Source organism: Myotis yumanensis, unplaced genomic scaffold (assembly GCF_028538775.1).
Source record: "Myotis yumanensis isolate MYYU_CA2020_CCGP unplaced genomic scaffold, mMyoYum1.0.hap1 SCAF_5, whole genome shotgun sequence".
Classification (NCBI taxonomy): Eukaryota; Metazoa; Chordata; class Mammalia; order Chiroptera; family Vespertilionidae; genus Myotis; species Myotis yumanensis.
Genome location: NW_027223756.1, coordinates 67,818,036 through 68,064,094, shown reverse-complemented (window position 1 = coordinate 68,064,094; position 246,059 = coordinate 67,818,036). Strand labels below are relative to the sequence as shown.

The window sequence follows — 246,059 nt, the reverse complement described above, 5'->3', positions numbered from 1 at the left end:
TTAAGGGCGATCAGGCAGGCGAGTGGTTAGGAGCCAGCAGTCCCAGATTGTGAGAGGCAGTAGGACATCCCCTCAGGGGTCCCGGATTGGAGAGGGTGCAGGCTGGGCTGACAGACACCCCTCCCCCCCCCCCCCCCGCTACGATTTTGTGCACCGGGCCTCTAGTATATAGATAATATAACATAGAAGTCAGTATACTATTCATTTAGATTTTAGTTTTCCATTGCAAATTACTTCATTGTACTTCCAGTACAAATCTGTGTTTTACCAGATTCAGATCCTCATTAAACCTGACAAAATGTCCTTCACTTGAAAAACAAAGCAAATCATGAAGTGTAAAATAGCAAACATTGTGGATTAGGCTAAAGAGCCCATACGCTCTTTCCCTTTCATATGCACTACAGGAAAGCCCTGAGTTCATCTAGTTTAGTTCCCATATTTTGTAGTCCCCAAAATTACCTACTTTGTGAGCTGTGTCCTTAAACAGATGTTATGAGATACTTAATGTTTTTGATAAAACGTATGAGTGGACTATTTAAAAGGAAACACTTCCAGTCAGGAATTTCAATGCCTCATCTCCAGTTACGCCATAAGTATACAGCCCCCTCAGTAAGAAAGAATATACATGCTGGAGAAAAAACAGAACCATTAACCTCAAGTTGGTCATGCTGCTGCCCTTCATTCCTACTTTCACATTTTTCCCAAACATGCAACAGATCCTCCATCCTCAGTTTATTTCACAGAAAACAGAAGCAATCAAAATAACTTCCATGAAATCTCACATTACTACCATTCCTTATTCCTATGAATGTTGCTTAGTGTCCTGCTGTGTACCCCAGATTACATCCCTTTTAGCTACTCAAGGACCCCTCAGTTGACTAATTTCCCTCTTACACATTCCCATAAAAATGGAAGCTATAATGTCCTGCATCTTAAAATATCCTTTATAACACATCCCTTCTCTGAAAATCTCAGGCGCTCTAATAGCTGCCCTTAATTCCTTCCAATCTCTGGCAAACCTGTTCCAATCAGATTTTTGCCTGATCCCAGTGAAACTGCTTTGGTCAAACTTGTTATCTCCACGCTGGCCTATTTTCAGCCCTCATTTACTTGACCTACCAGTTAAAACTATTACTCATTTACCTTAGGGGACTATCCTTCCCTTAATGGCACACTCCCCACCCTACCTCACTGGCTCATTGTGGGGAGCAGCTATAGGGTTAAGCCTCAGACTGACTGACCTCTTGGCAAAGTCACAGTCCCAGCTTAGAGGGCACAGTCCTCTTAGCATAATTAGGCTTGACCTTATGCTCCCTAGATCTTATCTGGGAAGCTAATGGGCTGAGGGAGGTGCAGGAAGTGGCCAAAACCAGTGAAACTCACAAGAACAGTGTAACTATGGTAACCACTACTGTTTACCTCTGACTATAAAATAAAGGCTCAGCTTGCCTCTGGTTCTCTCTCTGTGGCCTCAGCCAGGCACAGTAAGATCCATGGAGACTAAGAGAGCTATGCTGATCATCTGAACGCTGTCTCCGTGTAAATCATTCTTCGCCAACTCCATCCACACCTTTGGGAACCCCTGGACCACTGGGGCTGGACCCTGGCAGCTCATCTCAAATCCAAACATACAAATGCATCAGTTCTCAGTCCTTTCTGTCCACTTCCTCCCATGGTGACCCCTTCCTGTCCCAGGATGCTTCCCATTGTCTAAGTATCTCAGGCTACACTTGGGAGTTTCTCCTCAACTTGTCTCATATGTACCACTGCCTGCTGGACATCCCCACTTAGACGTCTAAAACGTAATGCCTAAAACCAAAATTCCTCTCTGTACACATCCCCCAGTCTATTCTTTGTGATGTCTTTCCCACTTCAATCAGTAGCCATTCTATTGTTCTGTGCTCAGACCAAAAACCATGGTGACAACCTTTACTCCCATCACTCCACACTGTCTGTTAGCAAATCCTGTCTTCCACCTGCAGAATGTCTAGAATCCAACCCCTTGAACAGCTTCCACCAGTTCCAGTCAGATTCAAACCTCTTATCAGAACTTACCTTGTTATTCCAAGAGCCTTCGAGCTGGTCTTCCCACTTCCACCCCTGCCCCTTCCAGTCTGTTCCCACTGAAGCAGCCAGAGATCAATCACGTCACTCTTTGCCTCACCAGAGTCCCGCTTTATTCAGGACAAAAGTCAAATTCTTACACACCCAACCTCTTTTCTCATCTCATACCTTTCCCCCTCCAGCCACAGTGACCTGCTTAGTGTTCCCAGTACCTGTCAGGCATGTCCTACACTTCAGGATGTTTGCATATATTTCCTCTTCTCACAGATAACTCTCATTCCCTCACTTTCTTTAGGTTTCTGCTGAGATGTCACCTTATCCCTGAGGCCTTCCTTGGTTACCCTAACAATAGCATCCTCTTCATTACTTCGCTCCCTTAGAACTCTGTCTGATTCATGTATGCCTACAACAATGTGTAGCATGTAGGAATCATTTTTCCACTGAATTTGTGATATTTACCACCATCTGGCATACCATATTATGTGTCTCTTTCCCAAATGGAATGTCAGCTTCAAAGACAGAGAATAATGCCTAGAACACAGTAAGTGTTCAGTAAGTACTTAGTGAATGACCAAATGAAATGAATAAAAGTTCTATCCTTGAATTTTTAGTAAGTGCTTGCCTCTTTACTAAAAGTTTAATATTAGTAGACTCCTGAAATCTTTTAACAATCAAATGTCACCACTTCTTTTTAGGCAGTTCTATTAGCAAGTTTCCAAGGTAAAATTTGAAAATGTAAATCACATACTTTCTCTTCATACAAATAGCATAATATTTCTTTATTTCTTTTTAAATATCATGGTTTTTGCCCTAGCTGGTTTGGCTCAGTGGATAGTGTCGGCCTGCAGACTGAAGGGTCCAGTGTTCAATTCTGGTCAAAGGCACATGCCCGGGTTGCTGGCTCAGTCCCCAGTAGGGGGCGTGCAGGAGGCAGCCGATCGATGATTCTTTCATCACTGATGTTTCTATCTCTCTCTCCCTCTTCCTTCCCCTCTGAAATCAATAAAAACATTTAAAAATAATAATAAACACCATGGTTTTGTGAATGTAAACGGAAATGAAATCTTTCTGTAAACCTGCAACTTGCACAGACAGGGAGGCTCTGTACTATTGCTGGTATGTATATACCCTGCTGTTCAATCCAGCAGCTGCTGTTTGGTTGCTCCTTGCTTGCAACGTGCATGAATGGTCCTGTAATCTGAGAGAAGCTTTACATATATATCACCCCTTTAAGGCTGCTTGTGCCAAACATACTGGCCTGCACTGCAAAAAGAGTAAAAGTGGAAGGGTTTCTAAGTATAATTGAAGGGCAAACCACACATTGTCATATAGATTTTAATAGATATTCTGAGTAACTCATCACAGTAATCATTTTTACTGTAATGATATGCAGCTTTACTATACTAGTATAAATAAAAACAGATAAATACAGCTCTAGGCAACATCACAGGTTAACAAACTAAGCATTCTTCATGAACCAAAACTGAAAACAATTATTAGGAAGAGATGCTGACACCCTTGCCCATTCTCATCAAACCTTCTCCAAAAAGCGACGCAAATAAGGTGCTCCACATATTATTTGCCAATCAACCAGGCACATATATTTCATAATCTCCACTATTTCACAGTTTGGTGAAAAAGCAGACATACCTCAACATATCAAGAAGAAAAATGGAACAGATCGTAATCCCAAAGAAAACCACTGAATGCATAGAAATATGGCACTTTTCCTGTATTTCAGCTGTAAGACACATCAGAGATAGAAATACACCAAGAAGAAAATATCCACCTTGAGTGTTCACCCTGAAATGTCAGTCTCTGAAGCAGGATGGGCAATGAAAGGAGGACCTAACATGAAAAACGAAATCCATGTACAGTTTACTATGATGAAGCTACCTGCAAAGAAACTCGCTTCTCCTTCGAAGGCTTGTAACTGAGGACAAGCAATTAAGTTGTTCGGTAGCCAGTGCTGAGGAACTCACACTCCAGCAGCGCCTTGCACACTTCAGACAAGCTGGAGATAAGATACACACAACCATCGTTCAGAAATGATCGTACTCTGGATGGTCAAAGAAACTTTGAAGGGGCCAGAAAACTTGAAGTCTGCCAAAGTGGGGAAGTGTCTTGGACAAAGTACCAATTTTAGGCAGATAGCAAAACTAAAATGTTTCACAGAGTTTCTAAAATTTTGTTCAACTTAACAATTGTCATTCTAATATGGCTTCATGATCTTATAAATCTTCAAGATTTTACCCATCTTATGTGATCTTACAGATCTATTAAAAACTAGGAAGTGAAGACTCACTTCCAAAAAAGCAGCTCATTGCCAGTTTATTTCAGAAAATGTCTGCAAAAAATCACTTTCCAACCAAAAATGCATAATCACAGAATATTCAGGCCAGTCCTTCAAGAAAACTACCTTTGCCGATAGTGAATTAAGACCATGATTAAGACAGACATTTCCAAAAACAATCCCAAACATACCCCAATACATTTTCAATTCATCCTGCAAAATATGCACTGTGAATAGTCAAAACATCATTGGATACCTCTGGATGTGACATACCCGAAGATTCAAAGGTTATGTTCTGATTACAATTTTAACTGCTATTTTTGCAATTTCATTTGATTTTTTTAAAGGTAAACACTATTTAATGTTTGATTTTAATCTTCAAAGTGATTTGTAGTGTTTCAATTTTCCATTAATGAGTCAGAATGGACAGGTCAGATGCTAGAATCCAGGGGATGGCAGTGAAGGATCAGAAGAAAGTTTATGTACACATTAGATCATAAATAACCACATCCTCTCTCAAACCCTTGTTCCCATTGTAAACTCTGTTCATATCTCCGTATTTGTAAGTCAGAATTAGTCTATAAAAATCACATTAAAAAGGTAAAATTACTTAAGTGAGATATTAACTGATCTGTATTTTATAAATTTTAATCCATAAAAATATAAATAAGAATGGTAAATTTTTAAGAAAAAGAAATATACATTAGTGCAAGTTATGAATTACATTTCTTCAGTGTCAGCAGTAAAATATCTTGAGGAAAGAAAAAAATTACTGATCTAATTTCAAGAAGAAAAAAAAACTCCAGTGTTTAAACATGCAGTTAATTCCAGATATAGCTAAACAGAATAGTTACTTCTCTTTACTGTCAGAGCAGTAGCACGGTGCTTCCTTATGCTGAACAGTACTTGTATTTCATAGCAGTTTTAGAAATAGAAAATATGCATAAGACCAGGTCACATTATCCATAAAATCTGAGAGGGGGAAAAACAAAAAGATTCTGAACCACACAGCACACAAGCTGAGAGATCTCATTCATGCTTCATTCAAGATTGTACCTGTTTGATCGGCCTTTGTTATGGTGCATGTGTCGGCTCCAAGCATTCAGTGATGGTAAAAAAAACTACATGGTTAGTGTAGTGGCACAAGAAACACTCCCTTCTTGTGATGAAACCTCAGTAAAATCACAGTACATCTCAATATGAGAAAGGATTGCTTCAAAAGGGCACACCAATTTAAAGAGGCTTTGTTACAGAGAGAGAAAGAAAGAGAGAGAAGCTCTTCTGGAATGTAAAAAGGTAATGCTTAACTATACAATTCATGAATTAAACAGAACAGTTTTGATTAAAAAAGGGCAAGACCTGCAGTCTTATAGATGGCTCAATTCAAAGTAACCCCTCCAGAAACGGGGACTGATAACACGTCTTTGCGATGTTGGAGTAACAGGCCGGGTGCTCCAGGGCTCCAGGGCCCTCTCCTTTGGGGCTCAAGTCTGCACTTTCATGGCACATCCTCAGCTGAACGCATCCAGTGCAGAAGGACAGGAGGTGGTTGGCTGCTCTCCTTAGACGGGGAAATACCTCACTCATTTCCTTCTCTCTCCTTTCCCTCCCCAAACAATTCCTCCGTTTCACCAGCATTATTTGCAAACCATGTTGCAAAAGCCTGGCTTTTATATTTTCTTTTTTCTTTTTCTTTCTTTTTTTGTTTAAAGGAGAACTATAGGTAGACGACTCCCTCAGGTTACAGAGTTGTGCTATTCAACAAATGAACTTCCTCTTCTGCCTCCTCTCTGTCCTCATCTACAGGGTTCAGTTGAACATTACCGAAGCGGGGTCTTGGTTTGCCGTCTGGGCCATATGACGGAGGATATCTTTTTTTGTTATAATGCCAAGGAGGCGCCTGAAAAAAATAAAGAGAAGACTGCCATTAAAATAAAAGGGAAAAAGAAAATGAGAAGCTACATTTATAGCTAAATCCTTTTTGTTGACAGGAATAGAGCAAAGCAAGTGCCTGATATTGTACTTTCAAAAATATTTTATTGGTAAAGATAATCAAATTACCCAGCTACCATCCTTTGATATAAAAAGTATTATGGTCACTAATAGTACAATGTTCTTTCCACTGAGACTCTCATTGAAGTCGAGCTATTTTGACTAATGAATGCCAACAAAAAAGTAACAAAAAAAATGGGAGGATGTATGGAAAAGAAATTATACTAATCCCATTTGAGAAGGAATATACATTCCTATCACACCAAAAAAGCAGTAAAATATCTGATGACCAAATCCTTCAATATTCCATTTTTTAAAACTAAAATTAACTTTTAAAAAACAGATTGCCCAGTTGTATGCATAATCTTCATGAAAGCACATACAATTGAGATTAAATGGTCAACACAGAACCTCAATAGCAAACTTCAGAAGCCAGAACAAATCTGTAAGACAACCCAACACTCATCAATGTTTTCCTTTTTTGATTTTGGCCAAAAAAGTTAAGATAGAGTGCTTTTATGAAAGACTTAGTTGTTAATGCTTACATTAAAAGATAGATGAAAAAATCAAGAAGCAGTCCTAAAATATTATAAGTGAAGCACAAAGCAGGATGAATGAGTAGCTACTTATTATTCTGATTAGTAGTTTTTTTAAAAGGATGCATGAAACACTTGTGAAATATTAGCATACAACAGGAATACACAATCAGTTGTGTATTAAACAAACTGGGACAAGTTTATATAGGTATGGCAATTGCACGGCAAAATAATTTCAGGCATTTATTGCTAAAGCCAGACAATTTTTAGGTTATGAGGTAAGATAATAATTCAAAATTTATCTTTAGTCATTAAACCACTAGGAAGGACATAGAGTCTGTTAGAACAAATGCATCTGACCCTAAAAACTGCTTACAGCACTCTAGAAGCATCATACAAAAGGGGCACACACATATTCTAGGTCCAGTTCACTAATGAAATGGCAAGAGACACATTATTGACTTTGAAAGTATTGAGGGTATGGAGGGTATAGCAGAAAAAGAACTAATGCTATGCTCACACACATATATATACACATACATATTACGCTCTAGTTAGTGTGCCCATAAAAAAATCCATTTAATTGTCGGCAAATTTAACATTGCTAAGCTCGGTTAAAATGATTTGTGAGCTTAGATTTACCACAAGACTACCACAAGATCAAGAAACATTTTTTTTTAAAGGAGGGGGAGGGTTTGGGGTGATGGGGTAGACATTTTTCACCAATCTGGCATCCTCTGAGACTGGTGTAAGCACTAAAGTAGACAGATATGTTGTGTTACTTTAAAAATGTCCAGTAATATTTACTCAGTCAACTGCCAAACTCTTTACAGTTCTTAAATTGCAACTAATGATTCTGATGAGATGTTAACTTTTGCTTACTTCCCATGAGTGAAATTTTACATACATTTAAATTTATCTTACAGGCATATTATGAGATAGAAGTGAAATTGGCAGCATGTAGGCCTTTGCTGGGCAGGTGTCTGGGAAAGAGAGGACTGAACAGTTCACAAGTGTCATGCCTCCTGACGTCTAAGGTGTCTAATGAGGAGATCTCATATATCTAATCACCAAGGGTTCGACGTGCTGCTTTAGTTGCTCGAGATGCTCTAATATGTTCTTCTTTGTGATGATCCCCAAGACAATCCTGAAACAGATCATGTTATGCTAATAACTGTGAGAAATTAAATTAAAAGAGGTTCCAATCATAATGATAATGAGAGAAAGAATAAAAACATGGACCATACGAATGCTTTTAATGAACTCTAGAAAAATAAAAACAAAAATGGTTTGAAATCCCAGGTCCCAATTGCATAAATTCTACTGACTTTCAAAAGTGACATGGTGCTATTTTCAAATACTGGTGGGTTATTTTCCTTGTTAAGTTAAAAATCAAAATGATAAAAGTTTACAATGAAGATGACTACAAAGAAAAGTACAAATAATATTAATACACAACTATAAAATTCTGAAGTTTATTTTCATTTTCACTGTTCCTTCCTTTGAAGAAAATGTTTTTCTAATATCTAAAATGTCACAGTGCAGCAGGTATTTTCTGGATCTACCTCAGCAATGTAAAGACAGGAGAAATCTCAACCTTTATTGCCTATGAGACTTGAGAAAGCCCTTTATTTTACTATTACTTGGAATTAAAATTAAAGGCAGTGTGTACCAAATAAATAGTGCTGATCAATACAAACACCCCATAATTTTCAGGACCTACTGAATGCTACTTCTTAAGGTAAGCAAATAAGACTTGTTTAAGATTAGGGGATCAAAATCACTTTCACTTTATGAATTTTTTTCTAAATGATTCTCAGTTAATATATTATTATTATAACATCAAGTAAAACAATGGACATAAATTCTCAGGATACTTGAAAATAATTAAATTTTTGCCCTAACCGGTTTGGCTCAGTGGAAAATAATTAAACTTTTAATTATTAAAACAAAATTCTGGTTACCAGTTTTATAACGAAAGTCAATGAATTCAACTATAGTATATGACAATATAGACAGTGAGTGTCAAAAACCTTAAAAAGTGCCCTGGCTGGTGTGACTCCATTGGTTGGGTGTTGTCCTGTGCACCAAATGGCCATGGGTTCGATTCCTGGTCAAGAGCACATTGCTTGGGTTGTGGGCTCAATCCCCGATAGGGTGTGTGCAGGAGGCAGCTGATCAATGTTTCTCTCTCTCCCTCCCTCTTCCTCTCTCTCTAAAATCAATAAAAAGATATATATTTTTAAAAACACCTTAAAAAGCTTTTAATCTTTAAATTTGGGAAGCCCACCCAGAATTCCCTTCAGGGTAATTGAACATATTTATATTTCCTTGGTGATCAGGGTAAGTGAAGTTTAATTTTTTTTTAAATGTATTTTATTGATTTTTTTACAGAGAGGAAGGGAGAGGGATAGAGAGTTAGAAACATCGATGAGAGAGAAACATCGATCAGCTGCCTCATGCACACCCCCCACTGGGGATGTGCCTGCAACCAAGATACATGCCCTTGACCAGAATCGAACCCAGGACCCTTCAGTCCGCAGGCCGACTCTCTATCCACTGAGCCAAACTGGTCAGGGCAGGTTAAGTCAACTTTACTATTAAACTGCCTTTGAACATTCTGACTTCTTGAAGGGTGTCACCAGGGGACTTCACATAGTCAAAGTAGCTTGGTCCTACGAGAAGTCAGTTATAAAAGAGTTCCTTAGGGTGGTGCCTGGATGTGAAGGTTGGGAAGCAGGGAAGGTAGGGAATAGGAAAGACATGAATAGGTTCTATGCCAATGTTTTTCATTATTTTTTTTCATAATGTGCTGATCACTGAGAACAAGATAAACTGAAAAGTTTGCAGAGCACAGGAGCAAGATCCCCACACTGTACTACATAAAATAAGCACTCACTCAGTAGATGTTCTTCTCTGATGTTTAAGGTCAAATAGACAACAAAAAAACATCAATTCACTTGAATTTATACTTGTAGTCAGGAAATGTGAAAATCTTGACAATTAAAATTATTCTAATTTAATTCTTATTTCATTATTTCTATCCAATTATAGAGTGATTAATTTCAATTAATATATTAGTAAGCTCTGCCAAAACACAAGGTACACAATGAAAAAAAAATTACAAGTTTTTAAGGACCAAATGGCAAATTTAGAGATTTACAAAGCAGTGATTATATTTACAAAGTAATAGCCCTAAAAAGAAGAAAATACATATATCCACTTCTCTTTAGTTAATGGAGAAAAGCGATTTGAGCATAATAAGGCCAGTTCAGTGCTGCTTTGTTAATTTCAGAAAATGTAAGAAAAATCAATACAAAATGTGACTCATGTAAAGACTGATTTGCTGTTTCTTGTGGGCTAACAAACAATGATGTAAGAGTTAACAGAGCATGACCCAACATTTTTCAAAGTCTGTTCCAAGAAAAACCAAACATCAGAGTTCTAACCCTGTCCCTCCTTCAAAAAAAGGTTTAATATTCAAATAAGTTTGGAAAATTTGTTTTCTATTATCCCATTTGAGAATCAAATAATACCAACATTTTATAAGTTCTGAGAAGTTCCAAATAAATAAACCTCAATTATATTTAATCCAATATTTTCCGAACTTATATGATCACAAAACTCTTTTGGGACAATGACTACTGACATCCTGCTAGTTCTACCAAGACTTAAAGATTCTGAGAAGTTCTGCTAATTAAAATTAAAAGTTAGACATCTATAACTGGCATCTTTACAGACATACTTCCCCTTGTCTCTCTGGTCTCATTTTCTCCTGGCATCCAAGGTTCCAGATTTGTTATATCCCTTCCCCCAAATAGTTATTCTCCACCTCTAAGGACCTAGTAGAAACTATAAAAGGTGAGCAATTGTCCGGAACTTCAGAGTCTATACTAAAAACCAGAAGATATAATTTTTTTTCTGAGTTTAAATCTTAAATTATTTAAACTGAGAATAAAACACTACTTTCTTACACATTTCACAGAAAAAAAACCCAAGAGCCACCACCCCAAAGGATCTCTTCTTTTTTTATATTTATCAATCTGTTTTCCTTACAGGACAGAAATAAAGAAAATATAATCAGGGCAATTAAATGTGTTCCTTTAGAAAAAAAAGCCACACACACACACACACACACACACACACAAAACACAAGCTTTCTTATAAACAGACAGTATCAGGTAAGATTTTAATTAACTATCCTCCATTTCCCCCACTTCATTCTTTTTTTACACTTTCTTCTAAATACACTTTCTAATGTCTGTGCTACTGAAACCTGAGAATTAACCAGCAAAGGGAAATACGGTAATTAACTCGTATAGCTTTGTGGACATAGTTAATCATGACTAGAGAATGACAATATATTTGGTCCTACATAAAAGAACACACCGTGGCAAGCACAGAGAACAACTCAAAACAAGTAAAAGTTCATAACAACTCATCTTAGCTTCCCACTAAATCATTTATAACTAAAAGGGCCCAAGAAGCAGTAAACCTTTATGAAGTTACTCCATTTAACATGTACTCATTTTTAAACAGTGAAGTTTGGTACCATTATTTTTCACATTAAACAACACTAAAGAAAAAGGTTCTTTTACTACATACATCTCTTCCCATCAATATCTGTAATATTTAACAATTCTGACCTCCCTGCCCCTAATCAAGAACTTTCTCTCTTTAATGATTTACTTCATATCATCTCCAGTTATTTTAACTGGCTAGCACAGTGAAATCACTTAACATGGATATCTTTCTAGCTTTATATTTCTATTCCTAACACAATACAGTATCATATATGTCCAAGAAAATAGTAGGTTAAGATTCTATCAGTCAATTACATTATAAAACAATAGCAAGACATTGGGTTTTAAAACTGGAAAGATATTTTCTTCCCTGATCTCTGACTTGCTAACCACGTGACTGGGCAAGTTACCAAACCTCTTCAAGCTCCATTCCTACATCTGTAAAGTCGGGATACTGCCACCGACTCTGCAGAGAGGCTGCAAAAGTTAAATGAGCAAGGTATTCAATAAACAAATTTCCTTTATTTTTGTCCTTTCTCCCTCTTTTCTCTAGATAGGGGGTCACATATTTTGTACAAAATGATATTTTAGAATACCTGCTGTGATTCTCTAAGTGTTTGGTATTTCAATAGCTTCAGGCTATGCATGCAGTTTATGCACAATCTTCTGTTCCTCATTTCTAGCTTTCCATTTCAACCCTCAGGTAAAACAACGTTCTTAAGTATCTCAACTAGGAACAGTAACATAAAGGGGGAAAAGGGGCTAGAGAGAGAGTGGGAGGGAAGCAGGTCCCAGGTCAGGAACAGAGGGAGCAGAACATGAGGGAGCAGTATGTGATGAGGGAATAATACTCTGTGCTACTCTCCACAATCCCTGTGACATTTGCCAAACGCAACCTTCCTATTTCCCCACCCTCAGAAATACTGGCAGTTTGTGTGTAAAGGGCAAAAATAAACAATTTGTGCATTTTAAATACATGAGTATTTGTATGTAAAAGGTCTGTGAGTAGAGAAGGTAGAAAAGAGGAAACAAAGCATTTGCTAAAGGAAGTTTTCAGCTAATTTACAAATTTCATTTAATTATGCATTATTTAATTATATTTCATTTAATTATATATATTCCTTTGTTACATGATAAATTAAATAATGTCTGTCACAGTAAACAGCAGAACATCTAGAAAGTTATTCTGCACTAGAAATGCATATTTTAAAACTGAAAGACAAGAGGAAGCAGGTGTTGGCAGTCCTCCACACAGGTCAGGGCCACCTCTCGTCCACGGGAGGAAATGCTCGAAGCACCACGTAGGTGCCGAAGAGGTTTCAGCACCTCTCTGCCTGACCAGTGTCACTACACTTTGGCAAAGATCTGGGAGTTGACATTTTTCTTATTCTCTGGTGTCAATCTGATTGATCTTGTATTTATACCCACACTAAGAGCCAGACTTTCCCACTTGGGAGCTGATTACACTCTCTCCTATTAAGTGCATATGAATTCCACTAAAATGGATAAAAACCTCTGACAAGTGAACTGATTTTTTGATGAGACTTACCCATTGTGAGTTACAAGGCACTGCCTCAGGCCCAGCTTTCGGAAAATATCCACCACGATCTCCATGGGGGTGTGGTCCGTCACTGTGAAAGGGCTCATGTCAAGAATGCTGCGAAGCTTCAAGGGCCGTGGACTTTCTGCTGGCAGAGACGGGGTGTGCTGTGCAAAGCACACCCGAGAGCTGCCCACGATACCTTCTTGTTTCTTTCTGGCACTTTCTGAAGAGACAGAGAAGACCAAAAATTAAATTTGACAGGTTTTATTTTACTTTAAGGTCAGAGATTAAACAAATAAAGCAATGTAGCCCCATGACTTTTGGTCCCTTCATTTTTTCCTGTCTTCTTAAACAAGAAAGGAATAAACTAAAAAGTCAGCAATTTCTTATATTTGACAGAATCAGAATCCATCACCAACACACCATCTTCATGTAAATAAAATATGTTTTGGTGAACCATGGTTCAATTGTCTTTAGTGGCACTGACCCTGTTTATTAACTCTGGGGGCGGGATAAGGAAGCATGTTTGGAATATGAGATTTTTAAACCTGCACAAATTATAGGAATCCATCATCGAATAACACCTGCCTGTGCCAACAGTCACTTTTCCTGCCTGGGAGGTGGGACTAGAAAGAGCTTCATCCTTGCTTTGACAATGGCGTGCACTTCACCACTGTGAATTAGCTCCTTCTCTCTCTGCTAATGTTAATTTTCTAGATGAGTCACAAGTATGAACAGGTGGGTGAAACTACAATTACGCACATAATGGGCACAAACTGACTTCCTAGGTTTTATCTGAAAGGCTGTGATAATTGCCCCCTCCAGTGTGCTCGGCTTCACATGCTTCAGTCCTGCTGCCGACCTCCACTCCCCCCTCTGAGTGCTAGATAGGAAGTGGCAACGAGGCAGAAAACTGCAGAGGAAAGGGCGAGATCATGGGAACAAGAAGGAAATCCATGAAATGGAGAGAATACAAAAATAAAATAGCCAGCTTTATGCATCTATTTTGAGTTTAGTGTGTATTCAAAACTGTCCTTTACTAAGGTATTTTATATATTATACTTATATGTGTAAAACCTAACATACAGGTCCACTTTTCCCATTCAAAAACTTAAACTTTACAAAAATATATGTGGATAAATACTTAGGTGTGTTCAAAAAGTCATGTGACTAACATTTCTGAGGATGTGACTTGATCTCACCTATCTAAAGTACCTCTATTCCTGCCCTAACCGGTTTGGCTCAGTGGATAGAGCGTCGGCCTGTGGACTGAAGGGTCCTGGGTTCAATTCCAGTCAAGGGCATGTACCTTGGTTGCGGGCACATCCCCAATAGGGGGTGTGCAGGAGGCAGCGGATCGATGTTTCTCTCTCATCAATGTTTCTAACTCTCTTTCCCTCTCCCTTCCTCTCTGTAAAAAATCAATGAAATATATTTTTAAAAAAGAAAGTACCTCTATTCCCTTGTAAACACTATCTGCCAAGCCAACATTCTATTTCTCAAGACAATAACAAAAACTGAAAAATACATCCACTGACTCAGTGAGAATATAATTCTTAACTTTACCACCTTCTTTTAAAAACCTGGCCTTCTTTCTTTAAATTTCTATGTAAATTCCAAAATTCTGATCTTTTCCATTTCTTTGCCTGGCTACCATTAAAACCTAAAGACTGGGAATCTAAACAATGAAATTAAACTCTCTGATTGTAGGTTTGCTAGGGCAATGACTTAGAAGCTGAAACACTTGAACAGAGACAAGTCTGACCACATACTTTGCCCACTCTGGCAACTACTATTGTTTTACTTGGAGCAAAACTTGGAATGATGGGATTGCCGGTCTTTGAAAAAGTCTTCTAAAGGTGTAAACCTTTTCCTAAACTGAGTAGGATATTCTCTGAAAGCTATTTCCTTCTCTCTTTTTTTCTGCTTTAATAGCTCTTGCAAATTGAGTTTCCTTCCAGTTTGATTTGAGAAATACTCTCATCTACACTGTCTAGTCTTTCCTCTTGCAATGGCACAAGAATGGAAACATTTTATAATCCTTCTGCAATTGCCACAGGGATAAGTTGAAAGGGGGATGACGAGCTCACATGAATGACCTTTGGAGACAGGACAAATGCTTGACACTTCCAGCTCAGGGGCCTCTACTAAAAACTGCAGAGTGTCAATGCAATGACTTAATGAAAATATTCTCTATCACCTTTGGAGGTGAGGGGGGAGAGTCAGCTGTGTAGAAAAGGACTAGAAGCCTATGGGTCTCCTTATTAAGACTATAGTACTATTGGGTAAGAGGAAAAATTAATTTTGGAGGAACACAATTGCTTCCTCCTCGGGGAAAAAGTTTAATTTATTTCCAAGAAATAAAATAGTGTGCTTAATGCCTTTAAATTTTTTCAGGAATGTTAGCTCAAAATACAGCAGCACTTACATACTTTTTCAACCTGATGTTTAACCAAAAATAAAATCTCAATGACTTTTTTCACTTTAAAGTAGATATTACAAGTTAATATTATAAACCTAAACCCCAAAACTAAAAAAACAAGACCTTGTGAATCTGGTATGAAACAGACCAATGAAGATGGAATTTTCAATAACTTGCATTCAAATAAGCCAACTTTATTAAATAGAAGAATGTATTTTGCTGGATGCCCTGGCACTTGCTAAAGTCTTATATGTTCATTAAGAATAATTATATATTAATTAAGAAAAATCAACTTAACAAGGCTTATCTGAGGGGTGGGGGTGGGGAAGTATGTGATTCCAAACTAATACCAATGCCAAGTCAAAGATAAAACTCTATTTAGCAGGAAAACAATCCATGGAAGCATAAATTCCTTTTCTAAAGAATATAAGACCTGCCTTCACAAACCCAACCAATTAAATTTTATTGCTTTCCTATCTTCCAGAAATCTACTATATATCTATATCTATATACCTAGATATCTAGATACTGATACTTATAAATGTGTATTTTTTTTTTTTTTAGAAGGTACCTATTGCAATTGTCAGGTCTCTTCTGAGGGCAAATCCTACTAATCTCTGAGATTCTTTTGACATTATGACAGGAAAGCCATTGTAGCTGGTTTCATTAATCATGTTTTCTATGTCATCCACTGTCATGTTGTCTTGTGTCAGGACAGCTAAGGGAGGATCATTCCTTCGAGGTCTCATGACATCAGCAGCCAGGGTGGTATGAGTGAATTCTTCTTTTGCATCCAAGAAAGGGTATCCATTTAACCGAATGTGCGCTTCATAAATGCCTTCCCTACCAAAGGCGTCTCCAACCCATTTACTGGTCATTACTGCAGCCATAAGGGGGACAATATATTCCAGGCCTCCAGTAAGCTCAAAAACAATAACCACCAGGGAGACGGTCATCCTTGTCACTCCACCTGAAAAAAATAAGCACCACTGGTCAGGAAGGACAGGAGCCTCATCAATACTTGCTAGTAGAATTTTTACACTAGGCAAGTGAATACAAACTTAGTGAAAAGGATTATCATCGAAAACTACTATTAGGACAATTATTACTATTTTAATAAGATCTAAAAGAACACCAATCATCTTTGTTTATAACACAGAAGACTTGAAATAACATTTCAAAACCTGCTTGCTTCATATAAAAAACCACAGCTGTCCAACCAAAACAACTTTGCCATTTTGGTTTCACTGCGATAGCAAAGACATAATTTCACCCTTATAAAAGATTATTCATTCTCAAGGAATTTGGTGAAGCACATCATAGCTATCTTGTTTACTACCAACTTACAAATGAAATTTATATGTGGGTAGAATATTAATTTACTATATTTCTCTCCTCTAAACCTTTTCAAACTAAGCAAAATGTTGATGCCTTGTGGTTTATGGTAGCAGTATAATATTCCCTCCCTCAGAAAACTCATCTATTCATCTATCCCAATCACCATTCTGAACTACCTTCTCTATGCCAATGCCTCCCCCACATGTCTCCCTCTACGGCTGCATTTGCCCCATGTCTCCAGCTGTGCACGCCTTATCTTATTGTGCTTGTCTTGACTTCCTCTAAAAAGACAGTGCACAAGCACTGTCACAGAAAACATCACACACTTAAAACTAAACTACTCTTCTTCCCAAAGAGCTCCCCATTCCAACTTCCCTGACTCCAAGAGCCAGCATCACATTCTTCCTGACAACCTAGGTAATCATTCTTGGTTCATCCTTTTACTTTATCCCAACACCTAGACTCTCACCTAGTCCTATCTGATTTGCTCTGCAAAATATCTATGGGTACCTTTTTTTAAATTCTCACTATTCCCAACCTAGTCCAGACCCTCAAGACTTTGTTCCTTAATTTTAATACTATTTTGTGTTTCCTCCTTAACTCCAGGCCTATTACCTTCAATCCACTTTCTAAGCCATGTTCCCAGGTTAACCTTTCCTAAGTAACACTTTCACCATGTTGCTTCTTCTCTCAGAAACCTACCAGGGCTCACCAGTTCATTCTATATTAAGCTTAAACTCTTCCTTCTTGTTTTTTAACCTAAAAATAAAAGGGAGAAAGGACCTACTATTATCTATCTATACTATGCCAGGCATGTCCTAGTCAGTTTACAAAAGTGTTTTTAAAAATTATTTTTTCATGAAGAACTTATTTTAACAGGCACTATGCTAAGAGCTTTATATACATTTTATCTCATACTAGTGGCCCGGTGCACGAAATTCATGCACTGGGGAGGGTCAGAGGGTGGGGGTGAGTCCTCAGCCCAGCCTGCGCCCTCTCGCAGTCTGGGACCCCTCAGCAGACATCCCTCTTGCAATCCAGGATCCCTCGCTCTTTACTGCCCACCTGCTCGCTCACCGCTCAGCTCACTGCTCCTTAGCGGCAGGCTCCTTACCGCCTGGCTTCTGGCTGAACAGCGCTCCCTGTGGGAGCACACTGACCAGGGGGTAGCTCGTGCATTGAGCGTCTGCCCCCAGGTGGTCAGTGTGCATCATAGCGACTGGTCGTTCAGGTCATTCTGCCATAACAGTTGCTTAGGCTATTATATACAGTAGGTCCTCGGGTTACATCGGAGATCTGTTCCTACAGCTCGATATAACACAATTTTCGCCGTAATTTGGAACCCACCTACATAAGCACCTACGTCACTCACATGGAGCACATACACAGCAGTAATGAAGTGAAACAGTAAAACAAATTTAAAAGAAATATAACAATTCCTGACCTTTACTTGTGGTAAATAATAAAAAACATAAAGCACATATGTACGTATGTCGAAATGACAGACTTTTTCTTTTTATAAATACTGTAAATGGGAGATGGCGACATAACCACGAAACAACATACGTCAAGTTCGACATAACCCGAGAACTGCCTGTATATAGATAATCCTCAAAACAACTGTAAGAGATAGGTAGTTATTATTTCCATTAAAAAATTTTTTTAAAGGAAGTAAAGGAACTTTCCCAAAGTCATCAAGCTACATGTGGCAAAGGCACAACTGCCATAGATCTGACCGATTCCTAATACAAATTCATCCTAACTTAAACCATGGCAATCTCACAGTCTGGCTCCTTCTCACCATCCAACTTTTTGTTTCCCAAAAGTACCCAAAATGCATTCTGTACTTCAATACTGTCAGTTTCTTCAGAGGCCCATGAATACTATTCTAATTTGTCTTCACATTATTATATTCTTCAACAAAGTCCTCTAAATTCTATTAATCTTTAAAAATAAAGTTCATGTTTTACCCTACCTAAATTACTTCAGCTCTTTTTTTCCTCTAGATTGCTACAATTTTCATAGACTCTTGCAGTATAATATATAATCATTATGTATTGCTCACTATTGTTTTGTCAGTGTGGGTCTTGTCTACCCAACCTGATTATAGTTGAGGTTGGGTTCATGGTTTATACTTCTTTTTCTATGACTCACTGCGCCTAGCAGAGTGCTAAACAGAAAGTGGGTACTCAATAAATACTTGCTACTTTAGAGAAAATGATTCTGTCCTTCACTTTCACTTGATATTATACTGTTGAAGATTAAAAATTACTTTACACAATTTTGATGTATTGAACAAAAATAAGTCAAAATACCAACGATTATTAAATATTATAACCAAAGCTTAGCTGACATTTTAAATATAAAACAAATACTTTTCATTCCCAAGAGGACAATAAATAAACTTGCAAATATCTTGCTTTTCTTTTCTTTAAAAGAGTAGTGACTTTTCTCATTTTTCTATAAATACGCCTTACATGGGGGAGGGCTGGTAAAGAAACCTTTTACTGAGGCTAAAAATAAATCACTGCAGAGCCCAAGTAAAGGTACTCTGTAGCTTTGCTGGCATGCTAACCTAGGAACCAGGCTATAGCTAGTGGAGGGAAGTTAAGACTCTTGACAATGAAAAAAAACAAAAATCTTCTTGGACAGGATTCAAATTAAGCCTAAGATGTTTTCTGTCATAAAGCATTAAGTGATATTAAAAAGATTAAATTAAATTTTTATTAAATTTTTGCATTAACAAATTTTCAGAGGCAGGTAAAATAAAACCTAGTACTGTTTATCCTATATAAAAGGCTAATATGCAAATCGACCGAACAGCGAAACGACTGGTTGCTATGATACGCACTGAGTACCAGGGAGCAGATGCTCAATGGAGAGCTGCCCCCTGGAGATCAGTGTGCTCCCACAGGGGGAGCACCCCTCAGCTGGCTCATAGCTGGCGAGCACAGCGGCAGTGGCAGGAGCCTCTCTCACCTCCACTGCAGGCGGGTGGTAAGGAGCCAGGGGTCCCGGACTGTGAGAGGGATGTCTGACTGCCAGCTTAGGCGGACATCTCCTGAGGGGTCCTGGGCTCTGAGAGGGCCCAGGCTGGGCTGAGGGACCCCCCCCCTCCAGTGCACAAATGTTGTGCACCAGGCCTCTAGTATCATATAATAGTAGTACTGCTTCATTTCTGTGAAAACACTCTCTTCCTCTGTCTTGTGCCTCACCTTTTCCCTAACCCCACCCCACCAATTAAGCACAAGCAAGCTCTTACTCATTTCCTCTCTCAGACTCACAGGCATCCAGACACAGACAGACACAGTGGTTGTTACCTAAGCACGCGGCAGCACCAACCATGGCATAGAGGCCAGGAGTAATGCAGTCAGCCCCAACCTCACACCACTCCTTAAAGATAAACCAGTCATGGTGATAATATGCAAGCTGCTCCACTGCAATGCCCACAATCCTCCCTGCAATCGCTCCGATGGCCATGCTGGGGATGAACAAGCCTGACGGAACCTACAACAAAACAGAATACATGATAAGGCAGAGGTCCTCAACTGCATGCTTGAAACCTATGTTCTGTGGATTTCTTTCTAACACTTTTGCTTCTTTTCACATTGACATAGCAAAATCCTAAAACTTTTAGCAAAATCTTATATACAGTATCCTAACAATTCCATGAATTCAGTTACAAAATAACACATCACATTCTCTACTCCAGTGGTTCTCAACATGTGGGTCGCGACCCCTTTGGGGGTCGAATGACCCTTTCACAGGGGTCACCTAAGACCATCAGAAGACACATATATAATTACATATTATTTTTGTGATTAATCACTATGCTTTAATTATGTTCAATTTGTAACAATGAAAATACATCCTGCATATCAGATATTTACATTACAATTCATAACAGTAGCAAAATTACAGTTATGAAGTAGCAATGAAAATAATTTTATGGTTGGGGGTCACCACAACATGAGGAACTGTATTAAAGGGTCGCAGCATTAGGAAGGTTGAGAACCACTGCTCTACTCCAAAGAGAAAATAACCCAAGGGTTATTTCTCTAGGTAGGGGTTCCTTAATGCCAACCCCTAACAAAATTTTCATTAGTACATGGTAAAATGTGGAAAGAGAAAGAACAGTACAAAGCACTTTTCATAATTCTAAATCAATTCAGTATGAAGTACTGCCTTTACTCCAAGATTATGTCCTTCCTATATATTACTTGTTATAAAATGATAGAAACATAAGATGCTATCACTCTTAAGTGGTACAATATAAAGCGGGCAATGTTTTCAGGTGTCCCAATAATTGTGTAGTGATTTTACATTATCCTATATAATAAAAGCCTAATATGCTAAGTGTCCAGTCGACTAGTCAGCTGTTCAACCAAAGTATAATATGCTAATGATATGCTAAGGCTGCTCAACCGGTTGCTATGACATGCACTGACCACCAGGGGGCAGATGCTTCAACTGGTAGGTTAGCTTGCTGCTGGGGTCTGGCTGATCAGGACTGAGTGAGATGGGCCGGACACGCCCTGGAGCCCTCCCGTGGCCCCTCCCTGGCTGGCCAACCTCTCATGTCTCTCCCCGGCCTGGATCGTGCATCGGTGGGGTCCCCTGGCCTGGCCTGCATCCTCTCGCAATCTGGGACCCCTCAGGGGATGTAAGAGAGCCAGTTTTGGCCCAATCCCGCAGGCCAGGCCGAGGGACCCCACTGGTGCATGAATTCGTGCACAGGCTTCTAGTATATTTATATGTATTCATGCATGCATACATTATATATATATTTAGTCAATAAATATTTTTCTCCTTTTAATTAATTCGTACATATGAATCTAATGAGGATAATAGAAACAGTAAACACATTAAGCAAGATCATTTAAAGACTATTAAAAGACTAATAGCTCTAAACTGTTGTGGATATGAAATAAGCTGAGCACAAAGTGTTGGCAAGTTGAAGATATATCAGGATCATTAACTGAATATCCAAATAGAAGGGATCAAAATATGTTTTTCACTCTCCTGCCAGTTAGATCCTTTGGCTAAAGCAGAGGGTAAGAGGCCTCTGGTATCCTGTAGCTCAACTAAGGGTGTGTTGTTTGCTGTTGTTTTTAGACAGAAAATCAACTTACTGTAGAAATAGGAGCTTTAACAACTCCTTTAATTTGATTCACTAAGAAGAAAAAGGAAAATTTCAAGGTTTTTCTAATATTTAAGTCTTATATTTAATTAATTATATTTAATTACTATAATGTGGACTAAACATAGAGGATAATACAAAAGAGACCATATTTCTGGTCAGGGGACATACAAGAGTCACCAATGAATACATAAATAAGTGAAACAACAAATCTCTCTCTCTCCCGTCCTCTCTCTCTTTCTTTAAAAATAACTAAATAAAAATTTAAAAAAACAAAAGACCATATTTCAACACCACTCCAATTTTGTTAAAATCAAGCTGTTACTCTCCACAATGTACAGCTGTGAAAGCACACTAACACTAGAGAATATTATTATATGAACTAGAGGCCCAGTTCACAAAAATTTGTGCACTTGGGGGAGTCCCTCAGCCCGGCCTGTGCCCTCTCACAGTCTGGGACCCCTCGGGGGATGACCACCTGCTGGCTTAGGCCCACTCCCTGGGGGATTGGGCCTAAGCTGGCAGTCAGACATCCCTCTGGCAGCCCGGGAGCCCTCAGGGGATGTAAACTTGCCAGCGGGGAGCAGGCCTAAGCTGCAGTCGGACATCCTTAGCGCTTCTGAGGAGGCAGGAGAGGCTCCCACCACCACCACCACCGCTGTACTGGCAGTCATCAGCCTGGCTAGTGGCTGAGCAGAGCTCCCCCTGTGGGAGCACACTAACCACCAGGGGGCAGCTCCCGCATTGAGCATCTGCCTCCTGGTGGTCAGTGTGTTTCATAGTGACCAGTCATTCCTAGTTGTTCTGCTGTTAGGGTCAATTTTAATATTACCCTTTTATTATATAGGAGTGCCTGGCCAGCCTGAGTGAGGGGCTGATGGCTGTTTGCAGGCTGGCCACAGCCCCTTCAGTGTGGGGGTCCACCATGGGGTGCCTGGCCAGCCTGGGTGAGGGCCTGAGGGCCGGGCCATTTGCAGGCTGGCCAGAGCCCCTTCAGGGTGGGGGGTCCTGCTGGGGTGCCTGGCCAGTCTGGGTAAGGGGCTGAGGGCCATTTTCAGGCTAGCTAAGACCCCCAGCAGGGACCCTCACCCCATGAGGGTGTGGCCAGCCTGGGTGAGGGGCTGATGGCTGTTTGTAGGCTGTCCACGGCCCCCAGCCACCCAAGCTCCAATGGAGGCTGGCTGGAAGCAGGTATCTGGGATTTATATGTCTTCTATAATTGAAACTTTGTTGCCATGAGCGGAGCCCACAGCCAGCTCAGGGCCGGCGGGAAGCTTGGCTTCCTCCATCACCCAGGCAACCAAGACTCCTGCTTGCTCCAGCTCCGTGGCTGCCGGCCGCCATCTTGGTTGGGTTAATTGGCATATAGTCGCTCTGATTGGCTGATGGGTGTGGCTTGGGGCGTAGCGAAGGTACGGTCAATTAGCATCTTTGTCTTTTATTAGTGTAGATTACAGGTAGAGTAATTTAAAGAATAAGGATTAGCTGACATCTGATATACATCACTGACAGTCACATAATAGAATTATATTTACTGGCAAATCACTATCAAATGTTATTCTCACTTTCATAACTTAGAAAAAAACAATGTCCCAGGACATAAGGACCAAGTCCTTGATGGAAAAAGGCTTTGGGCGCCCTAACCGATTTGGCTCAGTGGACAGAGTGCTGGCCTGCGGACTGAAGGGTCCCAGGTTCGATTCCTGTCAAGGTCACATCCCCAATAGGGGGTGTGCAGAAGGCAGCTGATCAATGTTTCTCTCCCACTGATGTTTCTAATTCTCTATCCCTCTCCCTTCCTCTCTGTAAAAAATCAATAAAATATATATATTTTTTAAAAAGGCTTTGGGCTTAGTAATTTAACTCTTGCTTCAGCAGTGTCCTTTCAAGGTAACCCCTACAGGGATATGGTAAGGTAGAAAAGTGGCTTCCTAAAGATGGATATCCTGATTCTTGTGAATTCATTATGTTATGTAGCAAGGAGAAATTAAGGTTGTTAATCAGCTGACCTTCAAACTGGAGATTATCCTGGATTATCTGGCTGGGCTCAAAGTAATAATAAGGGTGTTTTAAATGTGGAAGAAGGATTTAGAAGAGTGAGTTTCAGAATGATGAGGTAAAGAAAGACTTGACCATCTATTGCTGGCTATGAAGATGGAAGAAGGGGGCCATGAGCCAAAGCATGTGGGCAACCTCTAGAAGGCTGGGGCGGGGGGGGGGGGGGGGAATCCCTGTCAATACCTTAATGTTAGCCCAGTAAGGCCTATTTTTGATTTCTAATCTGCAGAAATGTAATAAATTTGGGTGATTTTAAGCCACTAAATTTATGCTTATTACTACAGCAATAGTAAACTAATAAATGGTTTAGAAATATCATGAATTTTCTAACACTCCTCCCACTAAATGGTAGTACATATATCCCTCCCCCTGAGCCTCGGTGGGCCTTTGTGGCTGTCTAGACAAACAGTACACAATAGAAGGCATGATGTATGACTTCTTTGGCTAGATTAGAAATGGTCCTCTTGGGACACTTGCTTTTGGAAACCTGAGCTACCATGTAGGAAATCTAACCACCCTGAGGCCACCATGCCAGAAAAACCAGAGGGAGAGATATTAGAAAAGGCCAGAGGTTCCAGCTCTAGCTGTCTGAATCTTCTCAGACCAGGTGCCAGACAAATGAATGTCTATGAGATGAGCAGCCTTAGCCATGTCTCATGACAACTGTATGAGAGACCAAAACATGTCAGCTGAGTCCTTAACCAAATCAGACCATTATCAAAAGCAAAATAAGTTATCATACGTTGCTAGATTTAGGGGTAATTTGTTACAAATTAACAGATACCATGGCTCAACAATATATCCTAAGGATTTCTTTTTTTTTTTTTTTCATTTCTTAAAATTGAACCCCCAAAATAAGAACTTTTTCAGGCCATGGTTATGAAACAACCACCTTTACATAAAAATTTCATCTCTCATTCCACATACAAGTTTTGATCATGCCAAGATTAGTTAAACATCACCCCACATTGGCACTTACCTTGATACCAAAAGTGAATACTGTCATTATGATTTTAAATATGAGTGCTAAGCATAACTGCCATATAGCTGAATATACTCCGACGCCTGCTGGACGATCAGGAATATCATCAACAATTTTGCTGGCATTCATGTCATTTCTGTAGTCACAAAGAGAAGAGGATTCCAGGGGCCCACAGTCTGTAAAAAGCTCTCTAATCAGTTCACTGGTGTTGAGCCTAGTATATGGATTAGGGAAAGCTATCACAGCAGTGATGGCTGCAACAATAATGACTTCAAGGACAGGATACTTTCCAAATTTGGTGGATTTGCGTCGACGACACCAAGCTATATTTGCCCTAATGAAAAAGGCTCCCCAAAGCCCTCCAAATACCCCGAGGAGAATAAAAGGAAACAGTTCAAAAAGGTACCATGGTGTATGATACTCCACATAAAAAAGGACCAGACGGCTATTACCAAATGGATTAATGGATCTCAAAACAAATGCAGCAACTAAAGCAGCAAAAAATGATCTCCATAAAGTTTTAAGAGGAAAATAATAGCTAACCTAAAAAAAAAAAAAGAAAAAGAAAAATTAATGATATAATTTTATAAAATGTTTCTGATATAACTTGAACAGTAAATATCATAGCTCTAAATTTTGCTGCCACTGGAATTTACATAGAATGGATTTCACTATGATAAGAAAAATATTGATGTTTTATTAACTTTAACTATCACTCATTATACATTCACAATATCAACTAGTCATAAATGTCTAATAATTATTTAAAATACCTAGGATTTCTTATTTTCAAAATGAATTTAACTTCCAATCATAGTAGTTAACAATAAATGTACTGCCACCAGCTCCCGTTAGCTCATACAGAAGTATTTGATTTACCTCTTCTATATTAAATTTTAAAAAGAGGAAAAAATAGAAATAACTAGAAAAGTACATTTTATTTTATTTATTTATTTTTTTAATATTTTATTGATTTTTTACAGAAAGGAAGGGAGAGAGATAGAGAGTTAGAAACATCGATGAGAGAGAAACATCGACCAGCTGTCTCCTGCACATCTCCTACTGGGGATGTGCCCGCAACCCAGGTACATGCCCTTGACCGGAATCGAACCCGGGACCTTTCAGTCCGCAGGCCGACGCTCTATCCACTGAGCCAAACCGGTCTCGGCGTAGAAAAGTACATTTTAAAATATCCCTAGTCATATTTCTGTGTAAATGTGTAAAAAGTCTTAAGCACCAAAGAGAAAACAAAAATAAAATATTCTACTAAAGCAACTAAAATGATCTCCTCAAACATCAATAACTGCAATACAAATAATCACAGAAGAAAAACTTACAAAGATGATTTAGGAATTAATTAAAAAATTTAAATAAAAAGGCTGTATTTAAGCTAATAGAGATAGATCGTTTTAAATATTTCTTTATTAAATCAAATTCATATCTGCTTACTTTAATATGTCAGCAAAGTTAAATTTTAAACAATAACTAATCATTTTAAAGAATATATTTTAAAAAATTTTCTCAAGGTAAAGAACATATATAGTATATTACCTTTTATGTATGAGTGAAAAATAAGTTTATGAAAATAAATTTGAAAACTTAAAAACAAAGTCTATACCTACTACACTAGATATAAAACTGAAAAGTATGCTAAAATATATTTTAATGGTAATTATATATAACTTTAATATATGTTCTTTTTTTTAACCTACCTCTTCCAGGCTAAAAAGAACTCCTCCGATCGGTGCACCAAAGGCCACAGAAACACCTGCAGCTGAGGCAGCTGAGAGCACCTAAAAAAAAAAAGGATGTGGTTTATTTCGTGTTTTTATAGTTCAAACATATGCCAAATAAAAATTCTTCACATTACTCGAATTTTCGAGATGACTTCTGAATTTAACTCATATGTCTCCCTCCTCCCCAAGCAAATGCAAATATGTATTTCCTCTAAAAAGATTTTTTTTATCTTCTGCTTTAATTGAAAGGTCAATCATATATTCAATATTCAGTAAAGAAAAAAAAAAAAACCTTATGTGAGATATGCTAATATAAATGGGATATAAAAAAGAGGCAATAAATACAGCCAACTTTCAAGATGTCTGTTTGCGAAGACCAGTGGAGAGAGTAGTAACTGGTTTGAGGGGAGAGTTTACGTATTTTTATTTATTTTTTAATCCTCACCCAAGGATATTTTTCCATTAATTTTTAGAGAAAGTGGAAGAGAGAGGAAAAGACAGAGAAATATTGATGTGAGAGAAACACATTGATTGGTTGCCTCCTGCACATGCCCCAACAGACCAGGGCCCAGGCTGGGGAGGAGCCTGCAACTGAGGTACCTACTACACTATATATAAAACTGAAAAGTATGCTAAAATATACTTTAATGGTAATTATATATAACTTTAATATATGTTCTTTTTTTTTAACCGGAATCAAAGTCGGGACCCTTCAATTCACAGGCCGACGCTCTATCCACTGAACCAAACTGGCTAGGGCTGTTTACTTATTTTTAAATAGGATATAATTTATTCATATTTTAGAGCTAACTGCGTCATCTACATATATAAAAGGCTACGTGTCCAACTGTACATCCGTCCGACCGTCCAACCAAACAACCGGCAGGTACATATGAGGCGCACTAGCAATTTAAAAATAAACATTGACTCGTGCATGTGCGATACATATAAAGCTCTCGCTGGCGCCAATTGCAGCGTTTTAATTTTGTAATACTATATTATATATGCTATTTTGACATGTAATTTTTTGCAGTAATATAATTACTGCACACATCTTTCTTCTAATTAATTTCCTTTCAATATACACTAATCCGTGCACCAGGCTACTAGTCATTAATAATTGCCTTAGTCCAAATCCTAGTAAAATATCCAGGGAACTTAAAAACTACTGAGTTTCCCTATGTTTTCACTACCCTAAGTCCTCTGAAAATACTGCCACTACCAGTATGGAGAGCCTTCAGCACAAACAATGGCTGCCCCTTAGGATACAGCCTCACCAGCCAGAATCACATAATAACTTCTCTGGTGGATCTTCTCTGCAACTTCCTGGTCTGTCACTTGGACACTGCCCAAGTCCCACCAGTGTGAAGCCAACTACACACTGGGCATCTATTTCTAATTGCTTTTCTAAGAGTCTTTATTCTTTTCACTACTTCAGTAAATATTTGAGGCTACCAAAGCATTTCCTCAAATGGTCAAGTTTTACATTTCTGAAAAAGAAATTAGAAATCATCAAAATTAAATTGTAAATGATTAAGAGTACAAACTACATAGTCAGGTTACTGTTTGGTAAATTAAAAATAAACAAGTATGTGTTTTAATTAAATCGTATCTGGCTTTAAGAATATAGACTTTGCTTATTTAGGGAAGAAGTGTGAGAAAATTTAACTTACTTTCTGTTTTGTTTTTCCCATTAATGGAACTGCAGACAACATATTTAACTGAATTTTCTAATTCTACATTTAATAAAATAGAATTTTATAATCAAACTAATACCCATATACCTATAACACACATTTTAATATCTTTAGTATTTTAGAATCATTTAATTAAAAAATGTCAAAGAAGTGGGTATAGGAAGAAAGACAAAATATGAGGCTTTAATGCTTTCACTAACAAGTACCCTAACAAGTAAACTCTACACATTTATATACTGAGGTGACAGAATAAAATTGTCATAAACATTACTAAGCATCACAGTGTGTATATTAAAATTCAGATGAATTAAATTTCTATAACAATTTCTAATAAATTACATTTTTCACTTATAATGAATAAATAAAAATACAAATCTTACCCCCAAATTGTCATGGTACAATAGCAAGTAAAGGAATTGAACTGGGGAGACAAATGCTATAGTTCCATTTAACCATTAACTTGCCCTGCTATAGTATAGTTTAGGTTTTGCTTTGAGAAGACATAAACACATGTCCACACAGTCATAGTAGTAGTAGTAGTATTAGGATAGTCAAGAGTATAGACTTTAGAATGGAAGAAAAATAAATTTTAATCTACACTCTGACACGTAATCTTGGGCAAATTAGCCAAGATTTAGTTTAGTTACCTATCTATAAATGAGAATAATAATGCCATGTTAATAGGATTATCATGGGATTAAATTTTAAGATGCAAGTAAAGAATATGACATAGAACCAGATACATAGTAAGTAATCAATAATAATGTTAGTTATCCTAATTACATAACAGCGATTTTCAACCAGTGTGCCATGAGAATTTTTAAAACATGCAACACCTAACTATTTAGTCAGGGATACTGGCCTCTTTTCCCTTTTGTCAAATGAAAAAAAATGACAACAGCCAATACAATAGCCTTCCGGTGTGAATGAATCAAAATTATACCTATTTTTTGTCAGACTGGCAAAAAAATGTATTTTTTTGGTGTGCTGCAGAATTTTAATAATTAGTTTATGTGTGCCATGAGATGAAAAAGGCAGAAAATTGCTGTTATATACAGGATAGTACTGAAATCACAATTATCATCCAGAGATAGAGCAATGATGCTCTGAAATGTTCCACTTTTAGACTACTGCCAATGCAAGGACGTTTCAGTGCTAACATTAAAATGAACGGGAATTATATCAATTGAGGAATTAAATAGTTTGATAAAAATATTCTACTTTTTTCATTGTAGTATAAAAAACAACAGGCTGAAAGCTCTTCCTATGCTAGGGCCAGAAACCCCTGAATTCTCAATATTTAATGAGATATAAAATACTGTACCTTAAAAACCCAAAGGGCTCTGCACCATCTAGGACTGCAGATGAGACTGGGAAAACTGGATGGGATTGGGCCTCCCAAGTTTAGAGCTAACACAGATTATCCCAGGAGCCTACTTTCCTTCTAGAAGACATCCGGAGCAATTTAGAAACATCAGGGAAACTGTAAGATGTAAAGTTTAAAGACCTCCGGTCGATCTCAGGCTGGCCTTTTAAAATATGGTAAAAGAAACTTCCCCGAACAGCTGAATAAAGAGGAGTTCCTACATCTCCTTTAATGTAAATCTCTGATTTAAACCTCAGGCAGTCTAGAGGCCCTCAGAACTGCCCCTGGGGCCAGACAGCTCTCCGCAGATGACACACACACCCACTGGCATCAGAGACTCCTCCCAGAGGGAAACACAGCTGTTAAGATTTCCAACCCTGGAGAAATACTGATGGTGAGAGAGAAGAGTAAAATAATACTACATTTGAGAAACACTTCAGAGGAGAGGAGGTATAAGGCAAAGCAATTAGCGATTATTCACAAAGAGAGAAGGAAGCAAACAATTTTCCCATTGTAATTTTAATCTGAACACAAAATGTATCCAAAAAGTAAAGAGTAAATGTGATTTTTACACTAGAAAATTCTTCAACTGAATTAAGTGTATATGACAGGTATTTATACATCAAATAAACTAGAAAAGACACTTACCTCCCTTTTTTTAGCTTCATTTGTGCTATACTTTGGAAAGAGGTAAGAAAAAATATTTCCACAACAACAGGCAACATGTACCAGGGGACCTTCTTTTCCTAAACTCAATCCTGATGCCACAGCCAGTACTAATGTGATGGTTTTAATCATTAAAGTCCATTTTCCCAAGTAACCTCTGATGATGAATCCACTCAAAATAGTTTTAATCTACAAAGGAAAGATTAAGACAGATTGATATCCAAAAAAAAAACCAAACCATGAGAACTTAACTAACTTAAGTTACTCTCTTGTTTTACTCAGAATACCACCTCATAAATTTTGGTGGACTATGAACAATTTACAATTTTTCAAAAGCTTTAACTAATACACTACATATAATAAATTTATATCATATTCTAACACTGCCCCAAGCAAGGATAGAAGGCAAACCTATCTCACGAACAAAACTGAAATATCAGGCCACGTTCAAGGGAATACAGACCTTAATACAAGATATATAATTACAAACCAGAAAAAGACAAATTTAAATATTTGTTGTAGAAATATAATAGTTAGATATATTTCAGACATTTTGTGTCAGAAATAAAGATATTATGCCTTCTCAGTATGTAAATTATATGTAATATTTATCTACACGTTAAGTGACAACTGTTAAAAACTGCATGATACTGCTCCTTACTTAAGATATTAATAGACTTTGAAAATCACTACAATTTAGCTTTTAAAAGAAATGCACTAGAAAAAGTGGTAAATTATTTAACACAGAAAAATACAAAGTGGGGGAAAGAAATGAGTTGATATGATGTTCAATCCTAACTATAGCCTCCTTTACTGTTGATAAACAATAAAACACAAAAGTTTGTGCTATTGACTCACTATGACCCAATGTTTATTTTAAAGTATAAAATGGTTATATTATCTGCCAAATTCAAGAATTAACTTATTTAATTAAAATATATTTATATAGAAAAAGAGAGAGAAAGAATGTATTTAAATCAAAACATCAATTTATCAAATAACTTCAGGCTACAAGGTAATTCTTCAGGTTCTTGGGGTCTAAGTAAGTCTTATGCTATTTGTTTAGCCATGTGATAAATTAGTGTTAAGAAAAAAAAAAAATCAACCTCCAAGGTAAATGGTGAAATGACTATAGGGCAGAATTTCTTTCAATGTCTACAATAAGCTTACATTTTTTAAACTTTTCTTTTTTGTTTTTTAAATATATTTTTATTGATTTCAGAGAGGAAGGGAGAGGGAGAGAGAGATAGAAACATCAATGATGAGAGATAATCACTGATCGGCTGCCTCCTGCAGACCCCATTGGAGATGGAGCCAGCAACCTGGGCATGTGCCCTTGACTGGAATCAAACCTGGGACCCTTCAGTTTGCAGGCTGACGCTCTACCCACTGAGCTAAACCAGCTAAACTTTTCTTTTTTTATATTACAAACAAACCATCCCGCCCCCCCCCCCCCAAAAAACAAAACAACTACTTTCCCTAGAAGCAAAAAAGATAAGCATCATAACAATTACTAAATGTTTAATGATACTAAATACTGTATGGCTTACCTCTGGAATTCCAGAGCCACAGGCATATGGAGCAAATACCTTTACCAAAGAAACAGCAAGAAAGGCAAAACTCAAGGCCCAGAAGATGTACATTATGTAGTTCATGATGTAAGAACCAGGACCCTATAAAGCAAACAGTTCAGTAGTATGAATTTAATTTATAGTGCACCACTAATGCAAGTGCTTGCCTCATAAGAAATGGGTAAAACTTGTAAAGGCTCCTGGTTTTACTTCCACAATAATAAAAGCTTTACATGAACAAACATTTAAGTAGAATCCAAAAACATATTTGTATCCATCCCAAGGAGACTTAGTCTTATTGTGCAGAGCCTCAACTATACTTTAATCTCTAAAATTCAGCTATAACCAATTTTTAAAAACATATCCATATATGATCCTATAACAATATATATTATACTAGAGGCCCAGCGCATGAAATCGTGCAGGTAGGGTCCCTAGGCCTAGCCTCCATCTTTTGCCCATTCGGCAGTCCCCAGGCCGAATGCTGCCTCTGTTGTAGGGCTGTCAGGCTGTTGGGATCACCAGTTCATCCCCGGCTGCTCGGGGACTCAGGCTTGTGGGAAAGTAGGTGCAGGCAACTTTACCTCCATGCGCGCAGCGCCACCACCGCCACCGCTGCTAGGGCTTGAGGCACTGATGGAAGCTGCAGGGCACGCCCACGACCTTGCTGCCCCAGCGTGAGCGGCCCCAAGCAGGTAGCACGTTCCATCAGCGGCCAGCCGGACGCACATGTATGGAGGTGAAGTCACCAGCGCCTGCTTTCCCGCAGGCGTGAGCCCCTGAGCAGCCAGGGATGACCTGTTGATCCCAATGCTCTGACAGCCAGACCGGTCCTCCCACCACCCACCCCAATCCCACCCCCCCATTCACCAACACTGATCCATCGGGACCTGGAGCTGGGGGCAGGGACCAAGAGGTCAGCCGTTCAGCCTACTCACCAGTCCCCAGTCCCACCCAGCTCTGCTCGCAGGCCAGGGTGGAGGGACCGAGAGGTGCTCAACGCACCACATGGTGACCAGTTGTTTGGTCATCCTGGTCATCATGGACACTGGCTTTTTATATATATAGATAATATTCTAACTCCTAAAATGTTCATTATAGAACATCAAGAACAGGATAATAATCACTTCAATACTGTAATGCCATGAAGAAAAATCTATGGATTTCTCCAAGATATCTCCAGTTAGGCCTTATTTTACTAAAGTTTTTGATAATTCATACTTCCCAAATAATTGTGAAGTAATATGTTAAGCAGCTTTAGTAACGTGTCTTCATGACAACTGTTTGTGGTTGTCACACAGATCCCCTACTGCACTTCTTTTCTACAGTAAGAAATACATTTCACATCATAGCCCAGTAGACTCGTATGTTACTGTATAATTAATACAAGAGTTTCTTGAAACAATACTTATATTTTACTTGCTGCAAAGTAGTCTCATATTTTTCATTCTATCCTATTACATTTCTTTCTTTTTTCCCCTTTAATGCAGGTTGCAATCATCTGTGGTTAACTCTATAATTAAATGATTTTGGAGATTCATTTCTCTACAGCAATTTTTAATTCATCTTGAGACAAAGAAGACTTACCTCTGCTTGACCTATAATTAACTCTGCCCATGTTTTCCACTGTGGACATTTATCCCTCTCCTCAAATGTTGTTTCACTAGATCCCCAACAACACTGTTCATGGTTGTACCACAAAGCATTAAAGCAAATGCCTTCCTTGAGGTCAGTCATCCAATCAGCAGCAATGTCTATTAATCCAGCCAATGCCCCTATAAAAACAAGTCAGAGGTGGTAAAAAATTAAGTTTATTTTTGGGAGTTAAGAACTATCAAGTTAAAAAAGCCAAGGAAAACAGGGACTCCCTACAAATAAAGGGTCACATAGGTAATATAAAGTGAATTTAAGATTTTCAAATTTTCATTATCATAAGTTTATACTACTTTTTAAAAACTGTAAATTCCTATTCTTTAAAACTGTCATTTTTTGTTTGAAATTAAAACTAGTTACATCATTCAAATTAATTGTGATTTTTTAAAAAGGTGTTTAAAAGATACTAAAACATCTTCAAAAGACAGCTACCTGGCAGAGGTTCACAAACCTGGTTACTGAAGTCAGAGTTTTTACTAGTATGTTTCAATCCAAAACTTAACAGAATTAATTTAATGTCCATTAGAAATAATTAGTGAAACTCCTAGCATTAATTAATTACTGTGATAGATTTTCATTTTTTTCTTAAATATCAAAAGATCAAATATATCAAGATCATTTATTGAGAGGATATAAAAAAATACACAAATGTATGGCCAAAATCTAGGTCCTTTCACCATATAAAAAGATCCATGAGTCACATAATTCTTGTGCATGTCATTTAGAGTTATCAGTAGTTTCCTCTATTCTCCACACAAATTTTAATTTTTTCTCATGCTCTTCTGGACATAATCTTCCACAGTGGAAGCTGAAAGTCATTAAAACAGTCCTTACTGTTTGTTTTCAGATCTTCAATGCTATTCTTAAAAATCTCATACACACGGGCTTTTTGGTTACTCTAGCATGGTGGTTAAAAGTGTAGGCTCTTGAACTAAACTGCCTAAATTTAAATCTTTGGCCATTTATTAACGTCTGTCTGTGCTTCAGTCCCCTCGTCTGTAAAATGGTGATAATAATAACATATATACCAGAGATTTTCAACCGGTGAGCTGCAAGAATTTTTAAAACATGCAATACCTGACTATTTAGTCAGGGGCACTGACTTCTTTTCCCTTACACTATCAAATAAAAAAATGACAACTGCCAGCACAATAGCTGTATGGTGTGAATGAATCTAAAGAATACCTATTTTTGCCCTGGCTGGCAGCTCAGTGGTTAGAGCATCGGCCTGTGCACCAGAGTGCACCAGGTTTGATTTCCAGTCAGAGGCATGTACCTGGGTTGTGGGTTCACTCCCCACCCCAGTTGATGTGTCTCTCCCACATCGGTGTTTTTCTCTCTCTCTCTCTACCTCCCCCTCCACTCTCTCCCCTTCCTTCCTCCCTCTCTCCCTACCTCCCTCCACCCCTCTGAAAAAGCAATGTAAAATATCCTCGGTTGAGGATAAACAACAACAATAAAATGATACCTATTTTTGTCAGATCAGCAAAAAATACATTTTTGGTGTGCCACAGAATTTTAGTAATTAGTTTATGTGTGCCATGATATGAAAAAGGTTGAAAATCACTGACATATACCATAGAATTGTATGAGGCTTACATATATATATAAAGCTTTTAGAGCAGTGTATGACACATAGAAAGCACTCAATAAATATTACTTACTTATTATGAAGTTAACTTTAAAAGATATTTTATTGATCATCTGGTCCAAACCATGTACTTTACAGACACAGAAACTGAGCCCAGAAAGATTTAAAAAATTGGATAGAGCCAAAATGAGATGCAGAAGCCTCCTGCCTTCTAGTCTTGTGTTTAAGAAGAGTTTTGGAGGAAAGAAACAAAATAAAAATGATTTTAAAAACCCAACAATACCTGAAAAAAAATTGTGGAAAGGAGAGAGCCCTACTTATTGTTCTGTTAACGAGAAAAGGACGGCATTAAAAATTTCCTTACCGGATGCCAATCCTGTCAGTGTTACCACTAGCCATCCTGACCACGCATCATACAAGCTTTTCGTCATTTCCCATGCTGATTCTTTCTTTTTGCTGTTGATCTGAAATTAGAAATGCTTATGCTTCATTTTCAAACTATGACTAGAAGCCACAATTCTAGAATATAACAATTTTCTCAGTTATTACACACAGGACAGTACTTTCTACACTAAATAATGGGGAAGGTGAGTTTGGGGCGGAACCACTATCAGTGCTATACCTATAAACCAATGACAAACATTTACTCAGAGATATATATTTTAGTAAGAACTTCAGAATTTGAGCCAAGGGATCCATCCACAAACCATATAAAGTCTGACCCAGACCGGTCTAAACCGTATCAAATTTAGCTGGTATGCATCTTTTATATTCACAGAAATAAGGCATTAAAGCTTGAAATGTGGATCATTCCCTAGTCATTCTCTGCTCCTAGAAGCTAAGTGGATTATTACATTCTTTAAAAGGTAAGGTCAGTGAATAACAGTTCCATGCCCATTAATGTAGTACAAAACAATCATGTAAATAAAGGGACTATCAAAATAAATGTACAAATAAATGTATAGGTCTGTAAATATGCAGGAATGAAGAGCTCCCATCCCACTGGCAGGTCCAGAGGCCCTCCTTTATCACTGTGTAAGGCAGATGTACCCTCCACTGAACATTGTGGAGGAGGTGAGGTTAGCATAGTGTTAACAGGTTTGGTTTCCAGATCTCACTCTACTAAGACACAGGAAGCCAAGTCCTCCTCTCTTAATAAGAATGCACTTCTAAATCTAAACCTGTTTAACTAGGATTGCTGCTTTAAAAAGCCATGTTCTAGAAAGACATGTACCATCCGATTCCTCTCATATGTGGAATCTAATGAACAAAATGAACTAACAAGCAAAAAGGAGACAGATTCATAGATAGAGAGCAGGCTGACAGCTGGGGGGTGAGGGGCTGAGGAGGGGGTAGAGGGATTGAACAAAAAAGAAAGAAAAAAACTCATGGACACAACAGTGTGTTGATTACTGGGGGAGGGGTTGAGTGGGGGAGGCTGGAGGAGGGTATGAGGGGATAAATGGTGGTGGACAGAGACTTGACTTGGGGTGGTGAACACACAATATAGTACAGATGATGTGTTGTGGAATTGTGCACCTGAAACCTGTATAATTTTGATAGCCAGTGTCACCCCAATAAATTCAATAAAAAGGGGGAAAAGCCATATTCTAGAAACTTCATTACTACCAGCACAGAGATAAAATTGGCTAAAAGAAGGGGGCAGGAGGAGCAATATCCTCTGAGTAGGACTTCAGTGCTCAACTGTCCCCTAGGAGAGCACCAGCAAGAGCTTTATATGTATTGTGCATGTGCGAGTCAACTTAGCCTTTTATATAATAAACTTGCTTAATTAGACCTGCTTTCTGATGTAGCTAAACTTTTTCTGGTCCAGTGAAGCACCCCAACTTCTCTCTCAGGTAACTGTCAGCAACACAGCAGTAAATATCAACAAGAAGCAGATTATTATTGTAGATCACACAGGGAGAACAAAGGGTGAAATATTTAACTGCAGCAGTGTTTAACTATATTCTGCACAGTGAGAAAACCTGAAGTCATTTTCAAGTTCCACCATTTCTTACTTCTTTTCATTCGGGTCAAGTTTCTAAACTTTCTAAATCTCTGTTTTCCAGCTAATGAAAAGAAAACAGGATTCTACTGAGTCTCCTATCTACTTTCTCCAGGAATTCTGTGAGGATCAAATGAGATGAGGCATGTGAAAATGCTTCCCAGACATTTGGTTAAACTGTAAAATGTTTGCACCTGGCTATAAAGCAAGTTGGGTTCCTGGGCTGAAGAAACTCCAAGGAAGCTGGACATTGCTACATGACGTCATTACCTGGCACCCACAGCCACTGTTTCCGGGCTAGGCTGTGGGCCGCATTTTGCGCCATGGGGTCTTGGCAGTGTTGGCTGCAATTTGGTGGGGTGTCGCTCCGGGGTGGTGGTGGGGTGTGTCCCATTTGGGGGAAGCAAGTGTTTGTGGGCACCAGGTCCACGCTGCCGTTTCTTTGTAAATGGCCAGTGCGCATCATGACAGCGTCTGCCCTCTGGTGGTCAGTGTGCATCATAGCTACCAGTCGGATGGTTGGACGGACACTTAGACTTTGATATATATATAGATTGCAGACCATAAAGTTACAAAGGGCTTTTTGGAATTTAAAATTTTGCTGTCAAAGAGATTTCTTTCTTTCTATCTCTTTTTTAAAAAAATGTATTTTTGGATTACATTATACCAGTAAGTCACAACCCATAACAAGAAAGATCCATAAGTTGTACTCTTTAATAAAAGCCGTTTTTTTGAATAGCGATTCATTACAACACTCAATATCAATTTGAGAAACATTTCAGAATTTAAAAACTGAGAAAAGAGATAAAAGAGCAATACCGCATAAAACTATGTCCCCAGAAAGTAATTACTTTTGAATAATGAGAATTGTGTAACGTTTCCTGTTTTGCCATAGCTGCTGTGCTGATCAAAGCCCAAAATCATGCTGACTTCCAAATCTTGAACTTGGCTTAATCTTCCCCCCTCGTGGACCCTGTTTTCCTTTTCCTTTCTATTTTGTCTTACTACACACTTTTTTTTTTTTAAGCTACCTCAAATCCTTTCTGGAAAGATATGGGGTATAAATAAACTAAAAAAAAAAAAAAAATGCTTAAAATTACTTTAATGTATAACATATATTTTGACAGTCTGAGGTCATTGGCAGAAATATATTACTAAAGGATCTAATTATGACTATATTTTTGTAAATAACTGAAAATGCTTACCCGTCTATGCCTTTCTCTGTCTTTACATTTCTCCCGGACCCAATCAATAGTATGGAAATCATCATATGTACCAACGCCTGGAATTGGTTCATCCAAAAGATCCAGTAAATGTGTAGAACTGTTAATGCTGCCTCCATTTGTCATTGTGTAATGAGTTCCTATAAGCAAAAGAGGAATGATGATTATGTTTTATGAGAAACAATGGTGAACTATGTAACCTACTTACAAGTTCATTAGTAATAGTATCACTAGAAATCATCACAATAAAATAGAGAAATTAAGAAAATGACCCAAGTTAAGAAAAAATTATGTAAAATTTGGAAATAAGGCAAAGTGATTATGGTATGCCCTTTTTTAAAAAATATATTTTTATTGATTTCAGAGAGGGAGAGATAGAAACATCAATGATGAGAGAGAATCATTGATCAGCTGCCTCCTGCACGTCCCCAGCTAGGGATCGAGCTCGCAACCTGGGCATGTGCCCTTGACTGGAATCGAACCTGGGACCCTTCAGTCCACAGGCCGATGCTCTAGCCTCTGAGCCAAACCAGCCAGGGCATCTTTCAAACTCATACTAGAGTATCAAAAATAAGCCTGCCTCATAGACTCTAGTCCGAGACAGCTAAGTAAATTTGGACAAGTCATCTTTAAATGTTGAATATCCTATATGTTAAAAGAGTAATATGGAAATTGACACTACAGGCCAAACAACCGGGAACTACCGGTCACTATGGTGCACACTGACTACCAGGGAGCAGATAAGCAAAAGAGGGGAGCGCCACTCAACCAGAAGCCAGCTCATGGCTGGCCAGAGCAGCGATGGTGGCGGGACCCTCTCCTGCCTCCACGGCAGCGCTAAGGTTGTCTGACTAATGGCCTAAGCCAGTGGTCGGCAAACTCATTAGTCAACAGAGCCAAATATCAAGAGTACAATGATTGAAATTTCTTTTGAGAGCCAAATTTTTTAAACTTAAACTATATAGGTAGGTACATTGTTATTAACTTAATTAGGGTACTCCTAAGGCAGTGATGGCGAACCTATGACACGTGTGTCAGAGGTGACACTCAAACTCATTTTTTTGGTTGATTTTTCTTTGTTAAATGGCATTTAAATATATAAAATAAATATCAAAAATATAAGTCTTTGTTTTACTATGGTTGCAAATATAAAAAAATTTCTGTATGTGACACGGCACCAGAGTTAATTAGGGTTTTTCAAAATGCTGACACGCCAAGCTCAAAAGGTTCGCCATCACTGTCCTAAGGCTTAGGAAGAGCCATACTCAAGGGGCCAAAAAGCCACATGTGGCTTGCGAGCCGCAGTTTGCCAACCACGGGCCTAAGCCATTAGTCGGACATCCCCCAAGGGCTCCCAGGCTGCCAGAGGGATGTCTGACTGCCAGCTTAGGCCTGATCTCCAGGGAGCGAGCCTAAGCCAGCAGGTACACATCCCCTGAGGGCTCCCGGGCTGCCAGAGGAATATCTGACTGCCAGCTTAGGCCCAATCCCCTGGGGAGCCCTAACTGCCCCCCCCACCAGCCTGGTCGCCCCTTACTGCCCCCCCCCCGCCAGCCTGGTCACCTCCAACTGCCCCCCCCACTGGCCTGGTTGCCCCTAACTGCCCCCCCGCCGACCTGGTCACCCCTTACTGCTCCCCCCCCCCACCTGGTTGCCCCACGCAGCCTGCTGTTCAGTCGTTTGGTCGTCCCTCGCTAACCCCTTTGCCAGCCTTGGTTGCCCCACGAAGCCTGCTATTCAGTCGTTTGGTCGTCCCTCACCAACCCCCCTGCCGGCCTTGTTGCCTCACGCAACCTGCCGTTCGGTCGTCTGTCCGATTGTTTCAGTTGTCTGTCCGATTGTTTCAGTCGTGAAGGCCCCTGGCTTTTTATATATTAGGATGCCACACCTTATAATAAAGACATATAAGTAAAGAAACATTTGAAATTTTTCTAAATCCCTAAAAACTTAGAAAAGCTGGTGCATAATTTCAAATAGGTGATTTCAGCATAAATAATTACAAATTACATCTTTAAATTATGTAGCAGTAATATAGATTTTATACCAAAAGTAAAAATCTAGAATTGTGTCATTTTAATAGAAATATAACTAATTGATAGAGAATATAGAGTGGCACTATACTAATATTTAAAAAAACACTGTAAAAATATAACACAAAAAAACCTGCTTATTTTATTGTATGACTTTAAGACTTGCAGTCTGGTGATTAAAATGACTCATTCCCTTTTATTTGCAGATAAACTATCATAAATGTTAAGCCACTTCACAAAACTATCATCTGGCAAAGCTAGATTCTGAACTTTCCCCAATCACAATAAACACTGCCTAGATTACTAGTAGAGCAACAGATTATCATAAATCTACTGGAGGGTGAAGGAAACGGAGGATTGGACAAAGTCACGTCAGTACTAAAAACTACTTTTATTGCTGATAGGAGCCAAATAAACTATACTGCAGGTTGCAAGTTCTGTTTCTTGATCATTCAAAGAGGCAGTATGAACTAGCATTAGTATAGAAAGGGTTAATATTTTAAACAGTATAATAAATACTGAATATTGTTCTAATAAACTTAAATGTCTTTTACTTCTATCAGATAAAACAGGGTTTTCTCTTACCTCCCTACGCAATACATTTGAATGTTTGCCTTGGAAAGGTGTAAAACTTCTAAAAGGAGAATAGTATATTGATTTCAGTGTTTTGGCAGAAGTACTCCAAGAATAAATAATTTATTGTTCTTGACCAAGGGTTTAAAAGCCCAATCCTTGCAATGGCCCATGCTCATTCACATAAAATATATACTCTAAACCTTACACTTAAAGCTCAATACACCAGCTCTTTTTTTCTGCCTCTATCCTGATTTTATTCAGCAATTTCCACTTAGTAAAAGCTAACTAAAAGATGCTGGAAGCTAATTCCAGCAGGTCATAAATGCAAGAAGTTCATTAAAAGGTTGGTGGACCTTGAGCCTTCAGCAAGGGATGGAAAATACATATTATTGCCTGTTGGAAATGGCTAAGGGCATTTCCCTAAACCTGAAAAGGATGCATAAATGATTGCTTGCTGCCAGGCGGCTGAGGGCATTTCAATCTACATGTTATTGCCTCCTGCTGGCCAAACACCTGAACAGTCGAACGCAGTTCCTCCAATCTGACAATGGATTCTGTATACTAAACTCTGCCTTTGATATGTATATCTACCTTGCTTTAGGACAATTTGTGTTAATAAAAAGCAAGGGGTCCAGAGAGACAGGAAGGACTTTGTTTCTTTATTTTTTTTTAATTAAATCTTTATTGTTCAGATTATTACATTTGTTCCTCTTTTTTCCCCCCATAACTCCCCTCCTCCCAGTTCCCACCCCACCCTCCGCCCTCACTCCCCACCCACTGTCCTCATCCATAGGTGCACAATTTTTGTCCAAGGACTTTGTTTCTTTAGCTAAGTCTCCTCTGGCTCCCCAAAATGCCTTCCAAATTTGTTTAGTCTCTGGACTCCTGATTAATTTACCGCAGTCCCTTCTCCAGATTCCTTAACCCTTCTAGATGCCAAGAAACATACACTGGCAAAAAGGCCACACATTTTCTTAAGAGAAAGCAACTGGAGAATGAATATAACAGAGTATAATATCTTGACAAATGTAAGACTCTGACTCTGCTTTCCACGTAACATTAAAACTGGCAGGGGAGAGGGAGGTAAGAGAGTAACTAAAGGAATTGTATGCATGCATATAAACATAACTCATGGACACAGAACAGTAGGAGGGTGAGGGCATGTGCTGGGGGCTGGGAACAGCCGGGGAGAGGTCAATGGGAGAAAAAGGAGACTCATGTAATACTTTAAACAATAAAGAATTTTAAAAAATTATTAAATAAGTAAAAACAAAAACAAAAAACTGGTAATTTTTAAAAAATGTTTTTGGAGGGAAGTGCCATAGGCCTCTATGGATTTCTGGTATGATAACATCACTTCTGTGGTACTCTGACCCAAAATGCATAAACTGAATCTTATGAGGAAAAACAAGACAAACCCAAACTGAGGGAAATTCTACAAAATAAATGGCTTGTGTTATTAAAAAATGTCGAAGTCATGAATATCAAAGTTTGACAGAGGAACTGTTTCAGATTAAAGGAGACTTCTGGATTATTAGATCCTGGACTGGAAAAAAATAAGTTTTTTCTTTTATATAAAAGAATACAGTGGGACAACTGGCCAACGTGAAAATAACCTGTAGCTCAGATAACAGCACTGATCAATGCCAATTTTCTGATCTTGAAAATTGTACTGTGGCTATGTGTAAGGGAATGTCTTCTCATAAGGAAATACACACCAAAGTATTTAGAAGTAGAAGTGCATTATGTCTACATCTTATTCTTACATGGTTCAGGAAAAATATGTGGTGCCTATGTGTGTGTATATATACTAGTATATATATATATATATGTTAATATATATTATATATTAGATATATAGCAAGAGAAAGAACAAGAAACAGAATAAACTAATGTGGTAAAATGTAACATTTCAGGAATCTGGGTAAAGGGTACACTATTTTTCAACATCTATAAGTCTGAAATTAAAAGAAAATATTTTAAGTGTACTTTGAAAAAATATTTTTTAAATGTATACTATGACATATTTTACAAATTTCGAACCCCCTCCCAACCATGTGCCCTTATCTGGGTAGAATTTAAGAGACACGGACTACTGATCTTAATTATTACTCTTCTATGCAAAAAACACAAAAGCAAAATTTCTATACACTTAATGTGTATCCAACACAATGTCATCAGCCCCAATGATAAGAATTTCCAAGCTGTTTGCACCAATGTAGGTGAATAGCAAAAAAGGCATATATTCCTCTGACAGACTTATGAACTAGGAAGTAAAAATGTACAGACTATCATTCTTTTTTATGAAGTAGCAAAAAGTATTTATTTTAGCCATGTGTCTTGACTTCAGTGATGTTCAAATAATTACTCTGTAGAAACTCTGACATCTAAACTATGTACAGTCGAGGGTCCTGATATAATGTATGATTTTGACTTAATTTGGGTGGTACTACGTTAGCCCTAGCACTCAATTCAGTTTCCTCACAACATGCTCCATAGCCTTGGCCCTTTCCCTTACATTTTATTAACTTCCTGAGGCAGCAAGAAACAACAGCCAAGCCCTACTGACTTGTGGTCACAAGGTACGGCTTTCCTTAAGCTGAAGATAACATCATGCCCTAAATTGTGTTTCAGCTCCTAAACCCTAAAGTGAAACGATTCCCATGAAACCAAACTGAGGGACCACAAAGCTCACCTCAAGACCTGACATCATGATTTACCTTACTTAATTCACTGTTGACCAATCAGTTTCACCAATAATCCCAAACCCCTTATTCGTGATGGCATGATTTTGCTTCTTGTCTGTAAACCATTGGGGAGTTGGGTATTTTGGAACGCAAGCTCATCCATTCTCCATATTGGCATCAATCCAATAAATTAATTCTTTCATCCACTAAAAACTCCTGCTTGTACATTTCTTTCAGTCTGTGAACCTGCAGATGAACTCTCATTCAGTTCAGTAACATTTACATGCAGTAATTCTAAGTATGTGAACACCAGAAATAAAGGACTCATACTTTTTAAACCGAAGGACTTTGTGGATCAATGTATTATGTTTTAGATCTTGCACACTGTGTCCCTTAGATTAGAATATCTAGGGCTGCCACTGCACATGTTGAGGTGGAAATTAGCCAGAGCAGCTTGTGTCCCCAACAGACTGCTTCAAGGTCATTCTGTCGCCTCATGCCTACTTGCTTCTATTTGACAGAGCAAAGGTGATGAAAACAGTAGAGAGGGAAATACTGCTTGATCTTGGTTTTGGGGGAGCCCACAGAAACAGATTTCCCCTTTAAATTATTTCTAAAAGAGAGTGGGTCCTTCTTATGACTTGCTGTCATATTAGCTTGGACAGTGAACAAGATAGATTTGGGTATGAAAATAAAATCTTTCTGCTGAGATAGAGCTGATTAGAATATTTCTTGGACTCTAATAAGTATAATTAAATGGAATCTCCAGGAAGAGGAAGGTACCTTTCTCCTTGTATCCTGTTTCTTACTTACTGTACTGGATTATTACTGACAACTGAAAGGTACCATACTGTTGAGATTAATAATATTTTTAATTTAAAGTATGTTATTGCAAAAAACTGTTAAATATAATTTAAGAATTGGCTGGCCACTAAAAAATATTCAGACTTTTACTTTAATATATGTGTGACACTTCATATATTTTCTTTTGTAGCTTGTTCTGCCAAACATGGAAATCTGAGTAGCACAAAGAAGGAAAATAGGAAAGATTTTCTATCATACTCTAAATTGGGTAGGGAACATTCACATTTCTAATGGGATCACAAGAATACCTACAAATCCCACATTAGGAGTAATTTTAAAGGTATTATGTTTCCTAACAATAACAATAGTTTTTAGATATTCCCAACCTATCATTTCTTTGTGAATAGTTCACTGCAATCAGATTTGTATAAAGTCTAAGTTACATATATTAAAATAAGATGAATATAAATAAATTATATATGTGTTAATAAAATTTTTATAAGCAACAGTATAAATTTAACTTCATCTTTCAACTTCATCTTATGCATAAATGAAGCATAGAACTTGCACAAAATTAAAGTTCTTCATATATAAAGTACATCTCTCTTTCTTTCCTAAAATAATATTGCAAGGTTTGGTTAATTTGGAAATTATAATATGGTTTTCCTACAGCAGATATCAGGAAGGGAGCCTGGAAGACCAAGGTGGTGAGGCTGCACTTCCCTGATTATATACTCAGTAAAAGCTCTTCTTACAGTTGTATTTTATTAACATAAAATGACATGAATTGCCCTGGGCTTCCCATTTCTCAAAGTATATGCAGCTCATTATTTATCTGTGAAGACTGTAGTAGAGATACACTGGAATGCCTTTTGGAACTGCTAATCAAGGCTCCTCACCCAACATGACTTCCTTGTCCTCTCCACCTACATTCCCCAAACCAGTTCAGTGAGACATTTACAGCCACAGAAGCAGAAATACAGCAGATGTCAGAGAACAAGGTTCAGTATCGTGGCTTATGAGTTTCATATTTAGGTTTTTGAAACTCATATAACAAGCAAAATCTTAAAAGCCAATACCTTTGAGTTGTGAGTGATAGGTTTCTGGCTTTTAAAAGACTAAGTAAAAAAAGGTTTATTAACGTTAATAAGCAATGGCTTGAAAAAAGAACACATGAAAAACCAATTCTACATAGCTACATAGGGTTTGCTGAGGAATCAAGGGGAGGGAATGAGCAAACAAGAGAGTTACAATAGTTAGATTGGCAATTGGCTTCAGCCATTAAAACTTCCTATAGGAGAACCAAGATGGCGGCATAGGGAGTAGACCAGTGCGTGCTGCCCTCTCACAACATCACTGAAACTACCAACTATGAGGCAAACAACCACCACTCAGAACCATGGGGAAGTTGGCCTAGTGGGAGATCTACAACTGGAAGAAAAGAAAGAAGCACAGTGAGACTGAGTGGGAGCTACGGAGGCACCAAAAACAGAGGTACGCAGTCACACACCAGGCAGGCTGCAACTGGATGCGTGGTTTTTTTTCCAATCGGAGGAAAAAAATTCGAACCCTCGAATCCTCTGGGCTTGCTCGGGGCGGGTCTCTGAGGCCCCAGGTCCCACGGGGAGAGGCTGCACGGCCTTGCAGCAGTTGGAATGCGAGGGAAGCTCTGACGCGCGGCTGCTCGCCAGCACTGGGGCCGCGAAGCCTTGGTGTCCCAGAGAGGCGAGGGGCCGCGGAGACACAGTCAGTGCTATTTGCTCCACCATGGCGACTCCCTGAGACCCAGCCCTAATCAATTTACATCCCCATCCAAGCTGTGCCAGCTGCACAAAAAGACCCACCTGTGTTTTTGCAGCCTAACCCAACAAATTGCAGGCTTCACCTGCTCGCACCCATGGGAGACACACTCAAGAAGCAGACCCAGGAGAACCAAGATGGCGGCGTAAGGAAGAGACCTGTGCATGCTGCCTCCCACAACATCGAAACTACCAACTATAGGACAAACAGCTATCATACGGAACCATGGGAAAGCTGGCCCAGTGGAAGCTCTACAACTGGAAGGAAAGAAAAAAGAGCATTGAGACTGAGTAGGATGTGCAGAGGCACCAAGTACAGAGCCCAACCCAACAGGCTGCAGATTTCAGCTCCTAGCATCCGGGAGGGACGCATTTGGGGGGCGGAGTCGGGTTCGGGGCAGGCCGGGGCTGGGCCGGCAATGTGGAACTGCTGTACCAGCAGGCACACAAGCACGCCGACCGGTTCCAGTCTCGCGTGGGATGCTGGGGGACGGCAGACGGGCAGCCTGTGCACTTAGTGGAGGGCGTAGTCCGAGCAGGCATCCTGGATGTTCAGCCAAAAGGAACGCCTGGAGATTTTGTCTGGTGGGGAGCCACCCGGCAGGGGACAGAAGGCCAAACTTTGTGTCCCCCGGTGAGGCTGGGACAGCCCCGATGAGGTCGGGACGGCCCCGGTGAGGACGATACAGCCCCAGTGAGGTCGGGACGGCCCCGGTGAGGTCGAAACGGCCCCGGTGAGGCCGGGACGGCCCCGGTGAGGTCGGGACGGCCCCGGTGAGGTTGAAACGGCCCCGGTGAGGTCAGGACAGCCCCGGTTAGGTTGAAACGGCCCCGGTGAGGTCGGGACGGCCCCAGTGAGGTTGAAACGGCCCTGGTGAGGTCAGGATGGCCCCGGTAAGGTTGAAACGGCCCCGGTGAGGTTGAAACGGCCCAGGTGAGTTAGGGATGGCCCCAGTGAGGTTGAAATAGCCCCGGTGAGGCCGAGACGGCCCCGGTGAGGTTGGGACTGCTCCAGTGAGGTTGGGACAGATAATGGGGACCAGTATAGACTGATGAACAGGGGTAGATGCAGAGGCAGAGCAACACTGAACAGACTGTCAAACTACAGTGGGAAGCCTGGGGAGGGTTTGGGGGGGATTAAGAGATCAACCGAAGGACTTATATGCATGCATATAAGAATAACCAATGGACACAAGACACTGGGGGGTAGGGGCCGGGGGAATGTCAAGGGGGGAAAAAAGGAGACATATGTAATACTCTTTGTAATACTTCAAGAAATAAAAATTATAAAAAAAAAAACAAAAAACAACTTCCTATAAACCAAAAATATAAATATTCCACTAGCCACACTGATTTATAAGCTTTTCAGTATTTAGCATACTTTTATTACTAGGCAGACATTCTAAAAATATCTCAAATCAAAATCCTATTTTCCAATCAGTTTATTTTTTTTTCTATTGAATTAAATGTATGTTTGATTTATTGTAAACTAGAGGTCCAGTGCACAAAAATTTGTGCATTGGAGGGGGGGTGTCCCTTCAGCTGGGCCTGCGCCCATTCACAGTACAGGACCCCTTGGGGGATGTCCACCTGTCAACTTAGGCCCATTCCCCAGGGGATCAGGCCTAAGCTTACAGTCAGACATCATTCTGGCAGCCAGGGAGCCCTCAGGGGATGTCCGACTAAAGGCTTAGGCCCCCAAGGGATCAGGTCTAAACCGTTAGTTGGACATTCTTAGTGCTGCCACAGAGGTGGGAGAGGCTCCTGTCACCACCACTGTGCTGGCCAGCCATGAGCCAGCTTCTGGCTGAGTGGCACTCCCCATATGGAAGTGCACTGACCACCAGGGGGCAGCTCCTGCATTGAGTGTCTGCCCCCTGGTGACCAGTGTGCATCATAGCAACCAGTCATTCTGCCGTTCAGTCAATGTACATATTAGCCTTTTATTATTATTATATAGGATGTCCCTATTTCCCCCCTTTTGCCCCCTCTACCCAGCTCTTGCCCCCCACTTCTCTCTGGCCATCACCATCCTGTTGTCTGTGTCCATGGGTTGTGCATATATTTTCTTTGGCTAATCCCTTCTTTAAATTCACTTCTTTAAATTTTTATTTTCAGATAAGTGCTTATAACTGCACTATTATATATTTTCTATTATATCATTTAGAATTAAGATATTTTTTAATTGAACCCTTGTAAATTTTAGCACAATTTAATAAATTATGCTAGAAGCAATTAGGAGATTTTTCATGTAATGCAGATACATTTCAATTAATATTTTATTAATTTTTAATTTTTTAATATTTTAATTTGAAATAATCTCATACATGTAAAATAAAAACTATAAAATACTACAGCATATTATATGTACCTTCACCCAATTTCTTAGGTGTTAATAATTTAAACATAACCATTATACAACTAACAAAATTTGGAATATATTTTTCTTATTATCTCTTTAATGTTACTTAATCCATTTACTTTGTTTTTGTTAATCTTCACCCAAGGATATTTTTCCATTGAATTTTAGAGAGAGTGAAGGGAAAGGGAGAGACACATTGATTGGTTGCCTCCTGCACATGCTTTGATAGGGACTGGGGATCAAGCCAGCAACTGAGGTACATGCCCTTGACTAGAATTGAATCTGGGAACCTTCAGTCCACGGGCTAATGCTCTATCCACTGAGCAAAACAGGCTGCAGCTTAATTCATTTACTTTTAATCTATATGTGTCTTTATATTTAAAGTGGGTTTTATTTTTGATTTACCCTCATAATCTGTCTTTTAATTGGTGCATTTATGCCACTGACTTTCAGAGTGCTTACTGATAGAGTTACTACCATATCAGGCGGCTTCTGGAGCCAGCCTGCCTTGCCGCACAGGACCGGATCGGATCCCGGGCGGCAAGGCAGGCTGGCTTTTGGGTCTTCTGGGGTTGGCCTGCCTTGCCACCCGGGACCAGATCGGGTCCCCGGCGGCAAGGCAGGCTGGCTTCTGGGGCTTCTAGGGCCTGCCTTCCCTGGATGGCGGCACGCTGGAGGCTCGCGCTGTCCCGCCCTGCCTTCAGTATGCAAATTAGCCACCATCTTTGTTGGCGGTTAATTTGCATATCTCGCTGATTAGCCCATGGGAGATATAGCGAAGGTATGGTCAATTACCACATTTGTCTATTATTAGATAGGATGAATGATAAAGAGAACCACTAATTTTCTATTCCAAAATCAGAATAGAAAATCAGTGATTACATGACCAACTGCCGAGCCCTCTAATAAGCCTTATAAAGAGAAAGAAACATACAATAGGGCTTCTATTCTTAAAACATTTTTGTGTTTCTGTGTACCACCAGGTACCTCAGAATTTTCTTTAATCTGGTAACTATTCTGCATTTATTTAATTTACATCTTTGTATATTTGTGTTAAAATAAGTGATGCTCTTAATTTGAGATCAAATAATGTTTTTGATAATATCTACACAAAAGACATAGTAAAAAGAATTAATTTTTCTGTCCAATTAATCAATTGTACTAGCATTTAAAGACTGCCTTCAGTTTACTATTCTCCAGCCACAGAGAAAGAGGGTAAGGCAGAAATGTGGAAGCAAAGATATCTATAAAGACTCTGGGACTATCATGGGGTTAATATAGTTTTTGAATCTCCCTGAATCTGCTTATGAAGAAAAACAACATAACTGGATATCAAAACAAAAGAGCAAACAAAAAATGAGCAATATTTGTAAAAATCACAGGCAAGAACACAAGTGGATGAGGAAAACCTTCAACAATCTATAACTTTCAAAGTCTTACCATCTCTCTGGGAGAACACAAGAGAAAGCAATTGGTGTCTGGTGGACATGAGAAGAGGAAATTAAAAAATATATATATCTTTGTTAAAGTGAGCATAGCATCTGTCATTTGGGTGGGTGTTTCTCAAAACATTTGCAAGAGAGTAAATGATTAGCTATAAAACCAGATTTGAATAGGTTCCAATTAATTTTTAGATTTTTTTCACTTTTTTTCTTGTTCTTAACTTTTTTCCCAAGCCAATACCCAGATATTCAATTTTAATAACCAGATACATCTCCAAATTTCAAATAAACACATTGTCCCGTAACTATCCTCAGATTAGGGTTATCATTTGTATAATGGACACTTGTTTCTGCTTACCTGGTAACCTTTTCCCTTCTTTCTTTATTTTTTAAAATATATTTTATTGATTTTAGAGAGGAAAGGAGAGGGGGAGAGAGAAACATCAACGATGAGAGAGAACCATTGATTGGCTGCCTCCTGCACGCCCCCCCACTGGGAATTGAGCCCGCAACACAGGCATGTGCCCTTGGCTGGAATCGAACCCGGGACCTCTCAGTCCGCAGGCTGACGCTCTATCCATTGAGCCAAACCAGCTCCCTTCTTTCTTTAACAGAACCCAAGTATTTTTAGGAAACTTCTATTCCTCATTGTGTGCCATCTTGGTGGAGGCCTCAATCCCAGCAAAGAAAAAGGCACATGATTCAAGTTAAACTAATCAAACTCTATCTCCTGGAAATGTAAACCTTGAGCAGAGATACACAAAGATAGTAGGAGTCTATTAATGTTAACAACTAAATTTCAAAAAGATAAAGGATAGCTCCTGCTACCTAGACCCTAGATCATAGGCTGGAAGAAGGTGTGATCTGAAAGTAGTACCTCCCAAATTGAAAACAAGAAAAAATTTAAAACAACTTTTCTGGAGGTCTGACTACCAGATGCCAATGACTATCCTCTACTACCTAATGGCTGAAAAACAGCAACAGAAAACACTGGAGAAAGATCACTTTCTTTTCAGTGCCTAGTAGAGAAATCCCATGACCTTAATGCACTTTCAGATCAGAAAGACCTAGACTCAAATTCCAGCTCTGCTGCCTATTAACTACGTCTTGGAGGTACCTGGTTTTCTCACCCACTTTTAGAATATGATATATGGACTGGAGATAAATCATATACATATCTGACAAACAGTAGGAAATCAATAAACACAAGGTATTGTTTCTGCTCAATATTCTGGCATTTAAACATCATTAGGACCTTGGCCAGGGAGTGCAACTGGTTAGAGCAGTCGTCGGCAAACCGCGGCTCTCGAGCCACATGAGGCTCTTTGGCCCCTTGAGTGTGACTGTTCCACAAAATACCACGTGCGGGCGCGCACGTACAGTGCGATTGAAACTTCATGGCCCATGCGCATAAGTCGGTTTTCAGCCTGGGCGAGTCTATTTTGAGAAAGGTATGTTGAGATGGTTTGGACATATAGAGAGGATGAATGAAAGGAGATAGACAAAACAAGTATACAAGATGAGTGTGTATGGGAGAGTTGGAAGGGGTCGACCTTAGCGAATGTACCTCAATCAGACTGAGGATGTTTTTAGCAAAGGCCAGCTTAGGAGTACCCTAACTAAGTTAATAACAATGTACCTACCTATATAGTTTAAGTGTAAAAAATTTGTCTCTCAAAAGAAATTTCAATCGTTGTACTGTTGATATTTGGCTCTGTTGACTAATGAGTTTGCCGACCACTGAGTTAGAGCATCATCCCAATACTCTTAAGGTTGCAGGTTTGCTCCCTGGCCAGGTCATATACAAGAATCAAGCAATGAATGTATAAATAAGTGAAGCAACAAGTAGATGTTTTTCTTTCTCCCTTCCTTCCTCTGTCCAAAATCAATAAATTAAATTTAAAAAGTAACAACACTTACCACTATGCATACTGACTTATTATATTACTATGTGTTATATTACTCATAAGATATTAATCTTAACTAAAAGACTCAAAACATTACAAAGCCGGGGGTGGAATCTTACAAATTTGACTAATGAGCTCTGCTACAACTGTATATTGTGCAAAAATCTTATAGATTTTTAACATACAATGTAATTCATTATACCTGACATGGACAAAAAACACACAAATATCCAAAAGCTATGGTCAATAGCCAACCTTTCCATAACTGAACATTTTACAAATCAAATATCACCAACAATATTTCATAGTTCAAGTATTACCAACACTAAAATATCTCAGCAAGCGGGAGAAATTATCCAATCATTGAGCTATAACTGGCATGCAGTTTTCTTGAAAAAATAACTTTATTAGTAATATTTTATTACTTTTTTATTTTTCTCCAGAAATAGAACTTTATAAAATTCATGCATATCTATTTAAACACAAATTCATTATATACTAATATCTGTAATCTCAACAAAAAGTTTTTATATTATCTGTAGAAATTAATATTCATTATTATTTAAAGTAATATTTTCACCAATGGGAAAAGAATAGTGTTTTCAACAAATGCTGGGACAACTGACTGTCCTCATGCAAAAGAAATGAAGCTGGACCCATACCTCATATCATACATGAAAATTAACTAAAAACGGATCACAGACCAAAATGTAAGGGCTAAAACTATAAAACTCTTATTAGAAAACATGAGTAAATCCTTGTGACCTTGGATTAGGCAATGGTTTTGCAGATAAAACACCATACAACTGACAAGTGAAAAAAACAGACAAACTAGATTACATCAGAATTAAAATAATCTTTCCCACCTAGAGGCCACAAACCATTATCTATCTGGTGACAAATAATAAGAATAATGAAACAACCATCTGTATTGAGTACTTTACTGTGTGCTAGACATTGTTCTTAGCACTTTACATGTGTTATTAGCTCATTTAATCTTCACAACCCCAAGAGATAGGTATCACTGTCTCCATTTTATAAATTAGAACAAGGCACAGAGTTAAGAAATACGCCCGAGAGTACAAAGCTAGTAAGTAGTGGAAGAGGGATTCAAACTCAAGTAGTTTGACTTAAAGGTATTTCTTATCACTAAAAAATACTGCCTAAAAAATAATCTCATGGTTTATTTGCTTGTATATTTTACGATATCTGGACACTCTCCTTTCCAAATTAGGTGGTGCCTTCTCCCAAAACACTTGTGCCCATGCATTTAGCTTTCAGACAATTAATACAATCCTATCCATCACTATCATCATCCCACTTTGCCTTTGGTTCCAACCACTTGTCCTATATTATTTAAAATATTGCAATGAAAAATGTTGCAATAGTAATCATGGGCACGGCTTTGCTACCAGCACTCACATCCCTATGCTTTAGCAGAGGTCTGGGACAGTAACACACCCCATTCTCATCTTTAGGCTGTTCCAGACTCAGCTTAGGCCACAGAAATACTGCCTAAAAAGAAAGTGTTAACTGCCTTCCTAATTGTATACTTAAGAAACTGGTTTTCAAACTTGTTTGACTGGCCCACGGCAAAAGCATTTCTCACTGACATAGTATACAGATACATACCTAAGTAAAACCAAAGTTTAGTATACTTACTATTTGGCAAATACTCTGATACTTTTACTTTTTTTTTTTTTAATTCTAGTCACAAACCCAAGTGATTTTATAACCAACATGTTAAAACCTGAAATTTGACAAATACTTAACTAGAGAATACATTAATGAAATTATCTGCTTTCTCATCAATAAAAATCTTTATATTCCCACCTACTGGCCCTTCAATATATATTTGGTAAACTGAACTAAAAAAAAAAACTTCATGGTTCCACCCTAGGCTGAGCTTTTTATAAATTTCAAAGCCACACATAATCAGCAGCCTAAGTCTTTTTTCAAAGGGGAATATCCAAATAATAGTTTTACATGAAAAAGTATATATTTACTCCTAAAACTATTATTACCTCTAGGATTGATCTCAAAACATGTGACAGCAGTGATTCTTGTCATTTAAGCTCATAATGAAGATTACTGTCCTATCACACATATAAAACATTCATTTTTTTTTTAATTATGGAAGAAGACAGGCAGAAATCCAAAATCCTACATATTGCCCAACTATCCAGTTTCTTCTGTATATTAAGGGCAGGAAGTCAAGTCTCCAATGTGCTTTTTTCCCTCCCTCTGAGACCTTACTGATAAGAAATGGTCATCCTGGTGAGGAAGGGAAAGTAAGTGTTGTAAGTTGATAGTGGAAGTTCCAGAATGTTAGCAGACTCCCAAATGAAAGATTAAAAGGGTAATAGCAAGCACCATGCCTAGTATTTAGTAGGTGGTCAATTAAATGTCTGCTGGATAAATGAATAGGATAAATGAAGTATGTACTCTTTAAATGTGTTCTGCCATCCAGTCATATTTAACTGCCATCTATTTAAACTGCAAAGACTTGGAAATTAAAGCCAAATCCCAAAGAAATTGACCAAAGACATAAAACCAGTCAGCAGCAATGCTGAGCCTACTATCCAATTCACTGTTTTCTTCTCTATTCTATTGCCACCCCCAAAATAAAGATACTTCTTAGGTAGAGATAATGAAGTGGATATTAAAACATCTGTATAATTGGAAAGAAATTCCATATTCATTTATTATCTCTGCATATAAGATGATTTATATATTACATGAGTTTTTTAAATTATGAAATTTGTTCTCTGAAATGGAATGAGAAGTAAATTGACAGAAACTAAAGTAAATCCCTTTTTTATCTAATTATGGTTGAAAAGGACTACAAAAGATTACAAATTAAACATGTTTATTAAAAAACAAAAACAAACTTTAAAATACAATGTAAGCCACCAGTCTCCTGTGCTTTTGTGTAGGGAAAAATAGCCAAAGTTACAAACCTAATCTATGTGGCAGATCTGCTCACATTATGAAATCTTGATACACAAAGCATTTATGACTTACGACAAGCCATTAGATGGTATAAAATTAATCATAGCAAAGTGTATGTTATTTTTAGAAAATAGAGCTAAAGATAGTAATCTGAACCAAATTTTACTGAAGATTTTAAACTCAGATACTGTGGGCAAATAAATTTAAAGACAGGCTTTGTATTGTTTTAGAATACAAAGAGTTACTAACATCAAATAAAGAATCTTTATTTTGTTCTTTTAATTTACAGACACTTAGATGAATTAATTTGTAAGAACAGATTTAATTTTCTATTTGGCTAAAAGATTAGAGGTAACAGAAGCACAACAATGACTGGATACTTAAAATCATTTTACAAAGAGTCTACAAAATGTCCTTATGGCAGTAAGAATATCATCTAGCACCTGGATTTCCAAATAATGTGCAAAAAAATGTTAACTACTGATACTTTTAGGAGGGAATAAAAATGAACTAATTCATCTATTATAATAAGAACAAAAAAAACCTACTTAAATATGTCTCTGAGCTAATGAATGTCAAGAAATGATTTCAAGTACAAACTTAAAAAAAAACAAACCTCAAACTTTTATTTCAATAGGAAGGTCACAATTTTTGTGGTTTAAAACTGTTATTTGTCTGGCATTCAAGTTTCTTCTAGAATCGGTACTCTTCTACCTTCCACCTTTCTATATTACCCCTTGTATGACACATTTATACAACAAAACTAATCAGGGAACAACATAAGAGGCATTTATTCCCACCAGAGCACGTACTCATTCTATTCTCTCCCCCACGAACATCATATCAAATTCCCTTGTGTACTTGAAGACGTGGCCTACTTTGAAAACACTTGTCAAAAAGAGACTGATCTCTTCCTCCTGTAAAGTCCCAGAGAACATACAGTCTATACCATTCCCTAGAAATGTATTAACTTCCTTGGGGTTTGTTTCTTTGTTTTTAACTTAGGAAGCCTTCTGATGCCCCTTCCAGACTCAAAATGCCAAGTTATTACAGGGATTTATAGTAAGAAGCATTATTAGAGTATGAGCCAAATCTTCTAGATCAAATCCTGACTTTTAACATTTGCTTACCTCCGTTTTGTCAACAGAAAAATGGGGGTTAAAACAATACATACTTCACAAGTTTGCAATGAGGAATAAAATGATGATACACATAAGTGATTTGATATACCTAAAGCACTTAAAACAGTATCTGGCAAACGGTAAATTCTATACTAAGTATTAGCTATTATTAATATTACTATTAGTACCACCATCTTTCTCCATAGCACCAAGTAGTGCTGTATACATACACAAGAGCTCAACTAAATTCTTGGAATAAAACAATTAATACGGAAATAAGTTTTAAAGATCCCTCAGGGAATAAATGGAGGCAGGCTCAAGACCCAAAAGATCAAATCCAAGATAGGGCCTGGGAGAAGAAGGGATTCATCCCAGGTCGACCCCCACCCCCACAACCAATTAAACTTCATGAACAAATAAAGAAGAAAGTCAAAGTATAAAACTGACAATCCAAATAAAGCAAGTTTGTTTTTTTCCCTGACAAAAATGACAAGAGACTGGTGGGTGGGGAGCAGGAGCGGGCTAGAATGGGTCAATGGCGGGGGGGAAAGAGGGACTTATATAATACTTTGAGCAATAAAGATTTTTTTTAAATGAAAGAGACATTTCATGAAAGAACTTGATAGCTTCTGGGTAGGAAATTTACCCCAAAAGATGGCAATTTCTAAAATGTCATAATTTCTAATCTACCAACAATATATTAACTAATTCTATTTTTAATCTACTGACATTTCCAGTTTCTATATTATTCACTTAAGTAGGGAACTACATCATTTACCATCTCACCTAGAAAAGTAGTATTAAATGTAATTTACTCCACAAAGGTAATCCCTAACTCTAATACTCCGAGTTTCATGTTTACTTTACAGTTTCATACTTCCATTGTCTGCCTCTTTACCTTTTATCAGCCTGAAGATATATTTCGAGTCATTGTTTTGTCCTGATTCAGTTTTCTTGATTTATGTTAGCTGCTTATCTCCACATCTCCAGTTCCTTTGTGTTGACCCATGGCTATAATAGCTTATAAATTATGGAAAACAACCTTTTACCCTCAGATACTAGGATACTACAGTAAAGTAAGCCTAATAACTGACTCATCGGTACTACAAAGACACAATTTTACATTCAAATAACATTAGCTCATGTTAATTGAATAAGTCTCATCAAGGGACAAGGAATCTATTTGGGCTGCCAAGAGAAAGACTGATTTAGACTTAAGCAAGATTCCTAAAGGATTATTTATGAAAATACAATAGACACAAAAAGACTATATTTTAGTAATAACCGTATCAGTAACCATGCCTATTCTCACATATACTTTGGCTTATTTCTTATTATTTGCATGTGTTATACAGAGATGAACTCTATAAGTAAGTTATGTCAAAGATGGTTAAGCTAAACACTGACCATTTAAATTTCTCAAGCCTAGGTCTTTTGGTTTATTATCATCAACAAACAGATGTTGTAATAGCTCAAAAAAAACATAGTTTGTCTTGTTTTACAGTTTAATTACTTATAAATACTGTGACATCTGAACAGTCACCATTCATCCAAGTTGCTTCCTGTTAAAAGAAATCCTTAACAAAAAAAAGATGATGGTAACAGAAAAAAGGAGAGTTAATGTACACACTAAGAATTGGGAGGAGAGGGGACCAACAGCTCTGGGTGGTAAGATTATGAAAAACTTTTATTTCCTTCTTCATTTGATTATTTCCCCAAATGTTCTAAAATTATATATATATTATTTTACATATATTTGTGATTATATATGTTTCATAAAGAGGGGAACTCTGTACGAGAAGCACAATACTGTATATGTAACATGATCTTGGTGCAGTTTTTCTCAAAATCTGAAAAACAAGTTTTTACTAACAACACAATACTATAGGATATATAATGTTATAGCTGTTCAAAGCCTAAAATAGTATCTAGCAGACATTGTAACTAATAAATATTTGCTGACTATCTTAACTTTTCAATTCTAATGGAACTTAACACTAAAGAAAAAAAAGTGTTGTCAGAATAGAAACTATATTTTAAATAAAATAGGCTAAATATACTCAGGAAAATCATGACTTCTTTATTTCATAAATATAAGTTTGGTTAAACCATAAAATGAGTTTATAATAGTAGGCAGTAATTCAAACTAACATGGCTCATAAAGTCACCCAAGATAGTTTTCTTTAGGGTCAATTTTCTTTTTCTAGAACAATTGCCAACAGCCTAGTTTTAGTATAACCAGTTTAAGAAAAATGAATAAAAAGCAGTTTAAATTAACATGTAATCAGTTTTAAGGAGACCTTGACAGTACCTGCCAAAAGATTTATGTGAATGTTGGGTGCTTTTCTAGTTTTTACAAACTATTAACTTTTATTTTTTCTGATGTATAAAAATTACCCTAAATTTTTTATCATATCAATTTTTAAAAGCTACCTGTGTAAGACAATGTAGTTAATCAGTTGAAATGCATATTAAATGGAAAATATTAATATAAAAATGTGTTCATCTTTACTGTCATTTCAGTGTTCTAAAATGCTAGTCAGCTTTTACTATAAATTTACTTTGTGGCGTGAAAGCTACATGGTAATTGGCAGCAGCTGAAATATAATGGTACACAGACACACACTTGATTTTTCTGTATAAAATAAAGGAAACAAGTTTTCCGAAGGAAGAAAAACATTATTTTTAGGTGGCAATCAACACTACATTCGTTAGCTGTAAAAGCGGATTAATTCATTTTCCCAGTTAAACAGAAAGAGGATTTCACACAGAAGATGGAGTCGGAGTCCGATGTGATCTGAAGCAGTACTAATCTGCACAGAGAAAACAATCCGAGAGGACTACAGAACACTCAGAAGGTTGCATTTGCCCCCAGCTAACAACTCAGGCCAACTAAACAACATACTGCAGTATTTAAAGGACAACCAAGAACCTGTTTCAATTAGAGAACCGCCCAGCCGCATGCAAAACATACCCACAGTGGATTCAGAGCAAGGGGATGATATTACCTCTTTTATGTAATTCCCTCAGGGGAATATAGTCTCCTCCCCCGTCATAAGGCAAATAAGGATCAGAAGAAGCATCCATGATTAGAATTTTAAAAAAGAAGAAGAAAAAGAAAAGCTTGCAAGCTTAAAAAGACAGTGGCATTTCCTCCACCCCTGCTGCAGCAGGCAAGGGAGATGCCATATTTGATGAGGGTTAGAACTGTATGTAGTTCGACTCGCTAAAGCAACTGTGTTCTTCCACAGTGGATGATGTCATCAAAGGGAAATTATTGCAGCCTGGTTGCTAGTGGCTACAATCTAGCAAGGCTTGGAGGCGGAACAGCCTTCTTAACCAGGTCCTGGTACGTATGATGATGACTAAGCTCCAAGTATAACAGACAAAACTGGTTTGAGAATTTTAAAGCATTCACAATAGAGCTTCTATAGCGTCAGTGGCAACTACAGTAAGACAACAGAGCATTATTTCTTTTTGATTTTAAGATAAATATACAGGGGAACAAAGCATTTAATATAGAGATGTGAAAAGGAAATTCTGATGTAGACAATGCCCCTTTTCATTTATAATGTAGAAAAAAGGAAGCAACGCTCTAAGGTTGTGTGATTTTATAATATAAGGGTACTAATTTTTATATAGTAATGTCAGGTGAGTCATAAAGAGCTAGAACATATCAAAGGCTTCAAGAGACTTGGTTTTAAAAGTCAATTTTTAATTATGTAAAATGTACTTCAGACTTCTACTGAGCAGTTGAGTAGTATTTTATCTCACTAATTCCATTCAGCAGCCTCTTATTTCCTTCTTTCAAGAACTAACCAGTAAGACATTCCACCTTTTCAGAATAAAAAAAAAAACATTAACATAATAAATAATTTGGCTATTGCTTGTGAAACAATACAAACACAGATTCAGTAGGTAGGAGATTTTCCTATCTTCCTACTTGTCCTATCTCACAAATATTTGTGCTTTAAAAAAAGGCTTTTAGTAAAATGTGTCTCAAAAGGTAATCTTTACTGGAAAATTTTATGAAATTCATAAATAAAGCAACACTTTGTTTCAAAATGTCATTTAAAAAAAAAGCTGATGCTCATAATTTGTACAGCTACTTTTAAGGTGATTCCTCTAGACTAGGACATTCTCCTTCTGAAATAGCAATATTGTTGCAGTGCCACCAAATAAAAATGTACTATTCCTTAGGAGCAATTGGGGTTCCATAAAATTTATTTTCCTAAGTACTGAATGAGCCAACCTCTGAGGTCCACTCCAATTCAAGGCATTTATATGAGAACTGGGGTAATAAAAAATGAGAGGAGTCATATTTTAGTTATTTGAGGTATTTTTTAATTAGGTTAAATGAAGTATTTATATTTCAAAAAGTGTGAACATCAGAAAGACAGACCTTCTCATAAAATCCCACCTAGGATTTGAGGAAAAGGGTTTAGGAAAGGAACATAGACTAGAATTCATACCATAAAATCTAATTCTGATTCTGGCTATTAATATGATTTGACCGTGTGAGTTTTTTTGTTTTGTATTTTTTAAATTTTCTTAGAAATAATTTTTTTTAAATAAGGAAAGCTTTACCATAGAACTAATTTTACTACATTAAATTTGGTCCTTTGATAAAGTTCTACTATTATAAAACTTTTAAAAACTATATGCTATATGACATTCATAAATAATTTAATTTTTATGATACTATTTCCATTCTTTCATGCCTTTATATAAAATGAAAATCTAACTACAAGTTTTCCTGGTATTTGTAGACACTCTCTTGTTTTTCCTGACTTACAACTTGGTCACAAAGGAAAAATGAAAATGATAGCTAGCACTAGCTAGAGGGGGAAGAATACCTTCCCTATAAAATATATTATATTTAATATAAGTAAAAGTTTTTATCATAAGTAATTTTTAATTATTTTTAGTTAACAAAAATTGTATATGTGTACATGTATATACAACATATGAATTGTATGTATTTTTATAGAGTTCAGTTTAGAATGCAACACACCAAACTCAACAACTGTTATCACTGAGGAAGGAATGAGGTCAAGTGGAGAGGATGATGGCATATTTAGTTTTTACTTTATATAGTTCCACACTGTTTTAAATTTTTAAGCAAATATATATTTACTTTTTTGCATAAATATATTACTTTTATAATAAGAAATCTGAAATTTTTTTACATTTCAAAAGTAAACAAATCTCATGTTTATGGGACCCATGGCTGCCACTTATAAGAATTATTACAGGCTACAGTGCTTTATAATTAGACTTTAGAAAAGGATAAAGGCTGGAAGGTGTGGCAAAAGAGGACTTTGACACAGATTAGGTATTACCAGATTAACAAACTAAATTACACTTAGAGTGGGGCTCAAGTAGAAAGAGAAGAAAAGACAAATTCAAATTCCTAGGTACAGTGGTCCTCCAATCTGGGACCACTGGCTCCTAACTGCTGACCTGCCTGACTGCCTGATCGCCCCTAACCACTCTGCTTGCCAGCCTGCTCAGCCCCAACTGCCCCCCCTTGCCAACCTGATTGCCCCCAATTGCCCCCCGCCAGCCTGATCGCCCCTAACTGCCCACCCCCGCCACCCTGATTGCCCCCAACTCCTCCCCTGCCAGCTTGATCGCCCCCAAATGCCCCCCGTTGCTGGCGTGCTTGCCCCATCAAGTAGAAAGAGAAGACAAATTCAAATTCCTAGGTACAGTGGGTGGGGGTGGGAGGGATGTTCAGGAAGGAACTTCTGAAGAACAAAAACACTAAAGTGGAAGCAATAAAAATTTAGAAGGGAAAGAGATTTCTACTTCCAAATGCACCCTAGATTCTAATTTCAACTTGATATGGGATACTGGCTAAATCACAACCTCTATGAGGTATATAAATCAGGGAGGCAGAACAGATGACTACAGATGACTAGGATATCATAACTATATGTACCAATTTACAAGAAAACACAGAAAACTGTTAAATGACAGCTCAAAAACACAATCAGGAAAACCCAAATTAGGAAACAGATGATGTGATTTCTTCAACAAACAAGTAGCAAGGAAAAAAAGGAAGGGAAAGGGTTATACAATTAAAAACAAAACAAATAGCTCTGGCCAGTACGCGCAATCGTTGGAGTATCAGCCCATAGACATACTGGTCAAGAGTTCGAATCCCAGTCAAGGGCATGTATCTGGGTTGTAGGTTCAACCCCAGCCCCGGTAAGTGGTGACACATGCAGATGGCAGCCAATTGACGTGTCTCTCTCACATCAATGTTTCTCCCTCTCCCTTCTCCATCTTCCTCTCTTTGAAAATCTATCCTCGGGTGAGGATTAACCAAAATAAATAAATAAATAAATAAATAAATACAAAGAAAAAGACTTAAAAGATATATCAAGCAATTTCAATGTACAAGTTTTTTATGAAACAATTTGGGAAATGTGAAATACACAATATGTTTTATTTTAAGGAATCATTCATATTTTAGATGTGATAATAACCTTAAAGGAATTCTTATATTTTAAAGATGCAAAATTATATATATATATATATACATATATATATATATATATATATTTTTTTTTTTTTCAAAGAAAAGCCAGAGCTGGACTATAGTTAATCAAAAAAGTAACAATAGATTTTATTCAACAGTATTGCAACGGGGTAAGAGACCTCAATATACTAGTAGAACTCGGATCAATTCCCAATACAACATGGAAGTGGGAATTTATAGCCAAGAGGGAATTAGAAGGTTTGTCAATAAAAAATTACTAAGGATTTGGACATAGGATGCTAGGATTATAAAATTAGCTTGGGAGTCTTCCTCCTCTTGAATCTTTTGGAATAGTTTGAGAAAGATAGGTGTTAGTTCTTTGAATGTTTGGATAAATTCACCTGTGAAGCCATCTATTCTAGACTTATATTTGTTGAGTGATTTTTTTTTTATTACTGCTTCAATTTTATTAGTTGTGATTGGTCTTTTCTGATTCTTCCTGATTTAAATTTAGAAGATTTGGAAGATTTCTAGGCATTTATCCATTTTAACCAGATAAAGACACAACAAAGAAAGAAAATTATAGACCAATACCCTGATGAACATAGATGCTAAAATCCTCAATAAAATATTAGCAAACTGGATCTAGCAATACATTAAAAAGATCATACACCATGATCAACTATGATTTATTCTGGGGCTGCAAGGAAGGATCAATATTTACAAATCAATAAACATAATACAGCAAATAAACAAAATGAAGGATAAAAACCACATGATATCAATAGATGCATAAAAAGCATTTGATAAAATCCAGCACCCATTTATGATTTTATTTTTATTTATTTATTTAATATATTTTATTGATTTTTTACAGAGAGGAAGAGAGAGTTAGAAACATCGATAAAAGAGAAACATCGATCAGCTGCCTCCTACACATCCCCTACAGGGTATGTGCCCACAACCAAGGTACATGCCCTTGACAGGAATCAAACCTGGGACCCTTCAGTCCGCAGGCCGATGCTCTATCCACTGAGCCAAACCGGTTAGGGCCCATTTATGATTTTTTAAAAAAACTTCTGCACAGCAAAAGAAACCATCAACAAAACAACAAGAAAGCCCACTGCATGGGAGAACGTATTTGCCAATGTTATCACCGATAAGGGTTTAATCTCCAACATTTATAGGGAACTCATACAACTTAACAAAAGGAAAATAAACAATGCAAACAAAAAATGGCAAAGGACCTAAATAGACCCCTTACAAAAGAGGACATACAGAAGGCCAAGAGACATATGAATACATGCTCAAAGTCACTAATTATCCAAGAGATGCAAATCAAAACAATGAGGTATCACCTCACACCTGTCAGAATGGCTATCATCAACAATTCAAAAAACGACAAGTGTTGGAGAGGATGCGGAGAAAAAGGAACCCTCTTGCAAGGCTTGTGGGAATGCAGACTGGTGCAGCCACTCTGGAAAACAGTATGGAGTTTCCTCAAAAAATTAAAAATGGATCTCCCATTTGATCCAGTAATCCCACTTCTAGGAATATATCCCAAGAAACTAGAAACACCAATCAGAAAGAATATATGCACCCCTATGTTCATAGCACACAATTTACAATAGCTAAGATTTGGAAACAGTCTAAGTGCCGATGAGTGGATTAGAAAACTATGGTACAGCTACACAATGGAGTACTACACTGCAGTAAAAAAAAAGGAACTCTTACCATTTGCAACAACATGGATGGAACTGAGAGCATTATGCTAAGCGAAATAAGCCAGTCAGAGAAAGCTAAATATTACAGGATAAATACCACATTATATGTGGAATATAATGAACAACATAAACTGATGAACTAAAATAGATCGAGGGACAGAGAAGCATCAAACATACCATCCAGCTTCAGGGGGAAGGTGGGAGAAGGGGGGTGTTGAGATCAACAAAAGGACTTGTATGCATGCATATAAGCATAACCCATGGACACAGTCAGTGGGCGGGGGGGCGGGGGGGTGAGGACATGTGCTGGGGGATGGGAACAAGCGGGGAGATGTCAATGGGGGAAAAAGGATTCATATGTAATACTTTAATCAACAAAGAAAAAAAAACCTCTCAGAAGACTGGGAATAGAGGGAACATACCTCAATGCGATAAAGGCAATCTTACCTAATAATAGACAAACATGTAAATTGACTGTGCCTCCACTACGCTCACCAGCCAATCAGGAGTATGCAAATTAACCCAACAAAGATGGCGGTTAATTTGCATATGTAGGCACGAAGCAGCGGAGCGAAGACTGAAGGCTCCGGCCAAAGCAGCAAAGACTGAAGGCTCTGCCCGGAGTGAAAGCCTAGGTCCCAGGTGCCGGAGAAAAACCAGTGCCGGCAGCCAGGGGAAGGGAAGGCCTATTGCACAAATCTCTTCGTGCAACAGGCCTCTAGTAAATAAATAAATAAATAAATGCATAAATAAATAAATGCCATATATGACAAACCCAGAGCCAACATTATACCCAATGAGCAAAAACTACAAGTGTTTCCCTTAATATCAGGAAGAAGACTGGGATGTCCACTTTCACCACTCTTATTCAACATATATTGGAAGGCCTATCCATAACAATCAGACAAGAAAAAGAAATAAAAAACATTCAAATTGGAAAGGAAAAAGTAAAACTGTCATTATTGTACATGGCATGGAGAACCCTAAAGATTCCACGAAAAACCTACTAGAACAGAAAAAAGGAATTCAGTAAAGTAGCAAGAGACAAAATAAATGTCCAGAAATCAGTTGTATTTTTATACACCAACTAGTGGCTCAGTGCACAAAATTCATTAACGGGGGGGGGGGATGTCCCTCAGCCCGGCCTGCACCACCTTCACCCTCTCCAATCTGGGACCCCTCAGGGGATGTCTGACTGCTGGTTTAGGCCCGATCCCACAGGGCCTAAACCAGCAGTCGGAAATCCCTCTCGCAATCTGGGACCACTGGCTCCTAACTGCTGACCTGCCTGACTGCCTGATTGCCCCTAACCACTCTGCTTGCCAGCCTGCTCAGCCCCAACTGCCCCCCCTTGCCAACCTGATTGCCCCCAATTGCCCCCCCGCCAGGCTGATCGCCCCTAACTGCCCACCCCCGCCAGCCTGCTCACCCCCAACTTCCCCCCTGCCAGCTTGATCACCCCCAACTGCCCCCCCCTGCTGGCGTGCTTGCCCCCAACTGTCCCCCACTGCCGGCCTGCTCACCCCCAACTACCCCCCCCCACCAGCCAGATCGCCCCCAACTGCCCCCCACTGCCGGCCTGCTCGCCCCCAACTGCCCTCCCCTCCTGGCCTGATCGCCCCTATCTGCCTCTGCCCCGCCACCATGGCTTTTGTCCGGAAGGTCTCCCAGGCTAATTAACATATTACCCTTTTATTAGTATACATAATGAATTATCAAAAGGAGAAACTAAGAAAAGAATCCCATTTACAAGTGAATCAAAAAAACAAAATACCTAGGAATACATTTAACAATGATGTAAAAGACCTGAACTTGGCAAATTAAAAGACACTCAAGAAAAAACTGAAGAAGATACAAACAAGCGGAAGTATATACTGTGCTCTTGGGTAGAAAGAATTAACATCATTAAAATGTTTATACTACCCAAAGGAATTTACATATTCAACTCAATTCCTATGAAGATACCAATGGCATATTTCACACAACAGGAACAAATATTCCAAAAATTTATATGGAACCAAAAAAAAACCCCAAATAGCCACAGCAATCTTGAGAAAGAAGATCAAAGTTGAAAGAATCATGCTACATGATATCAATCTACACTACAAAGCCATAATAATCAAAACAGCATGGTACTTGCATAAAAAACAGACATATAGCTCAATGGAACAGAATATAGAGCCCAGAAATAAACCCACACCTTTAAGATCAATTAATATTTGGCAAAGGAGGCAAGAACATACAACGGGTAAAGACAGCCTATTCAATAAATGGTGTGGGGAAACTGGACAGACACATGGGGAAAAAATGAAATTAAACCACCTTAATATACCATACAAAAGAGTAAACTCAAAATGGATTAAAGACTTAAATGTAAGACTTGAAACCATAAAAATCCTACAAGAAAACATAAGCAGTAAAACATTTCTTGTAGCAATATATACTTTCTTTTTTTTAAAATTAAATTTATTGGGGTGACATTCTATCTAAAAAAGAAGGAATATGCAAATTGACTGTCACACCATCACAAAGATGGCGGCGCCAACAGCGGAGGCTGAGTTCCAGTTTCGAGCCTTAACGAGCAATTAGTAGGGACCCGAGGCTGCGTGGCGCTGGGCTGGGGCAGGGGACCTCAGGCCGTGCCCACCACCCAGCGATGCTTGACGGGGGACCACAGGCCGCGCCACCCAGCCTGGTGCCAGGCCGAGGGACCTGAGGGTGCGCTGGGGAAACTGAGGCTGCGCCCCCCACCCAGCAGGGTGTGACGGGGGGCTGAGGCTGCGCCCCCCGCCCAGCGCCGGGCCAGAGGACCTGAGGCTGCGCCCCCTGCCTGGCAGGGCTTGACAAGGGTGGGGCTGACCGGTCTGGATCTTGCGCGATTTTGAGGCACTGTGGGTGGGTGAGGACTTGACTCTGGGTCCCGCGGCACCTCCCAGACTCTGACAGGAGGAAGATTTTCATATACATTTTACTAATTTTCTTTCATCTCTGACACTTCTATTATAGAGAAAGGGCAAATAGCAATATTAAAATATTTCCTCTAATTAATCCCCTTTTAATGTGCACGAATTTCATGCACCGGGCCACTAGTTGGTTAAGAAGATACATAGATTTTAAATGTACATTTCCATGATACATGATCTTTATGTTGCACTGTGTGCCCACCACCCAAAGGATATTTTTTCTGATATATCTCCTCAGGCAAGAGAAACAAAAGAAAAAAATAAACAAATGGCACTAAATCAAACTAAAAAGTTTTTGCACAGCAAAGAAAACCATCAACAAAGTGTAAAGACAATCCACTGAATGGGAAAACATATTCACCAATGATACATCTGAAGCATGGAACAGACTGATGAATCTCATCCAAAATGTATAAAGAGCTTATAAAACTCAACACCAAAAAAGCAAACAATCCCATTAAAATATGAGCAAAGGACCTGAATAGACAGACACTTCTTCATTGAGGACAAAATGATAGCCAATAGATATATAAAAAAACACTCAGAAACACTAATCGTCAGAGAAATGCAATTAGATATCATTTCACACCTGTCAGAATGGCTATCATCAATAAATTAACAAACAAGTATTGGTGAGGATAAAAAAAATGAAACTCTGTGCACTGTTGGTGGGATTGGTGCAGCCAATGTGGAAAACAGTACGGAGTTTCCTCAAAAAATTAAAAATGGAACTGCTGAATGACCCAGCAATTCTACTTCTGGTAATATATCCAAAGAAACCCAAAACACTAATTTGAAAGAACAGATGCACCCTTATGTTCATGGCAGGGTTATTTACAATAGTCAAGATTTGGAAGCAGTGCAAGTGTCCATTAGTAGATGAGGGGATAAAAAAACTGTAATACCTTTACACAATGAACTACTACTCAGCCAAAAAAAAGAAGGAAATCTTACCCTTTGTGACAGCATGGATTGACCTGGAGAGCATTATGCTAAGTGAAATAAGCCAGCCAGAGAAAGACAAATACCATGATTTCATTCATGTACAGAATCAAATGAACAAGCAAGCAAAATAGTGACAGACTCATAGAGAGCAGGCTAATGGATGTCAGAGGATGGGAGGGGTAGAGAGTGTTGGGGTTGAGCAAAAAAAATTTTTAAGCTCTAGAGCATCAGCCTATGGACCGAAGAGACCCAAGTTTGATTCCAGTAGAGGGCATATACCTTGGTTGTAGGTTCCTCAGCCCTGGTCAGGGTACATGCAGGAGGCAACCAATCAATGTGTTTCTCTCACATCAATGTTTCTCTTGGTCTTTTCCTCTCTTCCACTACTCTCTCTAAAAATAAATGGGAAAATATCCTTGAATGAGAATTAAAAAATAAAAATTTTTAAAGAAAGAAAATGCTCATGGACACAGACAACAGTGTGGTGACTACTGTGGTGGAGAGAGGAAGGTAGAGGAGGGCATAGGGGAGATAAATGGTGATGTACGGAGTATCACATGATCTCACTCATATGTTGAATCTAATGAACAAAATAAACTGATGAACAAAATAGATCCAGAGACACAAAAGCATGGGACAGACTGATGAATCTCAGAGGGAAGGTGGGAGGGGGAGAGAGATTACCCAGGGAACTTATATGCATACTAGAGGCACGAAATTTGTCAAGAGTAGGCCTTCCTTCTCCGGGCCCCCGGCACCCGTGCTGGGGTCCAATCCCAGCGGGTCCAGGGGTCCCCAAAGGTGTGGACGGAGTCGGCGAAGAAGGAATGACACGAAGACAGCCTTCAGTTGATCAGCAGCCTAGTCAGGACCTCTAGCCAGGATCTCCAGCCAAAGTTCTCGTCGGAGTTCTGGTTAGGAACTGATCAGGATCTGATGTTTATTGTCTAGTTACATCCGTATTTATACCAGCCGATTTTAATCCTGTCAATTTCTATTACAAAGGTTAGGGCGTTTCTTATCTCCATTCCAGGGAGTAAAGATTATGTAGCTTAACTACCCGCCTGGCACTTAATTAAGGGGTTGTATCCCCTCCCTAACCTCAGGGAAAGATCCCCACCTGGGGAAACAACCTTTCTCGGAGAGGTGACCTTGGTTAAGACACATGGCGCTAAAGGGAGCAAACATATCAAGAACAGTATGCTATATATGCCAGGTCCATTGAAACATATGCTGTGCAGATGTTTCTTTCCTGCAGTGACTGTGTCAAGCAGCAAGGATGGACCGGCTCCCGGCACACCCGGAACCCAGGCTTCCCTCGCAGAGGGAGGCCCTGTCCACCCACCACTGCCCATCAGTGGGTGGCCAGGGCCTCCCTCCTTGGGGCGATCATGGGGCCCCCCGATTGATCACACCACCGGCAGGTGGCCTGGGCCTCCCTCTGTGGGGCAATCATGGGGCGATGGCCAGGCCCCCAACCAATCACATCGCATCCGCCTTGGCTGGCCTGGCGCCAGTGGATGTCATAGCATGGTCCCTGGTGGTCATCCGGATGGTCGTTCCACTGTTCGGCTGATCAGTCGATTTGCATATTATGCTTTTTTATATAGGATATGCATAGCCCATGTACATAGACAATAGTGTGGGGAAGGCCTGGGAGGGGCGGGTATGGGTGGAAGGGGGTCAATGGGAAAAAAAAGGGGGGACATCTGTAATACTTTCAACAATAAAGATAAAAAAGGGACACCCAGCAGTTGTGACTCAAGTGGGTAGCGACAACCTATGAACCAAGAGATCACAATTTGATTCCTGGTCAGGGCACAGTGTCTAGGTTGTGGGCTTGGCCCCTGATAGAGGGCCTGCAGGAGGCAGCCAATCAATGATTCTCTCTCATCACTGACGTTTATATCTCTCTCTCCCTCTGTTCCTCTCTGAAATCAATAAAAATATTTTTTTAAGGGAGGATAAATGATGACGGAAAGAGAGTTGACTGGGTGAACAAACAATACAACATATAGATGATGTATTATAGACCTGTACACTTAAAACCTATATAATGTTATTAACCAAATGTCATGCCAAGAAATTCAATAAATAAAAATTTTTTAAAATTACTAAGAGGACCTGGCCAGGTAGCTCAGTTTGTTGGAATGTCATCCCATACACCAAAAGGTTGCAGGTTCGAGTTTGATTACCCAACAGGACACATAACTAGGTTGCAGGTTTGATCCCTTGATGGGACGTGTACAAGAGGCAACCAATAGATGTTTCTCACATTGATGTTTCTCTCTCTCTCACCCTTTCTCTCTAAATACCAATAAAAAAACATCCTCCCATGAAGATTGAAAAAAAATTACTAAGAGGAAATATCTGGGGTAAGGGGAGGGGGGTAGGTTCTGGCTAAACAGCCCTGATAGGATTCTTGCTATAAGGCAGACAAGGGTGATATTACCTTGAGGATGGTGGAGGATGAGGATCCAGGAGGGTGAGGAGGGTGGGGGATTCAGGCTAAACCAACTTTACCGAATTCTTACCAAAACTGAGCAATCTATACTAATAAAAGCCTAGGTGGTCCTCGTGCCCTCACGCGCGACATCATCACAAGATGGCTGCCACAAGATGGCCACACGCACAGCGGAGGCGGGGTCTCAAAGGCAGTTGGGGGTGATTGGGCTGGCAGGGGAGGGCAGTTGGGGGCAATCAGGCTGGCAGGCAGAAGCAGTTAGGGGCAATCAGGCAGGCAGGCAGGCGAGCAGTTAGGAGCCAGCGGTCCCAGATTGTGAGAAGGATGTCCAACTGTGGGATCGGGCCTAAACCGGCAATCAGACATCCTCTGAGGGGTCCCATATTGGAGACGGTGCAGGCCGGGCTGAGGAACACACACCCATGCACGAATTTCATGCACCAGTACTAAATAAAACAAGTCCAAAGTGAGAAACCTAATTGGGAAGAGAATTCAGAGGTGCCTGACTAAAGTTTGATCAAGGAGACACTCTTTATCAGTTTATCTATCTAAAATGATACAATGTTTCAGATTTATTTCAAAATAATTGGGAGAAGGAAGTAGAGATGAAACAAAATTGACCATGAGTTGGTAATTATTTAACCTAAATGATAAGAACAAGAACTTACATAATATTCCCTATACATGTGTTTAACATTTTCTATAATAAGAACATTCTTTTAAAAAAATGCCAATAAATATAATCACTTGTATGAGATAAATATTAACAAAAATTATATCCTTTACTCCTCAAAGTAAATATATTACTCTTAAAAGTGTCAGATTAACTGTAGCTTACCCATTAAGTATAGGTGCTTTACAATTATATTTGAACACTCTGTATGACATTAAACTTTAGAGTTGTCTGTCCTCTTCCCTAAGCAAAAGCATGGGGGGGTCGGGGAAGAAGAGAAATAGCAAAACTTTCAATGAGAACAACAATCAAATCATACTACACAGTTACTGCAGCATAAAAAAAAAAAGAGGACTTAGGAATTCTCAAAAATGACAAGCCAGAAAATAAATATAAAAAACAGAATGGTTTTACAATATTCATCCCTCACAAACATATGCCATTTTAGCTCTCAACATGATTACAAGAGTCTCAACTAAAACACATGGATACAGAAAGTATGAAAGTAAAAGGATTGAAAAAATGGTGCATGCAATCCCTAAACCCAAAGAAAATTTGGGAGCTATACTGATATCCAAGGAGGCTTGAAAGAAAGTATACTTGGAAAATAGAGTCACTTCACAATAAAAGTAATGTGGTTCAGTTCCACATTAATAACACGAGATCAAAGTATATACAGCAAAAATTTACAGAATGACAAGAAGCGGTAATACATAAGTCTACAGATAAATATTAATGCATCATTATCATATACTTGATAGAAACAAACAAGGAGAAACATAGTTAAGTGAAAAAAAAAAAGAGTTCATCAGAATATTAACAGATTTTACCTAATGGGTATATAGAGAATACCATTAACCAAAAATTTCATATTATATACTCTTCTATAGCATACGTAGAACATTTATAAAAATAGACTTTTTCCTAGGCCACAATGCAAGTCTCAAAAATTTTGAAAATGTTGATACTACACAATGTATATTCTTTGACAGCAATGTAATAATGTTGTAAACCCATTAAAAATATAACCAGAAATTCTTCATAGGTTTGGAAATTATGAACTACATTTCTAAATAACCTATAAGTATAAACAGATATCATTATGGAAGTTAGATGGACTTTTAATTGGTGACAACAGTAATAAGTATCTGGAGAGAATTAGCTTTAAATATATTTACCAGAAAAAAGGCTAAAAATTAAAGAACTACTTCAAAAAGATTTTAAAAAGTTACAGGAAAATAAATCCAAAGAAAGTAGAAGGAACTAAGAACAGAAATTAATAAAACAGAAAACAAATCCATAATAGAACAACAAAGGCAAGAGTAGTTCACTGGAAAGATTAATGATTGATAAATCTAAATGGACACTGATTATTAAGGGGAGGAGAAAAGAAGGAAGAGAGGGAGAGAAAAGAAGAAGGGCACAACCCTTCTTTAAGGAAGAAATAATAATGCCAATGTTACATAAACCCCTCTAGAGACTAGAAAAAGACATCAGTACAACTGACTTTGAGGGGAGTGTAACTTTGGTAACAAAACCTAATAAGGACAAAGAAAAACTATCAGCCAATCTCAGTTATGAAAATATATGCAAAAATCCTAAATAAAACATAACCAAATCAAATCCAGCAATTTTAAAAAAAATTATACATTAATATATCTGAAAATCAACTAAAGTTAGAAAAAAAAGACATATAAATCAGATAATCATCTCAAAAAATGGAAGGAAGCCGAAACCGGTTTGGCTCAGTGGATAGAGCATCGGCCTGCGGACTGAAAGGTCCCAGGTTTGATTCCGGTCAAGGGCATGTACCTGGGTTGCGGGCACATCCCCAGTGGGAGATGTGCAGGAGGCAGCTGGTCGATGTTTCTCTCTCATCGATGTTTCTAACTCTCTATCTCTCTCTCCCTTCCTCTCTGTAAAAAATCAATAAAATATATTTTTTAAAAAAAACTATCTAAAAAAAAAAAATGGAAGGAAAATAATAAATTCAACATCCATTTATTATTGTAAATAGTATATTCTTAATTAAGAATAGGTGTTGAGCCTATTTAATCTGATAAAAGGTCACACCAAAGTCCAGATTAAACATCATACTTAAAACTTTGAGGTAATACTTAATGGTGAAACTTTAGGGTCAGAACAAGACAAAAGATGCCTGTAATCATTATTTCCATTCAACACTTTACGAGAGCCAGCTGAGCAAAGCAAGGGGGACTGGGGAGGAGAAAGCTATAAAGATTAGGAAGGAAAACTGTCACTATTTGCCAATGATATGACAATATTCTTAAAATCCATCATAAATAAATCATTAGAATTAATAAGCTATAACTTCTTAAAAATCAATATTCAAAAATATTCTTTCAGCCCTAGCTGGTTTGGCTCAATGGACAGAGTATCAGCCTGTGGACTGAAGGGTCCCAGGTTCGATTCTGGCCAAAAGCATATGCCTGGGTTGAGAGCTTGATCCCCAGTGGGGGGCGTGCAGGAGGCAGCCAATCAATGATTCTCTCTCCCTCTCCCTTCCTCTCTAAAATCAATAAAATATATTAAAATATATCTTATATAATAAAGAGGTAATATGCAAATTAACCCTCATGCTCTCACAAGATGGCTGCCTACAACCAGGCCCGCAGGGGGGTTAGTGAGGGACGACCAAACGACTGAACAGCAGGCTGCGTGGGCGACCAGGCTGGAGGGGTGGGGAAGTTAGGGGCAATCAGGCCACACGCAGAGGCAGTGAGGGGTGATCAGGCCCGTGGGGGGGGGGGGGGGGCAGTTAGGGGCAACCAGGCAGGCAGGCAGGTGAGCGATTAGGAGCCAGCAGTCCAGGACTGTGAGAGGGATGTTCGGCAGTCAGATATCCCTCAAGGGTCCCAGATTGGAGATGGTACAGGCTGGGCTGAGGAGAACCCCCCTCCCCTGTGCACAAATTTTGTGCACTGGGCCTCTAATATATATATATATATTCTTCCAAGAAATTTCCTCTAAATTAAACAGATCCATAGACTCCCTTTAATTTTATGTATTTACTTCAGCTTATAATTTTATAGGCTTAGCTCATACTGAGGCTTTTTCAACTGAAATTCTTAATTAGAACCACAACACAAAACATAATTTACCCAACTATTTTCTCAGTTCTCCCAGAAAAGTTCACAGATAAAAGCCCTTAAGACGGAGGACCCTTCTCTCTCTCTCTCCCCTTCTCTCTCTCTTCCTCCCTCCTTCTCTCTCCTCCCTCCCTCTCTCAAATCAATTTTTAAAAAAATCTTTTTAAATTTATCATAGCTGAAATTATCATGACTTTGCCACACGGAATAAAAGTTTTAGATCTTCTGTTAATCATTTATATCTTCTAGCAGATACAAAATTATTTTCAAAAAAGTCTCTAGTGTTGGGTTAACTAGTTATCCATATAGGAAAAAAATGAATCTGAACCCAACTCATATCACATATAAAAGTTAATTTCAGACAGATTATAAATTTAAGTGTGAAAGATACAAAAAAAATAAAACTTCTAAAAGAAAATGGGAAAGGATCTTTATGACCTTGAGGTGTGGGAAGATATCTTAAAACAAAAACACAAAAGAGGAAAAGATTCACTGGGTTTCATTAAAAGCGATAACATACTTATCTGAAGATGCCAGTAAGAGAATGAAAGGGGATACCACAGAAAGAGAAGAAATTGCAACGCATATATGTGACAAAGAACTCATAAAGTGCATAAAGAACTCAAAAACTAGTCCAAAATACCAAAGCACTTCTAAAGAGGCAATCTAAAAAGCCAATGAACAAACAAAAGGCACTTCAACTGATAAGCTATCAGGCAAACGTAAATTAAAATCAAAACTCAAGACTACTGTACCTACACTAAAATAGCCAAAATTTTAAAAACTGATTATATCAAGTATTAGTGAAGATGTGGAACAACTGGAACTCTCACACAGGACTGGTAGAATGTACTTGCTACAACCACATTGGAACTATCTCTGACAGCATCTGATAGCACTGAGATCCACATACCCTGTCATCTAAGAATTCCATTCCAAGACATAAATTCCAAAGAACTGTGTACATAATGTGCACTAAAACACAAGCACATGAAAATTCACAGCAGCGTTATTATTTTACTAGAAGCCCAGTGCACAAAATTCGTGCATGGGTAGGGTCCCTAGGCCTGGCCAGCAATCAGGGCTGATCTATGGGGTGACCGGCGGGGCAATCTGGGGGCCCCCACTGAACGCCCCCTTGGTTGACCTGGGGGGGGGGAGTTGAGCAATCAGGGCCTGGATCAGGTGGTTGGCTGCCACAGTGCGTGTCATAGCCATTGGTCGTTCTGGTCATTCTGGTCGTTCTGCTGTTCCAGTTGCTGGGCTTTTATATATATAGATATGTGGTATAATTCCATTTAGATAAAGGTAAATACCTGCAAAACTAAGCTACAGTAATAGAAATCAAAATAGTAGTTACTTTGAAACTGGAAGGGAAAACAAGGGAGGATTCTGGGGGTCCTGATAATGTTTGTTTCTTGATACAGCGGTAGTTATATGAGGTGTTCATTTTATAGAAATTCATCAATTTCCACACTTAGGATTTGATGATTGTTGTGATAGTTAATTTTATGTATCAACTTTACTGGGCTAAGGGATGCCCAGATAGCTGGTAAAACATTATTTCTGTATATATGTCTACAAAGGTCATTACAAAAGGGATTAGCATTTGAATTGGGAGACTGAAAAAAGATGCTTTCATCAACAAAAGTGGGCATCATAAAATTGGTTAAAGATCTAAATAGACCAAAAAGGCAAAGGAATGGTGAATTTGCTCTCTGCTTGAGCTAGGATATAATCTATCTCCTTCTGCCCTTGGACATCAGCGCTGCTGGACCTGGGGCATTCAGACTCAAACTGGGACTTCTCCACAGGTTCCCCTGGTTCTCAGGCCTTTGGGGATGGGACTAGGATTACACCAGCAACATTCCTAGGCCTCCCATTTGCAGATGGCAGGTCATGGGACTTCTCAGCCTTCATAATCAATGTGAGTCAATCACTCATAATAAATCTCTTCCTACATATCAATATTTATCCTATTAGTTCTGTTTATTTGAGAACCCCAATTACAGTTGTATACATCTCTGCATTAAGTTATATTTAAATTTTAAAGTTTATCCAAATACAAGGTTTTCCTTTGGGATAATGAAAATGTTCGGAACTAGAAAGAAGCAGTAGTTGCACAACATTACAAAAATGCTAAATACCATTAAACTGTACACTTTAACAGTGGTTCTATCTTACATGAATCACCTCAATTTAAAAAAAGTTACCCCAATATGCAACCTCAGTTAAACAAGTATATACTGATTAGTAGATATTCATGACTACAAATAGTAAGAGTTGCAATGCTAAACTTACCAACTACTGTGTCACCATCTAACAAATTGTCATCCTCAGAAGTTTGAAAGTCCATAATGACACCTGCTCCATCTAAAAGTTCCTCATCGCTACTTGCACTTGTTATACTGTTGTAGCTGTTTCTATAGTAGCCTCTATGGAACAGTTGCTCAGACTCCATTGAGCTGTTTGGTTACCTGAAAAAAAGGGGAAAAATTGTTTAAAAATTTTCCCAACATATAATAAAAATCACCTAGTTTAACATGACAAAGGAAATGTCTGATCTCTGTATTGAAAAAAATACTAAGTTTATTTACTCTAACAATTGCTAAACATCTGTCATGTGAAGTCTTTAAGGATGATTAAATAATTCTATTCTCACTATGCAGCTGTAAAAAAGAATGAAGAATATCTTCAGGTAGGGGTATAAAACAATCTCCAAAGTCAATTGTTAAGTTAAAGAACAAAGTACAGAGAAGTGTTTACAGCATACTACAATACATCTGGGGGTGGGGTGAATACAGTATATAATTGCTTGTGCATGTACACACTGTCTCTGGAGGGATTTCCAAAATAGTTGGCCACAGGTCAAAGGAAAAAGATGGCTGAAGTATCAGGTCTAAAAGTGAGACTGTCCCTTCTGTATATTTTAGCAGGGACAAGTGCTATCTTTAAATATTAATTTCATTCTCTTTTCATCATTTTAAAATTTAAATCTTCAGAGCCCATCCTATATAATAAAAGGGTGATATGCAAATTGATCCTAACAGCAGAGCGACTGGGAATCACTGGTCACTATGACACATACTGACCACCAGGGGGCAGACGCTCAATGCAGGAGTTGCCCCCTGGTGGTCAGTGCGCTCCCACAGGGAGAGCTCTGCTCAGCCACAAGCCAACCTGACGGCTGCCAGTACGGCGGTGGTGGTGGGAGCCTCTCCCGCCTCCTCATCAGTGCTAAGGATGTCTGACTGCAGCTAGGCCTGCTCCCCACTGGCAAGTGGACATCCCCTGAGGGCTCCCGGGCTGCCAGAGAGATGTCTGACTGCCAGCTTAGGCCCAATCCCCCGGGGAGCGGGCCTAAGCCAGCAGGTGGTCATTCCCCGAGGGGTCCCAGACTGCGAGAGGGCACAGGCTGGGCTGAGGGACCCTCCCGAGTTCACAAATTTTTGTGCACCGGGCCTCTAGTAGTCAAATATCAGCCATGAAAACTATGATAATATGTAACAATTTTCATTTTTTCAAAGCAGATCATACCAAATAAGCATACATTTTCATTGTTCTTACTCTTTATACTTTAAAAATAGTATTACTGCTGGTTTAAATTTTTAAATACATCTATCTACTTGCTCAACATCAAATTGGAAGACATTAGCAACAGACTTGGAAGGTTCGTGTGTGGGACTTGCAAGGTAGTCATAAAAATAGTAAAAATGTTATTGTCGAAACTACCTAGGGTTTTTTTTTTTTAATATATTTTATTGATTTTTTACAGAGAGGGAGAGAGATAGAGAGTTAGAAACATCGATCAGCTGCCTCCTGCACATCTCCCACTGGGGATGTGCCCCCAACCCAGGCACATGCCCTTGACTGGAATCGAACCTGGGACCCTTCAGTCCACAGGCCGATGCTCTATCCACTGAGCCAAACCAGTTTCGGCCCTAGGGTTTATTAATATTAATAGTAGGAAGAGAGCAAAGAGGAGGCCAGACATTATAAACATGGTCATCTGGTCATCATTATAACTTCATACTCCCCAGGGAACCATGGTCATCTGGTCATCATTACAGCTTCATACTCCCCAGGGAACCACGGGTCCATTTCCTACAGATCACTGGGGGTAGGGATCTAACAAAGGGGGAGATGGACACATGCACAGTGAAGTCGGGGTGATGTAGGGGCGGTGGCTTGCCTGTCAGTCTAGCCTGGGAAACAATGGATGGCAAGGAGGGTGGAGCCAATGCAAGCCTGCAAAATCTAGGAAGGTTAAAATACCCAGATAGCCCTGGCCTTGTGACTCAGTAGGTTGGGCGTCATCCTGTGCACCAAAAGGTTGCTGGTTCTATTCCCGGTCAGGGCACATGCCCAGGTTGAGGGCTGGATCCCTGGTAGGGAGCCCAGGTTGCAGGCTGGATCGCCAGGACCGGATGTGCAGGGGGCAGCCCATCGATGTTTTGCTCTCACACTGATGTTCCTCTAAACACTCTCCCTAAATATCAATTAAAAAAAAAATCCCCAAAGAGTCCCCTCTCCCTTGCTTGTCCCCTTTTCTCTCTTGCTCTGTGACCAGCAATCACCCTGAGTGCTTATCTATTTCCTCAACCAGCTGCATTGTCCATGGCCATGCAGACCCCACAGCAATGGACTGCAGCAGGAACACAAGCTAAGCTACCCAGATGCTGGACTGAACTGGACTTTAATATGGAGCAGAAATTCTTGGCAGTGGCCTTAATTCTGGCCCTGCTGGAGACGTGATTTGACGTTTTCTGTGGCAGGCCAGAAGGAGACAAGACCTTGGAGCAGAACCCCCTTAATTTTACATCATCAATAAAATTTTCCACAAAACCCCATCCTCCTGTGGGGAACTCAGGAAATTATTTTCCCGCGGTACCCCAAGAGCTCCACTTCCACCAATAACAAAACCAGTAAGCCTCGTAAAACAAGACTTACTACATATCATAAGTACACACAGAAAATAAACGATGAATGGAACTAAGCATACTCCAATATTAGTGCTAAATTCTAGTACTGAAGACCTGAAGTATGTTCAGACAATCTCTTGTCCTCAATAAATTCTCCTTCCTCACATGGAAATTAACCTCAAAGAGCTATAATAAGTAAAAATTATTTGTAAAGCTTTTATACATTTTTTTAGAAAAATAAAATATCACTTTTTAAAACAAATTTATTGCATACATTTCCTAATTTAGAGAAGGTGAGGTTTTGAGAGCTTCCTGAGAACATATCTTTATTCTCAGTATATGGTAGTGACTGGTACATAATAGATGGATAATAAATGTCAAATTGTTTATTCAAGCAATAAAGTAAAAAATATAAATGTATTGACTTTCAATAGACAAATAATCTCTATAAAAGCATTAATCTGGTCTAGGGAGAACAACTAAAAACTACCACATAAATTACAAAGAAAATTTAAAATATGTAATGCTTTATAACTTTATTACTGTTTTATGGTTACCTCTACCAAAGATGGCCTATTATTACATACTGAATTTGTTAGAACGTACTAATTAAAGCAAGAGTTTTTATATTTAAGGTAAATATTAAAGTAGAATACAGTGGGGCCTTGACTTACGAGTTTAATTCGTTCCGTGACGGAGCTCGTAACTCAAATTACTCGTATGTCAAATCAAAAAGAGAACGAGTGAGACACGTGATGCTGGGCTGATGTTGTGGCGTTCACTGTGACGTTCGCTACGCCAACTAGCAGTGGGGTATCTGAAGCTGGCTCGTAACCCGAATTTTAGCTCACAACTCAAAGCAAAAAATCGGCCAAGAGATGGTTTGTATCTCGAAAAACTCGTCAGTCAGAACACTCATAAGTCAAGGCCCCACTGTAGTATAAAATAGCTATTCATACTAAGAATTTTGCAGTGTCCATAGAGGCAATCAAATTAAATATTGTGGCTCTTGAGTAAATAACCAAAGACTTTGAAAAAAAAATTAACAGTTCAAGAATCATTTTAATGCTGATGTATCAAAGCATTTAGATTCAGATTTTGCAAAGAACACAGACATTCTATTTTTCACTTCTTTATGTGATAATCACACTAGAAGGGCTTAATACATATAACATACACCAAATAAAAATTAGTTACAGGTTTTCTGTATACTGTGACCTCAGTCAGCAAGTTCCAACATGTCTCCTCCATTTTATCCCTAAAAGTCCCTCAAGAACCGTAAGTGTTAACTGGCAATTTCACTCAATTATGTTTAAAAAACTTAATTGCACTAACACCTCTGAGGCACCTAGAACTCCACACCTTTCTTTATAACAAGACCAACCAACTCTGTTCCAAAACTTTATTAAAGGCAGGCCTGTATGGGCTATTATTTCCATAAATTTGATAACTTAACAAACAAACAAAACTAACCTAATTAGATCAGATTCACCTAGTGTAATATCTCTATTTAAGGCCAGCTGACTTGGGACTTTACATCTGCACAATCACTTCAAAGCAGCACTTCATGTTTGATTGAATAACTGGGAAGAGACATCTGTATTTCAGGGGATGCACATGTTTGGGGCCATCTTAGAATTCTGCCTTCCACAATATCCCCCAATTGTCAATTAAAAAAAAAATACTACTCCAGAAACCTATAGAGCTGTATACACTGTCTGTTCAGTAGCCATTAGCCTTGAAACATGGCTAGTCCAAATTGAGATATGCTCTAAGGCAGTGGTTCTCAACCTTCTGGCCCTTTAAATACAGTTCCTCATGTTGTGACCCAACCATAAAATCATTTTTGTTGCTACTTCATAACTGTAATGTTGCTACTGTTATGAATCGTAATGTAAATATCTGATATGCAGGATGGTCTTAGGCAACCCCTGTGAAAAGGTCGTTCGACCCCCAAAGGGGTTGCGACACACAGGTTGAGAACCGCTGCTCTAAAGTAAAACATCTATTGGATTTATAAGACTTAATAAGAAAAAAAATCAAATATTTCATTAATAATTTTATATTGATTTCATGTTGAAGTAATATTTTAGATATCCTGGGTTAAAAAGATATATTGTTAAAATTAATCTCATCATTTCCTTTTTACCTTATAATATGGCTCCTATGAAATTTAAAATTACATATATGGTTTACAGTTACAGCACAAATATTTTTTACAGAACATCACTGCTATAAAGTATTCAAAATTCTGTCTATACTAATAAAAGGGTAATATGCTAATTAGACCGGGAGATCTTTCAGGAGACTGGCCAGGGAGGGCAGTTGGGGGCCATGAGGCCAGCAGGGGAGGGCAGTTGGGTGCCATGAGGCCAGCAGGGGAGGGCTGTTGGGGGCCATGAGGCCGGCAGGGGAGGGCAACTGGGGGCGATCAGGCTGGCTGGGGGTGGGGGGGCAGTTGGGGGTGAGCAGGCCGGCAAGCAGAGTGGTTAGGGGTGATCGGGCAGGCAGGCAAGTGAGCGGTTAGGAGCCAGCGGTCCCAGATTGCGAGAGGGATGTCCGAGGGGTCCCAGATTGGAGAGGGTTCAGGCCAGGCTGAGGGACACACACACACCCAACACCCCCCCCCCCCGCCCCCCCGCACAAATATAGTGCACCGGGCTATTAGTGATAGCATAAAGTGTTGGGGAGCACAAAAGACTTGGTTGGAAAGTTGTAAGGAGGGCATTCTGATAAGAGGGAAGTGTGTGGAAGGCCACCTCCCCTGTTTATTGGAAGGGGAGACTTAGGAGAGTGTCAAAGGCTGCTCCCCTAATTAATCCTTTCCAAACAAGTCTGTACATGTGCAGACCCCCAGGTGTTTACTGGAATCCTTATGCTTAATCCCTGGATGCCCTTGCCTAAAGGACAATGTAAACACATGTGTCCTCCCAAGATTACTCACCCTATTGATTGTATCTAAAGATAAAAATTCCAATAAAAGGCTAAGGAGGCAGGCAATCGAGGCTTTCCTAGCTACTAAAGCCAGGGGTCCCTTAGCCCTCTCTTTCACAGTCAAACTGTGAGTAATCTGCTCATCCATCGTTCAGGGGCTGTTGGTCAGTCTCAGCAATAAAGGAAACATAAAGAAGCAATATGGACACCAGTGTTAAATCTTTTTAGGTTCTAAACTTAATTCCCAGGCTTGCCCACAAAAGAATATTTAAATCATAATACAGCAACTGAAATTCTGCATATTAAAAAAATATGCAAACAATGCTACAGTCACCTTTCCTTTTTAATTGTCAGAAATATATTCAAAACATTATAAGAGATAATAGCTTGCAAATATATTTTTGCAGTTATGAAGATTATAGCAATAACCAATGAAAATCTTCAAGGATAAAAAGCCTGGTTTATTGCAGTAAGTTCCTATGTAAAATCACTTTCACCTCTTCTAAACTGATCTCTACATGGCAGCCAGCATAGTCTTTTCTAAAAGCAAGTCTGACCAGTAATCTCTCCCAACTCCATGAATTAGATTAGTCTTAATCATTTCTCACCACCCTTAGCAGACAAACTCAAATATGGCGGACAAAGCTCTATACAGTCTGGCCTCTGCCTAGTTCTCCAGCTTCATTTTTTGTTGGTGTACTTCTTGCAAGTGCTCTTGACTCACTAATCTTCTTCCTCTCAGTCCTAGCAGGCTCTTTCCTGTCTCCTGCTTCAGTGTCTTTATTGCTCCCTCTGCTGGAAACATATACTTCTCTTTAAGTCTAGAAAGTGGATAGATTGATTTCTCATACTTGATTCTTATTTTTCAAAACTGTATTAGCTATTCAGGTTACTTTACCTTTTCATATAAATTTTAGAATAATCCTGTCTACAGTAACAAAATCTGGGTCAATTAATATTCATAGTATGAATGAATAACAAATGCATAACAAATGAATGGCACATCTCTACTTTGATGCTATATAAGAACTCAAATTCAGCAAGACCCAAAGTGAAGACATATTTGCCCCAGACTTGCCAGTCCTCCTACTCTCCCTATAAGAGTTTACAGGATCACCATGTATCTAGTAGCCAAAGTTAGTTTTCAGTGTTGTTTTTGTGGGTTTTTTTTTAAAGAATAGTTTATTAATTTTTAGAGAGAAAAAGAGGAAGGGAGAAGAGAGAAACATCAATCTGAGAGCACAACATCAACCGGCTGCCTCCTGCACGCTCCCTACTGGGCATCGAACCTGCAACCCTGGCATATGCCCTGACCGGGAATCAAACCAGCAACCTTTTGGTGCACAGGATAACGCCCAAACAATGGAGCCAAACTGGCCAGGGATCAGAGTCATTTATTAATTCATTCAGCAACCATTCACTGAGCAGCTAGCATATACCAGGCACAAAACCAAGTGCAGGGGTAATAAATAGGGTCTCTATTCTCAAGGCAGTGAAGGTGAAAGACATACAAATAACTATAGTATGATATGATAAGTACCACAGGAGAGGTATATATAAGGTATTTAACACTAAAAAGAAACAAGCATGCTGCCTGGGAAAATCTGTGAACACTTAGTAACAGAGGGAAAGTTTCAGCTGAGCATTGAATGATTAGGATGAGTTAACTAGGGTAGGTATGTAAGATTAAAAGTCAATACAGGCACAAAAAAAAGTGCAAAAACTCGGCAGTATCATAACAAAATCCACTTGGGTAGCTTATAGAAGAGAAGAGGGAGGGAACTAAAGAGTAGCTGGAGTGGTAAACACAGGCCAGATCAAAAAGGAAGGGTTGCCCTAGCTGGTTTGGCATCAACCTTTGGACTGAAGGGTCATGAGTTCAGTTCCAGTCAAGGGCATGTACTTCGGTTGCAGGCTTAATTTCCAGCCCCCATTCAGGATGCCTGCAAGAGGCAACCAATCAATGTGCCTCTTTCCCATCGATGTTTCTGTCTCTCCCCCCTCCCTTTAACCTCTCTAAAAAATCAATGGAAAACATATCCTTGGGTGAGGATTAACAAACAAACAAAAAAGAAGGGGCTCATGTCATGCTAAGGAACTTATTTACTCATCATACACATGGGAAACCACTAAGAGTTTTAAAAAAGAAACCACATGATCAAATATAAATTTTAGCAGACCAATTCTAGCAGCAGTGTGGAAGACAGATTAGAAGGGCAAGAGACTGAAGGACTAAAGATAAGGAGAAAAGTTAGGTAACCCTTATTCTAGTACACCATTAAACAATCCTCCTATATAATAAAAGGCTAATATGCAAATTGTCCCCCCGGGAGTTCGACTGACCGGGAGTTCGACCACTCACTATGATGTGCGCTGACCACTAGGGGGTGGCGCAGAATGAAGGAAGGCCCCGGCTGGCAGCTGGCAGCCAGGGGAAGGAAGGCCCCAATCGGCCCTGATTGCCAGCCAGGCCTAGGGACCCTACCGGTGCACGAATTTCGTGCACCGGGCCTCTAGTTCTAAACATAAGATAGGGCGGGCATCTGATATAATAAAAGGCTAATATGAAAATCAACTGAACTGCGGAACGACTGGTCGCTATGACACACACTAACCACCAGGGGGCAGATGTTCAACGCAGGAGTTGCCCTCTGATTGATGGTCAGTGCGCTCCCACAGGGGGAGCACCGCTCAGCCAGAAGCCGGGCTCACAGATGGGGAGCATCCTGAATGGGGGCTGGAAATTAAGCCTGCAACTGAGGTACATGCCCTTGACTGGAACTGAACATGCCCTTGTGACTGGAGCCTCACCAGGCGGCGGTGATGGGAGCCTCTCTTGCCTCTGCAGCAGCGCTAAGGACCCCAAGGGGTCCCGAGCTGCAAGAGGGTGCAGGCCGGGCTGAGGGACCCCCCCCTCCCCAGTGCACAAATGTCGTGCACCGGGCCTCTAGTACTGAAATAAGACCAATATGGAGGAGTAGAACTCATTTTGAGAAATATTTAAGAGGATGTGTTAACTAAAATGTGGGAATGGTGAAGAAGAAATCTAAGGTATCTGCTAACTTTCTGACTTGACTAATTAATTCAAAATTGCTGAAAGAAACAAATGTTTTTCTCCTACAGCTTACAGGCCTCAAGACCAGAATGTTCTTTTCAACTGTAGAATTATACAACCTATTCAAGGTTATACTACAATGAAGGGAATATAATCTAAGTTTCCAAACTGCAAACACAAAGCAGTACACCACCAGAATGGGGGTTGGGGATAGAGCACAGAAATAGAAAGACCTTGGAAATGGGTGGCTAAGTGACTAACAGCCTGAAGTGGTACACTAATTTTTCATAGCTTCCAACAAAATTTTGTCTCAGTCATAAAGAAGACCAGTCAGAACTGAGGACCATGATTAAATGTCAAAGGTATCTGGCTGGCTAGTAAACTGACAGAAAAGTATGCACAATCTGAGTGAAAGAAATTAAAATCCACACCACCCATCCACCCCAAAATGACAATTCCAAATGTCTGCAACTAAAGAGATGGATAAAAGTCTCAAGAGCAATGATGGCAGGGAAGAGAAACTGACAAGAAGTATTTTCATGTAAATATTTCAAGAAATGTATGTGCTATGTACAGGTCAAATATAAAAATATGACAATAAATTTAAACAATAATTTATTCATTCTCTGTTTATAGCTACTAATATACCAGAAATTGTACAAAATATAAACAATTTTTATTGATTAATGGCATATTTGTATAGGGTTTGTGGCTTTCAGTAACCTTCAGTATAAATTACTTTATATACTGTCCTCAAAAGGGATGTAATATTTTCCATAAATTACTGTACATCCACATAATAAAAGGCAATACATGACAGATGTCACAGAAGACAGAAGAACTGTTATAAGAGGTCAGAGAAAAGACCACATTCCACTCTATCTGAGGATGAGAAGCCTTCTTTGGAAGAGACACATGTGAGTTGGACCTTAAAAAGGAAGTAGGATTTTATGGGGCAGAGGTGGGAGAGGAGGTTAACTGAATCAAAATTATTGGCATGAGTCAAGCTATGGAGCCAAGAAGGCAACAATATATCTGCAGATGAGTATGTGCACAGAACACAAGTCCAGTAAAAGGTTTCATGGTCAAATAAGCACGGGTGATAAAGCATATCCCCATCTAGAATTATAACAGCTAACAGCATAAGTAAGGTTCTTGGGAAAAAAAAAACTAGTAAAAATTAACTTTATAATCAAAATTTATACAAAGTGTCTCAAGTTTATTTTACCCAGGAATGACCCCTCAATCCCATATAACATCATGAAACTAAGATTGGAACATCACAGTAGCAAGAATTTATTCTGATACAAATTGTCAACCCATATACCATCTGACAAGAAACTGACTACTCCCAAAAGTAATACTACTTGATATTTTATCCTGTTAATTCTGTTAGCCGGATGTCTAAATTGCTATGCCATATACATTTTTCTTCAAAAAAGTATGCATGGATAACTGCTAAGGGAAGTAACCTGTCAGCTCTGAAGAAAATGTCCTAGATTCATTAAAATTTTAGTCATTCAAAAGTTAAATGCTAGATTATTTTAAAAGGAAAAACACACACAAATATAAGGCTCAGACTATAACAACAAATAAAGGTAAACAAAAATCCAACAAAAAGATGCTATGGAAGGCTTACACTTTGAAAACCAAATAATTTTCATGATTTTACACGACAAACTATCAACTACTTCCCCTAAGGTCAAGAAACATATTTATTTAACTTTGTTCAAGTCCAAGTTGCAGATTAAATCTCTCCATATTTCAGCAATGCAAATAGGCAGTTTCCCCACATGGGTTCATCCTCCATTTTGTACTTAACTAAGGAATATTTATCTTTTTTAAAAAAATATATTTTATTGATTTTTTACAGAGAGGAAGGGAGAAGGATAGAGAGTTAGAAACATCAATGAGAAACATCGATCAGCTGCCTCCTGCACACCCCCTACTGGGGATGTGCCCGCAACCAAGGTACATGCCCTTGACCGGAATGAAACCTGGGACCCTTCAGTCCGCATGCCAATGCTCTATCCACCGAGCTAAACCAGCCAGGGCAGGAACATTTATCTCTAAGAATCAAAATGAATCATTGCTGCAATGTTCATATACATATGTGAATGTTCATATAAAAAAATGCCAAAACAGGGTTTATTATAGTAGAATGAGAGTTTCAAAGAAAAAAAGAAGATTTTCCAGAGTTTCTATAATTTTACATTACTTTTATAATTGGAAAAAGCAATGGACCTATCATGCCATCCCTCCTATCCTTTCTATTCTTCTAGCATTTTAATTAGTCCTACCTGCATTTCGAGCAAGAGCTCTGAAATCATGCCAGGCTTCAGTCTCAGTTCTGACACTTACTGAGACCTTGGGAAAATTAATTAAATTCTATATGCCTCAGTTTCCACATCTGTATAATGGGAACACTGGAAAGTACCTACTTCATGGAGTTGGTGTGAGAATTGAGATAATCTACAAAAACTACTTAGGAAAGATCCTGAATCATAGAATTCACTCAATAAATATTAACACTTATTATGTCATATTGTATGTTTTAGGTCACTGCTGATAAGTTTGACTAGAAACTTAGCTGAAAGTTCTTCAAAGTAGTCATAGTGGCCAAAACCCACAGAATATTGCTTTGATATCTTACCCACCACCGAGATCACTTCCTGAGCGGTCTGTAAATTATTACCAACATGTCACAACAGGAAATGGAAAGCCTACCACCAACATGACCTGGAAAATAGCCAATTTACTAACAAGATCATAACCTCAGCAACTCTGTTTCCTCTGAACTATATGTATGCAAAACCTGGTCAAATATTTACATTCCTAATGAGTAACATGATTGAAAACACATGCTACAACAATTTCCAAGTAACGATCTACGTACTAAACATTCATCTTCTTAAAATCATTTGACCCTTTTTTCAAACAAAGAACCAAAGTCTTTTGAGTTATTAGACATAGACATGTGGGGATCACATAAGGAATACAAATGTAGAATCACTGAAAAAAATATGATATTGTATGTAAGCAATGCCATAAAAAAAAAGTTTTTGAAGAGTGTGGGAGGTAGAATGTGGGAATGGAATGAAATTTGTCATATTTTCTGCCAACCATGGCTGTTTCTATTAACCAGAGGTTATAACAGCATACTCAATCTGAGAAATTCTCTGTAGATCATACCTGTTTTTCTAGCCACTCTATGCAATCAGCAGCTTTTATGATGAAAATCAACAATATATACATTAGCATTTTAACTCCTTTATGTACTCTTGAGCTACACAGTATTTTCTAGTTACTCACAAAGGCACATAAAACTGACATCAGTTAAATTACTCCCATAAAGACCTCATCAGGAAACAAATCGGCTACATTAACTTTTGGAGATGAAAAGAAAAGCCTTTCTGGGAAGATTCAGCAATCAATGACACAAGCCACAATGATGGTGCAGTAACTGAATTGCATAGAAAGTTTATAGTTCACAAAATTGAACTTTTGAATTCCAAAAAAAAAAAAGGTATGGTCACTGTTGATTCAATTCTAACAAATACGCATAGTGTATATGTATATTACCTTCTATGTGTTCCAGTTTTAAAATGCTATACAAATAAAGCATATGCAAAATTAATTTGAGAGTCTCAGGAAGCTTCTGGTCCAAGTATAGGATCAAAACGCCAACGTTTTATATATACACACAAACTGCGTCTTGATATATATACATAAACCTAAACTAAAAAGAAAAATAAACCGATATTTACTTTAAATGTGGGCAAATTTAGCCAAAGTCAATCCCACTCTCTGAGTTCAAATTTAATCTTTTCCTGGAAACTACTTCCATTCTATTCAAAAATCCTTCGACGTTTCCTGGACAAAACAGGTGAAATCTTACAGAATGTTCGAGGGTACACATCTAATTAGGGTGGATTTAACATTATGCAGGTAAATCTATCATAAGATAAACCAAGATGACAGCCCTGGTATCAAAGTTGACCCCAAACCCGTGAACAGGGCAGCTCACAAATGTTCACTCACAGAATGCAACTCACCTTGCAGCTCAGAGGCATAGCAAAACCGGTGGCTGTTTCCTGCGCTGCCTTAGGATTCTGCATCTGTTTCCAACCGAAAGCCTAGCTAAACCCTGGGAGCTCCGCCTGGTGAAGCTTAACACAACCCAAACTACCGCAATTGAAGACACCTGGCCTTTTCTACGGACGAGGCTACGGAAATTCTGCCAGGGGGGACTTTTGTCTGGGTCCTCCTTCCAACACGGGAACAGCAATAAGTTACTCCCGCTTGCTTTGGGCCCTAGAGTCAACCTGTTTCTCTACCCACAATTAGAAATACAAATCTCCAGCATCACTTCCCTCTGAAGAGACTACCATTACACCCAATGGTCTAACTCGGGAACGAAGTAGAATGGCTTTCAATCCACCACACCCTCCTTCCTCCACACGCGGTCCCGGACGAATGTTGACTACGAAAAAGGAGCTGCAGGCTGCGGACCAGACCGTCCCCGACCCACGGAAGGGGAAGAAAAGCAGTAGGAAACCAGAGCACCCGACAGGTGCGTCGACGCGTGACGTCACCGCGTAGACGTGAACGGCCGTTCAGCGTCCGGCCGCCCCAACAGCTCCTCCTCCGGCCACGGTCGTAGCCGCGTCGGCGCCTATTGGGCAATGAGGGAGTAGTGGGCGGGGCGAGGAGGGGAGGGGCGGGGCGCCGGGAGCGGGAGCGGGCGAGCTGGCGGGCCCTGCGGGGCCGCGCAGGGTGTGCAGCCCTTCCTGCGCGTCACTCTGACTTTGCTGTTTGCCCCGCTGCTGACCTCGGGGGAGGATGGAGGCGGTCGCCGGAGAAGCCGTCTCCGAAGGCCGCAGACGGGCGCCTGCCCCCGCGTCCTCGCGAAGCTCCGCTTCCACGCCAGCGACGTGCTCCGGAGCTGCGCGTGAAGCGCCGGCGAACGTCGGTCCCAAAACTGAAAAGCAAAAGCCGCCGTGGACAAGCGCTTAATTGGCACTTAGATCGAGCGACTTGTGGGCCTTTGAATGGAGACCAGCAGCCCATGCTGCTTGTGCTTGTAGGTCACAGGCAGGGAGTGCAATGGGGTCGCCTCGCCGGTGGTGTGCCTGACATGCATGGAAAGAAAACCGATAGCCCGAATTTAGCCATTATGCATTTTCAGAAACAGTGCTTGCAAATTACATATTTCGGAGAAAACAGATAAGAATTTTGTTTTCAAGTGTAAATTCAACTTGCACATAACAACTGAATATGATCTTGAAGGGTTTTTGATCGTGGGTATGACAGGATCAGTCACCTAGATTCAAAAATTCTATGTTTGTGTCATCTATATTTGGGGGTATTTTTCCCCCCTGAAGCATGTGAAAGTAGGATGCAGACATTATGCTACCGGAACCCTGTATACTTTTACATTCATCTGCTAAGACTAACAATGTCTTCAACACAATCAGAATATCATTATCCCCTGTGAAACTAAAGGGCCAAGTTATCTGCTCCCAACACTCCTAAAATAGAGTGGTTGGACAGGCATAAGGTAGTAGTTGTAGGTATTCCAGTTCAAAAAGTAGTAGAAAGGAAGGTGGAGTCACTGTTCTCAAGTGCACACACAGGTGATGAAAAAGTGCCCCTTTCTTCCCCATTATAGGGGGTGGTTTGGGGATGAGGGATGTTTTGGGGGGGTTTTTTGGGGGGGGGCCCACGGGGGTTGAGAAAAGGAAATCTCCTTTGCATACCCTCACCCAAGAGGGTTTTTATGCCTTAAGAGGCTTGAGCACTCGCTTTTTCAGCTCATCTGTTTCCACTCGCTGATAACCTCACAGATTCAGGTCACTCATTCACCTTCACTTTCTGATTCAGGACCACCACCAACCCATGAATCGGGTTTTTCTCAGTGTAACTTTATTTCAGAACCCCCTTTGCCCTTCCCTGTCACTAGCCTCACATAAAATACAGGGGTTTACGCAGTAGGTTTCCCTAACTCTGAATCTCAGGTTAGGCCACTTAAACAAGTTGGCAAAAAACACCAAAAGTTCTTGCTACTAATCCTGGAACAATGAGGTCTAGTCACCCAGTATGTACAGTAATCAGAGGGCCTTTCAAGTGACCTTTCCAGGATCAAGATATTCAGCTTCTTGCAATTAAACTATACCCACTATAATAAATATTCTAAAAACTGTTAATCTAATTTCTTTGGAAAGCCTAAAGATTAAAAGGCCTTCTAAGGACATATCTTAGAACCTGCCAAAATAAGGGATTCTGTTTCTTGTTGCCAGGAAAATGTACACTCAAAGAGACATTCTTTTGAGTGTAAAGCTTTGAAAATTATAGGATATCAGGTAAAAGAATTTCATTTTTTTAAAATCTTGTATTGCCCTGGCCGGTGTGGCTCAGTTGGTTGAGCTAGTTCCATGCACAGGAAGGTTGCCAATTCCATTCCCAGTCAAGGCACATGCTCAGGTTGGATACCTGTGGGAGGCAACCGAATGATGTTTATCTCTCCCTCTCCCTCTCCCTCTCTACAATCAAAATTTTAAAAAAATAATTTTTTATAACATACAGTGCTGAGTAATACCCAGATATTACCTGCTTCATGTTTTTTGAGAAATTACCTCCATGCATTGAGACCCTCCATATATACTACCAGATGAGCTGTCCTAGAAGTCATGGAAAGAAACGCTAAAACATCATGAGAAGCAAAGAGAAAGAAAATACACGACAGGGTACAAATGAGATGGAAAGATTCGAATTGAAACCTGTGATTATGCAATGTTCATATGTCCTGTCTCTCTTGTTGGCACATTAGCCTTCCTGTTGATGCAATTGTAATTGGACCAGAGTTGGGGTTTGAGCAAGGGACCAAGGATGGGAGGTGCCAATGACACACTCTGATTCTATTGGAGAGATTCAGGGCAAGAATATCTGGCCACAGATGTAGCTTGCCAAGTAACCTGTTGAGCAAGTGCAGGTTTTGCACTTCTTGAGCAGGGCGTGTGGGACACAGTATGATTGTCACCACTGAGTGGCAGAACTAAGGCCTATGAATGTTGAATGTCCCATGAATATTTAGTTTAATTATATTCCTTAATTATATATTAAGGAATATATAATGTTTAATGAATATTAGTGCCTCAAGGGTATTAGGCATCTCTTAGTCATTTCACCATTTCCTACATTCACAAGTATATGCGCTACTAACTTTATCTGTCTACTATGTCTCACAGATATTTAACTTATCCATGCTTAACACATGAATTTTGTCGATTCTATTTTTTTTTTTCTTCCAGGGAAGAATTGAGTATTCTCAAACAATACAGTCCTGGGCTTCAGAGCTGGTATTATGTCCATGGTGATGATGCAGTCAAACTTCTTATGACAGCTTCATTACTTTTATCAAGGTAGATTTAGTGGAGTCATAGTAATTCCAAGCACAATATTATTTTATTTTACTTGGAAACTGTTGAACAAGTTTCTTAGATTATTTTTTAAGAAAACAATGTTGAAAAAGAAGCAAAAACTTTTCTAAACTAAATGGAATTTTTCACAAGAGATTTTACAGACATATATTTTCTTCTCTCACTGCAGATGTATAGCCTAATTTTGGAAAGAGGCACATAGACTCTGAGAATGAGAGACAATAGTCACAGTCTGTTAATCAATTATATGTGCTTTCTGTGATCCTTTTATAAATAAATCATAAATCCTTTTATGGTAGTGTATTAGTTCCTACATGGGGATTATCTCAAGGATCTTATAAGTGGGCAAGAACAAGTCTACTTATTAGTATACATTTGGATCTGTAATATTGTGCACTGCCTTATTCTTTCATGAGAACTTGTTTATTTTAAAATCAATTGTTTCTGACATACACAACCATTTTGTCAGGAGTTCTCAACCTTAACTATGCATCGGAACTGTCTAGGGAGCTTCAAAAAAACGAAAACAAACAAAACAAAAAAACCGGAGCGTGGGCCCCACTCTCAGAAATTCTGTTTTAATTGTTCCCAAGTTTGGGCCTGAGTGAGCATATTTTTAATTATTCCCAGTTAATGAGCAGGACTCAGTCAGAACCACTACATTAGGCATGGGACAATCTATTTAAACAAAGTGCTCTGTAATAGCTTGGTGATAAAACAATAGATTCCATCTGAGGAAGAACTTTCTCTGTAATTCCCCTGGTATTTTTGTTAGAGAATCTGGTGGTGTTAAACCTTCTCTTCAACAGACTTGGATGTTTCAGATAGTAAGGAGTACAGCTAGATCCTTTGAACATTTTCTTATGTGCCCTAATATAAGCACTTCCAGCCAAATCTCATTCCCTCTCAGCAAGTGTTCCAGAAGGGATCCTGTTCATTGGGGTTCTTACAGATCCTTTACTTGGAGGGGGGTGATAAAGAAGGGGTTTCCTAGGGCTGAAATAATACCCAATAAGGAGTTTTTACAGATCCTGCGGTGGGCTTTTCCCACACATTACAAAAACATATACCAGTCAACCTGATCTCCATACTCTGCTCCTGGGACCTTAAGAGGATAGGCATTTGTATTAGTAGCCCATAGATTTAGTGGCTTGAAACAGCAAAAATTCATTCTTTTAGAGATCTTCAGGTTAGATTGCCAACACAAATCTCAGTGGCTAAAATCAAGGTGTTGGCAGAGTTGTGTTTCCTTCTAGAAGTCCTAGGGGTGAATCTGTTTCTGTGACTTTTGCAGCTTCTAGAGGCCACGTCTTGGCTCATCGCCCCCTTCCTCCATCTTCAAATCAAGTTATAGTGGGTTGAGTTGTGCTTTTTAAATATATTTTTATTGATTTCAGAGAGGAAGGGAGAGGGAGAGAGAGATGGAAACATCAATGATGAGAGAGAATCATTGACCAGCTGCCTCCTGCACGCCCCCTACTGGGGATTGAGCCCCCAACCCAGGCATGTGCCCTTGACCAGAATCAAACCCAGGACCCTTTAGTCTGCAGGCTGTGCTCTATCCATTGAGCCAAACCAGCTAGGGCTTGAGTCCTTCTCAGATCCTACCATTTTTTTTAAAAAATATATTTTATTGATTTTTTACAGAGAGGAAGGGAGAGGGATAGAGAGTTAGAAACATCGATGAGAGAGAAACATCGACCAGCTGCCTCCTGCACATCTCCTACTGGGGGTGTGCCCGCAACCAATGTACATGCCCTTGACCGTACATGCCCTTGACCGGAATCGAACCCGGGACCTTTCAGTCCGCAGGCCGACGCTCTATCCACTGAGCCAAACCGGTTTCGGCAAGATCCTACCATTTTGAACTCTTACTTTTAAGGACCCTTGTGATTACATTGAACTCACCTGGATAATCCAGAATCATCTCACTATTTTAAGGTCAGTTGATTAGCAACTTTAATTCCCCCCTTGCCATGTACCTAACATATTTACAGATTCCAGAGATGGGGGTGGGGGCTGGGATATCTTTGAGTGGCCATTATTCTGCCTACTATAAGTTGCATAAATTATCTTTTGACCACAGGTGTTATATGCATTTTTAAAAGCCCTCTGGTTCCAGCTGGCTTGGCTCAGTGGATGAACTTTGACCTATGAACCAGGAGGTCACAGTTTGATTTCCGTTCAGGGCACATGTTGCGGGCTTGATCCTCGGGGGATGGGGGGGGGGGGGGGCCGGGGGCGGGGGTGCAGGATTCTTATTCCCTGACCCCAGTCAAGTTGCTGTAAATTTTCTTTGAAGTAAAAAACCTAGAAGTAGGTTTGTTTCCTATAATAGCTGAAAAAAATACATGAAAGAGCAACAACACAGTTCTACAGAAAATCAGAGAAATGAATAAACCTGTATGTATAGATCTATTTCATGTGTTTGTGTTTCAGAAAAAGAACTTTGACTTTATTGCTTATATTTCATACACATTGACAAGAGGGAGTGAAAAAGGGATTAAGATGTTCTACTAGGAAAATAGTGATGTGGTTCTAGTCTGGATTTTCCTCCTGATTCCGCCAGCATCAGGGAAATAGTTGAAAATGACCTTTCCTTGTTCTTTGCCTTTTTCCCTGAGAAAGAATGTGAAATTATATTGAAAAGATTTGTACTCCTGGTTACATTTGAAGCCTTTGACATTGCAAAGAATCTTCCAGGTTCATGTGATTCTTTCCTAGAAAACTCCTATCTAAGCCTCATTGGAACTTGATATTTCAACCAAGTACATCCTCAATTCAGTCTCATGAGGTGACTCCATTTTCAGGCTTTGTACAGCTAAGGACTCAATGTTTTACTTTATTCTTCCTAAAAATAGGTTATGATCTATCTCTCTTTTTAGATACCTGACTCTTCCATGAGCTCTTCCAGGTGACCCAACCCAGAAAGCCAGAAACTGAAGAACTAATTAGATAACTCCTTCATCTTTGCATATTGAGGTAGGCTTACCTGGTTAAGATCCAGAAATTAATCAGACTGCTACAGTTTAAGTCCAAGGTGTATATAGCTAATGATTAGTTCAAACTACATAAAGTTAGAGTAGGCTTTCAGGAATTGGCTTAAAATCATAGATTTTAGAATATAGAGAGATAGAGCCCTAAATGTAAAGACTTTTTTTCTTTTTTTTTTTTGTATGTATTACATGTCTGCAAGAGATATGGATTTTAGAGCATGCATTTTCTCATATTTAAAGTTTAAAGACTTCTTTTCTTCAATCGCAAAAGATTGCCTTTATGTCAGGATAGTTTGATAAAATACATATATCTACACAAACGTGGTCTTTTACTAACTTCACAAAGGGAAAATATTCAATTGTAAATCTACCACCAACTATTTGCTTAAATTCGTTATCCTCTAATTCAGTGATTCCCAAAGTGGGTGCTACCGCCCCCTGGTGGGCGCTGCAGTGATCCCGGGGGTGGGGGTGAGGGGGCGGTGATGGCCACAGGTGCATTTGTTTTAACTTTTTTTGTATTACCTTTCTATTCTGAGTTCAATAAATAGTTTCATAATTTCAAACTTCCATGTTTCTAATTTACACCTTTCTTTACTATATTTTACGAAAAAGGTAGAAACATTAATACATATATCTTTCTGTTTAATTGCTATTAAAATTTTTAAAAAATTAATTTTCAGGGGGCGCTGAGTAATATTTTTTCTGGAAAGGGGGCGGTAGGCCAAATAAGTTTGGGAACCACTGCTCTAATTTGTTTCATCTTGCTGCCTGCTTTCTGGAAAGAAGGAATAACAATACCCATATGTCTTGAATATGCCCATCCATATAATTTGCATAGTGTTCAATCCATTGTGAATAAAGAACAATATATTTCTGTAAAATTTCTAGTAGAACATGTTAGTTATATAGCTAGTCCCTTTCCACTTGTGATAGTATAAAGCACTATTAATAAAGATTTAAGGAATTTCTATTTATTTTCTACCAGAAAAGAGGCCCACAAGTATAACTTTAACCATCTTTAATATATAAGAATATAAATAATTATTAAAATTTTTTTTATCTTTTTTTTTTTTAAACATATTTTATTGATTTTTCACAGAGAGGAAGGGAGAGAGATAGAGAGTTAGAAACATCGATCAGCCACCTCCCACACACCTCCCACTGGGGATGTGCCCGCAACCTAGGTACATGCCCCTGACCGGAATCGAACCCGGGACCTTTCGGTCCGCAGGCCGACGCTCTATCCACTGAGCCAAACCGGTTTCGGCTAATTATTAAAATTTTAAAAATTATTTTAGTGTTGGCATTTCTTTTTCAGAATGGAACATATTGTTATAGTATTTCTTGATTATTAAAACACACTTTTTATTTTTTTTAAAAATTTATTTTAGAGAGAGGGAGGGAGAGAGAAAAACATCAATCAGTTGCTTCCCATATGTTCCCCGACAGGGGATCAAACCCACCACCTTTCAGTGTATGGGACAGTGCTCCAACCAACTGAGCCACAAGGCTCAGTCAGGGCACTTTTTCTTTTCTTTTTATTTTAAAAATATATTTTATTGATTCTTTACAGAGAGGAAGGAAGAGGGACAGAGAGTTAGAAACATCGATGAGAGAGAAACATCGATCAGCCGCCTCCTGCACACCCCCAACCGGGGATGCGCCGGCAACCAAGGTACATGCCCTCAACCAGAATCAAACCTGGGACCCTTGAGTCCGCAGGCCGACGCTCTATCCACTGAGCCAAACCGGTCAGGGCACTTTTTCTTTTTTTATTGACAAAATGATAAATGAAATTGAAATCCATTAGTAGATAAAAATACAAATAGTGAAGTTAATATATGATAAAGTTTACATTTCAAATTAGTGGAAAAGGAAATCACATATAATAAATGGTTCTTGCATAACTAACTTTTCTCCATAAGAATACAAAGCTAGTTTCTCTATGTTAATCAAATACAAAAATAAATTTCATATGCATTGAACTTATCGAACAAAAGACAAGAACATTAAGATTATTTAGATGCCTTTGAGGGTGAAAGAATATCTTCTTGGCAAAATGAGAAACCTGAAAACAAAAAAAGGAGAGAGAAAGAGAGAGACAGAGAGAGAGCCAGATTTGATCAAATACAAATTTACAAATTTTTATATGGCCAAAGATACCATAAAAAGTATCCAAATGTTAGTGAGAGACTGTCAGAAGATATTTGTTCCACAATATGACAAAGGGTTCATTTCTATATTTTACAAATAGCACCTACAAATTGATTTGTTTAAAAGATAAATAGAAAAGGGGCAAGGGACATAAAAGGCAGACACAGAGGAAAAAATTCCAACTTTTTGCAAAATTAAGAGAGAAACATCCAGTGGTGGTGGAAATAGGCTATTGGGAGTTTGAATTTCTTAAACTTTCAAAAAGTAATCCAGGATGTAGTAGATAAGTCTACAAATTAGGTCAACATTGATCCCTCTCCTTCTTGTTAATCTTGCCTGAACTTGAACCTTGTTTTCACCAAGAATATGGCAGAAGTGACCCTGGCCTAGCCTTTAAAAAACTGGCACCTTTGCCCTGGCTGGGTGGCTTAGTTGTTGAGAGCGTCATCCCATACACCAAAAGGTTGCAGGTTCAATTTCCAGTCAGGGCACATACCTAGGTTAGGGGTTCGATCCCTGGTAGGGGTGCATGTAGGAGGCAACCATGGATGTTTCTCTCTCACATTCTCATTTCTCTCTCTCTCGCTCTAAAAGAAAAAATATATATGGCACATATCCTCGGGTGAGGATTTAAAAAAAGACTGGCACCTTCTATTTTTTTCTTTATATGAAGCCAGACTGGCGCCTTCTATTTTTTCCTTATGTGAAGCCAGCTTTTATGAAAGAGATATGACTATCCCAAGACCATAATGTGACAACCCAAGCTACCCACGTGGAGAGAGAAAGAGTTGAGGAGTACCAAGGCACCAGACATGTGACTGAATCTTCTCAGACCATCCAGTTCAGCATAGTTGCCCACTGAATGAAGCTGAGTGAGCAAAACCTTGCCTTATTTCCTGGCCACAAAATTGTGAGGAAATAATAAATCATTGTTGTGGTAGGCCACTAAGTTTTATGGTGGTTTGTTACACAGCAATATATAACCAAAGCACAGGAGTATCTATTCAAGTAAAAGAAAAGAAAGAAAAAGCATACTTTTTGACCCTGCAATACTACTTAATAGATTTTGGTACATCTATATCATGGAATGTTGATATCCTTAACAAGAATTAGTTGAGCCCTAACCGGTTTGGCTCAGTGGATAAAGCGTCGGTCTGCGGACTCAAGGGTCCTAGGTTCGATTCCGGTCAAGATAGCATGTACCTTGGTTGCGGGCACATCCCCAGTGGGGAATGTGCAGTAGGCAGCTGGTTGATGTTTCTCTCTCATCGATGTTTCTGACTCTCTATCCCTCTCCCTTCCTCTCTGTAAAAATCAATAAAATATATTAAAAAAAGAATTAGTTGAACTCTAGAGATATTCGTGATATATTGTTAAATAAAATGCAAGTTGCAAAACAATATGTATACTATAATCTCATTTTAAAAGATTAAAACAAATATATATGAATAAATGCTCTTTTATGTTTTTATGAACTTACAAAAAATATAGCTATTTGTAAAACTATTAACATTGGTGTCTTGTAGGAATAAGCACAGGGTGATTCTGGGTAGATAGGCTACAGACCTTATTTTTGTGTACTTGTGCTATTGGATTATTGCAAGCAGCAAAGATATTTTTTGTTGTTTGAAAGAAAAATCCAATAAAATATTTAAATAAAAGGAATCAAAGACATTCAAATATTCTTGTTGTAAAAAGAAAAAAAATATTAAACTTTACGTAAGTATATAAACCAGAAAGGGAAATCATTGGGTAATCATCTTAATCCAGGTTAGAGTAATTTGCCTTATTGATTCAACAATATATCAAGGGCATCTTTCTGTTAGTAAAAATAGATCCCGATGACCCTTTTTCTTTAATTCTTTTCCCCCCTTTCTCCCCCCCCCCCCCCGACCCTTTTTAATGGCTTCAGAATATTCTATTGTTTGGATGTATTATAGTTTATTTAGTCAGTTCTTATTGTTAGAATTCACATTATTCCTACTTTTTCTGGTTATAAAAACAATGGTTATTCTCATAATACATCTTCACCTACTTCTTTTAGAAGTGAACTTGTTGATATACATATTGCTAGCATGCCTTCTACAAAAACTGTAGCAGTTTATAATTCCCACTAACAGTTTATGACAGGAGCAAAAATAATTGTCCAAGGCGATATCTAACCATTCTTCACGAAAACAGCCAAAAGGAATTTGCTAGTTTAGCAATTAGCAAATGTTTTCAGTTGCTTTGCTGTACAAAGGGACGTGGGTAGAACTGAAATTGTTGTGCATTCAGTCACCAAAATTCCTACTTACTAACTGGGGTAGAAGGGTCACAGGAGGTTAGCCTAGAAGTGAGAAAATGAGGAAAACGAGTCTTTTGCATGGAGATGAAAGAGTAAGTCAACTGAAGCAGATTTTCTCCAGTTTGCCAGGCTGAATGACTTGCAGTGCCATCTTCTGGCAAAGAAGCCCAAAACTTTCAATTTACCGTACATGCTGGGTGGGAATCAAGTTTGTCTTCTAAGCAGGACTAAATCAAAGGCCCACAGGAGAACCCAAAGGTCTTGGTGTTGGTGTGTTGGGAAAGGGATGAAGGGGAAGGAGACAGATTTCTTTGAAGTAAAGATCTAAATCATTTGACCTCTGAGGTCTCTGGCAAAATCAGAAGTCTCTCCAAGCTAATACAACCTGTGTACAACAGATACACCCTGGAGTTGTACCATCCATCCTTCTTCCGCTTCAAGTTTGTAATTTCCAGTGTCTTGGGATAAGTCACTTTAGCTGTAGGAATACCAGGACAACACCCTTATTAGGGAATATGTTTTTATCTTAGGAAGTCCTGCAATGAAGAAAGGTACTTAGACTACCACCCCTTTCAATATACTGACAATGAATTTATACACACATCAGATGTATAGATGTAGAATATCACATTATAACTTAAAAATTTTTTTTCGAGACTTAAAATTACTTTCTTGTTTTAATCATCCAAAATATACTAGAAAAAGGCTTGCTTTTTAAAGCAAAATTACTTTTAAAGATGTGGCATCCCACCCAGCCGGTGTGGCTCAGTGGTTGAGCCTTCACCTAAGGACCAGGAGATCAGTGGGGGCCTTGCAGGAGGCAACTGATAATGATTCTCTCTCATCATTGATGTCTCTCTCTCCCCCTTCCTCTCTGAAATCAGTAAAAATATATTTTTTAAAATGTGGCATTTTTAAATAAATAAAAGTCTTCAGGTTAAAAAAATTATTTTTGCAGTGTCTTATGTCTGGGACAAATTTATAGTATGCTTTATTTCAAATCAACTTCTGCCATACTACTTCAAACTACACACTCCTTTTTTTCCTTTCAACTTTCCTGCTCCCTTAACCAGTCCCGCCTGCAGTGCCCTGGCCCCGCCCCGCCCTGGCCCCGCCCCGCCCCGCCCCGCCTTGGCCCCGCCCCCTCCTCGCCTCGTCCCGCCCCCTCTCCCGCCCCTCCGCGCCCCGCCCCGCCCCCTCTCCCGCCCCTCCGCGCCCCTCCGGGCCCCTCCGAGCCGCTCTTTCCCAGCCACCTCCACTGCGCGCTCGCTTCAGCGCGCTGACGTCACACGCCAGCGCCAGTGACGCGCCGACCGCTCCCCCTTCTGCACTCGCGCCAGTGATTAAGAGGTGGTAGGCTGCAGTCTTCAGCCCGGGGTCCCCAGCACTTTCCTGCACACCCCGGAATCTAGCGCGGGCGTGGCGAGGCCGGAGGGCGTGGCCGGCAGGTAGCCTCCCTGTCCCGGCGGCCGCCGGTCCCCACCCCGCCGCGGCCACCGGCCACCCGCTCTGAAGTTGGAGCGGCAGCCTCCGAGGCACTCCCCCTGCCGCCGCCCCGCCGTTTCCAAGGGGCTCAGAAACCAGTTTGTTTCTCGCCCGGGTAGTGTGTACCTGGCTCACAGGGCGTTGCCCGGGTTGGGACCGAGTCCAGCCTGAGCGGTCAGGCCAAGGCTGTTGTCAGGCGTGGGAGTCTCACTGCCCCCTTCATAGTGGGCTGCCAGCTGCTGGTTGGAGACTCGGTTTCTCTTTCAGGATGTCATTTTCGAAATGCGGGATGATGCCTCTGCCTCTTTAAGTCCCATAGGAAGATTGCTACACCTAGACTTTGGCTCATAGATCATCACCGTTATCCCTACTAACGGCCTGTGTCGGTGAGGTGAGTTTTACTTGGGGGAAGCAATGAATGGTATGCACAATGGCAAAATCAGGTTGGAAACGAGGAGACTTTGCGTGGACTTGCTTATGTAGAGATTGCATGGATACCTTAAGTGCGCGGAAAAATAATAACCCCTATCTCACTACAATGTTAATTCTCTAAGGAGCAATATGTATTGCAAAGCAATCATTGGACATTGTTTAAACAAAAATCTATTAAAGTAATAGAAATCTTGGTACGGATAAGCAATCATTTACAGGCTTGTATGTTGTCTCCAATCTTAAGTTACACATAAATTTAATTAGAAAATGAGTAGCAACTGGTTGGCCTGTAATCTTACATTTCAGTTTCCATGATTTGAAACAATCTCCATATGTAAGGCATTAAAAGTTCTACTTTCAGAGTTCATAACTCATTTCTTACATATATACAGGCCTAATTTTTATTCTCTAAGATCAAGAAGCAGAAAAATTATTGCCATTCTAAGTTACATCAGAAATATTTATGAAGGATTAAAAGTTATATCCAATATAAACTAATAATAGCCTTTCCTTATGATGCAGCAGTATTGTAGAGATGATGGAGGGAAGCCAGATATGGAGAGAAGTAGTCCTTTGTTTCTAGTTTAGGTTTGTCTGGTGTGAGAAGATCCACAGATCTTCATTTAAAATTGCCCATTGTTCTGGGTGAAAGTTAAGGAGCCTATTTTGTGGGAAAACAGGTTTTTGCACAGTAAAAGTCACCATTAGTTTAGTAAGGTTTATGGAACTTGGCCACAGGAGTTCTTCTGAGGTCATTTTAATAATACATTGACATTGAATTCCAAGTAAATTTTATTCTGTCTAATCTTCCACCTCCTAAGTCATGATCATGACCCCATTTCATGAATGTAAATTATTTACATGTTGGTAGTTTCCACTAGGGAAGCCATTCATTGTTGCCTGAATAGACTTACAGAGGAGAAAAACAAGTATTTTTTTTTGGCGGGGGTGGGGGGTGGGGGGGGGGTGGGGCGGGGGGGAAGTCTAGTAGGAATCTTATTTTTGCTTTCTGCTTCTTTGAGTAACGAAAAATAAGGCAGGGACTTTCCTTACTGAGAAGATAAATTGACCCTCTCCCATAATCCCAAATGGTAATTATTATTTTGGGAGAATTATATGTATGGATTGTAGCTGCAGACAGCACCATAGGAATCTATTGACATTCCTTTACCCAAGTTTCCCTTTAGGACATCCTGTCCATCATATAACTGAAGTGACTTAATTTTTGAGATGGGTGGGGCTAAAGTTTTTCATTCATATACTCTGACATTTTTCATGTTTGGTGCAAATAACTTTATTATGTCAAACATTGCTTATTTATGGCTTAAAGAAATTTTTAGTAAAATGTGAGAAAAGATGTCTAATTTGACTAAAGGCAAGATATTTTTGGGGGGCAGGGAGGAGAGCATAGTTGACATACTTGAAAAGAAGAATGATACCATATAGGAAAATGTTGGATGTCAGGATTAGAAGTTTGGAAATGGAGAACTGTTCAAGAAAAATTGATTTAGGTAACATTCTTCCTACTTCCTATCAGAAGTTATGATTCTTCAATTTAATGTATTATTTTGAATAGATAATACATTTATACAGTTTAAAAAATCTTCTCAACTACTCAGTTCTCTTCCCTGAAGACAGCCAATATTACCAATTTATTTTGTATCTCTTCAGAGATATTACTTAACCTATACAAGCATCTATGTGTGTGTGTGTATACATGTAAGGGTTATATATATATATGTATATATATATCTTTATACACATACTGTATATATAAATAAATGTAAGTAGAAACACACACATGTATTATATTTCCTTTTACACAAAGGGAAGTATGAGCTATTTATTATTCTGGTACTTAGAAATTATATCTATATAAATGTTGCTTCTTTCTCTTTGACTTGTGGATGGATATTTAAGCTTTGCCATTTCAAACAATGCTGCAGAGGATAACTGTACATGTCTCATTTTCATACATTTCAAAATGTTTATAGGGTAAATTCCTATAAATGGAATTTCTAGGTCAAATGACTGAACATTTATAAGTTTGTATTTTCACCACATTCTGTTTTCTTATATTCCTCTTCACCATAGTACAGTAAAAAAAACTTTCTGAGTTTGGCCATTCTGATAGCTAAAAAACACTATCTCTTGCACTTCTTTTATCATGGTAAAATATACATAACAAAACTTATCTCTTGTACTTTTATATTGTACTAGAGGCCCGGTGCACAAAAATTTGTGCACTTGGGTGGGGGGCAGTCACTCAGCCCGGCCTGTGCCCTCTCGCAGTCTGGGACCCCTCGGGAGATAACGACCTGCTGGCTTAGGCCCACTCCCGGGTGGCAGAGGGCAGGCCCAATCCCTAGGTGCAGCCCCTGGTCAGGCTCAGAGCAGGGCCTATTGGGGAGTTGGGGTGCTGCCCCCCGTCATGCACAGAGCAGGGCGGATCGGGAGGTTGCGATGCCACCCCTAGTCACGCTCAGGGTAGAGCCGATTGGGGGGTTGGGCACCACCCTCTGTCACACTCAAGGCAGGGTCGATAGGGAGGTTGCGGCGCCACCCCCTGTGACGCACAGAGCAGGGCCAATCAGGGGGTTGGGGTGCTGCCCCCTGTCACTCACAGAGCAGGGCCTGTCAGGGAGGTTGTGTCCCCGCCCCCTGTCACACATAGAGCCGCAGGGTGATCAGGGGGTTTGGTCGCTGCCCCCTGTCACGCTGATCCTGGTGCTGGGAGGCCTCCCGGCTCCGCTGATCCCGGTGCTGGGAGGCATATTACCCTTTTACTATATAGGATAGAGGCCTGGTGCACGGGTGGGGGCCGGCTGGTTTGCCCTGAAGGGTGTCCTGGATCAGGGTGGGGGTCCCCACTGGGGTGCCTGGCCAGCCTGGATGAGAGGATGATGGCTGTTTACAGCTGGTCACACCCTCTTCAGGGTGGGGTTCCCCACTGGGGTGCCTGGCCAGTTTGGGTGAGGGGCTGAGGGCCGTTTTCAGGCTGGTGGGTGACTGAAGCTCTCAACCTGTCCTTTTTTTCTTTTTTTTTATTCTGGGCCAGCTTTAGCTCTGAGGCTTGGCTCCAGCTCTGAGGCCTTGGCTGCTGAAAGCAGGTATCTGGTTTGTTTGGGTTCTATAATCGAAACACTGTTTCAACTCCAGCTCTGAGATCCTGGCTGGCTGAAAGCAGGTTTCTGGGGTTTTGTTTATCTTCTATATTTGTAACAATGTTTCAAACTGCAAGCTCAGAGGCCGGCAGCAGCAGGCGGGGAACGTTGGAGTCCTCCGTCACTGAAGCAAGCAAGCCTCATGTTCGCTTCAAGCTGCCTGGTTGCCGGCCACCATCTTGGTTGGCAGTTAATTTGCATATCGCCCTGATTAGCCAATGGGAAGGGTAGCGGAGGTACGGCTAATTACCATGTTTCTCTATTATTAGATAGGATTTTTCATGTGAGATTGCATGCCTTTGCACATTGTAACATCAATTATATTCCTTTTTGTTGTTAACTTTATATTCTTTGTCCATTTTACTGTTGGCTTTTTTTTCGATGGATATGTAGAAGATTTTTATTTATTAGACAAAAGAATCCTTGGTGATCTGACCTAAATTATATAAATATATTTTATTTTTGTCATTCAAATTTTTATTTATGCTAGTTTTTGCTATGCAAGATTTTTATGTAGTCATATTAGTCCTTAGGGCTTTTGGGGTCTGTGTCATACTAAGCTATTCTACTCTAAGATCATAAAAATCATCCTCTTATGTTCTATTTTATTACTATTATGTTTTTAGTGTTTACGTTTAAGCATTTTATCATCTGGAATTTAAGTTGGTAGAAAGTGAGTAAAATGGATAACGGATTTAACTTTTTTTCCATGTTGCTACCCTAATTGTCTAAATACTAGTGGGGCCTTGACTTACCAGTGTCCTGACTAACGAGTTTTTCGAGATAAGAGCCGTCTCTCTCGGCCGATTTTTTGCTTTGAGTTGCGAGCTAAAATTCGGGTTACGAGCCAGCTTCAGATACCCCACCGCTAGCTGGCGCAGCGAACGTCACAGTGAACGCCACAACATCAGCCCAGCATCACGTATCTCACTCGTTCACTTTTTGATTTGACATACGAGTAATTTGAGTTACGAGCTCCGTCACAGAGCAAATTAAACTCGTAAGTCAAGGCCCCACTGTATTTGTTTTAAAATTCATTTTTCCCCTACCTATTTGAAATGTCTCCATGGTCATCCACCAAGTTAAAACTTTAATATATATTTATGGAGTTTCTATGATTTGCCAATTCATAATTATTATTGCTTTATAATGTGTCTTGACATCAAGTAGAACAAGCCTTCCTTCATTGGTCTTTTTTCCCCCCAGTATTTCTCTGGCTATTTTTGCTTTCTTCATATTAACTTTAAAATCAGCTTGTCTAATCTCTTACCCCCAAAGCTTTTGTTTTCTATGAAGACAGCATTAAATTTAGAGATTTTAAGAATTTAAATCTTTCTGATATTGAATTTTCCTATTCCATCCATTATCTATCTATCTATCTACCTATCTTTCTTTCTTTCTTTCTTTCTTTCTTTCTTTCTTTCATCTTTCTCTTTTTTAAAAATATATTTTATTGATTTTTTTACAGAGAGGAAGGGAGAGGGACAGAGAGCTAGAAACATCGATGAGAGAGAAACATCGATCAGTTGCCTCCTGCACACCTCCTACTGGGGATGTGCCCACAACCAAGGTACATGCCCTTGACCGGAATCAAACCTGGGACCTTTCAGTCCGCAGGCCGACACTATCCACTGAGCCAAACCGGTTAGGGCTCATCTTTCTCTCTTTCATGTTTGTTTTTTCCTTACTTTTTCTTTCTGTTCCTTTGATGATCTTTTTTTTATTGGTTCATTTTCCAGGTTACTAATCCTGTATGCTATTGGTTCTTAATTTCAGATATGTTAGTTCTGGAATGTCCATTTAATTTTAAAAAATAAATTTCAGTTCTTTGTTGAAACTCTTCCATCTTTAAAATCTTTTAAAATAAGTTCTCCATCTTAAAAAAATCAGTTTGTTCATCTATCTGTCTTATTTTCTTGAACATATTAATCATGGTCATTAAAATTCCCTACTGATAACTCCATATTTGAGTCATTTGTGAGTCTATTGTGTGTGTTTTTTCTTTTCATTTTGGTTGTTTGGCTCTCTGCTTTTTTTTTTTTTTTAACATGCCTCATAATTACTGACTGGATGCTAGAACTTGTGAATGAAATGTCTTAGAGTTTCTGGAACATTTATCCTCCAAAAATTGTTTTATTCTGGCAAGCTGATGGGAGTATCAGCTGGTAACTTTGATCCTGTTGAGGTTTGGCTTTAGCTTTGTTCGGACTAGCCTGTCTTATTCTTGCCCTGTGTGTGCACAATTTAGGAATGGGCTAACTGACAAGAGAGGAATTTATATGTAGATTTTTATTTATTTTTAAAATATATTTTTTATTGATTTCAGAAAGGAAGGGGGAGGGAGAGAGATAGAAACATCAATGATAAGAGAGAACCATTCATGGGGCTGCCTCTTGCACGCCCCCTACTGGGAATCGAGCCCACAATCTGGGCATGTGCCCTTGACCAGGACCCTTCAATCTGCAGGCCAACGCTCTATCCACTGAGCCTAACCAGCTAGGGCTATGCAGATTTTTAGACTCTAGGGTTACTCAGTTTTTTTCCCTCCTCTCCAGGATTTTGGCAGCCCTAAACCACTCTCTCCTCAGCCCATTAAGACTGCAGCTTTCTACTTAAGCTCCATTACTTGCCACAGTTTGGAAAATGACTTCAGGAAAAAGGCGTTGGTAAATATGGAACTTTCTAGTATATTCCTACCTTTCAATGATTATAGCCCCTCAACTTCTATCTGTTGTTTTATATCTTTTACTCAGCGTTTATGATTGTTTTGGGAGGTGGGATGGTCTGTTACGAGTTTCACCATCATGGTTGGAACAGTATGCCTCACCATTTCCTAAGTAGACTTTCACTTAATCTCCCAGATTGTCCAGGTATACCTTGGAGATATTGTGGATTTGACTCCAGACCCCTGCAATAAAGAGAGTCATAATTTTTTTTTTGCTGATAGTGGGTCTTGCCTTCATTTTGTAAAAAAGGCAACATCTGTGAAGCACGGTAAAGTGAAGCACAATAAAATGAGGTGTGCTTGTACGTATAAGGCATTCCATTCTCAGCTGTGTCAGGATCCCCAATCTGGAGAAATCGCTAGTCTTCTGCCGAGCTGAGAGAGGGGTAATCTCTGGGAGAGGAGGACGAGGCACACTGTGTGTCTGACTGCTTCTGACACAGTCACCCAATCTTGTTTTAGTCCTGATATTATCCTCACTCTCAGAGGCACCTGGTGCTTCCAATTACTGAGCTCGTCTGTAGTGGGAATTGAGTTATTTCCCACCGCTGGCTTGGGATACAGCTTTCTTTAGTCTTCCCTCCTCTGCCTTTCTTATCCCTTCAGAGTTGTGTTAGGTTTGAGGAAGAAGTAGAGGTAAATATGTATGTTCATTTGATATGTTAATTATTAGTTGCAGTTTATTTTTTTGATTTTTTAAAGATTTAGGCTAAAATAATGATTCTCGTGGCTTCTTTTCATTTTTCTGAAGGAAAGACTTTGGCTATATCTTTCTGTTATTTCTACTCTTTGTGGCTAATAGAACAATTCTAAACAGTGTTGCAGTTTCCTGTTTTCTGACCCACTTGGCCTTTTATTTTCTTCTCCTTCAGTCTTAGATTATTATAGCTGTAGGGCCCTTAAGATAGCATTATGTTGAACGGATCAGTGTGTTTAGATGAAGTATCCAAGGCTCAGAGAAGTCAGGTGGTTTGCTTTTCTTCACGTAGCTTTTATTTTCCAAATCCTTTGCTTTATTTGTTGTATCACATAACTCTTTGGAAAGCTCAGGTATCAAAAGCATCTTTGCTTTTATGCTTTGAATATCTTCAATATCAGGCATGTTTTATGGATATGGAATTGATATAATGGTAAGAGACCTTAAGAATACTATCAAATTGGTATTGTGATTTTTATTTGATGTTGGAAGCTGAAGCTTGGAAAGGGCTTGATCCCTAGTGGGAGGGAGGCAGCAATCAATGTTTCTCTCTCATTGATGTTTCTATCTCTCTCACTCTCTCCCTTTCTCTCAAAAAAAATTTTTTTTAAAAGAAAAGGGAAAACATTTATTTGTCATCTGAGTTTATTATAATGCTGAAATTAGAACAGGATTTTTATGTTCCTTCAGTTACATGTTATGATGATTTTGGAAATGTAAGTCTATGGTACATTTTGTTATCTTTTCTTTCATTTGGTTTGAAAGTCTTCTAGGGTTGTAATTCAGCTGAGAAGTCTTGCATCTAGGAAATAAATAGCTTGGTTAAATATCCTGTAAGACAGTGAAAGTAATCTATCATGTTTTCCCTTCTACTTCCTCTAGTGTACTACACTAGTCTAATGTGGACTCTACAGAAAAGGAGGGCTGTCAGTTGCTCTGAAACTTGTTGACCACAAGTCTTTGCTTGTTTATAAAGGTGTCTGCACTTGACATTATTTGATGGTGGCAATTAGAGTCATCCTTCTTCTCTACTAGGGCAGATTCTATTCTACTTTACTGAGTTGTCAAAACCACAATATTCACTCAGTTATGCAGTAGGCAGCAGAATGCAATATTAGAGACTCTTAGAGCTTCCATCTTGTTAGTGTGGTCCCTTGAAAGGAATTGGCAACTAAATTTTGAGGCAGGGCCAAACTTACTAATTTTATTTTATTTTTTCTTGGCACAAGTTACAAAATAATGATGGCTGTGAAATAATCTCATTATGTGGTTATTGTTTAATACAATTTGACTTATGAAATTTAGTTTTCTAAGATGAGTTTATCTTGATTTTTTTTTTTTCTAAATAGCATAGTAATGTAATATACTTTTGTGTCCTGGAGAAATCATTAAATTCTGGCTGGTGCCCAGATAACTATTATGTTATGCCATTTGATCAAAGTTGGCTTGAAAGTGTTTGAAATGACTCTCCTACCTTAATTCACTGATAATGCTATATTGCTATTGTAATAGTTAATTTCCTGTTTCTCTTAAAGTTGCTAAAAGGCTTGTAATGTCTTCCAGAAATTTTGAAATGGAAAATGGTTATAATGTTTTCTAAGATAGAAGAAAGCTCTTTCCTATAACATTTTATGGGGAATTGATTTTTACCACAGGCTGAGTTCTGGCCTTTAGTCTTATAGACTTAGAATATGAATTTTGTCATTTAACGAAACTGAATAATTTCTTAGAGGCAAAATAAAATAAAACAAATTTTAGTATTGAGAAGATGAAGTGAGAACATGGATTTGTTCATTTACAATGAGAAGTATGGTAAACTGTCACAGAAATTTTAATATAAAGTCTTCATGACAAGCTCATTTTCTTAGACATAGAAAGCCTGCTTGCAATGAATGGGAATAGAAAAGAGCAAGTTAGGTGAATTAAATATTTATTAGTTTTAGATTAACATAGTGAATTCTTGTATCTCCACAATAATGGTGCTCTTGCTAATAAGCAGCACTAATGATTGCTTTTGCGACTTTTTCTCTCCACCTTTCCTTCCCTCTCCCCTCTCTCTCAATTAAAAAAATTTTTTTTAACTTTTAAAATTTTTGTTAATCCTCACACGAGGGTATTTTTTTCCATTGATTTTTAGAGAGAGTGGAAAGGAAGAGGGGGGCAGAGACAGAAAGAAAGGGAGAGAGAGAGATATTGATGTGAGAGGCACATCAATCAGTTGCCTCCCACACGTATCCTAACTGGGACATGCCCTTGACCGGGAATTGAACCCATTACTCTTCACTGTGCAACCCTCTAACCACTGAGAAACAGCTGCCAGGACTCTTTCACTTTTTTAAAGATTTCACTACCTCGCATATTTGGCTTCTGTCTCCACCAGTCTCCTGAAATTACTATTACTAAAGCTTCTAATGATCTTAATCAAATATCTGGGTATGGTAAGAGTCTAATTATACCAAAGGCAGAAATATAAAGAAAAGATGGATACATTTGTTCATATTGTTAACAAATGGGAGAGGGCCTCGTCTCTCCTAGTTGCTTGTGGATATGGATTTCTTGTGATATCTGGAGAAAAATAATTTCCTGAGACTTGCATGGGAGGATGCAATATGGTAGAAAGCTTTCTGTGGAATTAAATTTCTGAATTTCCAAAATCCCATTTCCTTTTGTCCTGCCATATAAGAAGTGTAGCTAGGGCTTCATTAGAGCTAAAATCAGAGCTAGTGTCCAGAGTTGCCTTTCCATGTCTGCACAGTCCAATCAAGCATCAGGCTAGCTTAATTTGTGTTTCCCCGCTGCAGTCCATCAGTCCATTGCATGTAGAGTCTGCAGGGCCACATGGCTACGGGGGAAACATGGGTAGGAGCAAAACAAGAGAGCCCCATGAGTCTAGAGGAGCCAAGAGTGGGGAGCAACAAAAGAAAGAATTCCTTTGTTTAGGGGATTCTGTGTTCCCAAATTTTCACAGGCTTACAGTGTCCATGCCCATTCAGGCCAACCATCTCTGTTCCAAGGTTGACTGACTGGCAAGTACCTTCCCTATGTCACCCAACTTTACTGGGCATGCATCTGTCTTCCCTTTGTTGGAACTCTTCCCCCAGTGTTTTGCAGGGAATAGCCCTGTGGTTCCCTGGGGAGTGCAAGTTGCAGTTTCCTGGTGAAGCTGCCCAATTGACAAGCCTATAATGTCTGGCCTTCCCTTTCCTTCTTTCCTATCCTCTATAATAAAAGCCTGATATGCAAATTGTCCCTTCGGGTGGTGGTTTTGACCGAGAGTTAGACTGGGAGACCAGGAGTTCGACCACTCACTTTGACATGCACCGACCACCAGGGGGAGGCGTGGAACATGGCGGGCATTCGTGACATGACATTGGCAGCGGGCGGCAGTGGAGGTGCTGCCGGCCCCGATGGGTCCCGACAAGAATGGGACTGTGGCGGGATGGTGGAGCAGGTGAGTGGGTGGCACCAGGCCAAGGTGGGTGTGAGCAGGGGCCTGATCGCCCCGTTGATTGCCCCACAGACGGTGACCAGGCACTGAGGGAGCCAAGTGGGGGGCCCCGGCCCCGAACGATTGCCCTGCAGGCGGGATGGTGGAGCAGGTGAAGGCGGCGCCAGGCCAAGGTGGGGTGCCAGGCGGGGCTGCGGGGTTGTGAGGCTGGGGGTGCAAGCTGGGGTCCGGTCCCTTCAGGCCATCCCGAGGGACCCCACCTGTGCATGAATTCGTGCACTGGGCCTCTAGTTATTAATAACTAGCTAAGTATAAGAGTGTCAATGTCAAAATAAACTTTTATATTTAAACTAGAGGCCAGGTGCATGGATTCATGCACCAGTGGGGTCCCTTGGCCTGACCTGCGGGGATTGGGCTGAAACCAGCTTTCCAACATCCCCAGAGGGGTCCCAGATTGTGAGAAGATGGTTCTTGGGTGACACACCCCGAAATTGGGCTCGCTCCTCTCTGGTTCCGGGTGCATCACCTGATAACTGCCACTGTCAAGTGACCGTAGCTTGGCAGCTGCTGAGTTGAGCACCTGCCCCCTGGTGGTCAGTGTGCGTCATAGCTATTGGCCAGTCAGCCAGTCGCTTAGGCTTTTATATATATAGATAAAATTGAAAAGCAAATAGCATGGGCCTGGCTGGTGTGACTCAGTTGGTTGGAGTGTCCCTGTACCAGAAGGTCATGGGTTCGATTCCTGGTCAGGTCATATACCTAGGTTGCAGGTTCAATCCCCATTCAGGGAGTGTGTGAGAGGCAACTAATCAATGTATCTCTCTCACATCAGTTTTTCTCTCTCTTTCCCTCCTTCTCTAAGATCAATTTAAAATAAAATAAAAAAAGAAAAGCTAATAGCATAAAAGGAAAAAAGAATGTATGATAGAGAAGGGTTAAAATGTTCATTAAAGAAGGTTTTACAAAATAATTTTTTATTTTATTTTTTAACTGTTTATTGCTGAGAGTATTGCAGATGTCCCCCCCTCTCTCCTCTTGCCCACCTCCACCGGGGTCCAGTCCTGCCCCAGGCTTTTACTACCTTATTTATTGTCTGTGTCCATGGGTAATGCATGTATGCATATAAGTTCGTTGGTTAATCTCTTACCACTGCTCTCTCCCCGCTTTCCTCAGAAATTCGTCATTCTGTTCCATGTTTCCATGTCTCTGTTTCTATTTTATTCATCAATTTATTTTGTTAATTAGATTTCTTTTTCATTTATTTTAGATTCAATTGTTGATAGATATGTATTTATTGCCATTTTATTGTTCATATTTTTTAAATTAAGATATTATATATGTGTCCTTATCCTCTCATTGCACCCCCCCACTCATGCCCTCACACCCCCCCCCCCCCCCATTCTGTGTCCATTGTTTATGCTTATATGCATGCATACAAGTCCTTTGGTTATCTCTCCCCTTTACCCCCACCCTCCCCTGCCTTCCCTCTGAGGTTTGATGGTCTGATCGATGCTTCTCTGTCTCTGGATCTGTTTTTGTTTATCAGTTTATGTTGTTCATTATATTCCATAAATGAGTGAGATCATGGGATATTTATTTTTCTCTCACTGGCTTATTTCACTTAACATAATGCTATCCAGTTCCATCCACATTGTTGCAAATGGTAACAATTGCTTTTTTTACCGCAGTGTAGTATTCTGTTGTGTAGATGTACCACAGTTTTTTAATCCACCCATCTGCTGATGGGCACTTAGGCTCTTTCCAAATCTTAGCTATGGTAAATTGTGCTGCTATGAACACAGGGGTGCATATATCCTTTCTGATTGATGTTTCTAGTTTCTTGGGATATATTCCTAGAAGTGGGATCACTGGGTCAAATGGGAGTTCCATTTTTAGTTTTTTGAGGAAACTCCATACTGTTTTCCACAGTGGCTGCACCAGTCTGCATTCCCACCAGCAGTGCACGAGGGTTCCTTTTTCTCTGCATCCTCGCCAGCACTTGTCATTTGTTGATTTGATGATAGCCATTCTGACAGGTGTGAGATGGTACCTCATTGTCCTTTTGATTTGCATCTCTTGGATGATTAGTGACTTTGAGCATATTTTCATATGTCTCTTGGCTTTCTGAATGTCCTCTTATGAAAAGTATCTACTCAGGTCCATTGCCCATTTTTTGATTGGGTTGTTTATCTTCCTTTTGTTAAGTTGTATGAGTTCCCTATAAATGTTGGAGATTAAACCCTTATGGGAGATAACTTTAGCAAATATGTTCTCCCATGGAGTGGGCTTTCTTGTTGTTTTGTTAATGGTTTCTTTTGCTGTGCAGAAGCTTTTTATTTTGATGTAGTCCCATTTGTTTATTTTCTCTTTAGTTTCCATTGTCCTAGGAGCTGTATCGGTGAAGATAGTGTTTTGGCATATGTCTGAGATTTTGCTGCCTGTGGATTCTTCTAATATTTTCCTGTCTTATGTTTAAGTCCTTTATCTATTTTGAGTTTATTTTTGTGTATGGTGTATTGTTTATATTTTGATCTCTTTTTTCTTCTCCTTTCCCTTTAACATTTCATGTAATACTGGTTTGGTGGTGGGTGAACTCCTTTAGCTTTTTCTAGTCTGTGACACTCTCTGACTGGCCTTCAATTGTAAATGATAATTTTGCTGGGTAGAGTAATCTTGATTGTGGGTCCTTGCTTTTTATCACTTTGGATATTTCTTGCCTCTTTATTCTGGCCTGCAAAGTTTCTGTTGAGAAATCAGTAGTTGTATGGGCATTTCCTTGTAGGTAATTAACTGCTTTTCTCTTTCTGCTTTTATGATTTTTTATCTTTAATCTTTGGCATTTTCATTATGATGTTTCTTATTGTGGGCCTCTTTGGGTTCCTCTCTGTACTTACTGGACTTGTAAGTCTATTTCTTTCACCAGATAAGGGAAATTTTCTGTCATTATTTTTTCAAACAGGTTTTCAATTTCTTGCTCCTGCTTTTCTATTTCTGGCACCCTCATGATGCTAATGTTGATATGCTTGAAGTTGTCCCAGAGAATCCTTACACTATCTTCATATTTTTAGATTCTTTTTTCTTTTTGCTGTTCTGATTGGGTGTTTTTTGCTTCCTCATATTTTAAATTGATTTGATTCTCTGAGTCCTCTACTCTACTGTTGATTCCTTGTAAATTATTCTTTGTTTCAGTTAGTGTATCCTTCATTTCTAAGTGGTCATTTTTTATGTTATTGTTGTTCTCACTAAGATCCCTGAAGCTCTCATTAAGTTCCTTGAGCATCCTTATGACCATTGTTTTGAACTCTGTATCTGGTAGTTTGCTTGCTTCCATTTAATTTAGTTCTTTTTCTGGAGATTGCTTCTGTTCTTTCATTGTGACATGTTTCTTTGTCTCTGCATTTTGGCGGTTTCACTGTGTTTGTTTCTATGTATTAGGTAGAGCTGCTATGTCTCCTGGTATTGGTAGAGTGGCCTTGTGTAGTTGGTATTCTGTAGGGCGCAGTGGCTCAGCCTCTCCAGTCACCTGAGCTGGGCACTGTAGGTGCTCCCTTGTGTGGGCTGTGTGCACTGTCCTGTTGTAGTCGAGTGTTGATTGCTGTTGGCATCATTGGGAGGGATTGACACCCAGGCCAATCAGCTGTTCCAACCAGCTGCGACTACAGTGGAAGAGCCGCTGTGCAGGAGATGCCCCCATGGAGCAGTGGGGCTATGGTGCTCATCGAGTCTGCCCCTTGAATGTGTTGCTTGTGGATATGGTAGGGTTGTAATCTGGCATGGTCTGAAGCTGTCCACTGGGTGCACTGGCTCTGGGGCCTCTTGGGAGGTGCAAAGTCAGCTACTACCTGTGCCCTGCCTAAGGCCACCTGGCCTGAGCTACAGAGCAATCTGCAGATGGCTGCTACTTATGTTGGAGTTGGAGGTGTCCAGGAGAGGCCAAGCTGTGAACAAGGCAGGCTGCTGCTAGTGCTGGGCCCGGGCCCACTTAGCAAGAGGTATGGGGCATGCTGAGTCCAGCTGCTGTTTGTTTGAGACATTTTAGGAAAGCCTGAAGCCTGAGCCAGGACAGGCCATTCACATGGAAAAGCCACTGCAGACAGCTTGGGTGAGGCTACAAATTGGGTGGGACAGGGCTTCAGGGAGTCAACAGGGTGAGGAAAACTGTGGGCCAGGTTGATGGAGACTCAAAAATGGTGACTGCCGATATGCACTGTGGTGGGGAGGTCTCAGCAATGGAACAATAACCTGTACCAGCACTTTTGTCTGGGAGAAAGATGCCCCCCAATCTTGCTCTAATGCCAAACAATTATGTGCCTCCCCATATGTCCCTGAATCCTTTCTGCTGCCCCAGCGCTGGAACTCAGAGGGAGTAAGTCACTCAGAGGGAGTATTGTCACTAAGCCACAATCTCTGCTGGTTTTTATAGCCCGAAGTTATGGGGACTTCTTTTCCAGGCACTGGAACCCGGGGCTGAGGGGTCTGGTGTGGGGCTGAGACCCCTTGTTCCTCACGGAAGGCCTCTGTGGCCAAGATATCCCACCCTATTAAAAAAAGCCACGCGTGGGTGTTGGAACAGCCCGTTTTGCGCCTCCACGCCTCCTACTAGTCTCAATGTGACTTCTTTAATTCTCTAGTTGATAGTTCTGTGGTTTAGTTGTAATTTTGATGTGGTTGTGGGAGGATGCGAGTATCGTGTTTAACCTATGTCGCCACCTTGGCCCTCCCTCCTACTTTTAAAAAGACTGTTCCAGAAAAAAATGGACAAAGAACTTGGATGAAGTGTTTCAAAGATCAGAAATATAAAAGTTCAATAAACATGGGTGAACTTTTCAAATTCACTGTTATGCAAAAGAAAAGGCACCATTTTTCCCTTCAAATGTAATGAATAACAAGAACTGAAAGTGAGGCAGTGCTCCCTATGTGCCAGCACTGTTCTTAGTACATGACTGAAATTAATCCTCCAACAAGTCTGTAAGTACAGACTGCTTTTATCCACAGTTTACAGATGAAAAAACTGAGGCACATGAAGATGAGTAGCTTGCCCAAGGTCACATAAGTAATAAGTGATAAAGCTAGGATTTAAACCTGGGTTCTCTGATTCCAGGGTTTCAGTGCTCTTTACTACCCTTAATTGCCTCTCAAAGATTTTAATAAATAATACCAGTGTTAAAAGAGTACCTAGGAGCAAGCACTTCTAATTTAAAAAAATAATTTATTTCAGAGAGGAAGGGAGAGGGAGGGACAGAAACATCAGTGATGAGAGAGAATCATTGATCAGCTGCTCGATCCACACTGGGGATCAAGCCCACAACCCGGGCATGTGCCCTGCCCGGGAATCGAACCATGACCTCCTGATTCATAGGTCGATGCTCAACCACTGAGGCACGCTGGTCGGGCCTAGCACTTTTATACACTGCTGGTTAGAATATACATTATTAGTCATTTCTGTAAGACAGTTAAGCAATATGTTTGAAAGTTTTAACATGTTCACATTCTTCGAACTAAGAATTTATCCTAAGGAATTTTTATAAGTAATAAGTACATAAAAATGTATGCATGGAAATTTTATCTGAAGTTTTTTTTAGACTAGCAAACACTGTAAATAATTTAAATGTATAATAGGGGATTAATTAAATAACTTTGGGAAACAGCCTTATTGGAGATAATAAAGTAGTGCTAGTAATTAATTCATATAAGTTTGTTTCTCTCTCCATATATGTTAAGTATATACAGTATTTGACTTTACAAAGCCTTCTTTTTTAAAAAAATATATTTTATTGATTTTTTACAGAGAGGAAGGGAGAGAGATAGAGAGTTAGAAACATCGATGAGAGAGAAACATCTATCAGCTGCCTCCTGCACATCTCCCACTGGGGATGTGCCCGCAACCCAGGTACATGCCCTTGATCGGAATCGAACCTGGGACCTTTCAGTCCACAGGCCGATGCTCTATCCACTGAGCCAAACCAGTTTTGGCTACAAAGCCTTCTTATAAAATTCATATGTCGGCCGGCTGGTGTGTCTCAGTGGTTGAGTGTTGACCTATGAACCAGGAAGTCTGGTTCGATTCCTGATAAGGGCACATGCCCGGGTTGTGGGCTCAATCCCCAGTAGGGTGCGTGAAGGAGGCAGCCGATCAATGATTCTCTTTTATCATTGAGGTTTCTATTTCTCCCTCTCCCTTCTCTGAAATCAATAAAAATATATTTATAAAAAAATAATAAAAATAATAAAATTGAAATGTCACTGTTTTTCTCTTTTTAGCTATCACTAGGTTGCATGAATAAAATAAAGTTTATTTAACTTTCAGTAAATATTTAAAATATCCTTTTAAGTACACACATCACTAAGGAAGTATAATTTAAATTAAACAGTTATTATAGATGATGTGCTTATCTCTGTTAACAGTTATTTTTGTTTCTGTCTAGCCTATCAGTTAAGATGCCTTAGAAAAATAACTATGGAGAAGTATGCTAGACTACAGAAGATTGGAGAAGGTTCATTTGGAAAAGCCATTCTTGTTAAATCTACAGAAGATGACAAACAATATGTTATCAAGGAAATTAACATCTCAAGAGTAAGTATATTTTTCTATTGGTTATTCAAGTAATATCTGGTTACAAAAGGGTTCACTGTTAGAGATTTAAAAAAAAAAAAAAAGCAATGTATAACCTAAAGTGGAAGACTGCCATAATCCCAGGGAGAGCCACTAATTTCAGAATAGTCTATATATCCTTTCATATTTTTTTATGATATGTGCTTGTGTTTATATGTCTACTGTTCTATAACTAAATCTAGTTTGAACATCTTAAAATGTTTTTACTTGTCGATTCAACTCATTCTTTTTCGCTTCTGGCAATATTTTGTTATTTGGACCATGCTTCTTTGTTAACATTATTTTTTAACTACTTTCTTGTTTATGGACTTTTAAATTGTATAGTAATGTTTAATATAGTATTTTCTCTTTTCCTCCCATTTAAGATGTCCAATAAAGAAAGGGAAGAATCAAGGAGAGAAGTTGCAGTGTTGGCAAACATGAAGCATCCAAATATTGTCCAGTATAGAGAATCATTTGAAGGTCAGATACAGTTTTCAAGAGAGTTCCAAAAACTCCTAAGCCATATAATGACATTTAGATACTTTCCTTATAAGGAATCTTTTTGTGAATGTGTTCATAGGAAGGAAAGTATATCATTTTTGCTTCAATATGTATGCATATGAATATCAGCTTGATTCTAGGATAATGCGCCACACTATCCTGAAGCAAGGGGTCCTGCGGGGGTGAGGCTGAACGGAGTCCTAACGCAGCATGCCCGACTCCGGGGACGGTTCAGTGACGCAAATCCAACTTTATTGTGTGAGTGCAGCAGTGTATATAACATTCCAGACCAATTAGAAGTTTACAACATCCATAGGGCAACCAATAGTAGGAAAGATCAGGGTACTATGTAGGGGCTCTAGGGGGTCTTCTCAGGCGGGCGATGCCACTTCCTGGTGTGCCGAGGAAGCTTGTGCAGGCGGAGCGTGCTCACGCCATTGCATCTGCCGCAGCACTGAGATAAATCTCCTGAGCTCTCCCTACACTATCCCTGTGTAGTTTAATACTGGCTCAATATTACTATAATTTATTAAAAAGAAGCAATGTTAGTAAGTGCAAGAATTTGGACAAAACTAGAACAGTAGTTTACATCTTTTTGTTAAACTAAACTCCTTTGAATCTCTACCAGTACTGCTACTGAGAAAATGTTCTGATCTTTAGAAAGTATTCTATTCATTGGTATTCTCTTGTAGACCTCATTCTTATGATACTGAGGTATGTTGAAAAAGTGTTCTCAAGTTCTTAAAATGTCATAGCTATATTGCTGATTTGGAAATATGTTCCATTATATTTGTTAATGCAGGAACTAAAATAAGGATAAGCTTCTTTAAAGGCAGGTTAAAGTGGTGTATTGAAATCCTGTTGAAGTCATTCCCCTTATTATCATAATTCCCTATCTACACTAATAAAAGAGAAACATGGTAATTAGCGTACGACCGCTACCCTTCCCATTGGCTAATCAGCATATCTTTATGCAAATTAACTGTCAGTCAAGATGGTGGCCAGCAGCCAGGCAGCTGGAAGCGAACATGAGGCTTGCTTGCTCCAGTGACTGCAGACTCCAACGTTCCCAGCCTGACTTGCCGGCCTCTGAGCTACAACTCTAAGAAACTATGTTGCAAACATAGAAGATAAACAAAACCCCAGAAACCAGCTTTCAGCCAGCCGGGATCTTAGAGCTAGAGTTATACATTGTTTCGATTATAGCAGCGGAAGCCTCAGAGCTAGAGCCAGAGCTAAAGCTGGCCCAGAATTAAAATAAAAGAAAAAGAAAAAAAGGAGTGGTTGGGAGCTTCAGTCAATTGCCAGCCTGAAAGCAGCCCTTAGCTCCTCACCCAGACTGGCCAGGCACCTCAGTGGGGACCCCCACCCTAATCCAGGACACCCTTCAGGGCAAACCAGCCGGCCCCCAGGCCTCTATCCTAAATAGTAAAAGGGTAATATGCCTCCCAGCACCGGGATCAGCGGAGCCGCGAGGCCTCCTGGCACCAGATCAGCGTGACAGGGGGCAGCGCCCAAACCCCCTGATCGCCCTGCGGCTCTGTGAGTGACAGAGTGCGGTGTCCCCCCCCCCCCACCCCCCCCACAGGACCTGCTCTGTGTGTGACAGGGTAGAGCCATAACCTCCCATCGGCCCTGCCCTGAGTGTGAGAGTGGCGGCGCCCCAACCCCCTGATCGGCCCTGCTCTGTGTGTGACGGGGCGGCGCCCCAACCCCCCCCCCCCCCCCCCCCAACGGGCCCTGCTCTGTGTGTGATGAGGTAGAGCCATAACCTTCCCATAGGCCCTGCCCTGAGTGTGACAGTGGCGGCGCCCCAACCCCCTGATCCGCCCTGCTGTGTGTGTGACAGGGGGTGGTGCCCTAACTCCCCTATCGGCCCTGCTCTGTGAGTGACAGGGGGGAGCTCCTCAACCGCCTGATGGTCCCTGCTCTGTGCGTGACAGGGGGGAGCTCCCCAACCCCCTGATGGGCCCTGCTCTGTGCATGACAGGGGGGAGCTCCTCAACCCCCTGATGGGCCCTGCTCTGTGCATGACAGGGGGGAGCTCCCCAACCCCCTGATTGGCCCTGCTCTGTGTGTCACAGGGGGTGGCGCCGCAACCTCCCCATCGACCCTGCCTTGAGTGTAATAGGGGGCGGTGCCCCAACCCCCCAATCAGCCCTACCCTGAGTGTGACTGAGGGTGGCATCGCAACCTCCCAATCTGCCCTGCTCTGTGCATGACAGGGGGCGGTGCCCCAACTCCCCAATCAGCCCTGCTCTGAGCCCGACCAGGGGCTGCACCTAGGGATTGGGTGTGCCCTCTGCCACCTAGGAGCAGGCCTAAGCCAGCAGGTCGTTATCTCCCGAGGGGTCCCAGACTACAAGAGGGCACAGGCCGGGCTGAGGGACCCCCCCTCCCCCTCCCCCGAGTGCACAAATTTTTGTGCACCGGGCCTCTAGTAAATTATAAAACAGGAATAGAGGTTGAAAGTAGATGTTAGTTTAAATGACTGTTTTGGATCACATCACATACCAGTTTCAGAGTCTGAATTAGAGCTAAAGTATCCTTGCTCCCAGATCAACATTGATATTGGAAAATAGATGTGAAAAGTTTGGATAACATTGTTTCATATAGCCAGGCCAGGTGGCTCAGTTGGTTGAGCGTCATCCCATATACCAAAAAGGTTGCAAGTTCGATTCCTGGTCAGGGCACATACCTGAGTTGCAGGTTCATCCCCAGTTGGGGCATATACAATAGGCAACCGATTAATGTTTTTCTCTCTTTCTGTATGTGTCTCCTTTTCTCTCTCAAAAAATCAATAAATAAAATTGTTTCATATAATATAAGAGTGGAGAGAAAATATTTTCGGGTATTTAAATGTATAATTAGATTTAATATTAAATATTATATTAGACACTTTATTATTTTATCTGTATCTCTAAAATTTATACATTTAAAAAATTTTGATCTTATTGAAAAAGTGGGAGTTTGTATTGTATCATTGTATATTTGAGTATATGTGTTATACATTTTTATTTTCTCTGCTTCGTTACTTAAACATAAGGGTAGCGTCTTATATTTCTGTATCCCTAGCATCTGTGCAAAGTGCCTGGCACTGAGATGTGTGAATGATTGAAGGGATACAAAATAGATTAGTACTTCCCTCATGGAGAAAAGACTTTTTAGTTAACCTTATATTTTAAGTAATATTTATCCCCCAAATAAACAATGTTTAAGCAGCAGAAAACATTACAGAATGTTTGTACTAAAGCTCCAGCATTTTATTTCAGGATTCCTTGTCCATCCCTTTCTCAGTTCTTATTTAACTTCTGTTTCCCTATCTCTGTTTCTGTCTCTTTCACACACACATACACATTTACCTTTTTTTAAAAAAAATATTTTGGTGGTTTTATTTATTTATTTTTGATACATGCACATGGTACAAAATTCGGATGTTATATAACTGTAAAAAGTTTGCCTTCTATTTCTACCTTCCAGGTACCTATTTTCCTTTCCTGGAGTTAACCACTGTTCACCACTGTCTTGTGTTTTTTTTCCAAAAGTGCTCTATGCATTAGTAAGCATACATAAAATGATAGCATACTGTACATAATTTTTTGCTTTTTGTTTTTATGCTACATAAATGTTAATATCCTATACATATTTTTATAAATATGGATTATAGGTTTTTTTTGCATTGTGATTTCTCACATGTCTATTTGGATAATCTTTTCTTATCAATCATAAAGTGTTATAACAGATTCTTAATTAGTTTATAGGTTCCCAATCCATGGCACATTAGAAGCAGTACTATATCAGAAGGGGATATCAGCACTACAAGTAATAATACCACCACAAGGTGCAAGAAATAAGTACTGCTGGAAATAAGGCCATAAGCACAGAGAGAAGTGAAAACTTAGAAACCTTCTTTGAGTTGCAGTAGTTTCACTAGTAAGCAGTAGTTTAGTAAATGTTAGAAGCGCTATTGGCCTTTCTTATGTGGGAAGAATAAGCATAGTTTTATTCTTTCATAAGAATAAGGGTGGAGAGAAGGATTAAGAAGTGTCTACCCACAGAAAGAGTCATGAAAGTATTATTAATAAGTATTACAATATACATTTCAACTTAAGATGGGTTTATTGGGATGTAGCCCCATCATAAGTCAAGGAATTATTTGTATATCTGTCTACATATTGTCTGTATTCTAGAGATGTTTGGGTCAATGTGGATACTGCTATCCAATAAGATTGTGTATTCTTGGTAGAAAAAATATTAATGATGGAGTTATTAACCCAAGTTATTGAATGTCTGTGTTATCAGAATATCTTGACTTTGCATTCTAATTCTTTTGAGTGTTATTCTGTTTCTGGTTTAACAGAACACAATTGCTGCTTTTCAGTAAACCTTTTGGTACCTTTCTTTATGCTTTTGATACACATGTTAAAAAATGGAATCTAATGTTTATATTTTGTAGAAAATGGCTCTCTCTACATAGTGATGGATTACTGTGAAGGAGGGGATCTTTTTAAACGAATAAATGCTCAGAAAGGCATTTTGTTTCAAGAGGATCAGGTGAGTTAGCATGTAGGAGATTGACTCTTCCTCCATAATGTTATTTAGAAGTAATTCAAAGTTATTTATATATGTATTTATTTATTTATAATTACAAAAGCTAATTGTAATTACTAGGGCAGTTCAGTAACATATTCTAATATATTAGTCACATTCCTGTACTAATCTTAGTTCAGTTCTCTATCTCATTTCCTGCCTGTAATATTGTTCCATGTATAATATACTGTGTCGGTGTGTGTGTGTGTGTGTGTCTGTATATGTATGTACACATATATATGTAATACCTGTATTTATGTATATAACAATTATTCATTATAACTGGTTAATTTTATACTCTGTCAATCTGGCTTACTGTTGCCAGACAATGTCTTCCTAAAATATAGCTTTTCTAGGTAACTGCAGCTCTAGAAACCTGGTATTGGCAACTGCATGAAATCTAACCTCTGTTTTGATTTCAAGGATCTCTAAAATATGACCCTAACCTACCTAAGCAATCTTATTTTTTTCTGTTATTCCTCAATGTTCACCTTTTTTTTCATCTGTTTATTTAGTTATTTATTTTACATTTGTGTAAGCTTTAATTCACATCACTCGTACAATACTATGCTGTTGGCATGTGCCTCGATAAATAGGCTTCAAAAAGAAATTATTACAGTGTAAAAATAGTTTCCCTGAATTCACGTGCTTTTTACTATTCCCGGGTCTCAAAATGGCTTTTAATGTTATTCTTTCAGACTTTTAGAGCTGTGATAGGATATGTTTCTCTGCCCTGCTCCCCAGAGTGATGTTGAAGCGAAGGGAAGTTAAGACAGCTAGGCACCATCCTAGTCTGAAAGAGGCCCAATTTGAGAAGTTCACTTTTGTTGCCAGAAAAAAAGGAACATGAGAAATTAAAGTGTCAAAAAGGCTGGGGAGTTTACGCCTGAGAAGAAAGCCCACAAATTAAATAAATAGACAAATAAGTAGATAGATAGATAGATAGATAGATAGATAGATAGGTAGAAATGAAGGTCAAATCTGTTCATCCAACAAAAACTGAAGTGCCTTCCACACCAAGCTAGGCACCAGAGATAGAGCATGGAGCAAAGTGAGTGCTACCATGGAGCTATCCCGTGGACATTATAATCTCCAAAGCACATCTGTTTCCTTGATATTCTCCCAATTGTGCCCAATTTCCAGAATAGGCCTGCTCTGACACTGCTCTGACACCTTTTGGTCTTCACATAGCTCCAGACAAATTTTCAATACAGTGGAAGAGAAAGAGGCCCAACAAAAACATATAATCCACTGTTACAGATCAAAACCTATCTTCTAGGAATATGTCAGTGTCCATTTCCTAGTTGTATATACAGTAACTGCATTTCTTCAGCTGACCGCCTCCCAGCGCACATGATGAAAGGACCTCACCCATGAGGAATGATGGATTCTTTTCATATATTTAACATATTTATTGAGCAATCACTGGGACACATGTTTATACATCTCATTCTTCCTCCTATATGCTTATTCTGATTATTTCTTTATTTTGATAATACCTTACCTCCAACTCTCTCTTATTAATACTATGCTCTATCTGCCATTATCACTGCAACATTATCTTGTTAGTCTATATAGATCAAATATATTAATTTTAATAGCTGCATCATGTTGCATTCTAACAAAGCCTGTGCTTCTTGTTTACTTTTACTCTTTTATCTTCATAACTCCATTTCCACTCCCCTTCTCTCCACAGGCAGCTATTCTAGTGTTTTTAATGAATATTTTATGTGTTTTTGCAAAAACGGCTATCATTGTTTTGTATACATGTATTTTAAATGCATACCTATTATAGAATTCATTTAGTTTTACTTTTTACCCTAAGTGCTATGTTTCTGACTCATCTGTTTTGCGATGAGTGCAAACGTTGCTTCTAACTGCTATATGGTGCCCCATTGTACTCATCCAAGTCTAAACTTATTTTTCCTAAATCATGCACCCTTCTTAATGTACTCTGAATAACTTCACCTCAGAATTATTTCCCCAACTAGGTTGTAATTTACTCTAGAGCAGAGATCACAGTTCTTATTTATGTCATATCAGGGTACTTAGGAGAGCTGTGTCTGTGGTAGACACCAAATTGGCACAACTAAGCTGTTGATTGATAATACCGTACATGTGGGGACTTTTAGGTTCTTAGTAGCAACTTTAAAATATGGTAAGGTGAGATCTTGACTTATATTTTAAATAAGTATTACTAAGTAAGGTAATGTCATAATTCTCAAGCTTTACTTATCTCCTCTTCCACAATTAAACCTAGTATACAGAACATAGAACTTGGGAGTAAGAAGATTTGGTTTTGAGTCCTTGTTCTACTTGTCAGCTAGTAATTGTTACGTTAACCAAGTCTTCCCATGCAGCTCTTATAACAACACTGAGCTAATTTATATATAGTGAGAGATAACCTCAAATTTTTATTTTTTCCTAAATTTAGGATCTAAACTTGGGAAGGCAAAAATCTAAAGAGTTGTCAGAGATTTGGTCACTTGATTAAGATAGGGCAAAGCAACAGCATATTTCAGAAAATAAAGGCAGATGGAGAGGATTCTGGGAAGATGGCAGAGTAGGAAGCACCAGGAATCTATCTCCCCACTAATAGTTACAGTGGCAGAACCTGTTTGATGTAACTATTTTGGATCTCTGGAGTCTATTGAAGGTTTGCAACTTCCAAGGTAACTTCAGCTCTTAGCTTTGTGGTAGCAGCTGTTCATTCTCTATCTCTCAGTCCCAAGGCAACTAGCCATGCAGCATTTCAGGAGCAACTTGCATGCTGGGCAAAAAGGTCCCTGACTTCCGAATACTAGGGATCTGTGCTCTGTTCATTGATAGCTACTTCTGATCTTCAAGGATAGACAAAGAGGTAGAGGTAGGCAGCTATTATTGTTTTGTCCTCTCACCCTCACCTCACCCCCATTATAACAAGTCCCATCACTTCTGGTTGAAGTAACTCTAAGGGATTTAAAGGGCCATACCCTTTTATTTCTTGCTGCTTCTCTTTCTTTTCCTTTTTGGGGAGCCAGATATTACAAACTAGGACTTTCAAAAACAACCACATATACAAGGGGAATTAGAAGGTCACCATGCATACGTAGAGGAGGATGCAGGCTTAGGAAAGACCTGAGAAGATTTAAGTTTATAACTCAGGCTGATCCTCAGCTCAGAGATAGCAAACGACAATTTAAAAACAAACAATAATTCAAAACAACAAGCACTGGGGAAGGAGGAGAATTTTCTTTCCATAGTTACCCTATTATTAGATTCAAATGACTAGTTTTCAACAACATTTGAAAGAACATTTGAGAGAACATTTGAAGAATTAATGGCTGAAAACATACAAAAGACTAACAAGGTAAACAGACAGGATTGTATGGTTTATTCAAAGAAAAGAAAATAAAGAAAAACTGTCCCTGAAAAAGACCTGATGGTAATCTACTAGACAAAAAGTTTAAAACAACTGTCTTAAAGATGCTCAGAGAACTAAAGGAAGACATGGAGAAAGTCAGGAAAGCAGTGTATAAATAAAATGGTTATATTAATAAAGGGAAAATTTAAAAAGAAACAAAAAAAATTCTAGACCTGAAAAATACAATAACTGAAATAAAAAATTTATTAGAGGGATTCAAAGGTGGATTTGAGCAGGTGGAAAGAATTGGTGAATTGAAGCTATGACAGTGGAAATTATTTAATCTGAGGAACAGAAAGAAAAAAGATGGAAGAAAAGTACACAGACCATAAGGAACCTGTAGAACGTCATCTAGTAGACCAACATATGCATTATGGGAGTCCTGGAAAGAGGAGAGAGAAAGAAAGGGTCAGAGAGAACATTTGAAGAATTAATGGCTAAAAACTTCCAAAATTTGTTGGAATACACTGTACATGAGTATAAACATCTAGGAAGCTCAGCAAAAACTCTCAAGTTGGTTGAAGTCAAACAGACTTACACCAAGACATTATAATTAAACTGTTAAAAGGCAAAGACAAAGAAAGAAGTGACTCATTATATGTAACAGAGCTCTGGTAAGATTGTTAGCAGATTTCTTCTTAGAAACTTTGGAGACCAAAAGACTTGGGCTGATGTACTCAAGTTCTAAAAGAAAAACTGTCAACCAAGAATTCTGTATCTGGCAAAATGGTCTTTTGAAATGAGGGGGAAATTAAGACATCCCCAGATAAACAAAAGCTGTGGTTATTCGTTATTGCTGAACTTGAATTGAAAGAAATACTAAAGGGAGTCTTGCAGATTGAAATGAGAAAACACTAGACAGTGACTTGGAATCATATGAAGAAATTGATCTCAGTAAAGGTAAATACATAGGTAATTATAAAAGCTAATATTATTGCAATACTTTTTTTCCACATAATTTAAGAGACTAATGCATTTTTTAAAAAGCAACTATGTACCCCAAAGCTAGTATTACAACTGGTTTGTACTCCACATTTTGTTTTCTACATAATTTGAGAGTCTAATGCTTTTAAAAAAGAAAATAAAGAAAGAATAAAGGAAGAAGAGCTACCAATCAGGTAACAATTCAGTTTCTGAACACAGAAAGATAAAATTGTATAAAGGTATAATTTTGTGACATAAAGGAGTGGGATAGAAATGTAAAGGAGCAGAATTTTCATGTTATTGAAGTTAAGCTGGTGCAAATCCAAATTAGAGTATTATAACTAGGATAGTAAATGTAATCCCCATGGACTGACTTTGGCCTATTAGGTATATCATTGCTGCTGAACACTTTTGTAAAGTTATAAAGGAGTACAGGTATGGGAGATATGTTAATGAAAAACAGTATCTTTAAATTGAGGCATAGGTCATTTCTAGATGTGTTTTAGCTCTACAGGGAGGCTGCATAACAGTAAGACTCAGCACAGCTTAATTTTCATCTTTTTGTACTTGTTCTTGATCCCTCATGGTTGAATTAATTGCGCTCTGTGTGTACTTATTGCAGTTACAAAGTTTGTGCATTTTATTAAGGTATTTGTTTATATTTCTGCCACCACATGAACTCCTTAAAATTGAGAGTACTGTATTTCATTTTTTTTTACAGTGCCTTATGTGAATATGGAAAGGAATTTAAAAATTCATGTGGTCCTTAGTAATTATCTGTTGAACTGAACTGAGAGGCTTGCTTTTTAAGAAAATTAATTTTAAAAATTAATTTTAGGTTATTTTAATATAATATTTGTTCTTTTAAAAAATACTGAACAGATAGGAAGCATGTTAATCTATTTTCTAAAATTTTCCCCTGATATAAATATTGTTACCTAATTGGTAGCTCTCCTTCCTTTATTCTTTCTTTCATTCTTACACACACCACAACACTTATATACAACTATATAAAGTTCAGGTATATAATATACATAAATATACTTTTAAAAAATAGGAGTATGCTCTGCAACTTTCTTTTTTTCACTTAACATTGTACATAGATGTACTTCATTCTTTTCAGTGGCTGCATAGCATTTCTAGTGCAGTGTTATCAAATATATTTAACCAGGTTCATTGAAGGGCATTTAGGTTATTTATATTTTTTTGTTTTGACAAACAGTGCTGGAGTAAACATCCTTGTACACATCCTTTTGTATTTGTAACACTATATCTGTAGGATAAATTTGAAATTGCAATTTGTTCTTTCATATGGTATGTGAATATAAAATTTTTGCATACTTTGCAAAATGACTGTAATTAACGTTACCACAAATAGGGTATGCAAAGACCTATTTCCCCACATTCTAACCAACATTGTATATTATTTCATTTTTGTCAAGTTCAGTTAGTATTTTGTTTTAAATTTTTTTTTTTTAATTTGGAGGAAGGCTAGTATTTTGTGTATGTTTTCCCCCGGTCATTTGCCTTTCTAGTCTTTGGTCCACTTCTTATTTTGGCTGCCAGTATTTTTCTGTGATTTGAAAGAAATTGTACATATTAGAGAATTAGCAATCTTTCAATTATGCTGCAGATTCATATGATTGTTATGCTTGATTATATCTTTTGTTATGCAGATGCTTTAAATTTTATAGAATCAACTTTGTCATCCTTATTTCTTGTGATATGTGTCATGATTTGAAAGTCCTGTTTCAATCAAAGAACCTATGTATTCTTCTATTATTGTGTGTGTGTGTGTGTGTGTGTGTATATATATATATATATATATATATATATATATATTTTTTTTTTTTTTTCCAAAATGCCATCTGCTTGGAATTATTTTAGTATTAGGTCTGAGGAATAAATTAAACCTTTTTACTTTCAAGTGGCTGACTCCAGAATGTGTTTATGTATGGGAAATGTGGGGAGAGAAAAAAAGCAAGAGATGTTGTCCAACTTTTCAGCCTGATTTTTTTCCTCTTATGATTTTTATGTCAAAGAAAGCATTATAGAAAAAAATAAACTTAAAAACAGAAGTCGCCTATCATACTATAATAAAATATAAATTATTTCTATTTTTATTGCTCTCTAGAAATTTCTTTCCATATTCTGACATTCAGTAGCAGTCTCTTACATTTTAAAGTTAGTATGTGCCTAACTTTAATGTGTCTGTTGGCTTCAATACCTATGTAATGTTAGTTACTACAAATTAAAAATAAATTATAGCTACATTTTTTAAAGGACTTAGTTCCTTGAACTCATTCCTGAATCCTTTTAGTGGTCAAGAAAAGAACACTGTGAAATGTAAAATTTAAAAGTAATGACAGCTCTCATTTTACCCCTCTAGATTTTGGACTGGTTTGTACAGATATGTTTGGCCCTGAAACATGTACATGATAGAAAAATTCTTCATCGAGACATAAAATCACAGGTATGTTTATTGTGTTACTAGTAACTTCTGAATGGATATGGACATGGAACCAGCATTGTCTTGATCCAAAATTTTTGAACTCAATCCAATCTGGTCTGTCTTGTGTTAGACCTCCTGCCTACTTCCTATATCTTTCTATATCTTGGTTTGCTTTCTCATTATAACAGAAAAATATTTTAAAAAATGCATGTGTGGAAGGCAATGACAATAGGATATAAATTTCTAGATTGGTAATTGTTTCCTTATAGAATATTGAAGATATCGCTCACGTGTCACTTGACTTCTAGTTGCTGTTTAGGAATTTAAAGCCATCATTCTTATCCTTCTTTCTTCTCTCTGGAAGATTTTAGGATATTCTCTCCATCCCTGTTATGAAATTTCACTGTTACGCATTGATGAGGGTCAGCTTTTATTCATTATGCTGTGTAATTTCGCTCTGAGAAAGTGTATTTCTCAGGAAATGTTTGGGAAAATGTTTAGCTATATTTTTTCAAATATTATTTGTCTGTTACTATCTTCAAGGTTGTCTTCGGGATTTTTTTCTAGACATGGTGGAGCTTCTTAATCTATCCCTCCAAGTATCTTGTTTTCATATTTTATCTCTTTGTCTCTCTGTTCCATTTTGTAGGTCAATTTCATCAACCTACGTTTTTAATTTTGTATAAACTAGTGCTTATCTCATCTACTTTTTAAAAAAAAATATTTTATTGATTTTTACAGAGAGGAAGGGAGAGGGATAGAGAATTAGAAACATTGATGAGAGAGAAACATCAAACAGCTGCCTCCTGCACACCTCGTACTGGGGATGTGCCTGTAACCAAGGTACATGCTCTTGACCAGACTGGAACCTGGAACCCTCCAGTCCGCAGGCTGACGCTCTATCCACTGAGCCAAACCGGCCAGGGCTCATCTACTTTTTAAAAAACTTTTTTATATTTATTGATTTGAGAAAGAGAGGAAGGGAGGAAGGGAGAGAGAGGGAGAGAGAGAGATTGATTTGTTGTTTCTCTTATTTATGCATTCATTGGTTGATTCTTGTATGTGCCCTGACTGAGGATTGATCATGCAAACTTGACATATTGGGACAGTGCTCTAACCAACTGAGCTACCCTGCCAGGGCTCTCATCTATTTTTTTAATAATAATTTTTTTCTCTGCAAGGTTGAAAATGGAATTTCACATTCTGATTGGTTCTTATTTCATAATGTCTTGTTCTTTTTAAATGATATTTATCCCTTCATCATTTATCTCTGAAATTTCTAAACATTTTATTTTAAATTTTTTGTTGGATTATTTTTTTAAATTAATTATATCTAGAGTGAATTTATGTTCTGATGATTTGGGGGGGCTAGTTTTCTTTGTATTATATGTATGGCTTCATATGTGTGGCTTGTCCCCACAGCTCACTCATCTTTGCATAGAGGTTCCATGGTTGTCTCACTTAAGCTCTCTCAGTTCTCAGAAAGGGGAGTACAGAGAAAGTTTGTTTCCTGTGTCAGGGCTGAGTGTCTGTCTTCTTACCTCAGGCCTGCAGCTTCTTTATAGCCTAATAGCCACAAGATGCATAGTGGGAAGAAGATAAACTGTGGTGGAAGTTCACCTTTTCTGTCCCCCAACCCTCTGCTACCTAGTCCCATTTCATCCCATTTTACTCCATCCTTGTTAACCCCCGTTTGTGTCATCTTGACTTTGAGCATGTGCCTGATTCAAGTCTCCTGACTGATAAAGATGGGTTTTTAATTCATGTTATCCCACAAAATCTTGACTTCACTGTTTGATAGAGTATTGGAGTTCTGTATTTATAAATGTATTGGAGTTCTGTATTTATAAATGCAAAATGGGTAAATTATTGGAAATTTTAAAAATTTTAATCTATTTCTACAGATAGTTTTACCTTTTTTTTTTTTTTTTTGGATGATGCCCAGGGATCTGCACTTTTTTAAAAAAAATTAACATACAATATCCTATTAGTTTCAGGTGTACATCATAATGATTTGATATATACATTTCAAAAAGATCGCAATAAGTCTAGTTAGCATCTGTCACCATATAGTTATTAAAATATTACTATTTCCCTATGCTGTACATTACAACCCATGACTTACTTTATTACTGTAAGTTTGTATCTCTTAATCCACTTCACTTATTTTGCCTGCCCCTCACCCCCCAGCCCCCATTTTTGGAAAATTTTAGGATTAATTTGTTACATTTACTAGTAGGCTACTTAGAAGTTTTAGACAGTTGACAGAGGGGGAGGTTGGGATTCAATTTTTAAAGCTCTAATGAGATACATTTTATATTCCATAAAATCTACCCACTTAAAGTGTATAGTTCAATGATTTTTAGTATATTCACAGAATTGTGAAATCATCACCACTTTCTAATTCCTGAAGATTTTTTATCACTCCAAAAAGAAACCCTGTACCTGTTAGCAATCACTCCCTATCCCTACTCCACGTAGATCTTGGAAGCGACTAATCTACTTTCTGTCTCTATGGATTTGCTTATTGGGGACATATTATGTAAATGGATTCATATAATATGTACCTTTGCCTATTTTAAAATTGAGTTATTTGTCTTTTATTGTTGCTGTTGAATTGTAAACGTTTTTATTCTGGATACAAATTCCTTGTCAGATATAGGATTTGCAAATATTTTTTCCAATTCTGTGGGCTCTTTTTTTGATGGTATTCTTTGATGCACAATAATTTTTAAAATTTTGATGAAATCCAGTTTTTATTTTTTTTTTTTGCTTCAGTTGTTGGTGTCATATCTAAGAAATTATTGCCTAGCCCAGTGAAGATTTACTTCTGTATTTTCTTCTAGGAGTTACAGAGTTTTAATTCTTATATTAGGTCTAGAGTCCATTTTGGGTTAATTTTTGTATATAAGATAGGGGTGTACTTTCATTCTTTTGAATGTGGATGTCGAGTTATCCTAGCATTTTTTAAACTCCATTTTTATGAAAAAAGTTGACTCAGAACTGAACTGTAATAATAATTCTGGGTTTTTTTTTTCTCACTTTTATAGAACATATTTTTAACCAAAGATGGGACAATACAACTTGGAGATTTTGGAATTGCTAGAGTTCTAAATAGGTAATATATCAGTTTTAAACTTGGTTTTGCTATGTCTTTAGTGAAGTTTAAATTCATGGTGATGTATATGTGATAATTTATATCTTGGAGTACCTTAAGCTTCTCCAATAATTCTTTTTTTGTTCTAGTACTGTAGAACTTGCTCGAACTTGCATAGGGACCCCGTACTACTTGTCACCTGAAATCTGTGAAAACAAACCTTACAATAATAAAAGGTATTTAAAATACTTAGTATATTATGTATATTTCCTTTAACTATATCTATTATACTATATTTATTAGCCTTAAGAATATTCTAAAATCACTAATATACATATGTAAATATATATACACAGACTTTTAAAAATATATGATGAGGGGAATTGTAGAGAAGCTATTTCACTATCTTGCTAAAGGAACTATAGAAAGAATCAGTTTATTATTGAAATTATATTTGGAAATAGAGGGCTTTCTTTGGTCTTTCTCTTTGTAATAGTAACTTCCTACTGAATTATAATAGTTAATATTTATTGGACATTTTCTCTATGAAGGGCACTATTTTGTATGCTTTCTATGATTAACTCTTAATCTTCACAGTAACCTTGTATATTGTACGTATTAATCATTCCTCCTTTCCTTATAAGGAATTCAAATACAGAGAGATATAAAGTAACTTCAGAGTCCCAGGCATCTGGCTTCCAACCTCAAATTTTCTAATTACTGAGTTGTGCTGTGGTTACCAGACTGTAAATGTACTAGATGGAAAAAGAAATTCTGCCCCTGAATTCCAATTACCCTTTATTTTCTCTCTGTCTTTCCAATAGAAAAATGATAACCGAAAAGCATTGATGTTAATTTTGAAAGTGCTCATAGAAGCTAAAAGGTAAAAATCGATAGCTGGCAATAACACATGTATTATTGCTATCTGTCCTCCCTCTCCCCCATCTTTTTTTTGAGGATGAGGACGAAGCTCTATTTCAAACTTGAGCATAGAGACTGAGAACATCATCCTACCAATGTATTTTTTAAATAAACTTTTGTTACAATAAGTCTAGTCCATTGAATATATTATTAGTGAATATTCTAAAGGATAACAGTATTTGAACTAAAGTAATTTTACATTTTAATGTTATTTCGCTGTCCTGTGGATAAGTCAACTGTAAGAAACATCATTCTTTCAATTAAGAATGGATTTGCCCTAACCGGTTTGGCTCAGTGGATAGAGTGTCGGCCTGCGGACTGAAGGGTCCCAGGTTTGATTCCGGTCAAGGGTACAAACCCAGGTTGCGGGTTTGATCCCCAGTAGGAGACATGCAGGAGGCAGCCGACCAATGATTCTCTCTCATCATTGATGTTTCTATCTCTCTCTCTCCCTCTCCTTTCCTCTCTGAAATCAATAAATCTAAGTAACAAAATAAACTGATGAACAGAGTGGATCCAGAGACATGGAAGCATGGAATAGAGTATGGAATCTCAGGGGGAAAGCGGGGGTGGAGGGGTGCGCTGGAAGGGGGAAAAAAGGGGCATATGTAATACTTTGAACAATAAAAAATTATTTTTTAAAATGACAACAGCTAACACACACACACAAAATATATTTTTAAAGAAAAGAAAAGAGATCATATGTAAAGAAGATAGTGTAACTAAGTCTTTAAGAGTAAAATAAATTAATATATTTACTCTTACCTAATGTTTCAGATGGCTCTCAGGTTTGAGATATAATTTTAGTAAATTAATATTTTCTTCATGTTTACTAAAGTAGTAAGTAGTGTTCTACTTTAATATTTTTAGAAGTCATGGTATTTTTAAAACAAATCTTTATTTTTGAAAGTATTACGTATGTTCCTTTTTTTCTCCCATTGCCCTCTCCTCCCCTCTCCCTCTCCAAGCCTTCACCACCCACTGTCTGTGTCCTTGGATTATGCATATACGCATATGAGTTCATTGGTTGATCTCTTCCCCCCCTCCACTCTCCCCTGCCTTCCCTCTGAGGTTTGACAGTCTGTTCGATGTTTCTATGTCTCTGGGTCTATTTTTGTTCATTAGTTTATGTTGGTCATTAGATTCCACATATGAGTGAGATCTGGCTTATTTTGCTTAGCATAATCCTCTCTAGGTCCATCCATGCTGTTGCAAATGGTAAGAGTTCTTTCTTTTTTTACAGCTGCATAGTACTCCATTGTATAGATGTACCATATTGCAAATAGTTGAATAAAGCATTTGAATTGAAATAAAGTAACACTAGAATATTCATAACATTTACCAATTTTATTATTTTTTAATAATAAATTTCTCTAATCTGGGATAGCTGTTTTCATCATTTGGTTATGGTTGAAATTTTAAGTTTTAAAGGACATGTTTAATGGTGTTTTCTTTAAGTGAAAAAAATTTTAAGTAAAATCTGAAACTTACAAAAAATATGTCATTCTTCTATTTCCTAGTGACATTTGGGCTCTGGGATGTGTCCTTTATGAGTTGTGCACACTTAAACATGCAGTAAGTACAAGTTTCTGAAATATTGTGTCAAAAAGTGACTATAATATTTTTTTAAAAATTATATGCCATCTTTCAGATGACCCTTTTGTACTAGAAATTCTTCTTTGTCAGTTTTTAAACTTCTAAAATTCTCTTAAGTATAAATTTTAATTTATTTTCCCTTAATATGTATGCATATGTTATATACTTCATGTTATATATTTGTTCTTATAATAATATATCATACATTTTCTGAAAAATTATTTCTAAAGACAGAAATAAATTTGCTGTACTTTTAAAGTTAAATTCATATATGAATTTGATATTTTAGCTTAAATTGTATTTGTTTCATTTTAGCAGTTTTTATCAAAACAACCACATTATTTGTGTTTGGAATTGAAATCATCTAGGGAACATTTTCAACATATTTATAAAGGGATTTTTAAATCAATTTAAATACCTTTTAATCCAGAGTTTTTAAAATTTTCACTTTTGAGACTCTTTGACATGGCACATACCACACCAAAAAGGGGAAGTTCTTGTCCTAAATAGGTTGATTTTTAATCACTTTCCATTTCAGAATTTGTTTTTTAAAAATTCTTCCCCCATTGTTTAAACAGTAGAGTGTTTTCATTACAGAAAACTTAAAAGAAAATACATAAAAAATATAAAGAAGTGAATAAATACCAAAAGCAATTTTTCCAACCAGTAATGACTACTTGTAATATTTTATCATTTCCTTTTAGGTTTATTCTAGACTAATCTATAGAGTGAGTTTGTTTTGTTTTTTTTTCCTGAAAAGTTTAGTTATATTGTATAAGCAGTTTTATAGCCTGTTTTTATTTCCTCATATTCTTTGAGTATTTTTCTCTGTTTTTTTTTTTTTATTATGTTTGCATACTCTCCTACTGTATTGCTTTGGTTTTGTTTTTGTTTCTTAAGGAAAAAATTAGAGACTGCCAAAGTGATATGGGATGGTCATTATTAGATCTGTATGTAGAAGAATGGGTTTTTCTGTGACAGTCATTTTAAGTCTAAATCAGAATATTTTTACATTTACCTGTTACCATTGCTTCATCTACATTTAACTGTCAACATTGCTTCTGTATTTTGGAATTGTTTGCTCTTAAGTGGACACATGAAATTAAGTAATTCTCTTACCTTTATTTATGAAGAGTTTGTCAGTTGAGAGATAAAAATTCATTGTAGTGAAGAGCTAGAGTAACAAGTCTTTTTGCATTTAGGATTTCTTATGTACATAAATACTTCTATACAATTGAATTGTATTCAAATTTTTAATCAACTGAAGGACATATTTTAAATGTGCTAAGAGAATTTAACATTTAACAGAACTATGTTATAATTGGCATAATCACCAGTGCCTAATTTATACCATGTTTTATGTTCTATACTATTTTAGCCGAGATATCAAAGCTTAATTTTACTTACACTCCAAATGTAATCGTCTTAAGATTTTAAACTGCCCACTCTATTTTTTTAAATTTCAGTTAGAGTTTATATTGTGCTTAATATTAAAATGTATTGTATTCCCATTGATATGACTTTGGAATATTTGCTGCATTGTTGATTCCATGGCTTTTGGGAACATAACACACTTAAAAATAATGAGCAGTGTTTAAAAGGAAACTAATTAGTACTTTATTATATTTCCCCAAAATATTTTAGTTCTATAATTGATGTCTTGTTTTAGTTACTACAATAGGAGCACAGGAAGGCAGGTCTTAAATGAAGACCACCAGGTTGGTTGGTTGGTTTTCATCTTTATTATTATTATGTTTTTATAAAGTATTTAATTATTACTTATATTCCCATCTCTTAGTGTTTCCAATAACTAAAACTCTTTTAAAATTTTATTTTATTGATTTTTCACAGAGAGGAAGGGAGAGGGATAGAGAGTTAGAAATATCGATGAGAGAGAAACATCGATCAGCTGCCTCCTGCACACTCCCCAGTGGGTATGTGCCCGCAACCAAGGTACATGCCCTTGACCGGAATTGAACCTGGGACCTTTGAGTCCGTAGGCCGCAGGCCGACGCTCCATCCACTGAGCCAAACTGGTCAGGGCTGACTAAAACGCTTATAGCAAGTTATAACATATTATGAGGACTGATATTCTCTTTTAAATATATTTATAAATAACCAAGTGAACCTTGCCCTAGAGAACGTATGTGGTTAAAATATTTGGAAGAGGACTGTATTTCTGTTCTATATTGTTAGGAAATGAACTATTGTCATTGTTGATATTCCCATTTTCAATGTATGTGTGTGTGTTATGTATGTTAATTTATTTTTTTTAATTTTAGTTTGAAGCTGGCAATATGAAAAACCTGGTACTGAAGATAATATCTGGATCTTTTCCGCCTGTGTCTTTGCATTATTCTTATGATCTCCGCTGTTTGCTCTCTCAGTTATTTAAAAGAAATCCTAGGGATAGACCATCAGTCAACTCCATATTGGAGAAAGGTTTTATAGCCAAACGCATTGAAAAGTTTCTCTCACCTCAGGTATGTTTTTTACTGTAGAATTAAAATTGAACAGTAGGGTTATGGTGCTTAAGTAGAACATGCCCTCTTCTGTGTTGAGGAGAGCAAACACATCAGAACCTGGGAGCGGGGGGGCGGGGAGGGGGGGGGCGCATGAAGTGCTTTTTCAAACAGTTCTGAGGCCACCTTTCTTTCCATTCCTGTGTAACTTCTCCTCCCTATCTGCTTTTTAGTCAGTCTCTAGGAGGGAGCACATTCATTCTGTGTTTCCTCTTAACACTTAATCCTTAACTTCTGATCACCACATGTGTGGTTGTTTTCCCACACCAGGCAATTCTGTGATACCAGCCGGTGTCCTATAATTCAGCTTAGTTCTGACACTACACCTGGAGATAGCTTCAGATCCCTCAGTCCCACAAGACTGCCCCTCTTAAGTTACTGCAAGTCCAGGTTGTCACTTGTGCTTCTGACCAATCAGAGGTTCCCACAACCCCTTCTTGGGTTCAGTTAATTAGCTAGAGCAGCTCACAGAATGCAGAGAAACATTTACCAGTTTATTATAAAGGACATTAGAAGAGTACAGATGAGTAGTCAGAGGAAGAAATATGTAGGGTAAGGTTCATCAGGGTCAGAGTGCAGGAGCTTCTGACTCTGTGGATCTGGGGTATACCACCCTCCTGGCATGTTCACCAACCTAGAAGTTCTCCAAACCAGTCCAAATTTGAATTTTTTATGGAGGTTTCATAACGGAGGCATGATTGATGAAATCATAGGCCCTTAGTGAGTGATTCAACCTCCAGCCCCGCTCTCCTGGAGGGGAGAGTGGGACTAAAAATCCAACCTTCTAATCACTTGGTGTGTTTCTCTGTCAACCAGCCTCCATCCTTAAAGTCACTTTTTAAAAAAATATATATTTTTATTGCTTTCAGAGAAAAGGGAGAAAGAGATAGAAACATCAATGATGAGAGGGAATCATTGATCGGCTGCCTCCTGTATGCCCCACACTGGGGATTAAGCCCGAAATCCAGGCATGTGCCCTGACTGGGAATCAAATCGTGACCTTCTGGTTCATAGGTTGATGCTCAATCATTGAGCTACACCAGCCAGGCCTTAAGGTCACTTTATTAACTAAAATTTAGGTGTGGTGAAGGGGACCTGTGATAAATAACAAAAGATACCATTGCACACTTTATAGTTAGGAAATTCTGAGCTTTTAGGAACTACTAGTATGTGCCAGGAACTGTATGTGCCAGGAAGATCATCCTATATAATAAAAGCCTAATATGCTAATTGTCCGGTCATCCAGTTATCTGTTCAACCAATTAAAGCGTAATATGCTATTGCTATGCTAAGGCCTCTCAACCACTCACTATGATGTGCACTGACCACCAGAGGGCAGACAGTCAACTGGTCGACCAGTCGCTATGATGTGCACTGACCACCAGGGGGCAGACGCTCCGACTGGTAGGTTAGCTTGCTGCTAGGGTCCGGCCGATCAGGACTGAGCAAGACTGGCTGGACACGCCCTGGAGCCCTCGTATTGTCCCTCCCCAGCTGGCCAACCTCCGGTGTCTCTCCCTGGCCCTGATCGTGACCGGTGGGGTCCCTGAGCCTGGCCTTGCCCTCTGGCAATCCAGGACCCCTTGGGGGATGTCAGAGAGCCAGTTTTGGCCTGATCCCGCAGGCCAGGGCGAGGGACCCCACTGGTGCATGAATTTGTGCACTGGGCCTCTAGTGTGTGTGTGTGTGTGTGTGTGTGTGTGTGTGTGTGTGTGTATGTATTTTTAATCCTCATCCAAGGGTATTCTTTTAATGATTTTGGAGAGAGAGGGAGAGAGAAACATAGATCAGTTGTCTCTTGTATGTGCCCTGACTAGGGATCAAACCCATAACCTGGGTTATGTGCCCTGACTGGGAATTGAACTTGTAGCCTTTTGGTGCTCAGGACAACATTCCAACCACCTGGCCGGGTTGTATTTCTTATTATAAATCACAATAGAACAGAATCATTCCTCTGTCTCTTGGGTTTATTTTGTTTTCCAATTTTTTTTACTGTGGTAAAATATACATAACATAAAATTTATTATCTTAACTATGTTTATATGCACAGTTCAGTGGTATTAAATATGTTCATAGTGCTGTGCAGCCATCATCACCATCTAGCATCATATCTCTTTTCCCCTGTAGAGCAAACTTTCTACCCATTAACCAATTATTACCCATCTTTCAATCACTAGTGCCTGGCAACAACATTTCTACTTGTTCATTGTTCTTTGGTCACATATGTATAATAGATTATTGATTTATATTTCCTGTAGTACTTGCATATAGGTGCATAATAAATATTTGTTAAGTTGAATTGAATTTTATTCTGACAGGACTTATAAAAATTTATAGCCAATCAGTTAGCATAAGTTATTAATATTAGTACGATCACCTGAAACTGGAATTATTCTACATTACATGTTTTGTGTGCTATTTGTCAATTTAAGTGATCACTATTAGCGCCAGGTTCCTCACGAACGTGCGTTGCTGTGTCGAGGGCTGACTTTCAATAGATCACAGCGAGGGAGCTGTTCTGCTACGTATGAAACCCCCGACCCAGAAGCAGGTCGTCTACGAATGGTTTAGCAGTGATCACTCTTAAACTCTTCTGTAATTAGACATCTAGAAAAATCATAGTTTTATTACTGTTATATGCTTTTGAGAGGTGAGGGAAGTGTCATATATATATTCTGGCTTAACAGAACATCACTGTGAACAAACACTCTTCAGAAAACAGAGATGTGGATTTATTACTACCAGGAGAACGCATTAGTAAGCAAGAAAGCTAATTAAAACTTGAAAGTTAAAATTGACTTGTATAGGATACAGAAACAGTCTCTGAAATGTGGGTGTCATTTATGAGACTCCTTTGTTATCAATAACATTTTCAAGGGCAGTTTTATGATGCAATGTACTATTTTTTTTTTGGCAAGTTCTAAAGAAGAAAGAATGACTTCATTTAATCTTGCTAAGGTTTCTTTCCCCCAATACCAGCAGTTAGGACATACAGTCTCAAGGCTGAAGCACTGGAATTCAACTCGCCAGCAATAAAAGAAAATAGTCGACCCTGATTTATGTAGAACTTACAATATGGAAAGAAAAAAGGACAGATTGTATTATTAACAAACGGAGTATTTGACATTACCTGTTTAGTATATACTTAGCTCCTTGTTGCTATTTAAGCACCACTGAGATTTCATTCTTTATGAAAACTTTTATCTTTTGTTCTTCAGACTTATTTTCTGCTGTACAATTGTGTGTCGCTAACCACTGATGTATGTTCTGAGAAATGCATTGTTAAGGCAATTTTGTCATTGTGTGAACATCATTGAGTACACAAACCTAGGTTATATAACCTACTGCACAACTAGGCTAAATGGTAATCACCATCATATATGCGGTCCGTTGTTGAGGGAAACAAAAACATTATGTGATACATGACTGTAATATCACTTGTTCAGTATTCTAGTGAGAAAGTGTGTGATACATTTTTTAAGGCTTTAACTTTCAAACAAGTTATGAACTTTACTGCAACTTATGAACTATTATTTTCAGTATTACTACTTCTCAGTCTTGCATACTCTAGAAACTTCTTCCTGGGTGTGGCTTGACAAATCATGAATAAGCTCTGGTTCACTAGGTACTCCATTGAGTGCTGTCCATCACCTTCGGTGATGATGAAGTGTTTTGTATCTGCATTATCCGACTTTGTAGCCACTAGACATATGTGCTTATTGAGCATTTAAAATGTGACTGGTGTGACTAAGGAGCTGAATTTCAAATTACGTTTATTTAAAATTTTAATCCAAATAGCTACATATGGGTAGCAGTTCTATTGGACAGCACAGCATAGTGATTCCAGAATCTTCTTGAAGTCTACATGTCCCATCTCTCAATTCATATTTGCGTTCACACTGTGGAAAAGAAAGACTCAAATTCAAACAATGGAAGAAATTACCCAATAGGGAGCAGCCTGGAGTTGGTAAAGCACGTTCAGAAGTGGAGCCTGAGAATGTGCATACTTAATACTTTCCTGGTGATGCTGACTCTGCTGGTATGAGACTTTGAGAACTGCTTTAGGGGATCCTTGCTGGGAAAGATGACCTTCTCATTTACAGCTTTTGCCTGTTGGAGCTTCAGGTCCACTGCCACTGCAGGAATATTTTATCCACCAACATTCATTTCTCTTGAAAAAATAATTAACTTGCTTCCCCACCCAGTAAGAAAAAAAGAGCAGACTTAAATTGAATTAAATCTTTGTTGGTGTAATAGTTTGTACTTAAAGAGGGGAACAAATGTAGTAAGGGGGAGAAAATTACTTGCAGGCAATACTAATAATTTTTGCTTCCCAAAATACGTTCATAAAATATTCATAGAATATTTTAGTAAATAGTAAAAAGAGACACTTGTTGCCCTGTCTGGTGTTGGATGTTTTTCAGTGGTTAGAGCGTCAGCCTGCACACCAAAAGGTTTCAGGTTTGATTCCCAGTCAAGGGCACGTACCTGGGTTGCAGGTTCAATAGGCAACCATTCAGTGTGTGTCTCTCACATTGATGTTTCTTTCTCTCTTTTTCTTCCTCCCTCCCTCTCTTCCTCCCCCTCCCTCTCTTTCCTCCTCTTCCTCCCTCCCTCTCTCCCTACTCTCTTCCACTTTCTCTAAAAATCAATGGAAAAAATATCCTCTGGCCCTAGCCAGTTTGGCTCAATGGATAGAGCGTTGGCCCGTGGACTGAAGGGTCCCAGGTTCAATTCTGGTCAAGGGCATGTACCTTGGTAAGCAGGCTTGATCCCTGGCCCTGGTCAGGGCGTGTGCAGGAGGCAGTCAATCATCTCTCCCTCTCTCTCTTTCTCTCTCTCTCTCTCCCTCCCATTTTCTCTAAAAATCAATAGAAAAATATCCTTGGGTGAGTATTATAAAAATAAAAATAAATCAATAAACCTTTGGCTTTAGGGGAAAAAAAGAAGAAGGAAAAAAAGAAAAAATATCCTCAAATGAGGATTAACAAAACAAGAGAGAGAGAGAGAGAGAGAGAGAGAGAGAGAGAGAGAGACAGACACTTGTTAAATTTTGTTGGAATATTTAAATATTATCCAATAATGTTTACAGTTATATATTGATAAGAGTGAAAACATATTAGAGATGCTGAGAAGATTCAGAGTTAAGTTGAAATAACTGAGAGGTTAATCTGAGAAGGGGGTAATGAAGCTATGCACAGTGGTCTAAGATGACTGCAAATCATTGGGCTGTAAGAAATGCCATCCATGGATGATGTATTGAAAATACATCATCAGTTTGAAGTAAATAAGGGATATGGATACACATAGAATATAGAGGTTATTTCAAATAGGAGGTAGTTGTGTTAAATTGCTGATCTATAGAACAGCAAGCAGTGTGTGGGGGCCTTTGTGGTACATTAGGTTAATTTGAAAAGAAAGCTTGTTTGGAGAAATAAAAATAAATTGGTAAGTTTGGGAGGCAGTGAGCATAAGAGGAATTTGGTGAATGGGTTATGTGATTGAGGAAGGAAAAAATGCATTGTGGTTAATGTATTTTTTTTTAAAGTTAAAATATTTTCTTACTTATTTTCCCCCCTCTTTCAATCTAAGCTTATTGCAGAAGAATTTTGTCTAAAAACATTTTCCAAAGGTGGAGCGCAGCTTATACCAGGTAAATGAAATTTAATGAATCCTTTAACCTGTTTGCAATAATTAATATACTAATTATATTAAGTAGTAATATTCACTAATTATACTAGAGATATATGTAGACACAATAAATTGGTATAATTATAGATAAACTTAATTCAGATGAAATGCATATTTAAATTATGATATGATAATATATAATACCTTCTGATTAATCACAAAATTTTTATTTTTTTGTCTGCCTTAGTTAAATGAAATCTGTCTTAGATATAAATGTAGATATTAGATTTATTGGGGTGATCACTTTGTAAATTATATAAATGTCTAATCACCAGATTGTATACCTGAAACTAATATAATATTGTTCCTTGTACTGTAGCTAAAAATAAAATTTTTTTTAAACAATTAATAAAATGATAGTGGAGGAGGAAAAAATGAAGAGTCAGTTTATAACTTGGTATTCTGCTAGTACTGCACTGTCAGCCTCCTAGCTTTCTGAATGTGATACTCAGTATAAGTCCAGTGTCCTGACATTATCACCACACTCAGGTCTGACTTTCCGCGGAGTGTTTCTGTCAGTCCCTGTAAATGTAGGCCACTTCCGTCTGCCTTTGTCAGTGTGTGTGCAGCACCAGCTACGCACAGTGGTCCATGATGACTGCAAATCATTGGGCTGTAAGAAATGCCATCCGTGGATGATGTATTGAGAATTTCCAGGACATTGAGGGTGTTCTCATGGTTTAAGAAATGCCCGTAGATAAGCAAATAAAGCCTGATCAATGCCTTGCTATATTTCATGACCAAAAACTGCTTTAAGACACTGTACTGAAACTGTTGTTGAGTTGGTTAATATGCATTAAATGCAGACTAATTATTATTTTTTAAGTTTATTTTTATTGTTGACAGTATTACAGATGTCCCCTATTTTCCTCCCTGTTCCAGCCCCACCCCAGGCCTTGACTACACTATTGTCTGTGTTCATGGGCTGTGCATATATGCACACAAGTTCTTTGGTGGAGTAGTTATTTTAATGACCACTTTAATGGTAGTTTTGTTTCTTCTTTGGTTGTCATTCGGTGATGGGTTTTCCATTCCATTAATAAGATAGAGTTTTTTTAAGGCAGCACATCCACACTGAGGGAAGCCTGCAGTGAGGCTGAGGAGCTCATGGTGTGATGCATCTGTACACAGGCCTTTTGTTAAGTTTCACTGTTCGTGGGAGTCTGGTCTAGATTCCACGGATGTAAAGTAAATATTTTAAATGAAAAATATAAAATATCAAGTGGCATCTATTTTGAAATTTTTAGTCTTTATCAAATGCTTAGGTGATATTCTAAGGACATTGTCACAGAATGTTATTAAAATGTCTTAATTAAGTGCCTGCCTCTTTATGTAAAATATTTTTCTTTGAGAAATACTTTATAACCTATAATTTAAAAAATAAATCAATGGGAAGTTAGGTACTTTATCAAGGATAATTTTTTTTTAATGTGGCCATCAACAGTAGAATATTTGTAGCATTGTGGGTATGGTTTTTATACCATGCGTATGTATATGCATATATTTGTGTGAGAGGAAAAATATTTTTTTGCATATAGAATGACTTCAGAATGGATTTCTAAAATCAGTGGACATTATTTAAGATTTGAAGAGTATATTGTTTTTCTTTTTTTTGTAAATCCTCACCCAAGGATATTTTTTCCAGAGAGTGGAAGGGAGGGAGAGAGGGGGTGAAGGGAAAGAGAGAGAGAGAGAGAGAGAGAGAGAGAAAGAAAGAGTGAGAGAGAAAAACCCTATCAATGTGAGAAAGACACATTGATTGGTTGCCTGTACTCCTCTGACAGGGGCGGGTGAATTAAACCCAGGTGCATGCCCTTGGCCAGGAATTGAACCCGTGTCCTGCAAAGACCAACTCTCTAACCACTGAGCACCACCAGCCAGGGCGAGTACATTGTTTTTTTTGTTTTTTTTGAGTACATTGTTTTTCAAACAATGTTTTTCCTGTTTTACTCCATTTTAAGTGTGAGCAGATGAATAAAAATGAATGCATTATCCTGAAACTGGGTCCATATAAGCTGGAAGTGTGTGGTGGTGCCTTCAGGAAGGCCAGCTATACTTAGCTCTCCTTAAAGTCTCCTGACTCATCCTCTCAGTGTGCAGAGACTGTCAGTTCCTGGCAAGTCAATTCACTCCAAATAAAATTCACAAGGACAGACACGGCAAAATCAGCACATCTCTCTTGGCAGTCAAAGTCAAGCCTTATGAGAAGTCAAATCTTAATTAAAAGCCTCATTGTCACAAAGGCCAGAAATGCACCATGTCAGCACATTCTTTCCACATGGGTAAGCCTGCGTAGGAATTAGAAAGTTATTTTGTTGTAAGAGCAGTTGGATGGATGAACTGTTTAATAGCGTGGGGCTAAAATAGGAGTTGTATTGCTGATGGGCCTATAAATACTGGGTGGGCTCCAACTCCTTATAGTCCTTATCCTGCTGGTAGCCTCGCATCTGAGTCTGAGAAATGCTCAAAGATCAGATAAGTAATTCTCTCTCTTCTCTAGAAAGTGAATGGGGACTATTCATATAGTTTCTTGGGACTCTTCATTTTTATGCTTTTCTGCCTCTGGCCCCTTTTCTGGCATACCCAGTATGTCTTGGGCAATGTTAATACATGTAGCCAGGTTACAGTGTTATTACTTTGTGTATCTGTGGTCTGGATTAGTTTTACAGTTGAACTCTCACAGGAAAATTTCCCCCCCCCATATTTCCTAGCTCCTGTCAGGATATATTTGGAGTATGTGTTTGAAAAACCTAACACTAGCATACTATATTTCTCATCTCTTCAACCCAACTTACTTATGAATCTCTAAACTGCCGATCAAATGGATATTATTTTTATTTTTATAAAAGTTTATTAAGTTATTTGAATAATATATGTTCTTTATAAAACATTAAAAGAAGAAAATAAAAATTAACTTGAATCTTGCCCTGGCTGGTGTTGCTGAATGCTTAGAGTGTCAGGCTATGCCCAGAAGGGTTGCAGGCTCAATTCCCGGTCAAGGATACGTACCTGGGTTGCAGGTTTGATCCATGGCTCTGGTTGGGTGAGTGCAGGAGGCAATTAATTGATGTCTCTCTCACATCAGTGTTTCTCTCTCCCCCATCCTCCCTCCCTTCCACTTGCTATAAAAATCAATGAAAAAAATATCCTCTGGTGAGGAGTAACAACAACAACAAAAACCTCGAATCTTAACACATACTGTTATATTTGTGTTTTTTCCTATAATAACACATGTATAACAATTGAAAATTGGGGTTATGTTATAAACAAAGATTTGTTTCTTTTAAATTACAATATTATATGATGATCATTTTCTAATACAGCTAAATATTCTTTGAAGAACTGAGTTTACTGGTGGCATTTCATTGTGAACTACTGGTTAATTTTTTTTCTCCATTCCCTTCCTAAAAAGGAAGAATACTTGTTGGAAGAGATTGATTTAAATTGATTTATCACATGATAAGATCCTGAGATAGCAGGCTGGAAGAAGCAGAAAGAAAGCTGCTATTTAGGCTGTGGGGCAGTTTGATCAGAGAGGTACCTTAATAGATGTGGAAAATGGAGGAAAGAGGATTTGGGGAAGCTGTTGATATAGACTATACTCTTTGACCTCCTGTAATATCTTTGAAAGATGTAAATAGTAGGCTTTTCTTTTAGTTACTTTAGTTTAACTTTTTCTTGAATGTATCATTGTCCTAAGAGTGAACCTTGTCTAGGCTTCATTAAGAGTTTAATACATAATGCTGCAGGATTTATCCTTATGTATAAATTTTTGTTTCTCTATTTCTTTAAAATTAATTCATAAACCTTTTTTTTCTTTCTTTATTGATTAAGGTACTACATATGTGCCCTTATCCCCCCATTACCCCTCCCTTATGCCCTCACCCCCCTGGTGTCTGTGTCCATTGTTTAGGCTTATATGCATGCATACAGGTCCTTTGTTTGATCCCTCCCTTTCCCCCACCCTCCCCTACCTTCCCTCTATGGTTTGAGCATCTGATTGATGCTTCTCTGTCTCTGGATCTGTTTTTGTTCATCAGTTTATGTTGTTCATTTTATTCCATAAATGAGTGAGATCATGTGATATTTATCTTTCTCTGACTGGCTTATTTCACTTAGCATAATGCTCTCCAGGACCATCCATGCTGTTGCAAATGGTAGGAGTTCCTTCCTTTTTACAGCAGCATAGTATTCCATTGTGTAGATGTACCACAGTTTTTTTAAGCCACTCATCTGCTGATGGGCACTTAGGCTGTTTCCAAATCTTAGCTATGGTAAATTGTGCTGCTATGAACATAGGGGTGTATATATCCTTTCTGATTGGTGTTTCTAGTTTCTTGGGATATATTCCTAGAAGTGGGATTACTGGGTCAAATGGGAGTTCCATTTTTAATTTTTTTGAGGAAATGTCATACTGTTTTCCACAGTGGCTGCACCAGTCTGCATTCCCACCAGCAGTGTATGAGGGTTCCTTTTTCTCTGCATCCTCGCCAGCACTTGTCATTTGTTGGTTTGTTGATGATAGCCATTCTGACAGGTGTGAGATGATACCTCATTGTTGTTTTGATTTGCATCTCTCGGATGATTAGTGACTTTGAGCATGTTTTCATATGTCTCTTGGCCTTCCTTATGTCCTCTTTCGAAAAGTATCTATTTAGATCCATTGCCCATTTTTTGATTGGGTTGTTTATCTTCCTTTTGAGTTGTATGTATAAATGTTGGAGATTAAACCCTTATGGGAGATAACATTGGCAAATATGTTCTCCCCATGCAGTGGGCTTTCTTGTTGTTTTGTTGACGGTTTCTTTTGCTGTGCAGAAGCTTTTTATTTTGATGTAGTCCCATTTGTTTATTTTCTCTTTAGTTTCCATTGCCCTAGCAGCTGTATTGCTTTGGCATATGTCTGAGATTTTGCTGCCTGTGGATTCCTCTAAGATTTCTATGATTTCCCATCTTATGTTTAAGTCCTTTATCTACTTTTAGTTTATTTTTGTGTAAGTTGGTGGCCTAGTTTCATTTTTTTGCATGTATCTGTCCAATTTCCCCAACTCCACTTATTGAAGAGACTGCTTGACTCCATTGTATGCTCTTGCCTCCTTTGTCAAATATTAATAGAGCATAGTGGTTTGAGTTGATTTCTGGGTTCTCTATTCTATTCCATTGGTCTATGTCTGTTCTTGTGCCAGTACCAGGCAGTTTTGAGAACAGTGGTTTTGTAATACAACTTGATATCTGGTATTCAGATCCCTCCTACTTTGTTCTTCTTTCTCAGGATTGTTGCAGCTATTCGGGGTCTTTTTTTTATTTCAGATGAATTTTTGGAGAGTTCAGTAAACATTCTTCTTAACATAGATAGCCCTCTAGATAGTTTGACCACTTTATATTCCCGCCAGGAGTACATAAAGGTACCTGTTTCATGGGATCCTTAGATATAATAATTGTTTTAAAGTGTGTGTTCTTCAGTAAGTCTGTAAGTATAGACATTCAGACTGTATATGAAGAAAATATTAAGCTGCTCATAGCTATAGAATTAATGTTTAACAGTTCTTGAAGTTTATATTCTGTTTTTGAAAGTAACTTCTAAAACAGTGAATGTTCTTTTTAAATTTATCTTTAACAGCTTTATTGAGATGTAATTCACATACTGTTCAGTTCAGTGCTTTCTAGAATATTCACAGATAGGTGCAGTAATCACCTACAGTCAATTTTAGGGATGTACTTTTTTTATATGAGAAATTTCAGTATCTTACAGGAGTGTGACTTTTGCTTCTTTCAAAAAGTGGCTTTAGAAAAATAGTTATAATGAAGGCATTGACGTGTGCTAAGGAATTATATGTTTAATGAAAAGTTTCAAACTACGTGCTATTTAGACTATGAAAATGAAAAAGTTCTATCTTGAAGAATTTTGAAATTAAAGATTAACAAGAACTCTAGAAAAGAACTCTAGAAAAATTATTTTTATCTTTTCATGTAGCTAAAAGACCAGCCTCAGGACAAAGCTTGGCTTCTGTTGTGTCTGCTCAGCAAATTACAAAGCCTGCTGCTAAATATGGAGTGCCTTTAACATATAAGAAATATGGAGAGAAAAAATTACATGAAAAGAAGCCACTCCAAAAAAATAAACAGGTATGATCGTGTTACAAACTGTGTCATCAGTAACAGAAATCACTTTGACCTTTTTTTTTTTTTTATTGCAGCTCATTTCCATTATCTTGACATTCATAGGATTGTTTTTATTTAGTTACTAAAGAACATTGTTGTTGCTCTGCTTCACCAGTCTTCCAAAACCAAGAGGACTTAACAGAAGTCATAAAGAAACATTAAGTAGATAAATTAACCAAAGTAGTTAGCACGTTAAAAAGAAAGTGATATTATAAATGAAATAATTTTTTAAACAACCTAAGCAGAGCCATTTGTGTGTGTGTGTGTGTGTGTGTGTGTGTGTGTGTATAAAACAAGTAAAAATCTGTGATGCACTTGATAAAAATCTGGGAAATTTTTGTATTTGAGAATTCACAAGCAGATCAATATATCCACAAAGCCCTCTTATACTGCAGTGTCAGCAAAATTCCTTGTATTCTAATCTTGTAGAGATTGCCCTCACTGCTCTTGTTCTAAAGTCTGGCTTGTCTCTGACCACACTGTTGTGCAGCTCTGTTACTTGGTCACTACTTTCTTTCTAATCCCTTATTACTGCTGAGTCTAGGGTGGGGTGAGGGAGGTGTTTTCCTTCTCATTGCCAGACTATTTCCTGCTTCCTAACCCCTCACCTCTTCCCCAAGCTCTGACACTTTTGCCACTAGACTAAATCACCGGCTTACCCCCCCCCCCCCGCCCCCATGTTAGGGTCATCTGCAGACCCTCATTTTTGGAAGAGTTTAATACTTGACTCACTGTCATCACTCTTGATGATTTTAGTATCCCAAAATGATGACCGTTTCAATAGTGCATGGCCTTTTATTTTCTTGATTGTTCTTTTTCAATGAATGGTCTTGTCTCCTACCATACCTCAGAACTCTCATCTGTAATATGCCATCAAATTTGATAATATTAATAGTAGCAACTATTCCGTCGTTGCAACAATAAACATCCCACTCCCTGACCATTACCGCCTATGTTTCCTGCGCATTCCTCAAAGACTGCCTTCAAAAATGTCTTTGTCTTATTTGGACCTGTGGAACTTGTTAGTTTTTCATTGCCCATTTCCTCCTAGTTTATATTTTCCTCTTCTGGCTTAAATTCCATCTCAGCTCTCCTGCCCTATTCTAGCTGTGCTCACTTTACATTTATAACCAACAATGTCAAATGAGCACCTTCTGGCTGCCCTATGATATTTCCTCAGTCCACTTACTCTCCCATTTTCTAGATGATGAATTTCTTTACCTCCTTGTTTTTCACTTCAGACTAATGATCTTGCTTCTTATCTCACTGAGAAAATAGAAGCCATTAGAAGAAAATTTTTCTACATCACTTCTGCCAGTCAGTCATATCTGTTTGAAATAGTCTGCTTTTGTTTCTATTACATGATCTGTTCTCAGTTGTAGTCAGCCCTGCAATTTGTGTACTAGTATATTATTATTATTATTATTATATTATTATTATTTTCCTTCTTTGGGCTCTCTTCTACATCATCATATTTCTTCTCTCTACTGAGACATCTCTGTTAGCAAACAAACATGTTGTGTCTTTAGTCTCTAAAAAAAAATCTTTCCTTATCTCCCATACCTCCTTTCAGCTGCTTCCCTGTATCCATCTCTGCTTCCTTTAACAGCAGAACTTACCCAAGGCATTGTCTGTGCTGTCTCCCACCCCTCTTCTCATTTCCCTTTGATCCATTCCGCTCAGGGCTTCCTCGTCAGTTGTTACAACATAGCTCTTGACTAGGGCATTAGTGGCCTCCATGCTGTTAAGTCCAGGGGTCAGTTGTCTTCTTCTCCCTCAGCTTCTGGTTCACTTGATTACCCCCTTCTTCTTTAAGCATTGTCTTCACTTGAGTCCAAAGTGTTACATTCTTCTGTTTCTCCTCCTACCTTGGTGACTGCTTATCTCAGCCTCCTTTGCAAGTTCCTCATGTCCCTGACAGCTTCCTTCTTGTACTAGACTCTCTCTCTAATTGACAGCATCTATAAACGGACACTCAAATTGCTATCTCCAGCCTGGACTTCTCGCCTGAGCTCCATCTTCATCTCTCCAATGGGATTTCTGATAGGCACCTCAGAATTAACATGTGTAAAACTGAACTCCTGATTCCACCCCCTTCCCAAACTGTTCCTCTATTTTCAGTAAATGGCAACTCAGTCCTTTCATTTGTTCTCATCAAAACCTTTGGGGTCATCATTGCCAACTCTTTCAACATCACGTCCTAGCAACCCTGCCTTCAAAATACATTCATGGCCTGACTGTTTTCTCATTATTTTTTCACCACATTAGTCCTCCCCACCCCCCTCATCTTTCACCTGGGTTATAATAGTAACCTCCCGGCTGATTTTACTGCTTTCAAACTTAGGTTTTTCAGTCTGTTCTCACTTGAACAGCCTAAATGCTCCTTTGACAACAAAGGTCAGATTGTTGCAGTTTCCTCCTGGAACTTTGCAGTGGCTTTCCGTCTCTCTCAGGGTGAAGCCAGCACCCTTACAATGGCCTGCAGAGCCCTCCGATGCCCCCTTACCTCCCTTGCATTCCCAGTGCAGCCATGCTAACTGAACCTCGTTGCCTTCAAACATGTCCAAGCCCTTAATTGAAAATACAAAAATGCATTTGTACTTTCTATTCCCTTTTCCTGGAGGAGTCTCCCTTGAGGAAACTGTGTAGTTTTCTCTATTAGTTCTTTCAGGTCTGTGCTCAAGACCTATGAATAGAGCCTTCATCCTTGACAACTGTCCCTCTCCCTATGCCCAGAGTTCTCTCTGCCTGTTCTGCTTCGCTTTTTTCCACATTGTCGCTATCTAATGCTCTATGTGTTTTTTCTTTATTTGCCAACTGTCCGTCTCCCCCATAACAGAGCAAAAGCTCTCGAGAGCAAGGAGTTTTGTCTCGTTGTTTCCACTGGTTCTGGACAAATAGCTTAGATTTTCCTAGGTCATTCAAATGTTCTTTAAAAGAATGAATAACAATCAAAACACTCTACAGAAGCCATTTTGTTATTCTTTTTAGCAAATAGATAACTATTAAGAAACAAAACCTGGAGAGAGAAAATGATAATGGTTAAATCTCTTGAGAACACTGAAAGGTGTGCTTATTTCATATGGTCAACAGGAAAAAAGTAGTTTTAGTAATGATTTTGTTTAGTTAGTAAGATAAGTACAGTGGGGCCTTGACTTACGAGTGTCCTGACTAACGAGTTTTTTGAGATACCAGCTGTCTCTCAGCTGATTTTTTGCATTGAGTTGACAGAGTAATTTGAGTTAACAAGCTCCTTAACAAGCTCGGTCTCGGAACGAATTAAACTCATAAGTCAAGGCCCCACTGTAGTCTGCTAAAATTATTATTAATAGTAGTACTAAAGATGCTAAAACAGTGGTTCTCAACCTTGGCTGCACATTAGAATCACCTGGGAATCTTTTTAAAATTCTGATTTCTGGGCCTCATCCTCTGGAAATTCTGTTTCTTTGTTATGGGGTGGGGCCACAGCATTAGTAACAAAGAAACAGAATTTCCGGAGGATGAGGCCCAGAAATCAGGATTTTAAAAAGATTCCCAGGTGATTCTAATGTGCAGCCAAGGTTGAAAACCACTGTACTAAAACCTAATATAATTAGCACTAGTTACTGACTATACCATGTATATGCTTTTTCTTTCTTGTCTTTGTTCATTAGGTAGCGCCTCCTTCTTTTTAAATGTTCTTCTTTTCTTTGCCTCTTTCTGTGTGGCTAAGTACATGTCACATGGACACTGGATTATTTTGTAAGTCCTTAGAAAATACAAAGTAAAGACCATATTTCTTCTCTCCTCAAATCTTACAGTCCAAATAAAGAGACAAAGGCCTGAAAAAAAAAATGAGCAAGTTGTGTGATGACTGCTCACTTTGTTAGCTTTAGATTATATATCCTATATCAGGGGTCCTCAAACTATGGCCCGCGGGCCACATGCAAATACAAATATTGTATTTGTTCCCGTTTTGTTTTTTTACTTCAAAATAAGATATGTGCAGTGTGCATAGGAATTTGTTCATAGTTTTTTTTAAACTATAGTCTGGCCCTCCAACGGTCTGAGGGACAGTGAACTGGCCCCTGTTTAAAAAGTTTGAGGATCCCTGTCCTATATAATAAAAGAGTAATATGCAAATTGACCCTAATGGGAGAATGACTGGTTGCTATGACGCACACTGACCACCAGGGGGCATACGCTCAATGCAGGAGCTGCCCCTTGGTGGTCAGTGCACTCCCACGGGGAGCTCCTCTCTGCCACAAGCTGGGCTGACGACTTCTAGCGCAGTGGTGGTGGCAGTAGCCTCTCGCACCTCCTCAGCAGTGCTAAGGATGTCCAACTGCAGCTTAGGCCTGCTCCCAGCCGTCAGTCGGACATCCTCTGAGGGGTCCTGGACTGCGAGAGGGTGCAGGCTGGGCTGAGGGACCTGCCCGAGTGCATGAATTTTCGTGCACCGGGCCTCTTGTAAAAATATAATGCTGGTATTATGGACTGGGAGACTGTCACATTGGCAATGTGACTTTGGTGTTCAAAGCTTGTCATTGACTGCCCTGGTTAGGTGGCTCAGGTGGTTGGAGCATCATCTTATGAACCAAAAGGTTGCAGGTTCAATCCCTGGTCAGGGCACATACTCAGGTTATGGGTTCGATTCCCAATCAGGGCATGTACAAGAGGCAACCGATCAGTGTTTCTCACATTGATGTTTCTTTCTCTCTCTATGCCTCTCTCTTTTAAACCAATTTAAATTGATTTGGTGAGGACTAAAAAAAAAGTTCTTCACTGATCTAAGAGAGGTAATAGGAAGTACCTCAAATACATGACCTTTCTTGTTTCTTCCCTAAATGTACCCTCCCCCCAAAAGACAGGAAAATAATTTCTTCCTTATTTAAACTGCTTTAGCACCTTATTATATTCTCTTGTTATTTTTTTAGACTGTCAGCTCTCTGAAGTTAGGACCATCTTTTATACATTTTGCACAAAGTAAGAGTCTAGTAAGTTTCTTTAAAAAAAAAGTGAAGAAATTATTGATTAAAGTGAATTCCAAGTCAGTAAAGCAATATCCTGTAATTTTTAAGAGCCGTGAATAGAGTTGGTTAAAGGCCAAATAAAAACCCTGTTTTTAGGCATAATCAGCAGGCCAGTATTTTTGAGCTTTCATCCCTATTGCCTAAGATAACATTATTTCAGTGTAAGGTGATGAAGAGAAATTTGAGCAGAAAATGATCCTTTATATATATTATTAATTCTTGAGCTAGAAACTTGATTTCTATTAGAGTTATTTGGTTCTTTGAAGTAATTTAAGTAGTATAATTTTGATCTGAATTTTTTTCTATAAAGAATGTATTTCAATAAATTTGCTGTGGTCTTTTAGTATACTTTTGACAGTTTTATAAAATGAAAGGAAAGGAACATATTCCCAGTAGTCAAACATTACATTTATATTGCCTGTATTTTTAATGTAGCTCTGATTTTGTATTTTGATGTTTTTATTTAGTGTTATATATACTTTTTGTACATTTTTCTTTATTATTAGTGATTGTATTATATTTCATTGATATGAAATGAGTCAGATTGCATTCTTATGAATGTCTTCTTTTTTAACAAATCATGCCCTGGATCAAAATTGCTTTGGAAATGTTTTATGTCTTCTAATGGAGTTCAGTGAAATATGATTCAAAGTAAAGATAATTCATAGACAACTTTTGAGATGTTTATTCCAAAATGGCAGTTATTACATCCACAATTCATTTTAACATTTGGCTGTACACATGCAGACTTTCTGGGAATGAATCTATCATTTTGGGGACTATCTTTATATTAGCTCAATAAGGAATGTACACATGGATGGACATGTAGATATGCAGTTGTCTTATCTCTTGAGCAAGTTTTAGCCTGACTGAATGGAGGGGTTGGGACTCTTGGTGAAATTGGATTAATGATATAACAGAAGGCCCTTTACGTTTGGGTAGGATTGTAGCCAACTATATAATCTATTCTTTCATGTGGCTGATAGAATCAAGAAATATATTGTTTTTCTTAATGTTTCTCTCATTTTCAATTAATATTATTCAGTATGCAGGAGCAGTATGCTCTGATATGTTAAGATTCTAGTTAATAATATTCTGAATAATAAATATTCTATCAAATATTCTGAATGACCCATAAAGGATTTAGATGATAATTATGTGTTCTGGATTTCAGGCAAGTTGTTGTCCTTAAACTTTTTAGGCAAACAAATATGATTTTCCTAAACCAGAACAATGAGAACTAGATAATAATCAGTACTTGAAATATCATATAGCTTATTTTAATACACACCACTTAAAACTACATTTGTATACACACAATGTGAATGTTCTTAATGCTACACAACTGTACTTAAAAATGGTTAAATTGGTAAATGTTATGTGTATTTTACCACAATAAAAAGTAGAAAAAAATTTAAGAGGAAAAATAATAAATAGAAAAAAAGAAGTGGCAACCAAATGTCTGAAAAGTTTTTCAAATCTAACAAAATATTGGAATTATTTTAAATAAGATTTTCAAAATAAGTTTTTTCCCTCTGGGTTTTTACATGACTGTTTTTTATAAAGACTTAATTTCCCCCTGGAAATCTAAAGAAGCATCTTTTAGATTTTTTAACTTTCTATCAAACTTAAAAATTAGTTCATAAGGAAAACCATATTGCTTAATAATATTGTCTTTCATTTAATTTTAATTTCAAAATTTAAGCTAATATATATTACATTATTACTCAGCATATCATAAAATACTTATATATCATAAAACTGTCTTTGCTCCAACCCCTGTAAGTTATTTTTTAAAGGCTCTGTTAAAACAAAGAAGTGGTTATTAAGCCACCAGAGGGCGCTCCATGAACACATTTCAGTATTTTGTCTCTGATTTTAAAAAGAATCACAAAAACATTTCTCTTAGTATGGATGTTTTATGTTACCATATTTTTCTCTTCTGTGTAGACATAGTGTTCTGAAAGTACCTGTGTGATCTCAGAGGAACAGTTTGATATTTTTATTTTACAAATGTTTGAGTTCTTATATGTAAGGCAATATGGAACATTAAAAGGTGAATATAACTTACGACTTCTTGTAACTTACCCTAGAGTTTGTAGGTATCTTATTTAAACATTCTCTTCTTATTCTACATTATTGTGTAAGCTACTTAAAAGCTGATCATTTACAGTAAGAATCTGTAATACTTGCATTAATATTTTTAAATTGTTTGGGGTTTGTGGTTCACCAATTTTGATACCGGTGTTAGACCTGCCACATTGGAGTTACCTGTGGAACTTGTCAATATATAGAAAGCAGGGCCCCAGGTCCAAAAATTATGATTCATCAACTTTTTGGGATATGTATTTTTTAAAAATAGCTTTATTGCGATATAATTCATATACCATACAATTCATCCATTTAAAGTTTGTAATTTAATGATTTTCAGAGTATTTCCAGAGTTGTGCAACCATCATTGCAATCAATTTTAGAACATTATTATGATACCCTAATCTTTTCTCCATTAGCATTCACTTCCCATTTGTCCCCCACCTCCATACCCCTCAGAAACCACTAATCTACTTTTGTCTCTATGTACATTTGCTTATTCTGGATAGTTCATATAATTGGAATCATACGATATGCGACTGGATTTTTTATTTAGCATAATGTTTACAAGTTTGTAGCATGTATCCATGTTGTAGCATGTATCAGTACTTTATGCCTTTCTATTGCCAAATAATATTCCGTTGTATGGAAGGAATGTGTATTTTTACAAAGCTTCTGAGTAGCATTTCCCACTCGTTTTAAATTTTATATAATAGAATATACTTTAAAATGTTAACTGTGTATTTGTAAACTATGAAGAGCAATATCTACATGGTGTTTTTTTTCCTTATACTTCCATAACAGTGACCCCAGAACTCTCTCTTGACTATTTAAAAACTGTGGAGTGCTCTCTATTAGTAGTGGCAAACTTAGTTTAGTGGATGAAGAGCAGGGACTTTTTAAAAAGGGGTTAGAAGGGAAAGTAACAGAATCTACTAAACATAGTAAAGTTATTTTATGAAACTTTGGAAGTGTGTGTGTCTTTACTGGGTCTGGGTGTGAAATATATTTCTTATTGCTGGTTACTTTTAGAAAAAGCTTGAAAGCTACTGTTCTTTAAGTATATCAATGTAGAAAACAAATGCAGATAGAAATGTAGATAACAAATCCTTATCTAATTTGTAGTTTTACTTTTTGTCCAGGCCCATCAAACTCCATTGAAGAAAGTGAATCCTGGAGAAGAAAGGAGGAAAATGTTTGAGGTATAAAGACATCTGTCTGCTTATTTTAAAGCTTTGCAAAAATAATTATAAGAAAAGAAACAAAAGCTATAGAAAAACCTCCAAACCTTTCCTCCTTATTTCTTTATTAAAAAACAAAAACACCTTTGACATTTCTTTTTTACCTCCCTGGGCATACCTCTACCTTTGGTGTGCTAACTTTCCTGATGTACTGGAAAAAGTAGAAATTATTATTGATAAAAATGTTCTTGTTTATTTAAGGAAGCAGCAAGAAAGAGGAGGTTGGAATTTATTGATAAAGCAAAGAAACAAAAAGATCAGGTAGTTTTTTTTTTGCTCTTATTCTTCTTCCCTTGCCAAGCTGCAGATGGTATTAGTTTCAAGGTTCTAAGAAGTTTGTCTTTAAAATTGTTACAGATTAGTTTATTGAAGGCTGAACAGATGAAAAGGCAAGAAAAGGAAAGGGTAAGAGGATAATTCATTTTTTCCTGGTATATTCCACTCTCCCCCCACAAACACTTTTTAAAAAAAGAACACTGATTTCCATTTCATCACTAAATGTATTTTATGTATTTTATATTAAATACTTGAAATGGTGTTTTGTTTGTTTGTTTCTTTTCCCCCAAAGTTGGAGAGAATAAATAGGGCCAGGGAACAAGGATGGAAAAACGTGCTAAGTGCTGGAGGAGGTGGTGAAGTAAAGGTAGGCACTCGATACCAATATAGTACTGCCACTCTTTTTCTAGTTTCACCTTGCTCTTTACAATATATATAATTGGCTCTCTTTAGGAGTACATTTAATCTAGAATTCTTCAGCCTCTATTATGAATTCTTAGTTTTTCTGCATTTATTTGATATGTAACTTGTATTGATAACTAGTATGTGACTGGCAATTGCTTAAACATTTTTATGTAAAGGCTGTGGATACACTGTTCCTGCCAGAAGAGTCTATTTAAAATCAAATCAAATCAAATTTGCCTGAAATCCTCTGCAGCTTCATGTGTCCTCCAAGATTAAATTTTCAGAAGAACTATGTTCATCTGGCCCCTACCAATCTCTCTAACCTTCTGTCCATCCATTCCCTACCATACACTGTATGTTGTAGTCATGCTGAACTAAAGACCATACTTGTAGTTTCCTTGTGGAGTGAGGTCTGCTTAATTTTTTCTTTGCACTTGTGTTTCTCTTTATTTGATACTACCCTTCCCTACTTTCTCACTCTCATTCCCATTTCCAACCTAAAAAACAACAACAAGGAAGCTAATCATTAATTGTTTATTAAATAACCAGTTACCTAACTAGATCTGTTAATTCAAACATTTGCTTTGGATAGATCCAGACTATATAACTGTATACACATTACTTAAGTTTTCTGAACCTTAAATTCTTATTTTTTAAAAAATTTAAGAACAGTTCCTGGAGTTTGGTTAGCAAGGTCTCATATGTTAATGTCCTGCTTCTTTCTTTGTTCTGCTAATCTTTATATTGCATTTCCTCTTTTGCTCGTGTAGCATCTTTACCTATCTGTGTAGGCTGACATCTAAAATGGTCCCCCAAATTCCTGACCTCTGGTGTACACACCTTGTATTTTTCCCTCCCCTTGAGTATTGGTGGAACTTGTGGATATGGTAGTATAGCAGCTCCTTAAATAGGCTTTATTTTATGGAAAACGATGATGGTAGAGGCGATAGTCACTCCTGTGATTTCATTAACATCTGATTCACGACTCCCTCATAGCAGCCTGGATGGGGAGAAGAAGGTTAGAGATAGGTATGCTTCTGCTGGTCTGGAAAAAGGCAAGTATTCACATGGCAAGGAAGTTAGTGATCTCTTGGAGTTTGTAGTGGTCTCTGGCCAAGGAAAGGGTGACCTTAGCCATTATAGCTACAAGCACATGAACTCTGCCAAGAACCAGTGAGCTTGGAAAGGACTCTGAGCCTCCGCTGAGAATTGCAGCTATGGCTGAACCTTGGTTTCTGCCTGGTGAGATCCTGAGCAGGATACCCAGACTTCTAAGCCCGGGAAACTGTGAAATAATAAATGGATATTGTTTTAATTTGTTAAGTTTGTGGTCATTTGTTACACAGCCGTAAAAATGGACACATTATTATTTCTCTGTATTAATTTGTACTATCCAATCAACTGTTAGTCAACCCTTTAAACCGAATCCCTCTGACCCATGCTCATTAAACTTGATATTTAGGTGCTGGATATATATTTGTCAGTTTGAATTGATTGCCATTCTTACTTGTTTCTATTCTTCAAAGGTTATGATATGAATAAAAGTCTGCTTTGTCTGTTTTATGTAGACATATATGTTCTATCTTGACTTTCTTGAGTCACTTTTTCTAATTCTGTATTAGTATAGAATCTATAGTACAATCTTTAGTAATACAATTTTATTTTAATATTTCATTTTGTTATTTTTGTACTATACTATCTACCAGGAAGTACAACTTATTACCTCCTGAATGATGAGGAATAACTCAGACAGAATTTGACTCATTCTAAAATAACCTTTTATCTGATTGGAAAGTAAAGACTTACCAATCAAAGTTAGGCCCTCAGATATTGTCAAGTATTTCATATCAAGTCCATGATTAATGTTGAGAGTTTGATTATTTTTCTTCTCCCTTTTTGTATATCTTCTGTGCAATAAAATAACTTTTTTTACTATCCTGCCTAAAGCTGTATTTAATTCTAAAGTTCATTTTTGTCAATGTTGTTTGATAATTGAGACAATTTTTCAACAGTGTTAGATACTACGTACTTAACAGATTTCTGCTTCACTTTTTAAATTCTATAATGCTGTCACTGAGCATTAATAAAGTAATTTATTTGACCTAAAAATATTTCTCACAGCTCTAAATCTATGTTAATTTCTGTGATTATTCCGATGGGATTTGAAATATTTAACTTCCTAGGCTGTTTGATTTCTGAACAGTTTATAAGGACCTGGAGGCTAAGTATAATGTGAATCAAATTAAGGAAATCCCCAAAATAAAGATGAAATAAAAAATAAATATTAAGGGAAGCATTTCAAAATTAATATTATTATATACCTCTAACTAATAAAGACATTCTTCATAGTATAAATAACCAGCTGATTTGGTTACTTGGTATCTGCAAAATCTGGGACACTTTTGCTTTATCCATTTTTGATGTATCTCTTATGAACGTGTTTTTAGAAAAATTATGAAATATTCCACATATGTAGTTTGATCATGTGATGATCATAATATTTAAGAGGCATATCTATTGTTTGAAAATATATTAGAATACTATTCAGCAATAAAAAGGAGTAGGCTGTTAATACATGTAACAACATGGAACAATCAAAACATTATCCTGAGTAAAAGAAGCCAGACACGAGTACAGATTTCATGATTCCATTTACATGAAATTACAGAGACGGCAGCTCTCACTCACAGGACAGAGCAGATGGTAGTTGCTGGAGTGGGGAGGCATCGGCTTCCAAGGAACATGAGGGGACTTGCTGGGGTGATGGATGTGCTTTTGATTGTGGTAGTGGCTGTACGAGTGTATACATTTGTCAAAATTCATCAACCTGTGCTCATATTGGGTGAAATAAGTGATTTTCAAAGGTCATATTGCTTCAGTATTCTAGTACAGTATTTTCAACGTTATTTTCAGTATAGGAATCTTCAGAGATGTTTACATACTTTCGTTTTCATAATTTTGTTAAAGAAAAACATTGAAACACTCAAATGAAGTTAAGAAGATATTCACACCAGACTAAACTCAAATAGTAAACACTCTCCTAGGAGAAATGACTATCTTTCACCAGAATTCTGATTCTGATGCTTGCCTAGAGATTCGCGTTTTGGAGATGTGTGTGAGGAACATCTGGATGGAGTTTCCTGCCTAATTATCTTACCTATTTCTAGCAACTTTAATCTCTTGCTATTCAGACATCTTTAATCAGTTATCAGTATTTATCTTGAGCTGATATTTTTAAAATTAGTCTTTCTGATTTTTAAAAAATATATTTTTACTGACTTCAGACATGAAGGGAGAGGGAGAGAGATAGAAACATCAATGATGAGAGAGAATCATTGATTGGCTGCCTCCTGCACACTCCACAATGGGCAACACGGGCATGTGCCCTGAGAATCGAACTGTGACTTCCAGATTCATAAGTCGATGCTCAACCACTGAGCAACATTGGCTGGGCAAAATTAATCTTTCTTATAATATTACTAGTGGCCTGGTGCACGAAATTCATGCACAGGGGGGTGAGGGGGGTCTCTTAGCCCACCCTGCACCCTCTCCAATCTGGGACCCCTCAGGGGATGTCCAACTGCCCACAGGGATTGGGCCTAAATGGGCAGTCAGACATCCCTCTCACAATCTGAGACTACTGGCTCCCAACCATTCGCCTGCTTACCTGCCTGATTGCCCTAACCACTTCTGCCTGCCAGCCTGATCACCCCCTAACCACTCCCCTGACAGCTTGATCAACGCCTAACTGCTCCCCTGCCAGCTAGATTGCCCCCAGCTGCCCTCCCTGCCAGCCCGATTGCCCCAACTGCTCTCCTCTGCCGGCCTGATGGCCCCGAACTGCTCTCCCCTGCCGGCCTGATGGCCCCGAACTGCTCTCCCCTGCTTCCCTGATCGCCCCTGCCTTGGCCTCTGCCTTGGCCCCCTCCACCGTGGCTGGGGCGATCAAGGAAGCCAAGCCTCCTGCCCGCTCTCCGGCCGACTCTGTGCCTCCGGCCAGTGCCACCATCTTTGTCGCATCAATTTGCATATTCCCTCCTTATTGGCTGTGGGCATCACCATCTTTATTGCAAAGTGATGGTTAATTTGCATATTACTCTTTTATTAGACAGGATATGCAACCCACTGTGTCAAGATGTTAACACAAATGCTATCTCGTAGAGTACACTGAAATGTCTTTTATTTGATTCTAGTATTTTTCTTTGTACTTTTTGTTATTCAGACTTCTTCCTTAAGATATTATCACTTGGAAGCTCTTCTTCCTTTACTGTCAGTGTTCTGGATTCTGTTCTTATCACTTCACAGAAATGGGTTTTTTAAACGTTACCACTCAACTTTAGTCATAGCAGTGTGTCTTACTTTCAGTGCTTTGACCTCTGCATTTGAGGTCATTGGTTTCCTCACCTCAGTGATATCCTTCCACCGTGACATCTGTAACATTATACACTTACTTCTTTTTAACTCTTACCCCTTTCTGATATCTCCTATTTTCTAACTTTGAGTTTTCTATGTGCTTGAATTCTTATGTGTCTGAAGTTGTATCCTTGTGTTTTTGCCTTTATCCTTCGTCATTCCCATGGAGAACCCAGAACTCCCTTAAGCACTTACGTTTTAGCTAAATGCCTTTTATTTCTAGGCGTCTTGACTTGGTGTCAGGGCAACAAGCCTTCTAATTATCCTCAATCTTGTTCTCTCTCTTATTCCTGTTTATTATGCATAATTTGCCTTACTGAATTTCTTAAAAACTGTTTTTGTATTCTATTCCCACTAGAAAGTTTATAAATGCTTTCTGTTGTTTATTATATGAACTCAAACACCCAGGTTTGATAGCAGTTAGCTGTACTAACCTTTTATGACCAAGCTTAATTCCCCTATTTGCCTTCCTTCTAATTATATCTGTCTTCCTAATTCCTTCCCCTACTGACAACACCCAAATATATACATACATTGTTTATTTTTGCTTTAATACTCTGGCTCATTTAGTATGTCTGTTTCTCTCCCTCTCTCTCCCTCCCTCTCTCTCTCCCTCCCTCTCTCTCCCTCCCTCTCTCTCCCTCCCTCTCCTTCCCTCCCTCTCCCTCCTGCTCCCTCTCCCGCTCTATTGCTTTCAAGGCTGGGTTGAACAATATATTTTTCCAGTGTTTTTTCTTTAATTTTTAGAGATTTTTTTAACTTTTGACAATTTTTTTTTCTATTTTGTAAATTTGCTCAGTACCGACTGCTTTAGAGTGTGCCTATAACCGTTCATTTGCCATAGGCATGAAATGTTTTTCTAGTTTTGTGCTTAAGAATCTATATGGTGCTTTTGTTTCTTTTATTTATACCCAGAGCGTGTTTCAGTGGTGTTTATGTCTTCATTGCTTGTTGAATTGAAGGATTTGGAGTATGTTAAATACCATATGCAAATGTTTTTGTTAGCTATAATTTTGAATGTTACAAAAGCAGCTCTGCTTTACTTATAAGCTATACATATTTAATCTTAAAAGAATGGGATCACATAAAATGTATACTAGAATCTTGTTTCAAAACATATTAATTAAGACCAGATTTTTTCCTGTTTACATGAATTTAGTGACATTTTATATTTTTGTTTGTTGCATTAAATTATGTTTTATCGTTAGTTACAAAGTATATTACTTTTTTATTGTTAATGATTATAATATAGTAGGAAGACATTTTCCTTAGGCAATATGTTTATTAATATTTTCAAACTAGATAATTGCCTTTTGAAAGTCAAGTGTTGAAATTTTTTTCTTTTGAGGATGTTATGGGTGTTTTAGGTATTATGAGATAATCATTTGAGAGCTCTTTTTTTTTTTAATTCCTAGGCTACCTTTTTTGGCAGTGGAGGGGCTGTGGCTCCATCATCTTTTTCTCCTCGGGGACAATATGAACATTATCATGCTATTTTTGATCGAATGCAGCAACAAAGAGCAGAAGATAATGAAGCTAAATGGAAAGGAGAAATATATGGCCGAAGGCTTCCAGAAAGGTAGGTTGTGTTCTGTAGAAGTTGCTTGTGCTTTGCTTCAGAGAAAGTAGTAAAAGTCGTTGTGCATATTTACCTACAGAGGAATATCACTTGGAGTACGTTCAGGATTTCCCAATGGGGCTGCAGTTCATCACTATTTCTCTAATGCTGATGCTATTAGAGAAACTTTGAAGAGATTGAAGGCCATGTCTAACTAAGCCAATGCAAACAGGTCGGACTGTAATGATCCATAAGTGCATCCTTGTTTGTAATTTTTTTTTTTTTTATGTCACATCTAGTTTAGTATCTACACTTTGTGAATGTTTTCTCCATTGATTTCATTGACTTTTTTTTTGCCTTCTGGGTTTAGTAATTTTCTCAGGTGCAAATTTGGCCTTTGATTAGGCAAACAAATAGCTCCTCAATTCAGCAGAATTTTCATAGCTTATTTGTATGTTATAGACTGAATGTACTGTTTAAAGGAACATGTGATAACTTTGAGTTAACATATGGTTGTAATAACTTCATCCACTTGCTTTAAATAAATCAGAATATATTTAAATGGAATCACACTTTATGCAAAACTACAAAGCCATGTTTTTTTGGTGTTCTTTTCCTCATCACTTAGAACTCCACTTTTCTCTTTGTTGTCTCTGCTTGTTTTCTCTTCACATTCATTTCTGATTTATGGCTATGGTCTTGTTTATCAGATTTTTCTTTTCTTCCATTGAATTAATTTAATATGGTAGCAGTCAATAGTTTTAATTTGCATAGTTCCTTTTTTCTTAAGTGTGCATACATGTTTTCTTAGACAATTCCAATTTCTTTTATAAAACATTTGGATTTTCAGAATATCATTTTGTGAAAACGTTACCTCTTCCTTGTCATTTTAAGGAGAATACTTTATGATCCCCCCAATTAAAAATATGATTAAAGGTAGTTAAGCGGAGATAAATAATTGAGGTGAATATAAATTAACATTATTGAATAATGTACAGTAGCCTGAAGTAAGCTAATTGTAGATTCTCCATTGTAGAGAAAGGAAGGCTATGAAGACTCACATATAAATGCCTATTTTTTATGAGACGGCAAAGCAAATTTTATGTGTGGCTTTTATCCCCTGGTGTTATTGATCTTTCTAGTATATAACTGGTTTGGCTTTATTTTGTTTTATTTTAGTCAAATCTTCCTAAAATAAGTGTATCTATACATATAAAAGGCTAAGTGACAGACCATATGTCCGACCAATCAACCGACTGGTACATATGACGCATACTGGCAATCTATATATATAAAAGCCTAAGTGATCACACCTGTCAGAATGGCTATCATCAACAAATCAACAAATGATAAGTGCTGGAGAGGATGTGGAGAAAAAGGAACCCTCATGCACTGCTGGTGGGAATGCAGACTGGTGCAGCCACTGTGGAGAACAGTATGGAGTGTCCTCAAAAAACTAAAAATGGAACTCCCATTTGACCCAGTGATCCCACTTCTAGGACTATATCCCAATAAATGAGAAACACCAATCAGAAAGGATATATGCACCTCTGTGTTCATAGCAGCACAATTTACAATAGCTAAGATTTGGAAACAGCTTAAGTTCCCATCAGCAGATGAGTGGATTAAAAAATGGTAGTACATTTACACAGTGGAATACTATGCTACTGTAAAAAGGAAAGAACTCCTACCATTTGCAACAGTATGGATGGACCTGGAGAGCATTATGCTAAGTGAAATAAGCCAGTCAGAGAAAGATAAATATCACATGATCTCACTCATTTATGGAATATAATGAACAACATAAACTGATGAATAAAAATGGATCCAGAGACAGAGAAGCATCGATCAGATGCTCAAACCTCGGAAGGCAGGGGAGGGTGAGGGTAAGGAGAAGAGATCAACCAAAGGACTTGTATGCATGCAGATAAGCCTAACCAAATGGACACAGACACCGGAGGGTGAGGGCATGAGGAGGGGGTGGTGGGGCAAGGGTGTGATAAGGACACATATGTAATACCTTAATCAATAAAGAAAAAAAAAGCCTAAGTGACTGTTCAACCGGTAGCTATGACACACACTGACCACCAAGGGGCAGATGCTCAACATACAGGCATGGAAACATTGAACAGACTTATGAATCTCAGAGGGAAGGTGGGAGAGGGGAGGGCGAGAAGAGATTAACCAAAGATCTTATATGCATACTAGAGGCCCGGTGCACAGATTTGTGCACTGGTGGGGTCCCTCAGCCTGGCCTGCAGGGATTGGGCCGAAACCAGCAGTCTGGCATCCCCTGAGGGGTCCTGGATTGCACCGGGCCTCTAGTTTAAAAATAAACGTTTACTTGCGAATGTGCAATACATAGAAAGCTCTCACTGGTGCCAATTGCACGCGTGTGTTTCGATCTGTCATTGTCGATCGTAAATTTGGTTGTTTTTGTTGACATTCTGAAGCTGAAAGAAAGCAGCGGCATCGACAGAATATGTCTTAAGATCAACTATTGGCACAACGTACCTCTGAAGCCAAAAGAAGCTGGCGTCGTCGTCGACGGAATGTATCTGAAGACCAACTGCTATGCGATTGGCTATAGTACAAACAAGTTTAAAGTACTGCAGTGTTTGGGGATGTTTCAGACTATTGTCTCTTAAAACAAATATGAGATCAAAGGATTCTGCTTTTAGCGAATGGTTAGTAAAACTTAGAGATGGCAAACTTGATAGCAGTTTTCATTTAGGAATGGATATTATTGAAATCCCTCGTGAAATGATTTATAATGGATCTATTATTGAAGCTGCCTTTGGAAATAGTATATCTATAGATAATATTAAAAATATATCTAAATATGCGATTCTTTGCCCAAAAAATGAGCATGTTCATAAATTAAATGAAGAAATTTTGGATATACTCAGTGGAGATTTTCACATATATTTGAGTGATGATTCCATCAATTCAATGGATGATGCCGAAAAGGAAAATTTTCCCATCGAATTTCTTAGTAGTATTACTCTTTTGGGAATGCCGTGTCATAAATTAAAATTGAAAGTAGGTGTAATCATCATGCTACTGAGAAATATTAATAGTAAATGCGGACTTTGTAATGGTTAGGTTTATTATCACAAGATTGCGACCTAACATAATTGAAGCTGAAGTATTAACAGGATCTGTGGAAGGAGAGGTTGTTCTGATTCTAAGAATTGATTTGTCCCCTGATATATGTCCCCGTCTGACACTGGCCTCCCATTTAAATTAATTCGAAGACAGTTACTCATGATGCCAGCATTTTCGATGACTATTAATAAATCACAAGAACAAATTCTAGACAGTAGGAATATTCCTATCTGAACCCATTTTTGGACATGGTCAGTTATATGTTGCTTTCTCTCGAGTTTGAAGAGCATGTGATGTTAAAGTTATAAATACTTCATCACAAGGGAAATTAGTCACACTCAGGGCAGGGCTGATGGGGAGGTTATGGCTCTACCCCGTCCCACACAGAGCAGGGCCCGTGGGGGGGGGGGGGGTGTGCGCCACACCCTGTCACACACAAAGCCACAGGGCGATCAGGGAGTTGGGGAGCTCCCCCCTATCAGGCACAGAGCAGGGCTGATCAGGGGGCTGGGGCGCCTTCCCCTGTCACGAACAGAGCAGGGCGGATAGGGAGGTTGTGGCCCCGCCGCCTGATCGGCCCTGCTCTGTGTGTGACAGGGTGCGGCGCCCCAACCGCCCCCCCACGGGCCCTGCTCTGTGTGTGACGAGGTTGGCGCCCCAACCTCCTGATCGGCCCTGCTCTGTGGGTGATAGAGGGCGGTGCCCCAACCGCCCCCCACGGGCCCTGCTCTGTGTGTGACGGGGTAGAGCCATAACCTCCCCATCGGCCCTGCTCTGTGTGTGACAGGGGGGAGCTGCTCAACCCCCTGATGGGCCCTGCTCTGTGCGTGACAGGGGGGAGCTCCCCAACCCCCTGATCGACCCTGCTCTGTGCTTGACAGGGTATGGAGCCCCAACCCCCCTGATGGGCCCTGCTCTGTGAGTGACAGGGGGCAGCGCCCCAACCCCTGATTGGCCCTGCTCTGTGCGTGACGGGGTGGCGCCGCAACCTCCCCATCGACCCTGCCTTGAGTGTGACGGGGCGGTACCCCAACCCCCCAATCGGCCCTACCCTGAGTGTGACTGAGGGTGGCATCGCAACCTCCCGATCCGCCCTGCTCTGTGCATGACGGGGGCGGCGCCCCAACTCCCCAATCGACCCTGCTCTGAGCCCGACCAGGGGCTGCACCTAGGAGCAGGCCTAAGCCAGCAGGTCGTTATCTCCCGAGGGGTCCCAGACTGCGAGAGGGCACAGGCCGGGCTGAGGGACCCCCCCCTCCCCCGCAAGTGCACAAATTTTTGTGCACCGGGCTCTAGTATATATATCAAAGGCTAATATGCTAAGTGTCCCTCCCATCATCCGACTGGTTGCTATGATGCATACTGAGCACCAGGGGGCAGAAGCTCAATGCAGGATGATGTATACTGGCCATTAACAGTGAAATGGCAGTTCAGACCTGGTGCCGACAAAGCAACATTCAGCTTCCCCTAAGTGGAGCACGGGCCCTACCACAACCCAGGAGCGACAGCCTACCAAATCGCAGCTGATGCTGCCAACACCCCATGGCACAAAATGCAGCCCACAACCCAGCCTAGCCGGGAAACGGTGGCTGTGGGTCTGGGTAATGACGTCACGTAGCAACACCCAACTTCCTCTCCTTAGCAATGACTAGCCTCCTTGGAGTTTCTTCAGCCCAGGAACACGACTTGCTTCATAGCCAGGTGGAAACATTTTACATTTTAACCAAATGTCTGTGAAGCGTTTTCCCGTGCCTCATCTCATTTGATCCTCACAGAAGTCCTCTAGTAGGTAGATAGGAGACTCGGTGGAATCCTCTTTTCTTTTCATTAGCCAGAAAATGGTGATTTAGAAAGCTTAGAAACTTGACTCGACTGAAAAGAAGAAATGGTGAACCTTGAAAATGACTTCAGGTTTTCTCACTGCACAGAATGTAGTCAAACACTGCTGCAATTAAATATTTTTACTCTTTGTTCTCCCTGTGTGATCTACAATAATAATCTGCTTCGTATTGTTATTTACTGCTGTGTGGCTGACAATTACCTGAAAGAGAAGTTGGGGTGCTTCACTGGGCTGGAAAAAGTTTAGCCAAATCAGAAAGCAGGTCTAATTAAACTAGTTTATTCTATATCTATAAAAGGCTAAGTTGAGTTGTGCATGCACGATACATATAAAGATCTTGCTGGTGCCAATCGCACATATGTGTTTCGATCTGTCATTGCTGATCGTGAGTTTGGTTGACACTTCTATTATAGAGAAAGTGTGAATAGCGATATTAAAATATTTCTCCTAATTAATTTTCTTTCAATGTGCAGGAATTTGTGCACCGGGCCACTAGTATAAATATAAATGGTGTGAAAAGTTTATAAATCAAAGCTATAGTACATATAACCAGGTTTTTAGCAAAATAATTCTGTGCAACTGTTGTATTAACATATGTCAGTTGGAGGTTCAGACTGACAAACATTAGACATAGTATCTTAGGATGGAAAATAAAACCTAATTTACTTCTGTAAAGGTTAAAGAAGGAAGTGAGGACCACATACCAGAGAGATCAGAAATTTTATCTAATTAGAGATGGTGGTGTAAGCCTTCAGGACCCCCCCAAAAAGCCTAACAGTAGACCTGTAGTTTCAGTAGACATGACTGAGCATCATACCCTCTGAAATTTTGTCTACCCTTTTTAGGCCCAGCTTTATTTAAAAGGGGCTATAGTAGGCTAGGATACGGCCTTGCCTGTATATATTGAGGACATATATTGCATCCAGACCAGATGTACCTTATTAATCTCAGAGCTATGCAGTGCATAATATGACTGGTAGAATATAGCACATGTGCTCTACAGAGGCATTAACAACTTTCTCCTTCATTATTCTTAATCTACTCAAGCTACCATGGCTTGGCTGGAGTGTTTTTCTGAATTTGGTCATGTGGAACTAGATTAAAGTTTAGCTACCTAGCCGTATCTGAGAGTCACAATAAAAGGCCCTTAGCCAGCTTTAGAGATTACCTAATCCTAGAAAAATTTCAGGGATGGAAATTTCACAAGAATCTCTTTTACGCATCACATAAGGTAAATAAACCTTAGAGCATACTCATTCATAGCTTTGTGGTGGAACAGATTTTAATAGCTTAATTTCATTTCTAAAAAGTGTTTCTATTTCAGTTAGTAGTTAACAAAACATGTAAAGGAAATTATTATTTGAGGCATAAAAATCAGAAGTGTTTAAACCTACCAGAAGACAGAAAAGGCATTATTGCATGTGTTTTTCAGACCATGACTTAGTTATGGTCCTAAAGAAAGGTTGTAGGAAGCTTGTGTGCTTTAGTAGCCAAAATCCTAATAGGAGCACAGACAATAACTTCATCTTTGTTCCTCACCTCCAAAAGTAACTGGAGTTGATACTATGCTCTGAGTTCTATGATTACTGGGGTTGGGTTGTATTTATTTTTGTGTCTCTTATACTTAGCATGGTAATAGGCACAATATATATTAGATATTCAATAAATGTTTGTTATTGGTATTTTTATTTATAGTCTGGACTCAACATGTTTACATTCTTTAGTAATTGTCAGAGGAAGATACAGACATATAATTGGAAAAGATAAAAACAAATAACTGTGCTATTAATTTTTTTCCTAACAACTATTTTACTTTTTCATAGTGCTGATATTTAAGGAATTTAGGCATTGCTTTTTACTATATTTTTGATATTTCACACAAATAAACTTTTTATTCCTTTTTGAAATTGCTACTATACTGCTTTAATTTTACTTCAATACTGATTAAGAGAAAGATCTTAGATATATTTTATACAGAGTTCTGAAATACGCTTAACTACTTGGAAGCTATTGAAATTCTTCTGTAATTAAGTATAGTCTAAAATAATTTTATGTATCTTTAAGTTGAGTTGATTAAATAAATGTAAGAGTAACCTTGTTAAGATTTGGAATGATAGTATAAATTTTACTTCTACTTAAAACAGTAAAGAATTTGTTCTAGGTAGTAGACACTAATATACATGTAGGTATTTCTTCATTACAGAGGAAGATTTTATTTCATATCAGCCTTCATATTCTGCAACAAAGAAAAGATTTAGAATAATTTTTAACTTTATGGAATATTTAATGTTCAGAATTTCTGAATTTGCTATTTATCTACATTATCCAGGCAAAGGGGGCAGCTAGCTGTGGAAAGAGCTAAACAAGTAGAAGAGTACCTACAACGAAAATGGGAAGCAAGGCAGAATAAAGCTCGAGCCGAAGGACATATGGTATGATTTTTTTCTCTTGAGGTTTTTGAACATATTAGTATTCAAAGTGAAGGTCCGGACTAAGGTAGGTATAAATGAAAAGAACTATAATCTTTTACAAACATTTCCTCTAAACATTTGCAGAATGTAAAGTTGTGATGTATCTTAACTTATTTAACTCCTCTTCTGCTATATCTTTTAAAGCTAGGATAAAATTCTGTTGTTGGTATGATTAATTGGGAGTAAGTTCATGGCTGTATCTTTCCTTTAAAAATAGCTGAAGTAAATGTAGCAACCCAGATATATATAGTGAATAAATTAGTTCTTATATTATTGCTCATTTTATTTCTCCATATGCTTTTGGTTTTAAATACTTTAAAGTAGCAGAGAATGTAAAGAAAAAAGGGAAATAAACATTTGGATAAGTATGTGTAATTACACATTTACTCAATAGCAAATTAGAAACAAAAGTATATTAAAAGTTTTGACTTATAGAGGTACACACTGATTATTATTTCTCTCAGCTCAGCACTCCATGAAGCATCATGCTCACATAGGAAATAGGTCAATTATATGGTAACATATTTTGATTAGACATATCTACTGTAAGTTCATAAATGGTATCTTTACAAGTTAATGCAATTATTCCAATTTAGGATATTTTTTGAAATATATCATAGAAAGATAGCTAAGTTTTTTAATGGTTACCCTTTTAACAAACAGTAATTTGTTTCTCTAATATCTGGAATTATTCTCTATTTTTATACTTCTTGTAGATAGTAGAAGAGATCCTCCAGCATTTTCCCTTGCTCCATACCTCCCATGTTAACAGCATCAGGAATTTTAGTTACAAGTTTTAATTTAAAATGTTTAAAACAATTATTAGAATTATCAAGAGTTACAGATTTTTTTCCCCTAGCATTGTTCCTTACATCCTCCCATTCTTCCTTCAGTTTATTTTTCTTCATGCTGGAGAATATCTTCTGGTAATCCTTCTCAAGAGAAAATTTCCAAGATTTGTTGGGAAATGTCCTTATTTTGTGCTCGTTATTAAATGATAATTTGTAGTAGTGCTGGTCTTCTGGCGAAATTGCTCAGTGTTTGTCTCAACAAATATTTTGCTGTCTTTTTTGAAAAAGATTTTTGCTGTATATAGTATTATAGGTTGAAAGTTTTTTTCTTTCAGTACTTTAAAGATATCACTCTACTTATTGTCTGTCATGTCTATTTCTGACCAGAAGTCTGCTATTATTCTAATTTTTTTCTCTAGATGTAATGTTGTTTTTATCTGATGGCTTTTAACATTCTCTCTTTATCACTGGAAGCAATTTAATTATGCTATGCTGTATCTTGATGTACTCTTCATGGTTATTTTATTGGGGCTCATTGAGCGTCTTGGTTCTGGGTTTATAATTTTTATCAAATTTGGAAAAATTGCAGTCATTATTTCTTCAACAAAATTTTTCTGTTCTCTCTCTTTTTCTTTCTAGGATGCTCAGTACCCATATATTAGACTATGTGATGCTCTCTCAACAGCTGACTATGTTCTGTTCAATTGTTTTCACTCTTTTTTCTATGTTTCATTTTGGATAGCCTCTATTATTATATCTTATAGTGCATTAATTTTCTTCCACTTTGTGTAATCTGCTGTGAATCCCATCCAGATATTATATATATTTTTTACCTCAGGTATTAAATGTTTTATCTCCTAAAATTCATTTAGTTAATTTTAATACTTTTTATGTACCTCTTTATAATACTTATTCTTTTCTCTACCTTCTTGAACATATGAAATATAATTGCCATAACTGTTTTAATGACCTTGTGTACTAATTCTGTTTTGTTTATTATTCCTAATCTATACCTGGTAATTTGTGATTGGATACCAGGCATTGTATATTTTATCTTTCTTTTTAATATACTGGATTTTTATCCTGGGATGCAGTTAAGTTACGTGGAATAGTTTGAGTCTTGCAAGGCTTGCTTCTAGCTTTTCTAGGCAAGTCCCAAACAGCCTTCAGTCTAGAACTAATTTGGCCCCTTGCTCAGGCAGTACTCTTGAGTACTTAATGCCCTGTGATTGGAGGTCTTTCCACTCTGGCTGTTGGAAGAATGAAACATTCCCAGTCCTAAGTAAACCTGAGATATTGTTGACATTATGCTGTTGTCACTCAGCAGGAAACACAGAGGAAACCCCCTACAAATCTCCAGTACTCCTCTCTGTGCAACTCTCTGTTCTTTGGTACTCCATCCTGCCAATTTTAGTGATCTTCAACTTCTCAAGTTCTGACTGCTGTTTCCTTAACTCAGGGAAACTGCTAAGCTCTGTTTGGGGACGTGTGCTGCAGTGTAGAAGATACATAGTTATTTAACCACTGCCACAGTCACGGTATAGCACTATTCCATCAGCTCTTAAAAGTTTCTTCATCTCACCACAAGAAAAAAAAAATTGTTACTATATGAAATGATGGATATTAACTAAATTTATTGTGGTACTCATTTCTCAGTATATACATATACCCAAAATCATGATGTTGTACATCATAAACTGATGCAATGTTATATGTCGATTATATCTTAATAAAATTGGGGGGAAAATTTTCCTGGTGTCCTTTTACAATCAGTCTGCCACCAGCCATAGGCAAACACTGATCTGTTTCCTGTACTATAGTTTTGTCTTTTCTGGAATTTTATATAAAATTATTGGTCATACGGGCTATAATTTTTTAGGATGATGTGTGTCAGTAGTCTGTTCTTTTAAAATTCTTGAGTCATATTTTATTGTATGCTTGTACCACAGTTTTTTATTTATTTATACTTCAGTTGATAGTCATTTATGTGCTTTCCAAAAGAGATGCCTTTAAACTCATTGGAGTAACATGAAAATTACATTCACTCACTTATATTAATAAATATAATTGATTAGCCTGTCCTCCCTGGGGAGCCCTTCTTACTGAGTTGGTATATCTCTCCTTATTATGTCTAGTTTAGCTAGTGACTGGACTATTTCTACACTGAAGCTTCTGAGCATTGCTGGAGAAAATTAAAGCTCTGATGATTAATGTCAGATCAGTTTATGATTTCTGATTTCTGCCAAGCTGTCAGTCCTACTCAACAATCCTTTTATGGCTTCATGGTCAACAGCCTCTCCTATTGCCCACAGTGGCAATTTTCCTCAATGATTTTGCCCTTCATCCTTCTCTATGAAAATATTTTACTTTACAGGTAAAATTAAGCTTAAGAATCTCACATTTTCTCAGATATTCTGCCTCCATACTCATAAATTTATCCATCATGGTACTCAATCTTTCTTTGTTTTCTCTAGTCTCAGAGAAGACTATAATTTCATCTATTCAAAAGTAATCTTTCCCACTCCATCCAATTTGATGATTATAGTACTGATATTGTTAACATTTATCATTTATTGGGTGCTTACTGTGTGACAGGCATAGTTATAGTTCTACGTTCTTTACTTTTAATCTATCTATAATGATTGATTGAGGTGAGTTTTTTGTAGTTAATCTATGTTCATTTGTGCAAATTTTTTTATCCTTTCTAATAATTCCTGCCTTATAAAAATTTTTTATGTGTTTATTGATTTTAGAGAGGAAGGGAGAAAGAGAGAGAGAGAGAGAGAGAGAGAGAGAGAAAGAAAGAAAGAAACATCAGCGTGAGATCGGCTGCCTCCTGCATGCTCTCTACTGGGGACTGAGCCCACAACCCGGGAAATTGCCCCTACTCGGAATCAAACTGGCAACCTTTTGGTGCATGGGACATTGCTCAACCAACTGAGCCACACAGGCCAGGGCAATTCCTGCCTTTTAATTGGTGTGTTTAATGTAATTATATCATGTTATTACATGTAATTACATTCAATATAATTATTGATTTATTTAGATTTAGGTATAACATTTTATTGTTTGTTTTCTGTTCCCTCTGTTTTTGTTTCTCTTTCTAATTTTTTGCTGACTTTAGACATTTGAATTCTTTTTGTTATTTAATTTCATTTAATCTTTGTGATTTTGGCTATAACATTCTTTTATATATCTTTTAGTGGTTGATAACAGGATTAAAAAACAGACTTCACTTTTCACAACAAACAATAGTTTACTACTTCAATTAGAATGTAGAAATCTTTCTATCATATAGGTCCCTTTACTCTCTTCCCTTTAAATCCTTTTTGCTATAGTTGTCTTGTATATTACATATACACTTACATACAATTTAAATCTCCAGGCCATGTTATAATTTTTGCTTATAACTTCAAACATATATAAGAGCTCAAGAGAACAGGAATACTTTGTAATATGTACACAAATATTTACTATTTCTCTTGGTATTCCTAATTTTCCAAGTTTCCTTCTTATATCATTTTCCTCCATCTGAAGAATTTCTGTTATTTTAGAATAGGTGTACTGGCTATAAATCCTCTTAGTTTTATTTTTAAACCAAAAGTTTAAACATCTTTATTTCTAAACAATATTTTTGCTGAATGTAGTATTTTGGGTTAACACTTTATTTCATTTTTCTCTTTAAAAAATGTTACTTTATAGTTTTTGATGAGACTACTATTCAAATTATTTTTCTCTTATAGGTAATGTCTTATTTAGAGCACCTATCTCTAGATGCTCCAAGATTTTTTCTTTGTCTTTAGTTTTCAGCAGTGTGATTAAGTTGTCTCTGGGCTTGGATTTCTTTAGGTTTATTCTGTTGGTGGTTTGTTAAGTCTCTTGAACTTGTAGGTCTTTGCCTTATGCCATTTTTGAACCATTATTTCTTCAGCTATTTTCCAGCACTGCACTTTTTTTCTTCTCTGGTTCTCTGATGACATGAACTTGTTCCACAGGTTTGTGAAACTCTGCTCATTTTTTCCCCAATTTCTTTTCTCTCTGTTATCCAGTTTAGATCATTTCTGTTCTCTTTTCTGGTTCATAACTCTTTCCCTTTTTATCCTCATTTTACTTTTTTTAATCCATTCAGTGAGTGTTTTGTTTTGGTAATTGTATTTTGTGTTTCTATCTGTTTTCTTTTTCTATCTTTGTTTTCTAATACCTTCTATTTTAACCTTTTTTCACTACTGCTCATTGTTGTTCAAGCACTTTCATAATAGTTTCTTTTAGATAATTTTACCATATGTGTCATCTAATTATGGTTATTGTATATTCCCAAGGAAGATGAGATTTTTGTGGTTCCTCGTATGCTGATTAATTTTGGATTCTGTCCTGGACATTTGGAATATTATACTATTAGACTCTGTGTTTTGTTTAAATTTTATGGAGATTACTGATTATATTTGTTTTAGCAGGCAATTGGCTTGTCAGGCTCAGGCTGCAAGTTCCTAACCCTTCTTTGTACTGTGGTTCTACTTACACTTCCTTTCTCAAAGCTTTACAGTGTCCTTCAGATCCTTTCCATGTGTGCACTGCCCAGTGAGGTCTGTCTGAGATCTGGGCAGAAGTCTATTTCTTTGCTCCATGCTCAAAGTCTTTGATATGCAGAACAGGATTATACCACATACACACAGGTAATAGGTGAACCTAGGACTTTATAAATAACTTATGGGGTCATTTTTCTAATGCCATAGACTTGATGCTTTCCTATTCTCTGGGGCTTCACTTTTCATTATTCTAGGTATAAGACTCATATATCTAGGATTTTACCACTTCTGGGACCAAGTGGAGGGAGGAAGGGGGAGGGAGAGAAGAAGAAGGGAGGAGGCACAGGTTTTGACTTTGCCTTCTTGGAGCTTTAGTGTCCCAGGAGACAAATCTTGTCTTCCCTGAGTTTTAGTTCCTATAAGCTCCTGTTGCTGTCTCAGCTCTCACCACAGCAGTGAGCTTTCTTGGAGGCTGGGACACAAGAGAAAGGGAAAAAAGAAGAGAAAAAGAAAAACGGGGGAGATTTCCTACCTCCTCCCTGAGTTTTCCCTGAGAATCCCTCCTTCTCCTTAAGCCAGAACAAGAAGTTTTCTCTCATCTCTGTCATTACCAGAGTGCTGAGTTTCAGGAGTTTTGCCAAGTTAGGATTAGGCAGAAGATACTGTGTTTTTTTAAAGAGCGGTACACTCATCACGTGTTTGCTAATACTTTGAGTTCTGGTGTTCTCTAATTTTCCTGCTGATTTTTCTTTACAGAGTCCTCAAATTTTATGGAGATTTCTGTAGATTTTATAGTTACATTCAGTGGGAAATAAGGGTGGCATGTACTTATTTCATCTTACCTGAGCCATCTTACCAGGTACCTTATCCTTACTATTTCCAAAACTAAATTCATGTCATTGTCTTCAAACCCACTGCCCTTCATGTGTTGCCCATACTGCTGTAGAGAATCACCATCAAAGATGGCTTGATGTTGAAGTTTCTGGTTTGAGTTAACTGGGAATTCAAGACATCTTTTGGTATCTCCTCTCTGTCACTGTCGGACCCAACTCATATCCAGTCAGTGACGCAATCCTGTGTTTTCTACTTTCTGAATATCTTACATCCATCTCCTCCTTTCTATTTTTATTATTTCTGCTGTAGTTGAGATAATTATCTCTTGCTAGTTCTTTCATCTCTTTACTTCTAATCTTGATTTAGTCTAACACATCTTTTACTTGAGCTGCCAAAGTGATCTTTCTAAAGCAAAATTGAACACATTGCTCATATGCTTAGAGTTATTTAGTGGTTCTTTATTGCTTGGAGAGTAAATTAAAACCTCTCCAGCTTAGCACAAAGCTTTCATCCTTTGGCTTTCTCACTGCTCTTGATTTCCCTCTCTCTGTTACCTTCTTTATCCCTTAAACTTTAGCAATGTTAGAATATTGTAGTTCCCTGAAACTGCCATTTGTAGTTTTTACCTGAATCCTATCTCCCTTATCTTCTTGGAGAGATAGTTCATGGTACCTTTCTGTTGCCTCGGGGAATAGGAAACATGTTTTCAGTACCATTGAATTAGTTCTCTGCTGTGGACGAGATGATCATTAACCATAGAATTGGAATAGAATAATTATTAATATGCTCAGCATGCAAACAATTGATTCTGTGGAACAAGAATGTATTACACATCTAGCCCTGGTTAGTGTGGCTCTGTGGATAGAACATTGGCCCGCACACCAAAGGGTCTCATGTTTGATTCCTGGTCAAGGGCGTGTACCTCGGGTGCAGGTTTAATCCCAGGCCCCAGTCCGGGCTGTGTGAGAGGCAACCAATCCATGTGTCTCTCTTACATAGATGTTTATCTCTCTTTTTCTCTCTCTCCCTCCTCTCTCCCTCCCCGCCCACTCTCCTTCTCTCCTTTTCTCCTCTCTCCTCTCCCTTGTTCCTCTCTCCATTCTCTCTCTCCCCCTCGCCTTCTTCCACTCTCTAAAAAAAAAATCAATGGGAAAAATATCCTTGGGTGAGGATTAACAAAAAATAAGTAAAACATTTTTTTAAAAAGAATGTATTTTTAAAAAGAATGTATTACACATCTATATTGTGCAAGGTATTATTAGGTACTAAGGATAAAACAGTAAGGCATGACCTCTTCCAAGAGTTTATCAGCGCTAATTAATTAATTAGAGAGGCTTAGAGAGGAGAGAGTGAGAGGAGTGTGATAGACAACTCATGGAGTACCTACTTTGAAAACACAATCAGAAATCCAGAGGAACAGTCACTCAGAGTGATATGCCTAATTCACTCAACCCTGTCATAAGACCCTCCTTAGCCCACCTTTGTTGATACTGAGAAAAGAACATTTAAAGTAAATTCAGCTAAAATAGAGATTCACATTTTTTAGTAAAGAGTGAAAAAATAATTTAATTAGGTATTTGCCTTGAAAAATACAATTTAAAAATACTTTGTCTTATATTTATCAGAATTTTGGTTATATTTGCAAATCTGTATTTGGAAAATAATTAATTTGGGGAGGATTATAATTTTTCTGACAGGATTGTGTAATGAATACTATATGTATTTTTATCAAATTCAAGTTCTGGCTATAAGGCATATTGTTTTTTTTTACATATGATTAAAAGAGGAAAAATGTTGCCAATTTAACTTGATACAGTGCTTTTTATCACTTGTTTATTTTATACTTTTTGAAATACTTCTTTTAGACTTATTTTTTATTATGTCATTCTTGTGCATCCTTAAAAAGGAAAATATGAATGAGAGAAATTGATAAAGGTATTCATTCCTAAATCTGCTTTACATTTATAATTTGACTTTTCAGTCCTTTCTTCCTTACATTAGAGTCATTGATGTTCATATTTTCTCAAATAATATTAGCTTTCATGTCACCAAGTGCATTGATATTTCAGCCTTTCTTTTTCTTTTTTTTAAATATATATTTTTATTGATTTCAGAGAGGAAGGAAGAGGGAGAGAGAGATAGAAACATCAGTGATGAGAATCATTGATCGGCTGCCTCCTGCATGCCCCCACTGGGGATCGAGCCTGCAACTGGGCATGTGCCCTTGATTGGAATTGAACCCGGGACCCTTCAGTCCACAGGCTGACGCTCTATCCACTGAGCCAAACCACCTAGGGGTCAGCCTTTCTTAAAAGAGTATTCTAATTTTGTCCCTGGGATTTTTTTCTCAAGGAGTCAGCACCAGTCTGCATGTTTTAATACTAACACTTTGGCTCTGATTAGCAGGAATCAATGGAAGGCTTTTAACAACTGCTGGGGCTCATATTTCCTCTCAAAGAAGCCTTCAATATTTTAAAAATTGAAACTTTGGGGGATTGTGGTTGTTCAGTTATGATACAAAAAAAAAGAGAGAAAAAACTAACAAAATTCATAAATTACTCAGGCAGTAACATATGTGTTGTAACTCCTGCCTGGCCTAGTTCATAAGATTATAACAGAATAAAGACCCAGTGCATGAAATTCGTGCACAAGTAGGGTCCCTAGCAGTTGCCGGCTGCCGGCCTGGGCATCCCTTCCCAGCCACCTGCCGTGCTGCAGTTGGGGTTGAGGCAGGGCCAGCCGGCCCTGCCCCCTGGTCGAACTTCCGGTTGAACTCCTGGTTGAGGGGACAATTTGCATATTAGGATTTTATTATATAGGATTACAAGATGTCATTGAAATAATAAGATGCACCCATGTGAAAAATAATTTATATTGATGAAAAATGCTATATCCTTCACTTCTTGTTTTTTAGGCTTTACTTTTATAACATTGTAAAAGGGAGCCATTTTTTAAAGAATGGCTGAGCCTTTCTCAGTTTTCCAAAGATCTTTTCTTAATTTTTAATACACAAACTATTTTCAAAGACTAATATAATTCTTTGTAGTTTTCTTTCTGTCATATTTGTAGATGATTTTGCATGTAATCTGAACAATTTTCCAATATCACTGTCTTCATTTTCATGAAATCCTTCATCTTTGGCAAGATTAGCAACTTACTTTGTTAGTCAGTTTGTATTAGGTATGCATTATATTGTCAGATATTTACAGCACCCAACAATCAGGGAGAGATTGACCAACAGAGACCTTGATGTGTTGAATGTAACTAAAAACTGGTGTTAAGTAGGGTTGGAGTAATATGTGGGGACTAATTTTATACTGGTCATTAATGCAAATTTATGGGTTGTGACAACTTTTGCTTCTCAATTCAACATTATAATTGCTAAATATCTTTGTATAATAACTGAACCTATAACACACTACAGTGATGGATATCCTATATAATAAAAGCCTAATATGCTAAGTGTCTGGTCATTTGTTCAACCAGTCAAAGCATAATATGCTAATGATATGCTAAGGCCGCTCAACCGCTTGCTATGATGTGCACTGACCATGAGGGGGCAGACAGTCGACTTGTCAACCAGTCATTATGACTTGCACTGACCACCAGGGGGCAGATGCTCTGACCGGTAGGTTAGCTTGTTGCTGGGGTCTGGCCGAATGGGACTGAGCAAGATGGGCCGACAGGCCCTGGAGCCCTCCCGCTGTCCCTCCCCAGCTGGCCAACCTCCTGCCTCCCTCCCTGGTCCTGATCGTGCACCAGTGGGGTCCCTCAGCCTGGCCTGTGCCCTCTTGTGGTCCAGGACCCCTCGGGGGATGTTGGAGAGCCAGTTTTGGCCCGATCCCACAGGCCAGGCTGAGAGACCCCACTAGTGTATGAATTCATGCACTGGGCCTCTAGTTTACAATAATAACCCTGATTCTTCAAGAAAAATATGTCAACATCAGTAATTTAAGGCAGCACATAATATTTTTCCATTGATACATATTAGTGCTCATGATCTATTTGTAAAGAGGTTATGTCTTAAACCTAAGGTGTGTTTTCTAATACTTTTAAAAATCACATTATAAATAAACAAACCTAAATAGTTATGATTAAGTTCTTGATCTTAAAGATTAATCCTCTAGAATTGGAAAACTGCTACAGTTAAATTATTTGATCAATACATTTTATTAATGGCTTTGGGAAATCCTAGTAAATCATAATATTGGTTCTGTGGCAAATGAAGTCAAAGTCCCTGACCTATGAATAAACATTTGAAACTTATATAATTTTTAGGGTGAATTGTAATTTAAAGAAACCATGGATTTTAAGTTATTTTATATACTTGCGTAGGCATTCAAAATTTTCCATGTTTGGATAACTGAAATTTAAAAACTATATAGGTTAGAGAAACTCTAAAAAGAAAGACTTCAATGCTTCATTCCATTTTACTGCTAAATATGATACCATAGTACGAATATAACATACTTTGTTCATTCATTCATCCACTTTAGTACATCTGGGTAGTTTTAAGTTTTTGGCTATAAGAGTAAACTTGCCAAGAATACTTGAATACAAGTTTCTAAATGAATATAAATTTTCCTTTCTCTGCAACATATACTCAAGAGCGGATTGCAAGGAAATAATACTGAGTAAAAGCAGTCAATCTCAAAAAGATACATACTATATGATTCCATATATATGTGTATATATATATATGTATATATATATAATTTGTGAAATATAATTATAGAGTTGGAGAATAGATTAATAGTTGATGGGTGTTAGGGAGAGGTGTAGTGTGAATATGGCTATGAAGTGTTACAGAAATGGTACAATTAAATATCTTGATTATGGTGTTACACAAAGCTATACATGTAATAAAATTACATTGATGTAGTGACACAAATGTGTGCATGTATAACTGCTGAGATCAGGCTCTATGGTTTGTACCAGAGCCAGTTTTCCTAGTTTTGATAATGTACTATAGTTACGCAAGATGATAAAATTGGGAGAACTGGATAAAAGATATACAGAACATTCCTGTACTTTTCACCTTTAATATTTCAAACTAAAATGTTAAAAAGATTGCTTCAAAGTAACTCAGATATGTTTTACTTGTATTTTTCAAATAGCATGAAGGGAAGATATAACCTATACCAGTATTCAGTTCACCACCCACTCTCCTGTAACTGTAGATATTCCCATACATCTTTTCAGAGTTCACCTCATATCTTTGACCAGCCTTGCCTATTCCTTGTTTTCCCTCCCCTCCCCTCCCCCACCCTATGATCTGTATCCCCAAAGCTCAAGTAACTGATAAGCTAATGCCAAGTTCTTGAAGTGGGGAGGAGACTGAGTGGGTAGAAGCCTTTTCTCAGGCTGGAAGAGGGGGAAGGCAGAACATGCTCACATAATAATACTTTTTGTTCTAGCACACCTATGAAGTGGGTGGTATTATTATGCCAGTCTTACAGCAAGTTTACTAGTAAGTAATTTTCCTGAAGGTCAGCAGTGGTTAGGAGGTATTGACAAATACATGAACTGCCAGACTTCACAGCCTGTCACAGTCCATGGTCTTAACTGTCATAGAATATTGCCCTTCTACCACTCTGATGAGTGCTACTGTGGGAGTTATATACAAAAAATGGTATGGCAGGTCACACTTGACTTAATGAAGGAGGCGTGGGTAAAGCTTTCCTGGGGTGGGATGTTTGGTTTGCATTTTGGAAGATGAGTTAGCCATTTTGAGATGATGAGATGATAGTCCATAAACCACAAGTAGTTGACATGGCTAGAATGTAGGCTTTATGATTGAGAAATGAGACTAGAGATGCTTTATCTGCCGTTCAACAGAAAGTGGAATATATTCTGATAATAATGGATTTATGTGGGGCTCAGTGTGAAAGAGAATATTGGAAAGGGTCTCTGTGTGCGTTGAGACTAGACTGGGTGGATAGGTTTTGGGGGGGGGGGGGGTGGAGTGAAACCAGAGGTAAGATGATAAGTTAGGAAGCTCTTCTGGAGGCAAAAACTAGAGGCAAAAACTAAAAATTATGGAATTATTATAAGGTAGACTTAGTATTTGGTAGTCATTTATATTAGGCAGACGAGACAGAGAGAGAAAAAGAGATAGAGAGGTAACTCCCACTTTTCTGACTTGGATATCCAACTGTGATCAATAACTGAGGTAGGAATAAGATCATGTAGTAAAAAGAATGATGAAATCAGGTCTATAAATTATTTGAAGAACCTTTCCTACATAAGAGCATTGTCCAGATGTCAATTGTATATACATAGAAATTCAAGAGAAAAGGACTGTGAAGTTGGTTTAGATTTAGGAATTGGCAACATATGTTAAGGCCTGGGAATGAGAAAGTAAAGAAGGGCCAGAGAATGAATCTCTAGAAAATATTGACATTAGCAATGAGCCAAGGAAGAGAAAAGCCTGTGAAAAATAGTGAAGATTGGAAGATCTCAGGAGAGTGTGCTGTTTTAAATACTGAAAGAGAAGAGAGGCGTTTTGGGGGGGTTTTTTTTGATGTGTAAATTATAATTCACTATTTAGTGGAATATTATGCATATCATGTAGTCAGTTAAGAATAATGTTTTTAAGAATAATGAATGTAGAAAGAGACTCAGAACATTAATGTTAATTAATATTAAGTGAAAAAAATTCTAATACAGTAAAGTTTCATTAATTTTGTAAAAATAAATGTCTGTATATTCATGCATATACATAGAAGGAAATTTGGAAGGTAATATTCTTAAATTTTGCCTGCCAGGTAATAGAATTATGAATTATTTATATTTTCTTCACTTCATAGATTTTGTACAGTGAACATACATTATATTTATGAAAGAAAAGAATGCTTATGTAAATTTAGTAGATTTAGCCTAAACTAATTTCCAGTGGAATTGTTAAATGCAAAATCTACTCAAAAGGGTTCATTTGAATTGTGAACTAGAGGTCATTGGTAACCTTAGAAAATTTTCAGTCACAGTGAGATCAAAAAACAGTTTGTAGGGGGTTAAAAAATGAATGGCAGGCAGGAAAATGGAGGTGATGAGCATAAAATGTACACTTTCAACAAGTTGATAAAAAGACATTAGATGGGGAAGTGGGACTGAAGATTTTTTTTAATTAGGAGGAACATGAAACCCAGTCATGTGCTGAAGGAAGAGAAAATGAATAATTCAACAATCTATAATACTTTTATTGAAGTGTGCTATATTTCTAATGAGGTAATTATGTTTATGATAAACTATGTTAAAAAATGAATCAGTTTGTGATTGGCTGTGATTCTTTGTAGTATAGTAATAGGACATGCCCAAGTGCAAAAAGTTTAAGCTCAAATAGTTTGTATTGTGTTTGTGTATTTAGTATGTAAACAAACATGTAGAAATGATTGGCCCTTTGTAGAGGAAATTTTTGATTTGGGGCTTAGCTAACCTCCAAAACAGTTTTGGAAACCTGCTTACTTATATGGCTAATAAAAACATAGCCGGTCTCTATTTCAAATAATTATCTATGGGGTTTAATTGCTTCCTTCTGTTGTCACTGAATATGTTGGTTAAACTGATATAGGAAAACGCCAGGGTTTGTTTTCAGTTTATCAGCTAGAAATAAATAATTAGTATTAGCCAAAAGAAATAAAGTGGCACCTGGATATTCCTAGGTAAGATGCTGATGTAGCCTTAGTCATTCTTTAAACTTAGTACATTAAATGATGAACAGGGAATCCTGCAAAACCTGGCAGCTATGTATGGAGGCAGGTCCAGCTCTTCAAGAGGAGGGAAGCCAAGAAACAAAGAGGAAGAGGTATGCTTCCCGCATGTTCGCTTCCTCCGTCACATAGCCATTTTTGAGTTTATTGCCTTCCTTTCCTGCATGGTTTAAATGCTTACCAATTATTTGAGGATTTTGTAGGTCTATAGGGACCTGTTAATATTTTTTTGACTGACATACTGTGTCATAATTTTGCCCCATAACTGTTATTTGGTATCCTGAGTTCAATTTCTTTTCTTTTGATAAAATTAAAAATTTGTAATTGCAATGTATTTCTTTTCAGAAATAAGTTGATCTAAATTAAAAAATTGAAAGCTAAGGTTTTGAAATTTTTATTTGTGGTATTCAGATTAACCCTTTTCTTTAATTTAACAATGATTTAGCATTAAAAAAAATGTTGGTAATTTTTCTTTTAAATTAAAATGTGGTGTTTTTTTTTCTCCTCATAGGTTTATCTTGCGAGGCTGAGACAAATAAGATTGCAGAATTTCAATGAGCGCCAACAGATTAGAGCCAGACTCCGTGGTGAAAAGGCAGGTTGACATTAAATTTTAGAAAACATAATTGAATGACATTATAATAGGTTAAGATTTAAAATGCAACACAAAATCTGATCAAGACAGTGAAAGTCAAAGACCAGAAAACTCTAAAAGGGGGTAAAGTAAATCTTACTTAAAATTGATAATACCATTTATTTGTTCCAGAGGAATTCTAAGAGGAAAATATAAATCATACCCATGGACCTATTAAATGCTACATTTTCTATCATTCTCTTTTTATCTTTTTCCTTGTTGTACCTGAGTTAATTGTGAGAACAAATTAGTAACATTGAACAATTTACCATTTTACGTAGTTAGATATTAGTTTATTCATATTCTCTACACCAAATTTGAAGTTCTATCCTAAGTGGTTTGCTTCTCTACTTATTTTACAGAAAGCAGCTGATAATTCTGAAGGACAAGGAAGTGAGGAGGCTGACATGAGACGTAAAAGAGTTGAAGCTCTTAAGGTATAGACTGGAAATCGTTTTCTTAGAGAAAATTGAAGCCTTAGATAGAGAATTGTGTTAAGCCTTTTGCAGTTCCGTCATCGTATTCTCTTGCCTTAATTTTACGTTCCCCTTTATCCCTCAATTTTTGGTTTCTAAAAAATAGCACTTTTTCACTCTTTATATCATATTTATGGAGAGAAATTTAATGAAACCATGGCATAAATACATTAAACCATCACACAGGTAACCTTAAAAAGGAAAAATAGTAACCTTATAAATGAAAAATGTAATTGTTCACTTCTGTGAAAAAAATAAAGTTTATGTATAATAATTATTTAAAATGTTCACAGTTGTATTTCCATTAGAGTGCCTGCATTTATTTTCACTCAGCAAACACGTATCTAACAGCTGCTGTTTGTTGAGCCCTGGTTTAGGTGCTGGAAATACAGAGCGAGCTTACATTTTTATTCTGGGACACCAAACACGTGTGTGCACACACACTTCTTTTTTGTCTAAAAAGTAAATATTTGTATAGACCTGAAAAACACACACTCTTATGCCCTTCTTTCTGGTAACTAATTTTGTTGTTTTTATTTTCAGGCCCAAGCAAATGCACGTGCTGCTGTACTAAAAGAACAATTGGAACGAAAGAGAAAGGAAGCATATGAGAGAGAAAAGAGAGCGTGGGAAGATAATGTAAGATTTAGCTCATTCTTAATCCTGGTCATGTTAATGCCCTTGTATCTCTTGCTGGGTAGTATGTCAGAATTATAATTTTGTAACTCTATTTTTAGAAATTCTCATTAGTTCTCCCTCTCCCTCTCCTCCCTGCTCTTCTCCTCTCTCTCTCTCTCTCTCTCTCTCTCTCTCTCTCTCTCTCTCTGCTATTTAAGGATTATCTGTTATTTGGGGGCTTGATTTGAGGTGAGAACCTAATTTATTTATTTATTTTGTTATTGCTAATCAAAGTCCCAGCATCATCTATTGGCTACACCTTCCTTCTAATTTCCACTGTTTATAGTGCTACCTTTAAGATACGTTAATTCTATTATACTAGAGAAAGACTCTATAGCAAATATGTGTCATGATTTCTTCTGCTCCATTCTTTTTATCTATTTTACCAATACCACATTGTATTAGTAATTATGGATTTAGAATATATTTTAATTTCTAATAGAGTTTGTCCCTTATTTCTTTTTAACATATGTTATGCTTAATTATTTGCTCTGTCTTTATCAGATATATTTTAGGATACTTTTTTGATCCTGTTGGAATTTTGATCAGTATTACCTTAAACCTACAATTAGCTTAAGAAGAACTGATATGTTTATAATAGTTTTTAATCAGGAGTATGTTAAATATCTACATTACTCATTGTTTCTTTTTGATCTCTTGCACAATTTTGATCATTTTTAACTCATACTTGTTATATTTCTTGTAAAGGTTATTTATTGGTAGTTTAAAATTCCATTTCTGTATTTATAGGTTTCTTTTTCTGATAGAATATTGCTGATATTTGGAGAAATTGTTGTTTTTGTTTTGCTTATTTCTTGTGCAATGAGTTTACCTATTTTATCACTTTTCAGTTAATTTTATGGGCTTGTAGCATAAGACTATGTCATCGGCAAGTAGTTATGATATACATCATAAAAGTAATCTTTAAAGTTTATTTACTATTTATTTTATGCCAGGCACATTATAACCACGGCGCATGTATTGCTTTGTTTAATCTTTACAAAGCAGATATTGAAAGGGTAAAACAATTAGATGAGGTCACATTTCCAGTAAGCGCATAATAGGGATTTGAAACTGGGTTTACCTAGTGTTGAAGTCTTTATTCTTACGCTCTACACATTGATTTCTTCTGCTTTTTGAAAATTGTGCCTTTTGTTACCATTTTATTCTTAACTGCATTGGCCAGTACTTCCAAGATAATGTTAACTAAGAATAGGGATACTATTTTGTTTCTGTCTTTAATGGATGTACTTCATTTATTTCTCTGTTGTGTATGGTAAAATAGTAAGGAATAGCGTCTTATCTTTAGATTTTACAATTTTATCAGGAACGTGATTTGGAGTTTTAGCAAATGCCTTTTGTGCATCTGTTAATGTGATTTTTGAAAATCCACTCATTGATGTAATATAGAAGTAGATTCTCGTTTTACCGGATTCCTAATGAGAAAGAAACATTTAGCTATACAAGAATGAGTGAAAGAGAGCTCCAGAATTCAGACACCATATCTGTGGAAATCTGTTCTGTGGTTAAGTCAGAGTCTATATCTTGAACATGATGAGTTCCTACTTTATTGCATTTTACTCTTTGTTGTATATTTTATTTCTATCTTTGTCCCATTCTTTTGACCTGCCATATAGGCCTCTAAGGCTTCTGGTGGACAGACTCCCCATCTTTTGCTCCCTTAGAATGTTCTTATCCTTAGTCTTGCCATCAGTCTTATCCATTTAAATAGACACATTATGAGCTCAATTTAGAATCTTCCTCCTTGTTCCAAGTATCACTGGACACGAACAGTTTCAGAAATCTCTGCCAGATACCTTTATTTGACATCAACAGACTTAAGAACATCAAAGAGAATTAGGATACTACTTATACTGAGGTCCCTATTTCAAAGCTGCTCCTCTGATGGTCTTCATAGTATGACCTTAACTTTCCCTAAGCCTCTGGAGCAAAAAAAGTTTCACAGGTGATGGAGGAGGTGGAAGAAGAGGAGGAGGGGAGCATTCTGGAAGCACTTTTAGGTTTTTATAGTTTAACAAGTACATCTTACAAATTATGTTCAACAGTGATTCAGCTCTGGATGCTTTACACCCTATATAATAAAACCCTAATATGCAAATTGACCAAATGGCAGAACGACTGGTTGCTATGACATGCACTGACCACCAGGGGCAGATGCTCAACATAGGAGCTTCCCCCTGGTGGTCAGTGCACTCCCACAGGGGGAGTGCTGCTCAGCCAGAAGTGGGCTCATGGCTGGCAAGCGCAGCGGCGGTGGCAGAAGCCTCTCCCACCTCCGCTGCAGGCGGGCAGTAAGGAGCGAGGAATCCCGGACTGCAAGAGGGCACAGGCCAGGCTGAGAGGCCCTCCCTCCTCCCAGTGCATGAAATTTTGTGCACCGGGCCTCTGGTTCTTATTATATAAGGCCTAAGCCGGCGGTTGGACATCCCTCTTGCAGTCCGGGATCCCTCGCTCCTTACTGCCCTCTTGCTTGCTCCTTACTGCTAAGTTCATTGCTCCCTAGCAGCAGGCTCTTTACTGCTTGGCTTGCTGCTCCTTAGCACTCCCATGAAGGTGGGAGAGGCTCCCACCACTGCCACTGCACTTGCCAGCCATGAGCCCGGCTTCTGGCTGAGCAGCGCTCCCCCTGTGGGAGCACACTGACCACCAGGGAGCAGCTTCTACATTGAGTGTCAGCCCCCTGGTGGTCAGTGTGCATCACAGCGACCAGTCATTCTGGTCATTCTGCGTAACAGTCGCTTAGGCTTTTATTATATAGAGATAATATTATTATTACTGGACAGTTGTAAACCTGCAATAGTAGTAGCATAGTTCTATTTTCTCAGATGACCAATTGGAGCCAATGCTTTTCTCTTATCAGAAGGCTGCATTAGACCTCATTATACCCATCCAAGGTACTTTAAGAGTATTCATATACTTACAATGCAGCCTAAGAAAAACTCCCCTTAAAGTCTTTGCTTTCCAAGCTACATAAAACCAGTGTAAAACTTTTTTCTCTGTATATATCTTCTTTTTAATGGCAGATATGCCTTAGATAGTTGTAAAGTACACAAATGACAGGTATATGATTATATTATTGATAGGTAATACTACTTGCTAGTATGGTACAACTTTGTATTTCCTCACGTTCCTTCAGAAGTGTTTTTATGGTGGCAGCATTAAACTGTGGTAGTGAGCCTGGCTTTTGAGATCCAACAGGCAAGAGACCCATTTTCACTTGGGGGAATTATTTTATTGTGTGTGCTTATGGTAAAACTGTCCAACAAGGTTTCCTGGCTTCTACTAGCTGAGGGCTAGGCAGGTCATCTAAAGTAGACCAATTGAATTCTCTCCCAGGGTTTGAGGCTTGAGCAGAATATCACAAGATTTCAAGTTGGAGTTTGTTTAATGCTGTAAGAGAACCTCAAGAAAATCACAAATTAGTTTCTGCACCTAGATTCATAAAGCTACCCGGGTTTTTGGCAGAGATTCCTTTTGCTTTTGTGATCCTACTTACTGCTCTTTCCCCTCTCCATTACCCTCCTCCCTTCCTTCAGAATTAGTTTCTATTGCTTTTAACCAAAGAAGCTTAACTGATTCACCATGTCAAATGTCAGTAGGGTACCTGGTGAATAGTAACACAAAATAAATTCAGTGGGAATTCTGTGGCTCATGATATTTCATTTATGCATAGAGAATTGTTCAGTAAACATTTGTTTACTAACAAAAGGAGGCTAGAAACTCATAAAAAAAGAGATCAGATTTTTGGTTACTAGAGGTAGTGATTGGGGAAGAAGAAATTGGTGGTCAAAAGATACAGACTCCCAGTTATAAGATTAATAAGTATTAGGGATGTAATGTACAACCTGCTGACTACAGCTAACACTGGTGTATGATATATAAGGAAGTTAAGAGAGTAAACCCTAAGATTTCTTATTACAAGGAGAGATATTTTTTTCTTTTTATTTCTTTTTATTGTATCTATATGAGATGATGGATGTTAACGAAACTTATTGTGGTAATCATTTGACAATATATGTAAGCCAAGCCTTTATGCTGTATACCTGGAACTCATACAGTGATGTATGTCTATATCTCAATAGACTGGGAGGAAAATGAGGCTGAGAATCTAGACACCTGAATTTCAGTCTCAGCTCTGCCAGTTAACCTGTTTGGGAAACTGGCTTAATGTTTCTAGGCCTTTATTTCCTCATCTCCTAAATGAAGGGCTTGATCTCTAATGTTGTTTAGTCTAAATTACCTAGAAAAATAGTCTTCATAATGTAAGTACTTAACTCCAGATTAATCTATATAAAATGGATTAAAGTTATTTTACTGAGTAATTATGTCAATAGAAAGTCTAATTTAGCATAATCTAGATATAGTGTAAGGGGCTTTACTATGTATTTATGTATTGCCCATTACTCTAATTTAGGAGTGATTATCATAGTATTCAGAGTTGGAGTTAGCATTATTAAATTTTCTGAAATGTTAGTTAAAAGTTTCACTGTATGTATGTTGTTGCATTTTCCTTTAGTAAGACCACATATCTTTTTTTTTTTTAATATATTTTATTGATTTTTTTACAGAGAGGAAGGGAGAGGGACAGAGAGTTAGAAACATTGATGAGAGAGAAACATCGATCAGCTGCCTCCTGCACACTCCCCACCGGAGATGTGCCCGCAACCAAGGCACATGCCCTTGACTGGAATCGAACCTGGGACCTTTCAGTCCACAGGCTGACGCTCTCTCCACTGAGCCAAACCGGTTAGGGCAAGACCACATATCTTTCATTGAATTCTCAAAGGTCTTTGATCTAACAGATGGTAAAAATGGCTGCCTTACTTATTAAATCTTTGGCATGTATACCCAATTTTATAAATTTTTCTCTTTGACGTAATTAATGGTAAAACATGGTGGTACTAAATAGGACTTCACTATGGAAATTAATTTTCATGTATGATGATAGGATTCCCCTCTTCCCCCACCCCCAAATTGTAAGATTTGTGCTTACTAGAGGTAGTGATTTGGCAGAGATTCCTTGTCCTGTTATTTTATACTTATGTCTTCTATGAAACTTTGTTTTGTTTTCTTAGTTTAATAAATTTCACTTTTATGTTGTTTGTCCCATTGGACCGACTTTCTGAGTTAAGAACTGAGTCTAATGTTTCCTCGTATGACAATTTAAAAATATGTTATTATCTTCTATCTCAGGATCTGTTAACATTGAAGAATAGCTAGCCTTTCTCAACTAGCATATCTATATATATAAAAGCCTAAGTGACAGGACGACTGAACAGGCAGTGTGGGACAACCAGGGGTCGGCAGGGGGGTTAGTGAGGGCCAACCAAATGACCGAACAGCAGGCTGCATGGGGCAACCAGGCCAGCAGGGGTCAGTTGGGGGTAACCAGGCTGGCAGGGGGGGGGGGGGGGCAGTGAGGGGCAACTAGGCTGGCGGGGGGTTCAGTTGGAGGTGATCAGGCCGGCGGGGGGGGGGGGGGGGGGGGGGGACGGCAGTTGGGGATGACCAGGCCAGTGGGGGAAGCAGTTAGGGGCGATCAGGCAGGCAGACAGACTTTCTGAATTAAGGACTCTGTCTAATGTTTTCTCTTATTACAATAACAAATATGTTATTATCTTCTATCTCAAGATCTGGTTAACATTGAAGAATAGCCTTAAGCTGAATTCAGGTTATAAATCATATGTTGATGATGTTTACACAGAAGGCCAAAGTTCTACTGTACTAATAAGTTAATGATATGTGTTAACTTGGCTTATAATGAATGATGTTGCCATGTCTCAATAGATACCCCAAATTACTGTTAAATTTTCCAAAAGCTGACTTAGTTTTATTGTTAGTTTTGTAATTGTTAGAGTTAGCAGGATGTTCTGTTGGTCTTAGTTCTTTGCTTTAAATTTCAAATGTCTGAGTTTCTTTGCTCATTGTTTTTGCTTCTTCTGATTTGTTTAGCTTAGTTGACCCCGGGAGAAACTAGTATATGTTTGAATATAGGACATAAGCATTTACTAAAGGTTGCTGACAGTGATTATTACAAAGGTACCAATAATGTTGTCTTATACATTGGCTCAAATATATCTTAGATCATGGATTATATACTAGTCATTAGCCATATACAAATATGTCAGCCAGGCAGATTTTAATAATATAAAGTAAATTTTAATAGTAATGTGTGAAACATTTTCTTCATTAGAGTATCTTCTGTTGGTTAAAAAAAAAAAAAGATTTGCTTCTATGGGCACAAAGATGAATAGTATGAAGAGAATTTAGTAGAGATTGTCCATCTTTTAGCATAGTTTTAGCACTGTCCTAAATGTGATTATCTTTAGTCTCATACTCTAAGTCAGGGGTCCTCAAACTACCGCCCGCGGGCCACATGCAAATACAAATATTGTATTTGTTCCCGTTTTGTTTTTTTACTTCAAAATAAGATATGTGCAGTGTGCATAGGAATTTGTTCATAGTTTTTTTTTAAACTATAGTCTGGCCCTCCAACGGTCTGAGGGACAGTGAACGGCTGGCCCCCTGTTTAAAAAGTTTGAGGACCCCTGCTCTAAGTCATACACTTTACCAATAAATATATTTTTGTCTCTGTTACTTTTGGTTTTTCTTAAGATTGATATTAATATAGAAATATCTCTTCAATATAATTTACATCTTAATAATATAAAGTCAAGATAAAGGATTTTCAGTCTCTTTATGTGACTTTTGCCTTTCTTTACTATCTGCTAAGTATTGCCATAAGCCTTAGGCCATAAGTCTACAATTTCCAAGAGTTGTGCCTGTGCCTGTTTAAGTCGTATAAAAATTATGTGTGCATATGAATAAACATTTAAAAAGTATAGATGAAAGAAGTTATGATTAGTTGGAGCAGTAGGTATATGGGTGACTTTTTTTCTTTTATTAGTTTTTTTAATCTTCCTATCATAGGCATTTGCCCAATAATTTTTGGAAATGACTTTTGAGATATTCTTTATAAGCATAAATGCAAATTGTATCATAGGTTGAGAAGAGAAATTGGTGCTCTTCTTTAGTAAAATTGTTTAAATTCATACTATCTTTCCTGTTTAATTATTCATACAATTAAATTACTCTTGATCATTTTTTAAAATCTTAGTTTTTAAATTTTTATAATGTAAAGTATTTTCTTTCAGGTTTCTGCTGCTTATTGACCTTTGTGTCATAAACCTTCTTTTGTAGTGCAAAATCTTTAAATTCTGATTGTACATAGTTGGGAGGTCTTGTTTTTATTTTGCTTTGTGCAAGTGTCTTCATTTCGTCAGGTTTTAAAACCAGACTTTTAGTGTTTAAGCCACATGACTTTATTTAATAAAATCTAAATAAATGTTTCCTGAACTATAATAATTGCTACCATTTATTGCACACAGAGCTGTACACCTTTCGTAAATTATCACATTTAATCCATATACCAAAGAGACAATGAGTACAGCATTCCCATTTTAGAGAGAAGAATTTTGAAGTGTAGAGAGGATAAGAAACATGAAAACAATCACAGGGTTAGTGAGGGGGAGTTTTGGACTTTGAGCGTAGACCTTTCCCATTCAGTTGTATTTCATGACTTCCTTAAACAATGAATGGCCATTCAAACTGGCTACCCTTGAAGGCCACTCAAACTATCTCCCATCCTGGCTTTTTACACAGTTCTTTCTGTGGTTTCTATTTTGTTTGTTTTTCCCCAGACCATTTAACACACATCTCTCTACTTTTATTTCTCTGTTACATACTGATTGATTTATGTGTTCCCCTTTCTCTTCTAGTTTATACTTCTTTGAGAGAAAGCATTGTGTCATTCATTTTATTTTATTTTCTTTGGTTTGAAATTATTTACTGCCATTAGTTCTGGTCTACAATATATTGAGTTCCCCTCTGCCCCCAGGTTTACTGAGATATGTGTAGATATTGTGAAATGTTTTCCACAATAATGTTACTTAATACATCTATCACCTCACATAGTTCCCATGTATCATTCATTTTCAATACTCATTATCTAGCATTGTGCTTCACACTTAATACATCTTTGAATGTGTTGATTAATTAATTTTAATCAGATATTGTATATTTGTTTTCTCTCAAAATCACATCAAACTTATTTATTGAAATAGCAGAAATAATTTTTAAGTGAATTGGCATAATACAATTAATAAATATGATATGTAGTAGAGAAATTATTACTGATTCACAAAATAACAACAGAATTTGTACATTTAAATTAATTTGTTTCCTTCAAAATAATCATCCAGGGAAATAACATTATTCTAAAAATGTGGCTATTTGTTCAGATCTAATTGGAGCTTGTTTTTATTTCCTCAAAATTTATGGAACCTTTTTTGAGTATACTCTATGATAAGATAATCATAAAGTTTCAAAATATTTCTATATAATCTTTCAAGGAGATTATAGTCATTTGTAAGAACTCTAATTTTTAAAAAGTTATATATAATACTAGGCGCCCAGTGCACGAATTCGTGCACTGGTGGAGGTCCCTTGGCCTGGCCGGCAATCAAGGCCTATGGGGGGCCAGCCAGGAGAAGGGACTCCAGGAGGTTGGTCAGCTGGTCGAGGGGCTGGCCAGCTTGCGGGAGGTACCATGGGACATTGGCCGGCTGGCCCTCTGATCAGGGCCATCGTGGTGGGGAGGGCGGCTGGCTCTGGGGGAGGGGCTGTGGGAGTGCACTGACCACCAGGGGGCAGCTCCTGCATTGAGCACCTGCCCCCTGGTGGTTAGCGCGCATCATAGCAACTGGTCGACCGATTGTTCGGTCGTAACGGTCACTTAGGCTTTTATATATATACTAGAGGCCTGGTGCATGCAGTTCGTGCACTTGGGGTGGGGGTGGGGTCCCTCAGCCAGGCCTGTACCCTCTTGCAGTCCGGGAGCTCTTGGGGGATGTCTGACTGCCTTCAGTTGGACATCCTTAGCGCTGTCATAGAGGCAGGAGAGGCTCCTGCCACTGCCGCTGCACTTACTTCTGGCTGAGCAGTGTTCCTCCTGTGGGAGCACACTGACCACCAGGGGGCAGCTCCTGCATTGAGTGTCTTCCCCCTGGTGGTCAGTGCGCATCATAGCGACAGGTTGTTTCACCGTTCGGTTGATTTGCATATTAGCCTTTTATTATATAGGTTAGATGTTTTAAACATCAGCATACTTTCTCCACAATACTGAAATACTGAACTATGGAGTTAAGACTATTTTCTTCTCTTTTTTTTAAATTAAAGACTAATTTTTAGAGCAGTTTTAGGTTCACAGCAAAATTAAAAGGAATGTACAAAGGTTTCCCATATAACTCTTGCCTCACACATGTATAACTTGCCCTATTATAACCACCCTCTACCAGGTACATTTGTTATAATTGATGAACCTACACAGACACATCACCATCCAAAGTCCATAGTTTACATTAGGTTTCACTCTTGGTGTTCTATACTCTGTGGGTTTGAGCAAATGTATAATGACATGTATTTGTCATTATAATATCATACAGAGTATTTTCTCTAGCCTAAAAGTCTCTGTACTCTGTATATTTATCCCTCCCACCACCTTTACTCCCCTTCCAACCCCTAGATCTTTTTCTTTTAAAAAAAATGTGTATTTTTTTTATTGATTTCAGAGAGGAAGGGAGAGGGAGAAAGAGAAAGAAACATCAATGATGAGAGAGAATCATTGATCGACTGCCTCCTGCATGCCCCCTACTGGGGATGAGCCCGCAACCCGGGCAAGTGCCCTGGACTGAAATCGAACCTGGGACCCTTCAGTCCACAAGCTGATGCTCTATCCACTGAGCCAAACAAGCTAGGGCTCCACGGATCTTTTTATTGTCTCCATAGTTTTGCCTTTTACAGAATGTCATACGGTTAAAATCATACAGTATGTAGCCTTTTCAGGTTAACTTCTTTCACTGAGTTAATATGCATTTAAGTTTCTTCCATAAATTTGCATGGCTTATTAGCTCATTTCTTTTTAGCACTGAATAATACCCCATATAGATGTATATATACACACCAGTTTGTTTGTTTTTATCCATTTACCTGCTGAAGGTCATCTTGGTTGCTTCCAAGTATTACCAATTATAAATAAATCTGCTGTAACCATCTGTGTGCAGGTTTTTATGTGGACATAAGTTTTCAACTCCTTTGGGTAAATATCAAGGAATATGGTTGCTGGATCACATGGTAAGACTGCTTGGTTTTGTAAGAAACTAACAAAACATCTTCCAGAGTGAATGTACCATTTTGCATTCCCATGAGAAATGAATGAGAGTTCCTGTTGCTTCACATCCTCAGAAGCATTTGGCACTGTCAGTGCTTTGGATTTTAGCACTCATGATAAAGTTCAGTGGTATCACATTTGTTTTAATTTGCAATTTCCTAATGGCATATGGCAAGGAGCACCTTTTCATATGCTCATTTGCCATTTGTACACTTCTTTGGTGAGGTGTCTATTAAGTTTTGTCCATTTTTTAAACTAGGCTATTTGTTTTCTTATTGTTGAATTTTAAGACTTCTTTATATATTTTGGTTAACAGTTCTTTGCGTGTTTATATCTTGCAAATAACTTTTCCCAGTCTGTGGCTTGTGTTCTCATTCTCTCCATTGTGTCTTTCACAGACTAAAAGTTTTTAACTTTAATGAAGTACTGTTTTTCAATTCTCTTTTTCATGGATTGTGCCTTCGGCGTTCTATCTAAAAAAGTCCTTGCCAAACCCTAGTTCATCTGGATTTTCTCCTATGTTATCTAGGAGTTTTATAGTTTTGTGTTTAACTTTTAGGTCTGTGATAGATTTTGAGTTAATTTTTGTGAAGAGTGTACGGTTTGTGTCTATACATTTTGTTTGTTTGTTTGTTTGTGGATATCTAGTTTCAGCACCATTTATTGTAAAGACTATCTTTTCTCCATTGAGTTGCCTTTGCTCCATTGGTAAAGATCAGTTGACTGTATTTGTGTGCTCTATTTCTGATTTCTGTTCTGTTCCATTTATCTACCTCTTTATTCTTACACCAATACTATAATGTCTTGATTCCTGTAGCTTTATAATAAGGCTTGAAGTCATTTCTCAAATTTTGTTCTTTTCCTTCAATACTGTGTTAGATACTTCCATCTTCTCTTGAACAACATATACTAGCGTAAAATGAAAGCCCAGAAGACTAAATATTAGAATTGTATTACTACCTTATGCTTAGAAGATACTCAATAAATATTGCATGTGAAATGTATTCTCACCAGAAATTTGTGTTTATTGGTTTGAAAAAGAGATAAAAGTAGGGAGCAGAGTTGCTGCCATATTAATGTGACCATACCTGTAAATGCCATTTCCTGGTATTATTAAAGGTTCAGAATCTGACTTTGCATTGTTTAGAGTCTAAGTGGCAAGATAAAAATGAACACCTATATGAATATAACAAATGATATTTTAATGACATAAATCTTATTCACTGTGCATAATAGTTCTTCCATTCTAATTTATGTTGACATTTTTATAATGAGGGCTCTTAGGTTTGGTGATTGATGTTAAACTTTAAGAAGATTGTACCAAACTTGCACAAATTACAGAAACATTTTCAAGTGTAAGATTAATAGATATTTTTTCTTCCCACGAAATGCTTTTTCCCCCATGAAATGTTTTAGTTTATTAAAGTGAGAGGATTAATATTTAGTCTTTTAGAAGACAGTTTGTTTTTAAGAGCACTTAATGAAATACTGTTAATAAAGTATTAAAGAATGACTTGGTACTACATGACACATAATTATGTTTACATCTGAGGCCTGAGTTGATTCTCTTTATTCACTGATCATGCCTACCTACATCATGAAAATTGAGGAATGGAGAAAACTATATGTGGATACAATGTATAAGCAAACAGTGATCTTATATATACCTTCATATATCTTTTATCTCTTCCTGCAAATATAAATTCCCAGTGTGTATTTAAATTCTTTATTATAGTTGGTGTCTAAAGGAGTAAAGGGTTCTGATATGTCTCCTCCTTTGGGACAGCATGAAGCAAGTGGCTCGCCATCAAAGCATCAGATAAGACCTGTTATTTCTGTGACTTCAGCCTTGAAAGAAGTGGGTATGGTAAGTTTCCTAAAATTTAGAGCTCCTTAAAGTCAAAAGATTATCAAAAGGATTCAATTTAATGAAGTTATATTAATTTCTAACGTTCCATTAGATTTTTCTAGGAATAAAATTACCTAAGATTTCTGTGTCTGCTCTACTCTGAATTCTGGAGCCTTGCTGCTCATAAGTTTTATATCTAGGAACACCTGGTAGATAAAACTATTTTAAAGTTACTCTCTCTCCCTCTTTTACTTTAAAATAATATTGAACAAATAAAATATATATACAAATGTACCAAAAATAAAGCAAAAACATTTTTATATCCCAGCTTTCATAATTAACAAAGGCGTACTTTTTAAGAAATAATGTCTTTGGTACTTAGAGTAATTAACTCTAGGAATAAAGTTTAAGACATATTTACATTTATTGTTTTGGCATAGCAAATGTTAGAGGAGTCAGTATAATTACAATTAATGCATCAGTTATTTCTTTTACCTTCTATTTCTGAATCTGTCTTGCCATATGGATGACACACAAATATGTGGGCGAGTATAAAGTTTAAGCTCTGAAGAATGTGCCAGGTATCCATCTGAAATGTGAAAACTCTGTTCTAAGGTTAAGGGAAATGGGTTCATGATGTGGAATTTCAGTCTAGAATTCATCAGACAGAAGGGGAAAAGTCTCCTGAACCATCTATATAATAAAGAGCCAGGGTCATAACGACCCAAGGCTCGACCAGACCGGAAGTCAGTGCTGGGTTGCTGTGGTGACCCAGCACTGACTGGGGCTGCTGTGGGCGCCCAGACCCAGCACTGACTGCCTAGGGGGCTGCGGATCAGGCCTGGAGAGAGGCCTGCAGAGAGAGAGGCAGGGCCTGATCTGTAGCCTCTGGCAGCCATTGATCAGAACTTGCTTCTCTTTCTCTCCTGGCCTGGCCAACAGCCACACCTCCATTTCTCTCCAGGCCTCCACCGGGGCTGTTGATCAGCCCCCATTGATAGGCCCAGAGATGCTGACTGGCATAGAAACTGACCAATCAGAACCAGATCTGGGTGAATGTAAGGAGCCAATGGCTGCCTAGGAGGTGGAGCTTTTGACACTGACTGGCATAGAAACTGACCAATCAGAACCAAATTGGCTGGCAGAGGAGGGCAGTTGGGGGCGAGATCAGACTAGCAGGGGAGGGCAGCTAGGGGCGATCAGGCTGGCAGGGGAGAGCAGTTAGGGGTGAGATTAGGCTGTCAGGGGGGTGTCGGTGGGGGTGAGATCAGGCCGGCAGGGGAGGGCAGTTAGGGGCGATCAGGCAGGCAGAGGCAGTTGGGGGCTCGATCAGGCTGGCAGGGGAGAGCAGTTGGGGGCTCAATCGGGCTAGCAGGGGAGGGCAGTTAGGGGCAAGCAGGCAGGCAGGTAGGGGTGGTCAGGCAGGCAGGCAGAGAGGTTAGGGGCGATAAGGCAGTCAGGCAGGCAGTTAGGGACGATCAGGCAGGCAGGCAGAGAGGTTAGGGGCAATAAGGCAGGTAGGCAGAGAGGTTAGGGGTAATCAAGCAGGTAGGCAGGTGAGTGGTTAGGAGCCAGTGGTCCCGGATTGTGAGATGGATGTCCTAAACCAGTGGTTGGACATCCCCCGAGGGGTCCCCGATTAGAGTGGGTGCAGGCTGGGCTAAGGGAAGCCCCCCTCCATGCACAAATTTCGTGCACCGGGCCTCCAGTATAATATAACACATTAACCTGATTTCTCCTCTCCTGGTAATTAATGTCTGTGCCTTGTAATAGTTGAGTTTCATTAAATTTTTGTAGACAACACTGTTATTGGTGCACCAATTTTTACAGCCTGTGTGTTTGTCTTGAAAATAAGACTGAGTAGGAAAAGACAAGTTTCTTGGTCACTCTTAAAAACTTCATAGAAGTAACTGTTGTTCTTTAAGTAGGATTAGTCTCTCTTCTTTCTGATAACGACTTTGCATGTACTACGTTGTTCACTTCAACTTTAGATACCACTGTGTGGTTCCCTCCTGGTACCCAGTCTCACATCTCAAGTAGCTGTGACCTCTCTGGTTGTAGCGACTGCTAATTCCTGACTACTATACTGGGTAAAAGGCTCTTTGTCTCATTACATGTATTGCTTTCAAACTGACCCCTGTACTTTTTTTGTGTTTTTCTCAAATACTACAAATTAAGGTAATTCATGTAACTAAATGGTTTTTCTTTGTGTTTTCTTGGTAAATATTGCTTACTTATACTTTTAAAATTGCTCTTGCATACTCTGAGTCTTCCATATATAGTTTGCTTTCATAACCACTAATTTCTTCTTTTCACATATGTAAAAATTCTAGGTGTCTAAGATTGCTATGATTTTGCTAATCAAACAATAGACTTTATATTATCCTTGGTACATGGGGCTCAGAACTCACTATTGATACTCTCTTGGCTTAGGTAAAAAAGCCAGTTCTCAATTATGTTTAGTAGTATTGCTTAATAAGCATACATATGTACATGAAACAAAGAAAGCTTCAAAATAACACGGCCTATCTTGAATTACTTTATTCAGCAAAACTTTCCTTAGCTCTAATTGAGAGCCTATATGAATTAATTTTCTTTTTATTTCTATTATTGACTTAAAATTACCAAAAAATTCAGGTGCCAAAGAGGAAGAGGATATAGTCAAATAGGTAATCAGTAATCCAAAAATATGACAAATAATTGAGAATTGGCCGTTTTACTATATATTTAATCTATTACCTGTTTCTCACTGCTGATAATATAGGAAGTTGTGTTAACATTTACAGGAATAAAATAACTCACAAGGAACAATTTAATGAAAAACAAAAAGTAACAAAAATTTTGAGTTAGAATGTTAAAATAACATTATTTCTTACTCTGAAACTATCTGTGTTTAAAGGACAGAAGTTTAACTGATACCCAGGACACCTCAGAAGAAATGCAAAAGACTAACAATTCCATTTCAGTAGGTACAATTTTCCATTTTTTCTCTCAGTCATTTTACTTAATCATATACATTATAAAATACAGCATTTTAACTGTTTCAGAGTAAACGAGAAATACTACGGAGATTAAATCAAAATCTTAAAGCTCAAGAAGATGAAAAAGGGAATCAGTGTCACCCTGATATGGGTGAGGTAATTGTGCATGAAAATGCCGAAAAGCATGAAAAAGAAAAGTTGATTTCACCTGATCGCAAGAAGTGGGAGGCAGGAGGTCAACTTGTGATTCCTCTGGATGAGTTTGCATTGGATACATCCTTCTCTGCAACTGACAGTATGTATGAAAGTGTTTTTATCCTGTTTTGGCATAGCACACATGTAAACTTGTAGACTGGACACTCTGAGGGAAAGAACACTTTAGAGGGATTGAGAGAACCTGGAAGAAATTCACATATATGTGAAACATGGGGACAAAACTATTCAACCTTAAGAATAGCAAGGATTTTTATTACAGAAGTGTAAAGTGTGAGCGGGGGGACTAATGATATATACTATTTAAATTGTATTACTTTAACCCTTTCTAATCTGTTCCAGGAATAATTCTTGATGCGAACTAGAGTAGTAAACTGACAAAATCTCAGAAAGGTCCCTTAGGGATTTAGCAGGACTATTAAGAAGATCTCAATAATATATTTATTCAGCAATATTTATGAGCACTTACTATTGTCTTGCATTTTCCCAGGCACTAGATAGAGATATAACCGTGAATGAATGAAGTGATATGTGCTCTTTGGAGCTAATATTCTAAAAGAGCGAGGCTGACCTCTGTCTAAAGTTTTAAGTAATTTTTTTTAATGGACTATTTTTGTAGAATTCTTTCTTACCATGGAGAAAAGCCCAAAGATTCCACAGCATTTGTTTACTTATTTTAACAGTTCTTTTAAAAAAAAAATCTTTATTGTTGAAAGTATTACATATGTTCCCTTTTTCCCCCCATTGACCCCATCTAGGATGCCCCCCACCCCCCGCCCCAGGTCTTCACTACCCTGTCGTCTCTGTCCATGGGTTATGCATATAGGCATACAAGTTCTTTGGTTGATCTCTTCCCACTCACCCATACACCCCTGTCTTCCCTCTGAGATTCCACAGTCTGTTCCATGCTTCCATGTCTCTGGATCTATTTTGTCCATTAGATTCCACATATGAGTGAGATCATGTGATACTTGTCTTTCTCTGACTGGCTTATTTTGCTTAGCTTAATACTCTCCAGGTCCCTCCATGCTGTCTCAAATGGTAAGAGATCCTTCTTTTTTACAGGTGCATAGTATTCCATGGTATAAATGTACTACAGTTTTTTTATCCCCTCATCTGATGGGCACTTGGGCTGTTTCCACATCTTAGCTATTGTAAATTGTGCTGCTGTAAACATAGGGATGCATACATTCTTTCTGATTGGTGTTTTAGGTTTCTTAAGATATATTCGTAGAAGTGGAATCACTGGCTCAAATGGCAGTTCCATGTTTAATTTTTTGAGGAAACAATTCTTTATGGAATTCCATTATATGCCACATACTCCTAAGCAGTGAGGATACATAATGGTTAAGACATATTCTCTCCACTCAAGGAGGTTAGGGTCTAGTGCAGCCGTGGGCAAACTACGGCCCTCGGGCCGGATCCGGCCCGTTTGAAATGAATAAAACTAAAAAAAAAAAAAAAAGACCGTACCCTTTTATGTAATGATGTTTACTTTGAATTTATATTAGTTCACACAAACACTCCATCCATGCTTTTGTTCCGGCCCTCCGGTCCAGTTTAAGAACCCATTGTGGCCCTCGAGTCAAAAAGTTTGCCCACCCCTGGTCTAGTGGAAAGGGAGGCAAGAAAAGAGGCAATTCATTATAGTTGATAAATAATGTGGTAGGAAATAATCATAAGGCACTGTAAGAATATGTATCCCAGGGCATAAATCAGTCTTGGGAGAGCTAAGAAAATGATTTTTGGAAACAGTGATGTGCTAATAAATAAAAAGTGTTAGCTAAATAAACCAAAGCTAAGCAGAGTGTTTGCAGCAGAGAATTAGTAGGACTGATAATTACGAGAGCATGTGAAGCGCAGGGAATGGATATAATTCAGCATGGTTGGCAAAGTTCAGAATTCAAGACAAAGAATGGCAAGCAAGAAACCTTGGAAGAGGTAAGCAGGGCCAGATCATGAAGGGTTTTATACACTGGCTGTGTTGAACAGTATGAGCTTTACCCTTATTGAGAGAGGTCTTCAAACAGTGTGCCATTAATGGTTTTCTGGCATATTGAATCCTGACTGGGGAATAATAGATGGGGGACGGGGCGGGGCGGGGAGCATAATAGTATCATCAGACTGGTGGTACTTTGAATTTTTGTCCTCTTCCCTAATCTGGCTGCTACTGTTTGCATCTCAGAGTTTTCAAATAGCTTAATAGCTTATGCATTTCGTCCTGGCTTCTACAGCTGTATTGAGAGACACAGGTTGATGCTTACTTCATCTTCCCAAGACTTTGAAATGTAATTATCCTTAAAGAGATTTAAATACTAAGAAAATTAGTCTTTATAGTTATCTGTGTAATGGCAATTTCTAGTATTTTTTAATGTCTTTGTTTAGGTTCACATATCCACGTAGTATCATTTTCCTTCTGGCTAAAGGACTTATTTTAACATTTTTTTTGTAATATTGGCGATAGATTCTTTCAACTTTTTATACTGAAGAGTATTTCACCTTAACTTTTAAAAGATATTTTCTCTGGGAATAGAGTTCTAGGTTGGCAGTTTTGTCTTTCAGTGCTTTAAAGATGTTGCTCCACTGTCTTCTTACTTGCATTGTTTCTGACTAAAAATCTGATTCTTACCTTTGTGCCTCTCTATATAACATGGCATTTTTTGGTGATGTGTCTTGAAATTGTTGTTTTAGATATTTTTCTCAATTGTTTTGGTTATTTAGGCAATAGCACAATCCAGTATCCTATTCCATCTTACTCAGGATTAAAAAGTCCTTGAGACCAGTTTTTAGAGGCCTTGTACTAATATAGACGAAAAGTATTGATAACTTTCACAGAGTTGCTGAAAGATGATAAAGAAAAGAGGGCACTTGTAAGATATATTTGGAGACAGGCCTATAAGGGTTTTATGTGAAACTCTTCTAGAAGTTTGTCAGAGGAAGAAAAACTTTGAAGACAAAATGAGGAACATTTAGAGTTAGGAAAATTGAGAGTGTGGCTTGGATTACAAGGAAAAAGAGAAGACTTAAGAAAGAACGATGACAAATTGAGGCTAAAAATTTACATTGGTTTTGTCCAGGAAAAGGCATTGTGATCTTGATAAAAGCAGTGTCATTAGAGTGCCAGGGGCAGAAATAGAGCCTAGGAATTAAGAAGCAAATGGAAGTTGAGGAAATTAAAAAAAAAAAATTTTAACCAATGGACACAGACACTGGGGTGGTGGGGGCTTGCCAGGGGTGGGTCAATTGGAGAAAAAGGAGACATATGTAAATCTTTAGACAATAAATTAAAAAAATTTTAGAACCTTTTAAGGAAGCTGAGCTGTGAAGGGCAATAGAGATATAAGTTGGTGATACTTGGTAGCAATTTAGAGTCAGTGAAACTTTATGAAAAAAGAGACTTGAAAATATTTTATGCTAATTAGGTTAAAATATATCACATCACTCTCCCATTTTAAAACAAGTGATTTCCATGGCAATTAGAACAAAAATCCAAAGTCCCTTTCATAATCCACTAGGCTCTCCTGAGGTTTCCCCTTGCCTATTGACCTATCTACTTCTACCTACAGTGGGGCCTTGACTTACGAGTGTCCCGACTAACAAGTTTTTTGAGATGCCAGCTGTCTCTCAGCCGATTTTTTGCTTTGAGTTGACAGAGTAATTTGAGTTAACGAGCTCGGTCTCAGAACGAATTAAACTCGTAAGTCAAGGCCCCACTGTACTCACTTTTTACTTCTTTTAACACATGCCAAGCTCTTTCTTTTTCTCTTATTCTTAGTCTTCATTTTTAGTATTAATATGTCTTATTTCTTCTCAATGCTTTTCAGATTTTCTCACTAAGCTATGGTGTTTTTTTTAAGCTATGGTTTTAGTAAATTTGATTATGATGTACCTTTATGTCATTTTTCTTCATGTTTCTTTTACTTGGGTTTTGTTGAGCTTCTTGGATTTGTGAGTATATAGTTTTCATCAGATTTGTTTGCCATTATATTTTCCAGCCCTCCTTTCTAGATGCTCAATATGAATCTTGTTAATGTTTTCCTTATCTGTGAGTATCATCAGCAATCTTGTCTCTAGTTTGTGGAACATATGGAATTCAGTCATAATGACAGTTATAAACGTCCCTATCTACTAATAACATCATCTCTGTCATTTTGGGGGTTGGTTTTGATTGATAGACTTTTTTTCTATTTAGTGTAAGTTGAATTCTGCTGCTTTTTTATACAGGCTTGGTAATTCTTGTTTGGAGGCCAAGCAGTTAATTTTACTTTGATGGGTGTTATGTATTTTTGTGTTTCTGTAAATATTTTTGTTCTTTTTGTTCTGAGACACAATTCACTTGTAAAAAGTTTGACCCTTTTATGTCTTGCTTTTAAGTTTTGTTAGATTGAGCCAGAACAATGTTTAGTCTGTGGCTAATTTTTCTCCCTTTACTGAGTCAAAAACCTCTCTGAGTAATGTACTTGATGCCTTGTGAATTATAAGATTTCCTTTTCTGGCTGGTGGGAATAGGGACTATTTCTGATCCTGTGTAAACTCCAAGTATTGCTCCCTCTACTCCTTTCGGGTGGTCTTTTTTCTAGACTACAGTAATTTCCTCACACATGTGCTGATCATTATTCAGCTTAGACTTGAAGGGGCTCTTTACAGTTCTCCTGAATTCTCTATTTGTGTAGTTTTCTACTCTTCAGCCCTCTTCTTGCCAACGTAAGCCACTTTGCCACCCTAGACTTCCAGCTCCATTACCTCTGCTCAGAGAGACCACCTGGTCTTCCCTGTATCGAAGGGTATGAAGTATATATATATTTTCTTATGGACATTCAGTTTTCTACTTTCCTTTGTTAAAGAGACCCCAAACACATATTACATTGCTTTGGCATCTTTGTCAAACACCAAGTGGCTGTAAGTCATAGGTCTATTTTTGGGTTCTCTACTCTTTTCAACCATCTTTTTGTAAAATTGGTTCCCTGTTGGTAACCTTTTTGACTGTACAAACTGATTATTACCTGCTAATTTTCAGGTCCTTACTTCCATAGAACTGGTACACAAAAATTTATATCAGTAAATATTTGGGTACCATTGAAAGTTTATGACTTATACCCCATACTAGTAGCCTGGTGCACGAAATTTGTGCACATTAAAAGGGAATTAATTGCCCTAAGCGGTTTGGCTCAGTGGATAGAGCATCGGCCTGCAGACTCGAGGATCCCAGGTTCGATTCCAGTCAAGGGCATGTACCTTGTTTGCGGGCACATCCCCAGTGGGGATTGTGCAGGAGGCAGCTGATCGATGTTTCTCTCTCATTGATGTTTCTAACTCTCTATCCCTCTCCCTTCCTCTCTGTAAAATATCAATAAGATATATATATTTTTTTAAAGGGAATTAATTAGCGGAGATATTTTAATATTGCTATTTGCCCTTTCTCTATAATAGAAGTGTGAGAAATGAAAGGAAATTAGTAAAATGTATATGAAAATAATATATAAATTTATTATATATTATTAAACAGTAACAAAAGGATATAACAACAACAGAGGCATGATATAAAAACGAAAAAAATATAATATGAAAACAACAAAAACATGATATGAAAACAACAAAAACATGATATAAAAACAACAGTGATGCAAACAGTGACTGATAAATTGATTAAACTTATTCTAATATCTCCCTGTACACCACATTAAGAGTGAAAACACTTTCAGAGTGCTTGAATTGGTCATTTATATTGGGAATGAAAGGTTCTTCCATCGAGAAGTAAATTTGCAGCAATTCCTGTAGACGCTGTGGGTAAAACAGTACCACCACAACCTCTGATATAATGTATTAAAATTTTATTGTGGGGAGCCACTACAGTGTTTTGGACAGGTTCAAGCCTTGGACTGATGAGAAGGCACAGTCCTCTCATTGCCACGTGCAAGTCCCAGCTTGGAGGGCAGGGCCCTCCCAGCACAATTATAGCCAACAGCAATAGTTGTGAGCTTGAACCCATGGTCCGAACACGTGGCCACACATGCCTGAGTAATATGGGCTTGATAGAGTTCAGGTGCATGTAGTTGAGTAGGATTGAAACCCAGGAGAATGTTGTAAACATCTTGGTTGTGCCCTTACTTTGCCTTGTGGCATCCACACTAATAAAAGACAAACATGCAAATTGATTGTACCTTCATTGCACCTTAAGCCACGCCCACCAGCCAATCAGAGCAACTATATGCAAATTAACCCAACCAAGATGGCGGCCAGCAGCCACGGAGCTGGAGCAAGCAGGAGGCTTGGTTGCCCCAATGATGGAGGAAGCCAAGCTTCCCATCTGCCGTGGCAGCTCTGAGCTCCACTCAAAGCAACAAAGTTTCAATTATAGATGGTAAATAAACCCCAGATACCTACTTTCAGCCGGCTGTGGCTACGGAGCTGGAGCGAGCAGGAGGCTTCCCTCCCGCCTGCCCTGGCCAGCTCTGAGCTCCTCTCAAGGCTACAAAGTTTCAATTATAGAAGGTAAATAAATCCCAGGATAAAAAATTTAAAAAAAAGGAGAGGCTGGGAGCTTCCGTCGCCAGGGGGCTTGACCAGCCTGAAAATGGCCCTCAGCCCCTCACCCAGAATGGCCAGGCACCCCAGTGGGGACCCCCCACCCTAAAGGGGGTGTGGCCAGCCTGAAAACAACCATCAGCCCCTCACCCAGGCTGGCCAAACCTCCATGGGGTGAGGGTCCCCACTGGGGGGGGCTTTACCAGCCTGCAAACAGCCATCAGTCCCTCACCCAGGCTGGCCAGGCACCCCAGTGGGGACCCCCACCCTGAAGGCGGTGTGACTAGCTGCAAACACCCATCAGCCCCTCACCCAGGCTGTCAAGGCACCCCAGCGGGACCTCCACCCTGATCCGGGACACCCTTCAGGGCAAACCAGCTGGCCCCCACCCATGCACCAGGCCTCTATCCTATATAATAAAAGGGTAATATGCAAACTGACCCTAACAGCAGAAAGACTGGGAATAACTGGTCACTATGACACACACTGACCACCAGGGGGCAGACGCTCAATGCAGGAACTGCCCCCTGGTGGTCAGTGTGCTCCAACAGGGGGAGCTCTGCTCAGCCACAAGCCAGGCTGACGGCTGCCAATACAGCGGTGGTGGTGGGAGCCTCTCCCGCCTCCTCAGCAGTGCTAAGGATGTCCGACTGCAGCTTAGGCCTGCTCCCTGCTGGCAAGTGGACATCCCCCAAGGGCTGCCAGGCTGCCAGAGGGATGTCTGACTGCCAGCTTGGGCCCGATCCCCCAGGGAGCAGGCCTAAGCCAGCAGGTGGACATCCTCCGAGGGGTCCCAGACTGCAAGAGGGCATAGGCCGGGCTGAGGGACCCCCCCCGAGTGCACAAATTTTTGCTATAATGCTATAAAATAAAGACATGGCTATGGGCGTGGTCGCTGTCTCTCAGAGAAGCAGCGTCCCACCGAGACCCAGATTTCATTCTCTTGTCTGTCTTTTCTAAGCCTTTCAGCTGCCCCCACTCAGGTTCACCCTTGGCTGTTCTGGCGCGGCACACTTTATAAAGATATGCCTCTACGCTCTGGGGGCAGGTTCCTGCCTCAAACCCTGCCCTAACAGGAAACAGCTCCGGGAAACAGCTCGGGGGGAGGGTGCAGCCATTTCCAAGATGACCCCTGCAGGACTGACTTCCTTCCGGTTAGTCGCGGTTCTGGACGTAATGTTACACCCAGGGTTTTTATATAAAATTATATTCTATCTATTACTGCTAGATACCTAAGTGCTAAATGTATTATTAACAAACATTCTGAAAATTCAAACTTCAATAGATAATTTCCCATATTTTTGCTTTCCTAAATTTTATTTTTCAAGTTTACCCAAAATTATTATTGTCAAAAAGAAAATGTAGTGGCCTACTTAAGATATATAAGAAAATAAAACAAAATTTCTTAGCTATACTTTTCTCTACTTTTAATCCATCAGTACATTTAGCTTAGTATTTGTTTTCTGTTCTCTTCAATTAAATTCATAGAAAAAATTAATTTACATTTTATCTTTTTTGTGCTCTCCCAATAATTGCTCAATTATATTAGTTTTTTTATTTTCTCAAGTAAAATTTTTATAGAAACATAATATATATATTTTTTATTTTTATAGTCCCTAAAATTCTTTAGTATTTAAAAAGTAATTATAGATATATTTTTATTACTGGTGTTAGTTGTTTCATCATTCATTTCCTGAAAGTCTTCTTTTTTTTTTTAATATATTTTATTGATTTTTTACAGAGAGGAAGAGAGAGGGATAGAGAGTTAGAAACATCAATGAGAGAGAAACATCGACCAGCTGCCTCCTGCACATCTCCTACTGGGGGTGTGCCCGCAACCAACGTACATGCCCCTGACCGGAATCGAACCCGGGACCCTTCAGTCCGCAGGCCGACGCTCTATCCACTGAGCCAAACCGGTTTCGGCGTGAAAGTCTTTTCTTAAGCATCATCATCATATGCTGTTTGTGATATAACCTTTATTTCTCATGAAGTACTGAGTTGGATAGAAGACCATGAATCTGCCTCATCTATATCTATAAAACCCTAATATACAAATAGACCAAATGGCAGAACAACCAAACAGCCAGTCACTATGATATGTGCTGACCCTCAGGGGGCGCGGGTGGAACATGGTGGGTGTCGGTAGCAGGCAGCAGAGCATGGAACATGGCGGGCATCGGCCGTGGCGGGATGGTAGAGCAGGTGAGTGGGGGTGCCAGACCAAGGCAGGGCTCCAGTCACTGTCATTGGGGCATGCCTCTGCTGGTTACTGACAATTTTTTGTTCCCACGCGCCACGGTCCCTCCCAGCACTTGCACCTGCTGCCAGCGCCTGCCCCTCTCACACCCACTGCCAACACTGAAGCCACCACTCGCAACCGCTGCTGGCGCCTGGCGCCGGCCCCAATCGCTCGGCACCATCAGCGGGTGTGAGTGGCGCCTGCCAGCCCTGATTGCCCCTCAGGGCTTCTCCATCTCCCCCTGCTCCTGAGGGACAATCAGGGCTGGCAGCCACCACTCGCAGCCACTGCTGGCTCTGGCCCCACTTGCACTGCTGCTTGCACCATCAGTGTGTGGAAGCGGTGGTGGCTAGAGCGGGACTGCCAGGGGACTGGGGGCCGCAACAGAAGGGGCTGGGTGGAGATGCCCCTGTGCCTACCTCAGCCTCGCAGCCCACAGTTCCTCTTAAGGTGCACAAATTTGTGCACTGGGCCCCTAGTCTATATATATAAAAGCCTGAGCAACCAGCTGACCGGCTGACTAGGTGGTAGCTATGACACACACTGACCACCAGGGGACAGATGCTTAACACAGGAGCAGAAACCGTAGACAGGGAAACATGGAACAGACTGATGAATCTCAGAGGGAAGGAGGCACGGGGGAGGGTGGGAAGAGATTAACCAAAGATCTTAGATGCATACTAGAGGCCCAGTGCATGGATTCGTACACTGGTGGGGTCCTTCAGCCTGGCCTGTGCTCTTTTGCAATTTGGGACCCCTCAGGGGATGTCGGAAAGCTGGTTTGGGCCCAATCCCCACAGGCCAGGCCGAGGGACCCCACCAGTGTAAAAATCCATGCACCGGGCCTCTAGTAATGCCGTATTATGTTATTTTATTGAAATAGTTGTATCTTTTTCTTGTAGGACATACAGTGGGAGAGGTTATTAAATTAGATCCTGGAGGATCTCCAAGAAGAGTCTGGGGAAAAAGCCCTACAGATTCTGTTCTAAAGATACTTGGAGAAGCTGAACTACAGCTGCAGACAGAATTATTGGAAAACACAACCATTACAAGTGGTAAGCATAAACTGGTTGTTCTATACTGGCAGTAATATTAAAAACTAAACTAAAAGCTGTGGTACATTTACACAATGGAATATTATGTGACTGCAAAAAAGAAGGAACTCTGGAAATCATTAAGCTAAGTGAAATAAGCCAGTCAGAAAAAGACAAATACCATATGATTTCCTTAATATGTGGAATCTAATAAACAACATGAACTAACAAACCGGGGTATGTACCCTGACCAGGAAACAAACTACCACCTTTCAGTGTTTGGGACAACACTCTAACCAATTGAGACACACTGGGCAGCTTTTGCCCTTTTATTAATTGGATTGTTTGTTTTCTTACTGTTGAGTTCTAAGAGTTCTTTATATATTTTGTGTAAGAGTCCTTTATGTATTTACTAGAGGCCTGGTGCACAATTCATGAACAGGTGGGGTCCCTGGTCTGGCCAGCAATCTTGGCCATCAGGCCAGCTGGCTGGGTGGGAGGGAGGGGCTGCAAGAGGTTGGCCAGCCAGGGGGACGGGCTGCAGGAGGTTGGCCGTGGGAGTGCACTGACCAACAGGGGCAGCTCTTGCATTGTCTGCCCCCTGGTGGTCAGTGCACTTCATAGCAACCAGTGGACTGGTCATTGGGTTGTTGGATTGCTTAGGCTTTTATATATATAGACTAGAGGCCCATTGCACGAAGATTCGTGCAATAGGCCGTCTTTCCCCTGGCTGTCAGCACCAGTTTTCCTCTGGCACCTGGGACCCAGACCTTCACTCTGGCCACCGCCTTCCATCTTCGCTCTGGACACAGTCTTCGCTGTGGCTGGAGCCTTCAGTCTTTGCTCCTCACTCCGGCGGGAGTCTTCAGTCTCCGGCCAGAGCTGCTCCTGTAGCTCCTTCCGCCCCCCACCCTCCCCCTCATAGCTTGATCGCTGCTTCGCCTGCAGACCTCACTGACAGGCTCCTGGGTCCCGGGGTGCCGCCTTGCCTGCGGCCCGGCTTTCTGATCACGATCAGGATCACGGGCTGCAGGCAAGGCGGCTCCTGGGTCCTGGGGTGCTGCCTTGCCTGCGGCCCGGCTTTCTGATCACGATCACGGGCCGCAGGCAAGGTGGCTCCTGGGTCCCGGGGTGCCGCCTTGCCTGCGGCCTGGTTTCCTATCACGATCACGGCCTCAGGGTCCCGCCGCCCAGGGCCGCACACAGGGGTCCCGGCTGACGGCGGGGCTTAGGCTGTACACGGGGGCCCGGATGGCGGCTCTCGCTGGCCCGCCCTGCCCGCAGTATGCAAATTACCACCTTTGTTGGTGGTTAATTTGCATATCACTTTGGTTAGCCAATGGGAGGTGTAGCGAAGGTACAGTCAATTACCATGTTTGTCTATTATTAGATAGGATGTCTTTTGCAAACAATTTTTCCCAGTCTGACTTGTGTTCTCATTCTCAACAGTGTCTTTCACAGAATGAAAGTTTTTAATTTTGGGGGGAAAGTTTTTAATTTTAATGAAGCACAGTTTATTAATTCTCTCTTTCATGGATTATGTCTTTGATATCCTATCAGAAAAGTCCTAGCCAAACCCAGGATCATCAGGATTTTTTGCTGTGTTACCTTCTAGGAGTTTTATAGTTTTGCATTTAACATTTAGGTTTGCTATCAATTTTTGAGTTAATTTTGTGACATGTGTAGGGTCTGTGTCTAGACATTTTTTTGGCCTTTGGATGTTCAGTTGTCCAGCACCATCCTATATAATAAAAGCCCAGCAGCCATAATGGCAGAATGACCAGAACGACCGCTTGACCTGTCACTATGATGTGCACTGACCACCTCTTGGTCCCTTTCCCTGGCCGGCAGGCTCAGATCACTGATGGCGAATTGGGAACTGGGGTGGGGGGGCAGGACTGGCGAGTGGGTGGGCGGCCGACCTCTTGGTCCCTCCCCTTGGCCCGCAGGCTCCAGAGGCCGGTGGTGAATAGGGAACTGGGTTGGGTGGTGGGGGATGTGGATGGTGCCAGGCCAAGGCCCCTGCCCCGCCAGTCGCCCCACACACAGTGGACGACCTGCAGCAGGGGTGGGGTTGGAGAGCAAGTGGGAACGGCTGACCTCTTGGCCCCTCCCCCAAGCCAGCAGGCTCCCATCGCCAGATGGCGAGCGAGGAACAGGTGGGTGGAGGCAGGGGGCGGGGCTGGCTGCTGGTAGTCAGGGAAGATGGCCCTGATCGCAGGCTAGGCTTAGGGTCTGTACCCATGCATGATTTTGTGCACCAGGCCTCTATTTTATTATAAAGACTATTCTTTCTCCATTGAATTGTCTTTGCTCCTTTGTTAAAGATCAGTTGACTATATTTATGTGGTCTATTTCTGAGCTTTGTTCTGTTCTGTTGATCTGTTTGTCTGTTCCAATACCACACTCTCTTGATTACTGTAGCTTTTAGTAAGTCTTTTTTTTTTTTTAATTCTTTACTGGTTAAGGTATTACAAATGTGTCCTCTTCCCCCCCCATTAAACCCCCATCCTCCCCCCGCCACTCATGATCTCATCCCCCTGTTGTCCATGTCCATTGGTTTGGCTTATATGCATGCGTACAAGTCCTTTGGTTGATCTCTTCCCCTTGCCCCCTCCCTCCTCTACTTTCCCTCTGGGGATTAATAGTCTAATCACTGTTTCTCTGTCTTTGGATCTGTCCCTATTCATCAGTCTGTGTTGTTCTCTATATTCCACAAATGAGTGAAATCATGAGGTATTTATCTTTCTCTGACTGACTTATTTCACTTAGCATAATGCTCTCCAGTTCCATCCATGCTGTTGCAAAAGGCAAGAGTTCCTTCTTTTTTACCGCAGCGTAGTATTCCATTGTGTAGATGTACCACAGTTTTTTAACCCACTCATCTGTTGATGGGCACTTAGGCTGTTTCCAAATCTTTGCTATGGTGAATATGGTGAATATGGTGAATATGGTGAATATAGCTAAGATTTAGAAACAGCCTAAGTGCCCATCAACAGATGAGTGGGTTAAAAAACTGTGGTACATCTACACAATGGAATACTACGCTGCGGTAAAAAAGAAGGAACTCTTGCCTTTTGCAACAGCATGGATGGAATTTTTAGCAGCACAATTTACCATAGTAAGTCTTGAAGTTAGGTAATATTATTCCTCCAACTCTGTTCTTTAATATTATGTTGGCTATTCAGAGTTTCTTTCTTGCTTCTCCACATAAATTTTAGAATCAATTTGTCAATATTCCCAAAATAACTTGCTGGGATTTTGATTGGGATTGCATTGAATCCATAGATCAAATTAGGAAGAGCTGATATCTTTTTTTTTCTTTTACCAGAAAAGTTTTTACTTTTTCTATTCTTATTTATTTATTTATTTATTTTACATGCAATAAACATTAATATTTTAAGAAAAATGATTTTAAATATGTTACATGCAATAAACATATTTCAAGAAAAAAGATTTTAAATATAATATTACCAAAACTGTACTAACATAGTATAATATCACAAAAGTTATAGGAAATATTAAAAATCTGCAAATAACAGGATTACTCCTATTATATTCTAAAATATTTTTTTCTCTGGCTCTATTTTTGTTCATCAGTTTATGTTGTTCATTATATTCCACAAATGAGTGAGATCATGTGATATTTATCTTTCTCCGACTGACTTATTTCGCTTAGCATAATGCTAGAAGAGCTGATATCTTGATAATAATGAATCTTCCTATCTATGAACATGGAATATCTCTCCATTCTTAGTTTTTCTTTGTTCGTTTTCATCAGTTTTGTAGTTTTCCTCATTGTGTAGTGTTCCCCCAAGTTTAGGAAAGTGTTCCTTTAGTCTACAGAGGAACTTCTACTGTGTGTACTTTGGATCTTTTTTTGCCTTTCTATATCTTTCACTTTATCTTGAATCCCTTTTGTTGCTTTTAAATTTTATTTTTCAATTACAGTTTACAATGTCTCTTATTTCTTGAATTTTTCCCCTGTTCACCTTTTATACCTATTAAGACATTGTGCCTTTTGTTTATATGATCTTGTGTCTATTTTATAATCTTTATTTCTAATCTTTTTTTCCCTAGTCTTTCCTAAGCTCAGTCAACTTTCTCATTCCTGATTATTTTTTCATGTTGTTCTCTTGTGTTTTATATTATGTTCTTAATGTTTCTAGTTGATTTAAAAATAGTGAGTTATTGCCCTGGCTGGGTGGCTCAGTTTGTTGGAGCATTTTCCCATATACCAAGGGGTTGTGGATTCAATTCCAGTCAGGGCACATACCTCAGTTGTGAGTTCAATCCCCAGTCAGGGTGCGTATGGGAGGCATCTGATCAATGTCTTTCACATTGATGTTTTCCCTTCCTTTCTTCCTTCCTTCCTTCCTTCCTTCCTTCCTTCCTTCCTTCCTTCCTTCCTTCCTTCCTTCCTTCCTTCTTCTCCTCCCCTCCCCTCCCCTCCTCTCCCCTCCCCTCCTCTCCCTCTAAAAAACATAAAAATAGTGGGTTACTGATTTTAATTTGTTTTGTGGATTTTCATTCTCCATGGCAGTGGTTTTCAACCAAGGGTGATTTTGCCCACAGAGGACACTTGGCATTGTCTAGAAACATTTTTGGTTGTCACCTGGAAAGGGTGCTAGAGGAATCTAGTGAATAGAGACAAACAAAAACAATTAGTTAAGAATTTCAAAATACTATTGTAACACACATACATTGGTTTCACCAAAAGGAAAAAGAAAGTAAATCATATATTAACCACCTTAGAATTCATTGTGTATAATTAAAATAAAATTTGGCTGTCATGTACCTTAATTAATTATTAATTTCTAATACATAGCAGAGCTTAACCATTAATTACCTGTTATAAGAATGCAATTTTTGAACTTTTCTCTAAATGCTATTACTGGTAAAACACTTGCAAAATGTAGCATGATTTTTCATTTTTATTGTTTCAGAGATTTCTCCTGAAGAGGAGAGTTACAAACCCTTAATTGCTGGAGAAGAACAAGTAAATTGTATTTCACTTGAAATGAACCCATCAGCTACTGTTGATTCTTCTGTTGAGACAAACAGTCCAAAGTTTAGGGAGGTGTCTCCACAGATATCATTGAAACCAGAAGGAAATGTGGATGGTATGTGTTAAAGGGTCAAAATGAGCTGTATTTAATTGAATAATACTTTGATCTCTTATTTTTTTTAAGTTACTAATATTTTAATGTGCCTATGAATCTCCAAGAAGGGGATATGCTATGAATCATTTACCAAATTCATTTGTCCATGAAACTCTTGAGGCCATGTCTTCCTCGAGAAACTTTTGTTGCCTAGAAGGAATTATTTTGGGTTTTCTCTTCTAAATTCTCCTTATAAACCAAACAGTTCTTTCTTCAGTCAACCTCTGTCTTGCACTTTATCAGAGACTACTAAAAAAGGTAGCTGCTTAGATAGTTCCTTAGCTAATCACTGAGTTTGTTCAGAACATTTTCTGTTATTCTTGTTTTCACAGGTACCAAATTTTCTGCTACTATATAACAAGAATCCCCTTTTCTCTAGCCTCCAATAACTTTTTTTCACTGGCCAGTCTCTCACCAACTGTCCCTTTGAAGCCTTTCAACTTCTGCCTGTTGCCCAGTCCCAAAGCCAGTGCACATGTTTTAGGCTTTTGTCATGTCAGCACCCATTTTTCAGATAAGAAATTCTGTTTCAGACAAACCAATTGCATGTGAGAAACAGGCAGTGTCTAACTTTTGGTATAACCCAATACACTGAGTGCAGTAGAATTTAGCAATCCTTTTAGGCAGATGCTCGGGCACTTTAGATTGTATCCTTAGTCTCCAGATTTCCTCTTTCCCTGCCTGCACTTCTTTAATATAACCAGCTGTATAGGGAAAGGATATAGTTGACATGATTTTGTGGAAGTTAGGGGAAAAGAAAGGGTCTCAGATTCATATATATTCCTATGGATTTTAGCTGAACCCTGCTGAAAGCAGCTGGTTGGGACTGCTCCATAGTTGGTCTATCCAGCTTTTGTGCTAACATTCACCTCTTCAGTCTTAGACCCCGGACCTTTGTCCTGGTCTAAAAGTCATCATTCTTTACCTTCGCCCCCCTTCCCCCCATTGACCTCTCCCAGCCCAGACTTTCACCCTCCTATTGTCTGTGTCCATTGGTTATACTTATATGCATACAAAGGGGGACATATGTAATATTTTCAACAATAAAAGTAAAAAAAAAAAGAAAATTTTTTAAAAAAGAAAATAAATTACTACTTGTTCAATACTATGCTGATTGCTGGAGGAACTAAGAAATAAACTGTCCAAAAAGAAAAAAACACACACAAAAAAACCATCATTCATAGGAATCTATACATCTTTCCCCCTGCAATCTCTAGGTCCAGCATTGCTTTCACATTTTGTCCCCTTCTTATAGATATAGGAACTTCTGTGTGCCCTGAATACCAGGAACCTACTCTTGCAAGGCATGGGTTCTAGCTCAGGATCATCCATCTATCTACCTCCCACTGGCACGTCAGTTCTGCTAGCTTTGCTCCATGTCAGCTAGTGCCATGAAGGATTTCTTCTGAGGTTTTGTAGCCCCATTGGGAGAAGGTTGCCACTTAGTCCTAATCCTTGGGCGTATCCAAAGCTATTCAGATGTTTGTGAAGCACCACCCCCTTCGTCTTGACTTCTAAATGTGTGTGCAGAAGAGAAACATGAAATCCTTAACAGCTGCCTACCTGTTTTTCTTTTCTGACTCAGTTTTTAAATAAAAATTGTCCCAGACTGCAACAAAAAAAAAAAAAAAAAAAAAAAAAAAAAAAAAAAAAAGAAATTCTGTTTCAGTTATCTATTCATGGAAAACAAATTAGTCTTACAACTTAGTGGCTTAAAATGACTATTATGTTTTATCTTACACTTTTGTGAGTTAAGAATTGGGAAGATCCTTCTCTGCCGTGTGGAGAAACCCTTAATTGCTGGAGAAAAACAATTGCTGGCATCACTCAGGGGTATTCCGCTGTCAGCTGGGCTTATCTGGAGCATGCAAGATGATGTCACCCCCTGTCCTGGCAGGGCTCAGCTGGGCCTGCTCAACTGGGTTCCTTTTTTTTCATTTTAGTCCAGCCGTGGGCAAACTACCACCCGCGGGGCGGATCCGGCCCATTTGAAAGGAATAAAACTAAAAAAAAAAAAAGACCGTACCCTTTTATGTAATGTTGTTTACTTTGAATTTATATTAGTTCACACAAACACTCCATCCATGCTTTTGTTCCAGCCCTCCGGTCCAGTTTAAGAACCCATTGTGGCCCTCAAGTCAAAAAGTTTGCCCACCCCTGTTTTAGTCTCATGGACTTGCCATTCAGTCTTTCCTGAATAGTTAAAGCTTCTTATAGGGTGGCTTTGGCTTCCAGATTCCAAGGTGGACAATGCCAATTCTCTTAAAAGCCAGATCCAGAAAGGACATAGCAACATTTCAGTCGTACTCAGTTGGTCAAGGCTATCACAGCACTGGGCCAGCACAAGGGGAGGGGAGAAAGAGGCCCTTTCTAGATGAGACAGATGTCAGAGACTTGCTGTATGTGTGACCATCTTTAATTCACCACAATAACTTAAATATTCTTATTCATTAGAATCATAGTTAGTAGGTATCATAGCCTTTTATTTAAAAAAAAAAAACGCACAAACAATTTTAGGCATAGAATAGAGGCTGTATAGCTTAGTGCAAGAGTCAGCAAACTTTCTAAAAGAGCCACAGGGTATGTATTTTAGACTTAGCAAGCAAAACAATCACAAATCTACTTTGTACAATGAGTCATATTTATATACTTAAGGTGCTACAAAACAATTGTTCATGAAGAAGTTAATAAAAAAGAATTTCCCCCAAGTGCTTACCTTATATCAGTAACTCCCAAAAGTCATTTGAATAAAAGATAAAAACTTTAAGGATTGATACAATATCAATTATCTTTCTAAATAGGACAGCTAATTGGAAACTTTTTAAATAGAGAAGGAAAGAGTATTTGGATTTTAGGAAAAAAGAGGAGATGCTGCTGGCTTAAATAAGATAGCATTGATATCAGAATTGGAGAGGAGTTAACAAAGGAAGAAGAAAAACTCTTCTCATTATTATTTATTTTCAGAAAATATCAACCAGGTAAAAAATGAGTCACTGCCAGAAAACAGAAGTAGTACCCTGGTTATTAATTGTTTGAAGGTCTAGGAAATTAGATTTAGTGCACTTCAATTATGTTCTTAATATCATTGTAAAAATCTAGGTAATAGGATTTTTTTCTTTTTTGGTTTTTTGAAGATAGATTTTGGTAATTGAATTTCCCTGTCAGTTATTAATCCATGATATTACAGTCTATTCTTCCTTGTTTCTAACCACAGATATTGTTATTTTTAAGCTACTTTTTATACCTTCTTTAAAAGCAAATTGTATATTACCGAAATTTTAAGAAAGAAAAAATTTTATATACTAATAAAAATACAGTGTGCAATATTTCTTTTCAGTATTTTTATTGCAGTGAAAAATTCAAAAGGAAAAATCTATCATTTCAAACACAGCTGAACTAGAGAGTTAACACAATACTTTTTCCTGTTATCATTAATATATTAGCCTAAAACTAGGTAATGATAATTTATAGAAATTCATTCCATTTTCTCTAAACTAATTTTGCTTTGAGACGTTTTTTGTTATGCTTTTGCTTTCAGAACCTGATGATTTGGAAACAGAGGTTCTAGGAGAGCCATGTGGAACAAACAAAGAAGATGGCTTACCTTTCCCTGTAACTGATGTATGGGTTAGTGAGACGAAGGAAACAAAGGAAACTGAGTATGTTACCTCTTTTTTCTTGTATGTCAAAACCTGGATCCCGTTTTGTAATTCATTTTTTTAAAAAGTATGTTTTTATTGATTTCAGAAAGGAAGGGAGAGGGAGAGAGAGAGATGGAGAGAAACATCAATGATGAGAGAATCATTGATTGGCTGCCTACTGCATGTCCCACATTGAAGACTGGCCCGCAACCCAGGCATATGCCCTGACCAGAAATTGAACCATGACCTTCTAGTTCATAGGTGGATATTCAACCACTGAGCCCCGCCAGCTGGGCTATAGTTCACTTTTAAGAAATACTATCATGGCCGGGTCAGCATGACTCAGTGGTTGAGTGTCTACCTATGAACCAGGAGGTTTGGTTCGATTCCCAGTAAGGGCACATGCCTGGGTTGCAGGCTCAATCCCCAGTGTGGAGCATGCAGGAGGCAGCTGATTCTTTCTCATCATTGATGTTTCTGTCTCTATCTCTCTCTCCCTTCCTCTCTGAAATGAATAGAAATATAGTTTAAAAAAATACTGTCATAATCTAATATTACCCTATATCTTATACCTTATAAAAGTAATTTAATTTTTAGACATTATATTCATATGGTTCAGAAATCAACAAGTATATAAAGACATACAGTAAGAAGTCTCTTTCCACCTCTATCCCCATCCAGCAAATTTCCACTCTCCTCCTTCAAATATTTTTAGTATGTACATAAGCAAAAACAAATATATAGTCCACCTCCCTTTTAAATAAAGTTGTTAATATAATGTACACAGTATTTTCAACACTTTACATTTTTAGTCAGTAATCCAGGAATATTTTTCATATTAATACATACAGTGCTTCCTCTATTTTATGACTATTTAGTATTCCATTATATGGATAAACCACAACTCAGCGTCCTTTATAAATTCATATGCTGCAATGTATTCATTACCTTTTAATAAAGTCATTTTGCATGAATGTAAATATATCTATAGGATAAATACATAGCTGTGTAATTAATGGGTCAATTCCATTTTTATAAAATGCATTTGTAATTCAATTATTGTTCTCTCCAAAGGTTGTACTCATTTATGCTTTCAGAAAAAAATGTATAAAATGTCTTATTTTCCCCACAGCCTTGCTAACCTTTTATTATCAGAGTTTTTATTTTTGCCAATCTGATAGTATGGTTTAGGGTCTTAGTTTATCTATCTTATTATTGGTAAAGTTGAGCATAACTTTTCAAATGTTTAAGTTTCATTTCTATTTTCTGTGAGTTTCTGTTTATATGGAAATAGTTCTAAAATATTGAGTGATTATTGAAACAAATTTATATTGAATAAAACATTTCCATATACCAGAAAATGTAATTCTATGTAAAATCATTATATATGTGCATATATATGTCTGTAATTTTAAAGGAAAAGTATGGTCGAATGTCCACCAAACTGATAACAGCACGGGAAACTAGGATTTGAGTGGTTAGGGGTGTCTTAAAAGAAACACTACTTTTTTTTTTTAATTGAGGTAAATTTATATAACATAAAGTTTATCATTTTAACTATTTTTAAATGTACAATTCAGTAATATTTAATACATTCACAGTGTTGTCCAACCATTATCACTATCTGGTTCCAGAACATTTTTACCACCCCAAAAGGAAACCCTGTACCCGTAAAACAGCACTCATTTTCCCATCCTCCCAGCCCCTGGCAATCACTAACGTGCTTTCTGTCTCTATAGATTTGCCTATTCTGGATATTTCATATGAAATAATACAATATGTGGCTTTTTGAATCTGTCTTCTTTCACTTAACATAATGTTTTTAAAGTTCATCTTTGTTGTAGCATGGATCAGTACTTCATTCCTTTTATGGCCAAACATTTTTCCATTATATGATTATAGCATACATTTTTATCCATTCAGCAGTTGATATACATTCACCAGATGATGATGGGTCATTTTCAGTGTTGTTTCTACCTTTTGGCTATTGTTAATAGCAATTCTGTGAACATTTGTGTACAGGTTTTCATTTGAATGCCTGTATTCAGTTCTTTTGGTTGTATACCTGGAAGTGGAATTTCTGCAGCATATGGTAATCCTGTGTTTATCTTTTTGAGGAACCAAGGAATACTACATTTTGAATGAAGAAATGTATTACTTGTATGATTAAAAAGAAATAGTTTAAAAAGTAAAAATAGAAAATTGTTCAAAATTTGTAACTAAAAAAGTAAAAACTACTTAAATTTGATATAGGTGAAAAGTATTAAGAAAATAAAAACTGCCTATGAACCAAACCCACAGAGATAAATTACTGCTACCTTCTGGAATATATTCTTCTAGTCTAGAGATTTTCAACTGTTAAAAGAAATGGTGAGGGAAGTTGTGAATGATTATGATTGCTGAAGATTTGGACAGGGTAAAAAATATACTGTGCTTATGAGAGGAAGTATACATATAAATGAAAAAGATATTTAGGAGAGAAATCACAGCATGCCAGTGAAGCTTAGTTCTATTTTTTTATATTTGAGAGTGCTATTTCTAGTAAACTGTGAAGTTGTTTGTTTGTTTTTAAACTGGTATACCTATATGTGACAGATTAGAAGATAGAATCACTATTCAGCAAAATGAAGTTTCTGAAGAAGGAATCTTAAGGAAGGTGGATCAACTTAGTGAAGTTCATATAGGTAAGCATCCTTGTATTGGTCTCATTACGTTCTGGAAGGTTGTGAACACTAACCTGTTTTATTTGGACAGTATATTAATAGAAACTATTCCTTTTCAGTCACCTCAATCATTTAAAAAATGCAATAGACATAGAGCACTGGACTCTGCATTTATAAGCCTGGATTGCTTGACAGTGTGAGCAATAAAACGTTTAGGTCAGTTATTTTATTAAATGTTCAAAATGAAAAGAATTGCTTCCCAAAACTAAGGCAATATACTAAGGACATTCATAAGTTGTCTTGTTTTTAAAAGTTAATTAAAATATAAAAAGCATACTTTTTTTCTATCTAACTTATAGGAATAAAGATAAAGTGAAACTAAATATGAGTGTCTAAACAGTGTTTCTTCACATTTTCTTGCATCTGTGTGTACATTTTAGAGTTTCCAATGTGATGCAAGTACATAACATTAAATCTTTTTTCTGAAAATGAGACATTATATCCTGTTTTAGATTACTTATCAGATAGTACAATTACATACAGCAGGTCCTCTAATAACATCATTTTGTTCAGAGTCATTTCTTTATAACATTGATGAGACATAGTAGGCACTTACTCTTGTTTATATCAGTTAGCCTATTGTAAAATTGGTTTTGTTATATGTCATTTCAGTTAAAGTTGCAGAATCTATTGGCAACATTAAGTGAGGGCTATATATATATTTTGATTTTGTTTTTCTGGTAGACATGAAGGTTTTTTGCTAGAATTTGTGTTAAATACCATGCCTTATCAATATAACTTAGAAATTTAATTTAAGTGCTATATAAATTTATCTCATAATTTTTGCTTTACACCACAGAACCTGGAATAGGTGATTCTCCGCACTCTAAATGTGATATAGATAAATCTATGCATCCAGAACCATTTTTCCATAAAGTGGTTCACCCAGAACACTTGAATGTAGTCTCTCAAATTCAGTCCATTCTGTGTTCACCAGAAGAATCCTTTCCACTTCGATCTCACTCTGGTTCACCGCCAAAAAAGAAAAACAAGAATTCCTTGCTGATTGGACTTTCAACTGGTTTATTTGATGCAAACAACCCAAAGGCAAGTATGCTCCTCACATGGAAAATGTTATTCATTTGGTAACAGTTTTATGGATTGTTTGTCTTTGATAAACTGTAATATTGAGTTTTATTTATTTATTTATTTTTTAAAATAAATGTTATTGATTTTTCCCAGAGAGGAAGGGAGAGAGATAGAGAGTTAGAAACATCGATGAGAGAGAAACATCGATCAGCTGCCTCCTGCACATCTCCCACTGGGGATGTGCCCTCAACCCAGGTACATGCCCTTGACCGGAATCGAACCCGGGACCCTTGAGTCTGCAGACCGACGCTCTATCCACTGAGCCAAACCAGTTTCGGCTGTAATATTGAGTTTTAATCTCTTAAAAACACAAGCACATATACTCAGACATACATCAAAACAATTTACAGAAACAACAAAAAAACTTCCATTTTATCATCTGAGATACTGAAAATAATCAGGACAAAAACTCTTTCATTGGCTCCCTGTTCAAGGTTCTTTTTATAGGGTTTTCTTTTATTTAGCAAAATATCTCTCTTACATTATCTTTCTTTCCCACTACCCAATTCAACTTCCAATGTTAGTGTGAGACTAAGCTTAAGCAATGTATTTTAAATGGATAGAAGTATCATATTGCCTAATTTGTACATAGAAAGATTAATAGATGTTCATATCACTTTCTAATAGAAGTTTTTCAGACACATTTCTCACTTGCTAAATATGTAACCAGTTTTTTTCTTGATAAGAAAATAGAGCATTATCTCTATAGAGAATTTAAAAATACAAATAAAAAAATCACATATTATTTTATGTTACTTTTCATAATATAATTTTTATATGTAACTTCTTACCAAAATAGAATGCATGCCTAATCTTTTTTTCACCTGCTTTTCTATGTTATATGTATTATAAAATTATTATAAATAATAATACTACAAAAATAGCATTTTGTCATATTGTCAAAAAGTCTCTCATATCATCTTTAATGGCCACAAATTCCATTTGTCTACTATATCATTATTTTTATTTTATTTATTTTATTTATTTATTTTTTTACACATAAAAGAGACCTGTTTAATTTCATTGAGCCCTGTTTTTCCAACATCTGTGCCACAAAACTCTATTTTTCAAGGAACAGCTGTTCTCAGAAGCACGCCGGGAACCCATCCATGAACAGGATGTTCTCTGTGGCCTCTCACTCAGGCATCCCATTGCCCCAGCGGCGGAGCCAGAAGCCTATATCATTGTTTTTAAACCAATCTTTTATTTACGTTTGGGCCTTTATGTTTCAATTTTTGTGATTGCCATCCCCTGTATCTTTTTACATATCCACAATTATTTCCATAAAATAAATTTCTGTAAGTGCAATTTAAAAATACATATATTGCCTAATTTCCCCATTAGAAAACAGTTTATAGTGCTGTCAGTTGAATGTGAGAGTCTATACTCTAAATAGCACCAACTATTATCATTTACTTAAAAATTATGTATTTAATGAATGAATAATGGTGTTAATTTTTTTAAATTTGTGTTTTTGTATTTCCTCGGAAGGTTGAATATTTTTTATATATTTATCTATATATGAATGAGTTGCCTGAGTTCTTTTTTTTTGGTTTAATTCTCACCTGAGAGAGAGAAAAACGTAGATGTGAGAGAGACACATCGATTGGTTATCTCACACACTCCCCAACCAGGCCAGCGATCGAGCCTGCAACTCAGGTACATGTCCTGACTGGAATCGAATCTGGGACCCTTCAGTCTGCAGGCTAACACTCTTACCACTGAGCCAATCCAGCAAGGGCTGAATTCTTTTGTCCTTTATTGTTTTTTAAATACGTCAGTTTGATTTTCAATTTAATTTTCCAATTAGATAAGTTTTTATTTTGTGGAGTATTTTCTTATGCTTATCTTAAGTATAGATATTGCTAAATACTCTCACTTATTTAATAGTAGTTAGACTTTCAAAGATATAAACTTGGTGTGACAGACAAGGATTATCATATAACTCATGTACTTCTTTTGCATTAAAGGTGTATAGCTGTCTTTAGCCCAAAGCTTTTTAAAACCTCATTGCTGTCTTTAAAGAGAGGGAAGGCAGCAGTGAGGGTCAGGGGGAGAGATTAATGGGGAACTTATATGCATATATACATAGCCCATGGACACAGTCACTAGTGTGGTAAAGGCTTGGGATGGGTAGGTACAGGGTGGAGGGAGTCAATAGGGGAAAAAGTTAAGAGGACATCTGTAATACTTTCAACAATAAAGATAAACTTTAAAATAAATACAATTATGACTCCTTACATAATACATTCAATTATTTGATTTACTTTCATGACCTTAGTTTACACCTCACTAGTTCTGTAAAAGTACTTTGGGAGAAAAAGGCAAGAAAAAAACATTAGGAAATCAAAGCAATCTGTAGCCATTTCAAGCAAGGACAGAAAACCATATCTGCCTATCCCACAAATCTCTGAAATAATGCTGATCTTGAATCATGAAGATAAGCATTTATATAATCTGTTTCCTAAAATAGGATAATTTAACCTCTTACAAAGATTTCTTGTTATAGCAAATGTAAAGTGGGGAAAATATTAATGTACAATTTACAACTAGCACATGTACCTTAATGTCTTCTTTTCATTTGCTAAAATATCAGTCTATAATAATAAAAGTGTAATATGCTAATTAGACCAGACAACTGAATGACCTTCCAGACAACCTTCTGGATGAAGCCGGGGCTGCGAGGGCCAAGGCTGTGAGGGCCGAACCCCTTGCACGAATTTCGTGCATTGGGCCTCTAGTTCTTAGATAATGTTCATGATTTTTGCCTTTGGTAGGTGCTCATAATTTTTTAATTAGTGTTTTAAATTCATTTTTTACCCAGTTTATGGGTTGGAGTGAGCAAATATTTATAAAAACTATTTTTTAAATTCTCACCTGAGGATATGTTTTTTGATGATGGGGGGGGGGGGGGGACATCAATGTGAAAGAGAAACATCTATTGGTTGCTTCCCATAAGCTCACCAACTATGATCAAACCTGAAACCTGGATATGTGCCCTGGCCGGTAATCGAACCTGCAATCTTTTTGGTGTACGGGATGATGCTCAAACCAACTGAGCCACCTGGTCAGGGCAATTGAAACTATTTCAAGGGTGAAATGTTATATTTTAATTGCAGTAAAGAGAAGCTAAACAGATGTGCTCATCATAAACCATTTCACAGTATAACCAGAGTATTACTAATTAATAATTTTTATGAAAAATACTGACGAAAAAGTGAGTTGCAGGTTTTTTATGTTTTAAAGTTTTCTAAAACATTGATCTCCTGTTTGATTTATAATGGCACCAAATGCTACTAGCTGTGTGAAATCATTCTATAAAGAATCTAGAAAAAAAGATTAGTCTGACTAAATAAAGATGTAAGGTGACATGTTATAGATAGCTATTTTCAGGAAGATCTCTTTCTATGATTGTTAAAACTATAGAATATTACTTTAACAACATGAAAAAACTTAGAATCAGAATTATAGAACTGAAAGTTTTCTTATATAAAATTTTCTGACGAAAGATGAATATTCTATTTAAAATTTTAACAGTCTTTCAAAGAAGACTACGAACCTAAATGATTTTTAACATAGGACGGATAGTTGTTGGGTTGGTAGGTGTGTAAACCCCTTCTGAGAGGAAGGTTGTCAAATGACATACCACTGGAAATTTCTTCCTGTTATTTTATGTTTAGTTATGAAAGCGATTTTAAGGAGTGAAAGGAATAAATTAGAATTAAGATTTTTTTTCCAGGCTAAAATTTACATCAGCCTAAAAAATAGTGCATCCTTTTGTGTAGTTGCTTTGTATTTAGGTATGTAATGCATATATGCTATTAATTTTTTATCACCGTTTATCCCCCTGTAGACTCTTCCTTCTCTACCTCTCTCTAGCCACCTCCCCCTGCAATCATTCACTATCTTCCGTGTCCAGGAGTTTATGCTATTAATTTTTATTGATTGCCGAAACCGGTTTGGCTCAGTGGATAGAGCGTCGGCCTGCGGACTGAAAGGTCCCAGGTTCGATTCCGGTCAAGGGCATGTACCTGGGTTGCGGGCACATCCCCAGTGGGAGGTGTGCAGGAGGCAGCTGATCGGTGTTTCTCTCTCATCGATGTTTCTAACTCTCTATCTCTCTCCCTTCCTCTCTGTAAAAAATCAATAAAATATATTTAAAAAAATTTTTATTGATTAGCATGTATCTGGAGAAACTGTTACTACGTGTGTATTTTGCATACTACTGGTTTATAATATACATGGTTCAAAACATTAAAATAATAAATATGTCAAAGATAAATTTTGCTGACAGAGATTCAGCAAAAGAAATACTTGCAGTACTATTAAATGCTTTAACAAGCAGTGTATCTACACCATCTTGCCGTTTGAAATCATTTTTTCCTCTTGAGTGCTTTAATATGTAAATTATGTTCCAATAATGGAAATTTATCCTTTTTTATTCTCAAAAACAGGTTGTACCAATAAAATTGGCCAAGTATATAAATTTTCATTAATATGCTAAACGTTGTGTTTTCACAGTCTGCCGTCTGGTGTAGGATTCTTATCAGGGCCTTAGGAGTCATGTTTCAGATCTCAAAGTCCTTAGGGTTAACCCAACCCTGAGACTTATATAATACATACTTGTTTTGTAGCCCTGTCTGTCCATTGACATTCTAATGGTTGAAAGTTAGTAGACAAAAGCCATTCCTCAAATTCCTAGTCTTATCCAACAAAGAAATCAAATTTTAAACACCTCAACTGTATGCATGGTTTTTCCTTAGCTCGGTTTGCTGAGTTCCTTCTCACCTGCTGCTACCAAGGATTTTCAGCATGGACATGGAAGTGCCTGTCTTTAGCCTTCCAGAGTGGGAAAGGCTCCACTCACAGCCCATTGTTCATGTAGCATTGTTAGGCTTTTTTGTTGTTAATCCTCACCTGAGGAAATTTTTCCATTGATTTTTTTAGAGTGGAAAGGAGAGAGAGAAAAACATCGATGTGAGAAAGACACATTGATTGGTTGCCTTCACACACAGCTCGACCAGGGAGGGCTTGGGATCGAGCTTGCCACAGAGGTTACATGCCCTTGCCTGGAATCGAACCTGGGACCCCTCAGTCCCCAGGCTGACGCTCTTTCCACTGAGTCAAACCGGCTAGGACTTTGCTTCCCCACCCCCCCCACTAATTTGAGGCCCCTCATTTAACCATTGTTGGCTAGCCAGCAACTCCTAGTGATAAAGTGGTACAAAGAGCCATCAATTACGTGTAATGGTGCTTAGCCACTTCAGATGAACTTTTAAGATTTGGGGAAAAATACAGGTGTCCCCCAAAAATGTATGCACACTTAATAGCTGATTGCTCAATTTTGAAAATGAAATGTATTTTAATAAACAATGCCTTTATTCAAAGTGTATGTATACATTTTTGGGGGACACCCTATATATATGGCGGGTTAGCCATAGGAAAGTAAAAGAAAACTTGGCAGAGATACCATGAAAGGGCACAATATGGACCACGAGTGAGAAGGAGCAAACTGGCAGTTTCTAGCAATGCCTGATTCCTGACAGATTTCCAGTTCCATGATATGAGTACATCCCTAATAAGCACCTCTCCCTACCTTTTAAAGGTGACCCTATGTTGAAATCTATGTGTTGAATCCCAAACATAACTCCCAAGTTTAGTTTCCGCACTGAAATTCAAAAGAGTTAGTTCTCACCTTGGGCAAGTGAGCCTTTAAATATATATACTAATATAATAACAAATTATCTTTAGCTCTAATTTTATAAATTTTTGTTTTTATTTTCTAATTATCATACTCCTGACAAGAAATCTGTTGCCTTTTCTTAGATGTTGAGGACATGTTCACTTCCAGATCTCTCAAAGCTGTTCAGAACACTGATGGATGTTCCCACGGTAGGAGATGTCCGGCAAGACAACCTTGAAATGGATGACATTGAAGACGAGCACATTAAAGAAGGACCTTCTGATTCTGAAGACATGTGAGCGCGAAGTCATTAACAGAGAGTAACACTAACAGAGTTTCTGAGTTTATAAATGTTCTAGAGATGGTAACTTACCTGGACAGTTTCTAAAAATCATCTCTAGCTAACTTTTCACTACTCCTTTAACTTTTTACAACATATTTAAACTACAGTCATGCAAATTTTGATATGTATTTCTGCCTCAACCTAGTATGGCTTAATCTCACTTGTAGAATATAAGAAAATGGTTTCTCTTGGTGTTCCCTGTCTTATTCACCACTTAGCATCCAGCATAATGGCTTGCACCTGGTAGGTGCTTAATAAATATTAAGTGAATGATTGTTAGCAGAATGATGACTGTTTAATAGTGCAACACCACATGATATAGGGGTTGTAGTGGGAATTTATGAAGTGCTTGCTTACTACACTATAATTCCCCAGGAAGATGACCAGAAAGCTCCATCCTCATCCATCTCCTGATGGGAATGATTTCAAAACCATGGCAGTGGGGAGTTAGTGGGTGGGATAGTTGTTTGGTTGTGTGTGTGCACTTGCTTACATGTGTGTTCTACATGTAAGTAACTTAATTGCTTTCACAAAATTCCTTTCTTCATGATTCATAGGGAATCTAAAATCTAGCAGGGTCATTTAACCAATACTTCTGAGAATGGTTGGAAGTGATGGCCCTTTAGACAGTAATCCAGCTTCACATTCTTTGATATCAGTTAGTCCTCTTACCCCTCAGACAGTGTTACAGATTTTGGGGGGGAAATAAAACCAGGACACCCTGGAATAAAGTGTTTGAGAAGGTACAGTGTATTTAAGTCACCAGGAAATACATTACAAGATATTAGAATTTGTGTGATTTATTTTCTGATTTTTTAATTAAATTTTCTCCTTTTTCACCTCTGCCATTCAGTAGAAAGAACTTGTGTTTTGGTCTGATTGAAAGCATTAGATCAGTCTCACCATTTCCCTTCCTATAATATTTGAGCCAGGGTTACTTCATCTGCTGTATTTTATTTTCTCTCTTTGTTTTTCTTAAGTCTTACCCCTTCTTAAATTTCTAACCAGATTTTATTTTTAAATGCTGTTTTCTTTTTTAAAAATTTTTATGGGGTTCTGTAGAATTTTGCTGGTACCCTCAAAATTTAGAGAAAAAGTTACCTTTTTATCTTTGTTTTCTTCTGCTTAACTCTGGTCATTAAGCATTTTAACTATCTTTTTATTATGCCTATTGGAGAACACAACATTTCAGCATCTTTATGGTTGACAAAGTGCTAGGTAGCAGTTTTTTCCTCAGTTTTTATAAAGTCGATCCATTTTTATCTGAGTAAACTGTAGCTTAATTGTGGCTTATGTTCTTTTAATTACTAGTTGATTATAATTTTATTTTAAAATTTAAGTTAGAAGCCTTTAGCATGATTTTTTAAATTTGAAAACTAAGATTTTTTTTTTTTAAGTAAGTTAATCCATGTCTGTACAGGAAATTTCACTTGACGTTTTCTTTGGGAGGAAAATTAATTTATTTAAATCCAAACTTTACTCAAAATTGACTAATAAGAAAGCCTACTAAAAGGTGAATTTGGGACCAGGTTTTGAAGTACCTGAGACAAGTTTTGAAATGTTCATTTCATAAAAGATCATAATCTAATTTTTCCTTGCAATGGCAGACTTAGCAGTCCTGCTTATTTTACTACCATTAAGGAGGCCACTGGTTCCTCCAGGCTGGCCACTAGAGGGTTTTATCCACAGGTCAATGTTCAGTCATTGTGGTAATGGTACATAGCAGATGTGCCTGTTATGCTACTTTTGTAATTAAATGTAGAAAGTTAAGAGCTACTAGTAGGATGATCCAAAAATATTAGATACTCTCGTTTCCTCATAGATGCTTTGCTTTTCTATAGCTACTACAATGTCAAAGTGTAGGAGTTTGTACACATAAGTACAAAATAAAGCTATTTCTACATTAAAGATTATTTTCTTTTTCTATTAATGGAAATTTTATTCCCTGTCTCACATAATACTGTTGATATTTTAGTTCTTCGGTAAACATTTGTCTATTTGATCGGAGTGTAAACTTTAGGAAAGGCGTTAACCTATTTGCATGCCACTTTAGGAGAAAGAAGCAAATCATAGGAGAGATAACATTGTGAGTATGAGTACATTTTGGGGGTATTGTAGAAGTGGTCACAGGATTTAGAATTCCGTCCTATAATTGTCATTTATTGACTGTGTGACCTTGAGTAAGTCATTTAAACACTTTGATTCACAGTTTTCATGTCCCTTAAGTGAGTTTTGTGTGAATAAGATTAAAATAATAGGATAAAACTAAAGTACTATATAAATGTATAATACTATTTGCATAAATTAGTTCATTTCAGCATCTATATTCTCATGAAAATAGAATTAATATCCTGAGCAATTTCTTGGAAATAGGATTCCCCACATAAGATTGTTATGGTTAATGTATTATAATTATAGTAAAGTCTACTTATATACTTTAGGAATATTTTCAAGAATAAGGATCCAAAGAGAAGACTTCTGGTGACCATTTTATTTACTAAATCATCCAATTAACCTGAACATATAATTCCCTAAGTATTTCCATTTCTAAGAGTTCAGATGCCCAGTGAGGGTTTATATGGAAAGCTTTTGTATAGTGTGCAATTATTATACATCCATACCAAGATTTTGCTGAACTTTCAGAATTACATAAAAGAAAAGTTTTGGAGTATTAAGTGTTTGAGTAGAAAGACATGGGCTTTAGTAGTGTTTAATTTTTTAAATTTCAGTGTGTTTGAAGAAACTGACACAGATTTACAAGAGCTTCAGGCCTCTATGGAGCAGTTACTCAGAGAAGAACCTGGGGAGGAATATAGCGAGGAGGAAGAATCAGTCCTGAAGAACAGTGACCTAGAGCCGACTGTGAACGGGACAGATCCAGCCGATGAGGAGGACAATCCCAGCAGCGAAAGTGCTCTCAATGAAGAGTGGCACTCGGGTGCGTGATCACGATTGGGGTGGGCCTTTTCCTTTTTCCGTGTGTGCACATATTTCAGCTAGAGTATGTTTTTCTGATATCTAATATAAACCATTTCCAGTTTTATTTTTTGTTATTTTTATTTTTTAATATATTTTTATTGATTTCAGAGAGTAAGGCAGAGGGAGAGAGAGATAGAAACATCAATGATGAGAGAGAATCATTGATTGGCTGCCTCCTGCATGCCCCCCACAGGGGATTGAGCCAACAACCAGCCATGTGCCCTGACCGGGAATTGAACCATGACCTCCTGGTTCATAGGTCGATGCTCAACCACTGAGCTACACCAGCCAGGCTGAACCATTTCCAGTTTTAAATAAAACTGAAGCATGCTTCTTTGTCTGACTTATATTTATTCTTTTTCTTTTCACAAATGCACATATACAGTTGTTCCATTTCTTTCCCATCAAGTTATGGAAATGCTTTTTTGAAGCATTTTTATTCTATTTATTGGCAGAATAATAATATTTATTTCTTGATTTATTTTTTTAGTAATAAAGATAATAACTTCATTTTCTTAGTATTTTATGTTTTGCAAAGAGCTTCTACATACAGTGGTTAACCAGAAGGGTTAAGACTAAAGCAGCTTTTTAAACTTTGGTTTAGAAACTATTCTTTATTCATAGCATTACCGCTAAAATACTAAGAAAATTTGTGTACAGTGGGGCCTTGACTTACTAGTGTCCCGACTAAGGAGTTTTTTGAGATATGAGCCATCTCTTGGCCGATTTTTTGCTTTGAGTTGTGAGCTAAAATTCGGGTTACGAGCCAGCTTCAGATACCCCACCGCTAGTTGGCGCAGCGAACGTCACAGTGAATGCCACAACATCAGCCCAGCATCACGTGTCTCACTCGTTCACTTTTTATTTGACATATGAGTAATTTGAGTTACGAGCTCCGTCACGGAACGAATTAAACTCGTAAGTCAAGGCCCCACTGTATTCCAATAACTGCATTTATTTGGGAAGAAGAACTAATGTGAAAAGGAATGATCCTTCAGTAATTTTGTTTTTTACTGGAATTTTTCAAAGTACCTTTGGTGTGCATAAAACATACAGAGCATTTATAATACTTTTTAGGTGCTTTACTAAAGTTTTATGATATGTATTTTAGGTTGTCTTCCTTCTGCATGCTTTTTAATGTTTTGGCTCATGTTTAATATCTACTTTTTAAAAATAGTAGTTAGGGTTGGTTGCCGTGATGCAGAACATATGGGTGTGCTTTTTCTATTTTTTATTTATTTTTAGCTACATTTGGTGACATCTGTAGGGAAGCTTTTATTCTATCCTGGTTTACTGTTTATTTCTATAAAAAGAAAAGATTTTCAAAGTAATGTTCTTATTAAGACAGATTTATGTACATTGATTACCTGTATAAATGGCAAATATTATAATGACAAAAACTTAATATTTAAAGTACAAAGTGGTCTATTTTTTATTATCATTTTTAGGTAGAGACAGGGAGAGGAAGAGAGAGAGAGAGAGAGAGAGAGAGAGAGAGAGAGAGAGAGAGAGAGAGAGAAACATCGATTGGCTGCCTCTTGCATGCCCCCTACCGGGGATTGAGCCCATGTGCCTAAATGGGAATTGAACTGGCAACCTTTCGGTGCACAGGATGACACCCAACCAACTGAGCCACTCCAGCCAGCACTAAAGTACTCTATTTCAATGACATGATTCACTTACAGAATTTTAGTATATTAGGGTAGTAATTATTTGATTTAGTCTTTTTTAATGATATCTTTTTAATGTTTTTTAGATAACAGTGATGGTGAGATAACTAGTGAGTGTGAATATGATAGTGTCTTTAACCATTTAGAGGAACTGAGACTTCACCTGGAGCAGGAAATAGGCTTTGAAAAGTTCTTTGAAGTTTATGAGAAAATAAAGGTAAGTGAAATGTCAGTTAAAACATTTAATTTTGAAATATGCTCTGTTTAAATTACTAGTGAAATGTCAGTGATTTTTTTTATTGGTAAGTAAATTTATTGTAAAAGATTAACAAAGTATCCAACTAGAGAAAGATAATATTCAAATATTACTTTGTATTTGGAAACTTGGTATAGGCTGTTCATGAAGATGAAGATGAAAATATAGAGATTTGTTCAACAATAGCTCAGAATATTTTGGGAAACGAACATCAGCATCTTTATGCAAAGATTCTTCATTTAGTCATGGCAGATGGGGCCTATCAGGAAGGTAAGATTTCCTCCCATCTTTATATTTTAAATAAATGTGCAAAAAACAAAATGGCAAATGTCAATTGATGAGCTTCAGCAATATGCAAAGTTTATCCTAAATAAAACTAAATGTAATCTCTTTCAGAGTAAGGAGAGTTCATCTGTAGGGATTGGAATGTAACCCATTTTTATATTTTGAAACTACTTACCTATAGAATCACTAAAAAATATGTTAGGACTTTATGAAAAGTTATTAGTTAAAAATGGTTTCTCTTTAAATATAGTCAAGAGCACTTACCATGGAACCAAGAAACCAGTGTCATAGTCCTGACTCTTTGGGAGGCTAATGATGTGACATTGAGTGATTTATTTTGTCTTAAGTTTCACTTTCCTTTGCTATAAAAATAGAAAGATGATCTCCAATATAATGTACTTAGATTGGTTTTCAAAGTAGTTATTGTGTGCTTCTGGAAGGTTGTCCGGAAGGACGTCCGGAAGGTCGTTTGGCTGTCCGGTCTAATTAACATATTACACTTTTATTATTATAGAATATATATACACACATATAATTGATTGCTCTTCCTAAGATACTTTTTAGTACAGTAGGAATTAGAGAAGGGGAGGTTGGTTTGTGAAAAATGGAAAGAAATATAGAGGGAACAATTTGTAAGGAAAATAGAATTAACTGATTAATGTATATTAGGATGAAATTGACCATATTAGAAGCTTCTTATTGAAAATTAGTCTTTGTGATATGACACTGTGAAGTGTGTAAAATACACAGAGGAAATTAGTGAAGATTTTTGAACTGAAAAAAAACCTGACATAATTAATGAGGTGTTTTCTAAAGTTCAATCTGGAAGGCGTATTCTGGATGGTTTGGAGAGTGCCAAGATTGGAAGTAATCTGTTTTGAAACTGTAGGTGTGTTTGGGCATGAGGTGATGAATACCTGGATTTCCTATTCATAGGAATAGAGCTGTTAATATTCAGTTCAAGTATTTCAGAGCAAGGCTTCTTATAAAAATACTAGAGGCCTGTTGCATGAAAAGATTCGTGCAATAGGCCTTCCCTTCCCCTGGCTGCCGGCACCGGTTTTCCTCCAGCACCCAGCACCCAGGCCTTCGCTCCTTCAGCGCCTTCACTGCTCTGGCCAGAGCCGCCTTCAGCGCCTTCTCGTGCCTACGTATGCAAATTAACCGCCATCTTTGTTGGTGGTTAATTTGCATATCTCGTTGATTAGCCAAAGGGAGGTGTAGTGAAGGTATCGTCAATTACCCTGTTTGTCTATTATTAGATTAGATTTGATAGTTTGACTCATGAAAAATTGTTTACTAAAATGAAATTAAATATTTTTTTAATTTGGGGAGCAGCTTTATAATTATGTAGACTTATTTACATTGACTGTTTTTTCCTAAAGTTTTATGATATGTTTGCTAAAGCTCAACAAAAAATGTTTCTTTGGATTGTTTTAATAGAAGTAAGTCTTGTAAAAACTCTAATAGTTATTGATAAATCAAAATTAGAAAATCTTCAGGTACAGTCAGTACTATTATCTTATAGCTTCAAAAATCACTGTATTTTGCCCAGCCAAGTGGCTCAGTTGGTTGAATGTTATCTTGTGCACCAAAAGGTAGTTAGTTGGATTCCTGGTCAGGGCACATACCTGGCTTTCAGGTTTGATCCCCTGTTGGGGCATGTGCAGAAGGCAACCAATTGATGTTTCTCTCTTACATCAATGTTTCTCTCTCTCTCTCTCTCTTTCTCTTCCTCTCTTTCTTTCAGCATGTCCTCAGGTGAGGATTAAAAAAAAATCACTTTTTTAAGTACTATTCTTTTTAACAGAATAACTGTCAAGAAAAAATTAGGGTTGTTAGCAACAAGTAATGCACTGAATATATACCAGTCTTCCTTCATAAACCAGTAATTAGTGCTGCACTATTTCTTCATTATGATTTCTTTTAGCCCTCTTAGGATTATAACAAATAAAAATAAAATGTTTTATATTAATGGTGGTTGCTATGAAATCTATCAATAGAAACTTAAGGGAGCACTTCTCTATAGAAATTGTTAAAGAACTACAACAGTATTTGGTGGAAAAATGTAAGAACTTAATGTAGAAATATAGACTTAGTCTAATGAAGATGTTCCATTACACAAAATACCTTGAAAGTTCTCTTCTGGAATTTCCCTGTGACAGCTTATATACCAGATTCTTTTGATTATCCTTTTTGGTATAAGTCCTTTTTCTGGGAACATTTAATTCTTTGGAAAAAGCTCAACGTTACTTTAAAATCAAGCTTAGTGAATGAAGTGGGTTATCAAGGTCAATAATATGTGGTCTTGCCCTAGCCAGTTTGCTTGGTGGTTAGAGCATCAGCTCCAGAACTTTGGGGTTGCAGGTTCTATTCTGGTCAAGGGCACATACCTTGGTTGCAGGCGCGCATGGGAGACAACAGTTAATTGTCTCTCATGTTGATGTTTCTCTGTCTCTCCCCCTCTCTTCCACTCTCTCTAAAAATCAATGGGAAAAATATCCTCGAGTGAGGATTAACAACAACAACAACAATATAATAAAATGTGGTCTTTTTGTTTTAAGTCCTATTATGAAGTAAGGAACCTAATTTTTCAAAATTAATTTATAAACTGATTCTGATGATTTTGAACAAGAATATATTTCTAGAATATTGGTCAAAAAATTCTGTTACTTTATAAGTATGATTTGTAGACTGAAATTGAGGATTTAAAATGTTGATGCTTAAATTTAACAATATAAATTTTTATAAGATTTTATCTTGTTTTGAAAACATTAAAGATTGCATTTAAAAATACATTCAATACAAGATAAAATTAAGAACAAGTGTTTGGGAAATTCAACATATCAGGCAGATGAGTGCAAACAATATAATATTAAGCCAAGACCAAAGTAAGAATACAAAGTTTATATTCAAATGATTTCTACATTTTGTGAAAATAAGTCACAAATTTGGTGCTGATCTTTCTAGCAAAGCAGGAAACCTAATTAAGTACATGAGTCACAGTGTGCATGAGACAAAACATGTCAGTTACGCAAAGGTCAGCTATTTTTGGTATTGAAAGAAAGGAAACAATTTCCCACGATTCTTAAAAAAGAGAGGACTATGATATAGTGTTCCTCAAGGTTGAATAATATGTTGATTCCTTTAAAGGGTAAAAAATTGTTTTCAGATTCCAAGAATCTAAGTCCATGGATGTCAGTGAAAAACTCAAGTCTTAGTCCTTAAAAATGCCTGTCAGTTGTGATTTACTAGTGTAAAGCAAATGCTTTCCTCCAAAATGTTAAAAGATTATTTTTATTATTAGAGAATTGGAAATATATAATTAAAACATTATCTGGAACTTGTGAATTCCTGATTTTATTGAGATCTTGAACCCCATTTTATAAAATCCTGTATAATAAAAGGGTAATATGCAAACAGACCAACGGCAGAACAACTAAACAACCAATCAAAGCATAATATGCTAATGATATGCTAAGGCTGCTCAACTGCTCGCTATTACATGCACTGACCACCAGAGGACAGAAGTCAACTGGTAGACCAGTCACTATGACGTGCACTGACCACCAGGAGGCAGATTCTCTGACTGGTAGGTTAGCTTGCTGCTGGGGTCTGGCTAATCCGGACTGAGTGAAATGGGCCGGACACATCCTGGAGCCCTCCTGCGGTCCCTCCCCAGCCCAATTGTGCACCGGTGGGGTCCCTCAGCCTGGCCTGCACCCTCTTGCAATCCAGGACCCCTCAGGGGATATTGGAGAGCCAGTTTCAGCCCAATCCCACAGTCCACTCCCCTTGGGAGGGTGCCAGGTGCAGGGCTCATGGCTGGTGAGTGCTGCTGCTGCAGCGTGAGCCTCTCCTGATCGGGACTGATTGGACACGAGCCTGCAGCAGACACAGTGGGGCCTGGATGAGCGTGAGCGGCAGGTAGGAGCTGCAGGTGGTGTTGGACTGTAGGTTTTGGCCCGATCCCTGCAGGCCACCCAGAGAAACCCCACCCGTGCACGAATTCGTGCACCAGGCCTCTAGTAGTACTATATCAGACTGAAAAATATCCTCAGTAATTTTTACAGTAGTTGTATTTCATGTGGCTCTTTCTCATAATATGGCATGGTGCAAGTTACTGGCATACGTCCAACCTTGTAGTTTCTTAAGAAGGAAATACATACCTTCTTTCCACATTCACTTTGGATATTGTACTGTGTTTATGTAATGAAATTCTCTAGAGCAGTTAAAACAAATGGACTAAGTTTTTATCTATCAATATGGGTAAGCCCCACAAATATGATCAGCTGAGTAAGTAGTTAGTAGTACATGATACCATTTCTGTAATGTTTAAAAGCAATTTTATTTAGGTATACTTATATCTAATAAAAGTAAAAAATCATGGGAGGGAAGGACACACATCAGACTCAGGATACTGCCCCTGGGGAAGAAGAGAAGTCACTAAGATTGGAGACGAGTACTTTGTACCTGTAATATGATTTTTCTTAACAAATAATCCAAACCAATATAGCTACAAGTTAACTTTATTATTTCTAAGGATTAGGTAGGTGTGTGTTCATTACTTTATTCTCTGTACTTTCCTGACTATTTGAGACATTGTGTAATTATAAAAAATAATTGAATTGTAAGAGTGATAATTGTAACATGTATGTTGCACAAGGTAATGATCTGGCTGTATTGGAAGAAATCAAAGTTTCAGGGTAATTCTTCCTAGGGGAGAGGACATCAGAGTTGGATTTTGAAATATTAATGTGAATTAACCCCCAGATCAATATGTGTACTTACACATAGAGGGATGTGAAATATTGCATTAGGGGAACTATAAGCAATTCACTGTTACTCAAGCATGAATTATGGGGATGCTTAGGGAAGGTGGGCAATGAAAGTAGATAAGGCTAGACATATTGAAAAGGCCAGATAATGAAGGGCTTTGCAATCCATATAAGGGTTCTGTCCTGAGGCAGTGGGGAGCTAGTGAAGGATCTTAAGCAGTGCAGTGATTAGAGATGGCACTTGGAATTTAATGAACAATCACCTTTGCTAGCGTGTGGAAGATGGCGATTGTTATCTTAGATTAAATTAAGTGCTCTAATTCATTCAGCAGTGTTTTTTTTAGGATAACAAAAAATTGGAAATAACCAGTGTCCATAAATAGAAATGCTGAATTGTACCATATCCATAAAATAAAACAAAATGCAGCCATTGAAATTGACATGGAATATATCTATGACTTATTCTTTTTCAACATTTTATTGTAAAATTGTCATTATGTAAAAATGTTGGAAGAACTTTCCAAGTTATCACCCATATACCCACTACCTAGATTCTGCCATTAACATTTTATGATCTTGTTTTATTACTTATTTATTCATCTTTTTGTCCATTATGTGTTTTAAGGGGGAAAACTCATGTCTCAAAATGCATTTTATTGTAATTTTAAAAAAGATATTTGTATATTCACAGGGAAAGATCTGGGAAGATTTATATAAAATTAACACTGGTTGTCTTTGGCTTTTGGATGATTTTTTGCTTCCCACTTTATTGTTCATTGTATTGTCTGAATATTTTACACTGAGTATGTGATATTACAATAAAAACTACATTAAAGCTCTTTTCCTTTAGCATGAAAAATATAAATTTTTTACAAGTAGATACATACAGTTGATTTGCAGGGAAATGAATTAAATTATTTTCTTTTTTTTTTTCTTTACAGACAATGATGAATAATCCTCAGAACATTTTTTAATCCTCACCTGTATGAAAGCATTTGAATTTGGCTCATCAGAATAACAAATTTCAGTGGGACTGTAGTAATCTTTTATAAATGATATGTCAGATTTAAGATGGGCATGCTGATTGCATGAAAAAGTTGGACAAACATGACATTTTTCAGTTAAGATTCTAGTATTTTATCTATTATATTTTGTTTGTTGAGTTCTATAGTTGCCTCCTACAGACTATATACTTCATTAAATCTTCCAACCAAAGCATAAGAGACATTGATCCAGAATTGGGCATAATGGTTTTGAAGAAGATGTATCATGAAGTAAGGTAACTTACTTTCAGCAAATGTCCTTAGGTTGAAAGAATTACTTACGTTGTGAAAGACCTGCCTGTGGTTTTTCATTTAAGCATTTAAATATGGCCCTTTTTTTCTGTCTACTTGTTTTCATGACCAGCAATTAGGTATTAAATAACCTTGTCAAGGGCTCTATTTAAATCTTTACATTTTGAAGATGGAATTTTTTAGCCTTAAAGTTTATATGCTCAGCCCTTTTTCAACCGTGTGTCTCCTGAACTAGCTGAGTGAAAACAGGCTATAGAAACAGTCTTAGAAATAGTTGAAAATTTTGATTATGAAAGAATAACAAAATTATATTTCCTGATGTTAAAAATGTTGATTACTTCTGTTTCTTTTTTTAAAAGACCAGAACCAGAAATATTATATCTAAAAATTAGTCTGTGGATTTTAACATCAACCTAGCATATAGCCTAAAGTTGCCCTTTTTGTTTTCAATGTTCTCTCATGCATGTGCTTTTATGAGATTAAAAAGGAGAAAGGAATCATTTTTGACACTGACAGTTTTGGTAACTGTTATTCCATAGGGGGGAAATGTTTGCCTCTTTATTTCCATTATGAGAGGATCATTAAGATTGTAGTCACACAGCTTCAATTGCAGTATGCCAGGTTTCAGTAGCAATGTATAAAGTCCAGATGCTTTTAGTAATAAAAGTAGATTTTTTGAAACTTGAGTACAAAGCAGCCTGATTGGCATAATCTATAATTTGAACAATAAAACCTAATCTTGCAGCACTATCAGTACCATGCTGAATTTATTATGTATATTATTTCTAGCATCCAAAACTAAATACTTGACTTTTATAAATTTGTTTATTTTGTGATATTACTATTAAATTTTTATTATCTACCTGATGTGCACTGTTGGTTGTCATATATTTATTAGCACTGTTTTCAATAGAATGGTTTTACACAGAGCTGAGAACACTTTCATTTCTTTTACCTGATGATTTTTATCTTTTTTTTTTTAGTAGATGAATATTTGAATTCTGTACTTTAATTCTGTATAATCCTGAAAGATGAGAATGATTTTTTAAAAAGTCTTTAACCTATTATAACTATTAGAAAAGCAAGTAAAGGTTATAACACAATAGAAAAGGTTGTTTAGCCATATTTCAAAAGTGTCATATATATAAGACTAGGGATGACAAACAGGGTTTGTGTCATCTCCAGTCATCTTGGTGGTAAGTGGCTCTGGAGTATTCTCATGGAAATGGTCATCTGTACCAGTGGCAAAGAGGGTATTATTGGTCAGTTGGTTTGGCAAAAGTTCTCTAAACAGACCTTAAAATTGCAAAGTATAAAAGAAAAAGATCTGACTTCATAAAATTTTACTTTTAAAAGGACATTGTTAATAAAAAGAAAAAAGCTAGCCATAAATTGGGAGATGTTTGCAAAAAATATACCTGACTGCCCGGCCTGTGTGGCTCAGTGGTTGAATGTTGACCTATGAACCAGGAGGTCACAGTTCAATACCTAGTCAGAGCACATGCCCGGGTTGCAGGCTCAGTCCCCAATGTGGGGCATGCAGGAGGCAGCTAATCTCTCATCATTTATGTTTCTATCTCACCCTCTCCCTTCCTCTCTGAAATCGATAAAAAAAGAGGTCACTGCTTGATTCCTGGTCAGGGCACATGCCTGAGTTTTGGGGCTCCATCCCCAGTGGGGAGCATGCAGGAGGCAGCTCATCAATGATTCTCTCATCATTGATGTTTCTATCTCTCTCTTTCTCTCTCTAAAAAATTAATGAAACATCTTTTTTAAAAAATCAGAAAGCTTAAAAGTAAAGTTTTGCTAGCAGGAGAATCAGTCTCATTAAATAGTCCCTTCTTGGAGAAGAATATGAAATACCTGCCCTGTAACTCTAAGAGTTTTCTGTTTAGTGGAATTTAACATGTAAGTGTCAGATTAGTGTTTCTGAGTTAGTTGTGTGTCACTGAAGTAGGTAGACAAAGTATGTTGTGAGTACAAGGATGAACATTTTTCCTTTATCTGGGGAAGAGAAGGGTCTTATTGTCTTAAACCAAGTTTCTTAGAAGCAGATCCCCACATAAGGATTTGTGTGCTGGTGATATCTTAAGGGAGTGCCCCCAGGGGAGGCTGGTACAGATGAAGGTGGGGATAGGAGAGGAGGGTGTAGTTTAAGGCCATGTTTTACAAAGGGTAGCTTCAGCTGATCTCCCAGGGAGAAGTTTGAGGACTTGTCCAGACCCAAGGTAAGGGAGCAGGGCTTTCATAATCCCATAGCCTCAGACATTGGTTAAAAGCCAAGTTCAGGATGTGAACCACATCCAGCATGGACAAGGGTGAACCTGAGGAGGGGTGGTGAAGGATTAAAGAAGAC

The 246,059-nt window shown here is 38.1% G+C and overlaps 2 protein-coding genes across 8 annotated transcripts; one reads left to right on the top strand and one right to left on the bottom strand.

Annotated features, from left to right (window-relative positions):
• Positions 1-3,383: 3,383 nt before the first annotated feature.
• On the bottom strand, positions 3,384-89,909 carry CLCN3 (chloride voltage-gated channel 3). 4 transcript variants are annotated; one of them, XM_070415459.1, is made up of 14 exons: positions 89,415-89,909; positions 76,750-76,925; positions 38,385-38,542; positions 35,536-35,635; positions 33,515-33,702; positions 31,907-32,029; positions 30,339-30,545; positions 26,604-26,684; positions 24,889-25,434; positions 20,032-20,218; positions 15,945-16,343; positions 12,958-13,174; positions 7,957-8,032; positions 3,384-6,257 (listed from the first exon to the last, which is right to left on the bottom strand). In XM_070415459.1, exons 2-14 carry the CDS (start codon positions 76,907-76,909, stop codon positions 6,099-6,101), a joined length of 2,601 nt encoding a protein of 866 aa, XP_070271560.1. In that variant the 5' UTR covers positions 76,910-76,925; positions 89,415-89,909; the 3' UTR covers positions 3,384-6,098. The 4 variants fall into 4 exon arrangements, with proteins under 4 accessions (XP_070271560.1, XP_070271562.1, XP_070271561.1 ...); XM_070415461.1 differs by lacking the exon at positions 7,957-8,032; XM_070415460.1 differs by lacking the exons at positions 76,750-76,925; positions 89,415-89,909 and adding an exon at positions 59,091-59,299.
• An 11,678-nt stretch (positions 89,910-101,587) lies between these two features.
• NEK1 (NIMA related kinase 1) lies at positions 101,588-244,570 on the top strand. 4 transcript variants are annotated; one of them, XM_070415456.1, is made up of 35 exons: positions 101,588-102,114; positions 107,875-107,985; positions 118,615-118,763; positions 119,168-119,264; positions 123,742-123,839; positions 130,592-130,675; positions 133,705-133,772; positions 133,901-133,987; positions 136,193-136,247; positions 138,551-138,751; positions 144,383-144,443; positions 150,456-150,607; positions 158,889-158,948; positions 159,189-159,248; positions 159,345-159,392; positions 159,556-159,630; positions 165,497-165,660; positions 172,917-173,019; positions 186,930-187,013; positions 187,430-187,513; positions 187,915-187,989; positions 188,572-188,667; positions 200,691-200,822; positions 203,704-203,769; positions 203,852-204,080; positions 213,668-213,820; positions 218,746-218,922; positions 222,500-222,620; positions 225,198-225,286; positions 226,125-226,372; positions 232,241-232,392; positions 235,170-235,378; positions 237,176-237,306; positions 237,483-237,615; positions 243,350-244,570. In XM_070415456.1, exons 3-35 carry the CDS (start codon positions 118,647-118,649, stop codon positions 243,361-243,363), a joined length of 3,723 nt encoding a protein of 1,240 aa, XP_070271557.1. In that variant the 5' UTR covers positions 101,588-102,114; positions 107,875-107,985; positions 118,615-118,646; the 3' UTR covers positions 243,364-244,570. The 4 variants fall into 4 exon arrangements, with proteins under 4 accessions (XP_070271557.1, XP_070271558.1, XP_070271556.1 ...); XM_070415457.1 differs by lacking the exon at positions 107,875-107,985 and having other exon boundaries at positions 200,742-200,822; XM_070415455.1 differs by lacking the exon at positions 107,875-107,985.
• Positions 244,571-246,059: the final 1,489 nt, after the last annotated feature.

Excerpts from the sequence above, each read along its gene's own strand:
- CLCN3 (XM_070415459.1), bottom strand. The coding sequence starts at position 76,909 with ATGGAGTCTGAGCAACTGTTCCATAGAGGCTACTATAGAAACAGCTAC. Across the intron at positions 38,543-76,749 it reads AGATGGTGACACAGTAGTTG|GAACTCATTACACAATGACA; the intron begins GTAAGTTTAGCA and ends TTTTGCTTATAG. Across the intron at positions 35,636-38,384 it reads ACAGAGAAAGGCATAGACGG|ATCAACAGCAAAAAGAAAGA; the intron begins GTAAGCATTTTC and ends TTCTAATTTCAG.
- NEK1 (XM_070415455.1), top strand. The coding sequence starts at position 118,647 with ATGGAGAAGTATGCTAGACTACAGAAGATTGGAGAAGGTTCATTTGGA. Across the intron at positions 187,990-188,571 it reads AAAGAGTTGAAGCTCTTAAG|GCCCAAGCAAATGCACGTGC; the intron begins GTATAGACTGGA and ends TTTTATTTTCAG. Across the intron at positions 232,393-235,169 it reads CCTTCTGATTCTGAAGACAT|TGTGTTTGAAGAAACTGACA; the intron begins GTGAGCGCGAAG and ends TTTAAATTTCAG.